Here is a 288,358-nt window from a genome sequence, read left to right as displayed (position 1 = left end):
ACTTCCTCAAAATAGCCATAGCCTATGCCATTGATATGCCTGTGCAGTACTTTGTTTGGTGTAATATGTGTGTGAGATCTGTATTTAGTTGTCAACCTGGGGACACTTGTAGTGGTTTGTGAGCAGCTTCTGTATGCAAAGGGGACGTGGCTCCACCTGCCCACACGTGGTGTGCCAGTCAGGGTCTGGTTGTGTTATGAACATTTGAGTGTATGTGTTTGTGACATGCAATGTATGCAGTGTAGTGTGGCATGTTGCAAATGTGTTGTTGCCTGTACATCTCTGTGGCCCTGCCCATGTGTATTTAGTGTGGTGTTTGTTTTGTTTGTCCTAGATGGTTGGTGTGTTGTGTGTAATGATTGGTGTGGTGTCTTCCTATGAGTAGCCCATTTCCATATTGGCCATCCTGGAACTGCTGGTTGATGGTACAATGACAAAAGATGTATGCATCATGGACGCTGCCAGGATATTTCACCAGGATGTTGCTGAAGAGCCCACGATGGCCTACACATTGATAGAATGTGTGCGCTTGCGGTTCCTATATAGGTTTTCAGTTGCTGCAAGTGGCACCAGTTGGACCTAGGTACAGTCCATTGCACCCAGCACATGCTGAAACCCAGTAATTTGATAGAAACCTTGCTTGGTCTCCTGCTGCAGATGCTGGGTGTTTGGGAAGCAGATGTGGTGGGGTGTGAGGCTTATGATTGTGTCCAGGACCTTTGGGAGAAAGACAGAGAAGGATGACTGGGAGATGCCAGCCACTTGTGCACCTGTTATTTCGAATGATCCAGACGCCATCATATGGAGGACAACGATGAGTTTAGGTGGAATGTTAAGGGAAGTGTGCACCCTTGTTGTGATGTTTGGGGCAATATGGTGCAGCAGAAGTACAATGGACTTCCGGTTGAGTCTGTACATCCGGACCGCATCTTGTTCTCTCATTGCAAGGATGGTTGTCCTGTGTCTGAATATCTCCTCCCTCCTTCTGTGCTGCCTTTGTGGCAGCTGTGGTGGTGTTTAAGGTTGCTGCGGTGGTGGTGGAGGGATCTACTGTCGTCGCAGATGTCTGCTGTGTGTACCCAGCTGGAGCAGTACAGCTTCCGTGTTGTCCTGGACGTTTCCAAAGCTCCTTCTGTGTGTTTTCCTTTAGCGGTGGTGTGTAAGCCTCTTTTTAATGCCTGGTCTGACCAGGCTTTAAAAGTTTATGCTAATTGGATTTAGCGCCATTTATTTTAGTCTGCTACTTTAGTTAGCGTCATTTTTGCATTGGTAGTTAAATATGGCGCTGGGGTTTAGTGTAGTGTTTAGGACGGGAACACCTACCTTGCATCTCATTGAGAGGTGGTTTCGCGCATCCTAGAAATGGCGCTAAGCCCAATATTTTGACGCTAGACAGGTCTAGTGACAAAATACAAATATGGAGTTAAGTCAGCTCTGTTTTAGCGCCAAAATTAATGACGCTAAGGCGATTCTAACCATCCATAAATATAGGCCTTAAAGTCAAGCAAAGATGCCCTTCCTTCCCCTAGGAACTCACAAGAGACAGACCTATCAATACGGAAAGGTGGATAGTTGGGGATTGGGACCACCGAGTCAGTCTTTTCAGAGGGAAAGGGCAACTGCAGCAAGAAAGCTTGGTACCTGACAGAAACAGAGTTCCACAGAAGCACTGGGACTGGGTGATGGCCATGCTAGAGTGCAGCTGTAGTAAGACTAGCCCACTAGAAGCTCAAGCCTCACCTGACTGTGGTGAAGCCTAATAATTATGTATAAGTAGAAACTCCAGTCAAGTGTCTGAATAAGCCAGATGTAATTAACAAAGTTCCAATTAAGATTAAAGGGAATATTGAACAAATAATCACAATTATTTTTTCGACTCAATTGACAGCTTTGTATGAGAAAATACTTGCAGATGAAGGTTGACCGCCACAAGTTATAATTGAAGCCCCTTTAGGAAAAGTTTTTTTCATTAGTGTTTCAGCCATTAAGGGAGTAGTATGGCATGAAATGGGCTTTAAGTCGGCTCTTGTACTATACAAAAACAGCCAGGTTGGATTAAAAGTGAAAGTGAAACACCACATGTTATTCCTTTATGAGATAACAAGACCTCTAATTGATTATAAATTAATTGACGTTTGAGGCAATTGTCACCCCGTGCCCATCAACAATGAAAATTCTGATATTAATGACACCACTAACGTAAAAAATATATGCTGTTATCGTAGCACCGCGGATATTGACATATGACCTGCTGCACTTCTGTACTTACATATGTATTTATCATTGTTCTCCGTAATTGCCTTAATGCCAACCTGGGGGCGAGGAATGGTATTTAAAACCATTAAATAAATAAACAACCATTATACCAATTGATCACTCATACATTTGCCAAGAAAACTGGAAAGATGAACATACATAGAATCTTAGAAACCTGCAGAAAGACATCTTTATACAGCACATTTACAAACATGAGATAATACACTTAATTTGATGATAAGCATAGTTCCCAGTCAGTCAGGATACACATACATTTTATACAATAAGGGGCAAACAACTCCCATTTCCTATATATCACATCTATATGCTGTAGCAGAGGAGCATATAGATGTCATGTATGGAGACAATTCTTACCACTGTGCAGACGTAAAATCATTAAAGATTTGACCCACTGCCCTAGGAAATAAAGTAATTGTAGTAATGCATATAACATTTTTGAAAGCTACAACCAAAACAAGCATTCCAAATTGGTGTGCTTTACACAAACTCTGGGTGTAATGGGCCAAGAGTTAACCAGTTCAGATGTACAATTTGAACATTATTCCTTATTACAAACACAAGAATTCTTGCAATACCAACAGGTAATGGTAGGAGGCTGGCCTGGCTTATAGTGGGTACCTTGTGGTACTTACACCCTGTGCCAAGTCCAGTTATCCCTTATTAGTAGAATAGAGGTGTTCTAGCAGCTTAGGCTGATAGAGGAAGCTATAGTAGAGCAGCTTAGGCTGAAGTAGGAGACATGCAAAGCTCCTACTATACCACTTATATCATATAGCACTATATCACAAGAAAACATAATACTCAGAGTTACTAAAAATAAAGGTACTTTATTTTAGTGACAATATGCCAAAAGTATCTCAGAGGATATACTCCCTTAGGAGGTAAATACTATACACAAAATGTATGCACACAAACAAAAATTAGGTAAGTAACAGTTAGAAAAGTAGTGCAAACAATGTAGAATCACAATAGAATGGAATAGAGAGAAATAGGCCTAGGGGCAACACAAACCATATACTTCAAAAGTGGAATGCAAACTACGAATGGACCCCAGGCCTAGTGTAGTGTGTAGAGGGTCACGGGGTGTAAGAAAACACTAAGGGTGTCCAAGATACCCCACCCCAAGACCCTGAAAAATAAGAGTAAATTTACCCTACTACCCCAGAAAGACAGTAAAGTTGAGATAGGGGATTCTGCAAGGACAACAACTGACTGCAAAACACTGAAGATGGATTCCTGGACCTGTAAAGGAAGTCCAAGAGTCATGCAAGTGTCCAGGGGGGCAGGAACCCACTAAACCCCGGATGAAGGTGCAAAAGGGCTGCCTCTGGGTGGAAGAAGCCGAAGATTCTGCAAATACGGAAGGTGCCAGGAACTTTTCCTTTGGTCAGAAGATGTCCCATGGCGTGCCGGAGGATGCACAGTTGTTTCCATGCAGAAAGACCGCAAGCAAGCCTTGCTAGCTGCAAGAGTTGCGTTTCAGGATTTTGGGTGCTGCCAGGGTCCAGGAAGGACCAGGAGGTCGCCTCTTGGAGGAGGAAACAGAGGGGGCGCACAGCAACACAGAAAGCCCACACAGAAGCAGGCAGCACCCGCAGAAGTACCTGAACAGGCTCTTAGAAGATCTGAGGACAGCGGTCGACTCAGCCACAAAAGAGGGTCCCACGACGTCGGAGTCCAACTCAGCAAGTTGAGCAATGCATGACGGAGTGCTGGGGACCTGGGCTAGGCTGTGCATGAAGGAAGTCTTGCAAAAGTGCATAGAAGCCTGAGCATCTGCAGTTCACGCAGTACACAGGATTACTGTCTGGCGTGGGGAGGCAAGGACTTACCTCCACCAAATTTGGACAGAAGGCCACTGGACTGTCAAAGACACTTGGACCCAGCAGGGAACACGCTCGTCAGGATGGGAGGGGACCCAGAGGACCGGTGATGCAGAAGTTTGGTGCCTGCGTTGGCAGGGGGAAGATTCCGTCGACCCACAGGAGATTTCTCTTGGCTTCCAGTGCAGGGTGAAGGCAGACAGACCTCAGAGCATGCACCACCAGGAAACAGTCAAGAAAGCCGGCAGGATGAGGCGCTACAATGCGGCTGGTAGTCTTCTTTCTACTTTGTTGCCGTTATGCAGGCATCCTGGAGCAGTCAGCGGTCGATCCTTGGCAGAAGTCGAAGAGGGAAGTGCAGAGGAACTCTGGTGAGCTCTTGCATTCGTTATCTGGTGAGATGCCCACAGGAGAGACCCTAAATAGCCCACAGAGGAGGATTGGCAACTGAGAAAGGTACGCACTTATCAGGAGGGGTCTCTGACGTCACCTGCTGGCACTGGCCACTTAGAGCTGTCCATTGTGCCCTCACACCTCTGCATCCAAGATGGCAGAGGTCTGGGACACACTGGAGGAGCTCTGGGCACCTTAACCCTGGGAGGTGCTGGTCAGGGGAGTGGTCCCTCCCCTTTCCTTTGTCCAGTTTTGCACCAGAGCAGGGCTGGGGGATCCCTGAACTGGTGTGGACTGGCTTATGCAGAGTGGGTACCATCTGTGCCCTTCACAGCATTTCCAGAGGCCAGGAGAAGCTACTCCTCCCATGCCCTTCACACCTATTTCCAAAGGGAGAGGGTGTAACACCCTCTCTCAGTGGAAATCCTTTGTTCTGCCTTCCTGGGACCAGGCTGCCCAGGCCCCAGGCGGGCAGAAACCTGACTGAGGGGTTGGCAGCAGCAGTAGCTGCAGTGGAGACCCCAGAAAGTTCGTTTGGCAGTACCCGGGCTCTGTGCTGGAGACCCGGGGATGCATGGAATTGTCCCCCCAATACCAGAATGGTATTGGGGTGACAATTCCATGATCCTAGACATGTTACATGGCCATGTTCGGAGTTACCATTGTGACGCTACATATAGGTATTGACCTATATGTAGTGCACGCGTGTAATGGTGTCCCCACACTCACAAAGTCCAGGAATTTGCCCTGAACAATGTGGGGGAACCTTGGCGTGTGCCAGGGTGCCCAAACACTAAGTAACTTTGCGCCTAACCTTCACCAAGTAAGGGTTAGACATATAGGTGACTTATAAGTTACTTATGTGCAGTGTAAAATGGCTGTGAAATAACGTGGACGTTATTTCACTCAGGCTGCAGTGGCAGTCCTGTGTAACAATTGTCTGAGCTCCCTGTGGGTGGCAAAAGAAATGCTGCAGCCCATAGGGATCTCCTGGAACCCCAATACCCTGGGTACCTAGGTACCATATACAAGGAAATTATAAGAGTGTTCCAATGTGCCAATGAGAATTGGTAAAATTAGTCACTAGCCTGCAGTGACAATTTTAAAAGCAGAGAGAGCATAAACACTGAGGTTCTGGTTAGCAGAGCCTCAGTGATACAGTTAGGCACCACACAGGGAACACATACAGGGCATACTTTGTGAGAACTGGGGTCCTGACTAGCAGGATCCCAGTGACACATAGGCAAAAACAAACAAACATACATACAGTGAAAATGGGGGTAACATGCCAGGCAAGATGGTACTTTCCTACAGTAATACATGACAACCCGACAGTGAGACAGTTACTTGAATTCCATGATGTCTTTTACACTAATGGACCTGAGTAGCTCGTTTAAGGCACAAAAACAGTGGTATTCTGTACTGTGTGCAGCTATACAGGTGAGATTTGAAGAATCAGAATTAAAAAGCATACACATACACATGTAGTGCTTAGGCATCCCCACATAAATTGCAGAATTTAATGCACTCTTCTTAGCCTTGCCAAAATCTGATAATTAAATTCTTACAATGATTGTATCTGATTGAATAAAAGGGTACAATGTTGATTAAAAACATTAGGAGAACAACGGTTACAGAGACTCACGGGGAAAGACGATAAAAGTGAAACATCTTTGGGCTCAGACAGCTGCCTTTTAAAGAAAGCTGTAATTGATGGAGGTCCATCACACCCTGGCAAAGCATAGTGAGGGAATTAATTTCAAGGCAATACTGTCACTAATCAGGCTGCAAACTCTGCTTTGCAAGTTTGTAAAGTGGCAGCAGTGACCCAGTCGCAAACTAAAAGTGACCCAGAAGTACACTTGGCAGTCCAGTCATCACACAACAAAGAAGCCCCACCCCTAGCTTCCCAGGGAAATATAACTACTTCCTAGGCCAAGAAGGACTCCCAACTGTCCGTATTCACAATGTTGGATATTGCAGCATACCACACAAATCTAATTGACAGAACCTATTAAAATCAGATCTGTGCATTCTGGAGTGTCTACCACAACATGCATTCTACAAGAGCGTTATTGGTGACCTTTAATGTCTAAGCAAATTAAACAGTATGTTTTACAGAGCAAAACTGGTCAAGAAATAAAATATTCTATCACTGTGAGAAAAGTAGTGCATGCCTTCTAAATCAAATACCAGAACCATTTCTGTCCATTTCAGTCAGTAGATAAATGTAAATATGCTCGTAGCGAAAAATACATGCAAAGATGTTATGTGGATGTGGCCTTACAGCCAGGTCAGTGCTTGTGCAGTTGCAAAACCCTTCGTAAGCTAAGTAGCAATAGGTGGAGTTTATACTTTTCACTCAGGCCAAGGACCTGTTTTTACTTTTGGAATACTAACAGAGGCACACAAACAGCATGCTATAACAAGCCTTAACTGTAATGGTTTTAGATAATGATGGACAGAGTGTTGAAACTTTTCAAACACTCACCCCGTCCAGATCTGGGTTAAATCTGTCTTTATTTTGCTCACCATGCCACCCCGGTTTGGACCCAGCCATATACAAACCAGTCTTGACCCTGTTCCCCATGGGAACAGTCTAGCCTAAACTGCCAGGTCCTCCCGGGACCGGGAACAAGCATCCTGGGACCAGTTTTGGGGTATCACCCCTCACCAGCCAGGCTAGCTTGAATCCAGTGTCACGGTGAGCAAGGGATCCACGTCTGGGCATACCCTTGCCACTTAGGGTGAACATAGCAACATAACAAGATGATGGACAGATGCAAATCAGTCTTGACCCTGTCCCCCATGAGAACAGTCCAGCCCGAACTGCCAGGCCTGGTCCTCCCTAGACCGTAAACAAGCATCCTGGGACGGGTTTTGGGGTATCACCTCGCATCAGTCAGACTAGCTTGAATCCAGTGGCACAGTGAGCAAGGGAGTAACATTTGGGCATACCCTTGCCACTTAGGGTGAACATAGCGACACAACAAGATGATAGATTGAGTGCTGAAACTTTCCAAACACTCACGCCTAGTCACAGATCTGGGTTAAATCCATTGTTCTTTTGTTCACCCTGCCACCCCAGTTTGGACCGAGCCATTTGCAAATCAGTTTTGATCCAGTTCCCTACAAGAACAATCTAGCCTAAACTGCTAGGCCAGGTTCTCCTTCAATCGGAAACAAGCAACCAGGGACCCGTTTCGGGGTATCACCCCTCATCAGCCAGGCTAGCTTCAATTCAGTGGCACAGTGAGCAAGGGACCAACGTCTGAACATACCCTTGCCACTTAGAGTGAACATAGAAACACAACAAGATGATCCAAACACACACCCCTACTCATATATCTGGGTTAAATCCATTGTTCTTTTGCTCACAATGCCACCCCAGATTGGACCCAGCCATATGCAAATCAGTCTTGACCCTGTTACCCATGGGAACAGACCAGCCCAAACTGCCAGGCTAGGTCTTCCCTGGACCTGAAACAAGCATTCTGGGACCTGATTTGGGGTATCACCCCTCATCAGCCAGGCTAGCTTGAATCCAGTGGCACAGTGAGCAAGGGGCCTACATCTGGGGACCCCTTGCCACTTAGGGTGAACCTAGCAACACAACAAAATGATGGACAGAGTCCTGAAACTTTTCAAACACTCACCCCCAGTCACAGAACTGGGTTAAATCAATTGTTGTTTTGCTCACCATGCCACCCCAGTTTGGACTCAGCCATATGCAAATCAGTCTTGTCCCTGTTCCTCAGGGGAACAGTCCAGCCGAAACTGCTCCTTGGCTGAACCTCTATAGCACACAGAAAAATTTGAACAGATGCTTTGTTTTGTTAAATTATACTCTTCATAAAATGCTGCTTGATATTAAGTGTACGTATATTGGGAGTTCTAGAAGAAAAAGGTCTGCATGATCAGTGATGTCTTGATCAGTTGCAAGAATTGCAGCTCATCTGGGACAGTCAGGCTGCAACACCAGTGTCGAATCCTGTGACTGGCTGGCTACTGAAGGTTGGTGAACTTGTAGCAGAGGGATTGGGATTGAAGGAAGTGTTTAACACTGCTTATCGAGATACTGTACAGGTGATTGCTACACAAGCTATATCATGTGGCCCGTCTGGCATAGTAAACCTCTACAGCTTCTGACACCACCCCAGACTGTTAACGATGCCCCAGAGCATGTCTCAATCAGAAAACAGTAACAAATAGTTGATGGTGATATTGCAACCCTAGAACCTTACAATGTGAGTCCTCATCGGAGAATGTTAAGAGACTTCAAAAATAATTTAGTCTTAGTACAGGAATTTGAATAATCTTCTTTCACACCTTTTGAAAACATGTGTATAAATAACATGGTTAATTTGTAGTTGTATTATCATACCTATTAATCCCAATTAATGTTTTACAACTTGATGGTTGAATATATTTTCATACGAATCTACGTTGTGAAATATACCTGAGAAGTGCTATACTCGATGCATTGTTTGATTAAAGACTAACCTGTAGACTTAAATACAAAAGACTTTTCCAGCCCTTTGGGACCATCATTCCCATGTAAGCAGATATGTTTATATAATTAATGTAAATATTTACAAACTAAAGAATTCACTCCCAGCAGAAATTACTGAAAAATGTTCACATATTGTAAGATTCACAAGAAGGTTCTGTTTACTCAGGAGAAATGACTATGAGAGAGATGATTGAGCTTTGAAGTTATACATTATATCCGCCAATACATTAAGTCGTTACTGTACTTCGTTAGGCGAATACTAAAAAGTTGTCATAAGCAAAATTTGACAAATTGGCAATTATAACTTCATTATCAATCAGCAAGTGAAAATTATGCAAACCAAATTGTACATGGTACCAATAAAATAATACAGTTGTTACTGGTTACAAACAACGTATCCTACTTTACCGTTTGTAAGGGAATATCAGCGATATTCAGAAAAACATTAGGTGCAGCTTCACATACACTAGGATATATAGTTCTACCTTTTCACAGGATTGGCTTCTATTTTAACAGTGGGTGAAATTACACTAATCCTCATGTTGAAAGTAAAGGTAAATGTTTGCGATGTTCCAAGTATGGATCAGTTTACTGAGATATGGGTTCATATTTGTCCCTCATTGACAGATGCTCTGAGTTGACTAGCATCTGGGTGTCTTTGACATGAAATATGTTGTCCTGTGTAAACAGTTAAGTGTATGACTTGGTGCGCTTCTCAATGCTGAGCCACTGCAGAATAACACCATGGAGAACTAAGGCCTGAAGTACTAATTATTTGTTTAAACCCACTGAGCTTTTTCTTGTTTGCTTGTGGAGCCTTTACATTACAGTACATTATATCACTTACGCTTAGATAAATGTTTACAGGATTACAGAAATTACTTGCAATTGTTACACAGATGATTGTCAATATAATGTTCATCACACAAGACAGGAATGTTGTCCGTGGCAGGGGTTTCCCAGTACATGGTACATACAAGTCAGGCCTAATTGTATGTCACCCTGAACACACTAATTTCTTAGGGCATGTGGCACCTTTGGAATCTAGAAAGCTAACTGTTTGAATAAACAGTGGCTTACAGTGGGGAACACAGCATCAAGATCCTGGAAGAAGACAGAACACCGATCCTAGCTTGTGGGATAGGAGGATTTGGAAGCTAATGGAAATAGAGAAGCTATTTCACAGTGACATATTTGGGGAGATAGGGTTGATAAAGCCTGGTCATCGTTCCAGGATAATGTGTTGGACACATTGAGACCCCTGTCTAGAATACTATGCTCTTATGAGGAAGCTAAGAATTCGGGGGAGTCATTAAACCTTGGGATGGTTTCTAATTGGGCCCACAGGGCTGTCTGCTTTCTGGAAAATTATAATGTAGGACTGTTATTAGAAAGGAGTAAAGGTCAGAATCAGAAGCTGTTTATTCTGCTCAAGCATCTCTGGAGATGATTATATTAAGGAAATTGGCAGATACTAAGTAAAAAGAATGTACTTGCACACTTCCCTAGTTTTCCATCAAACCTAAAGCTGTACGTGGCTAGATATCTTAAACATCATGTGGAAGTAATTAAAGGAATGAGAACGTCAGAGCATCCGTTGCTAATAGCACTGCGTAAACCATTTACTCCTGTGACATCAACTACAGTGAATAGTTAGGTTAAGGGGGTAATGGGATTAGCAGGCATAGACACAATTCACTTTGGTGCAAACCCAGCCAGCTGGGTAATCGCATTGAAAGCCTTTTGGGGTGGCGCCAGCTTGAAGAACATCTTGAAGTCTGCTGATTGGTTTAAGGGGCCAACTTTTAAAAATGTATATTGTAAGCCCATACAACATGCATGTATGATGGTGGTTGATATCTTTTGAACGTGCTTACTATGAACCTATCTCGTAATATAATTGCAAATTCTCATAGCCCGATGTAAAGAAGATTATGATTTTGTTGAAGACAAGTAGGCAAGTATTATCCCACCACAGTGAGTTTACCAGCTAGGAAAGGTTGTCTTACTTAAGTTTTTGATTGTTTCTAGTGCCAATCTTAAATGGCCAATCGGCAAGCTAAGTGGTCTATTTCTGGAGTACACGTGTGTGACTGTTACTTAGATCTGGAATGGGCATTCCAAATGGAAACTAGACAAAGACAAGAAGATATATTATGGCTGTTTTGGGGATTCTTTTTCTGTTGTTCTTGTTATTTAAAGTTTCATATGGTCACGAGATGTGGTGGACTTAACCATTTAAATACTGTGAACCTAATTAACTTTGTCATTTCCTGTTTAAATGAAATGTCATAAGGGATTTGTAGTTCTTTGAATGGTTATGAAATAAACAGTGAGAAGAGAGACTCCTTGTCTTTAATAAAATCAGGACTCTCCTGTGAGAAAGTATCCTTTTTCTAGCATAGTTACCCCCACTTTTGGCCTGTTTGTGAGTGTGTGTCAGTGTTTTTACTGTCTCAGCGGGATCCTGCTAGCCAGGACCCCAATGCTCATAGTTAAAACTCTATTTGTCAGTGTGTTTTGCCTGACTCACTGGGATCCTGCTAGCCAGGACCCCAGAGGTCATAGTTTGTGGCCTATGCGTCTTGTCAGTATGCTTGACTGTGTCACTGAAGTTCTGCTAACCAGAACTCCAGTGCTTATTCTCTCTCTACTTACCAAATTTGACACTATAGTTTAGTGACTTCATATTCCAATTCCAATTGGCACACTGGACCCCCCTTATATGTCCCTAGAATATGGCACCTAGGTACCCAGGGCATTGGGGTTCCAGGAGATCCTTATGGGCTGCAGCATATCTTTTGCCACCCATAAGGAGCTCAGACAAACATTTCTTCAGGACTGCCATTGCACTCTGAGTGAAATAGTGCACACACTATTTTACAGCCATTTTCACTGCACTTAAGTAACTTATAAGTCACCTATATGTCTAACCTTCATTTACTGAAGGCTAGGTGCAAAGTTACTAAGTTTGAGGGCACCCTTGCACTAGCAAAGGTGCCCCCACGCTGTCCAGGGCCAATTCCTTGGACTTCATGAGTGCTGGAATACCATTACACGGGCGCACTACATATAGGTCAATACCTATATATAGCTTCACAATGGTAACTCTGAATATGGCCGTGTGAGGTGTCTAAGATCATGGAATTGTCCCCCCATTCCAAATGTGGTATTAGGGGGCCAATTCCAGGCATCCTGGAGGCTCCACCATGGATCCCCAGTACAGCCAAACCAGCTCTCTGAGGCTTGCACTGCAGCTACAGCTACAGCTGCTGTCACCTCACAGACAGGGTTCTGCCCTCCTGGGGTCTGAGCAGCTCAGTCCCAGGAAGGCAGAACAATGCATTTTCTATGGGAGGAGGGTGTTACACCCTCTCCCTTTGGAAATAGGTGTTACAGGCTTGGGAGGGGTAGCTTCCCAGAGTCTCTGGAAATGCTTTGAAGGGCACAGATGATTCCCTCCTTGCATAATCCAGTCTACACCGGTTCAGGGACCCCCCAGTCCCTGCTCTGGTGCGAAACTGGACAAAGGGGAGTGACCACTTCCCTGTCCATCACCACCCCAGGAGTGGTGCACAGAGCTCCTCCAGTGTGTCCTTTGTGTTAGCCCTCTTGTTTTCCAAGGTGTGGGGACACTCTGGAGATCTCTGAGTGGCCAGTGCCAGCAGATGACATCAGAGACCCCTCATGATAGGTGCATACCTGGGTAGGTAGCCAGTCCCCCTCTCAGGGCTATTTAGGGTCTCTCCTGTGGGTTCCTCTTCAGATTCAGCTTGCAAGACTCCTCCAGGAATCCTCTGCTTCAGCTTCTGACTGTCGGATCAACCGCAGACTGCTCCAGGAACCGCTGTCACTGCAACAAAGTATCCAGGACAACTCCTGTGACCTCCAACTTCAGCTCCAGCCAGCAACTGCAACAGTTTCCAAGGTGTGCACTCACTGAGGACTCCCAGTCTTCACCCTGCACCAGAAGAACCAAAGGAATCTACCGTGGAGTGACAGAGTCGCTTCCCTGCTCCCGCAGGCTCCTTCTAAGATGACGACTGGTTCTCTGGGACTCCTCTCCTGACGATGAGTGTGCTCCCTGGAACACAGGTGGTGGACCAACGCAACCTAGACTGTCCTAAAGTCCAGCTGTCCAAGTTTGGTGGAGGTAAGAGCTTGCCTTCCCGGTTTGCGACAGTACCCCTGTGCACCGTGTCATCTCCTGCTCCTTAGGCTTCTGTGCACTTCTTCCAAGAATCCTTCATGCACAGTGTAGCCCAGGTCCCCAGCACTCCATCCTGCAACGCCCAACTCGCTGAGTTGTTCTCCGGCGGCGTGGGACCTTCTTTTGTTGTGCTGCACCAACCGCACTTTACACCTTCTTTATCCCCATGTCCTGGGACTCCTATGGGTGCTGCCTGGTCATCTGTGGGCTCTCTCCAGTGTTGGGAGCCCCCTCTGCCTCCTCAGTCCAAGTTGAGGAGTCAGGTCACTCCTGGGTCCAGGCAGAGCCATTTTGACACAAACCATGACCTTGCTTGAACCAAGGCTTGTTGGCCGAATCCAACGACGCAAACAGCCTGCATCCAACATCTCGACGTGGGACATCTCCTGCACCATGCAGAAACCCACAGCCATCTTCTTTGGTGCTCTTCTGCAGACTTCTTCTAACCAGAGAATCCTCTTTTGCACCATCTTCTAGGTTGGCAGGGGCTCCTATCCTTCCTGGAATCTTTTGCGACTTCTGGACTTGGTCTCCTCTCTTCACAGGTCTTCAGGACCAGGAATCCACCTTTTGTTGCTTGCAGTCTTGCTTGGTTCTTGCAATAATTCTTATCATGGCTTGTAGTGTGTCCTGAGGAAACGTGCAGTACTTTACTCCTACTTTCCTTGGCTCTGGGGTGAGGTATTTTACTAACCTTTGTTTTTTTCTTACACTCCCAGCACCCCTCTACACACTACATTTGCCTAGATTTGCATTCCACTTTCTTAGTATATGGTTTGTGTTGCCCATAGGCCTATTGCATTCTATTGTATTTTCCACTGTTTGCACTATCCTATGACTATTTCCTTACCTGATTTTGGTGTCTAGTGTATATATTGTATATGATACTTACCTCCAGAAGGAGTATTGTCTCTAAGATATTTTTGGCCTTGTGTCACTAAAATAAAGTACCTTTATTTTTGGTAACACTGAGTATTGTCTTTTATTGTGTATAAGTACTGTGTAACTATAGTGGTATTGCAGGAGCTTTGCATGTCTCCTAGTTCAGCCTAAGCTGTTCTGCTACAGCTACCTCTAGACAGCTTAATCTGCTAGAAAAAAGGCTACATTTCACTAATAAAGGATAACTGGACCTGGTATAAGGTGTAAGTACCTCAGGTACCCACTATAAACCAGGGCAGCCTCCTACACCTTCACAACCGGCTTGGAGAATCTGCAATTCTGCCTGTATGCAGAGTTAACCAGGAACTGATTGACAACTGCAAACTGTGGGTAAACTGAGAGGTTTGTTAGGGTGATTAATTGTCCCAGATTTGCAGACAGTCCCAATTGTTTTGTCATTGGCCTGGTGTGGAAACACTTTTTCCTCAAAACAAATACATGGATTAGAGAAAGAGAAGTTCATGCGAGCTTGCATGCTAGAACGAAACAAACATTGGCAAAGCCAATAGGAATCACCATTATTATACAGGCGCAGAACTATTGGCTTCGCTCATGCTTTCTTGCTTTGGCGTAGTGCAGTGGTTCCCAACCTTTTGATTTCTGTGGACCCCCACTTTAACATTAATGGAACCCAGGGACCCCCACTGAATCATCATTAGAATCCGGGGACCCCTGCCTGAGTCATTACTGGAAGCTGGGGACAAAATTTGTCAATATTTGTTAATATTTTTTTATTTTCTAGGCTCTCGCGGACCCCCTGAGAAGGCTTCGCGGACCCCCAGGGGTCCCCGGACCACAGGTTGGGAACCACTGGCGTAGTGCACTAGTCCAGACATGTTTAAATCTAGTTCGCGATAAAAACTTTATCTTCACAGCTTGTGTACTAAAATAAACACCACAGCGAAGCTTTGGATAAATTCCACAACAACATAAAACATTTGGAAAACAATTATTTAAAAAATTTTAAGAATACAAACTCACCCAGTACAATAAAAGGCCAAACGCAGCTAGCCGATTAAAGAGCACAAAGCAAGCCATATGCATGTTGTTAAACATCAGAAAGCAAATATCCCTATTGTGTCTGTCAGTGTGGCAACATTAAAGTCGACAACACTTCAGTCAAGTGACACAGTGTAAATTAGTTAGGTATATGATGTCGGTTCCTAGAAGTACATAAATAATGTCAGGCTTGACGTAAAAAACCTTGCTAGAAGAGTATTTTACATAACATGTGGAATGATGGGATTAGCTGTATTAACATTATTTTTTATGCTGCTAGGTTGAAATATGTACTGAAAAGTAAAAGAAGTTTAGCCGCAGTTGTGTAGTGCTCCAAATTGAGAGTTCATTGCAGTCGGTTAAAATTTTAGCTATAAAAAATGTAATGTCCTTAAATTTAAGAAATTGCTTCTGAAACGGCATGTGTTGCTGCTCTAATAAAGTTTGTCAACTGTGGCACTTTACTGTCTAAGTGGCCAGGATTTCACACTAATTGATAGTAATTTGTATCTTTTAGAGCGTTTTTTATTTTTAAGCTAGTTTTACGGTAATGAAGCATTGGTGGAGTGTTTTCGTTTTTTGTCTAGTTTGTAGTCTAGTTTACAGATCAGGTGTTTTATGGCTGTAAGTATCAGAGAGGAGTGTTTCTCAATACGTTTTTTGTAGACAGTATACAGTAGAGATGAGGGGCAAGATGGCGGTCGTGGGAACAACCGGTTTGTAGCTCCTTCAGACTCTTTTGGTCTCTTTTTGGTCAGTTGAAACCTCAGTTTATGAAATTGCCTGGCTGGGCACCTTGCTGGTATGCTTTAAATCCTTGTGGTGTTATCCTGCCTGTACAACGGGTCGCCTGGAGCAGCTGTTCCGACATTATGGAGGGGGCCTTGCGGCTCGCCTGGATATTTTGGCTGACGGGAGTTCATTACACGATGGCCCCCAAGGTACTACAGAAATCCGGAGGTCCCGCTTCAGGTGGAAACCCGTCTGTGGCAGCTTCAGTTTCTCAGCAGGATACGGGGGTTCTGGTTAAAGCCTGAACAAACCTATTGGCGAAGTCCAGTTCTGCAGTGCCTTCCCTGCTGCAGAAGACTTTGGCCCTCATTATGACATTGGCAGTAAATCCCACTTACCGCCACACTGACTCCCGCCAATTTACCGCCGACACACACACACCAATCTGTCAGTATTCAGCCACATACCCAAATCTGCCAGCCCAAAGGTCAATGATAAAGTGGTGGTATCAAAACCCACACCGTTACGCCAACAGAACAGCGCCCATCACATAATGACACACAGCAGACATTCAACTGTGGTAAACCATTGGTGGTACACACCACCGCGCTCAAATGGATACCCACATAAAAAACAACACTACATTGGACAATTTAAATAACACACACCTGACACCCATACACACACCACACCCACACCACTATAAAACACACACCCACATTACCCACAACCCTTTACCATTTCAAACCATTGCCAGCAGAGAGACACCAAGACCACTGAGACAACTAGAGCCACACACTATTTATACCTATACACGACTCGCACCCCAACACATTACCCAACACACCCTCACCAACACACCTCACACAACACCTATGGCACCACAAAGACACCCCTGTTTCACAGAGGAGGAGCTAAGGGTCATGGTGGAGGAAATTATCAGTGTAGAGCCACAGTTATTTGGAGTACAGGTGCAGCAGATATTGATAGCTAGGAAGATGGAGCTATGGCGGAGAATCGTGGACAGGGTCAACGCCGAGTGACAGCACCCAAGAACTAGAGATGACATCAGGAAGAGGTGGAACGACCTACAGGGGAAGGTACGTTCCATTGCAGCAAGACACCAGCTCGCTGTACAGAGGTCTGGCGGTGGACCCCATCTCCTCCCCCACAACTAACAGCATGGGAGGAGCAAGACTTGGCAATACTGCATCCTGAGGGCCTGGCCAGAGTAGGAGGAGGACAGGACTCGGGTAAGTCAACTCTCTACTACTACTACCCCCCTACCTGCATGCCATCACATACCCCCACCCACACTCCCATCACTCCACTCTATCCCACACACCCCACCATCACATCTCACTCATCCCAATGCCAAGCCCTGCATGCTCTACCAATGCACGGACACCACTCACAGCCCTGCATGGGCACTCATCACTAAAGCATGCACACTATAGAGAACTAACTATCCAACCACACATCAACGTACACAAGTGAAAGCTGCCAGGGCAAATCCAACTAAAGAGGGCAAGCCACGGATGCACAATATGTCAGACACATAACACATCATTTACATACCCACAGGTACCCCAGCCAAAGTCAGCGGAGAGGAGATGTCCGCACTATCCAGTTCCCCAACTAAAGAGGCCCACAGTGATGACAGCAGCTCTGGTCTTCAGGATCTGGATGACCTACCTGGCCCATCAGGGACCTCTGGACAGCTGGTTACCCAGGCCCAGTCACACACCACAACAGAGCCTCCCTAATCAGGAAACACCACCACAGCACCCACCCAGTATACCCACACCTCTGTCACCAGGACACGTCAATCCTCCGTGTGTCCACCTCTACAGGGACCCCAGGGCACACCTCATACCCAAGACAATCAGGGACCTGGGGGCAGTGGCAGAGGGCACGCGGTTCAGGGGACAGAGGTACAGGCCAACAGGGAAACTGGGAGGAGTGCTGTGCACCAGGGGGAGGACAGGCCCAGGGAACCGACTCTCCAGGAGGCACTTGCAGAGATCCTGGGAGCCTATCAACATTCCCAGGACACGATGGGCCAGATCCTGGACAATGCGCAGGAGAACAGGCGGATAAGGGAGGACTTGCAGGCCATGAACAACACCCTGATCTCCATAGCAGGGGTACTGGCAGACATGGCCAATATTATGAGGGAGGCAGTCTCACACCAGCAGGCCCCTGCCACTAGCCAGACATCTGAACAGCCTTCCACTTCCACTGCCGCTAGTGGCCAGGAGGCCCTGCCACAGCACTCACAGGCTACCAGCACCCTTCCCCTGCAGAAGGAGAACCACCCCGCAAACGTTCCCTGTGATCCAGATAGAAGCCAGAGACACTTGCCAAGACCACCGCCGGGAAATGAGACTCTCCTGATTGTCAACCTTGTGTCCCACCCTGTCCACCTTGAACTGCTGTTGCTTCCCTTCCTATGTCCCCTTGGACAATGCACCCGTGCCACAAACAGACTGGAACAATACCCTGGACTTTCCTCCATCATCGCCCCATCACATTGCACTTGCCCCTCAATTTTGCACTTCTATAAACACCCTTGGGAAAAAAAAAGTTTGGAGTATGTCATTGTGGTAGGCCGAGTTAAAGAATAACACGTAGCTCTGGAGTCAGGTAGGTATGTGATTTATTGATGAATATAGTGAATTCTGAATAGGGGTTTTCTCTGTGTTCTTGTCGTTCTCAGATGGTTTTGTACTCGGTTCCCTGGATCTTTTACGTCTTCTTGGTTCTTTTCTTCTCTTTTAGGGCTCCCGGGAAGCGCATGCGTATAGAAGAAGAAGAAAAGTATCGGTAAGTGGTTGGTTTCACTACCTGTCTTTTTCTCTTTTTCTACCTTTTACTTTCTTTCTGCCTCTATATTTCACTCTTCTTACTGGCTTTCTGTCTTCCTTTTGTCTCTGTCCTTTCTTAGAATCTGAACCGCTCTTTCCTGGTATTTTGGTTTCCTCTTGACTTTCCTCCCTGCCCGTAGCTTTCCTTAGCTTCTTACTATCTTTCTCTTTCTTCTGGTTTTCCGTATAGTGCTTCTGAGGCCCTTTCTGCTTGCGTTGTTACTGCGTTTTATCTTTTTTTTTTTTCTGGTTGACTTTAAGTATGAGTGCCTTCTACTATGCGAGTGCTGCTATAAAGTGCCCTTTTCTTTATCTACAAGTGATGCTATAAAGTGCCCCTTTTCTCCATACCAGTGATGCAATAAGGTGCCCAGTTTCTTTTCCCTTTGGTTTACCTCCCACCGCCCACTCCCCCTTGTTTACCGATCCCGCTCCTCCCTTCCTTCCTTCACCTGCTTCTTGTTAGTTACGGTGTGATCACGCACCTGTATAGGCCACGCTTCTCCAGAAGCGTGGCGGGATTCAGGGTTTCGCCTTCTGGGCCACCGCGGGTTGCAGAACTCCGTCTGCCGCCTCTCTGTCCTCTTCTCCCCTCCTCCTCACAACTCTCCTCCTCATCGCCCTTCCTCCCTCCGGACGCTGACACCGGCCTTTTCAATACACCTTCTTCCCGGGTTCCAACTGGAAGTTCCGACGTCATGGCGGATGATCGCCTCCCATTGGTTCTCACCTCGTGTTGTTCCCGAACACCACGGGCAGCGTCAGCACAAGTCGGCTTTGTGCACGGGCCGTCTCCAGCTGGCCCGTCACATACACTCCCCCTAGTGAGCGGCTGATAGAGAGGCTCTGCCGATGGATACCGTGATAGAAAGTCAGCATTTGCCATTTGGGTACCCGGGGAGTGTTGTATCTGAAAGGAGAAAGGCTGAAGTGAGAGGAACCATCGCAGAATACGGGAGTTAGTATCTCTGTTGTGGGCGAGCCAGGTAAGGGGATCATGATCGGTCACTTGGGTAAATGTCCTGCCCGCAAATACTATTGCAGAGACTTCACTGCCCATTTAATTGCCAAACAGTCTTTCTCTATTGTGGGGTAGTGTTTTTCCCATGGGAGGAGTTTCTGACTTATGTATACAATGGGGTGCTGGGTCCCATCGTCTTGTTCTTGAGAAAGTACTGCCCCAAGACCCACATGTGAGGCGTCGCTTTGCACAATAAATGGTTTCTGAAAATCCGGACAACACAACACTGGTCAGTACGTCAGCGCTGTTTTTAGTATTTCAAAGCTTTAGCGTTCTGAATCAGAGAGAGGTGGTAGGGTGTTTGGACATGATTTCCATAGAAGGTTAGTAAGTGATCCTGCTAAAGTAGAGAATTGTGGAATGAATCGTCTATAGTAACCTACGAGTCCTAGGAAGGCCCTTATATCTTTCTTCGTACGTGGGAGGGAAATTTTCATGATGGCCTCTATTTTCTCCACTTGTGGTCTGACCTGTCCTTCTCCCAGGATATAGCCCAAATATTTGATTCTTGTGTGTCCCAACCTGCATTTCTCAGGATTTGCTGTTAGATTAGCCTTTCTTAATGCCTGTAAGATGTCGCCTAAGTGTTTCAGGTGGTCCTCCCAGGTCATACTATATACTACAATATCATCGAGATATGCTGCTGCATACTGATGATACGGTCGTAGGATCCTGTCTATGAGTCTCTGAAAGGTGGCTGGAGCCCCATGAAGCCCAAACGGAAGGACTGTGAATTGATAGAGTCTGGATGGGGTTGCGAAGGTGGTCTTTTCTTTATCCTCTTGTCGCAAGGGTATTTGCCAGTACCCTTTCGTCAGATCTAAAGTGGACATATACCGGGCCTGACCTAATCTATCATGGAGTTCATCGATACGTGGCATGGGGTACGCGTCAAACTGTGACAGGTCATTGACACGTCTATAATCCACATAGAAATGGGTGCTTCCATCAGGCTTTGGTACGAGTACCACAGGGGAACACCAGGGGCTGGTCGATGGTTCAACAATGCCAGCTTCTAACATGGATTGCACTTCTTGTTCTATGATTTTCTTTTGCTTCTGGGACACGATATGGACGCTGGCGGGTTATACTATCCGCTTTTATACGAATGGTATGCTGCACTAATGCCGTTCGACCTGGTGTCTTTGAGAAGACGTCTCGGTTGTTATCTATCAGCTGGGTGAGTTGCCTGTAATAGGGTTCTGTCAGTGCTGGGTTTATTTGAGGAGGAGGGTCCCCAGGGGGGGCGTTTGTGGAAAAGGAAGGGTAAGGGATCTCATCGTTTGTGTCCTGTGTGATGTACCTGACCGGCTGCTCGCAGGAGGGTTCCTGCCCTTTCTTAAGTAAATTAATATGATATATTTGTTCTCTTCCTGAACCTTGGGGTATGGCGAGTTTATAGGCAGTGGGATTGATTTGTTCGATAACATCATAAGGTCCCTGCCACCGGGCTAATAGTTTGTTTTCACAGCTAGGTAGCAAGACTAACGCCTTGTCTCCTACCTTCAAACTACGATAAATACTTTTAGCATCGTACAATTGTTTTTGTTTCATCTGGGCCTCTCGTAGGGTGGTGTGGGCCTCTTCAATCACCGTATGGAGATTTTCTCGTAATTAGGCGGGTATATGTCAAGAGGTCTTTCGCCTCTTCTTCTGTTTCTTCCCACTGCTCAGCCAGCATTTCTAACAGGGTGCGGGGTTGTCTCCCAAATAATAACTTGAAGGGACTATGTCCGGTGGAGGTCTGAACATGGGTGCGTATGGCGTATAGTACTAGAGGTAGTTTTTTCTCCCAATCTTTTCCAGCTTCGAAAATACTTTTTCTAAGTAGGGATTTAATTGTCTTATTATACCTCTCTACTAATCCATCTGTTTGGAGATGGTAAACGGATGTTCTAATTTGTTTAACCCCTAAGGAGCGGCTTACCTATGTCATGAGTCGTGACATAAATGGGGTCCCTTGGTCGGTGAGTATTTATTTCGGAAACCCCACCCTGGAAAAGAATTCTATCATTGCTTGTGCAATGGCTTTTGTGTGCATGCTGTGGAGGGGTATAGCCTCAGGATGACGGGTGGCGTAATCGACTAATACCAAAACATATTGTCGTCCTTTTACCAAAGGTGTTAGGGGTCCTATAATGTCCATCCCGACTCTGGAAAACGGGGTTTCTATAATAGTAAGGGGTTGAAGGGGAACTGGCCAGTGTGGAGAGGGGTTAAAGATTTGGCATTTTGGGCATTCAGAACAATGTTTACGTATCTCCCCAAACACTCCAGGCCAATAGAAGCGCCGTAGTACTGCTTCTTCCGTTTTCTCCCTCCCCAGGTGACCTTCCCCATTATCCCCATGGGCTAAGTGTAGGACCTACTGTCTATGACTCTTGGGAACGACTAGTTTTATGTCTTTCCCACCGGCTGCTGTGGACCTCCTAAACAGTAGGTTGTTTTTTACCAGGAATTTGGGACCTACCACATGATCCTCCGGATTCAAGGCTTGATGCCATGCATGTTTCAGTGTGGGATCATCGTGTTGATTCTGACGGAAATCTCCTGTAATTGTACAAATGACGATGGGGGCTTCTTGGATGTCTGTTTTCCAGGGATTCCGAAGCTGGGTATATTTTTGCCGTTGTTCCCTCTTTTGCTTCCTACTTAGTTTAATTCGGGGTCTTCGGCTCTCGTCCTCACCTACTCCCAGAGGTACCTCTTCCCACCATGTTTTAAAGATATGATCCTGTCCTGCTTTGGTTAGGAGGGAGGGGAAATCCACGTAGTCAGTCCCGAGGATGATATCCTTGCCCAAATGAGGAAGCACTCCAACCCTTATTGTCTCATCTTTTCCTCTCCAATTCAGGCGTACTGTCGCCACTAGATAATAACGTTGATCCCCGTGCACGCATGCGATTAATACCTGAGCCTGTGGATCCCCTTGATTTGGCAGAACTAAATTCTGTCTGATTATGCTTTGACTGCACCCCGAGTCTACCAGGGCCGTTCTTTCAATGTTGTTGAGGAGGACCGATAGTGTATATGTTGGCCTTTTCCCTCCGGACCATAATACTTGCCCTCTCAGTAGCCCGATTTCCATGGGTTCTTCAGGATCCTTTTTTAACGGGCAGTGCCTAGCGATATGGCCCCATTCGGAGCAGGGGGAGCACTGGGGTCCTGTAGTTGGATAACTCGGGGATGCCGTCGCTGCAGGGAGGGAACGCTCAGGGCCATGTACCACCATTGGTCGCTGGGTGGTACTTTTTGCTATCGCTGGGCGGACAGGGGAGGGAAGGGGATGTCTGCTGGATGTAGCATGGAAATCTGGGCCCCGGTGGTAAGCACACGCTAGGTCTACTGCGGTCTGGTTCGTCAATCCCGGATGTTGTCCGACCCAGTTTCGTGTGTTAGAGGGTAGGGCATCCAGATACTGTTCAAGGACAATAGTATCGAACATCTCTTCCCTGGTACTCTCTGTCAGATGTAACCATCTTCCTGCGGCATGATGAACCCTATAATATAAGGTGCGGGGGTTCTCTTGATGCTGCCAGTTTGTTTGATGGAACTTGGTTCGATAGCTTTCGCTATCCAGTCCGATGGGTTCTAAGATGGTTTTCTTTATCTGCTTGTACGGAAGTGTGCCAAAGGGGTTAATGGCTTGGTAGGTGGCTTGCAATTGTCCTGTAAGTAATGGGGCTATATACTGCCCCCACTTGTCCTCAGGCCAATTTTCTGTACTGGCTACCCTTTCGAAATTCGTAAAGAATGAATCCGGATCTTCCTGTTCTTGATACCTTTGCAGCACACTACTTGGCACATTTGGATGGACCTTTGTATGTGCAATAGTGTCCGTAAGTTTACCCAGGGCTGTTTCGTAAACCAGCTGGTTGTTTGCTATTATTGTTGCCTGACTTTTGAGAGCCGTTTGTGGGGCCTCACGTTCTTCCTTAGCCTCTTTCATCTGTTGTTCCCAAACGATTTGTAAGTGTCGCTGCCCCTCGGCCAACTGGGCGATCATGTCGGCCATTGTTGGTTTCTCTTCCATGTTGGCGTTGTGTCTCTCAAAGATCCCACTTCTGACACCACTTGTGGTAGGCCGAGTTAAAGAATAACATGCAGCTCTGGAGTCAGGTAGGTATGTGATTTTTTGATGAATATAGTGAATTCTGAATAGGGGTTTTCTCTGTGTTTCTTGTCATTCTCAGATGGTTTTGTACTCGGTTCCCTGGATCTTTTACGTCTTCTTGGTTCTTTTCTTCTCTTTTAGGGCTCCCGGGAAGGGCATGCGTATAGGAGAAGAAAAGTATCAGTAAGTGGTTGGTTTCACTACCAGTCTTTTTCTCTTTTTCTACCTCTTACTTTCTTTCTGCCTCTATATTTCACTCTTCTTACTGGCTTTCTGTCTTCCTTTTGTCTCTGTCCTTTCTTAGAATCTGAACCGCTCTTTCCTGGTATTTTGGTTTCCTCTTGACTTTCCTTCCTGCCCGTAGATTTCCTTAGTTTCTTACTGTCTTTCTCTTTCTTCTGGTTTTCCGTATAGTGCTTCTGAGGCCCTTTCTGCTTGCGTTGTTACTGCATTTTATCTTTCTTTTTCCTGGTTGACTTTAAGTATTAGTGCCTTCTACTATGCGAGTGCTGCTATAAAGGGCCCTTTTCTTTATCTACAAGTGATGCTATAAAGTGCCCCTTTTCTCCATACCAGTGATGCAATAAGGTGCCCAGTTTCTTTTCCCGTTGGTTTACCTCCCACCGCCCACTCCCCCTTGTTTACCGATCCCGCTCCTCCCTTCCTCCCTTCCCCTGCTTCTTGTTAGTTACGGTGTGATCACGCACCTGTATAGGCCACGCTTCTCCAGAAGCATGGCGGGATTCAGGGTTTTTCCTCCCGGGCCACCGCTGGTTGCAGACCTCCGTCTGCGGCCTATCCGTCCTCTTCTCCCCGGCTGGGGAGGAACCACTCTCCAAACTCCTCGTCGCTCTTCTCCTCCTTGCCTCGTTCCTCCTCGCAACTCTCCTCCTCGTCGCCCTTCCTCCCTCCGGACGCCGGCCTTTTCAACACACCTTCTTCCCGGGTTCCAACTGGAAGTTCCGACGTCAGGGCGGATGATTACCTCCCATTGGTTCTCGCCTCGTGCTGTTCCCGAACACCACGGACAGCGTCAGCACAAGTTGGTTTTGTGCACGGGCCATCTCCAGCCGGCCCGTCACAGTAATGTATTTCAAATATGTATACATTGAAACAAGTACAAACATTGCAGATCAACTGTACAGAAAATTAGCATAGATTAATGACCTGTAGCTGGCTGCAGTGATCACACCAGGAGTACATGTGAGGTCACTAACATCTGCAAAATGAATTGCCAGAGGGAACAGTAAGTGGGCATAGAAGTGGGAAATATCAGCATCCCATTGCCACACACATTCAAACAAATGTAATTGAAATGTGAAGTAACACTGTCCTACCTGTGTGTCATTGGAAGTATTGTCTGATCACAGATGTTCTGTTTTCCTCATCCTCTGCCTCCTCATCCTCACTGTCCACAGGATCCACTGCTGGCACACAGGCAACTGCAGCCTTTTCCTCCTGCAGGAATGGGACATGGCGACTTAGGGCCAGGTTATGCAACATGCACCATGCCACCGCTATCTGGCAGACCTTTTTTGGTGAGTAGCACAGGGATCCATCTGTTAGATGGAGGCACCGGAACCTGGCCTTCAGGAGGCCAAATGTCCTTTCAATTATCCTTCTGGTTCGCCCATGTGCCTCATGTAGGAGGCTGGCCTGGCTTATAGTGGGTACTTTGTGGTACTTGCACCCAGTGCCAGGTCCAGTTATCCCTTATTAGTAGAATAGAGGTGTTTCTAGCAGCTTAGGCTGATAGAAGGTAGCTATGGCAAAGCAGCTTAGGCTGAACTAGGAGACATGCAAAGTCTGTGCAAATATCATATAGCACAATATCATAAGAAAACACAATACTCAGAGTTACTAAAAATAAAGGTACTTTATTTTTATGACAATATGCCAAAAGTATCTTAGTGAGTACCCTCAGTTAGAAGGTGAGTAATATATACAAGTCATATGTACACAAACCCAAAACAGGTAAGTAATAGTAAGAAAAGTAATGCAAACAGTGTAGAATTACAATAGGATGCAATAGGTGAACATAGGTCTAGGGGCAACACAAACCATATACTCCAAAAGTGGAATGCGAATCACGAGTGGACCCCAGACCTATGGGAGCTTGTAGTGGGTCACTGGGACTGTAAGAAAACAGTCAGGGTGTCCAAGATACCTCACTCCAAAACCCTGAAAAGCAGGAGTAAAGTACCCCTACTACCTCAAAAGGACACAATAGTCGTGATAGGGGGATTCTGCAAGAACCACAAACACCAGCAAAGCACTGAAGACTGATTCCTGGACCTGAGGACCTGCAAGGGAAGGGGACCAAGTCCAAGAGTCACGATAGTGTCAAGGGGGAGCAGGAGCCCAGGAAACCCCGGATGAAGGTGCAAGAAGGCTGCCTCCGGATGGAAGAAGCCTAGGATTCTGCAACAACGAAGAGATCTAGGAACTTCTCCTTTGGATAGAAGATGTCCCTTGGCGTGCTGGAGGTTGCAGAAGTGTTTCCACGCATAAATACTGCAAACAAGCCTTGCTAGCTGCAAGGGTTGTGGTAGAGGTTTTTGGGTGCTGCTGGGGACCAGGAAGGACCAGGATGTCTCCCCTTGGAGGAAGAGACAGAGGGGGCGCTCCTCAACTCAGAAAGTCCCCACAGAAGCAGGCAGCACCCGCAGAAGTACCGGAGCAGCCACTTAGAAGATTGGTGTAACAGGAGTCACAAAAGGAGGGTCCCATGACGTCGGAGTCCAACTCAGAGGGTTGAGCACTGCAGGATGGAGTGCTGGGGACCCAGGCTAGGCTGTGCACAAAGCAATCCTTGGAGAAGTGCACAGAAGCTGAAGCAGCTGCAAATCACGCAGTACACAGGTGTGCAGTCTAGCGTGGGGTGGCAAGGACTTACCTCCACCAAACTTGGATTGAAGGATCACTGGACTGTGGGGGTCACTTGGATATAGCTTCTGTGTTCCAGGGACCATGCTCGTCAGGATGAGAGGGGACCCAGAGGACCGGTGATGCAGTCTTTTGGTGCCTGCATTAGCAGGGGGAAGATTCTGTCGACCCACAGGAGATTTCTTTTTGCCTTCCAGTGCAGGTTGCAGGCAGACAGCCCCCAGAGCATGCACCACCAGGAAACAGTCGAGAAAGCCGGCAGGATGAGGCGCTACAATGTTGCTGGTAGTCGTCTTGCTACTTTGTTGCGGTTTTGCAGGCATCCTGGAGCAGTCAGCGGTCGATCCTTGGCAGAAGTCGAAGAGGCAAGTGCAGAGAAACTCTGGTGAGCTCTTGCATTCGTTATCTGAAGAATACCCCAGAGGAGAGACCCTAAATAGCCAGAAAAGGAGGTTTGGCTACCAAGAAAGGAGGATTGGCTACCAAGAGAGGTAAGAGCCTATCAGAGAGGGTCTCTGACATCACCTGCTGGCACTGGCCACTCAGAGCAGTCCAGTGTGCCCCCAACACCTCTGAATCCAAGATGGCAGAGGTCTGGGACACACTGGAGGAGCACTGGGCACCTCCTCTGGGAGGTACTGGTCAGGGGAGTGGTCACTCCCCTTTCCGTTGTCCAGTTTCGCACCAGAGCAGGGCTGGGGGATCCCTGAACCAGTGTAGACTGGCTTATGCAGAGATGGGCACCATCTGTGCCCATCAAAGCATTTCCAGAGGCTGGGGGAGGCTACTCCACCCCAGCCCTTCACACCTATTTCCAAAGGGAGAGGGTGTAACACCCTCTCTCAGAGGAAATCCTTTGTTCTGCCTTCCTGGGCTGGGGCTGCCCAGACCCCAGGAGGGCAGAATCCCGTCTGAGGGGTTGGCAGCAGCTGCAGTGGAAACCCCGGAAAGGCAGTTTGGCAGCACCCGGGTTCTGTGCTAGAGACTCGGGGGATCATGGAATTGTCCCCCCAATACCAAAATGGTATTGGGGTGACAATTCCATGATCTTAGACATGTTACATGGCCATGTGCGGAGTTACCATTGTGACGTTATACATAGGTAGTGACCTATGTATAGTGCACGCGTGTAACGTGTCCCCGCACTCACAAAGTTCGGGGAATTTGCCCTTAACGATGTGGGGGTTCCTTGGCTAGTGCCAGGGTGCCCACACACTAAGTAACTTGGCACCCAACCTTCACCAAGTGAGGGTTAGACATATAGGTGACTTATAAAGTTACTTATGTGCAGTGAAAAATGGCTGTGAAATAACGTGGATTTATTTCACTCAGGCTGCAGTGGCAGGCCTGTATAAGAATTGTCTGAGCTCCCTATGGGTGGCAAAAGAAATGCTGCAGCCCATAGGGATCTCCGGGAACCCCAATACCCTGGGTACCTAGGTACAATATACAAGGGGATTATATGGGTGTACCAGTGTGCCAATGATAATGGGTCAATTTAGTCACTAGCCTGCAGTGACAAATTTAGAAAGCAGAGAGAGCATAAACACTGAGGTTCTGGTTAGCAGAGCCTCAGTGATACAGTTAGGCACCACACAGGGAACACATACAGGGCACACACTATGAGCACTTGGGTCCTGCCTGGCAGGATCCCAGTGACACAAGGGCTAAAACAAACATACATACGGTGAAAATGGGGGGACCATGCCAGGCAAGATGGTACTTTCCTACACAACCCCCCCCCACACACAAACGAAGGACAATAAGACTAGCCTTGTCCAGATGAGTCTTTATTGTCTAAGTGGGAAAATCTGGAGAGTCCATCTGCTTTGGAGTGGGTACTCCCAGGTCTATGTTCCACTGTATAGTCCATTCCCTGTAGAGATATGGACCACCTCAATAATTTAGGGTTTTCACCTTTCATTTGTTTTAGCCAAAGTAGAGGTTTGTGGTCTGTCTGAACAATCAAGTGAGTGCCAAACAGGTATGGTCTCAACTTTTTCAGTGCCCAGACCACAGCAAAGGCCTCCCTCTCTATGGCAGACCAACACTTTTCTCTAGAGGTCAACCTTCTGCTGATAAAAGCAACTGGTTGATCCTGGCCCTCAGAATTCAGTTGTGATTGTACAGCCCCTAACCCTAATTCAGATGCATCCGTTTGAACAATGAATTTCTTAGTGCAACATGGGCTTTTTAGGACACATGCAGAGCACATGGCCTGTTTGAGCTCCTCAAAAGCTTTCTGACAGCTTGCTGTCCATAATACCTTCTTAGGCATTTTCTTGCTAATGATATCATTAAGAGGGGCTGCTATGGAGCCATAATTCTTGATGAATCTCCTATAATACCCTGTGAGGCCTAAAAAGGCTCTCACCTGGGTCTGTGTTGTAGGGGGCACCCAATCCATGATAGTTTGGATTTTCCCCTGTAGTGGTGCAATCTGTTCTCCACCAACCAGGTGGCCCAGATAAACCACTTTCTCCTGCCCTATCTGGCACTTTGAGGCCTTGATAGAGAGGCCTGCCTTTTGCAGGGCCTCCACAACTTTCCATAGGTGGACCAGGTGATCATCCCAGGTTGAGCTAAATACAGCAATATCATCTAGATATGCTGCACTGAAATCCTCCAAACCTTGAACTGTATTCACCAACCTCTGAAAAGTGGCAGGTGCATTTTTCAAACCAAATGGCATTACTGAGAATTGGTAGTGCCCTCCAATGGTAGAAAATGCAGTCTTGGGTTTAGCATCTTCTGCATATCTAATCTGGCAATACCCTGCAGTTAGATCAAAAGTGCTAAGATACTTGGCAGAAGCCAGTGTATCAATGAGCTCATCTGCCCTGGGTATAGGGTGAGTGTCAGTTTTGGTTACCTGATTGAGCCCTCTGTAATTTACACAAAACCTCATCTCTTTCTTTCCATCTTTGGTGTGAGGTTTAGGTACAAGCACCACAGGGCTGGCCCAGGGGCTTTTAGAAGGTTCAATCACCCCTAAATCCAACATTTTCTGCACCTCTTGTTTAATGCAGTCTCTGACATGGTCAGGCTGCCTATAAATTTTACTTTTGACAGGCAGGCTGTCTCCAGTGTCAATTGTATGTTCACACCAGGTTGTTGTACCTGGTACAAGTGAAGAGAGATCTGAAAACTGGCTTAGGAGATTGATGCAGTTGTCTTTCTGTTCTGCAGTCAGACAATCTGCTAAAACTACTCCCTCCACTAGGGCATCTGCTTCAGTGGTGGAGAAGAGATCAGGGAGAGGGCACTCTCTTCTTCCTTTCCCTCATCTGTTGCCATGAGCAGGGTGAGATCAGCCCTGTCATAGTAGGGTTTCAGGCGGTTGACATGAATCACCCTAAGGGGACTCCTGGCAGTGCCCAGGTCTACCAAGTAGGTAACCTTACCCTTCTTTTCAACAATGAGATGGGGTCCATTCCATTTGTCTTGGAGCCACATGCTCCAATACTCACACCTTCTATCCTGGTTGGTACTGGATCAGGACAGCCTTCTGGTCATGCTATTGCTTTTGCAGCTCCTGGCTGGCCTGAAGGTTTTTACTGGCCTTTTTCATATGCTCAGCCATTCTGGATCTTAGGCCATGTACATAGTCCACTATGTCCTGTTTAGGAGCTTTTAAAGGTTGTTCCCAACCCTCCTTTACAAGAGCAAGTGGGCCTCTTACAGGGTGCCCAAAGAGGAGTTCAAAGGGGCTGAAGCCCACTCCTTTTTGGGGTACCTCCCTGTAAGCAAAAAGGAGGCAAGGTAACAGGACATCCAATCTCCTGAGTTTTTCAGGGAGTCCCATTATCATACCTTTGAGAGTTTTATTAAACCTCTCAACCAGACCGTTTGTTTGTGGATGGTAAGGGGTGGTGGACTTGTAGGTAACACCACACTCCTTCCACATGGCTTTTAGGTATGCAGACATGAAGTTGCTACCTCTGTCTGACACCACCTCTGTAGGAAAACCCACCCTGGAAAAGATTCCCAGGAGGGCCTTTGCCACTTCAGGAGCTGTAGTGGTCCTTAAAGGTATGGCTTCAGGATATCGTGTGGCATGGTCCACTACCACCAAGCTAAATCTATTGCCTGAAGCAGTTGGAGGGTCAAGGGGGCCAACTATGTCAACCCCTACCCTTTCAAAGGGCACCCCAACCACTGGAAGTGGAATTAGAGGGGCCTTTGGAGTGCCACCAGTCTTGCCACTGGCTTGGCAGGTCACACAAGACTTGCAAAAATCTTTGGTGTCCTCTGACCTATGAGGCCAGTGAAACAAGGGGACAAGTCTTTCCCAAGTTTTCGTCTGTCCCAAATGCCCAGCCAAAGGAATGTCATGTGCTTGGGTGAGAAGAAACTCTCTGTACTGCAGGGGAATGACAATCTCCTGGCAGCTCCAGGTTTTGGGTCCCTTGACTCTGTGTACAAGAGGTTGTCTTTCCAGTACACCCTATGACTGTCACCGACATACCCATGTTGCTGCTTGACAGCTTGCTGTCTGAGACCCCCTAATGTGGGACAGGTTTGCTGTGCCACACTCAGCTCTTCCCTGGCAGGTCCCCCTCCACCAAAAGGCTCAGCAGTGTCTGCTGCCAGCTCCTCTGGTGTAGGTTTTGCACAGGGAGAGAATTCCTCTTCCTCAAAAGGGGAATCATCTGTAGAGGGAGGGATAATGGGTTGGGATTTACCCTTCTTTCCCCTAGCTTTAGGGAGCACTTGGTCCATTGTTCCAGGATCCAAGTTACCCTGTCCTTTTTGCTTCTTGGCCTGAGCCCTTGTTAAATCAAAAATATGCCCAGGAATGCCCAGCATTGCTGCAAGGGCCTCCAACTCCATTTCTGCCCAAGCTGATGTCTCCAAATAATTTCCTAGTAGACAGTCTACAGGTAAATCTGTGGCTACCACAACTTTCTTTGGACCAGTACCCCCCCCCCCCAGTTGAGATTCACAACAGCCATGGGGTGGCTAAGAGTGTTGTTATGCACGTCTGCCACTTGGTACTGCCGACCAAGTAGGTGTTGATCAGGGTGGACCAGTTTTTCTATCACTATAGTTACACTGGCTCCTGTGTCCCTGTAGGCCTCAACCTCAACACCATTGATTAGGGGAAGATGCTTGTACTTACCCATATTAAGGGGACAAGCAACCAAGGTGGCAAAATCTATGCCACCATCAGAGACTAAAACAGCCTCTGTGGTCTCCCTAACAAGACCAACCCCAACTACATTGCCAATAGTGAACCCAGCTATACCCTTGGATTGGCTATTAGTAGTAGATTTCCCACCACCACTGCTATTACCACGGGCACTAGAATTTGCAGCAGGGGTTGTGGTGGTGGGAGGTTTGGTGTTTTTCTTTGGACAAGTGGAATCACTTGCCCAATGGCCTTTGACTTTACACAAATAACACCAATGCTTTTTTGGTTGATTATTAGAAGAGGATTTGGACCCACCACCCCCAGAGGATTTGTATGGGCCTGATAAAGACTCAGAATGCTTACTTTTGTCCCCACCCTTCTCAGAAGACTTACCATCCTTCTTCTTGCCATGCTTGTCACCCTCTCTATGAACGTTTCTGTTCACCCTTGTTATGACCCATTTGTCTGCCTTCTTTCCCAATTCTTGGGGAGAGGTCAGATCAGAGTCCACTAGGTATTGGTGCAACAAGTCAGACACACAATTGTTACGAATATGCTCTCTCAGACTAAGATTGTACAGGCTTTCATAGTCAGAAACTTTACTGCCATGCAACCACCCTTCCAAGGCCTTCATTGAACAGTCCACAAAATCTGTCCAGTCTTGAGAAGACTCTTTTCTGGTGTCTCTGAACTTACTCCTGTATTGTTCAGTGGTTAAGCCAAATCCATCCAAGAGTGCATCTTTCAAAACTTTGGAGTTATTGGCATCACTTTCTCTGACAGTAAGGAGCCTATCCCTACCCTTTCCAGTGAAAGATAGCCACAAAATAGCAGCCCACTGCCTTTGAGGAACCAACTGTACCATACAGGCCCCCTCAAGTGCAGCAAACCACTTATTAATGTCATCCCCCTCCTTGTAAGGGGGGACTATCTTGTGCAGATTCCTGGAATCTTGCTCTGTAACAGGATTGCTATCAGAAATACTGCTGCTGCCACCATGGGGAACTAACCCCAGTCTCTGTCTTTCCCTCTCTATGTCTAGGGATTCCCTATCTAAGGCCCGCTGCTTTTGTTTAAGCTTCAGTCTGGTCTCTTCAACCCTCAACTTTTTGAGTTCCCTTTCTAACAAGTTATCCTCAGGGTGGGTGGGTTGGGAATGTTTAGACACGAAAGAAATGTGGGAAGTTTCAGAGGGGGACCTCTCCCTAACTGTCTGGACCCTAGTAACCTGGCCTCTAGGGGTGAAAGTTGCTCTACTGTTGTGGGAGCCCCTATCCCTACCAGTATCACTAGGTGCCCTGCTAGGGGGCAGGTCCTTGTAAGAACCTTCCCCAGATTCTCCAGGGAACTCCTCTGAATCTGACTGGGAAGCTTCTCCTTTTCCTAACCTCTCCTGAGATGGGCCAGACTGATTCTGGTTGTCAACAATGAGCATGTTAAAGAGAAACTCTTTTGTAGGGTTCTTACCTATACTCAAACCTCTATCCAGGCAGAGACCCCTCAAACTTGTATAGTTTAAACTCTCATATGTTGCATTAACAGTTTTTGGAGTGGGCTCTACAACATACATGATAGTACAGGTTTAAGGATAGTGAGAAAGAAAAAGTTTTAGAACTTTAGAAAGCACAGAAAAAACTTTTTCAAACTTTGGGAAAACTTTTAGATGTTTTCAAAAACTTTTCAGAACTTTGTTAAAAGTTTTAGAATAGAAAAGTAAACTTTTTTGGTTAAGTGTACATATACTGAACTATTTGGCATATGATTCTCTTATGAAAATGACCAAATGACAAAGTGGTAAAGCAGTTGCAAGTACTTATCCCACCGCTGCACCACCAATGCAGGAGGCTGGCCTGGCTAATAGTGGGTACCTTGTGGTACTTACACCCTGTGCCAGGTCCAGTTATCCCTTATTAGTAGAATAGAGGTGTTTCTAGCAGCTTAGGCTGATAGAAGGTAGCTATGGCAAAGCAGCTTAGGCTGAACTAGGAGACATGCAAAGCTCCTACTATACCACTTATATAGCACAGTATCATAAGAAAACACAATACTCAGAGTTACTAAAAATAAAGGTACTTTATTTTTATGACAATATGCCAAAATTATCTCTGTGATTACCCTCAGTTAGAAGGTGAGTAATATACACAAGTCATATGTACACAAACCCAAAACAGGTAAGTAATAGTAAGAAAAGTAATGCAAACAGTGTAGAATTACAATAGGATGCAATAGGTGAACATAGGTCTAGGGGCAACTCAAACCATATACTCCAAAAGTGGAATGCGAATCACGAGTGGACCCCAGACCTATGGGAGCTTGTACTGGGTCGCTGGGACTGTAAGAAAACTGTCAGGGTGGTGTCCAATATACCCCACCCCAAGACCCTAAAAAGTGGGAGTAAAGTACCACTACTACTCCAAAAGTACACAATAGTCGTGATAGGGGGATTCTGCAAGAACCACAAACACCAGCAAAGCACTGAAGACGGATTCCTGGACCTGAGGACCTGCAAGGCAAGGGGACCAAGTCCAAGAGTAGCGATAGTGTCCAGGGGGAGCAGGAACACAGGAAACCCTGGATGAAGGTGCAAAAAGGCTGCCTCCGGATGGAAGAAGCCTATGATTCTGCAACAACGAAGGGAGCTAGGAACTTCTCCTTTGGATGGAAGATGTCCCATGGCATGCTGGAGGTTGCAGATGTGTTTCCATGCAGAAATACCGCAAAAAAGCTTTGCTAGCTGCAAGGGTCGCGGTAGAGGTTTTTGGGTGCTGCTGGGGACCCGGAAGGACCAGGATGTCGCCCCTTGGAGGAGGAGACAGAGGGGGCACTCCGCAACTCAGAGAGCCCCCACAGAAGTAGGCAGCACCCGCAGAAGTACCGGAGCAGCCACTTAGAAGATTGGTGTAACCGGAGTCACAAAGGGAGGGTCCCACGACGTCGGAGTCCAACTTAGAGGGTTGAGCACTGCAGGGCGGAGTGCTGGGGACCCAGGCTAGGCTGTGCACAAAGGAATCCTTGGAGAAGTGCACAGAAGCCGGAGCAGCTGCAAATCACGCAGTACACAGGTTTGCAGTCTAGCGTGGGGAGGCAAGGACTTACGTCCACCAACTTGGACTGAAGGATCACTGGACTGTGGGGGTCACTTGGATATAGCTCCTGTGTTCCAGGGACCACACTCGGCAGGATGAGAGGGGACCCAGAGGACCGGTGATGCAGTCTTTTGGTGCCTGCGTTAGCAGGGGGAAGATTCCGTCAGCCTACGGGAAATTTCTTCTAGGCTTCCAGTGCAGGGTGAAGGTAGACAGCCCCCAGAGCATACACCACCAGGAAACAGTCGAGAAAGTCAGCAGGATGAGGCGCTACAATGTTTCTGGTAGTCGTCTTGCTACTTTTTTGTGGTTTTGCAGGCATCCTGGAGTAGTCAGCGGTCGATCCTTGGCAGAAGTCGAAGAGGGAAGTCCAGAGGAACTCTGGTGAGCTCTTGCATTCGTTATCTGAAGAATACCCCAGAGGAGAGACCCTAAATAGCCAGAAAAGGAGGTTTTGCTACCAAGAAAGGAGCATTGGCTACCAAGAGAGGTAAGAGCCTATCAGAGAGGGTCTCTGACATCACCTGCTGGCACTGGCCACTCAGAGCAGTCCAGTGTGCCCCCAACACCTCTGAATCCAAGATGGCAGAGGTCTGGGACACACTGGAGGAGCTCTGGGCACCTCCACTTGGAGGTATTGGTCAGGGTAGTGGTCACTACCCTTTGCTGTGTCCAGTTTTGCACCAGAGCTGGGCTGGGGGATCCCTGAACCGGTATAAACTGGCTTATGCAGAGATGGGCACCATCTGTGCCCATCAAAGCATTTCCAGAGGCTGGGGGAGGCTACTTCTCCCCAGCCCTTCAAACCTATTTCCAAAGGGAGAGGGTGTAACACCCTCTCTCAGAGGAAATCCTTTGTTCTGCCTTCCTGGGCTGGGGCTGCCCAGACCCCAGGAGGGCAGAATCCTGTCTGAGGGGTTGGCAGCAGCTGCATTGAAAACCCCGGAAAGGCAGTTTGGCAGCACCCGGGTTCTGTGCTAGAGACCCAGGGGATCATGGAATTGTCCCCCCAATACCAGAATGATATTGGGGGGACAATTCCATGATCCTAGACATGTTACATGGCGATGTTCAGAGTTACCATTGTGACGCTATACATAGGTAGTGACCTATGTATAGTGCACGCGTGTAATGGTGTCCCCGCACTCACAAAGTTCGGGTAATTTGCCCTGAACGATGTGGGGGTACCTTGGCTAGTGCCAGGGTGCCCACACACTAAGGGGGTCATTCTGACTCCCGCCGGGCGCGGTCACTGCGCGCCCGGCGGGAGCCGCCAAAATACCGTACCGCGGTCGGAAGACCGCGGTGGGTATTTTGAGGTTTCCCCTGGGCTGGCGGGCGGCCTCCAAAAGGCCGCCCGCCAGCCCAGGGGAAACCGTCCTTCCCACGATGAAGCCGGCTCGTAATCGAGCCGGCGGAGTGGGAAGGTGCGACGGGTGCTGTTGCACCCGTCGCGTATTTCACTGTCTGCCAAGCAGACAGTGAAATACTCGTAGGGGCCCTCTTACGGGGGCCCCTGCAGTGCCCATGCCAGTGGCATGGGCACTGCAGGGGCCCCCAGGGGCCCCGCGACCCCCCTACCGCCATCCGGTTCCCGGCGGGCGGACCGCCGGGAACTGGATGGCGGTAGGGGGGGTCGGAATCCCCTCGGCGGCGCAGCGAGCTGCGCCGCCTTGGAGGATTCAAAGGGGCGGCGGTACACTGGCGGGAGACCGCCAGTGTTGCCGGTCTGACCGCGGGTTTACCGCCGCGGTCAGAATGCCCTGCGGGGCACCGCCGGTCTGTCGGCGGTGCTCCCGCCGACCGCCGGGGTCAGAATGACCCCCTAAGTAACTTGGCACCCAACCTTCACCAAGTGAGGGTTAGACATATAGGTGACTTATAAGTTACTTATGTGCAGTGAAAAATGGCTGTGAAATAACGTGGACGTTATTTCACTCAGGCTGCAGTGGCAGGACTGTGTAAGAGTTGTCTGAGGTCCCTATGGGTGGCAAAAGAAATGCTGCAGCCCGTAGGGATCTCCTGGAACCCCAATACCCTGGGTACCTAGGTACCATATACAAGGGGATCATATGGGTGTACCAGTGTGCCAATGAGAATTGGTAAATTTAGTCACTAGCCTGCAGTGACAAATTTAGAAAGCATAGAGAGCATAAACACTGAGGTTCTGGTTAGCGAGCCTCAGTGATACAGTTAGGCACCACACAGGGAACACATACTGGGCACATACTATGAGCACTGGGGTCCTGCCTGGCAGGATCCCAGTGACACAAGGGCTAAAACAAACATACATACAGTGAAAATGGGGCTATCATGCCAGGCAAGATGGTACTTTCCTACACCTCATTATAACGTTCTTCTGCCCTCGTCCTGGCATTCCTCACAGGGGTCAGCAGCCATGATAGTTTGGGGTAACCAGAGTCACCTGAAATATTGAGGGACAACATTTAGCTACACACTATCCCATATGGCCCATATCATACCCATACACGAACATATACTAGGTGGGAGCCAGGGCTCGCCTATTAGCCACACCCTGTGCCTCTGTAGTTGGCTCATCACATTTGGGATGCTACTATTCCTCAGGACAAAGGCATCATGCACTGACCCAGGATATTTAGCATTGACGTGGGAGATATACTGGTCCGCAAGGCAAATCATCTGTACATTCATAGAGTGGAAACTCTTCTGATTACTGAACACCTGTTCTTTCGGGGGGAGGGGGGCAAATGCAATATGTGTTCCATCAGTCGCCCCAATTATTTTGGGGATATGTCCCATTGTATAGAACTCAGCCTTTACTGTGGCCAAATCTTCAACCTGGGGAAAAACATTGTAGCTGCACATGTGTTTAATCAGGGCAGACAACACTTTTGTCAGCACTATTGAGAACATTGGCTGTGTCATTCCTGATGCCAAGCCCACTGTCAGTTGGAAAGAACCTGTTGCCAGGAAATGGAGTACAGATAGCACTTGCACAAGAGGTGGGATCCCAGTGGGGTGACGGATAGCAGATATCAGGTCTGGCTCCAATTGGACACACAGCTCTGTGATTGTGGCCCTGTAAATGCTGATGGAAACGGGTATGGTGGGCCATATGTTTACCAGGGAGGACCTGAGACGCTGGGCACGGAAGACGGCAGAGGCCCAGCTGGGGATGGCCTCCCAACGAGGAAGAGGTGCCTGTCGAACCCTGGCCCCCTTGATTGCCCGCATACTGGCGGTGGCCTATCCTGAGCTGGATGGGCGCTTGAGGACATCACAGCAGTCACAAAGGAGTGAGTACAGTGCCCATCATTACAACTTACACATGGTAGGGTGGTATCCGGGTGGGGGATGTGTGTCAGTGGGTGCCCCTAGGCCAGGCCTGACATTGCAGTGTAGGTCCCCTGGTGGATAGGATTCAGAAGGGAAAATCTTGCAACCTAGCTCGTAGGCATCCACTACTGGTCAGGGCTGCGTGGGTCCCAGGTGTGCTGCATTTGGCAGTGTGTGCCCCTCCCCATGCCTTGGCCGCTGTTTTTCTGGTAGTGCAATGGCATATTGTGTAGGGATGTTCCCTGTGTGTGAGGGTGCTGTGTATGCCAATGGTGGTGTTGGTGCAGCCATTGGCCAAGTGTATCCTTTGTCTCTTCCCCCGTTTTTGTTTTGTCATTCTGTCCTTATGTGCATTAGAATCATCTGGCGGAGGCGCAGAAGCACTGGCGATGGAGGGACCTGCATCCCACAGGACCTAGGAGGCAGAGTCCACTGACGATGAGGGCACCATGGGACGGATGACGAGGGGAGCACCACCGCGGAGACTGGAGGGGACAGTTCTGACACAGATACCTCCTCCGATGGAAGCTCCTTGGTGGTGGCGGGCACTTCTATGACCACCCCAGCTACAGGTACTGCTGCCGCCCCGTACCAGTACTGCCCTCCCAGCAGCCCCTCATCGAGTTGCCCGTGCCCGCTCACCCAGGAGGGTGAGCATCTCCTTCGTCCCAGGCACCTCAGGCCATGCCCCAGTGAGCCCTGTTGCCCTGAGTGAGGCGGCTGTTGACCTCCTGAGGTCCATCTTTGTAGGGCAGTCAACCATTGTGAATGCCATCCAGGGGCTGGCAGCCCCAGATGCAACAATCTAATGCATTCCTGGAGGGCATTCACACTGGATTGGCGGCCCAGCAGAGATTGATTCAGGCTCTGGCCTCCACTGTGATGGTAGCCATTGTCCCTGTTCCTACCGTCCCCCCTCCAGCTTCCACTGCCCTATCCCATTCCCATCAACCCCAACCCATCCCAAGCACACATACAGACGAGCATCCACATAAGACAACACCCAAGAGTGTCACAGGCAAACACAAGCACCACACTTCATCCCACAGGCACTCACACAAACACCATCCAGTTGCAGACACAACAACATCCACTATTTCCACTGTCTCCCCCTCCTCCTCCACCTCCTACCGAGTTCCATCCACACTCACACCTGCATGCACTACATCATCATACACTACCAGCATCACCACACCAAGCAGAACACACCTCACTGCAGACACCTCCACAACACCCATGCACACGTCCCCTGCGTCTTCTCCCACTGTGTCTGTCCCCTCCTCCTAAAATACACAAATGCAAGCATTCAGACACCCAACAGCCATCCACCTCACAACAGCATACAGCCCATGCACCCAAAAGCAGCAAACAGTCACCTCCAACGACCACTCCCTCATCCTCCACTCCCATACCTTCTCTCTCTTCCCACCCCAATGTCCCTAAAAAACTGTTCCTATCCACCATTGACCTCTTCCCTACCCCTACCCCCGTCCTGCACGTATGGTCAGGGTAGGAAGAACCCAGCCAAGCATCTCAGCCACACAGTCCATGGGCCCAGTCGTCGCCACACCCACTCGAAAGGGATCCAGGCCACATGTGCTGAAGGGGAAGGAGCCTGCACCAGCCAGCCTAAAGGGAAAGGAGGCTGCACCAGCAAGTAGGAAGACCAAGGAGCCTGTCCCAGCAGGCAAGAGGGGAAAGGAGCCTGCCCCAGTAGGCAGAAAGATGAAGGAGCCTGCAGCAGCGGACAGGAAGACCAAGGGGCCTGGGCCAGGAACTGTGACGGACCCCCCAACCAATCATGGTTGTGCAGCCATCTGAGGTTGCAGGGGATGGGCAGGAGCCTCCCCCCACCAGCAGCACCACCACTGGGCAGCTGTCCGAGGTTGCAGGGGATGGGCAGGAGCCTCCCACCACCAGCAGCACCACCACTGTACAGCCTTCCGAGTTTGCAGGGGATGGGCAGGAGCCTCCCTCCACCAACAGCACCACCACTGTGCAGCCGTCACCGTTGGCGGACGGTATGTAATCCTGCCTCCATGGGCTGCTGTGCAGCCTGCCCCCTCCAAAACCAGTGGGCAAGACACCCACCTGAGAGACTGTGGCCTTGCACTCCCCAGGAACAAGCACAGGGCAGGTTGCCCCCTCCATAACCAGTGGGTATGACACCCACCTGAGAGACTGTGGCCCATCACTCCCCAGGTTCAAGCACAGGGCAGGTTGCCCCTTCCAGAATCAGTGGTATGACACCCACCTGAGAGACTGTGGCCTATCACTCCTCATGATCAAGCATAGGGCAGGTTGCCCACTCCAGATCCAGTGGTCTTGTTACATCTCCCGGCTGAGGTCCCCCCCCTTCCCCGTCCCCCTGAGGTACCTGCCTATTTACCAACTGATGCCCCTGCAGTGTTCTTTCCGTGTTGAAGCAGGTGACATGTGTGACCTTGGACTTTGGACTGTGGCCATGTGGCTACGCAAATTGTGGACTGGGCTGTGTCCTTTTTTCTGTACATATATTATATCTATTATCTTGCCTAACTTATTTTTCATACTGTGTTGATCTCATTACATTCACTTTGGCAAAATCGTTTTGTCCTTGCATTATTCAGCCGAGATACGAGGTAAAATTGTTTTTGTAATGCAGCTGGTTGTGTGTATGGTGTGTGTGTGTGGGGTGTGTTTTGTGCGTGTCACTCTCGTTCCCCCCTCCCTTGTGTGCTAGGCAGCTATACTCACCGTCGTCGTCTTCACCGGCATTGATGTTCATGGCGGAGCAGATCATAGAAGATCATCGGGAAGACACGAAGTTCAGGTTCCATGGCGGCGTGGTTGTAACCTGTCTCCAATGGGGAGTCCTTTCCCTTCTGAGCTCAGTTCCCGCCATGCTTTTGATGTCGTTGGTACCACCCCAGAAAAGGTGGCGGCTTGCTGTGTCTTAATATGGTGGGTGGTACTTTGACTTCCGCCTGGCTGTAGGCGGCTACCGCCGTGGTGGCTGTTCTTTCTGCCCTGGCGGTCGGCGTGGTACATTGGCTGTCTGTTGGAGATCTTTCCGCCATGGTCATAATTTGGAGGTAGTTACCCCGGCCTGTTGGTGGTATTACCGCCACTTTATCGCTGAGCGCCGGGGTCGTAATGAGGGCCTTTGTCTTCTATATCGGTTTTCGTCTACCAGTCTGCGGTCAGCAGGCACAGTTGGACGGGGGTGGCTGGTAGCGATGCTGGCCTGTACCTTACAGTGGAGATTGGATCAAATTGTTCTTATGCAGTCGCTGCCTCTCAAGGATCTATCGCAGCTTCCCTCCCTTCTGGCTGTGAGGCAAACCAGGAAGTGCTGTGTTTGTCCCGGCCTGCCCCTGAGCAAGAGTCGGGTGGCTCCCCAGTGGGCAAGAGATCTCTGCAAGCAGCGACAGAGAGTACACAGGTGCACTCCTCCAAGGATTGCGAGGCTGGAGGTTTAACACAGCGTAATTTCTCAGCTGATAATTGTATCGATCAGCCTGCTGGCTCTTCACCTACTAAGTTGAAGGAGGTACCTTTTGCTTTACGGGCGACTGAAGTGGTAGGCAATGTTATTCAATCAATCAATCACTCAGAGGCCAGGAACGCTGTTACAGAAGCATCTGTGGGTACACCTAGGGTAAGCTTTAAAGGGCTGGGGGCCTGGCAACATACAGGTGGAGCTGGCAGTGAATCGGTAGACCTTAAGAAGCGCTCTGACGAAGCGGCTGATCATTTTTTTCAATGTCTGAGCAGTCTGAGTGGTCAGATGAAGAATTGGGACCAAGAGAAGTTAAGAGGTGCTCAGGGGGTAATATTTTGGATGATGACAGCAGCCTGGAGAGTGAAGATTCAAGACACTGGTCGGCACTTTCTGACGCTGGGCCAGCTACAGTAGACACGGTTGGAAGGGAGGGGGAAGCTCAGAGTCTGCTATTCAAGGCTGAGATTTAATGTTGGACTATTCGGTATCACCTTGCTTAGAAGGAACTATTTCTGCAGACTAAGGCAACACCTGACTCTGTCTCCAAGGAGGCAATCTAGCAGAGTATTATGGCTCACCGGGAGGAAACCCGAGCAGATAGTCTTAAAACTCAGAATGATTATTGGAAATTGCATGGGGCTGTGCACCATGTGGCTAAAATCCATTCTGAGTTCTCAGTGAGATTGGGAGACTTAGAGATCAGGACTGCATCATTGAAACTGAGTCAGAAGCTCATAAAACTGTCACTGATATGTTGGAGACTCGATAGTTGGATGCCCAGTGGAAACTATAAGATTTTGAAAATAGGTTAAGGAGGAATAACTTAAGGATCCTGGGTATTCCAGAATGGGTCGAGGGGACTGAGGGTGAGGAAACCTGAGAATTCATAGTCAGGCTTTTCAGGGGGCCTTTCCTGAACTCTCGGAGTGGGATTGGGCAGCAGAGGTTCGGCGTGCCCATAGATTTCCTTTTAAAGTGAAGAAATCTGCCCAGCAGGAGACTGGCAAGCCTTGGGCAGTATTGTTTCTTTTTCAGTAATTTTGTAGCTGCAAGCAGTTTATAACCTGGCCCACCCTGATAGAACGTGGTCTTCTTAAGGTTGTACCTTTTTTTGTTAGACCAGACTTTTGTCATACAACGGTGGAAAGAAGGTGGCGCCATAGGCAGTTAATTCAACCCTTTCAGTGGGGGGGAGTTCAGGCTTTTCTCTTGAACCCGGCTATGCTTAAGATTGTTACACAGGACAAGGCCCACTTCTTTACCTCAGAGGTTAAGCTTTTGGTAAACAAGGGCTTCAGCTCTAGCTAGCAATGGTCATAGAAGATGGCAGCCTTCAGTGTAATGTTGATTTGTTCTGGGGTAGGGTTTAACTGGGGGTTAACAGGCGATTATTTCCTTGTGTGGTCAGAAGGAAGGGACATGTCCATCACCAGGGACTGGCTGGCCTTAGTGCCCGCGGTGACTGGTGGCGGTTGAGAGGGTCAGTGCATGGGGGGCTCAACAGGAGAGGGGGAGGTCAAGAGGTAGATTGTTGGGCAAATTAGGGAAGGGCAGGGGGTAGAGAGTAGGGTGGGGAGACGGGGGAAGAATTGGGGTTTCTGTTTTTTCTTTGGTATAGATGGTGTTGTTTGTGGGCACAACTGTGATTTGGGCAGTGTTTGGGAGTCTTGGCAGTTAAAATGGGCTCTTATTCAGGGGAATAATTGTACATATACCGGGGGTATGCAAATTAGGTGATTAGCTTAGGTAACAATGGGACAGGATAGAATACCTATTTGCTCTATAAATGTCTGTGGGTTGAATGACAGGAATAAGAGGGGTAGAATGGCATTAGGGCTCAAGCATATGCAGCCCGATATTGTTTGTTTGCAAGAAACTCATGTATCATGGGAGAAAAGGAGGATATTCGAAGGACTAGGCTATTCATAACTAGGTTGTACAATGCAAGGGAGCACAACAAGGGGAGTGACTATATTAGCAAGTCACCTCTTGGGGCCCCCACTGAAAAACTGATAATACAGGAAAATGAGTTCTCATGGAGCTCCGTATAGGTACTGGCACTGTAACACTTTGCTCAGTGTACGGACCTAATTTGGACAATCCAACAGTTTTTCATTTGCTCAACTTAGAATTGGCAATGTGGCCTGCCCCTCTCATTCTCTGCAGGGATTTCAACATACATATGGATGTTGGCGGAGTAAGTGGGTGGGGGTCTGGGTACATGGGGCGAAAATCATTAGTCTTTCAGGTCATTCACCAGGCAGTTGAAGATCATGGGGTGATCGATGTATGGGGAGCCCTTAAACAGGATGAATCAGGATTTACATTTTACTCCCATCCCCATACTAAGCTAGTTCGACTATATTACTTTTTTGTATCAGAAACGTTAAGAGGTCTGATAGAGATCCATTGGCTTCCTAGAGAATTCTCAGATCATAATCCCTTATTATTAGAATGTATAATAGCTGGATTTGTTAGGCCTTTCAGAGTTTGGACTTTTGATAGGAAACTCCTCTTGGAAAAGAACTATGTTACGCACATGCGATGTTGGCTTAAGGAGTTCCTCAAGTTTAACTTGGGCAAGGCAACTCCCAAAATGGTATGGGATTCTTTGAAAGCAGGGGTAAGAGGTGAGACTTTGAGCTTTGGGTTACGTAAACAGCACTTAGCACGCTCCCATGTAAAACAGTTGTCTGCAGCCTTACCTAAGTATGAGGTCGATTTGGCAAGGTTGATTATGCAGGGTTGGGATGGCGCAGAGGTTATGCAGAAGATAGCAGCAGCAAAAGCTAAAATCAATAGGCAGTATAATGAAGTGGTGGCAGGTATGTTTTTAAGTCATAAGGCTGACTGCTATGAATATGGTGAGACGCATTTGACTACTGGCACATTGTATTAGGTAAAGGGAGTCTGAGAGAGGGATAGGGGCCATCAAGGATGGACAGGGTCAGACAGTGGAGAGTCCTCCTGAGGTTCTTGCGGTATTTAAGAATTACTATGTAGTTGTGTACACTGAAGATATATCCCTACCACTTGCTAGCTATTTAATGTATCTGCAGTCTACTTTTGGGGGGAAGCTAAATGATGACGAGAAGACCTAACTTGAACTGCCGATTGATCGCGAGAAAATAACAGCTGCAGTTGGCTCCAGGGCGAGGGGGATGGCTGCAGAGGCATAAAATATTCCCATGGTGCTTTACACAGTGTTTCTTCCCGAGTTGTTTGGCGTAATGTTGCTTACCATCTCTTTAGTTCAGGTAGAGGGGGTGATACTGCCCTCTTAGGAAGACACGAATATTGTAGTCTTAAAAAAAAAGGGTAAACCCCCTCTGAACCCCAGCTCCTATCGTCCTATCTCACTGATTAATGCAGACGCAAAAATGTATTAAAAAATCCTGGCTGGTAAATTGGGGTTGGTTATGGCCAAGTTGGTCTCACCTTGCCAGCATGAGTTTATTCCAGGACGGGATACTGCTGATCACGTTGAAAGAGTGATTACTTTCTTAGATATTGCTGAAGTAACTAAATCACCTATGGGAATAGAACTATTGCATGTTGAGAAGACCTTTGACAGGATCTCCCTGGGCTATCTCTGGGAGGTATTGTGGTGGAAGGGGCTTGGCCCCTGGATCATCAGGTCGATTAGTGCCCTCTATCAGTCACCCAAGGCCAGAATACAGATTAGTGGTAAGGGGTCAGGAATGGTTCATATTACTAGGGGATTGAGACAGGATTGCCCTTGTTCACCACTTCTGTTTGCCCTCTATATTCATTAATTTATTGCTTGTTTGGAAGGCAATCATAGGATTCAAGCAGTCATGGTGAACCAGATTTACTACAAGATATTCGCTTACGCTGACAAAATAGCGATTGTCACGCAGAACCCAGGGAGGGCCCTTGCTGATATTGAGGAGGAAACCAGCATTTTTGGCACTATCTCAAGGTATCATCTAAACGAGGATAAAACTCAAGTCAGAAGCTCTGCAGACTTTATATTGGAAGACAGATGTTGGGTAGATGAAGAGATGTACTTGGGGGTTAATCTCTCTTCTAGTGTTGAGAAGATAGTTGGGGAAAACTTTGAAACTTTATTGAATAAGATTAAACAGGACTTGCGTTGAATCACTAATCTTCATCTAACAATTATGGGTAGAGGTAATGTTTTAAAGATGTTGGTGCTCCCAACAGTACTTTATCTATTTAGGACTACAACATTGGAAATCCATTGGGCTGCCTTATGAAGTTTGATAGCCTCTGCCTAGGCTTTATTTGGGACTTTCAGAAGCCAAGGAGGACGGCCAAGTATTTGATTCTCCCTAGGGCGCGTGCTGGCTGGGCAGCCCCCAGGTTTCTATACTATTACTGGGCTTGTATGCTACAACACCTATCAGTTTTGATTACAGGGAACAATTCAATTACTAACTATGCTACTTTCCCCTCTATATATCAACTGATATTGGGGGATAAAGCTAAGAGTTGCTTTTTGAAGTATTTTGAGTGGCGTTACTATAAGAGTACCTGGTTTTAAAAGACGGTAAATAGGGTCTTCAAGGTTTGGCGTCAGATTAGTAAGCACTGCAATATTACTAAACTGAACCACTACATGCTTTTATGGAATTCTCCCGGCTTTCCTGTTATATTTCAAGATGGTAAGTGTAGAAGATATGAGGCTTGTGGGATCACGGGGCTAGGCTATTTCTTTGAGAATGGGCATTGCTGTTCTTTTCAGGAGTTACAGTGCAAGTTCGGGCTGGGGAACGAACAGTTCTACAGACACCTTCAGATTCATGATTATCTCACTAAATTGGATGGTAATCAAATTTTGGTTGTGGAATGCCCCATAATCTAAATGATTGATCAGGGATCTCGTATAGGGCAGATTTATGATGTGTTGATTGCTGGTCTTGCTGACGACATGGAGCTGCAGAACTCAGGGTGGGAGACTAGGTTGGGGATTAAGGGGACATTGTTATGGAAATCCCTATCGACTGTGAGGAAGTACTTTTCAACTCTGGCCTTAAAAGTCAGCATTTTAAGACAGTTTTTGATTTATATCACATGCGTAATATTCTTCTGAAATGGGGTAAGATACCAGATCCAAAATGCCATAGGTGTTGGGATGAGGAAGCTGACTTAATGCATGTTTGTCCCCTGTTTTCGATTGGGGAGCTATTTTCGGGTAATAGCGATTTTTTTTTGCTTGATATTTAAAAGACAAATACAGAGCACATCTCAGGCAGTAATTTTTGGTCTAGCCAGCGATCAGGGCCTTTCACAAGCAGGCTGTGATTATTTTTGGGAGCTATGGCCACAGCATGTATGTGCATTGCAGCAGGGTGGATAAAGCCTGAGTCTCCCACGTTTGTGGAGTGGCAAACTTATATTTTGCCCATTTACAATCTAGAGGAAGGGCTCCATAAGCAGAGGGGAGACTTACAAGGAGGAAGGGTAACCTAATCTAGGCACCAGTCGATGAATGGATACAGTGGATCATGTGAAATTTATCTCTAGGGGCGTACCAAGAGGTAGACATCTGGTGCAGTGGTCCTTGTGATTGACAGGCAAGGGTACATGGATATGATTGCCTTGTATGGTATTCAGCATTTCTTTGTTTCCGGTGTGTGTCAATTGGATTTGGGGTTGGTTTGCACTTTGTGCCTGACTTTCGTGGATTTAGGATTATATATTAATGTATGTTTTTTCTCAATGTTTTTTTTCTCTTCACCCATACCTGTAACATTTTGTATCTAATAAAATCAAGAAAAGCAAGAAAAAAAAGAGCCACGTATGCAAAGAAATTATTTTTATTGAAGCATTCTTTATGTTATGTCAAAGCATTTTAAACATACATTTATTTGCTTAACACATAATTATTATGAAATCAGTGTAAATGTGTTTAATGAATACTCATAATGCATTTTATTTTTTAAGTTTTTCACTTGAAATAATACTTTCAGGTTAATGTTTATTAATAATTCACTCAAAAATAAATGCACACTGTTTTTGTTAAAAAAAAAAAGAGAGAGAGATGAGGGAGCGGGAGGTTGAGCTAATGGATGTCTTGTTTAGCTAGATAGGTTTTTGATGTCTTTAATAACCTGGTAAATTTAGTGGTTTATGTAGTCTGAGTTTTCTGAGCGTATTTTGAGTCCTTTTGACAACCATAGGAAGTAATTTTCAAGGGCATCATTTAAAAAATAAAGTAATCAGAAAAGGAGATGGGGCATGCTTGTAGTAACGTTTATTAGCAAGGAAATCATCATTTTTATAGTTTCAGTGAGACCCCATCATGTAACATATTTTACTGACAAGTTTCTCATAATGTGCGACAGAGTACTGGTTTTGTTAATAGAGCGAGATATGTCTTTTTTTCAAACCATATACCCCTATATTTTATAAATGTATATTCCTATCTGAGCCCAGCATCCCCTACTTTATCTTTGGTACATTGGGCATTAAGGGGAGTATTTCTGTTTATCTTTGTTCAGTGTATAACCACAGACTTTTGCATATTAATTTGTTTTAGCAAGTATCGCAGGGATGGCTGTTGTGGCTTGTTTGGTGAGCAGTAAGACTCTGTCTTCGTATTCTGCCATTTGTTGTGGGCCTGCTACAAAGGGAATTCCTGCAATATTGTTATTTTCTCCTACGTCAATGAGTGGTTCAACAGTAAGTAGAAAACGTCAGGGGGAGCAAGAACAGCTTCGCCTCATACCTTGTTGGAGACTACAGTTTGTAAATAGTTGGCCATTGATATGTACTTTAACCGTAGGGTTGGTATATACTGAGAGCACCATTTTGTTAAAATTGACTCCCAGCTTGTGGCCCACAGAAAGGTCCAGGAGACTTTGTCAAAAGCCTTCTCTGAATCCAGGTCTATGGCACAAGTAGGGTTGCCAATAATGTTTGCTTTTTTATAAAGTGGCTAAAAATCCTGATACTGTCCAAGCTGATCCTAGCTTTATAAAAACAGGCTTGTGATGGGTGAATGATTGAGTGGAAGATCAGTTCAAGTATGTTTGCAAAGATTTTGGTGTAAACTGTGCAGTTGGTGGTGCAGTTTTTGGGTGGGATGGGTCTTTACCATTTTTTGGGATAACTATAATAGTTGCTTTGGATGTGGTACAGTTGACCACATCTGTGTTCGTGAAATGATTGAATAGAGTTTTAAGGGGATCTAAGAGGGTTTGCCCCCAGGTGCATAGAAGCTGGCAGGTAGGTGATTGGGACCAGAAGCTTTACCTACTTTTATTGAGCAGATGTCTTTTTCAATTTTCTAAATGGAGATCAGTTTATTTGGAAGGTGTCTTGTATGATTGTTCATTTAGGAGAAAGGAAGTTTTTCCAAGTAGTGTGTACATTCTTCATAAGTGGTATAGTTGTTTTTCGAATAAAGGTTTATGCAGGAATCCTGGAAAGTTGACAAAATATCTACCTCTTTTGAGGAAGTGATACCTTGTTCATTTGTGACAGAAGAAAATTTGGGATTCAACTTACATTGTTTTAATTTAAGACGGAGGCAAGAAGTGTGCCTGCTCTGTTGCGACCACAGAAGTTTATACTTTTAGTCTTTTTGAATTAGCAAGTGTGCTTTGTTACTCATGATTTTGTTAAATTCATACTTAAGCAACTCTAACATTTTCAACGTTTGTCTGGATTCCATTTATGCTTTTTCTCTCTATGTCTAATTTCCTTCTCAAGTTTATCAAGTTATTGTCATCTTTTTTCTCTAGGTCCATGTTTAATTTCCTTCCCAAGTTCATCAATTTATTGTCATCTTTATTTTTATTAGACATAAGCTTAATCATAGTTTCAAGAATCGGGGCTTTTAATGCCTCATAGACGATATGAGGGCTGGCGCATGATGCTGTGTTTTTAACTAGGTATTCAATTACATCCTGCCTGATGATTGCTTCCATTTTGGGATCTTGTTTAACAATATGGTTCATCCTCCAGAATTTATGTTTAGGCCTGATTAGAGGAGTTCATGTATAATTGAAATGCAAGCGTGGTTGGAAATGAGAATTGGCTCAGTGGTCAGGTTTGTCACGTTACAGGCATTTTTCTCGTCTATTAAGATATAATCAGTTCTCAAAAAGGAGTTACGGGCTAAAAGAAAAAGGTAAAGTGCTTCCCAAAGGATTAACTAAGCGGCAGGCGTCCTTAAGTTGAAGTGAGTTGCACATGTTGAACATTTGTTTGTGTGACTTGTTAGATCTAAATAGGCAGTTGGACACAGTGGCTGTAGTGCCGTTTTAGGGTAGGTTGAAGTCCCCTCCAAAGATAATTCTAGCATTTGGGATTAACAGGGATATTTTCTTATGTAATTGAATCCAGGTGTCGGGCTCGTCTGATGTTGGTTTGTATATGTTCATAGTATAAATCTCTATATCATTTTTTGGAGTCTACCAGCTACTACTAGCATCTGATTCTGTGGATATAATTTTTACATTTGAAATTTTAGAAAGAATGGTGATCACGCCATGTTTCTTCTTAACAGCCAGGGAGCAGGCTAAGTTGCTAACCTGGCTTTTCCTTAGAAGGATAGCTTCTCAACCCTTGTTTCCTGCAAAAAGATGATATCACCTTTTAACTTATGACAGAAGTCTAAAACGTTTGGCGTTTGATTGGGTGGGTTAGTCCTTTTGTGTTGAGAAATAGAATTTTAACACTATTCATTTGAGCTTAGTGTAATAGTCTGCAAGTTGAGTCTAAAATACGGGGACTGTGTAGTTTGTTTGTTATTAAAATGGTGAGTTGTATATGTGTGGGTACAGAGCCTGTATAAATGAAATTGGAGATGAAGCTATGTTGGAAGAGGTAGAAAGGGGATAGAATAGGATACCAAATAAAGACGAAAGATAGATAAGTAGTCAGTCAAAACATCTTTATTCGGGTAATAAAATATCCATAAAAGAAAGAATCACATTAAAAACATATGAGACATAAAATACAGGATAAAACACAATTTATCACATACAAGGCATGTACAACCACTACAATTTCGACAGGACAATCTTAAGCTTAGAGCATGGTACAACGAACCCGAATGGGAGATAAGTAAAAGCCAATTTAAAATACAGGGAAAAAAAGAATCCCACCCTTGTTTCGCCACTGAAAAAAGCAGTAAGACAGTGAGATCACAGCTGCCTGCATTAGAAACCACTGAGCCACACAACAGTTGATGAAAGCAATGCAACTGATATAGATAGACATAATTCTAAAATAATTCTTTCTGATTTTGATTAAGCATTGCCATTTATATTCTGTGTTTAAGGATTAAGGATCTAAGGTCTGAAAATTAAACAACTCAAGGTTTCAAAAGTAGATAACGTATCTAGTGTTTATGAGCATAACAAATATTGATATAGCTATGTATGTACCAGGCCAGAAAAATTTATTTATCGATGGAAAAGACAAAATATTATAAACTCTACATTACAGAGGAGTGAAGAGTATCTAGAGTCGCACAACATATAATTAATGTGTGAGGTAGAATGACTACATGCTGTTTCAACTCTAACTGTTAGTCATTAAAAGTTTATTGTTCAAGAACATGTGGTACACAAATAAGAGGTCAAAATTACTTCATGTGCACAGCATAAGTGGACCAATCAATGCCCACCATGAGGCATGCACATAAAGATATGAGCTTATTATTGAAAACATGACCTGTAAGAACTTGTTAGTGACTGAGACTGGAAACATATCACCCTGTTGGAGGGTTGTGAAGCTGATTGAGTAGATAGAAAAGTCCCTTTTGCAATTCATTTAGCTTGATATTAGATTACATTTCATTATTTAGAGAGTAAGATAGGACGATAAATATAATTGAAGAAGGAGTGTTCTAGTACGTGAACTTAAGATATGTAAAAAGAATGGTATGTGAGGGATAGAAAGGAATTAACTTGAGTGGAAAAAGAGCAAAGATGACACTGAGGAGCCCTCTGAACTTTGTGGATGTTAGTAGGTAATATGATTGAGGTAATGTGCTGCATTGTGTTAGAAGGTACGGCTAATGTAATATCTAGGTTAGTAGGGTTAGCCTCATCAGAAAAGACGTGAAGACGCCCTATTGAGTAGATGTGTATAATTTATTGCACTACTAAACTTTGAGCCTAACAAAGCACAAGCCACAAGTTACCAATCATTCTTTTAGATATTCAATAAGCAGACATTTCTTGCAAAGCACAGGGAAAGGTTTTAGGTAACCCTATCTGAGTACTGGATATATATTTGTCCAGCTTTGCAGGGACCTCAAAGACAGTTTGTTTTCCATTTAGCATTGTTCGTAGTCTGCAGGATCTATGAAAGAAAATTGTATGGAAAGAGATCTGAATACATTCCGCTTTGAAAAGAAGGCTTTCCTTTTTTGCACAATCTCTTTGGATTAGTCATGAGCTATAGTGATTGTTTATCCCTACAAAATAACTTTCTGGGTTTTCTTTATGTGGTTGATAATAATTTCCGTACGGGCAAGGCTGAGTGGTCACAATATAAGTGCTCTTGGGTATTTGCGAGATTTTGGTTCGAAAGTTGGACCTCTGGGAGCTCTCGTAATTTTGATCTCCCAGATAAAATCAATAACTAAACTAAGGATTTAGAAATCCATTGTTCTAGGAATACGCTCCAGGAGGAGACCTGGTCTTTAATACCTTCAGGTACAGCAAAAATGCAAAAGTCCCCCCTCCGGTTTCCATCCTCCAGTACAGTGACATTTTTCTCTAAGGCATTTTTTTGGTTTAGTAGAGAATACAGTTTAGTTGAGTTCCTTTTGTCATACTCTGTGGAACTTTTACAGGATTCTGCCTTTGTTATTATTCCTCCTAGAGTGTGGAGATCTGTTTTGATAAATGCTAAGTCATTTTGCATAGAGTCTGTACTACATTTTGTAGATTGTGCCAGTTTTTGCATGAACAGATTCAGAGTTATGTTCATATCTGTTTTTCCTTTGATAGGCAAGTCAGGGATTGGTGGTTCTTGTTTAGGACATTTTTGTACAACTTTTGTATCTTTGTGACTCATTTTTTTGTGTCTGTCCTTGTGAACTAGTATTGTTGGAACTGGATAACGAATATACGGATATACTTTAGAGACTATGGGCCTGATTACAACTTTGGAGGAGGGTGTTAATCCGTCCCAAATGTGACGGATAGCCTGTCCACCGTGTTATGAGTTCCATAGGATATAATAGAATTGTAATACGGCGGGTGGTATATCCATCACATTTGGGACGAATTAACACCCTCCTCCAAAGTTGTAATCAGGCCCTACGTAAGATAAATCATCAGGGTGTAGAGTCTTAGCTACATAGTTCACTTTGAGTGTGTATATCACAGCAGTTCTTAGATAAATTAGGAGCATAAGCTGTCTTAAGTTTGTAGTTCTCTTCTCACCGACCACACCTATGTAAGTAAGATGATGAGCCAAATTCTTTATAGGGTTAATACCACAATTGCTCGTGCAAACCTACACAGACCCTTGTATCTAATATGCTACCATGAGGGAAGCACCTCAAGACAGGCACTTTCCCAACTATCACCTCTCAGCAATGAAGAGATTCCTCTGATTAAGCACATGTATCACAATGTTAGTCAGGGAAACAGACACATTGGCCTTCATTACAACCCTGGTGGTTGGTGTCAAAGCAGCGGTAACACCGCCAACAGGCCGGTGGTAAAAAAAATGGAATCATGACCACGGCGGAAACCACCAACACATACAGCCACTATAAAACACCGACCGCCACGGCGGTAGCAACAAACACCGCAGCAGTAACTGCCAACAGCCAGGCGGAAGACAAGGTTCCACCCGCTGTATTACAAAAGGCCTATCCGCCATCCTTTCCGGGGCGGTACCAAAGCCATCAAAAGCACAGCGGAAACAGTGTTCTGAAGGGAAACGACTCACCTCTCAACACTCATGGAAGAACCATGACGCCATGGAGCCCGAGCTGCAGGTCTTCCCCATGCAGGTGTATCTGCTCATACACCAGGAGCACCAACGCTGGCAACGACGACCATGGCGAGTACTGCACCTAGGGGGGAGGAAAAAGAGAGTGACACACAAACGCAACACCCCCACCCTCATCCCCACCCCCAACACCATACACACAAACACATGCAACAACATTACATATACACCCCGTAACCCTCTGGAATAACGCAAGGACAAAAGGAATGGAGTCAAATGAGTGTGATAATAGAAATACTTACAAATACGTTCAGAAATCAAAAACAGTATTTACAATATATACAATATATACAAAAGGCGGGACAATGTCCACTCAAAATGTCCGTGGCCCACTGGGCCAAAACACAAAGGCCAAGCCCACACTTGACTCCTGCCTCAATACAGAGAGAACACTGCAGGGGCATCAGGTTGAAAACACAAAGGCACCTCCGGCGGACGGGGAAGGGGGGGCACCTCTGCCAGAAGATGGGACACCACCACTGCTCCTGGAGGGGGCTCCATTCCTACTGCTTGGTCCTGGGGAGTGTAAAGCCACAGTCTCCCAAGTGGGTGGTTTACCCACTGCTTGGTCCTGTGGAGTGCAAGGCCACAGTCTCTATAGTGGATGGCTTCTCCACTGGTTCTCGGGGGGGCTTTGTGCCCAGTGTGCTTCATTCTGCCAAGGAGGGGGTGAGTGGATGCCTTCTTCCACTGGTTCTGGAGGGGGCTTTGTGCCCAGTGTGCTTCATCCTGCCAAGGATAGGGTTAGTGGATTCCTTCTTCTTGCGCTTTGTCCCCAGTGATGCAGCACATGGGGAGTGCAAGGTCACAGTCACTCACCTGGGTGTCAGACCCACATGATTTTCTGTGGGCAGGATGCATGACACACCATAGAGGCAGGACTACAGCCAATCCTCCGGCGGGGATGCTGTACAGTGGTTGCAGTGCCGGTGCAGGTGTCAGTGCTGCCAGTGGTGGGGGGAGGCTCTAGCCCTTCCCCTGCAGCCTCGGACGGCTGCCCACTGGGGCTGCTGCTGCTGCAAGTGGTGCTGCTGGTGGTGCAGGTGGCCATGCCTGCAGCGGTGCAGGTGGCGGTGCTGGCCACAGTGCAGGTGGCGGTGTTGCCAGTGGTGGGGAGAGCCTCCAGCCCTTCCCCGCAGCCTCGGACGGCTGCCCACTGGGGCTGCTGCTGCTGGCAGTGGCGGTGCTTGCAGCGGTGCAGGTGGCGGTGCTTGCGGCGGTGCAGGTGGCGCTGCTGGCCGCAGTGCAGGTGGCGGTGCTGCCAGTGGGGGGGGAGGCTCCGGCCCTTCCCCTGCAGCCTCGGACGGCTGAAGTGCCTTGGCTGGTGTTCTGTGCCCCTTCCTGCCCTTGGCAGATGGTGGTGCCTTCTTGCTTCTGCCGGCTGGAGTCTTTGCCTTGGCCTTGCTGGCTGGTTGTGCCTCCTTCTCTTTGCCCGATGCTGTCCTCTTTTTGCCCTTTCCTGGTGGCAGAACCTTCTTGGCCTTGGTAGGTGTTGGTGGCACACTGGCTGGGCTGACGGGTGCCTCCTTAGAGCCTCTCAGAGCTGCAGAAACCACAGCTGACATGGACTTGGTGGCTGAGGTGCTGGGCTGGGTTCTGGCCACCCTAGTCCGAGGTGAAGGACGGGGGGAGGGGTAGGGATGAGGTCCATGTTGGCTAGGAAAAGCTTCTTAGGGACATTGGGGCGGGAAGAGAGTGAAGGTTTGGGAGTGGAGGAAGAGGGAGTGGCTGTAGGAGGTGTCAGTCTGCTGTGTTTGGGTGCAGGTGCATGAGCTGGATGCTGCTGTGAGGTGGATGGCTGTTGGGTGGGTGTGTACTTGCGTTTGTGTACTTTGGGAGGAGGGATCACAGACACAGTGGGAGAGGACGCAGGGGACGTGTGCATGGAGGTGGGGGTGGTGACTGCCAGTGAGGGGCGTGTAGTGATAGGCGTGCTGGTGATGGAGGTAGTGGATGAGGATGTAGTGCATGCAGGTGTGAGTGGAGACGCTACTGGGAGGGAGGTGGACGAGGAGGAGGAGGGGCACACATTGGAGGCAGTGGATGTTGGTGTGTCTGCATGGGGATGGTGCTTGTGTGAGTGCCTGTGAGATGCAGTGTGGTGCTTCTGTTTGCCTGAGCCACTTCTGTGTGTTGATTTGGGTGAATGCTGGTCTGAAGGTGTGCTTGGGATATGTTGGGGTTGAGGGGATTGGGACTGGGTAGAGGAAGTTGAAGGGGGAGGCTTCAGACAGGCACAATGATTGCCATCAGTGCGGAGGCCAGAGCCTGAAATGCTCTTTGTTGGGCCGCCACGTCAGAGTGAATGCCCTCCAGGTATAAATTTGTTTGTTGCAAATGCCTTTCAACACCCTGGATGGCATTCAGTAGGATTGGCTGCCCAACAGTGAGGGATCTCAGGAGGTCAATAGCCTCCTCACTGAGGGCAGCAGGGCTGACTGGGGCAGGTCCTTAGGTGCCTGGGGCAAAGGAGATGCCCACCCTCCTGGGTGAGCAGGCACGGGAAACACGCTGAGGGGCTGCTGGGAGGGCGGTGCTGGTACAGGGGGTGACGGCTGTACCTGTTGTTGGAGTGGGCACAGAGGTGTCCGCCACCGCCAGGGAGCTTCCATCGGAGGAGTCGCCGCTGTCTGTAGTGTCCCCTCCTGTCTCTGTCGTGGTGCTCCCCTCGCCCTCCGTTGTCGCGTAGGCTCTCATTTTCCTAATGACACTACTGGATTTTTGGGCGACAAGATAGTTCGCAGTGTGGGGGACTAAGTCTAACCCACGGTGAAGGACCCTTGTCACCCCAAATCCGGGTTATGCTCCGGCTAACTAACAGTGCCTTATCTCTCCCGAAGGGAAGAGACAATTGGGCAGCCCAGCGCATGACATCTTAGTACTTTCCAGGGAAGTCGTGGTCACTCAGGTCACAACCGGTGCTCTCATACACAGTACGGTCTCATATAAAAAAGACAAAGGCAGTTTAAGTTTTATAGATTGTTTTAATAAAACGACTGCATTTTATATAGTAAGGTGTGAGCTGCAATAACCAGAACGAAACAACACAGTAGAATTAAAATTGTAACGATGAGAGTGAAGCACAAGAATAAGGCTATCATAGTGCTACTATATTAAGTTCTCTCTAAGTTATTTTATGAGCACAGCATGGGAAGCTCTAAGCTTGCCTTTCAGGTTCCCCCGGGAGGACATCAACCCTCATACCTGAGCAAAGGCCTGTAAGCCGCATCAGCATCTGCAACGGGGCAGTCAGCATCTAGTTGTAGGTTCCTGGTCGAAATCTCCCTCTGACCTGTACTAGGACTAGAAAGTGATTTTATAACTAACACGCAGATGTTCTAAGAAAATGTCCCTACGTAAGGATGTGTATCTTCTACGAACACCAGAGACTAAATTTCTATCATGTGTACCGGCAATGTACCAGACTGTAGTCTTGACTGAAGCACAGGGTGAGAAAGAATGCAGTGTTGGCGAACACAGAGCTGAACTAAGCTAAACAGTGTGATAGAAAGAATAAAACAAAACCGTAAAACTGGTTATTGTAAAATAACAGTGCGAGGCGAAATAAAACGTGTCTAGGGCAAAATGCACAGAGGCCTAATATGTTAACCTAACGTGCATAACGCTACACTAAAAATGGCTACACTACACCCTCCCCTTGTCGGTAGAAAGTGGTTTAAGCTGAAGCTAAAAATGCCCTAACGCTAAAATATAAGTAAAACCCTATCCAATTTCAACAAGTTAAGAGGACACATAAGCATAGAATTTCTCACTCGACAGCTCATATCCCAGGAATATGACCCTGAGGAAGGCAATTTTTGATTTTATGAAGGTAAATATGTAGCCGATTTCGGCAAACCCTACAACAATGCGGGCTACCCGTCTTAAATGTTATAGCAACTCGTTATCCGTGAGATATATATCATCCACATATGACAACGCTTCAGGGTCGAGCTTGTGTAAAATATCAGTCACACGAGCTGTAAACAGTCCTGGGCTGTTCTTATACCCCTGAGGCAAACAACATAATTTTTTCTGGGAACCTAGTGCGCTAAAGCTGGTTAAATCCCTGCTTTCAGAGGCTATATTCTGGCAGAAGAATCAATTCGAGATATTTTATATTTCTTCCGCACAATGTCGCTCATTAGTGCAGTGCTGTGTGAATTTTGTATAGCATATGTACGTGTATGTCCATTCAAATGTCTGTAGTCTAAGACTATTCTATATGAATGGTACGGTTTAGCTACAGGGAATAAGGGATTATTCATCTGTGAGACACAGGGTTCAATTACCCCCTGGTATTCTAATTGTGTAAGTATTGCTCTGACCGGTGCCCTTGCTTCTTGTTTTATGGGATACTGCGGTTGTGGTTGAGGCTCACCTTTAATAGGAATTACGTGATATGGAGAATCCATATCCTACCCAACGTGATTTCTATATAACGCAGGTGCCTGTGCGAGAGCCCAATTCATAGAATAGGACTCAGCGAGTTCCTCCGGAACAAGGGGCGAGAAGGAAGGTCTAATAACCCCCTCCCCATCTGGGCAGGTGCAGACAAAATCTGGCGGCCAATCCTGCTCAGCCAGCAAAATGTCATATATCTTAACTACAGGATCCCAAAAGATTGCGTGTATAGTTCGTTCAATGTCCCCTTCCAACTGTAAAGTCACTGTATACACCCTATTGGGTTCGGAGACACGCATGTCTGCTGTTTCTACTTGGATGAAGTCATCAGTTGCTTTCACCTCCAGATGCTCTAGAAGATTCCGGCGAACTATTGTGACCTCTGCCGCGCTGTCTAGCAGTGCTAGAGCCCATGTCTTGTTCTTCAAGAGAACCCTCTTCCTGAGTGGCATGTCTAACTGAGACTGCTGCCACCTTCTTCTTTTTAAACTGTTGTTTTTGTTGTACAGGTTTCTCTTCCTTCTTGACAGAAACCTCAGAAGAGCGTTGTGATTCCTGTCTCGGTTTCATGTACTCTGGTCTCCACTCTGACCGCCCACCTTTCTCATTTGTCTTTTCCGATGAGTCCTGAAAGGAACGAGATTGGCGTGTATCAGTATATTGATATCTATCCGTCGTCTTAATATTATCCCTATTTCTGAGATTATACCTATTCTGCGGGGTCTCCGTACGAGGAGATTCTCCCCTTTCCTTTTTAGGTTTTTGTTGTTTTTTCTCCCAGCGCTTCTTAGTACCCTCAGGTTGCTGTTTCGTACTATCTTTACTAATTTTCCCCTGAATCTGAGGTTTGTGGGGTTTCGACCAATACTGGAATATGTTTCCGCTATTATTTTAGGCAGTTCCCGCTCCTGATCTTGATGCGGAACATCACGAAGACGCATGCGCACTGCAAGTGCAACTGCTTCCCCTTTAAGATTGCTTAAGATCATTGAAGAAATCGTGGCAAAATTGCCAATCAGTTGCATTCCAAAATCTAAGGCCGGGGCAGCCCTGTATTCATCCTGAATCAGTTTAAGCACTTCCGGTAGGTTAGCCAGTGTAGGTGTACTGTGTGCCGTAGTATAGAACGCTGCAAACACCGTGCCCCATGTATTACAAAGTTCCACTGTGGGAACCATCCCAAAGGGTAAACACATGGTTAATATCCTATGTTTGTCCTGAGGTCCCATATGGTGAAATACCGCCTCCAGCGTATTAATTTTCTGTGACAGCCAAAACGTAGTCTCCTCTCGTTTGGCTGGGACCTTACCTATAATGGAATGTACAGTCACCGGATTAATACCTGGTGTCACTGCATGTGGTTGCACTGGAGCAGCACGCGCTGGGTTTGTATTTAGTGTCTGCATCACAAATTGTACTAAGCGTCTATATATTGCCGTTAAGTCAGTATATAAGCGTCGAACTTCAACCACCGCCATATTCGCAGCCGCAGGATGCGGTGTATAGGTGGCCAATAAAGGCCAGGTCAGACCGTCATTGCTTAGGGGACCTAACCTTACTGGTAATATTGTATGGGGTAGGGCGCTATCAAGCCAGTTATTATGGTCTTGATAAGATAGAGGTATTTCTAAATATGCGTACGCCCTGTATTGTCCAGGCACGTTCGCTACTGTATATGTATGGAATGCATGTGTGTTCCCATCAACTGCTGGAAATGTGACCCAAGAGTAGAAAAGCTCTGTTCTATAGGCTGCATGGGCGTCCACCACAAATGTGACTGGACCACCCTGGGCCGTAAGGTCGTGTGCTAGCAAATGTGCCGTGAGCGGCTGTCTCATGTTAAGAGCAATTTGTATAATCTGGGGATTCGCCATCAGCAAAGCACCATGAATTCAGAGAGGGCACACAAAAAGGGGATTTGTTTATTTCCTTTCTAAGGTTCAAGCTTGAATAACCATCCGCTGAAAATAGGGTTACCTATGCAATGGTGGCGGAAGTCCTCAGTACCACGGACGTATCCGTATACGGAACCGAGGGATCATTATATTATATGAGACCGAGATATACCGGCGGACCCGAAAATTGGAGCCTGACCAAACGTTGGCGGCGCCATGTCACGTAGGCTCTCATTTTCCTAATGAGACTACTGGATTTTTGGGCGACAAGATCGTTCGCAGTGTGGGGGACTAAGTCTAACCCACGGTGAAGGACCCTTGTCACCCCAAATCCGGGTTATGCTCCGGCTAACTAGCAGTGCCTTATCTCTCCCGAAGGGAAGAGACAATTGGGCAGCCGAGCGCATGACATCTTAGTACTTCCCAGGGTGCCCCCACCGTCGGTGGATTCGGCCTCCAGGCCCATGCGTCGCCCGTGCCTCTGCTCCTCCGCCAGATGATGCTAATGCACACAAGGACAGGGTGACAAAACAAGAAGAGGGGGGAGAGACAGAGGATACACTTAGTCAATGCCAGCAACAACATTACAGTTGGCGTACACAACACACACGGATCAGCCCTATGCACTAGGCCATGCACTATCAGTTACAAAGCTAGTCACCAGCCCATGGGGTACATTGCCCAGTGCCATTGGCTGCACACCTGAAACCGACAGGACCATGCCCAGTAGTAGATGCCCAGTAACACTATTGGGGTTGGAGTGCTTCAGAGCCTGCCCAACAAGGGATCTAACTCTTTTCTCAGTTCGCCCTGGCCTAGGGGCACCCACAGCCCACATCCCCCACCCAGGTACAACCTTAACGCGCGCAAAGTAATGAATCTGATTCTGTACTCACCTCCTTGTGGTTGCTGTGGTGCCTTCAAGCGCCCATCCAACTCCGGATAGGCCATCGCCAGGATGCGGAACATCAGGAAGGTCAGGGTACGACAGGCACCCCTTCCTCGTTGGGAGGCCAGCCCCAGCTGGGCCTCCGCCGTCTTCCTTGCCCAGCGGCGCAGGTCCTCCCACCGTTTGTGGCAGTGGGTGCTCCGCCTGTCAAAGATCCCCAGGGTCCGCACCTCCTTGGCGATGGCACGCCAAATACCCTTTTTCTGATGGGCGCTGACGTGCAGGGAAATATGTATAGTAAAAAGGGATTAGTCATACCATCTGGACTGTTACACTCATGGCCCACCATATCCCTCCCATCCCCTTACGCACAGACATTGACCACCATACATGCAGCCCTCTGCCCAGGACCCCTCAGCCCCCCTACACGAGGCTTACACACACAGCAATCCCTATATTCATGGCCCACGCATCATTCACCTGTTTGTCTGGAGGACCATAGAGTAAAGTATACTGGGGTAGGGCCCCATCCACCAGTCTCTCCAACTCCTCCGAAGTGAAGGCGGGGTCCCTTTCCCCAGACACTCGAGCCATTGTCGCTTCCAGACACAGGTCACAGCAGCACTTGCAGTGTAGGTCCTCTCCTGTTGAAGGTCAGGTAGCAAGTAATTGAACAGATAGAAAATGGCGGTCACGTCCGAGGCGGTGCGTACTGTCACCACCGGCGTACATTGCCATTGGCTCCTGGAACCCATAGGGCACAAAGATAACCAATGCGGTGTTGCGCGGCGGTCATCGTCCGTCGACCGCAACGGCGAACAACGCCAGCGGAATTCCCTCATTTTCACTTGTCTCTCCTCACAGGTCAGGCAGTCGCCATTTCAGGGGGGCACAGGCCATGGCACCTAACTGTGTCACAGCAGACATTGGCACATCAACTGACTTTCGTATTCACATACTGTTTCTGTAAAGGAAGAAATGAATTTTTATTTTCACATATGTGTGAATATGACCCTCTGCTCACCGTTTTCCACCCTAGAGTTCAACCGCTGAGGATGAATAGGAGATGGAGACATCCCCCTGTGTACAGACCCCTGGTGGACCTGGCGATAATGGAGGACAGACACATTATCTTTACCTACAGACTCAGCCAATGTTCTCCAACGTGTTGACCAGAGTGTTGTCCGCCCTGCTGAAACACATGCACAGCTCCATCGTATTCCCCCAGGTGGAGGATTTGGCCACAGTGAAGGCTGACTTTTATGCCCTGGGACATATCCCCAACATCATTGGTGCCACTGATGGTACACATGTAGCATTTGTCCCCCCCTGGAGAAATGAACAAGTGTTCAGGAATAGAAAAAGTAACTCTCTGAATGTGCAGATCATGTGTTTGGCGGACCAGTACATCTCCCATGTGAATGCCAAGTATCCTGGCTCTGTGCATGATGCCTTTATCTTGAGGAATAGCAGCATTCCATATGTGATGTCTCAACTCCAGAGGCACCGGGTGTGGCTAATAGGTGAGCTCATGGTCCCCACCCAGTTGATCTAGGTATATGGGTGTGGGTTTGGCCCTAAGGGTGAGTGTGTTTCTAACAGGTATCCCTCCATATTTGCGGGTGACTCTGGTTACCCCAACCTCTCATGGCTACTGACCCCAGTGAGAAATGCCAGGACAAGGTTAGAGAAACGTTACAATGAGGCAAATGGGCGAACAAGGAGGATAATTGAAAGAACCTTTGGCCTCCTGAAGGCCAGGTTCAGATGCCTCCATCTGACAGGTGGATCCCTGTACTACTCACCCAAGAAGGTGTGCCAGATCATCGTTGCATGTTGCACAACCTGGCCTTGAGACACCAGGTGCCTTTTCTGCAGGAGGATGATCCTGGAGATGGTCGTGTGCCAGCGGTGGAGCCTGTGGACAGTGAGGAAGAGGAGGCAGAGGATGAAGATGTAGACAACAGAAGTTCACTCATTCAACAGTACTTCCAGTGACACACAGGTAAGACACTAACTTCACTTTCTATTGCAGTTTTGTGTTAGACATTGGACATGGCAGCAAGATTTCCCTATGTCTATGGCCACTTACTGTACCCTTTGGCATCTCTATTTTTCAGATCTCTGTGCCCCACTCTGGCTCCTGGTGTGTTTACTGCTGCCCACTACAGATCATACCTATGTATATATAACTGTACATATGAATTGCAATGTTTACAGCTTGGTAAACTAATACATTGCAATCAATTGACAGACTCCATACTTGTATTTGTTCCAAGGGTGTTTATTTAAGTGCTAATAAGTAGAGGGGGATGTGCAATGGGCTGGGGTGGAGTAATGTCCAGGATAGAGTCCAGTCTATTTGTATCACAGATGCATTGTCCAAGGGGGCATAGGAAGTGGAGCAATGTCAGTTCAAAGTGGACAGGGTGACAGAGTGGGACACAAGGGTGACAATCAGGAGAGTCTTATTTCCTGGCAGGGTCTTAGCACTGTTCTCTGGCTTCTGCCTGGATTGCAGGGACCATTTGCGGGGTGGTTCTCCTTCTGCAGGGGGTGGGGTCCTGGTGGCCTGTTGGTCCTCTGGCCGGGCCTCCTGTCCACTAGCGCCAGCGGAGGTGGAGGGCTGTTCTTTGGTGTGGCTAGTGTCAGGGGGCCGTTGGTGTGCCAGTGCCTCCCTCATGGTGTTGGCCTTGTCAGCCAGCACCCCTGCAATGGTGACCAGGATGGTGTGGATGTGTTTGAGGTCCTACCTGATCCCCAGGTACTGTCCCTCCTGCATCCACTGGGTCTCCTGCAACTTGTACAGTATCCAGCCCAAGGTCTCCTGGGAATGGTGGTATGCTCCCAGGATCCCTGCAAGTGCCTCATGGAGGGTGGGTTCCCTGGGCCTGTCCTCCCCCTGTTGCACAACAGTCCTCCCAGCTTCCCTGTTGTCATGTGCCTCTGTCCCCTGAACTGTGTGCCCACTGCCACTGACCCCAGGTCTCTGATTTTCTTGGGTTTGTGGGGTTGCCTGGGGTCCCTGTAGTGGTGGACACACTACTGATTGACGTGTCCTGGGGACAGAGGGATGGACCCGCTGTGTGGGTACTGTGCTGGTGTTTCCTGAAGGGGGAGGTTTTGTGGTGGGTTGGGACTGTGGCAGGGGAACCAACTGTCCAAAGGTCCCTGATGGGCCAGGTTGGTCATCGTGATCCAGGCATGCAGAGCTGCTGTCATCACTGTGGGCCTCTTCTGTGGGGGGACTGGATGTTGGTGGCACCTCCACTCCAGTGACATAGAGTGGGGGTCCTGTGGGGATGTAAATGCAGTGTTATTGTATCTGCATGTGCCATCTTGTGCATTGATATGTTTCCCTCTATGGTTGTTATTAGCAAGGCACGTTTGGGTTGTGTGAGATGTTATTGGTTTGGCTAAGTGTTTGTCACTAACCTGCATGCTGTGGTGATGGGTGTCCATGCAGGTCTGTGATGGGTGTCCAGGCATTGGTGTTACATGCAGTGCTTGGTATTGGGATGGGTGGATTGTGATAGTGGGGTATATTTGAGGTGGTGGAGTGATGGGGGCGAGGATAGGGGTAGGGGTAGGAGTTTGTGATGGCATGCAGGTAGGGTGGGCGATATAATAGTAAAGATTTTGCTTACCAGAGTCCAGTCATCCTGCTACTCTGCGAGGCCCTCAGGATGCATGATCGCCAAAACTTGCTCATCCTATGTTGTTAGTTGTGGGGGAGGAGGTGGGGGTCCACCGCCAGTCCTCTGTACGGCTACCTGGTGTCTTGCAACCACGGAACGCACCTTCCCCCGTAGGTCTTTCCACCTCTTCCTGATGTCATCCCTTGTTCTGGGGTGCTGTCCCACGGCGTTGACCCTGTCCACGACTCTCCGCCATAGCTGCATCTTCCTTACAATGGACGTCTGCTGCACCTGTGATCCGAATAGCTGTGGCTCTACCCGGATGATTTCCTCCACCATGTCTTTTAGCTCCTCCTCTGAGAACCTGGGGTGTCTTTGTGGTGCTATGGGTGTAGTGTGAGTGGTATGTGTGAGGGTGTGTGGGGTGATGTGTTGGGGTGTGTGCTGTGAGGTGCCTGGGTGGTATATGGGTGATGGTGTTATGTGGCTCTGATTCAGTTGGTGCTCCTGGCTTGTCTCTCTCTCTCAGTTGGCTATATTTTTTTTCGTTGTAAGGGGTTGTGGGAAATGTGGGTGTGTGTTTTATATTTGATTGGGTGTGTGGGTGTGGTGTGTGTATGTGTGTCAGGTGTGTATAGTTTGAATTGTCCAATGTGGTGTAGTTTTGTTAGTGTGTGGGTATTTTGAGCGCGGCGGTGTGTACCGCCAATGGTTTACCGCGATTGAATGACCGCTGCGGTGATTTGTGGGTCATGATGCTGTGGGCATATTTCTGTTGGCGTAACGGTGTGGGTTTTGGTACCGCCAGTTTATCACTGACCTTTGGCCTGGCAGACTTGTGAGGGTGTCTGTATAGTGGCAGATTTCTCTGTGAGGGTCATAATACCCGTAACGGTATGTTGGCGGCTGTCAGCACGGCAGTCGGCTGCATTTACCACCAGGGTTGTAATGAGGGCCGTTGTGTGGTAAGTAAGGTCAGAAATAGAGTAGAATAAAGGATAATCAAAAAAGATGTGAAGAAGTCCTATCACGTAGAAGTACTGGCAGGGAGCGATGCTTAGGAGTGTTAGTGCCTGGGTCATTGTTGGTAATATCTTTCAAGGAGTCTACTATGGTTTTAGTACAGATATTTAACTTCGGGTTGTTTCCTCTTCACAATGTCCATAGATGCTGCGCGCATTGAAGCAGAGCTAATGGGTAAAGGTCACAGAGTGAAACTCACTGCTCCGGTAGTTAGGACTCCACAGACACCATTTTGGAAGCAGGCAGTGCCAATTTGTAGACACCAAGGCAACATTGCACAAACTTGGGTTGCGCTACAGCATGTTATACCCTGCACAACTCAAATGGATGTGGTTGGCAGACCCCACATTTTTGATAATCTAACTTACGCTTTGGATTTCTGGAAGAAATATGGAGAGGAACATGCAGCAGCTGGGGCTCTCTAGAACACTCCCCGCCCGACACAACTTGCCAATAGCATGGATCTTTTCCCACCCGGATAACACCTCTCAGTGACAATGACTTAGAGTACCATACTCACTGGTGCAGCCTTTCGGCATTATCAGCCTCTCTGTTACAAAGATTCTAACAACTCTTCTTCAGTTCCTTGTACAATCCACTTTGCTCACACAAAGTGCACTGCATGGTGTTGCTCCCGCCCTATGGTTGATATCAAGTCTGAATATGAGACCTTTTATGTATTGTTTGCTCTTTTTGTGGGGTTTCACCCGGGTATTTTACTGAGTGTGTGTGGGGGGGGAATTATGATGTTTGATGTATGGTTTGTTATTTGTTCTTCTGACACATGCTAGCCTATTGCACTGCTCCCTAGCCCACTGATGCTCCAGTGATGCACAATACACACCGAATTTCTCCTGCACGATCCACTACGTTTATATCTTAGAATATTATGGGCCTAAATAATCCCCGCAAGGGAAAACAGGTATTGCTTTATTTACGTAGGCACAGAGCCATGATCGCCTTCCTACAGGAGACACATCTTGCCCCCAGATCTACTTATACATTTGCAGCCCACTGGGGCCCCCACCACTTTTTCTCTAGTTATAGCTCATATACCAGTAGAGTTTGCTTATTAATGCACAAGAAGGTCTCCTTCCATCTAGTCTCCACTGTAGCTGACAAAGATGGTAGATATGTGTAGGAAAGTACCATCTTTCTTGGCATGTTACCCCCAATTTTACTTGTGTGTCAGTATGTTTTTGACTGTCTCACTGGGATCCTGCTGGTCAGGACCCCAGTGCTGATAGTTTGTGGCCAAATGTGTGTGTCTGTATCATGCTTGACTGTGTCACTGAGGCTCTGCTAATCAGAACCTCAGTGCTTATGCTCTCTCTGCTTTTACATTTGTCACTGCAGGCTAGTGACTTAATTTACCAATTTCAATTGGCACACTGGACCCCCCTTATAAGTCCTTAGTATATGGTACCTAAGTACCCAGGGCATTGGGGTTCCAGGAGATCCATATGGGCTGCAGCATTTCTTTTGCCACCCAGAAGGAGCTCAGACAAACCCTTCCACAGGCCTGCCATTGCAGCCTGTGTCAAATAGTGTACACACTATTTCACAGCCCTTTTCACTGCACTTAAGTAACTTATAAGTCACCTATATGTCTAACCTTCACTTGCTGAAGGTTAGTCGCAAAGTTACTAAGTGTGAGGGCACCCTTGCACTAGCAAAGGTGCCCCCACATAGTTCAGGGCCATTTTCCGGGACTTTGTGAGTGCGGGGACGCCATTACACGTGTGCACTACATATAGATCAATACCTAGATGTAGCTTCACAATGGTAACTCAGAATATGACCATGTAAGGTGTCTAAGATCATGGAATTGTCCCCCCATTCCAAATCTGGTATTGGTGAGCCAATTCCATGCATCCTGGGGGCTCCACCATGGACCCCCAGTACCGCCAAACCAGCTCTTGGAGGCTTGCACTGCAGCTACAGCTGCTGCTACCTCACAGACAGGGTTCTGCCCTCCTGGAGTCTGAGCAGTTCAGTCCTAGGAAGGCAGAACAAAGCATTTCCTCTGAGAGCAGAGTGTTACACCCTCTCCCTTTGGAAATAGGTGTTACATGCTGGGGAGGTAGCCTCCCACAGCCTCTGGAAATTCTTTGAAGGGCACAGATGGTGCCCTCCTTGCAAAAGCCAGTCTACACCGGTTCAGGGACCCCTTGTCCCCTGCTCTGGCACGAAACTGGACAAAGGAAAGGGGAGTGACCACTCCCCTGTCCATCACCACCCTAGGGGTGGTACCCAAAGCTCCTCCAGTGTGTCCCAGACTTCAGCCATCTTGCTTTGCAAGGTGTGGGGGCACTCTGGAGTGCTCTGAGTGGCCAGTGCCAGTAGGTGACATCAGAGACCCCTCCTAATAGGTCCTTTCCTGATAAGGTAGCCAATCCCCCTCTCAGGGCTATTTAGGGTCTCTCCTGTGGGTTCTCTTCAGATTCTGCTTGCAAGTTTCCTTCAGGAATCCTCTGCAACCACTACTTCATCCTCTGACCTCAGATCAAGCGCAGCCTGCTCCAGGAACCGCTGTAACAGCAACAAAGTATCCACAAGGGATACTTTTCTTCTGCAACTTGAGCTCCAGCCATCAAATGCAACAGTTTCCACGGTGTGCAAGCTCTGGGGACTCCCTATCTTCACCCTGCACCAGAAGGACCGAAAAAATCTCCCGTGGGGTGACGGAGTCACTCCCCTGCTCATGCAGGCACCTTCCAAGCCGACGACTGGTACTCCTGGACTCCTCTCACAGCGACAAGCGTACTCCTAGAAACACAGACATAGACTGTCCTGAGGTCCTGCTGACGCAATTTGGAGGAGGTAAGACCTTGCCCTCCCTGAGAGTGACAGTACCCCTGTGCACCGCGTCCTCTTCACCTCCTGAGGCCTCTGTGCACTATTTGCAAAAATACCTTCATGCACAGCCTGGTCCAGGTCCCCAGCACTCTATCCTGCAACGCTCAACTCGCTGAGTTGACCTTCGGCGGCATGGGACCCTTCTTTGTAGTGCTGCACCAACCGCGTTTTGCACCTCCTTTGTCCCCGTGTCCTGGGACTCCCATGGGTGGTGCCTGGCATCCTGAGGGCTCTCTAAAATGCTGAGAGCCCCCTCTTCCTCCTCACACAGCGTTGAAGACCCCAGGTCCCTCCTGGGTCCAGCCGGTGCCATTTTGACTTAAAACACATATTTTTCGTAACCAAGGCTTGTTGGCGACTTCCAACACGAAATCACGTCTGCATCCATCTTCACGTTGTGGGACATCTTCTGCATCACGCAGGAACTCGCTGGCATCTTCCTAGGGTGCATTCCTGCAGTCTTCGTCCAACCGGGAACTCTTCTTTTGCATCCTCTTCCGGGTTGGCAGGGTCTCATGTCCTTCCTGGAACTTCTTTCGACTTCTGGACTTCGTCCCCGTCTTTCGCAGGTCTTCAGGTCCAGGAATCCAGCAGTTGTTGTTTGCAGACTTGGTTGGTTATTGCAATAATCCATATCACAAGGTGTAGTTTGTCCTAAGGAAACTTGAGATACTTTACTCCTGCTTTTCTAGGCTCTGGGGTAGGGTAATTTACTTACCTTTACTGTATTCTTACTCTCCCAGCGATTCTGCACACACTACACTTATCTAGGAGGGAATTTGTGATTCACATTCCACTTTCTTAGTATATGGTTTGTGTTGCCCCTAGAGCTATTTTCTCTCATTGCATTGTATAGCATTTTCCTGTTGTTTGCACTATCCTATGACTAATTACTTGTCTAATTTTGGTGTCTAGTGTATATATTGTGTACAATACTTAGCTCCAGAAGGAGTATTGTCTCTAAGATATTTCTGGTACTGTGTCACCCAAATAAGTACCTTTATTTTTGGTATCACTGATTATTGTCTTTACTTGTGTATAAGTACTGTGTAACAGACTGCATTATTATGAGCGGAGACTTTAAGATGACATTTGATCCATTGTGTGACACTACAGCTGTGAAGCCAACTTTGAAAAACAAATTGCTACATGTCCGCAATGCTTATCAATTGCGTGACCCATGACATCTGTGGCCTCAAAATTGCACTTGCATAGACACATTACTCAGCGCCGCATGACACATAAACACGCATTGACTACTGGCTAGTCTCCCCACCAGTGGCCACATGGCTAACCGCCGTCTCACAGTTACCACGCATGCTATTGGACCACTCGCTGGTGAATATGACATGCTCCATTCCCCACCCAGGTATGCGAGAGCAATGTTGGAGTTTTCCCACACTTGCACTCCATGATGCACTGTTTCGCTCAGACTCACAGACACCAATCACAGAGTACTCTGCATCAAATGCAGGGTTGGTTTCCGCACACTCCACACTCTGGAAGGCATTCAAAGCCTATGCAAGGGGTATATGTATAGCCAAACATACCTGAGTTCTGAGAGATATACGTAATAGCTTGGCACGAGTTGAGACTGCACTGCGTGATGTGGAGCGGCAAATACACAAAGTAGCACCGTTTTGAAGTTAGATAGGGGCTAAGCCCTAATGGAGGAGTTCCGTAAGCTAGCAGACCGTGAAATACTGTATTTGGGAAAACATACCACCGCCCGTCGTTACATGGAGGCTGAGCAGCCAGGGCATAGATTGGTGCAGCTCCTCAGACCCCTGGGCTCAGCAACATATATACCTCAACTGCTCTCTGGGTAGGGGGCTCATAGGGTGAGCACCGAGGAGGTAGAATCCGAGCTTCTCTCTTATTACACTGCTCTATATGACAGCCGGCAACAGGGGGATGAACCACCGTTAGCACAATATCTGGAAGTGGTGCCCATGGTCTGGCTTAATTCTGCACAACTTTTGAAAAAGAAGGGGTTTACCCAGAAAAACCCCACCTGACTTGGGTAAGGAAACATGTAAAGGTACGAAATTGGTCAGAAGGCCGGGAAAGATTACTAAATTTTCTGGCAAGAGAAGTGATAAATACTCTTTCCATAAAGTAATTTCTTTGTGATATTTATTCATACAGTATATATTCATGCAGGACGAAGGGGAACAAACATAGGAACAAATTGTTCCAATTATGTTGAAACATAATATCACGGGTGACATTTACACAACATAACCAATTATGCAATATGTGAGGGTATACAGAACAATCACTACATGTGGTAAAATGACAAAAAAATGAACAGAATGTAACAAATGAGAAAATGTCCCAACTAATTCTCCTCTGTTGGAGGTGGTGGTACGTAGAATACCTAAAAGACGTTATCCACTCTAAAACGATGGTTGTGGTAAATTCTACCAACAAATGCTGTGCCCAGATCAAGTTACTTCCTGGGGTTCTTTGCACTTGTGTGATGTACTTCTGGAGAGTAAAAATATGCATTTCAGCCCCTTTAATTCTGGGCATCATCAGGACTACAAAGGGACAACATTGCCTTGACTTTGCCAAAAGCTAGTGGCAGTCAGGAAGAACTTCATCTGCGTGGGCCTGTACAAATAGGCTGGCAGGAACCTTGCGCTCCCACGCGTGTCCGATCTGCGTGTAGCTGCTGCTTGGCGTTGCAATAGAACGTCCTTTTAGTATAGGGCATCAGGCTCGCAGCCACCTGGCAGGCGTCCTAAGGTTGTTTCGTGTCTCTGCACAACAGCAGTTCCTCAGTGAAGCGTTCACATGTGAAGAAATAATCCTGGCAATTGATGCCCTGGGTGCTTCCAAAGCCCCCGGGCTTGATGGTTTTATTGGTGAATTTTATAAAGCCTATAAACAGATCCTAGCCCCTTATTTACTAGAAGTGTACAATGAAGCCCTCCTGCAGGGTATATTACCCCCTATGTTGCGAGGAGCAGTAATCATGTGTTTGCCTAAACCTGATAAAGATCTTTGATGCTGTGGCTCATATCTCCACTATCACTGTTAAACTTAGACAATAAGATCCTGGTGAAACTCTTGGCTACCCGCCTTTCCCTACTGATGGACCGTATAATATCCCTGGTGCAGTTGTTTTTTGTCTCACATTGCTCTTCAAATATCAATCTCCGCATGTTGTTTTCAGTACTGTACAGAATATCCACCTCTTCCCCGGCTGCGGTCACATTACTGGACACCGAAAAGGCGTTGGACTCCCTTGAAAGTCTCTTTCTATTTGCCACCTTGCATAAATTGGGTATCCCTCGTGGCTTCACTGACTTGATTAAATTATTGTAGACCGTTCATACCGCTAGAATCAGAGTGAACGGCACAATCTTCCCTTCGTTCCACATATCCAGAGGAACCTGGCAAGGTTGCCCACTATCCCCATTGTTTTTCATAATAGCAATTATGAAAAAGAACTGTTGGTCTTCCGCCATCCTGAAATAAATATAATCCCATCCTTCACAAAATTATCCGCTTTGGTGCCCTATCGGGCTGCAGGTTAAATGGGGGAAATCGGAACTGTTCCCACTTACAGCAGCGGTGGTCCAGTTTCATTCGCAGTATTTGCTGAAATGGCGCGAGGATGCCATTAAATATCTGAGCATACATGTCCATCGGGACAAAGAACAAGTACTCCGTCTCAATTACAGACCGACAATGGAAAAAACTTGCCACTCAAGTCGAGCGCTGGATCAAACTACCGCTTTCACTAGCGGTACGCATCGCCATACTAAAAATGGTGGTGCTCCCACGTTTTTTATGTTTCTTTATGAACATTCCCATCTCCCTGATCAACTCCTTTTTTGCAGATCTCCATCAACTACTAACTCCACTGATATACAGGGAGTGCAGAATTATTAGGCAAATGATTATTTTGACCACATCATCCTCTTTATGCATGTTGTCTTACTCCAAGCTGTATAGGCTCGAAAGCCTACTACCAATTAAGCATATTAGGTGATGTGCATCTCTGTAATGAGAAGGGGTGTGGTCTAATGACATCAACACCCTATATCAGGTGTGCATAATTATTAGGCAACTTCCTTTCCTTTGGCAAAATGGGTCAAAAGAAGGACTTGACAGGCTCAGAAAAGTCAGAAATAGTGAGATATCTTGCAGAGGGATGCAGCACTCTTAAAATTGCAAAGCTTCTGAAGCGTGATCATCGAACAATCAAGCGTTTCATTCAAATTAGTCAACAGGGTCGCAAGAAGCGTGTGGAAAAACCAAGGCGCAAAATAACTGCCCATGAACTGAGAAAAGTCAAGCGTGCAGCTGCCACGATGCCACTTGCCACCAGTTTGGCCATATTTCAGAGCTGCAACATCACTGGAGTGCCCAAAAGCACAAGGTGTGCAATACTCAGAGACATGGCCAAGGTAAGAAAGGCTGAAAGACGACCACCACTGAACAAGACACACAAGCTGAAACGTCAAGACTGGGCCAAGAAATATCTCAAGCCTGATTTTTCTAAGGTTTTATGGACTGATGAAATGAGAGTGAGTCTTGATGGGCCAGATGGATGGGCCCGTGGCTGGATTGGTAAAGGGCAGAGAGCTCCAGTCCAACTCAGACGCCAGCAAGGTGGAGGTGGAGTACTGGTTTGGGCTGGTATCATCAAAGATGAGCTTGTGGGGCCTTTTCGGGTTGAGGATGGAGTCAAGCTCAACTCCCAGTCCTACTGCCAGTTCCTGGAAGACACCTTCTTCAAGCAGTGGTACAGGAAGAAGTCTGCATCCTTCAAGAAAAACATGGTTTTCATGCAGGACAATGCTCCATCACACGCGTCCAAGTACTCCACAGCGTGGCTGGCAAGAAAGGGTATAAAAGAAGGAAATCTAATGACATGGCCTCCTTGTTCACCTGATCTGAACCCCATTGAGAACCTGTGGTCCATCATCAAATGTGAGATTTACAAGGAGGGAAAACAGTACACCTCTCTGAACAGTGTCTGGGAAGCTGTGGTTGCTGCTGCACGCAATGTTGATGGTGAACAGATCAAAACACTGACAGAATCCATGGATGGCAGGCTTTTGAGTGTCCTTGCAAAGAAAGGTGGCTATATTGGTCACTGATTTGTTTTTGTTTTGTTTTTGAATGTCAGAAATGTATATTTGTGAATGTTGAGATGTTATATTGGTTTCACTGGTAATAATAAATAATTGAAATGGGTATATAATTTTTTTTGTTAAGTTGCCTAATAATTATGCACAGTAATATTCACCTGCACACACAGATATCCCCCTAACATAGCTAAAACTAAAAACAAACTAAAAACTACTTCCAAAAATATTCAGCTTTGATATTAATGAGTTTTTTGGGTTCATTGAGAACATAGTTGTTGTTCAATAATAAAATTAATCCTCAAAAATACAACTTGCCTAATAATTCTGCACTCCCTGTAGGCAGATAAATGCGCAAAGATACAATGGGAGGTACTGGTACCTCCCTTTGAAAAAGGCGGTTTCGGATTACCTAATTTCCATTTATACTACCTAGTATCACAATGCTGCTTGTCATTTTACTGGTACCATCTGGTTGCACGCCCTCAATACAATATACCAGAGAGAGATCTTGTACATCCCGCACTGCTGCGCACGCTTCTCCCACAGGGACACCTGATAGATCCCAGTGATATAAAGATTGTCTCCACACATGCTAAGCATGGCGTAGATTGGTCTGCATGCTCAATGGGGGTGAATCTATATTCACCTGCATTGCCTCTAGCTGATAATCCGTGGATCCCGCTTACCTGTGAAAAGTTTGTGAAGCGAACGTTAACTGCCATGTCACTAAATACCATAGGTGACCTGTTTCCAGAAGGACACATCTTCTCTAGAATGGAAGATGAGCTTTTGAATCAGCTACACATGGACCATTTTAGCCAAAGCAGACTGCAGAGTACTATACGAGCCCTTCTCTCCATATATCTCCTTGCACCAGACGACCACCACCCCACACACCAACACACACAAATCATCATGGACACAGATGGTTTTAGACTGATTTGCAGGTTACACAATGCATACCTACACATGATAATAAACTTCTCAGTCAATGGGGGTCTGACCTTGGATGTCCCATCTCAGACAAGGTATTGAGATCATGTTATGCGCAAACACACTGTATCTCGATAAACAGTCGCCATTGGCTGATACATTACAAATTCTCCGTAGTACATATGTTACAATGACGCGTTCTCCAAAATACACAGTGCCCGACCGGATTTATGCCATAAATGTCAGGCCTCTCAGGCTGACTTTGCCAATATGGCGTGGGCATGCTCTCCCATTACACACTATTTGAAGGAAGTATTCAACAGACTCTCCTTTATGGTCGGGATGACAATTAACTCCGATCCACTTCCCGACTTGCTGGGCTATGATGCAGACATTTCCAAATCAGTTAGACGCTACACCGCCCTAGCGCTCTTGCAGGCTAAACGTGAAATAGCACTGCATTGTGGAACCAAAGCATCACCCAGAGTGGAGGTTCAGATTCAAAGTCTCATTTACTGTGACACTAGTGGTGAGTTATATGCATCACTTCAGCCCCCTACTTCCCGCCACTGCGGAATTATATCATGGCATATGCAACGCACTGATGGTGGGGGGTTAGGGACGACGGGGGGCCTAACTGCAGTGGGGCACTGAGAGGACATCGGGCTGTGGCCGAGACGATAACTATGGGACTATTATTAACGGTATAAACATGATGTATATTCTTGCTGCACGTTCCTGCTATATCAATGTATTATCAAATACTACTGCAGAGATTCTTGTAGTGGTAACGACCTGCTCTCACCTTGATTGCAATCCAGATGACCATGAAACAGAAGCTGTATGATTCTCATGTGTCTTGTTCTTGTTGTTTATAAAACTGATAGTCTTAAAAAAAGAAAAGGCTATGCATTTTTTATTCTGAAGACCGTATAAAACAGTTGAAGTTAAAAAGAAACTATGTCGGCATGTTTAACATATTCCCAGATTCAGAGGTAAGCCTTTCATTTGGGAAGTTTTGGACAAGCACTGTTCCCTTCCTTTCACACTTCCTACCTGTTTACGCGGGAATGTTTTCAAGTTTGTTCATTTGTGAATAGCTTGAAAAGTCTGGTAGTGTGTGCTCTTACACTTGCTCCTATAAACAGCTAAAAAACTGCAATAAAGGCTCATGAACATGCTACTTGTTATTACTGCAAGTATTCTTAATAATGATTATACAAAGAACCTTTGAGACTGGTTGTAGGAGTCTGGCCTGGTTTGTAGTGGGTACCTAAGGAACTTACACCTTATACCAGGTCCAGTTATCCCTCATTAGTGAAATGTAGGCAGTGTCTAGCAGCTTAGGCTATCTAGGGGTAGCTGTAGCAGTGCAGCCAAGGCTGAACTAGGAAACATGCAAAGCTCTTGCAGTACCTCTATAGTCACACAGTACTTATACAGAATAAAAGACAATACTCAATCAATCAATCATTTGTAAAGTGCGCTACTCACCTGATAGGGTCTCAAGACGCTGATACGAGGTCGGGTTTCACTCCCCACGCCGCGCAGCTCCTTCTGACTGCGTCTATGCCCTCTACCCTGCCCTCGCTTCTGCTGCGAGTTCGAGGCCCTCCACCACCCGCAGGCACCCGCCTGCGCCTCATCCCTGGTGTCTAGTGGTTTGCCGTGAGTATTGTATGTCTGTCCTGTAATTGTCTTTCTTTTTGTGTCTTTTTATTGCTCTGTATCTCCGTGTTCAGACTCCTCTCCCTTTGCTGTGAGCCTTTTTTCTCTTGTTTTTTTGCTTTTTTCAGCTTTCTCAGCCACTCTCTCCATTCCCTTTCCCCGCCGCTGAGTCCCCTGCGGCCTCGCCCCCCTCGTACCCCCATTCGCCCACCGCTCCCACCTCCCAGCTGCTCCTCCCTCCCACCTCCCCTTCTTAATGGCAGCCACGCCAGAGGCAAGCCCGTCTGCGCCCAGCGCCAGAGCCCTTGGCCCCGCATCCCCCATGCTGCCCGACGCTACTACAATACCAACAGCCTCCTCGCCCTCTACACAGGCCGCCCTGCCTCCTGCTCCCAAGCCACCCCGAAGACCACCCACGGACCCTTCAACTGCAGGAACTGCAGCTTCTCCTGCCCTCAAGCCGCCAAACACCTCACCAGAACCAAACGCAACCACCTCAGCTGCATCTTCCTCAAAACCCGCTCTGTTCACAAGCACGCCCTGGAACTTTGGGACCTACTCACCTCATGATCCCCGGACATCGCCTTCCTCACCGAAACGTGGATGAACCCCTCCTTGGAACCCAATATCGCCATAGCCATTTCTGAAGGCTATAAGATTACCCGCAGAGACCGCTCCAACAGACCGGGAGGAGGGATCGCCATTGTCCACAAGAACACCATCAGAATCTCGACCAACACTGATGACGTCCTGGATGCTCTGAACACTTACATTTCCAGATTTACATCAACGCCAACACCACCCTCAGAGGAACACTCGTCTACAGGCCCCCGGCCACAGTTCAGTGACGCCATTACCGACCTAATCAGCACCCCTGCCCTTGCATCTACTGACTACATCCTCCTCGGCGACCTGAATTTTCACCTCGAGAATGCCAAAGACAGCAACACCACCGCCTTGACCAACAACCTCGGTCTCAAACAACAACACCCACCCACTCCGCCGGCCACACTCTCGACCCCGTCTTCTCCGCCAGCAACCACGTCACCTTCAGCCATACCACCGAACTCCATTGGACCGACCACTGCTGCATCCACTTCACTTTCCAGAAACCTGCCGCCCACCACCACCCACAACAGATTCCCCACCACAGCTGGAACAAGATCACTGAAGACCAGCTGATCTCCACCCTCTACCGTGCCCCGCCGCCCATCACCACCGACCCCAACACAGCCGCCCTCAACCTCAGACAATGGATAGACGACTGCGCCAAAACTCTTGCCCCAATCAGGAAACCCTCCAACAACTGCACCAGCACTAAGGCCATCTGGTTCACCGCCGACCTTCAGGCCTCCAAGCGGGAGTGCAGAAGAATCGAGAAGAAGTGGCGCCACGAACAAACAGAGAGCAACCACACCGCCCTCAAGACAGCCATCCGCAAGCACACCAACCAATCCGGACCACCAAGAGAGCCTTCTACAAGGATCGTATTGACAACAACGCACACAACAGCCAAGAGCTCTTCAGCATCGTCAAGGGACTCACCAACCCCAGGTCCTGCTCCATCGACCGCCCTCCCTCGCAAGACCTCTGCAACTCCCTCTCCACCTTCTTCCACCGCATGATCACGGACATCCACGACAGCTTCAACACCTCAGCCACCGCAAACCCCAACGCACCCAGCTGCACCAACCACCTGCTATCCTGGACCCACATCAACGACGAGGACACCATCAAAACCATGAGGACCATCCACTCCGGATCACCCTCCGACCCCTGCCCCCACCACGTATTCAACAAAGCAAGCTCCAACATTGCCCCCAACTCCGTATGACCATCAACAGCTCCTTCGAGACCGCCACCTTCCCGGAGAGTTGGAAGCTCGCCGAAGTCAACGCCCTGCTAAAGAAACCCAAAGCGGATCCTGAAGATCTCAAGAACTACCCATCTCCCTCCGCCCCTTCCCGGGGAAGGTCATCGAGAAGATCGTCAACGGCCAAGTGACTCGCTTTCTGGAAGACAACAATACGCTGGACACCTCGCAATTCGGATTCCGGAAGAACCACAGCACCGAGACCACCCTCAATGCTGCAACCGACGACATCAGGACCGTGCTCGACATAGGTTTAACTGCGGCCCTCATCCTCCTAGGCCTCACGACCGCCTTCAACACCGTATGTCACCACACCCTCTGTACACGCCTCCACGATGCAGGAATCCGACTCAAAGCCCTGGACTGGATCACATCCTTCCTCTCCAGCAGAACCCAGAGAGTCTGCCTCCCTCCCTTCCTCTCTGAAGCATCCAAGACTATCTGCGGCGTTCTCCAAGGATCCTCACTCAGCCCAACCCTTTTTAACATCTACATGGCACCGCTCGCCAACATCTTCCGATCCCACAACCTCAACATCATCTCCTACGCCGACGACACCCAGCTGATCCTCTCACTCGCCAAGGACCCCACCACCTCCAAAACCCACCTCTACAACGGAATAAAGGCCATCCCCAACTGGATGGAGAGGAGCCACCTAAAACTGAACTCAGACAAGACAGAGATTCTCATCCTCGGCTCCAACCGCTCCGAATGGGACGACTCTTGATGGCCAGCCGCCGTTGGAACCGCACCAGCACCCACCAACCACGCACCCAACGTAGGTTTCATCCTAGACTCAGCGCTCACCGTGACCCAGCAAATCAACGCCGACTGATCCTCCTGCTTTAACACCCTCTGCATGCTCCGCAAGATATTCAGATGGATCCCCGCCGAAACAAGAAGGACGATCACCCACACCCTCGTCAGCAGCAGAATGGACTACGGCAACACACTCTACACGGGAACCACGACCAAGCTCCAGAAAAAACTGCAGCGTATACAGAACACCTCTTCACGCCTCATCCTCGACATCCCACACCGCAACTTCAACTCAGCCCACCTGAGAGACCTTTACTGGCTCCCCGTCAACAAGAGGATCACCTTTAAACTCCTCATCCACGCACACAAAGCACTCCACAACGCTGGCCCTGCCTACCTCAACAAGGGACACATCTTCCACACTCCCAAACAACAACTCCACTCCGCCAACCTCGCTCTCGCCACCGTCCCTCGCATCCACCAAACTACAGCCGGCGGAAGTTCCTTCTCCTACCTCGGTGCCAAGATCTGGAACTCCCTCCCCGTCCACCTACGACACACCCCGGACCTGCTGAGCTTCAGGAAACACCTCAAGACCTGGCTGTTTGAGCAATACCATTTCTCCCCCCCCCTCCTCATACTTATACTCAGTGTAACCAAAAATAAAGGTACTTTATTTTAGTGACACAAGGCCAAAAATATCTTAGAGGCAATACTCCTTCTAGAGTTAAGTATTATACACAATATATACACTAGTAACCAAAATCAGGTAAGTACAAAGTAAGAAAATAGTGCACACACTGAAAAACACAATAGGTTGCAAAAGGCCTAGGGGCAACACAAACCAAATCCTAAAATAGTGGAATGCGAATGTCGAATTCCCCCCCTAGGCAAGTGTAGTGTGTGGAGGGGCGCTGGGAGAGTAAGAAAACACCAAAGGTAAGTAAAGTAACCCACCCTAGAGCCCAGGAAAACAGGAGTAAAGTACAGCAAGTTTCATCAGATCACACTAGAAGTCGTGGTGAAGGATTATGCAAGAACCAAGCAAGACTTCAAACAACTAACAATGGATTCCTGGACCTGAAGACCATTGGAGAGAGGAGACCAAGTCCAGAAGTCGATGAAGAGTCCAGGAAGAACAGGAGCCCCGGCCCACCTGGGAGAAGTGCAAAAGTGGATTCTCCGGTTGGAAGAAAAGTACAGAAATGCACCAAAGAAGATAGCTGCGGGTTCCTGCTTGGTGCAAGAGATGTTCCACGTCAAGCTGTTGGATGCAGGCAGTTTGCATCACTGGATTCCGCCAACTAGCCATGGTTCATGTAAGAACACGTTTTGCGTCAAAGGGGAGCTGCCCTGACCCAGGATGGACCTGGGGTTCTCAACTCGGACTAAGGAGACATAGGGGACTCTCAGCACTTCAGAGAGCCCTCAGAAGACCAGGCAGCACCCACGGGAGTCCCAGGACACTGGGACAAAGAAGTTGCAAAGTGCAGTCGTCGCAGCACTACACAGAAGGATCCCACGCCACTGGAGAACAACTCAGGGAGCTGAGCGACGCAGGACAGAGTGCTGGGGACCTGGGCTACGCTGTGCACAAAGAACTTTTGGAAGGAGTGCACAGAAGCCCAAGGAGGTACTGTCTGGCACAGTGAGGCAAGCTCTTACCTCCACCAAATTTGGATAGCTGGACCTTTGGACAGTCAGGATCACTTCGGTCCACTACCTGTGTTCCAGGGTACACGCTCGTCGACAGGAGAGGAGTCCCAGAGTACCTGTCGTCGTCGCAGAGAGGTGCCTGCTGAAGCAGGGAAGTGACACAATCATTCCACAGGAGATTCCTTTGGTTCTTCTGGTGCAGGGTGAAGACAGGCTGTCCTCAGAGCATGCACAACCTGGAAACTGTTGCAGTTGCTGGCTGGAGCTGAAGTTGCAGGTCATAGTAGCCTTCCTGGATACTTTGTTGCAGTTACAGCGGTTCCCGGAGCAGTCTACGGTTGATCCGATGGTCAGAAGCTGAAGCAGAGGATACAGAGGCGCTGTGGAGGAATCTTGCAATCTGAGAAAACACCCAGAGGAGAGACCCTATATAGCCCTGAGAAGGGGATTGGCTACCTACCCAGGTATGAACCTATCAGGAGAGGTCTCTGACGCCACCTGGTGGCACTGGCCACTCAGATGCTCCCAGATGGAATCCAAGATGCCTAACGCCAGGGACACTCTGGAGGAGCTCTGGGCAAAAGCCCTGGGGTGGTGATGGACAAGGGAGTGGTCACTCCCCTTTCCTTTGTCCAGTTTCACACCAGAGCAGGGACTGGTGGTCCCTGAACCTGTGTAGACTGGATTATGGCAGGAGGGCACCATTTGTGCCCTTCAAAGCATTTCCAGAGGCTCTGGGAGGCTACCACTCCCATGCCTGTAACACCTAATTCCAATGGTAGGGGGTGTAACACCCCTCTCCTAAAGGAAATGCATTGTTCTGCCTTCCTGGGATTGAGCTGCTCAATCCCCAAGAAGGCAGAAACCTATCTCGTGGTGAAATAATAAATGTCTTCTTTGAACTGAAAAGTGCATTCCAGAGATTTTTGTCAGCTCGGTCTTTAGTGAAAGCAAAACATTTTGGCGTAGGTCAGACAGTCTTAACAAGAGGGGTTGGGGAGGTGGGGCCAATCAACATGGCTGACCGGTCTTGAAACCCGGAGGCTCCCAACCACACACCCCGCAGACACATTAATCGGTGTCTTGGGGGGGCCTCTCGCTGGTCAGGCCCTCGGGACGATTCTGGGAGTCCTGGGGGCACAGTGAGCTTAGGCGGAGGAGCCCGGCGAGTGTTTACGTCGGCGTGGGTGGCGCTCGGCGACAGGGGGCCAGAGTGCTGGTCAGGAGCCTTGCGGCCCGCGCTTCGGGGCAGCCCTGAGAAAGGCTGGGGGCGCCCCTGGGTTGGGAGACGCGGGGGCACCCATGGCAGATCGGCGAGGGGGGCAGTAGGGCCCCTCCAGGAGCACGGTAAGGGCAGAGTGCGGCTGCATTTGGAGAGACGCGAGAAGTAGGGCGGTCCCGGTGAGGAGAGAGAGCCGAGGACCGCGGAGGGGAGGACATCAGCTCGTGACCCCCCATGGAGGACTGGGGAGGGCGGCGGCAGGCCCCTGGATGCCCGGTCCTGGGGGCATGCCTGACGCTGTTGCCTGACCCTAAAATGGTGCCCGATGTCAGCCTACGCGGAGCTTCCCCAGGGAGGCACATGATGGAGGAGTAGCAAGACGGACATTTCTCTCCCCTACAAAGGATTTCCCTGGCATTCTCAGCGCGGGGAGTCATATCCCGGTAAGGATCAGCAGGGGGCCAGCAGAAGAGGTGGTACATATCATGGCAAGAGGAGCACAAGCAAGAGAGGGGTCTTGGGGGCACCTATGCTTTGACGGAAGCTACAATCTAATAGGGTCTCTAGTTATTTTGCACCTGCCAGATCCGGGGTACCTGCGTCGCCGCGGTCAGGTGACATGGCACTAACTAAGGAGGACCTTCTGTCGTCCCTTCACACCTTTAAGGCGGAATTGCAAGACAAACTCACGGCTGACTTTAAGACCGCGTTGGATGCGTTCCAAACGGATGTTAATAGTCGCATGACCTCTCTTCAGGCAGTTATGGTTTCCGTACGTTAGATCTTGAAACACAGGTCCAAGAGATAAAACAACAAGTAAGTCCCATGGAGAAAGAGGTCTCACAACTCAAGTCGCAACTCCAACTTTTGAAACTCAAATGCGAGGACTTGGAAAAACGCTCCCGAAGAGACAACATTAGAGTGAGGGGGCGGATCTGGAGGCGTTTGTGGTGGCTCTCTTCTCCACCCTGTTGGGCGATGACCACCCAGAAGTACAGGTCGAAAGGGTGCATAGGGTGGGGAGCCACTCCGCCAATGAGCGTAAGAGACATCTTGGTGAAATTGAGTTCATTCAAGGTCAAGGATCTCATCCTTCAGAGGCCGAGGCAACAGGACTTTGTGTCCTTTCAAGGGGGTCAGTGCACACTTTTCCAGGACATTGCTCCAGCCACATTGCTCCGCCGGCAGCAATTGCGTCCGATCACAGAAGAGTTGAAAGTGAAAAATGTTAGGTGCAGAAGGACTTTCCCCTTTGGCATTGCTTTTGAACTTAACAACAAATCCTACCACTTCATGGAGTGCGGGGTGGCTGCACTGGGGCTGCAGGAGAAGAGTGCAGACATCGGACTCGCATTGCCAGGGGAGTCGCAGCGTCGAGAGGACCCCTCCACGTTCACTGCTGGGGATCACTGGAGGCAACCGAGGAGGGGGAGGAAAACCCCCAAGATGTAGATTTATGCACCTAACCCCTATCAGATAAAGGTTCGCCTAGGGGCGGAGGAAAGGATTTCGGATGGAGGCCGCTTGGGAGTTCTCGGGCCCTGGGGGAAGGAGGAACCCCCTTCGGGGGAGAGCCTGGAGACTTTGGACTGGCCATAAGGGCACTAGCGGCATGAGCGCTTCTGGTGTGTTTCCCTACCATCCCTCCAATAAGTGACAAAGGAGGTCCCTACACCGGACACTGTTAGAGCTTTTGAAAGTGGTCTGACGGGAGGTGGGTGCAGATGAATACCCCTTCCCGACCATGAGGACAACACAGAGGGTTCAGTATCAGAGACTTATAGTTTCTGAGTTGTTACTTTTTTTGTTATTACTTTTGATGTTTGATTGTTGTTTGTTGTCCCTACTACATACGGATGAACAGCCAGGGGGGGCAGGAGACGCCGAGGGTCTTGGGACAGAGGGGGAGCGCTGGGGACCCCGAGTGACAACTTAGGCCAGATGCACCTACAGGCGAGGCCCTCTTGGTCACGCTGATATGAAGCTACATTTTCTAACATGGAATGTTAAGGGGCTTAGGGCCAGATGTAGCAAAGGGTTTTACCCATTCTGTCCTTATGGGAAAATGTGTTCGTACATCTGGCCCTTAATTCCCCTAATAAGCGGTCACAGCTGCGGAAATTCTTTGACGACCACCAATATGATATTGTGGCATTGAAGGAAACACATCTCAAGAAGGGCGAAGGTCACAGACTACAGTACAAACACTATCCGCAGATATATACTGCCTCTGCGACAACAAAGCATTGTGGGGTGGCCCTGCTGTTCCATAGATCCATGCACTTCCAACTCTCTGGGTCGAGAATAGATAAGGAGGGTAGATTCCTGTTGGTCAAGGGCTCCCTGGGGGGCGGGCTTGTACAATAGCCACACTCTATGTGCATAACAGTGGCCAAACACTGTTTCTATTGCATTTCCTTGACGTGCTGGGGGGTTTTGCGGAGGGTCAGATAGTGCTGCTGGGAGACTTTAACTTGATTTGGAATACTGCTCAAGACACAACACATCCCCAGAGACCGCTTAGAAGTGCCTTTGCGAAATCCGGTAAGAAGACCCTTCACAGATTGGGGCTTCTTGATTCTTGGCACGTGTTTCACCCCACGGTGAAAGATGATACATTCTTCTCCCACTCTCATAGATCCTACTCCAGGATTGACTATATGTTATTAAGCCAGCCACTTCGACAATCTCTCCGATCGGCAACTATCCACCCGATTATCATATCTGACCACGCACTGGTTGAAGTGGTTGAAGTGGATTGGAGTGGTCCCTCCCGAGTTCAAGGAGTAGACATTGGTACTTTACAAACATTTTAACTCGTGACCCAACGACTCAAGACGAGTTGCAGAGAGCTATCAGAGACTTTTTTCAGAATAATAAACCTCCTCCCCCCACAACCTGGGATGCCTTTAAAGCTGTCCTCAGGGGCACACGCATCTCATTAGCGTCCTCTCTTTATCGGTTGAAGGCCGAAGAAAGACAAGGTCTGGAGAGTGCATTGAAGGAGGCTCAACAGGCCTATAAACTTTCTCCTACCTGGCAGACTCAAAGGAAAGTAACTTCCATTAAAGGCAAATTGCATTCTATTTATACAAACAGAGCAGAAGTGGTATTGTTAAGGCCCCAGAGATCTCATTATGTCAGCGGGAACAAAATAGGCACTCTCCTGGCCAGGCAATTGCGTGTCAAGCACACTAAGGGCTATATAGCTCAAGTGCGGGACGAGTCAGGGGAGCACTATTCGGATGAAGAAAAGGCGCAAGCTTTCAGGAACTTCTATACCCGACTGTATGAATCAGATAATCTGAGCACTCCCGCCCAGGAGAGCTATTTGCGCCACACTCAGCTCCCACAGGTTTTTCGTGAGTTTCTGGCGCCCCCATTCACCACAGATGAAGTGCGGGATGCCATTGACTCCCTTCCACTATACAAAGCCCCGGGTCCCGATGGATTCACTGCGCATTTTTGCAAAACCTTTGGGGCTGAGCAAATACATCACCTGGCTGATCTGTTTAATTTCATACGAACAGAGCACACACTCTTCCCCACTATGGGGGAAGCCCGGATCACACTTATTCCAAAGGAGGGGGAAGGACCCCCAGCTCTGTGCCTCCTATAGGCCCATCGCCCTGCTTAATCTTGATGCAAAACTTTATACCAACATATTAGCCACAAGACTTGAAGGGGTGTGGCCGGATCTGGTTCACCCCGACCAATCGGGCTTTATCAAAGTTTGGCAAACACATGTTAACCAAAGAAGGGTCATCCACCTGATGGAAAAGGTGACGAAGAAGCAGGACCCAGCTATGCTGTTAGCACTGGACACTGAAAAAGCTTTCGACCGGGTGGAATGGTCCTTTTTGGTAGGGACCATGCAGATTTGGGTTTGGGGAACAATTCATAGCAATGGTAATGAGCAACTACTCGGGTCCCAGGTCACGAATAAGCGTCAGTGGGGTCACTTCTGATTTATTTGACCTCTCCAGGGGAACCAGACAGGGGTGTTCCCTTTCCCCGCTGCTTTTTGCACTTAACGTGGAACCTCTGGCAGCCCGGATATGGGACGATCTGAACTTTCAAGGCATTCAGTTTGGTTCTGATCAACATAAGATCTGACTGTTTGCCGACGACTTCTTCCTTTTTGTTACTCAACCATATACGACCCTTCGGGCAATCCAGGAGTTGGGTCTCTTTAAGCAGGTAGCAGGCTTCAAAGTGAATAGTGGGAAATCCTATATCCTTAACTTAACAGTTCCTTCCGCTGAGATGGGTGTGTTAGCCGCCACTTCCCCATTTGTATGGGCCAAGAAAGAGATTTTATACCTGGGAGTCAGGCACACCCCCAGGGTGGCGGTAGGAATTTGGCTCTGTATGTACTATTTCAAAGTAAGAAATAGCATGCACAGAGTCCAAGGGGTCCCCTTAGAGGTAAGATAGTGGCAACAAGAGATAATTCTAATGCTCTATTTTGTGGTAGTGTGGTCGAGCAGTAGGCTTATCAGAGGGTAGTGTTAAGCATTTGTTGTACACACACAGGCAATAAATGAGGAACACACACTCAAAGACAATTCCAGGCCAATAGGTTTTTGGATAGAAAAATATCTTTTCTTAGTTTATTTTAAGAACAACAGGTTCAAGATTTACAAACAATACTTTGAATGAAAGGTATTTCACTTAGGAACTTTAGGAACTTTGAATTAGAAAAATAGCATATACAGTTTTCACACAAATGACATATAGCTATTTTAAAACTAGACGCAGTGCAATTTTCAACAGTTCCTGGGGGAGGTAAGTTTTGCAGGTAAGTAATCCACCTACAGGGTTCAAAGTTGGGTCCAAGGTAGCCCACCGTTGGGGGTTCAGGGCAACCCCAAAGTTACCACACCAGCAGCTCAGGGCCAGTCAGGTGCAGAGGTCAAAGTGGTGCCCAAAACGCATAGGCTTCAATGGAGAAGGGGTGCCCCGGTTCCAGTCTGCCAGCAGGTAAGTACCCGCGTCTTCGGAGGGCAGACCAGGGGGGTTTTGTAGGGCACCAGGGGGGACACAAGTCAGCACAAAAAGTACACTCTCAGCGGCACGGGGCGGCTGGGTGCAGTGTGCAAACAGGCGTCGGGTTTGCAATAGGTTTCAATGGGAGACCAAGGGGTCTCTTCAGCGATGCAGGCAGGCAAGGGGGGGGCTCCTCGGGGTAGCCACCACCTGGGCAAGGGAGAGGGCTACCTGGGGGTCGCTCCTGCACTGGAGGTCAGATCCTTCAGGTCCTGGGGGCTGCGGGTGCAGTGTCTTTACCAGGCGTCGGGTCTTTGAAGCAGGCAGTCGCGGTCAAGGGAAGCCTCGGGATTCCCTCTGCAGGCGTCGCTGTGGGGGCTCAACTCTGGCTACTCACGGTCTCGTAGTTGCCGGGGAGTCCTCCCTGTGGTGTTTGTTCTCCACAAGTCAAGCCGGGGGCATCGGGTGCAGAGTGCAAAGTCTCACGCTTCCGGCGGGAAACGTGTGTTGTTTCAAAGTTGCTTCTTTGTTGCAAAGTTGCAGTCTTTGTGGAACAGAGCCGCTGTCCTCGGGAGTTCTTGGTCCTTCTAGATGCAGGGTAGTCCTCTGAGGCTTCAGAGGTTGCTGGACCCTGTGGAACGCGTCGCTGGAGCAGTGTCTTTAGAAGTGGGAAGACAGGCCGGTAGAGCTGGGGCCAAAGCAGTTGGTGTCTCCGTCTTCTCTGCAGGTTTTCAGCTCAGCAGTCCTTCTTCGTCTTAGGTTGCAGGAATCTATCTTGCTGTATTCTGGGAGCCCCTAAATACTCGATTTAGGGGTGTGTTTAGGTCTGGGGGGTTAGTAGCCAATGGCTACTAGCCCTGGGGGTGGCTACACCCTCTTTGTGCCTCCTCCCTGAGGGGAGGGGGGCACATCCCTATCCCTATTGGGGGAATCCTCCATCTGCAAGATGGAGGATTTCTAAAAGTCAGAGTCACCTCAGCTCAGGGCACCTTAGGGGCTGTCCTGACTGGCCAGTGACTCCTCCTTATTTTTCTCTTTATCTCCTCCGGCCTTGCCGCCAAAAGTGGGGCCGTGGCCGGAGGGGGCGGGCAACTCCACTAGCTGGAGTGCCCTGGGGTGCTGTAACAAAGGGGGTGAGCCTTTGAGGCTCACCGCCAGGTGTTACAGTTCCTGCAGGGGGAGGTGAGAAGCACCTCCACCCAGTACAGGCTTTGTTACTAGCCACAGAGTGACAAAGGCAGTCTCCCCATGTGGCCAGCAACATGTCTGGTGTGTGGCAGGCGGCTAAAACTAGTCAGCCCACACTGGTAGTCGGTTAAGGTTTCAGGGGGCACCTCTAAGGTGCCCTCTGGGGTGTATGTTAAAATAAAATGTACACTGGCATCAGTGTGCATTTATTGTGCTGAGAAGTTTGATACCAAACTTCACAGTTTTCAGTGTAGCCATTATGGTGCTATGGAGTTCGTGCATGACAGACTCCCAGACCATATACTCTTATAGCTACCCTGCACTTACAATATCTAAGGTTTTGCTTAGACACTGTAGGGGCATAGTGCTCAAGCACTTATGCCCTCACCTATGGTATAGTGCACCCTGCCTTAGGGCTGTAAGGCTTGCTAGAGGGGTGACTTATCTATACCTATAGGCAGTGTGAGGTTGGCATGGCACCCTGAGGGGAGTGCCATGTCGACTTAGTCGTTTTATCCCCACTAGCACACACTAGCTGGCAAGCAGTGTGTCTGTGCTGAGTGAGGGGTCCCCAGGGTGGCATAAGACATGCTGCAGTCCTTAGAGACCTTCCCTGGCATCAGGGCCCTTGGTACCAGGGGTACCAGTTACAAGGGACTTACCTGGATGCCAGGGTGTGCCAATTGTGGAAACAAAAGTACAGGTTAGGGAAAGAACACTGGTGCTGGGGCCTGGTTAGTAGGCCTCAGCACACTTTCAAATCATAACTTGGCATCAGCAAAGGCAAAAAGTCAGGGGGTAACCATGCCAAGGAGGCATTTCCTTACAGTGGCTTACCTATTCAAGGCAAATTTTCCACCCCTCCTTAGGATGCTACGAGTGGATTTTAAGGGATGGTCAAAACTCCGGCACTCATGGTTAGGTCGTATCAACACCATCAAGATGACGGTTCTCCCACGGTTTTTATATCTGTTCCAAAGCCTGCCCATTGACATTCCTAAGGATTTTTATGCAGGATGTTCACTCGGTTCATTTGGCAAAACACAAGAGCTCAGCTCTCTAATAAATTGCTTACCTGCCCCAGAGACAAGGGTGGTTTGGCCCTCTCGGATCCTCTCACATATTATAGAGCGGCACAGCTCCACCTTATCGCTGAGTGGTCACTCCAAGAAACCAACAAGTTGTGGCTACACATGGATAGGGCAGTGATGGGTCGGACACTATGGGATGTGCTGTGGAAACCCAAAGGAGACCGCCCGAAGAACGCTTATCTCAGCGCCCCCACGGCTACTACCCTTAAGGTGTGGGACACAGTGACAAGAGCTTACAGGCTCACAACCTTTCCCTCACCCCATTCCCCAATCCACTATAACACAGCCATTCCCCCGGGAGCTCCACCAGGTCCTTTTGATAAGTGGAGGGTGGGAGGTTGTTTGACGATCACTGATCTTTTCCATGGGGAACATGTTAGTTCATTTGAAAACTGCTGTAGAGTCTTCCATTTACCCATTTCTGAGCGTTTTCATTATAATCAACTACTCCACTGGGTCACTCAGCCCCATATGCGGGCGGCGGCCACCAGGGATCTTCTTCCCATCAAGAGATTTGTTCAGCAGGGAGGGGTAGCGCGGGGTAGTATTTCCACACTATATAGGTTGTTGACGTCAGCGCAGCGCGCTTATACCCCCCAACATCTGTCCTTTTGGGAACAGGTTCTGGAGTCTCCGGTGGGGAGGATTTCTGTCTCTGCCTGTTTCAGGACATAGTCAAATACAATTGCTCCATGGGCACCAGGGAAGCACATAATAAAATCCTCTACAATTGGTATCTCTACCCGGAGAAACTTAAAAAACTCTATCCCCAGGTGTCTGACAGGTGTTGGTGGGGATGTGGGATGTGGCATATCTGGTGGGACTGTCCCATTATCCGCCCATACTGGAACGAAATTCTGTCACATTGAAAAGAGATTTTGGGCTACCCCGTCCCGGCCTCACCGCCACATATTTTATTGGGCCTGCATGCTCCGGAACTGCAACACCAAACACAGGGCGACCCTTCTATTCTTTGGTTGGCACTGGGTGCAGCGAAGATGGTACTAGGGTCATATTGGAAGAAAACAGAACCATCCCCAATAGCATTGTGGTACACTAGACTGTGGCATGGGCTCGCTATGGAGCGCTTATCTGATAAACTGGATGATCCTAGGAGGAGCTTTGATTACATTTGGGACCCTCTGGTGAGGTTCCTCTCCAGAGGCATACCGCTCACAGCCTGTAGCCCACATTTTAGGGCTCTGCACCTTTTCCACATGTAAGAATCAGTCCACGGGGGGGACACTGGGGAGGGATTGGGTGTGTGGCGACTCGGTGCAGATGAACCCCTTGCTTTTTCTGTTCTAGCCTCAGACTTTATACAAGGAGCTTTAGGAGATGGGACACATATTTTGGTTGTTTGCACTGTGGTTTTTCTTCTTTCTTTCTTTTTCTCTTTTTCTGTATATGATATCACTTATGTATGTGCTTAGGCGCTTACTCCAGGTGGGAATGTTTCAGTTCTACTTGGAATGGAGCTCCACCCTCTGTTGAACATTTATATGATTACAATTGGGGCGAGGGGGGGGCTGAAGCACCTGGTATATTGCTGGAGCCTACTTGTGATTCGAATTGCTTATATCACTGTTTTCTTAAATGATAAATGTTAATAAAAACATTTTAACAAAAAAGAGGGGTTGGAGGTTGAGAGTGCTTGATTTCAAAGTGTAAATATATTTTTGTTCAGAGAATTAAAGGAAGCACCACAAACCATGTTTGAAAATGCATGTGAAATTAAAATGCCTAATGATGTTATGGCAAATTTGTTTTCTTGTTTATCAGGACTTTCAAAAGTTTGGGACAGGTGCTTGGATAAATCAAAAATGTTAAATGTTTTTTCATGTTTAGAAAAGGTGCTTTTTGAACAGAATGATATCCCTTTTATTCTTGACAAGAGGGTTTGGATACTTTTGTCTGCTTACAGAAAAATGCATGAGAGATGTAGACAGTTAGAATATGAAAATAAGAAATTAAAGAGCAAGTTAGTCAGAACAAGTTATTACAAGATAAAGCTGAAATCTACCAAGCTGTTACAGGAGAATCTGGCCTTTCACATTCCAGTAATGAGGAGGTTAAAAAAGGTGGAGGCCAGTGTGAGCTGCATGAGCAGAGCGTAGTTTGTGTGCAGAGTAGCCCACAGTTTTTGGCAGGAGTTGAAATGCATTCTTTAAAATATTACACTGAGCAAGAAACTGACAATGTTACCGGTATATTCAGACCACTTTTGCAGAGTATGATGTGTAGAATTATTTTGGACAAGACACAGGTACTGTCGCAAAATGTACAGTTTCTGGGAATTCAGTGGAATCCAGAACATAGAGAAATGTTGTTACAGGTAAATAAAAAGATTTTAGAGTTTGATACTATTTGCACTAAGCAAGAGACACAGAGTTTCATGACATTGTTTGATATTTGGAAACAGCATGACCCTCATCTGAGTAAAATCTTAACCCTTTAGTACAAAGTAACCAGGAAAATCTTGAGTTTAAATGGAATAAAGAACATCTGTATGATTTTGATGTGGCAAATGAAATAATTTAACAGACTTTAGACTTGTGTACAGTGCAAGAGGTAGACATTGAGTTACATGTAACTGTTCAGGGACAATATGCAAGCTGGAGAATGTGGCAGAAACAGGGGACGACAAGGGTGCCCCTGGGGTTTTGGACTAGAAAACTACATGACTTTGGGGAGCGCTATACTCCTTTTGAAAATCAGCTTTTGGCTTGTTGTTGGGGTCTAGTGGATACTGAGCAAATAACACTAGGTCATAATGTAATTGTGGGACCTGAAATACCAATCATGCAGTGAGTGATGAGTTCACCTAAATCTCACCATATAGGACATGCACAAGAGGCTAGTATCATACGCTGGATCTGGTACATACAAGACAGGGCTCGAGTAGGACCGGCAGGCACTTCAACCCTACATGAACAGGTGTCACAAGCCTCTGTACAGGATGAGGAGTGAGTGCAGGAGGTACCACAGGTAAAATAGTCACCAAGGAATTGGAGTGTGCCATATGAATTCTTGTCCCCTGGGGGTAGGAAGCATGTTTGTTTTACTAATGGTTCATTCAAATGCGTGGGTACTAAAAGACATTGGAAAGCAGTGTCATATAATCCAGTTACTGAAAAGTTGTTGCCCACCACAGGAGAAGGAAAAAGTAGCCAATATGCAGAGTTGTACACTGTGTGTCAGGCTCTAAAGCAAGAGCTGCTTGGGGCTTGTCATTTTCACACTGATTCTTGGTCCAATGCCAATGGATTAGCCGTTTGGCTTCCCACATGGCATGCACATAACTGGTTCATTCACTCAAAGGAGGTGTGGAGCAAAGAGTTGTGGCAGGAAATTTGGGAAATGTTAGAACAGAGTAAAGTCATAAATGCTCATTGTCCCATTGTCTCACCAGAACGCTGGTTCAATTCCCTTGCAGACGACAAAGACAAAAGTTCAGAGTCAGAAGTGTCAACCCAGAATTCTGACTTGGTGGGGATGGCTAAGTGGGCGCACCAGAAATGTGGACACCTGGGAGAAAAAGCCACTTACAGGTGGGCAAAGATTAGAGGGGTGCACATTCCCCGAGATGTGATAAAAACTGTGATTTTGCACTGTCCTATTTGTCAGCATACACAACAAAGATCTGTCCCACAAACAGTCAAAGATCAACTGGGAAGAGGAAAGTTACCAGGACAGATAGAAATCAAAGCTATTCTGTTAAATAGTGGAGAATCTGATTTATTCATACAGATTGGAGACAGAATTGTCCAACTTGTCATAAGTGCAGTGTATGGAGGATTAGTGAGAACCGGAGTGCCCCAGCCCTTCTGACAGTGCAATAAAAGGGAAGCTGTGATTCAGCAGATAAAAACCATAGTGCTAAGGTCAATCAATCAATCAAACAAATTTCTTAAACGCTCTACTCACCTGGTAGGGTCTCAAGTCGTGGGGGGTTTACTGCTCGAAGAGCCATGTTTTTAGGTGCTTTCTGAAGGTTAGGAGGTCCGGGGGGGGGGGTTTTGCCCGAAAAGCCATGGTTTTAGGTGCTTTCTGAAGGTTAAGAGGTCCTGGGTCTTGCGTAGGTTGGTGGGGAGGGAGTTCCAGGTTTTGGCGGTGAGGTGAGAGAAGGATCTGCCTCTGGAGGTGGTGCGTTGGAGGTGGGGGACTGTAGCGAGGGCGAGGTCGGCGGAGCGGAGCTGTTGAGTAGGTTTGTGGAAGTTGATTCGCTTGTTGAGGTAGCCTGGTCCGGTGTCGTGGAGGGCCTTGTGAGCGTGGACAAGGATTTTGAAAGTGATCCTTTTGTTGATGGGCAGCCAGTGTAGGGATCTGAGGTGGGCGGAGATGTGTTTGTGGCGAGGGAGGTTGAGGATGAGACGTACAGCTGCGTTCTGGATTCGCTGGAGTTTTCTCTGAAGCTTGGCTGTGGTCCCTAAGTAGAGGTCTGTGCCGTAGTCCAGTCTGCTGCTTATGAGGGCGTGGGTGACCATTCTTCTTGTTTCTAAGGGAATCCATTTGAAGGTCTTGCGTAGCATGCGAAGGGTGTTGAAGCAGGAGGATGATATGGCATTGATTTGCTGAGTCATGGAGAGAGATGAGTCCAGTATGATTCCGAGATTGGGTACGTGGGTGGTGGGTGTTGGGGGTGGTCCAAGGGTGGTGGGCCACCAAGAGTAATTCCATGCTGTCTTGTTGGGACCAAAGATGATGATCTAGTTTTTTTCGGAGTTCAATTTGAGGTGGCTTGCTGTCATCCAGTTAGCGATGGCGAGGAGTCCGGCGTGTAGGTTATTCTTGGCGGTAGAAGGGTTCTTTGTGAGGGAGATGATGAGCTGGGTGTCTTCAGCGTATGAAATGATGGTGAGGCGGTAGGGCGGATGATGTTAGCGAGAGGAGCCATGTAGATATTGAAAAGGGTGGGGCTGAGGGAGGATCCTTGGGGGACCCCACAGATGGTGTTGGTGGCTGTAGACCGGAAAGGAGAGAGGCAAACTCTTTGGGTTCTTTCAGAGAGGAAGGAGGTGAGCCAGTCCAAGGGCTTTGTGGCGGATTCCGGCGTCAAAGAGGCGTGTGCGGAGGGTTTGATGGCATACGGTGTCGAAAGCTGCAGAGAGGTCTAGGAGGACGAGGGCAACGGTTTTGCCCTTGTCCAATCTGGTCCTGATGTCGTCTGTACAGGTGATGAGGGCGGTCTCGGTGCTGTGGTTTTTGCGGAATCTAGACTGGGAGACGGCGAGTATGTTGTTGTCTTCTAGGAAGCGAGATAGTTGTATGTTTACTATCTTCTCTATGACCTTTGCGGGGAAGAGGAGTAGAGAGATGGGTCGGTAGTTTGTGAGGTCTTCAGGGTCTGCTTTGGGTTTTTTGGGAAGAGCGTTGACTTCAGCGTGTTTCCAAATATCTGGGAAGATTGCGGTCTCGAAGGAATTGTTGATGACGGCCCAGAGCTGGGGAACGATGATTTGGCTGGCCCTGTTGAAGATGTGGTGGGGGCAATGGTCTGTTGGGGAGCCTGAGTGGATGGAGCTAATGGTTTTGCCTATTTCTTCGTCGTTGGTTGGGGTCCAGGTGTTCAGTAGTTTGGTGCGGCAGGGTGCTGTGGTGTTGGTTGTGTCGGTGGTGGTGATGGTGGTGATGGTGGGTGATGACGATGTGAAGCTGTCGTGTATGTCTGCGATCTTGCGGTGGAAGTAGTTGGAGAGGAAATTGCAGAGGTCTTGGGAGTGTGGAGGGTTGATGGTGCAGGATTTGGGTTTGGTGAGGTCTTTGATGATGGCAAAAAGTTCCTTGCTGTTATGTGCATTGTCATCTATGCGTTCTTTGTAGAAGGCTCGTTTGGTGGTCCGGATGAGTTGGTGATGCTTGCGCATGGCTGATTTCAGGGCGGAGAAGTTGCTCACTATGGGTTCTTGGTGCCAGACTTTCTCAATTTTTCGGCATTCTCATTTGGAAGCCTGATGTTCTGCGGTGAACCAGGGGTTGGTCTTGATAGTGCGGGTGTTGTTGGTTATTTTGAATGGGGCGAGGAAGTCTGCGCATGTTTCTAGCCATCATGTGAGGTTGAGGGCGGCGGCGTTGGGGTCGTTGGTACTGGGAGGTGGAGCTTGTGCGAGGTTGGAGATTAGTTGTTCTTTGGAGATCTTGTTCCACTTGCGGTAGGGGGTAAGATGTTGGTGGTGGGTGGTGGGTTTCAGGAAGGAGAAGTGGACGCAGTGGTGGTCAGTCCAGTGGAGTTCAGTGGTGTGAGTGAAGGCGATGTGGCTGCTGGAGGTGAAGATGGCGTCTAGGGTGTGTCCGGCTGAGTGGGTGGGTGAGGTGACCAGTTGCTTGAGGCCGAGGTTTGCGAGGTTGTCCAGCAGGGCTGTGGAGTTATGGTCGTGGGTGCTTTCCAGGTGAAAGTTAAGGTCACCAAGGAGTAGGTAGTCTGTGGAGGTGAGGGCGTGGGAGCTGATAGTGTCGGCGATGGTGTCACAGAAAGGGGGGCGGGGTCCTGGTGGTCTGTAGATGAGGGTTCCTCTTAGGGTGGTGTTGGCGTTGATGTGTACCTGAAAGTGTAGGTGCTCTGCAGTGTCTAGGGTGTCGTTGGTGTTGGTGGAAATCTTAATGGAGTTTCTGTTCATTATGGCAATTCCTCCTCCTCGTTTGTTAGTGCGGTCTCTACGGGTGATTTTGTATCCTTCTGGGATGGCTATGGCGATGTCAGGTTCTGATGAGGAGTTCATCCATGTTTCAGTGAGGAAGGTGATGTCGGGAGAGTATTTGGTGAGTAGGTCCCAAGCTCGATGGCGTGCTTGTAGATGAAGCGGGTGTTAAGGAGGATGCAGTTGAGGTGATTGGGAGGTTTGGTGTTGTTGTGGTGCTTGTTGGTGTTGGTGGTGTTGGTGTGAAGGCAAGAGAAGTGGCATGAGTGGCATGTGAAAGGTCCATGTGTGTCTGGGGTTGGCTTGTGCGCAGGCGGTGTGCCGGCCGGGGTTGTCAGCAAGGAGCTCTGTGGAGGAGTAGTGGTGCTTGGGGGGGCCTGAGGAGCGTGGACCAGGGGGACGGGCGCTGGGCACAGTCCAGGCGCGGACAGGCGCAGACAGGCTTTCCTCTGGTGCGCCCACTGCGTGGCTGCACAGCAGCTGCCATTAAGAAGGGGAGGTGGGAGGGAGGAGCAGCTGGGAGGCAGGAGGGAGTGTCAAATGGGGGCACGAGGAGGGCGGGCTGCAGGGGACGCAGCGGCTGGGTCAGAATAACCGGCGAGAGCCGGAAAAGAAAAACAGGCACAATTTAGAGCAAATAATACGAAGCGGGGCAGAAAATGGGCACAGTGTGGGTTGAATCCCCAAATGGCCCTCCAGAACCTGCAGAAATTATAGCAAAGGGCCCCAATAACGTCCTGCTGATTATAAAACAAGGAAAGGGAGAAGGAGAGCACATTTCAGAAGACAAATGGTATTTGCAAGAAAAATCATACTTGTTTCTTTTGCAGATCTTACTACGACTTGCCATTGACCATGAGTGTGCTGTGTGGTCTCCCTTCGGGCGTTTGCGTGTGGGGTCGGGGGAGGGACCGCACCCCCAACTTGAACCTGATTGATAACCTTTGTGCAACGCTCCTGCTGCTTTTAAAGTACAAAACCTATGGATCCATTTTGCGCTACTTGTGCTTCACAGATTCAAGTTCTACATGGGAACAACACAGAGTACCATGGATGTTCTGTTAACCTGTTTGATTACATTTTTCCACTGGAACTAACCCATGGCTTGTTATCATCTGGTGATTGCTGTCAGTCTCATTAAGCATGTTTAAGTTGCCAGTTGGCTGACTATTCTCGTATGGGAACACTTATATTCCAGCAAACCTTTCAGATGGACTGTGTACCTTTACATGATTAGAACTCACAATGTTTCCATCTAATTCTATACCAACTTGCTACCCAAGAGACACTATTCTATCAGTTATTATCCCAATCAGAATATATAAACTTCAGTCTTTTCATTGTAGGTGTGTCTGGTTTAACTGTTTATCAGATCAATACTTTAATCCACTTCCATTGCTCTATAATGATTGTTTTTATTATTTCATTATGTTGCTGTATACAATGCAAACCTGATGTACTTATAATGTTTTTTTTTTTTTTTTTAAATAAGAGAAAAGTACAAAGTCATTGATCAAAGGGTGGAAATGTAGTTAGATATGTGTTTTTGACCACTGACTTTGTGTTTCACCACTTTGCACCTGGATTAGTTGTTCAGAGTTCACCAGTTGCAGATCACATTTTGTATTCAGTTTAGCTGCCTAATGACTTTATCGTAGCGTTAGACACTGCCATGTTAAATGTGTCTGTTTTTCCACATTGTAAACTGTGCTTGTTTTCGTATTCTTTCTCACCGAAGAGCTAGGACATATTATCACCGTACAGTTAGTCAGTCAGCATGATAAGAATGTACCAGACTTCTGTTTTTTAGTGCAAGTTGGGAACGGGTTGGCCTTGAGAGAGACCATTTGGGAGACTGGCCAGTGTTTCTTTCAACTCTGACCTACATTAGCCAGCATGTTTGAATATTTATTTTTCATGGGAGGGGTTTTTCCAGAAAGCCCTTCTTGGGTTCTTTAAGATATAAAATGGTGGCCCCGCTCAATAGTGGTGGAATTTCCAAGACCTCTGGCAGGATTAGACGTCGAATGCCTGATATATTTGTCCCGTGAGGGTGGAGATCTCTTTCTCGCAGTTGAATGGGGTCATCTTCTTGCTGGCATGAAAAAGATGAAGAGCTTGGCAGGCCCTACAGTGATGAATTTTTACTTAATTCTTTGCTTTGCATAATCATAACTACATATATGTGCTGTGTACATTGCAGTTGAGAACCATTTTGGTATATTTTCCTTTCATTGCTGTGACTATTTTTAAACGTGTACTTTCAATCTATTAAACTCCTTTTTTAGGAACCTCGTGGTGAAATAACAAATGTCTTATTTGAACTGAGAAGTGCATTCCAGAGATTTTTGTCAGCTCGGTCATCAGTGAAAGCAAAACAACGTAATCCAAATAAAGCATCATCTTTCCCATTCTTGTTACCTGCTGAATAGATTTATACAAAATCATCTTAAGAGAAGAAAAGAGACCAGAGTTCCTGTGGAGGTGGCATAGCCTTGGCTAGTTTAAATGCTTCATTGTGAAGGGCAAAACATTCATGTTCTCTGCCTTAACATATCAGTGGGAAGGAGGTGAACATCTCGCCTTCATTTTATCTTTATTGGCTGGCGTCTGTGTTAAGCCCATTTTTGACCCAGATCTTAAGCCTTTGTCTGAGCACTGCTGAACACAATCTTTTGATGCAGGGACTACATGAAATTGGCTTATATCTGAAAGCCTTGCAGTGGTTTGGATCTTTTTTGAAAGATAGATTCCAGTCAGTACAGGTGCCCTCCTTCAGGTCAAACTATCATAATCCCAAGTGTGGGGTCCCTCATGTCTCCTCACTCAGCCCCTTTTGATGAATATTTCTGTGCCTGCATTAGAGGGCCTTCTCAAGGGAATGGGACTTTGAGATCCTCTCCTACGCTAATGACACTCAGCTTGTCATCTATATAAGACAGGAACAGGGAGAGACACAAGACAACCTAATTGGCTGCCTCTTTGAGGTTGCTACTTAGATGCAGTCCCACTGCTTAAAGCTTAATGCATAAAAACTGAAATAGTACTTTTTGGAGCTAGCAAAACCTGGAACAACTCTTTGTGACTGTTGCTCTTAGGTACTGTACCCAGGCCAAAGAAGGTAGCCAAGAATCTTGGATTCCTAATACAGTAGATGATACCTTATCTATGCACCATCATGCCAATACAAGATGTGGCAAGTGTCTTTGGCTTTTCCAGATGCTGCCGAAGCTTTTCAATTGGATACCTGTAGACTGGCATAGGACAGTTACCTAATCTGTGATCATGAGCAGACTGGATTAAGAAAATGCATTATATCTCAAAATGGCTAATTTCCTATTCCCCTGATTATAAACCGTACAGAACACCGCTTCTAGATTGACTTGCAACTGTATGTTCTGCTTCAGACTGAGAGGGAACGCAGTGAAAGGAATGCAAAGAATGTAGCACTATTAGTCTGAGTAATTAATTTATTAAGGCACTTCCCAAGTGTCATACATGGAAAGAATAATGTGAGCTTTTGTTTCAATGCAACAACACACGTGCAATTCTAAAAATAATCACAGCAGTAGAGTAATAATCATCACAGAAACAGAGAAAATGCAATACTTCAACAATGGATATATATATACACACACATATATATATATAGGGAGAGAGAGATACTACATATTCATGTATGCACAACGCAAAGCTAAAAATAAGAATTAAAAATGCATCACCATGGGGCTTGACATCGACATCATCCCTTTGTCTGCCAACTTCAGGTCGTGGAATCCTGGACAACCGAAAAGAGGGAGAATGCCCGCAATGGGATACTTTTCTGAGTAAGGCGTTCCTTCTCAGATAAGTTCCTTCTTCCCAGCCGTCAAGCTTCCACCACCTTATATTCTTTAAACAAACTTAAGAGGAAGGTTCTAGAAACCCCCTCCCATCAAGTAAGTCGTTTTTTCAAACACTGGCCTTACCAGGTCAGTGTTGAAAGAACATGCTAGAGACTGGCCAGATCCCAAGGTGCACTTTCAAGACCATGCTGTACCCTGCTTAATCATAAGGATTCTCAGCTTGGTACATACTTATCTCCCTTACTCCTCCATGTTATGTTCCCTACCTTGGTGAGAAAGAGCGAAAACAAGATGTGCGCGGAAAAATACCTGTGCCACTAATGTGACGGCGTTTGAAGCTAAGCTAAGCACAAAAAGCACAAAATGGAGTCAGTGGTCAAGATGGAGCTGATGGTTAAATACAGATAGCATTACACCATACTCAAAACAGCTCTGCCACCACTTGTGCACATTGCATTGGCTTCCTGTATGGAAGAGGGCTACATTTAAACTGCTTTGTCATGCTCACAGAGCACCCCCATTTTTATGTAATAGTCATCTTCTACAAGCCCTCAAGGGCTCTTTGCTCTGGTAATTTAGCTATGGTGAGAGCCAAGCATATCTGAATAGCAAGAATTGGGGATGCTCTTTCAGCCATTTAGAAGCAATACACTGGAACTCTTGTCTCTAGATCTTCGTCTCATCCCTGATCTTCTTAGGTTTCTAAAGAGGTAGAAGGCTATTTCCTCAATAATTGGTTTATAAGTGACAGGCATCCCTGATCCTAGTGCTGGGATGTCACTTCAGGGATGACGGTAGTACTTTATAACTACTTTAAATAAATACAATAAAATCCTCCCATTGAAGACAGAAAATTCCTTCTTGTGCTCAGACCAGAAAGTTTTTCTGTTTTGGGGGAAATCTCAGGCTGGGAAGAAAGACCTTCCCTTACAGTACAAGATTATTTTTTTCAATCTGTGAGGAAATGTTAATTATTTTGGACGTAATTTTGATATACAGGTGAGCAGAGAGGGGAGGGGGTTAAAACCACCATTCTGCCTCCCTTGGAGAGCAGAAAGACTGCATGGTGCCTGGGCCCAAAATGCAGTGTAAGGACTGGCAAACTCTGCACCCCATTTTGTTTCTTACTTTTTTTGTCTGATGGTTTGGTGGTCTTTCTGACACCGCCCACCCCTTCCCAAGCCTTGGAAAAGCAGACTGATGGTAAACATCCCAATCTATTCACACAGGGGTCTAACAGTCCACCACTGAACCAGTGAAAAAAAAAAGCAAGAAAAGAAATGGGATGGTATTGGGCATTGGACCATGTTGATATTGGGTCTCGGCCCTGGGAATTTTTCCCCTCTCTCCTCCAGCCCATTTGTCAAAACTACACCCAAATAAATCCTAATTTTCTCTCACAGCCATGGTAAATGGCTCCATATTTGGGTGGTGGGTCAGACAACCACTAGCGAACCATACCTACCCTGGGCATTTCCAAAATCCAGAGACCCAGTAGAATCAAGAGTGGGGTGGCTTACATGGACCCTAGCACATTTTCTTTTACCTGGGATGTCCTGCAAACGTTAAAATATAGGTCAAAAAATACTATTTTTCTCATATTTATGTGACAGAAGACTCAGACACTTCCTGCCATTGGCCAAAGTCTTACCAACCTATACTCCCACACATCTGACGGTTGAAACACTGCCTCCCATGTGTGGGTTGACACACATCACAGGAATGGACCAAAAATTAAGACCTCATTGTCACATTGACTTCATACAATTCAACTTTACATTGGTTCCTATCGTAGGTAATAGACCGACTGACACAAGTAGGATATTGTTTTTACCCGGAGAAGTGTAGGAATGCTAGGTGGCAGGAATTCTGTGGATCCACACAGATTCTGAAATTTTTCCTCCCAGATTTTGTAACTTTCCCTAACAGAAATATGAAAAAAGCTGTGATTTTAGCCTAAATTTGACTTCTGTGGGGCATTCAGTGTATGAAAACATAGCGGGATCAGCATAAGCCACACCACCCTGGACTACCCTGTCTACTTTTCAGAAATGCTGGCAAGTTTCTTTGGATGCCTGATGAGCCCATCCCCAAATGCCACAGCCAGGAAACAGTACACTTTAAAGGAAAAATCTTGATGTTTCCTTGTTGAGAGTTTCGAGCCATTTCCTGTAAGGTGTGATAGACCTCCCCACACATCTGTCATAATATTTTGTCCAGAAATGTGTAGCAATGCTGTGTAATAGGAATTTACAATGTATATAAAACATGGTCATACAGTAGGAAAACATCTGAAGCACATTCATAACCAATGAATGAATCCATAAATAAGTTATTGAAAATGCAATTTAATGACATCATAACATAATTCATATTTACTCTGCCAACTTCAAGAGCCATCAAATACATTTATGTCCAATACAAAATCAAACTGAAAACAAATTAATACTTTACAACGGATTCTTTTAAATTACAACCGAATTGTAAAAATAACTATATGCACAAGGTTTTTCACTCATCTCCTCAATTGTACCCATGGGAAAACCATGAGTGATCTACACAAATGACCGCTTGCTGAATTAAGAATGATCTCTAGTTTTCAGACAAGTATAACTTTCCGAGGTTTCACACCTGTTTCCAACACAAAGTGCAAGAATGTATAAATCACAAAAACATTTTTTTACTACTGCTTAGAAAATTCTAAAAACAGGGGTAAGAAAATAATTAGTTTACAACTGTGTTTTTCTGAACGCTGGGAGTAATGTTATCTTAGCACAGAAAACCTTTTGCTGATGACATTGTTAGAAAAAAGACACATAGGGGGTCATTCTGACCCCGGCGGTCTTAGACCGCCGGGGCCAGGGTCGGCGGGAGCACCGCCGACAGGCCGGCAGTGCCCCGCAGGGCATTCTGACCGCGGCGGTAAAGCCGCGGTCAGACCGGCAACACTGGCGGTCTCCCGCCAGTGTACCGCCGCCCTTTTGAATCCTCCAAGGCGGCGCAGCTAGCTGCGCCGCCGAGGGGATTCCGACCCCCCCTACCGCCATCCAGTTCCCGGCGGTCCGCCCGCCGGGAACCGGATGGCGGTAGGGGGGGTCGCAGGGCCCCTGGGGGCCCCTGCAGTGCCCATGCCACTGGCATGGGCACTGCAGGGGCCCCCATAAGAGGGCCCCTACGAGTATTTCACTGTCTGCTTAGCAGACAGTGAAATACGCGACGGGTGCAACAGCACCCGTCGCACCTTCCCACTCCGCCGGCTCGATTACGAGCCGGCATCCTCGTGGGAAGGGAGTTTTTCCCTGGGCTGGCGGGCGGTCTTTTGGCGACCGCCCGCCAGCCCAGGGAAAAACGTAGAATACCCTCCGAGGTCTTACGACCGCGGAGCGGTATTTCAGAGGGGGGAACTCTGGCGGGCGGCCTCCGCCGCCCGTCAGGGTCAGAATGACCCCCATATTCTTTTGCACAGCCCATTTTTCTTTTTTTTTTTCAAAAACCCAATCTTTTGCTTAATTTTGGCTGTTTCCTCAAGGGGACTCCACAAATGCTGGGCACCTTTAGAACCCTCAACAAGAAGGTAAGGCCACAAATATGGCCTGGTCATCTCACCATGTAAGGGGTTAAAAAATGTGAGATGGGTATGAGTAGTATACTCTGTAACTAGTTCCTTGGCACTTAGATAATGTCTCCATTCCTCAAATGACATCTAGATTGTGAGCAATTGTTTGGCAGAGATTGTAAAATGTATTTCTGCTGGGCTTCTTCTGCCATATATGATACATCAGGATGTCTTAATGTTGGAGAAGCTATAAACCTACTTTTTACATTTGAAAGGATTTTTCCTGCTTCATGTGCCCAAAAACGTCTTGCATTTTATTTTAGTAACTTGAATGATTTGATTCATGATACCAGAGAATCTTTGAATGAATCCTCTATAGAAATTGGCAAATCCAGTCAATGTCTGAACTTCTTTAGTGTTTTGGAAGAGGACCACGACAAGATGGTTTATACCTTTCTTCCTTTCATTTGTATAACTTGTGTAGATATGATAAATCTAAGCAAATTCTATGGAGTCTTTATGAAAGTAACATTTTCAACCTTGGCAAATCAACCATTTTGAAAGCACAAACTGTCTGAGCGTACATGTGTTCTAAAAGGGTCTTTAGATAATCCAGGATGTCATCTAAATAGGCAATGCAATTATATCAGACTTTTCATGTAAAGCTTCATTTTATGGAAAAATGCTGAAAGGCAACAAGAGCATTACAGAACCCAAACGTCATTGGATGCTATTCATAAGATCCAAACTTGGTTTTGAAAGTGGCCTTTCAATCAACACCTGATGTAAGTTGACCAAATGCTAAGCTCCTCTTAAATTCACTTTGGTGAATACTGTGGCACCTTTGATCTTATCTAAAAGTACTGAATAAGTGGACTAGAACATTGTTTTAATAGTCATAGCATTAAGGGTTCACTAGTCCATACTTGTTCCAATATTTCCATCCTCTAACTCTTCTGTCCTTCTAAGGAATGAAAAAAGGTGAAGCTACAGGGGAAGCAGAAGGTCGTATGAATTCATTTTCTAAACAAATGTCTAAATATGTATGTAAATGTGTAGGGCCTAATTTATATTTTGACAAGCGATGAGAAGTCTGTTAGGGCGACAGAGTAAATCGACTGAGTAAATTACTCTGTCGCACTGACAGAGACCCTGCCTGAAAAATTAAGAAATGTCCACAGGCCCAGTGGACATTTCTAACATTTGCAGGAACTGCCATCCCAGCGCTTCCTGACATTTCACTGTAAGTTTGACTAATGGCTCTGTCAAAATAATAGAGCCAGGTAGCACACATACAACTTTTTGTTATTTTTTAGATGAAAATCCCAAAGTGGAATCTTCTTTTTGAAAATAAAAATAAAAACAATGCCCCCCATGCTATCTGAGTTTTCTTCCATAGTGAGGGGGGCATTGAACACTTTTCAGTGCCCCTTAACGCCAACTTTTTCCTAGCAGTGACAGGTGCTGAAAATTGCTGTATGTCTGCTCATCTAAATTAGGTGGGTGGATGTAGTGGGTTCTCACTTGAAACAGTGTTGCAAAGAATTCTGGAGACACTGAATTTGGTGGTATTGTTCTTTTTTTTTATTGCAATATGGATTAGGGGAATTTTACACTCTGTTCCGGTTCTTCCTTGGTAAAATGTCTCTGATATTGTCTTCTTCTCAGGTGATCAGAAGGATAATATTTTGTCTGATCTTTTTCTAGGGTGTTCCAGGTGACTGTCGGGATCCCAACCAGATGATGGTCAGGAGGTGTCTGGATCCCGTCCTCAAAGGAGGATGACGTTCCCCAAAAGTAAACGGAAAGAAAAAACAGGTAAGTGTAGACGTTTGGGTTTGAACTAGATAAAGGTTAGTAGGGAGGTGAGGATAGGCTGTGTGGGGAGTAAACTGATTTATTGTGTATCACCCGTTTCCCGTGGTACTAATTTTCTTTCTTTCTCTCTCTCTATTATTGGATATATAGGAGAGTGGTTTCCTTCACCACCTCCTCGCGTGTTGTAAGGGGAATCTGAGTGTTTTTATTTAGATCCCCTCCTCCCGGACCCTTCCCGGTTCCTCAATCCCCTTTTCTCTCTTTCTTTTTACCCGCATCCACTCGGGTAGGACTTTTACATTAAGGTACGCTCGTACCTGTGAGAGCCACGCCCCTCCAGGGACGTGGCGGCGTTGTCCGTTATTCCTTGGTTCCTACGTGTCTTCGTTGTCGGCTTCTTCGACTTCCGCTATGCTCCCTCCCGCGGGTCTCAATCCCGTACTCCCGTCTCTCCAGCGCGCGCTCCGTCTCGTCTCTCTTCCTTTCTTTTGGTTTCTGGATCCCGGATATCCGCATCGGAAATTACTTCCGGGTTATGGAATCTCCCACGCGTGACCCCGGGGTATGGGCTGTCAGGTTCAGGGCTTTGTTGTGTAACCGTGGCGACGGGTACCCGGTTACATGTCCCTTCCCACGAGTGGGGCTGTTCGAGTCCCCGAGCCAACGGATAACGGGGTAGGTAGTAGGCCTGGCCCATTATTTTTCCCGGTAGGTGGCACACCTGAAAGGAGAAGGTTTGCAGTTCCATAAACCATCTAAGTATGCGGTCGTTGGTATCTTTATGGCACGATAGCCATGTCAGAGGAGCGTGATCAGTATATAGCAGAAACGGTCATCCGAGAAGATAGTATTGTAGGCTTTCTGTGGCCCATGTAATGGCCAGACATTCATGTTCTATAATCGGATAGCGTTGTTTCCTAGGTAGGAGCTTACGACTGATAAACACAATGGGGTGACTTGTGCTGTCATCACTCTTTCGAAATAAAACCGCCCCCAGGCCTACATCTGAGGCATCCGTTTGTAAATGAAAGGGTTGACTGAAATCGGGACAGCGCAAAATTGGTTTGGTCTTGAGACAGTTTTGTAGGGTTATATAGCTATGGAGTTGGGCTAGGGTCAATCTTGCTATTTTTGTGGGCTGCCCCTTCTTTAAGAGGTCGGTTAGGGGTGCTGCCACAGTTGAATAATGGGGGATGAATCTCCGATAGTACCCTACCAGCCCAAGAAAGGAGCGCACTTCTTTCTTGGTAGTAGGGCTTTTTATGTGAGTAATGGCTTACACTTTGTTCAATTGCGGTTTTATTACACCACCTCCTATGTGATAGCCTAAGTATGCGATATCGGTATGAGCTAGGTGGCTTTTCTTGGGATTAGCAGTGAGTCCTGCTCGCTGCAGAACAGAGAATATGCTATGGAGATGGTCCTCCCAGGTTTCGCTATATATTACAATATCATCCAGATATGCGGCTGCGTATCTGGTATATGGTCGTAAGAGGGAGTCCATAAGGCGTTGGAAGGTGGTGGGGGCACCATGTAATCCAAAGGGGAGGACATTAAAGTGATAAAGCCCAGAGGATGTTGAGAAGGCTGTTTTTTCTTTGTCTATGTCTGCCAATGGAATTTGCCCAGTAGCCTTTGGTTAAATTAAGGGTGGACATATATTTGGCTCACCCGAGCTTTTCTAAGGGATCGTCTACCCTGGGAAGGGGATATGTGTCAAACTGGGATATGGCGTTGACCTGTCGAACGTCAATGCAGAAACTGATTGATCCATCAGGTTTGGGGACCAATACAACCGGGGAGCACCAGGGACTCTTTGATGGTTCTGTAACTCCCATGGATAGCATTTTCTCTATTTCTTCTTCCACTAAGATTTTTTGGGCTTCGGGTATGCGATAGGGTCGCAATCGTATTATCTTTCCGGGTAGTGTTTTAATATGATGTTGTATTAACTAGGTTTTTCCTGGTTGGGTGGAGAACAGTTTGTCGTGGTGGGAGAGTAGTTGGGTTAACTGATCTTGTTGTTTTGGCAAGAGACAAGCATTCTTTTGAGGTTCTTTTGGAGTTGGGTTAACAGGAGTAGGACACCACCCAATATCAAGTTCCCTTACGGTATTAACCAAGTAACCGGCTAATGGGGTTCTTATAGGTTCAGGAGGTTCTTCCCATTTCTTTAACAAGTTTATGTGAAATATTTGGGTTCTTTTAGGACTCTCTGTTATTTCGATGGTGTAGTTAACAGGGGTTACGGTTCCTAGAACCTTATAGGGTCCTTGCCATCTAGCCAGAAGTTTATTGTCAGAGCTGGGCAAAAGGGCAAGTACTTTGTCCCCCTTATTCAAGGTTCTCATTTGAGTATTGCGGTCATAATAATGTTTTTGTTTACTTTGGGCTTGTTCTAAATTTTCCGTGACGTCTTCCCATACTGATTGGATTTGGGACTTGAGGTCATTAGGGTATTCTAAAAGGGCTTTTTCTCCTCCTTCCTCCTCTTCCCACAATTCTGCCGCCATGTCTAATAGTGTTTGGGGTTGTCTCCCAAAAACCAACTCAAATGGACTATGTCCGGTAGAAGCTTGTTGTTGTCGCCTTATGGCATAGAGAACTAAGGGTAGTTTCCTATCCCAGTCCTTGCCTGACTCGGAAACAGATTTTTTTAATTATGGAAAAAGAGGGACCTTTATTGCCCGGATTTCGAGGTCGCGCATTTCTCCAGGCGTTAAGGAGAGTGGGATCCTCCCTCTGACAGGAGCGAAATGGGGGAAGATTATTGAAGGTATCGACTCGTGTAATTACCCCGATAGATTCCTTATCCTTAGGTCCATGTAGTCTTTTGGTTTTTCTGTTTTCACTCTTACTCGGTTTATGACGGGTTACTGTAGACTGGATTGGTTCATTAGAAAAAGGAGCCTCTTTCCACCATGAATTGCTTTCTTTGCTGTTCCTTGTGCTATCTAAAAGAGTAACAAAATCTATATAGTCGGTTCCGATTATGGCTTCCTCCACCAGGGGGTCTACTATTCCCATCCGGATCTGGGTTTCCCTTCCCTTCCATAGTAGGGAGACCCATGTCAAGGAATACTCTCAGGAATCCCCGTGAATGCAACAGATCGTCACTGTGACCCCAGGAGTGAGGGTTCTACCATCCGTCAAATCGGCTCGGATGATTGACTGGCTGAAGCCCGAATCGATAAGGGCTAAAGTCTTGCGTCTGTTGAGAAACAACTCTTTTTTGTATTGTGTATATTTGGCTTCCTGTATAATAGACCCTACCCCTGGTTATGCCTGTTTCCATGGGTTCTGCTTTGTCAGTCTTGAGGGGACACACTCAGGCTATATGGCCCCACTCCCCACAGCTATAACACTGGGGTTGTTGGGGAAAAGGCCTCTCCATTATCCAGGGTTTCACTGTATCATCAAGGGGTCTTCTCCCCGAGGAGTTTACCTGTCCAAGGGTCTGACGGGATGGAGGGGGGTTCACCCTAGGATGGGGGTTTTTAAATTCCATGGAACGATGATAGGCACATGCTAACTCAATGGTGGTAGTGGTATCTGGGTTAGGGTGTTGCTTAATCTAGTTACGTGTGGAGAGCAGCAGAGCTTCCAGATATTGTTCCAGTAATATGACTTCTATAATGTCCTCGCGGTCGGTTCCTATGGGACCCAACCATTTGAGACCCAGGTCCTTTATCTGGAAATACAAGGCTCTTGGGTTTTCCGACGGTCCCCATTTGGCCTTCCTGAATCTTAGCCTGTAATGTTCTGTGTCGAACCGTACTCGTTCTAGTATGCTTTTCTTAATGTCCTTGTAGGTTGTGGTACCTCCAGGGTTCACAGCTTGTTAGGCTGCCTGGAGGGTACCAGTCAATAGAGGGGCTATGTACTTTCCCCACCGATCTTGGGGCCAAGTGGCAGATGTGGCAACTCTTTCAAAGTTGGTAAAAAAGGCGTCCGGGTCTTCGCCTTCCTGGTACCTTTGTAACACCGAACTAGGCACATTGGGATAAACCCGGGTAGCCGCAATGGTATCAGTCAGGGACTTTAAGGCATTCTCATGGACCAACTGGTTGTTGGCCATGATAGTCGCTTGACTTTTAAGAGCGTTTTGCAGGGCTTCCCGCTCAACTTTGGCCTCTTTCTGCTGCTCTTCCCACACAATCTGAAGGTGCCTCTGTCCCTCGGCTAGTTGTTGCATCATATCGGCTAGGTGGGAGCACCCTCCATTTTGGACAACGTCCAGTATCCTGGTGTCTCCAAATCCCACTTCTGACACCACTGTAGTGGGTTCTCGCTTGAAACAGTGTTGCAAAGAATTATGGAGACACTGAATTTGGTGGTATCGTTCTTTTTTTATTGCAATATGGGTTAGGGGAATTGTACACTCTGTTCCGGTTCTTCCTTGGGAAAATGTCTCTGATATTGTCGTCTTCTCGGGTGATCAGAAGGATAATATTTTGTCTGTTCTTTTTCTAGGGTGTTCCAGGTGACTGTCGGGATCCCAACCAGATGATGGTCAGGAGGTGTCTGGATCCCGTCCTCAAAGGAGGATGACGTTCCCCAAAAGAAAACGGAAAGAAAAACCGGGAGTAAACTGATTTATCGTGTATCACCCGTTTCCCGTGGTACTAATTTTCTCTCTTTCTCTCTCTCTATTATTGGATATATAGGAGAGTGGTTTCCTTCACCACCTCCTTGCGTGTTGTTAGGGGAATCTGAGTGTTTTTATTTAGATCCCCTCCTCCTGGTCCATTCCCGGTTCCTCGATCCCCTTTTCTCTCTTTCTTTCTACCCGCATCCACTCGGGTAGGACTTTTACATTATGGTACGCCCGTACCTGTGAGAGCCATGCCCCTCCAGGGACGTGGCGGCGTTGTCCGTTATTCCTTGGTTTCTCCGCGTCTTCGTTGTCGGCTTCTTCGACTTCCGCTTTGCTCCCTCCCGTGGGTCTCGATCCTGTATTCGGCTTGCTCGCTCCTTCCTCGGGCTCCACTCCTTCCGTCTCTCCAGCGCGCGCTCCGTCTTGTCTCTCTTCCCTTCTTTTGGTTTCTGGATCCCAGATATCCGCATCGGAAATTACGTCCGGGTTATGGATTCTCCCGGGCGTGCCCCTGGGGTATGGGCCGTCAGGTTCGGGGCTTTGTTGTGTAACCGTGGCGTTGGGTGACCGGTTATAATGGACATATGGCCCTTACTCCGTTGGAGGAGTTTGACCATGATGGAGACAGAGTAGTCCTTTGTCATCAAACTACGGTCTGCCCAAATCGAAACTGGGTAAGGGGGGGGGTTGGATTGGAGATGTGGCCAAGGTGGTGGCAAAGCGGGACGTGTAGTTCCCGAGCTATGAGTCCACCTGTAAAATATCCTGCTGTAATCCTTGCCATCGTGCTGCGGAATGCACTGATGTTGTCAGCTTGACTGCCGTCCCCAAGGAGGACATCGCCAAGCTGCGAAGGGCCTGCCAGTCATCCTCCGATACTGCGTGTCCAGTGAGGCCCACCCTTGTAACCGGCATCCCGGCTGTGCAGCGTGCTGTGGGGAGCGATCATTGATGATGTGCTCCTCCTGCCCCCGTGAAGAGAGAGGTGGACGTTGTCAGAGAGCAGTGTGGTGCAGAGCTGATGGTGAGAGAAAAAGTGGTGGATTGGGTGCTTGCACACTCTGGTCACTGGCCAAGGCCTACCTTCCCCTGCCGCCTTGAGCCCGGTCAGTGCCCAGAGAACCTGCTGCGGCATGCTCGCTCCACCTTGGGAAGCTGGGAGCTGTGATTGCCGAAAAGCGAAGACCCCCCTTGGCCCGTACCAACCAATAGCGGAGAGAGATTGCTGCCCCTAGGAGAACACCAAAGAGGGGGCTGGCCCAGACCACTTGAGCCAGGTGAGGAGGCTTGGAGGTGGGAGCCGCTGGGAGATACGGTGACTGTGGGGAAAATTAGCCCATCCGCCTGCAACATTGGAGTTAGGTGAGTTCCTGCAGGTTGCCTTGTGACTCCAGTGGAACCGTCCAATAAGGCGAAAGCCAGTCAGGTGTGGCAGGAGGAGAACGGGAGTGACGACCGTTGGCCCAGGGAGATGCTGAGAGGCCTGGAAATGAAATGGTAAGCCTTTGCCAGGCCCCTAGCGAATGTGACTGGCCTAAACCAATGGACTGTTGTCACATTACAAGAGATCGAGGGTAGGTGCAATAGGACTTCGAGATACTAGCTGAGATGAGTGGAAGTGGCCGGCACTAGGCCAGTGTAGCGTACCTCTGCAGTGGTGCCCGATTCCTTGTATTTAAGCTTAGACTCCTCTGACCGCCCGCAACTCCTCGACCACCTACAGAGCTAGCCTCTGGGACTTGGTTCCCCTTTATGTTCAAACTGTAGACCTTGAGACCAGAGAAATCCCACCTGGCTTTGCACTTCCTGCGGGCGTGCTTGTGCCTCTCCTCCTTGACACATGGGGGATGAACCCAATTAAAGGGGAATGGCAGTGCCAAGGAGAGATCCCGGCAGGTTCCTAAGTGTTTTGTGAGGATCCATGGCGAAACTGCATAACGACTGACACTGGTGAAAACCTGAGGTTGAACCTCGGGGCCTAGTCCTCCTTACATTCAGACTGTGGACCTCAAAACCTGGGGAACAGTCCCTACTGCTATACCCCTTGTTGGTGTGCTCGTGCCACCCCGCCCCACCCCAGACACATTGGTGGTGAACACACTATGAAGGGGGTGGTGGCACCAAAGAGAGGTCCTGCGGAGTCCCTTATTCATTTGAGTGGCTCCACTATATAACTGCACAGCAAGGGCCTGAGAGTACTCACAAGTTTTCACAACCGTGCCTCAACACCCCACCCAACAACACTTCATTTCCTACCAGTGTACCCGGTGTGAAAAAGCCCTACGCGGGGTCCTGGACTAGAGAGGAACGGCGGCATCCTGGTCAGCTCAGTGGCATACTGGGACTATCTGAGCCATGTGATCGCCCATCGGAGCTTCCCTGTTGCTACACACCTTGCCTTCTCTGCTACCTGGGCGCTCCCGTAGTGGACATGGGGTGATAGAGACACCTGAGACCTGCTGAAATCTGGACTGAGGGGTTTCGGGCCCGAGTGTCCCCTCAGTCGACTATTATTGACTATACATCCTTTCGCCTTATACAGGTCCAGTAGAGACGCAACGTTGCCCCAAGATAAACCCTTGGTGGCACAAATGGATAAGGACAATGATTTCAGACCATCCTGCCAGGGGTGACTTGAAAGCTAGACAAGAGTGGAGACCCCTCCCCCTCTGCCAAAGCCTGCTGCACAACCTATGCCCGATAATACTGCCTCCTCCTGGCCATACAGGCTTTCCGAGAGGCACTGAAAGGAAGGGTGGGCATAGTGCGCTCAGAAGTCACCCTACTGCGGTAGGACCTCTGGGATGTGGCTGAACAGGCCTCCTATGCAGAGTCGAGGGTATCAGAATTGGAGAACGCTGTTACTATTCTTCGCAAGGCTGTTGAAGAAACCCAAAATGCCAACAAAGGAATGGGGTGGTGACTGGCAGATCCCAAAAACAGCGCTTGCCGAAACAACCTACGCTTTGAAGAATTTCCCGAAGGAGTCAAGGGCCCCGACATGGTGCAATTCCTAGATAATTGGCTATGCTCCATCCTCCCCCAGGACAAGTTTTTTTCCTGCTTTGTCACTGGGAGGGCACACCGTGCACTGAGGAGCAAACAACTGTCTGGGGCATCTTCTCAGACACTGATCGCATGATTCTTAAACTATCGTGATACAGACACGATCCTAATGGAGAAGCGTAAGATGGGGGAAGTGCACCATGATAACTCTAAAATATTTATATTCCCTGATTACACTAGGGAAGTGCAGAAGCAAAGGATCACATTCAATGAGGTTAAGGCTAGACTATGGGGCCTCCAGCTACGATACATGCTTATGTTTCTAGTCAGGTTAAAGTAGCTGTACCAGGGAAAGTCCTACTTCTTCCAGACACCAGAGGAGGCTCGGAGAGTGCCCCGTCCTGCAGAGATGCTGTGAAATCGGGCGTGACTCCCATCCCTAAATGATGGGGGGGCCCTAAGGAGAACTGACTCCACAGAGGGAGGGGGCTGCGACGGCTGATAAGAGACTCCAATGCTCCATGGGGGAGGCCAGACACCCCCTAGTGCCCGCCCACTTCCTCAGACTTGGAGAGGGACCAATCCTATTGCCAGACATTACGCTGTCTAAACACATCACTACAGAGAAGACATCAATGAACAAAACAGAAAATAAGATTATAGCCTATGAGACCCCTCACTCCCTGGCAGTGGTGATTATTGCTCCTGAGGAAGATCCAGAGACTATACAACTAAACAGTATCAGTGCATAAACACCAGGGCCAGGTGGCAGCAAATCACCACCATTTGCTCCCCTCTGTCGCCGACCCCAGGAGCATGGAGACAAACTTATTGGTTTCACCGAGTCACTAGTACCAGGGAGAGTTGACCCTGAAGTAGTTGTTGAGGGTTTGTGAATTAGAATAAAGGTGGGGAGGGTGGGTTACAGGCGTCGCAGACCCCCCTGTCTAGTAGTTTAACATTTAATGAAGAAGGTTTCACTCGCAGGGGTCTTTGTGGGGTGGGGATGGGGGACATTGATATGGATAGGGTGGTTTTAGTTACAAAGTTCAAGGGGTACTGTTACTGTACCAACTAGTTTCCTTGCAAGACATTACCATTGAACCAATTGGAGTGTCGAACCTGCAGCTCTATGGGCTGTCACGTGGCCCAAAACAGGAACACATACACTGCTTTTGTCTCTCGACGGCGCAAGGGTTGCCTCCTTGCCCCTGGGGTTTCCTATCCTCCCACACACGTTGGAAAGGAGTGTACCTTTAGTGGACAATAAGACAATCTCAGTCATGGAATGTGAAAGGTCTTGATGACGGAGTCCCAACACTTAAAACAAATTCAACCTTTGGTGGTACTCTTACAGGAAACACACCGCAAGGGGTCAAAGTGTAAATTGTTGGGAAGAGGAGCCTATGTCACACACACGGGATACACATCTGGGTCAAGAAGGGTGGCTATTCTTGTTTGAAAAAACCCACACTTTCGGGTCATAAAACAATGAGTAGACCCATTAAGGCGATTTGTTGGAGTGAAAGGCCTTTGGGGACATACGGATGTAACATTGGTTAGCATATATGCAACCACTGGACTGCGGAACCCCACATTTGAGAAAGTAGTTAACATCCTACTGGAGGCAGAGTCCTCACTCCACATAATAGGTGGTGACTTATACAATGTTATGATACCAGAATGGCATAGGTTGAGCAATGTGGACACTCCACTCACACCACTCCCCTTGCAGGCTTCACAAACACCCTGGGACTTACTGACTTATGGAGGCAGGCACATCCCTATGATAGGAGCTACTCCTGTTTCTCAGGAGCTCATAAAGTCTTTTCCCGTTTAGATTATATCCTGGCCCAGCAGAGAAAGTGAGTGAGATACTACAGGCAGACTCCCTCACCCGGGGTCTATGAGACCACTCGCCTTTATTGATGCAACTGGGCAGAAGGGCTAACAGTAGGACTGTTTGGAAATTGAACATGTGGGACTTAATTGATCAAGAAGTAGTGGTCAGTATTAGAGTGGATACAGAGCACTACTTTAAAGAAAACAAGGACTCAATTACCTCCAAAATAGTGCTCTGGGAAGCCTGCAAACCAGTCCTTCGACATAGGACGCAAAACCTAATTGCACAGAAAAAGAAGAAAATATTCAGCTCCCTCGAGAGTTTAGAGGACCAGCTCTTGACGCTCGAGCAAACTCTAGGCTTGAAACTCTACCCCTCGGCCCTTAGATGACTAGCATTACTTAGGGAGGAATATAGAATGAACGGAAACCAATTTCTAAAATATGCACAAGTGTGACATGCATGGGGGCAGAGGAGCTCCCGAGAGAGGGTAAGCATGACTCTGCGTCTCTGTAAGGGAGGCTGTTAATGGAGGTCTTGGTAAGGGGAGCAATCTCTTCCACCTACAGGACACTCATTAACAACAAACCAGACTTCCTAAAGAAGTTGTGTGAGATGTGAGTGGCAGATGTGGGAGATATGGAGGACATAGATTGGGAGGCTGCCCTGATGCACCCCAGGGAGGTAGCAATAAAGACACAACTCCAAGTGGTCCTATTTGAGATCCTACACTGAGTCTGTTACGACATACGTTGCCTCCGTGCCATGGGAAAGGCCCCTGATCCACGCTGTCTACGATGCAATGATACCAATGTTTTTTTCTTTCATACTATTTGGAAATGCCCCCGAATACATTTCTACTGAAGTGGTATAGTGCCATGTTCTCGCTGACCCTCCCTTTAGATCCCAAGTTGCTCCTTTTGGGTATGCCTAATATTGATCTACCTCGAGCCTAGCTGCTGTTCTGTGGTCTCAGCCTAATGGTGGCTAAGAGAGATGTGGCTTGCGACTGTCAGAGAGTGGCCCCACTATGCTGGAGTGGAGAAAGGGCATGGACATGTACATGATGGCTGAAGGTCACAAACTAACTCTTCATCAGTGTGTGTTTTGGATAGAATTCTATTCTGCTCTTCAACTTTGTTAAAAAAAAGGACCCTTACACTAAGAAGAAAAATGATTGTTCCCAATAATCCAAAACCCAATAAATGTTAGGATGGTGTTTCTTTGAACATGGTAATCTCAAAAGTACAGGGCATCAACACACAATTGGATTCAACATTTTCTGGCTACATGTCATGACAAATGACAGAGTGAGGTTTGCTCCATCAGTTGCCCTTATTGAATATTCCTTTTCCTTCCCAGATATTTACCATCCGAATCTCATTGCCACACCCCAATCTACAAATATACATATGGCACCTGAATCAGTTGATGCATCTACTACAAACGTATCTCCATTCTGAGCAGTTAAGGATACGGTCAAATACAAACTAGAAGTTGTCTCTGGAGTAGCAATGTTCTTGATATCTTTTTCTGAACTATTTGTACTCTCACCTAGTACTTGTTGCCCTTTTCTTACTAAGCTGCATCATTTCCTGACCATTTTTTTAACTAATATTTTAGAACAATCACAAAGGAAATGTTTGTCTGAGCCACAATACATGCATAATCATTTTATTTTCCTTTCATTTTCATCATGGGTTAAAGGAGATCTGATTGCATCGAACTGCATTGGTTCCTTTTGCTCTTTCAGGCGTATGATAATACATTTGATACTCATGTCTTATTTTTCAGGTCTTGCTTATAGCACGGCTGTCACCAGATGTTATGCAATCAACAGATAAAAGCGTTGAAAACCACTCCTTGAGAGGGGGTCTTTGGCTTCTCACCAAAAGTTGATTTTCTTGAACATGTAATTTTCACAACATAATTTGCATACACAATAGCCAGGCAAAACTGAGCTGACACGATCTTTTGTATAGGAAAGGTCTTTAACCAGTAGGGTGCCCTGGACGAGCTGCTGTGTGCCGAGGACAAGACCAGCTCGTCATGCACCCGGCCCACAGGGGGAGCGCTAGTGCTTCTGCCCGGGCCTCCCACCCACACCCCCCCATCAGGGATGTAAGGGGAATAGCTTCCCCTTCCACCCCCGACAATCTGATGATATCAGCACACTCACAGCGTGCTGACATCATCAAATGGTGCCGGGGACGCGCTGGAAGCCATTTGCTTACAGGGCGTGGAGAGAGAGGACACAACAAAGGTGAGTCCTTCTCTTTGTTTTTTTTTTGAGGGAGGCGAAACAGACACAGGGGGAAAGGAAAGAGTTTTTTCTTTACCCCTGTGCCTGTTTTCAATGGATTCCTGCTCCACGATAGCGGGCGAGGCCCGCGAGCAGGAATCCACCACTAGGAACTAGGGATGTTCTTTTTAGTTTATTTTGGGAAGTGACCAGTTAAGCAAGGGTCACTTCCCTGGGGCATAATTATATCCGTGGCTTGGCCCCCCCTGGGGGCAGATCAGCTGTTTTTGCAGCTGATCTGCCCCCAGAGGGGGGTCAAAACCCACTAGACACCAGGGATTATGTTTATGATAATGTTTTAGGGCAGCGACCCCTAATATTTTTCTTATATGTTTGAACCGCCCCCCCCCCCCCGGGCTAGATCTCACCCCTGGGGAGTCAATACCCACTAGGCCCCAGGTATTCTGTTGTGTGTGTGTGTTTTTTGTGCCTTGGGGTGCACCCCTTGGGCAAGGGTCGCCCCCCAAAAGGGGCACATTAGTGATGGCCATTTCTGCCCCCTGGGGGCAGATCAGCCTATGTTTTTTTAGGCCTATCTGCCCCCAAGACGCCAGGGATTCTTTTTCCTTTGTTTTTTTGTGGTGGGTGGTGCCCCCTTTAGCAAGGGTCGCCCCCAAAGATGGCACAGAACTGTTGTCCATTTCTGCCCCTCTTGGGAGCAGATCAGCCTATTCTTTTAGGCCCGTCTGCCCCCAAGTGGGGCAGAATCCACTTAGGCACTAGGGATCTTGTGTGTGTGTGTTTGTGTGGTGGGGGCAGTCCCTTTGGTAAGGGTTGCCTCCCCAAAGGGGGCAGATCGGCCTATTTTTTAGGCCCATCTACCACCAAGACGCCAGGATTTTTTTTCCCCCTTTGTTTCCCCATAGAAAATATCTAAATGCTTGGTGGCGGGTGTTTGTCAACTGGCGAAGGTTTTGCATTTGTGATTTTAACAGTTTATTTCTTCTTTTTGTTCTAGTTCAAAGCTTTTGCTTCTTTTGATGTAGCTCCTTGCGGGTTTGGCAGTGGTTGACCTGCGGTTTGCGTAGTTGCATGTTTTAGGTAAGTGTTAGACCTGACAGCCTTAGGGTAGTCACCCCTAACTTTTTGCCTGCCTCCCTCCACTTTTTGGACACTGTTTTTGCTGGTTTATAGACTCTGCGCACTTTACCCCTGCTAACCAGGGCTAAAGTGCATATGCTCTCTCCCCTAAAACATGGTAACCTGGAATCATACCTGATTGGACTATTAATTTACTTATAAGTCCCTCGTAAGGTGCACTTTATGTGCATAGGGCTGGTAAATTAAATGCTACTAGTGGGCCAGCAGCACTGGTTGTGCCACCCACTTAAGTAGCCCCTTTTCCTTGTCTCAGGCCTGCCATTGCAAGGCCTGTGTGTGCAGTTTCACTGCCACATCGACTTGGCATTTAAAAGTTCTTGCCAAGCCTAGAACTCCCCTTTTTCTACATATAAGTCACCCTTAAGGTATGCCCTAGGTAACCCCTAAGGCAGGGTGCTGTGTAGGTAAAAGGCAGGACATGTACCTGTGTAGTTATATGTCCTGGTAGTGTAAAACTCCTAAATTCGTTTTCACACTATTGTGAGGCCTGCTCCCTTCATAGGCTAACATTGGGGCTGCCCTCATACACTGTTGAAGTGGCAGCTGCTGATCTGAAAGGAGCAGGAAGGTCATATTTAGTATGACCAGAATGGTAATACAAAATCCTACTGACTGGTGAAGTCGGATTTAATATTACTATTCTAGAAATGCCACTTTTAGAAAGTGAGCATTTCTTTGCACTTAAATCCTTCTGTGCCTTACAATCCACGTCTGGCTGGGCTTGGTTGACAGCCCCTTGTGCATTCACTGAGACACACCCCAAACACAGGGTACTCAGCCTCACTTGCATACATCTGCATTTTGAATGGGTCTTCCTGGGCTGGGAGGGTGGAGGGCCTGCACTCACACAAAGGACTGCCACACCCCCTACTGGGACCCTGGCAGACAGGATTGAACTGAAAGGGGACCTGGTGCACTTCTTAGCCACTCTTTGAAGTCTCCCCCACTTCAAAGGCACATTTGGGTATAAAACAGGGCCTCTGCCCTACCTCATCAGACACTTGCTGGAGAAGAAACCTGAACCAGAAACTACATCCTGCCAAGAAGAACTGCCTGGCTGCTCAAAGGACTCACCTGCCTGCTTTCTACAAAGGACTTCTGCCTTGCTGTTGCCCTGCTGCCTTGCTGAACTCTTGTCTGGCTGTGAAAGGCTCTCCAAGGGCTTGGATAGAGCTTGCCTCCTGTTCCTTGAAGTCTCAGGACCAAAAAGACTTCTCTCTTTTACTTGGACGCTCCGTGCGCCGAACATTTCGACGCACAGCTTGTTTCGCGGCGAGAAAAACGCCGCACTCCGACGCTGATCGACGCGACGCTCTTGGGACGATCGAAGATCCGACGCACGGCCTCGCAAGGACAACGCCGCCCGACCTCTAGAGGAGAAATCGACGCGACGCCTGCCGTGAGATCGTAATTTCAACGCGCAGCCCCGCAGATCGAAGTCTAGAGGAGAAATCGACGCGACGCCTGCCGTGAGATCGTAATTTCGACGCGCAGCCCCGCAGACCGACGCGCAGCCGGAGAACAAGCAGGAAAATCCACGCACAGACCCGGGACATCTGGTAATCCCCGCGATCCACAGAAAGAGACTGTCCGCGCGCCGGAAAACGACACCTGACTTCCCCGCGTGGAAAATAACGACGCAAGTCCGTGTGTGCTGGGGAGAAATCGACAAACACACCTTTTTTCCACGCACCTCTTCTCTTGTGGCCCTCTGAGGAGATTTTTCCACGCTAAACCAGGTACTTGTGCTTAAAAGAGACTTTGTTTATATTCTAAAGACTTAAGACACTTTATATCACTTTTCAGTGATATCTCTACAATTTCTCATTGCAACTTTATTCTTTTTGACCTACAATTATCCTGATAAATATTATATATTTTTCTAAACACTGTGTGGTGTATTTTTGTGGTGCTATATGGTGGTATTGTATGATTTATTGCACAAATACTTTACACATTGCCTTCTAAGTTAAGCCTGACTGCTCGTGCCAAGCTACCAGAGGGTGGGCACAGGATAATCTTGGATTGTGTGTGACTTACCCTGACTAGAGTGAGGGCTTTTGCTTGGACAGGGGGTAACCTGACTGCCAACCAAAAACCCCATTTCTAACATTGGTGATCAGCGGTGAGGATAGGACTTGTATTTGTGCAGTGACATACAGTAGCTAAGTATTTCACTACCTACCCACAGTTGAAGGTCAACTTGGTTTTTATCTCTTTTTGAAAACCCGATTTTTTTCCTGACAATTTTCAAAAACTAAATCCTCACTCAACATGTCTCTGACTGGGTCTCAGACAGGGGACTTTGACCTAGTCCAGTTGGATGCATATACGGTCAAACAACTAAGAGGATTCTGCAGGGCATTGAGGGTACCCACCCAAGGGGCCTCCAGAAAGGAGGACTTTCAAGTGGCGCTGAGGGCCTGGGCAGAAGCCCATTTAGAGGATGATGAGGAAGAGGAGCCAGAACATGGCCCCTCAGAGGAATTTTCACTATCTGTGGATAGTGTTACCACTGCAATTGTGCCCCCTTCCAGACCAGGGAGCAGTGTCTCTATGCAAAGCCTGACCGCAGAGGAAAGGAGAGAGGAAAGGGAGTTCCAATTGCAAATGGCAAAACTGAAAATTGAGGCTCAACAGGAGGAGAGGAGGGCAGAGAGAGAAGCCAAACAAGCTGAGGCTGAAAGAGCAGCCAAACAGATTGAAGCTGAAAGAACAGCCAAACAGATTCAAGCAGAAGCTGAAAGGGCAGCCAAACAAGCGGAAGCTGAAAGAGCAGCCAAACAGGTGGAAGCTGAAAGAGCTTTGGCTGAAAAGAAACTATTGTTGGCTCATGAACTGAGTCTCAAGGAGCTGGAGATCAAGGCGAGACAGTCTGAATCCAGCAATAATGGTGGCAGCATACAGACAGGACCTGCTGGAGAAAAGAAGGTTCGTATACCCAAAAATGTGGTGCCCAGTTTTGTGGTGGGAGATGACATAGATAAATGGTTAGCTGCTTATGAAGTTGCACTAAGGGCTCATGAGGTTCCTGAAGGGCAATGGGGGGTAGCTATGTGGGGTTTTGTGCCGCCATTGGGGAGGGACACACTTCTCACATTGGATCAACCTGATCAAAACACATACCCACTTCAGAAAGCCACTTTACTTGCCAAGTTTGGGCTGACCCCTGAGGGATACCGTCAGAGGTTCAGGGACAGCACCAAACAAACCACACAAACATGGGTAGATTTCTTTGATTTCTCCAGTAAGGCACTGAATGGATGGGTGCGGGGCAACAAAGTAGCAGATTATAAAGGTTTATATGACTTGATTCTGAGAGAGCATATGCTTAATACTACTTATACAGAGTTGCGCCAGCACCTAGTGGATAGTAAGCTGACTGATCCCAAGAAGCTTGCTGAGGAGGCGGACCTCTGGGTTAGCACCAGAGTGTCCAAGAAGGTACCTGGGGGGGACTCCCACAAAGGTGGTCAGGGTTCCCAACAGAAGAAAGAGGGGGGAGATAAACTTGCAGATAAGGAACTCTCCAAAGGCCCCCAAAAGAATTCCCAGGGAGGGGGTGGCAACCCTTCCTTTTCCAAATTTGGGAAAACGCCAGGGACATATGACAGGTCAGGGAAATCTAGCCCCAAATGCATGGAGTGTTACCAGTATGGTCACTACAAAGGCGATCCACAGTGCCCCAAGAGGGCACCGTCCACTACCGGACAGGCACCTGGGTTGACTAGTGTAGCGCTCGGGGGGGAGATGGACCCAAGTAGCTTTGGGGAGCAGGTAGAGATTTCCCTAGTGTCCCTGGGAGAAGGAGAAATGGTGCCCAAGGCCCACATGCCCAAAAATACTTCCAAGTACCGGCAGTGGGTCACCATTGATGGGCAGAAGGTGGAGGCTCTGCGTGACACAGGAGCCAGTATGACTACTATCAAGAGTCAGCTGGTGTCAACAGAGCAGATAGTACCTAATACATTCCACCAGGTCAGAGTCGCTGACAATCGCGAGAGTCACCTACCGGTGGCTCTGGTTCCCTTTGAGTGGGGGGGGGTCTCTTGTACTCTGAAAGTAGCTGTGAGTCCTGCCATGCCTGTAGATTGTCTGTTAGGCAATGATCTTGAGCACACTGCTTGGAAAGAAGTGGAGCTCAGGTCTCACCTGGAGATGTTAGGGTTACCTGAGTGGGTCTGCCTGACCACACGGTCCATGGCTGACCGAGAGGGAAGTCAAGGGCATCTGGAGCCTGGAACGATGGCCCAGAGAGCTGCCAGGAGGAGGGACCAGGGGCACGGGAAACCGGCCCCAGAAGTTCCCACAGTGGCTGACGGGGCTCCTGAGGAGGAGGCTCCCGAGCCAACTGGGGAAGACATTGCCGCCCTAGGTGACTTACCTGAGCTTGCTGGCTGGCAAGCGGAGGGTGGACCCACCAGGGAGGAATTCTGCAAGGCGCAGAAAGAATGTCCCACTCTGGAAGGTTTGAGGAAACAAGCCTCAAACCAGGCAGCAGGCGACGCCTCTGGCGCTCACCACCTATATTGGGAGAATGATCTCCTCTACAGTGAGCCTAAGGTTCCGGCCTTTGGGGCAGCACGTATGCTGGTGGTCCCCCAATGTTACAGAACCTTCCTACTGGGTCTGGCTCACGACATTCCCCTGGCAGGACATTTGGGGCAGGACAAGACCTTTAACAGGCTTGTCACCCACTTTTATTGGCCCAAAATGAGGACACACTCAGATAAGTTCTGCAGATCTTGTCCTACCTGCCAGGCCAGTGGTAAAGCAGGCAAAAGGGTTAAAACCCCCCTGATTCCACTTCCTGTCGTTGGCACCCCCTTTGAAAGGGTGGGCATCGACATTGTTGGTCCCTTGGACCCCAAAACTGCCTTAGGCAACAGGTTCATCCTGGTTTTGGTGGACCATGCCACCCGTTACCCAGAGGCAATCCCTCTGAGGATTGTTACTGCACCGGTGGTGGCCAGAACCCTGATGGGGATATTTACCCGTGTGGGATTCCCCAAGGAAATAGTGTCTGACAGAGGCACTAACTTCATGTCTGCATACATGAAGTCTCTGTGGGATGCGTGTGGTGTAACTTACAAGTTCACCACCCCCTATCACCCCCAGTCTAATGGTCTTGTGGAGAGATTCAACAAGACCCTGAAGGGCATGATTGGTGGCCTCCCTGAGACCATGAGGCGTAAGTGGGACGTCCTCTTACCATGCCTTCTCTTTGCTTAAAGAGAGGTCCCCCAGAAGGGGGTAGGGTTCAGTCCCTTTGAGCTTCTCTACGGGTACCCTGTCAGGGGACCCTTAAGCATTGTCCAGGAGGGATTGGAGAAAGCTCCAAAGACACCCCCTCAGGATGTGGTCAGCTATATGTTGGCCCTCCGCAACCAGATGACCCGCTTCTGGAAAGAGGCCCAAAGTAACCTTGAGGCCAGTCAAGAGGTAATGAAACACTGGTATGACCAGAAGGCCACCCTGGTAGAGTTTCAACCTGGAGACAAAGTGTGGGTAATGGAGCCAGTAGAGCCCAGAGCTCTCCAGGACCGCTGGTCTGGCCCATTTGAAATAAAGGAGCGGAAAGGGGAGGCCACTTACCTAGTGGACCTCCAAACCCTTAGGAATCCCCTAAGGGTGCTCCATGTGAACCGACTAAAAGCTCATTTTGAGAGGTCGGAGATCAACATGCTTCTGGTCACAGATGAAGGAACGGAAGAGGAGAGTGAACCTCTCCCCGACCTCCTCTCTGCCCAAGAAGGTGATGGGTCAGTAAGCGGGGTCATTCTGTCTGACTCCCTGACTCTAAACCAGAAAGGAGACTGCTATGAGCTGTTGGAGCAGTTCTCCCCCCTGTTCTCCCTTACTCCTGGACTGACCCACCTCTGTGTTCATGATATTGACACTGGTGACAGTCTCCCTGTGAAGAACAAAATTTACAGGTTATCGGATAAGGTGAAGGCCAGCATCAAGGAGGAGGTCTCCAAGATGTTGACTCTAGGGGTTATCGAGAAATCCAGTAGTCCCTGGGCCAGCCCAGTGGTGTTGGTCCCTAAGGCTACTGCCCCAGGTGCGAAGCCAGAACTCCGGTTCTGTGTGGACTACCGGGGTCTCAACTCAGTCACACGGACTGATGCTCACCCCATCCCCCGAGCTGATGAGCTCGTGGACAGGCTAGGCGCTGCCAAGTTCCTGAGTACGTTCGATCTTACTTCAGGGTACTGGCAGATCGCCCTGACTGAGGGGGCCAAGGAAAGATCCGCCTTCTCAACCCCTGATGGCCATTACCAGTTCCGGGTGATGCCATTTGGGTTGAAAAATGCCCCCGCTACCTTCCAACGGTTGGTTAACGGGGTCCTAGCTGGTAAGGATGCCTTCTGTGCAGCCTACCTGGATGACATAGCTGTCTACAGTTCCAGCTGGGAGGAACACCTGCTTCACCTCCAGGAGGTGCTTCAGGCCCTGCAACAGGCAGGCCTGACCATCAAGGCCAGTAAGTGCCAGATTGGGCAGGGTTCCGTGGTGTACTTGGGACACCTAGTGGGTGGTGGCAAGGTGCAGCCACTCCAGGCCAAGATTGAAACTATCAAGGCCTGGCAACCACCACGAACGCAGACTGAGGTGAGGGCCTTTCTAGGCCTCACAGGATACTACCGCAAATTTGTCAAGGGCTATGGTACCATTGTAACACCCTTGACAGAACTCACTTCCAAGAAACAACCTAGGTTGGTGAATTGGACAGAGGCTTGTCAGAAAGCCTTTGACGCCCTGAAGGAAGCCATGTGCACGGCCCCCGTACTCATGGCCCCTGACTACTCCCAGGAATTTATCGTGCAGACAGACGCTTCAGAGCATGGCATAGGGGCAGTCCTAGCACAGCTGAATGAGGAGGGCAGAGATCAACCGGTAGTCTTTATTAGCAGAAGGCTATTACCACGGGAACAGAGGTGGAGTGCTATTGAGAGAGAAGCTTTTGCTGTGGTCTGGGCACTGAAGAAGCTAAGACCCTACCTGTTTGGGACTCACTTCCGGGTTCAGACAGACCACAGGCCCCTCAGATGGCTCATGCAGATGAGGGGTGAGAATCCAAAACTCTTGAGGTGGTCCATTTCCCTACAGGGGATGGACTTTACGGTGGAACATCGCCCAGGGGTTGACCACGCTAATGCTGATGGTCTCTCCAGGTACTTCCGCCTTAGCGATGAGAGCTCCCAGGAGGTCGGGTAGCTCTCCCCACTTTCAGCTGGGGGGGACACATGTTAGACCTGACAGCCTTAGGGTAGTCACCCCTAACTTTTTGCCTGCCTCCCTCCACTTTTTGGACACTGTTTTTGCTGGTTTATAGACTCTGCGCACTTTACCCCTGCTAACCAGTCAGTGGCTGGCCTGAGAAGCACGCCTGTGCCCTGCTGCATCGCCTAAGTGACCCCCGGGTCCCTCCATTGCTTTCAATAGTAACCCAGATGCCTACTTTGTCCACTGCAACCGGCCGCCTCTGTGCCGCTGAGGGTGTGTTTTGTGGGCTTGTGTGTCCCCCCCCAGTGCTTTACCAAACCCCCCTGGTCTGCTCCCTAAGGACGCAGGTACTTACCTGTAAGCAGACTAGGACAGGAGCATCCCTGTTCTTCATAGGCGCCTATGTGTTTTGGGCCCTCCTTTGACCTCTGCACCTGACCGCGTTGTGTTGCTGGTGCTGTGGCTTTGGGGTGGCCTTGAACCCCCAACAGTGGGCTGTCTATGCCCAGGAGACTGACTGTGTAAGTGCTTTACTTACCTGAGAAACCTAACCAAACTTACCTCTCCCAGGAACTGTTGATTTTTGCTGTGTCCACTTTTAAAATAGCTTATTGCCATTTTAACATAAACTGTGTGTACTACTGTTTTAAATCAAAGTTCTATACTTACCTGTGTGAAGTACCTTGCATTTTATGTACTTACCTCAAATCCTGAATCTTGTGGTTCTAAAATAAATTAGCAAAATATATTTTTCTATATAAAAAACTATTGGCCTGGAGTTAAGTCTTTGAGTGTGTGTTCCTCATTTATTGCCTGTGTGTGCACAACAAATGCGTAACACTACCCTCTGATAAGCCTACTGCTCGACCACACTAACACAAAATAATAGAGCATTAGTATTATCTAATTTTGCCACTATCAACCTCTAAGGGGAACCCTTGGACTCTGTGCACACTATCTCTCACTTTGAGATGGTATATACAGAGCCAACTTCCTACAATCACTAAATACGACTACCCAGACCGTTCACATTCCACGACATGACCATAAGGCTACGAACCGTTAGCCCTTCCATGTATAAGCCCTTCTCATGCCGGCCGGGTCACCACCCCAAGCGTCTGCCCTGGGAGTCCCTCCCACACCACCTCCATCCAAGCAGCGGCGCATATCAGCACATATCGGTACAATGGCATAAAAAACAGTAGAAAACCTTAAAACAGTAGATCAGCAAACCCCAACCAAGAACTTCCTCCACCCTGCAACCCCACATAGCAGGCTCTGAACTGCCCACCCCCCAATCCGCAGAGCGCCTGTCACCCAAAACAATTGAAACTCCTAGTGCCACCAATCCATGCCTTCACCATCAGCACCACCATTGTTTAAGCAGAACAATCCCCCAATGTACAATTCAAACACAGTGCCTCCTGCCAGCACTAATGGAGCGCCATGCTTTCCGCGCCCCAACTGGATCCATGCAATGCCACAAGTCCCTCACTGTATATTCCTCAACGCTTCCAGGTCGAAGCCACTAGTCATCAGGGTGATGATCTTGTTGTCTCCTGCCCTTGTGAGGAGGGGGAGCACCCTATTCCGTCTGCCGTGGCCCGCCACAGGACCCCGGCGCTCCGATTGGCCCACTGCCCAGGACCCCTTCAGCCACTCCCACGCCTCCTCCGGAGAGTCAAAATGCCACGTTTTCCCTTCCGCGATTACCCGCAGTCTTGCCGCAATGAGCATCATGTATTTGAGTTCACGGTCCCCCAGTACCTTTTTAACCTCCTGAAAGCTTTGACGCTGTTGTTGTACCCTCAGCATAAAGTGCAGAAAAAAGCATACAGTGGCATTTTCGTACAGTAGATCACCGTGAGATCTGGCAGGCTGCAGGATGGCGTCTCTATCCTGACCGTTAAAGATTCACACAACGATGGTCCTCGGAGGGGCCCCCCGCCTTGGGGGAGGAACTGAAGCCCTGTGTACCCTCTCAACAGTGAAAAACGTCAACAGCCTCTTGGGGCAAAGTGAGTCTGTGATTAGGGTCTCTAGGAAGAGCTCAACACTTGGGCCCTCAGCTTCCTCCGGCACCCCCACCACTCTGATAATATTTCTGTGGGCCTTCCCCTCCTGATCCTCCAGGCGAACCTCCATTTTCTCATATTCAGTGGTGAGAAACCATACCTGGTCCTCGAGCCTCTTAAAGGCAATGTCCATTTCTGCGGTGGTGACCTTCTCAGCGACTTTCTTTATGTCAGCGTGAAGAAGGGTGACATCCACTGTCACAGTGCCAAGCTTAGGCTCACGCGAGCCCCTCGGGTCGTTAATGGCAGCCATTATTGCACCCAATGAGAGTTTGTCAGAGGGGTCCAGGTCTTTCTCCTGCCCCCCCCCTGCGCTGTCCGATACCAATGGCCCCCTCTGCTTGCTGTTGCACCGCGTACTTGTCCATTTTGTTTAACTGCTGCTGGGGCCGCCCTTTGATTCTTACCATGCTGGAGGGGCCCTCCCACCCAGGAGGCTCTGCAGCGACCCCCCTTCCAGCCAAGACCTCGCTTCCTCTCCGGGCACCACTGTCCCCACACCAAAGTCAAGCAAGTCAGGCAGTGTCGCTCTCCAACATATGGGGCCCTGACAGGGTTTGCGCCGATAAGCACAGAGACTTCAGACGAAAGCGCTGCTCCTCCCAAGGAGTGGCAAATCCACGCCGCCCCCTACCGGCTGGTCCAATATGTCCTCTCAGTCTAAGCATGGGCGGGAGACTGGCCTGCCGCACACCCGCCTGCCACCGCGGGCCCTAGCGCCTCGCACTGCCACCTCTCACGAGGTCTACCTTCCGGGCAGCTGATCCTCGGCCCGCTGTGTTCCGCCGTGGCCATTGGGGAAATCAACAGGAGCACCAAGCACCCCCAGTCGCCTCTCAGACTGGCCCGGCGCTCACCGCGCCCCAAATTGAGCGCCCAGTCTGCGTCGCTCCTCCTATGTCTGGCGGTCTGCGCTCCGGATCCGCTAGGCCACCAGGCGCTCTCACGCCGATCACGAGTATGCACGCGGCTCAACTGCCCCTAATCGAGTGCCCCGCTGCCGCCACCAGATCCACACCTCGGCTGCTGGCAGGAGAGAGGATTCTTGAATGGATATTACGGGGGATTAAAGTGCCAGAAGCAGAGCGCTGCTAAAAGGCGGCCATCTTGGCTGGCGCCTAGCCACGCCCCCTGGCCTAGCTGTTCTGGCTGGACTGTTCCCATGGGGAACAGGTTCAAGACTGATTTGCATATGGCTTGGTCCAAACTGGGGTGGCATGGTGAGCAAAAGAACAATGGATTAAACCCAGATCTGTGACTGGGGGTGAGTGTTTGAAAAGTTGAAGCACTCCGACCATCATCCTTTTGTGTCGCTGTATTCACCATAAGTGACAAGGGTATGCCCAGACATGGTCCTTTGCTCACTGTGCCACTGGAATCAAGCTAGCCTGGCTGATGAGGGGTGATACCCAAAACCGGTCCCTGGATGCTTGTTTGTGTCCAGGTAGGACCTGGCCTGGCAGTTCGGGCTGGACTGTTCCCACGGGGGCAGGGTCAAGACTAATTTGCATATTGATGGGTCCAAATTGGGGTGGCGTGGTGTGTTAAAGAGCGATGGATTAAACCCAGATCTGCGACTGGGGCTGAGTGAGTGAAATGTTTGAGCACTCCGACCATCATCCTTTTGTGTTGCTGTGTTCACCCTAAGTGGCAAGGGTATGTCCAGAGTCCATCATCCTTTTGTGCAGCTAACTTTCTAAAAGTGGCATTTTCAGAATTACAATTTAAAATGTGACTTCACCATAAGTTGTGGTTTTAAATTTTGATTCCAGAGACACCAACCTTGGGGGTCCAATCCCTTCCTAATTGAAAGTTACACTCATAAAATGTAATAACGCAATCCCAATGTTATACTACAGGAGAGTTAGACCTGTGAAAAACAAGTGTGAGCATTTTTCATTACTAGGACATGTAAAACGTAAAAATACATTCCTACTTTGTAAATACGCAGCACCTTGTCCTTGGGCTACCCAGGGCCTACCTTAGGAGTGGTATATATGTATTAAAAAGGAAGGTTTGGGCCTGGCAAGAGGGTTCACTTGCCAGGTTGACTTGGCAGTTTAAAATGGCACACACAGGCTCTGCAATGGTAGGCCTGAGACATGTTTGAAGGGCTAATTAAGTGGGTGGCACAATCAGTCCTGCCAGCCCCTAGTAGCATTTAATTTATAGGCCCTGGGCACAGGTATTGCACTTTATTAGAGACTTATAAGTAGATTAAATAAATATGCCAATTGTGGATTGTAGGAGGCTGGCCTGGCTTATAGTGGGTACCTGATGGTACTTGCAACTTGTGCCAGGTCCAGTTATCCCTTATTAGTAGATTAGTAGTGTTCTAGCAGCTTAGGCTGATAGAGGTAGGTATAGCAGAGCAGCTTAGGCTGAACTAGGAGACATGCAAAGCTCCTACTATACCACTTATATCATATAGCACTATATCATAAGAAACACAATACTCAGAGTTAATAAAAAATAAAGGTACTTTATTTTAGTGACAATATGCCATAAGTATCTCAGAGGATATGCTCCCTTAGGAGGAAAGTAAAATACACAAAATATACACACAAACCAAAATCAGGTAAGTAAACACTTAGAAAAGTAGTGCAAACACTGTAGAACACAATAGAATGCAATAGGAAACAATAGGCCTAGGGGCAACACAAACCATATACTCCAAAAGTGGAATGCGAACCACAAATGGACCCCAGGCCTAGTGTAGTGTGTAGAGGGTCGCTGGGAGTGTAAGAAAACACTAAGGGTGTCCAAGATAGCCCACACCAAGACCCTGAAAAGTAGGAGTAAAGTTACCCTACTACCCCAGAAAGACAGTAAAGTCGAGATAGGGGATTCTGCAAAGGCAACAACTGACTGCAAAGCACTGAAGACGGATTCCTGGACCTGAGGACCTGCAAAGGAAGGGGACCAAGTCCAAGAGTCACACAAGTGTCCAGGGGGGCAGGAGCCCACTAAACCCCGGATGAAGGTGCAAAAGGGCTGCCTCCGGGTGGAAGATGCCGAAGATTCTGCAACAACGGAAGGTGCCAGGAACTTCTCCTTTGGTCAGAAGATGTCCCACGGCGTGCTGGAGGATGCAGAGTTGTTTCCACGCAGAAAGACCGCAAACAAGCCTGGCTAGCTGCAAGAGTTGCGGTTGAAGATAATGGGTGGTGCCCAGGCCCAGGAAGGACCAGGAGGTCGCCCCTTGGAGGAGGAGACAGAGGGGGCGCTTAGCAAAAGAGAGAGCTCACGCAGAAGCAGGCAGCACCCGCAGAAGCACTTGAACAGGCGTTCAAGAAATCTGAGCACGGCGGTCGTCTCAACACAACAAAAGAGGGTCCCACGAAGCCGGTGGTCAACTCAGCGAGTTGAGCAATGCAGGACGGAGTGCTGGGGATATGGGCTATGCTGTGCACAAAGGATTCCTTGCAAAAGTGCACAGACGCCCTAGCAGCTGCAGATCACGCAGTACACAGGATTACTGTCTGGCGTGGGGAGGCAAGGACTTACCTCCACCAAATTTGGACAGAAGGACCACTGGACTGTTGGGTCACTTGGATCCAGCTCCTGTGTTCCAGGGACTACGCTCGTCAAGATGAGAGGGGACCCAGAGGACCGGTGATGCAGAAGTTTGGTGCCTGCGTTAGCAGGGGGAAGATTCTGTCGACCCACAGGAGATTTCTTTTGGCTTCCAGTGCAGGGTGAAGGCAGGCAGCCCTCAGAGCATGCACCACCAGGAAACAGTTGAGAAAGCCGGCGGGATTAGGCAATACAATGTTGCTGGTAGTCGTCTTGCTACTTTGTTGCGGTTTTGCAGGCGTCATGGAGCACTCAGCGGTCGATCCTTGGCAGAAGTTGAAGAGAGAGACCCTAAATAGCCCTCAGAGAAGGATTGGCTACCTAACCAGGTAAACACCTATCAGGAGGGGTCTCTGATGTCACCTGCTGGCACTGGCCACTCAGAGGCCTCCATTGTGCCCTCACACCTCTGCATTCAAGATGGCAGAGGTCTGGGACACACTGGAGGAGCTCTGGGCACCTCCCCTTTCCTTTGTCCAGTTTCACGCCAAAGCAGGAGCTGAGGGATCCCTGAACCAGTGTAGACTGGCTTATGCAAGGAGGGCACCATCTGTGCCCTTCAAAGCATTGCCAGAGACTGGGGGAGGCTACTCCTCCCCAGCCCTTAACACCTATTTCCAAAGGGAGAGGATGTAACACCTTCTCTGAGAGGAAATCCTTTGTTCTGCCTTCCTGGGACTGGGCTGCCCAGACCCCAGGAGGGCAGAAACCTGTCTGAGGGTTGGCAGCAGCGGTAGCTGCAGAGAAGACCCCAGAGAGCTAGTTTGGCAGTACCTGGGGTCTATGCTGGAGCCCCGGGGATACATGGGATTGGCACCCCAATACCAGATTTGGCATAGGGGGACAATTCCATGATCTTAGACAGGCTCATGGCGTTGTTCGGAGTTACCATTGTGAAGCTACATATAGGTATTGACCTATATGTAGTGCATGCATGTAATGGTGTCCCCGCACTCACAAAGTCCGGGGAAATTGCCCTGAACAATGTGGGGGCACCTTGGCTAGTGCCAGGGTGCCTTCACACCTAGTAACTTTGCACCTAACCTTCAATAATTGAGGGCTAGTCATAGAGGGGACTTATAAGTTACTTAAGTGCAGTGTAAAATGGACGTTATTTCACTCAGGCTGCAGTGGCAGTCCTGTGTAAGAATTGTCTGAGCTCCCTACGGGTGGCAAAAGAAATGCTGCAGCCCATAGGGGTCTCCTGGAACCCCAATACCCTGGGTACCTAGGTACCATATACTAGGGAATTATAAGTGTGTTCCAGTGTGTCAATCAGAATTGGTGAAAATTATCATTAGCCTGCAGTGACAACTTTAAAAGCAGAGAGAACATAAGCACTGGGGTTCTGGTTAGCAGAGCCTCAGTGGCACAGTTAGGCACCACACAGGGAACACATACAGGCCACAAACTATGAGCACTGGGGTCCTGGCTAGCAGGGTCCCAGTGAGACATATAAAACACAATGACAAATAGGGTTTCCACTATGAACACTGGGATCCTGGCTAGCAGGGTCCCAGTGCGACAGTAAAACACCATGACATATACTCACAAACAGGCCAAAAGTGGGGGTAACAAGGCTAGAAAAAGGCTACCTTCCTACATGGACGGGCCATTGTTACCATGTGTTAAGCAGAGAGCACATGCACTTTAGCACTGGTTAGCAGTGGTAAAGTGCCCAGAGTCCTAAAAGCCAGCAAAATGAGTTCAGAAGAACAAGAGGTCTGAAGCCAAAAAGCCAGGGGGGCCACACCAAAGATGCCAGGTCTAACAACTATCCACCATTTCAATGGCCCAGCTCTGAGCAGGGGAGGTAGTAAGAGCTTGCAGCATCAGATAAGAGCCAAATTAATGCTTGGTTCCTTTTAACCATGAGCGTCTTACAAGACCTCGAGCTGACCCAGACCCACATGTCTGGCTGGAGCCTTCAGTGGCTTTCCCACCTCAGTTACAAAGAGATAGTATAGTGTTACTGCTTTCCCATATTCTTCCTTTTTTTAAAATTTTAATTTATTTTTATTAATTGTTTTTCTTAATTTGTATGCAACGTATTACTACAACATTTTGCTTACCCCCTAATCAATATACCAACTAAAATGATCACATAGTAATAATAGTCTCTGATTCTGATTCTCTCCTCTCCCCTCCCCCCGTCGGTACCTTCTCTATATACATGTCCTCTTCTCCAATTTACGATTGTCTTAGGATTTGGAACTTTCCTGTCCTGTCCTGTCCCACCCTCATTTATGATCAAGCCTCATTGTCTCAGTGACACTGTATTAGTTGTCTTCACGCCTGTCATCCCCTTTTTTTTCCTGTTTTTAGTAGCCCTCAGGCAGTCACTGAGTTATCCCATTTCCCAGTTGCCCCATATCTTCTCATATTTTTTGTCATTGCCTCTGCCTCTGTATATTTCTCTTTCCAGTATGCAGCATTTGTCCATGCCCTCTCTCCAGTCTTTGTGACTTGGCGCCGTGTCAGTTCCCCATCTCTTGGCTATGTCCCTTTTTGCGAGCATGCAACCTAGGTTAATCAATATTTTTTTATATCTTGTGTGTTCTGTGTGGCCCCAAACTTCAAGTAGCATTAATTCTGGCGTTACGTCAATACCGGTCTTTGTCATGGTTTCCAGGGTTCTCCTTACTTTCCCCCAAAATTTGGTGATCGAATGACATGCCCACAGTGTGTGATAGAATGTGCCCTCCTTTCTGCATCCCCGCAGACAGTTGTTGTCTGCTGCCCTCTCTATCTTGAAGAGTAGAGATCTTGTGTAATACATCCTGTGTAATATCTTGATCTGTATTAATTTAAGGGATGCTGGGATAGCCACCTCAGCTGAAAAGATCAGTGCCTCCACCCAACCCTCTTCGTCTAAGCCTTTACAGTCTCAGTTCCATCTTTCCCGTAGGCCAGTTAATGATGGTTGTGTATGTCTCATGATCATACCATAAATTTGTGATACTAATTTCTTTTGTATCTTCCCCTCTAAGAGTCTCATTTCTAATGGGGCGTTTTCCTGTGTTTCTTCATCTGCGGAGATACTGTGTTGCAGAGCCGCCCTTAGACGGGCGTATTGTAGCCATTGTGTGTCTATTTGGTATTCGTTTTGGAGGTGTGTAAAGGGTGCCACCCCATTTGCGTCCCATATGTCAGCTAAGTATGTTATGCCAATATTATCCCATCCTTTATAGCTTAGTAGTGTGTTTATCTTAGGTAATCTATTTCCTTCCCACAAAGGTGTTTAGGGTGTCAAACGTGTAGCCCATCCCATCTCCTTGGTGATTTTTTTCCAGGTTTGTATAACCGTTTTCGTTGCAGGGCTGAATTCAGGGTTCAATTTGTCCCCATACAGCCAGTGCAGGTAGCTATGCTTATGCATCATTTCCCTATCTCATCTAAACGCTGGATCGTCTTGTGTAGTAATGGCCCAATGATTTATTGTGCTAAATTGTGCCGCCTCATAGTATTTCGGGATATTTGGTAGGGAAATACCCACCTCATATTTTGATCTCTGTAAGGTGAGCAACTTTATTCTGGGTTGTGCCCCCTACCATAGTAGCATGCGTAACAGGGAGTCCGTTTGGTGGAAGAATACCTCCAGGATTGGGTATGGGGAGTGATGTAGAATATATATAAAATGCGGTACTGTCACCATCTTAAAGAGTGCTGCCCTTCCCATCAGCAAAAGCGGGAGAGTTTGCCAGTGCTTAGCCTCCATTTCGAATCTCTGCAGCAGGGGTTGTAGGTTGGTAGTGTAATGAAGATGGGGTCTATCTGACATCCAGACTCCTAGTTACTTGAATTTCTCTGATTCCACTCTAATTGTTTCCCATACTCCCACTGGATATAAGAGTGATTTATCCCAGTTTATTCCAAATCCCGGTACTTCCCTGAAGGCCTGAAATATGTCTCCCAGACGGTCCATTGAGAATGGTGTCTGTGTCATATATAGTAGTATATCGTCCGCATAAAGCGAGATTCAATCTTCCTCATCCCCCCCCAGTCGGCCATCCTCTTATCAGCGGGTCTGTTCTTATCCAGTCAGCTAATCCCTCGATCGCCAGCGCGAATAGCATCAGCGACAGAGGACACCCCTGCCTAGTCCCCCTGTGCAGGACAAATTCCCTCAATGTGTATCCATTGACTCTCATCCTCGCTGTTGGTCGTTTGTAAGGTAGCTCAACCCACTTCTGGAATCTGGGGCCGAACCCCATCTTGGCTAGTACACCAAACACGTATTCCCATTCCACTGAATCTAACGCCTTATTGGCATCCAAGGAGAGGAATGCTCTTCCCCTGGTCGAGCGTGATATCAATGCCAGGTTATTATGGAGTCTGCGGAGGTTCAAGGCCATAGAACGGCCCAGTATGAACCCCGTTTGGTCCGGGTGAACCACTGTCGTCATTACCTTACTCAATCGAATTGACAACGTCTTTGCCAGTATTTTGGTGTCAACATTTAACAATGAGATCGGGCGATAGGAATCCCCTTGGTCCCTGGGCTTGTTTGGTTTGGGTAGTAGGATGATCGTCGCATTTCTCATATCAGGGGGAGCTCCCCTACTTCAACTGCGTTGTGTAATGCTGCATGCAAATGGTTCATCAGCCCCTTCCCTAATTTCTGGAAGAATTCGATGGGGAATCCGTTGGGCCCCGGCGACTTCCCCTTTTGTAGTTGCTACTGATATTTCTTCCTCAGTGATCTCCTCCTTAAGATCCGCTGTTTGTTGCGGTGATAGGCGTGTCATAGGGCAATCATGTAGGAAGCTGTCTATTTCTGTTTTCGGAATAAATATGCGGGATTTATAAATATCCTCCAATTGGGCTGCAATTTCTTCCATTATTTCCTCAGAATTTCTAAGTAGCTTCCCTTTGGCTGTCCGGATTTCCTTGATATGGGAGTCACTGCGCTCCTTCTTTCCCAGACATGCCAACAATTTTCCAGCTTTATTTCAAGCTTCATAAAGCAGTTTGCTATGTAATAGGTATTGCTGACGTACTTCATCTCGGGTTACTATATTGAATTCCTTTCTTGTTTGATTCATCAGTTTTTTAAGTTCTTGTGTCAGTTGTGTTGCATATTGCCGTTCTAATGCTATAAGTTCAGTCTCTAGCGTTACTAATCTCTTCTTTCTTTGCCGCCTTTCTCCTACTTCTCCCGCTAGTATCTCCCCTCTAATGGTGGCCTTATAAGCCTCCTATAGATCCACGGACTCTATTCCGACCCCTCATTTTCTGTGAAATAATACTGTGTGCTTTGCTCTAACCCCTCGACCACCTTCGCAATTTGTATATGCTATGTTTGCATACCGCCAGTTTTCCCCTGACGGTCGGGAGCCCAGAGACAATTGCATCAGTAGTTGAGCATGGTCACTAATTCCCCTAACCTGGTACTCTATTAGTGTAATTTGTGGTAGTATATCTGCCGTAGTTAGAAAATAGTCCAGTCAGGAATGAGTGTTGTGGGCGGCTGAGTAGTATGAATACCCTTTTTCCTGTCTGTGGAGGTATCTCCATAGATCGCATAGGCCCACTGCCTGCGTTGAGCCCTCTAACTTCCCCTTATTGGGGCAGCCTGACTTTGATATCGTAGCCCTGTCCATCTTCGTATTCATCACCATATTTAAATCACCTCCCAGTATAATGGAAGCTGGCGTTGGGGTAGTAAGTATTGCCTCTCCCTGTAAGCCCGGGGGAGATACATATTTATCAATAGAATAGGCATATTTTTATAAGTCCCTAGTATCACTATATAGCAGCCGTGTTGGTCAGCCCATGTACGTGTGGTATAGAAAAGGAGGTTTTTCCTAATAAGTGTCATGGGCCCTCTGGAGCCAGATGTGAACTGTGTGTGTCCCAATAGTTTGTATCTAGCCCTGTTCATGGCCTTATGTTGCGTATCCATAAGATGGGTTTCCTGCATAAATATAATGTTTGATTTGTACCTAGATATAGCTTTATGTATGAGGCTCCTTTTATGTTTATTCCCTAATCCATTTACATTCCATGTGAGGATGGATAGTTTCTCTATATCCATTTGCGTGGTTTTATCGAAGGTGATCTAGTGTTGTGGTTTTTACGAGCCCTATGATCGCTCTCTTGTATGTTCCCTTTATCTGTGGTACTGACTCCAAATTTGTACTCATCCCTGCATATGATATGATCTGTAAACCTTACCCCCCAGCTACCCTCCCACGCTACGTTACCGTGCTGTTATTGTAAAACTAACCACCCCCCTAATTCACTGTATGTATTTTCCCGAACTCCTGTTTGGAGACCCACATTCCCCACTGCGTGTCTTTCCGAGGCGTGGAATCGAGCCATTATCTTAGTTTGCCGGTCGTTTTACTTTGTCCATGTGTTGCCCTCTCGTTCCCGAGGGGGTTTATTTATAGGAAGGGTAGATTAGGCACCGGTAGTTACAAGGTTTTCCCCAGTGTCCTCCCCAACTCCCCATTGTTCGCTGTTGCTGGGCTGTGGTCCTGAAACGTATTAGGTCGTGATATCAAAAGTAGCTGTCTGTCCAGCATGTCAGCTGTCATTGGGGTCACCTGAGGCAGTGGGTCCACCTCTGATTCTGTTCCCGACCCCGAGTGTTCTGTTCCAGTTCCACCAGTGTCCAACTCCAACTCCGGCTCCCTCCATCTATCTTTCAATTGGATCTCAATTTTTCCCCTGAGGTAATTGACGATTTGTTTCTGCACCGCCTTCATTTGTTCTTTTGATGGCGCGGCAGATGGCCCCAGCTGGGCTTTTTTTCCTCCACGTCTCCGTTTGCTCACCGACCAGGCCCCAGCACCCTCCTGACCATGTTCATTAGCTGGACGGAGGCCCCGTGTCTCCATCCATTCCCAGGCTTCTGGAGTTGTTCTGAGGAAATGTGTCCTTTTCTCATATTTAATTCGAAGTTTTGCCGGGGATAATAGTGCGTATTTTATGTAGCACTGTTGAAGAGCCCATTTGACCACAGCAAATGCTGCTTGTTGTTTCTGTACCAGGTTTGTGTAGTCTGGGTAAATGTTTATTTCTGTCCCCTCGATTTTCCAAGGGCCCCCTTTACGCGTCTCTTGGAGAATCACATCTCTGTCCCTAAATTTCATCAGGTGCACTATTATTGGTCTGGGGTATGTCCCTGGTGGCGGGGGGACTGCCGGAATTCTGTGAGCCCGCTCCACTGAGAAGAATTTAGTGGGTGCGCCCCTCATTACGACTTCACTCTGCCATGTTTCCATATAAAGTTCCAATGAGGGGCCTTCTGCCTTTTCGCGGACCCCTACAAGGTGTATATTGTGTCGCCGGGACCGACTTTTAGCATCTTCCACCTTCATGGCCAAGATTTTCAGGTCCGCGTCCATGCGTGCCATTTGTTGCGTGAGTGTTTTCACCTTTGGGGTCGTCTCGTTCACCATCTCTTCCGTGGCTTTGACCCGGTCTTTTAGTTTGTTGTGGCCACACCGAAGGAGGCCTACCTCCCCTGCAAGTGTTGCAATTTGGTTCTCTAATGCTGTCTTGGATTCCTGTATAGCCACCAGAATCACTTTGGTATGTTGTGTCAACGCCTCCACCTCTCCGTTCTTCTCGCTCATTTCCCCTCTCATGGCAGCCCCGGCCGACGCTTCTTTGCCAGTTTTTTGTTTTCCCATTTTTCCCCCGCCTGTGTAGGGAGGCAGTCTTTCAAGTGGTGTAGTGCGGTTATTGACCTATTCCGTTACCGCTGTTATGTGTGAGCACTTATCAGGATGCTTGTTGTTATTCCCGACCTTCCATCCGCCGTGCTATATATGTGGCCTTACAGTGACTCTTGTGTTGCCTGGGGGTTGCTGCCTTCCAAGCCCCTCCGGTGGTTAGTTCTCCTCCCACCTTCAATGCCTGGATATTACAGTGTCCTTTTTTCCATTACACCCTTGTACAACGAGCCCGGGTATTTCCTTTCCTCTCTGATTCATATACAGGTCTCTCTTCCCCAGTATGTCCAGTTCCAGGGTATTCTCTTCTCTCCTCGCCCTGTTCGTTTCAGAATGGGGTCTGCACTCGCCTCCCCAGAATATTGGCAGTGTCTTCGGCGCCCCCCTGTTCTCCTCTCAAGCCATTTCCAAAAGCAAGGGGGGGGAATTAGGGGGGTTTCCTTCCTTCCTGTCTTTAAGATTTCATCTGCCCCCCTTCTTATTGTGTTATCCCCTCCTCTACACCCACTGCAGGTCCCCCGGGCCCTTTCATGAAAGCGGTCTCTCCGGTCCCCTTCACCCAAACTCACCGCCTATTGATGGGCCCTCGGGCGTCCCTGGGTCCCGCTGGGTCCTCGACATGGTCCAGGCGCAAGGAGGGTAGTCACTCCCGGTCCCCTCCGCTAGGCCGCTTAATCTCTGGCATCCGGGTGTGTCATGCGGCGACCGTGGCCTGCAGCCCGCCTCGGTACAGTTCTCCGTTGGCTCCTCCGCACTCCTCTCTTCTCTGCTGTGCGCCCACTGCTTCTCACTCCGTGGGGTTCCCCCAGGCCCCTGGGGTGCCGGTATCTCTATTCTCGGGCAGCCGGGTGCTGCACACAGTGTTCCCAGCCTGCAGCCCGCCCTGGTACGGCCCTTTGCGGCTCCTCCCCGCACCTCTTTGCTCTGCCGTACGCCCGTTGCTTCTCGCTCCGCGAGATCTCCTCAGGTCCCCAGAGTGTCGGTATCGCTAAGCTCGGGCGGCTGGGCGTGCCGCGCGGTGACCACGGCCCACAGCCCGCCCTGGTGTGGCCCTCCGTACGCCTCTTCTCTCTGCCGTGCGTCTGTTGCTTCAGGTCCCTGGGGTGCCGGAATCTCTTCTTATGGGGTCGGGTGGTGCCCCAACAGGATATTTGCCCCTAGGATCAGGGACGGTGATCGGAGCTTTGGACTACATTTCCGACTCCATTGCTGGCTTTGCCACGCCCCCCATATACTTCCTTTTAATCTCACTCTAAGTTTAACAATACCTTGTGTGATGCTTTACCGAAAATCAAGCTGTCATACTTAAACTTCTAACAAAGGTAAGTATTGTGTATGGTTTTTTTCCATTCATTTTAATGGTAGATTCCTGTTGAAAATGTAACCTCGCCATTGTTAGAGAGGCAGGTTGAGAGGTATGGTATACTTGCTTGCTACAAGTGAACCTGATATCTCCTGAAACATGACCTGATGTATAAATAAAAAAACTAGCTTTTTAGGTGTTGCTTGTGCTGTGTTAGTGAAATGTATTGTACTAAATATGTCTTAAAAGGGACATACATCCCGCCTTCCCTTCTTATTGGTCTGTGTGCCTGTCACTTTTCTTTTCCTCCTTTCTATTGGTTGTATGCGTTCTTTTCATGTGTTTCTTGTGTGTTTTTTGTTTATCACGCTCCTGTGGTACAAGTACTAATTCTCATCCGCTGCTTGTCGCTTTGAACTTCTTTAGTTTGATTGCTGCACAGCCTTTATTGTTTAGCTTGTATTATCTTCCCCTGGCTGAACACCTTCCTGGCTGAACACATTTAAAGCGTGCTTTTAAATAGCATTTTCTTGTCAGTTTGACAACTGCATGAATTTAAAGCATCCTTCATCACAGCACACCTTGTGCAAGCGCATTTACTTGCATTTTGTTGTGGGCGTTGTGTAGGAAAGTACCATCTTGCCTGGCATGTTACACCCATATTTCACTGTATATATGTTGTTTTAGTCTATGTGTCACTGGGACCCTGCCAGGCAGGGCCCCAGTGCTCATAAGTATGTGCCCTGTATGTGTTCCCTGTGTGATGCCTAACTGTCTCACTGAGGCTCTGCTGACCAGAACCTCAGTGGTTATGCTCTCTTTGCTTTCCAAATTGTCACTAACAGGCTAGTGACCAATTTCACCAATTCACATTGGCATACTGGAACACCCTTATAATTCCCTAGTATATGGTACTGAGGTACCCAGGGTGTTGGGCTTCCAGGAGATCCCTATGGGCTGCAGCATTTCTTTTGCCACCCATAGGGAGATCTGACTATTCTTACACAGGCCTGCCAGTGCAGCCTGAGTGAAATAACGTCCACGTTATTTCACAGCCGTTTACCACTGCACTTAAGTAACTTATAAGTCACCTATATGTCTAACCTTAACCTGGTGAAGGTTAGGTGCAAAGTTACTTAGTGTTTGGGCACCCTGGCACTAGCCAAGGTGCCCCCACATTGTTCAGGGCAAATTCCCCGGACTTTGTGAGTGCGGGGACACCATTACACGCGTGCACTATACATAGGTCACTACCTATGTATAGCGTCACAATAGTAACTCCGAACATGGCCATGTAACATGTCTAAGATCATGGAATTGTCACCACAATGCCATTCTGGCATTAGGGAGACAATTCCATGATCCCCCGGGTCTCTAGCACAGAACCCGGGTACTGCCAAACTGCCTTTCCGGGGTCTCCACTGCAGCTGCTGCCAACCCCTCAGACAGGTTTCTGCCCTCCTGGGGTCCAGGCAGCCCTGGCCCAGGAAGGCAGAACAAAGGATTTCCTCTGAGAGAGGGTGTGACACCCTCTCCCTTCGGAAATAGGTGTGATGGCTGGGGAGGAGTAGCCTCCCCCAGCCTTTGGAAATGCTTTTATGGGCACAGATGTTGCCCATCTCTGCATAAGCCAGTCTACACCGGTTTAGGGATCCCCCAGCCCTGCTCTGGCACAAAACTGGACAAAGGAAAGGGGAGTGACCACTCCCCTGACCTGCACCTCCCAGGGGAGGTGCCCAGAGCTCCTCCAGTGTGCCCCAGACCTCTGCCATCTTGTAAACAGACGTGTTGCTGGCACACTGGACTGCTCTGAGTGGCCAGTGCCAGCAGGTGACGTCAGAGACTCCTTCTGATAGGCTCTTACCTCTCTTAGTAGCCAATCCTCCTTCCTAGGTAGCCAAACCTCCTTTTCTGGCTATTTAGGGTCTCTGCTTTGGGGAATTCTTCAGATATCGAATGCAAGAGCTCACCAGAGTTCCTCTGCATCTCCCTCATCACCTTCTGCCAAAGGATCGACCGCTGACTGCTCAGGACGCCTGCAAAACCGCAACAAAGTAGCAAAGACGACTACTGCAACCTTGTATCGCTTCATCCTGCCGGCTTTCTCGACTGTTTCCTGGTAGTACATGCTCTGGGGGTAGCCTGCCTCCTTTCTGCACCAGGAGCTCTGAAGAAATCTCCTGTGGGTCGACGGAATCTTCCCCCTGCAACCGCAGGCAACAAAAGACTGCATCACCGGTCCTCTGGGTCCCCTCTGAGCATGACGAGCGTGGTCCCTGGAACTCAGCAACTCTGTCCAAGTAACTACCACAGTCCAGTGACTCTTCAGTCCAAGTTTGGTGGAGGTAAGTCCTTGCCTCACCACGCTAGACTGCATTGCTGGGTACCGCGTGATTTACAGCTTCCAGGATTTCCTTTGTGCACAGCCAAGCCTGGGTCCCAACACTCTAACCTGCAGTGCACAACCTTCTGAGTTGTCCTCCGGCGTCGTGGGACTCCCTTTTCTGACTTCGGGTGGATTCCTGTTTACTCCTCTTCTAAGTGCCTGTTCCAGTACTTCTGTGGGTGCTGCCTGCTTCTGTGAGGGCTCCCTGACTTGCTGGGCGCCCCCTCTGTCTCCTCATCCAAGTGGCGACATCCTGGTCCCTCCTGGGCCACAGCAGCATCCAAAAACCCTAACCGCGACCCTTGCAGCTAGCAAGGCTTGTTTGCGGCCTTTCTGCGTGGGAACAACTCTGCAAGCTTCTTCACGACGTGGGACATCCATCCTCCAAAGGGGAAGTTCTTAGTCCTCTTCGTTCTTGCAAAACACCAAGCTTCTTCCATCCGGTGGCAGCTTCCTTGCACCCTCAGCTGGCATTTCCTGGGCTCCTGCCCACTCTCGACACTGTCGCGACTCTTGGACTTGGTCCCCTTGTCTTACAGGTACTCAGGTCCGGAAATCCACTGTTGTTGCATTGCTGGTGTTGGTTTTCCTTGCAGAATCCCCCTATCACGACTTCTGTGCTCTCTGGGGGTTGTAGGTGCACTTTACACCTACCTTACAGGGTCTTGGGGTGGGCTCTTTTTCTAACCCTCACTGTTTTCTTACAGTCCCAGCGACCCTCTACAAGCTCACATAGGTTTGGGGTCCATTTGTGGTTCGTATTCCACTTTTGGAGTACATGGTTTCTGTTGCCCCTATACCTATATGCTCCTATTGCAATCTATTGTAACTTTAAACTGCTTGCATTACTTCCTTTTGCTATTACTGAATATTTTTGGTATTGTGTACATATATCTTGTGTATATAACTTATCCTCATACTGAGGGTACTCACTGAGATACTTTTGGCATATTGTCATAAAAATAAAGTACCTTTATTTTTAGTACTTCTGTGTATTGTGTTTTCTTATGATATTGTGCATATGACACCAGTGGTATAGTAGGAGCTTTACATGTCTCCTAGTTCAGCCTAAGCTGCTTTGCCATAGCAACCTTCTATCAGCCTTAGCTGCTAGAAACACCTCTTCTACACTAATAAGAGATAACTGGACCTGCCACCAGGTGTAAGTATCTCTGGTACCCACTACAAGCCAGGCCAGCCTCCTACACGTTGTACGCCTCAATTGACAGCATTGCAGAATTCCTCTTTCTTTCGCTCATTTCTCTTTTATGCAATACCGTATTTAATACCTCTGTGCCAGATTTGGAAAAGTTGAATAAAACAAAAATGAAAGTTTACACTATGAGTTTTGTTTGAAGTACATTTCTGACTTTGTAGGAATTCCTAGCGAATTGTAGGATCACTCCACGGATTCTTCATCTGTCACAGATTCCCAAGACTGCAATGTGTAAGCATTTACACATATGGAAATATAATGGTAATACAGCATTTTTTTGTTTGTTCAGGGAAGAGAATATATATTTTCTCGTTGACAAACTTCTTTTTCAAAAGCCACATAAATTTTGGGGTGTTTCCTCTTTAATCCCACCTACTCAATCATGTCCATGGTAAGAGTAAATCTGTGTACCTTTTATGGTGGACATCTACAGTATATACGCTTTAATAATCCAAAAACATGCTCCAGTGTGTACTGGGGCTTTGCATAGCTGCTGCACCTGGATGCATATTGACATCTCCTGAACTGTCAGGCATCAGGACATCTCTTGCACTGGCATGCATACGCACATTTCTTGTACATGTCTGTATTTTCGCCTCTCCTGTGCTTATCTGCATACAACAGCTTATTGTTTATGATGATATAGTCGAATCCTATTTCATTTACCAATGCTTGTTTTTAACAGCGTAGGTCTGAAAGGGGTCTCACTTCAATTCATTGTTGTCCAGTGCCTATAGTTAACAGTCTTACTTCTATGGTTGTGGACTGACACTTTTTTGTTGTTTTTGAAAATATGGTCACCCTCAACAGTGTTTTAGAACAACAGTTCTTGGCTTTTTAAACGGACGCGTACTGTAGCAGTTACTTTATCCCAAAAGAAAACGCTAATGGATTCCACAGTTTTAAATTATATTTAAATCGTGCTCAAATTAAAAAATACGATTAACGCGTATAATGGCAAATAAACCCATTAGGTTCTTCTATACTCTAAAAGGGGTGGGAGCACAGAGAAGAATACATCTTACGACTCGGAAAGTGAAGGACTGTAAAGCTGTTTTGACCAACAGAATTTAACTCGGTTAGCATGCTAATTTAGTTGGTGCCTTAACAATTTAGAAGTCATTGTTTCTACAGAACAATACCGTTCTTTCCTTTCCTTACATTATTGTCCCCCGTACTCCCTCCGCCTTCTTTTCTTATTCTTCCCGCCCCTTCCCTGTGCAACGGCGCTCTCTGATGACGCACAGCGCTCCTTCTATACTTTCTGGCATGGCGTTACCGTAATCAGTTAATTCGTGTGGAGTGTAAGCAAGAGAGTCGATAAATGGCTACCGGGAATAGTGGTGAAAGTGGAGATATAGAAGAGGACGCGTCCCAACTCCTCTTCCCAAAAGGTCAGAGAATCATCCGCCTTTCTGAGATAGGTTTGCCATTTTCACACAGCGGAGTGGTAAGACACATTGTGGGCCCAGAGACATCAGGAATTGTTTGTTGTGAACCCTGAGTATGTAGCACATTTTGGTGGTTTCGTTTTAAGTTTTCTGCAGGGCCGTCTTAAAGGTTATGGTGACTCTTCTAGAGATTACATTATCAAGCTCAAATACGTTTAATACTGTACGTGAGTTCTAATACCGTACTTTCTTCAAAAGTAAGGTTTGACTTATCGGTGTGTCAATTTTCGGGAAAGAAGTTTGGAAATTACATATAAGCCAACATTTTAGAAAAGGAAAGTGGGGGATTTTTTAAAATAAACCAAGGGATAACATTTTCCCCTTTTAATTTATACTAAAGCAGAGTAAATTCCAGACGAGAGACAGTTCAAATACAGCCATTTTGTTGTCGTGAGTCTCTCTCCTAAATTGGGTCTGTTTGCATGTATGAAATTTAAGACCTCTGGTATCCAAATGAAACGAAATAGTCTATCGCTTAGAAAAAACAGGGGTAAACATCACTATGTACCACGAACTCTGGACAGTAACCCTTTACTGCCTCAAGTTACTCATGTGCACGTGCTTCTTTTGTTTGAAGATAAGGGGGTTTTAGAATGAATGTAAAATGTGATAGTAAGCTTGTGGTGAAAAATGGTCTGGCTATCACGGGGACGGTTGAAAAGTGTCCTGGTATGGTCACCAAAATGCAATATGGTTATAAATGTAGAAGTGTACTGCAGTCTTGGGTCTGCTGCACACATGACAACATAGCCGATTCAGGCAAGAGACTACCGCCCCCCCCCCCCCCCCCCCTTCTAGCTAAAAAAAAAAAAAGCTTAATTTTGGCTGTCTTCCACCTGACCACCTTTTTAGGTTGAGCGCGCAAGTGCTTTTTGACCGTTGTAAGTATTCTGTGGGCTTTTAACCACGTCCATCACTTTCACTCGTTCACGGGTTTCAGAAATCCTTTGATATTGATAAATGCATTACGTTTGTCCCGCTTTGGGGTGTTTTTCTTATCGCATTGCAGACTGACCCTGTTACATGGATTATTGCACGATTACTGATATACTAAAGCGTGGGTGAACTATTTGTCTCTCCCATTTGTGCGCCATGACGCTCAGTGCACGGAACAGTATGAACTCCATTGGCGGTATTGAAGCACTGGTCACATTGTTCACACTCTTACCTAATCAGAGTAATTGCTTTTGGCTCACTTTTCCACGCTCTCTGGCTTTCACAAAAAAACACTTGTAATTGATAAATGCTTTACGTAAAAAACACAGAAATCCTCAAAGCGGCTGCCTGACAGAGCAGGAGAGCTGATACTACAATATTCACTGCATTCTGGAAACTCGACCCATAATGCTTTGCATGCCATTACCTTTAGAAAACATTTTTTCTCATAACTTAGCCTGCGGTGGTCCTAGGACAGTGGGACCAACATTTTCATGACAATATGCTCTTTCTGTCTACACCGCTCTGGGTCCCCATACTAGGTTAGTAGGGACCCCAAAATAATAACTCCTCCTACCATTGTGTATTTGTGAGCTCTCTAATGGCTAAAACGTTGTTCTACTGCTGGGAGTTGTTTGTGTTATAAGGGCCTTGTTTGTAATAGCATTGCAGTAGGCCTGGTACTTCAGAAAATGTGTAAGGCACTATGCCCTCTAGGGGCTAAATATATGTTTACATTTAATTACTTACTGCCATTTTCTTTTCATGTGGTTATGCCTTCTAGGGGCTATCTATATGGTTACATGACCATGTTTCTTACAGAGCTATTTGTATTGTGGTGTCCTCTAGGGGATGTTCTGAGCATTAGACAGGGGTGTGGAATTTATTAAAATATCTACTTGTCCAGGGGACAGGTTGCTTCTCAAATCTACTTGTCCCTTTGGTGCCATGTAGTGTGGCGACGAATTATGGCAGCAATCTCATTATGTAAGAGCTCTGATAATAGCCTCTCTGATTATGCCAGGGCTACTACCATAGTAGGGCTTGAATACTGGCAGTTTCAATCCCTACTGTAGCAATTTCCTTATTTTGCCACCTTTCTGCAGATCTGCATACTGGGGCTGGAGGAAGCAGTAAGCAATAGTTCCAGGGCTGGAATGCCTTTGAGTCTGCAAACCTACTAACCTGCATGTTTTAAAGATTTTCACCAGCTTCTCTCTAATATTTTCCCATAATAAGGAAGGTTGGACATTTACTCCTGACAATGGCAGAATTAGAACTTCTTCCAGGGTTGGGAAGAAAGTGGCCGGAGAGAAAATGAACTTGCAAATGCTCAATAGATTTTCACATGAGCAAATCTACACATGTGTATTTACTCATGCTAAAATACAGTTCACAAATATTTTATAGGGGTACGACATATACCATGGGTGCACTTTTGTGACTTTCTTTAAGAATTTTGGGCCACATGTAGGTAGGTTCAGATTTGTGACCCGCAATAATCATGAGGTGGGTCACAATTTGCGACCCCCTTGCGAATAGCGGCCCTCACAGGGATGGTGGCCTGCTGGAGACAGCAGACCACCATGTCTGTGACTGCTTTTCAATAAAGCAGTTTTTTTTTTTTTTTTTGTAATGCAGCCTGTTTTCCTTAAAGGAAAACGAGATGCATTACGAAAATGAAAAAATGTTTACATTGGGACCCCTTCCCTTTTGCGAAAGTGTTAGCACCCATTTGAAATGGGTGCAAACTGCAATTGGTTTGCGCCCGCGTTCGCGGTCACAAAACAATCCTACATTGCACTGCGAGTCGCAATTAGGAAGGGAACACCCCTTCCTAATTGCGAGTCGCAAACCCGTTTTGCGATTCGGTAACCAGGTTACCGAATCGCAAAACTGGGTTTGTGCATCGCAATGTGCTTTTTGCACGTCGCAAACAGCGAAAAAGCTACCTACATGCGGGTCTTGGTCCCTAATTAGGTCTGGTGTTAACAAAGACATTTTGTTTTTATTAAACTTCTATTTCTCTCTCTTTCGGCTGGCTTTACTGTGAGTGGTCGCATTCTGCTCTTCCACAAGGAGCATAATGGCACACAAAGTAGTTTTGTTCAGTGTCAGGAACTACAGTGGCAATCAGTGACGTAACGAAACTGGAGGGTGCCCCTTTGCAAAGAACATGGAGGAGCCCCCTCTCTAGACTCACTCGGGGCAGGTGCTGTGCTGAAGGGGCCCCCTGGAGGGCGGCTGCGGGGCCTTTGTTATGCCACTGGTGGCAACGTGTGCTTTTAGAGTTCAAAAACATTTTTTTTTTTTTGCCAGTGTTTGTTACAATGTTGAGGGCCTGGTAGCTCCCACAACAATAAAGTGTTACAAAAGCCATGTCAAAACAAGACACGCATTGATGAAACTAAAAGACTTATAAAAATATGTCAGATCAGTTGGCTTTCAGTGTTTGTTTATTTTTATGCTTCCCATATTCGTGTTGAAAATGGTTACACTGATTTTCCATTAGAAATATTTTTGGGAAATACTAGCATGCATCAACACATTTTACTAAATGACACTTCATTTGCATCTAATCAGAGAGCATTCTGGGAGCATTATACTTAGCCTCATAACCTAAACTTTTCAAACATGTGTATACACTTTTTTTTTTTTTTTTTTTTTGTACTGGTACCAACGTCAGTAGTGAAGTGTGACCTTAAAACATTTATTTACAGCACTCACCCTAATAATGAAGGCTTTCAAATAATGAACCATAAATAAAAGTTCGAACAGCATTATCTTTTGGAAACACATTACCTCAACTGCAGAGAGTTACACTCTCTGTAAACAGGCAGCCAAAGGGTTTGTGCTGCAGAGGGTTGGGCCTACTTGTCCCAAGGACAAAGTAAACATAAAAACTTGTTGCCCTTGACCCCAAACAAGATGTCCCGGGCGATAGGAATTCCACATCCCTGATTAGAGTGTAATGCCAGAAGTGTATTTCTGATAAAAGGTTTTTATTGGGTTTACATGATAATTGTATATGTTTTATTAATCTCTCCTTATTGCAGTTAGGACCATGATTCAGGACGACTTAACATCCTTATTACACTATGACTGTTTGAGCACTCTTGATATGTTTGGGATACCAGTCTAGTTTCTTTCTCTTGTTAATCCTCTGTGGCTGTCTTGTCTTTTTTTTTTGTTGTTTTTTTTGTTTAGCGGATTGTGTTAGCCAGCCAGCAGCTATCATGGTGGGTTGGTGAAAGTGGTATTCTATTGGAATGAGCATGGCAGATTTAAATCGGGATGCTAAATGGCAGCATTTTCATTTTTGGCTGCAGATGGAGGAAGAAGGTAAATGGAAATGCTTTAGTTATGTGCAGGGCAACTGTAATTATGTGTCAAGAAAAGACCAAATTAGGAGTTGTTTGACCAATTTATGTGGAAAGAAAAGTCCAGTTATGAAGTTACAAGGTCAAAAGCTCCAACTCAAGCAACTGCGAGACCTATTGCATTGCAAATGTTTGTTTTTAATGTACCTCAATGGGTAAAATGAAACCCTGTGATTTTATTTATTTTATTTTGTTTCACAATTCCCCTATTACGTTTAACATTGTTGCCATGCAAGCTTCTGCTTCAGCAAAATGTTTGTTCCTGGGCAAATCATAATTTCCATGTTCCTCTCTGCACTGCTCTGACAGTATTGTCAGCACTTTGCTACGAGCTTCATGAAAAAATTAAACTCCAAGTGCATATCCCCTAGACAGGTCCTCCAGTGTGATGATTATGATAATAATAATTATATATATATATTTTTTTTCCCATTCACTTATTTGGGGCAGTTTATGGGCTGATGACTGGGTTGGCATCTCAATAGCCTAACATGCTCCTGAGGCTGCATTGTGCAGGATCTCTTGTGCTGCATCTTTTCTCTTCTAGACATCCATAAATGTCTCTCTTATGGCTTGTTAAAGATGAGTGTGAGTTTCTTGCCCTGGGAGAGGGTTATGTGTGTCTGGAAACAAAAATGTACAACAATGGGCATCCAGAAGTGCCTCTGTACGGGCACCAGTGCTATGATCATAGGACAAACACGCAAAATGTGGGACCCTTGGCCACCATTGCTCTTTCAGAGTATTAAACAGTTGGAGCAGAGCTACATTAGGCATCAAACTCCTCTGAGACATAAAAATTCTTTGACAATAAGTGAAAATACTAGGCAGGAAAATTCTCAAGTAGAGTTGGGCAAGCCAGCAAATTAACAGGGTTAGCCGAGAAATAGCTGTGAAAAAGGGGTGTCTTGTCTGTAAAAGCCAGAACACTAGTCAAGCCATCACAATATTTGGCATGTCATTTGTTATGTGTTGCAAAAAAATGATACTCTTCAGACTTCAAATTATAGTATGTTAAATTATATCACTCCATTCAGTGATATTTATTAGAAGCAATTATTTCTAAACTTAAAACATTCATGCCCTGTAAACGTCATGATGGTGATGAGATTAGTGAACCAAGAGGCAAGTGGAAAACCAAGCATGTGAGCGGTTTCACTACAACATACCTGTTGAACTGATGTATTTGACAGTGTAATGAGGAAATAATCTAGTGTTAGACAATTTGGACAAGTGGGATTGAGCCCAGGTTTCCTATTTTGAGTTTGCAATTCAGCTAGTGGATGAGTATCTCATTTCACATCATATGTTATTATTTCATGTGTAGTTCTTTCGGGAGCAAATCAATATACTGTGTTAAAAAATTATACATTATTATTTGCTAAAGTTAACACACTAAGCCTTTCTGTAGAATGTCACACATTTAACACAAGGGAAAGGTAGATACTCTGTTTTAATGTTGATATCACCTTCTTCTCGACTTAACAAACATTGGTCTTAGAAGCGGCTCACGGCTCAGTAAGAGCAATTACTTGTATTAGTAAAACAAAGTGTCTGGGAGATCCAACGGGGTTGCATTTCTTCACATATCAACACAATTGGAATGTAGGCATTAGGCTTGGAGCTCACACACGCTCTGGATTTTGTAGAGTCCTGTGAAAGTGTTTACACAGGAACCATTTGTAAAATCATTATCATAACGTCCCTCTCAGAACTGTTTCACAGAACTCCATTGTCCACCCCCATCCATTGTCCAGCTCTAGGCAGCACCCATGCAGCAAGAGGGAAGGGGAGGAGAGTAGGAACTTGAATAATTTGGTAAGAGCATGGGGAAGTATGCAGAAACTGTGATGCTATTAATTGTGTTTGACCAATAGCTTTGTGTTTCACCACTGCGCATATTAGTTGCTCAATGTTCACCAGTAGCACATTATTCAGTTTAGCTGCCTATTGGCTTTAACGTGGCATTAGACATTACATTTTGTATTTAGGTTAGCTGCCTATTGGCTTTAACGTGGAGTTAGACATTGCAGTTGAGGCATTGCAGATGAGCTGTGTTTTTCCACATGATAGACCAAGCTGTGTTTTTTCACACCAAACCCTAGCTGATAAGAGTGCATAGATTTTGTGTTTACCTCTCAAACCAGTCTGAGAACGAGTGAAGTTTGGAAAATTGGCCACTCTCCAAGTTTATTCGGTTCTCACACTGAGTTTGCTTTTAACGATGGCTCTGGGCGACGGCGGGGGAGAAATATCTTGACTTCAGACAGTAACGGACGTCAGTTGCCTGTACCCGTTTGGGTAGAAAATCTCTCTCGCAGTTGAACCAGAGTCATGGACTTGAAGCCCCAGAAAGATGAAGCAGAGGGATAGGCCCTACAGTGATGCAATTTTGACTTTTATGCTTTTCTTTGAAGTTATGCTATAACATAATCACATGTATTTGCTGTGTACATTGCAACTGAGAAGTACTTAGATATATTTTGCTTTCATTGCTGCAACTACTTTTGAACGTGTGCTTCCAACCTACTAATTTTGTCTCTCAGGAACCTCGTGGTGAAGTAATAATAACAATAAATGTCTTCTTTAAACTCAGAAGTGCATTCCAGAGAGGTTTTGTAAGCTCGGTCATAAGATAAGAGAAGGAAAGCAGAAGAGAAACCTGATGGAGGCTTGGCTCCGATTTGAGCTTGAGGGTCTTGGAGGACCTCGAGCTGAGCAGAGCGAGGCACTAGGCTTGAGCCTTCAGTTACTTTGCCACCTCTATTCTAAGTATGGATAGTATTGTTACTGCTTTCTCATATACTTGCATTGCTATCTTAGTTGTTTTATTGGAATGCATTAAGTCCCTATAGTGGAAAACTGTCAAACTTTTGGGTTAAACAGGAGTAGTTTAAATAGAGTAATATGAACCATGTTGAGTAGGCAGCGGTAGGACAACCTTAGTCCCCCATTGTATTTTGATTGCATTTATGTACCCTTTACTACCCTTGATAAGGTCTTGATCCTGCTGCTCCAGTTTCCAATATTAATGATTATTATTATTGGAAATTGGGATCTGTCTTGTGCTTTCAAGGAAATCATTTCATGCATTGACTCAATTTTGTTGTTTTTGTAGTTTCAATTAATAGAAGTTGGAGGTTATCATTAGTGGGGGTGTGCGTTCGTACAGATGTTTGGCTGACTAATAAATGAGGTGGGGATCCCAGTGAGACAGGCAAAACACACTAGGTTTTTATCTATGAGCACTGGGGTCCTGGCTAGCAGGATCCCAGTGACACAGTAAAAACATACTGACACACACACTCACAAACAGGCCAGAAGTGGGGGTAACCATGCTAGAAAGAGGCTACTTTCTCCACACCCCCCCCCCCCCCAAAAAAAAATGAAGGACAATAAGACTAAGTATGGCCATTTGAGAATGTATTGTCTAAGGGGTGATAAGTGGAGAGTAGATCTGCAATAGAGTGGTTACTCCCTTTATCATCCGCTATATGATTACTAAACCACCCTGTTTGGAGATTTTTACCTAATCAACACTGTGAGTGTAAATTCTCAGAGTTCATATTAGTATATTTTAAAGTTGGGCAGTGGGATTGGTCCACTGGGCCTATGTCAAATGCAGGAAATGCTAGACAGGGATGCCGTCTCAATAAAGCCATAGCTGGGCAAAAACCCCGTCCGTATGGCTGTAAGAGAGAATAGGGTTTCTTTTGAGTTGGAGCAGGGCATGGCTGCTGTCCTAAGTGTTTCGTGGCAGTGCTGCACTAAAGTTTCTCTGGGAAGGCTGGAGGTATGCTCCATATTTACTAAAATGGTGTAGTTTTGCACATCTGGATTAGAAGTTCCACAGAAAAGTACTTTTACCTCTGGGAGTCCAGCTGTGGTAGCTGAGGGCTCCTTTGGTACAGGTTCCACCTCAGGAGAGGTTTCGCCCACCACAGGAATGGTATCCTTCGTGGCAGGGTGGGGAAGAGATACTTTGATACCCTTCTTACCTGTTGGTGGAGAGGGGGCCTGAGATTTCAGGCCTTTTTCTCTCCTTTGCTTTTTTATTTCACCAGAAATGAGAAGAAGCAATTCCTCAGGGATACCCAGCATGGATGCATGGGTACTAAACCCTACCTCAGCCCAACCTAAGGCCTCTAGGTCATTCCCTAAGAGACAATCTACAGGTAAGCTAGGTTGATATCACCACCTGCTTAGGGCCAGTAACTCCACCCCAACTAAGTTGAACTACAGCTAAGGGGAGAGTCTGAGTGGAGTTATTGACATCAGGAACATGGTACTTCAGTCCAAGGAGGTTTCGTGCAGGTGACCCTAGGTTTTCAGTCACCAAAGAGATACTGGCTCCTGTGTCCCTGTAGGCCTGGGCCTCAACATCATTTATTAAGATTGACTGCCTGTACTTATCCATGTTAAGGAGACAAGCAGCCAATGTGGCAAGGCCAATGCCACCAGGTGTGACAGAAACTGTCTTGAGACTGTCTACCCCAGTTTCTATTATGGTCCCAAAAGTGAACCCAACTACACCTTTAGTTTGACTATTGCCAGTAGTCCCACCAGTATTACCACTACTGCTAGGGGCACTAGCATCTGATGTCTTAGTGGTGGTAGGCTCAGGGGCTTTACCTGTGCAGGACCTATTCCCTGGCCAATGGCCGTTATTTCTACACACAGCACCAAGTCTTTTTCTGATTGTGTTAAGAGTGAGAAGAAGATGAAGACGTTTTATCCCCACACCCAGAGGAGTGTTTTGGACATGAAGAAGGATCTTTGTTGTTAATTTGATCTCCATGTTTGTCCTGAGATTTTTCACCATCTTTCTTTTTGATGTCTTTGTCAGCCCCGTATGAGCTTTTCTGTTCACCCTTGTTCTGACCCATTTGTCTGCCTTCTTTCCCAATTCTTGGGAAGAGGTCAGATCTGAGTCCACCAGATACTGATGCAACAAGTCAGACACAATTATTCAGAATATGCTCTCTCAGAATCAAGTTATATAAGCTTTTATAGTCCGTCACCGTACTACCATTTAACCAACCTTCTAGGGCCTTCACAGAATGGTCTACAAAGTCTGTCCAGTCCTGTGATGACTCCTTTCTGGTCTCTCTAAACTTAAGTCTATACTGTTCAGTGGTTAAGCCCAGACCATCTAAGAGTGCAGTTTTAAGAATTTGATAGTTATCTGCATCATCCTCTGACAAGAAGTCTGTATCTCCCTTTTCCAAAGAAGGATTACCAAAGGATAGCAGCCCATTGTACATGAGGGACCCTCTGAACTTTACATGCCCTCTCAAGTGCAGCAAACGACTTGTAGATGTTATCACCATCCTTGTAAGGAGGGACAACTTTGTGCAGATTTCTAGAGTGAAATGAAGGTTCCCTAACATTTGAATTTCTAAAACTGTTGCTGCCACCATGGGGAACTAACCCCAAACCCTGCCTCTCTTACTCCACATTAGGGATTCCCTGTCTAAGGCCAACTGTTGCTGCATTAGCCTCAGTCTGGCCTCCTCTAATCTCAGCTTTCTCAGTTCCCTATGTAGGGACTTCCTCAGGGTTAGAATAATGTGAAGCCTCTGAAACCGAGGTAACATGAGAGTCGGCAGAGGCAGACCTATCTCTAACAGGGGCCACTCTAGTGACCTGGCCTTTAGGGGTGGAGGGAGCCCTACTTGTGTGTGAACCCTTCCCACTACCAGTTGCACTAAGTGGCTTATTGACAGATAGATCTGTGGAAGTACCTTCCCCAGGATTGTCAGTTTGCTCCTCTGAGCCTTCCTGGTTGGAATCATCCTCTACCTCTTCCCCTGTCTGATCAGTACCAGTACAGAGTTCCGGTCATCTCGGAGGAGACGATTTAAGAGGAACTCCTTATTGGGGTTCCTCCCAATCCCCAAACTTCTTTCAATACAGAGTCCCCTCAAACTTTTAAAGTTAAGACTTTCACAACTTTAGGGGTAACACCTACAGAAGACATATTGAAAGAAAAACGTTTGGGAAAGTGAATAAAAAGTTAGTAGAATAACAGAGCTAACTTTTTAGAGAAAAGAAGAAAGCTTTTCAAGACTTTGTAAAAACTTTAGCAAAGTTTAAAGAACTTTTTAGAAAGTTAGAAAATTACTTCTAGGTATATACTATGTACGCTTTAAGTATTGGAGCAAGCTTTTCTTGTGAAAAGCACCAGTAACAAAAAAGAGGTAAAGCAATTGCAAGTACTTTTCCCACCGCTGCACCACCAATGTAGGAGGCTGGCCTTGTTTGTAGTGGGTACCTTGGGTACTTACACATTACACCAGGTCCAGTTATCCTTTATTAATGTAGTAGTAGTGTTCTAGTAGTTTAGGCTGATAGAGGTAGCTATAGCAGAGCAGCTTAGGCTGAACTAGGAGACATGCAAAGCTCCTGCAAAACCACTTATAGTTACACAGTACTTATACACAAGTAAAGACAATACTCAGTGTTACCAAAAATAAAGGTATTTATTTGGGTGACACAGTACCAAAAAATATCTTGGAGACAATACTCCATCTGGAGGTAAGTATTATACACAATATATACACTAGACACCAATATTAGACAAGTAAATAGTCATTGGATAGTTCAAACAATAGAAAATGCTATAGAATGCAATGGGAGAAAACAGGTCTAGGGGCAACACAAACAATATACTTAGACAGTGGAATGTGAATCACAAATTCCCCCCTAGATAGGTGTAGTGTGTGCAGAATCGCTGGGAGAGAAAGAATACAGTAAATTTAATTAAATTACCCCACCCCAGAGCCCAGAAAAGCAGGATTAAAGTAGTGCAAGTTTCCTTAGGACACACTACACCTCGTGATATGGATTATTTCAGTAACCAACCAAGTCTGCAAACAACAACAGCTGGATTCCTGGACTTGAAGACCTGCAAATGAAGGGGGCCAAGTCCAGAAGTCGAAAGAAGTTACTGGAATGACAGGAGCCCCTACCAACCCAGAAGAGGGTGCAAAAGAACATTCCCTGGTTAGTTGAAGACTGCAGAAATGCACCCTAGTAAGATGCCAGCGGGTTCCTGTATGATGCAAAAGATGTCCCATGACGTGAAGACGGATGCAGATGTGTTTTCGTGTTGGAAGTCCCCAACAAGCCTCGGTTGCGACAAATGTGCGTTTTGCATCCAAATGGTGCTGGCTGGACCCAGGAGGGACCTTGGGGCCTCAGCTCTGTGTGAGGAGGAAGCGGGGGAACTCAGCACTTTAGAGCGCCATCAGGATGCCAGACAGCACCCCCAGGAGTCCCAGGACACTGAGACAAAGGAAGTGCAAAATGTGGTTGGTGCAGCACTACAAAGAAGGGTCCCACACTGCCGGAGTTCAACTCAGCGAGTTGAGTGTTGTAGGATAGAGTGCTGGGGACCTGTGCCAGGCTGTGCACGAAGGAATTTTGCAAATAGTGCACAGAGGCCTCAGGAGGTGAAGACGATGCGGTGCACAGGGGTACTGTGGCTCTCAGGGAAAGCAAGGTCTTACCTCCTCCAAATTACATCAGCAGGACCTCAGGACAGTTGGTCGATGGGGTCCACCCTCTCTGTTTCTAGGAGCACGTTCGTCGCTGTGAGAGGAGTCCAGGAGTACCGGTTGTCTACTTGGAAGGTGCCTTCGTGAGGAGGGGAGTGACTCCGTCACCTCACAGAACATTTCTTTGGTCCTTCTGTTGCAGGGTGAAGAGAGGAAGTCCCCAGAGCGTGCACACTGTGGAAACAGTTGCGGTTGCTGGCTGGAGCTGAAGGTGCAGAAGAAAAGTATCCCTTGTGGATACTTTGTTGCAGCTGTTGTAGCGGTTCCTGGAGCAGGGTGCGGTTGATCCGCGGTCAGAAACCTGCAAGTAAAATCTGAAGAGAACCCACAGGAGAGATCCTAAATAGCCCTTAGAAGGGGATTGGCTACCTTATGATGTATGGACCTAGCAGGAGGGGATTCTGACGTCACCTGCTGGCACTGGACACTCTGGGCCCTCCAGAGTGCCCCCACACCTTGCAAAGCAAGATGGATGAAGTCTGGGACACACTGGAGGAGCTCTGGGCACCACCCCTAGGGTGGGGGATGGACGGGGCTAGTGGTCACTCCCCTTTCCTTTGTCCAGTTTTGCGCCAGAGCATGGGACAAGGGGTCCCTGATCCGATGTAGACTGGCATATGCATGGAGGGCACCATCTGTGCCCTTCAAAGCATTTCCAGAGGCTGGGGGAGGTTACCCCTCCCCAGCCTGTTAACACCTATTTCCAAAGGGAGAGGGTGTAACAGCCTGCTTTCAGAGGAAATGCTTTGTTCTGCCTTCCTGGGACTGAGCTGCCCAGATCCCAGGAGGGCAAGAACCCTGTCTGTGAGGTGGCAGCAGCTGCAGTGCAAGCCTTAGAGCTGATTTGGCAGTACTTGGAGTCCATAGTGGAGCCCCCAGGATGCATGGAATTGGCTCCCCGATACCAGATTTGGAATTGGGGACAATTCCAATGATTTTAGACATGTTACATGGCCATGGCCATATTCATGTAATGGTGCCCCCGCACTCACAAAGTCCCAGGAAATGGCCCTGAACTAAGTGGGGGCACCTTTGCTAATGCAAGGGTGCCCTCACACTTAGTAACCTTGCACCTAACCTTCAGCAAGTGAAGGTAAGACATATAGGTAACTTATAAGTTACTTAAGTGCAGTGAAAATGGCTGAGAAATAGTGTGTGCACTATTTTCTTTTCCTTGCCTCGTTTCCCGCCGCTGCACCCCCTGCGGCCCCTCCCGCCTCCCCCGTTTCAGATTGCCTTTTTCCTTGCCTCATTTCCCGCTGCTGCGGCCCCTCCCCCGTTTCAGATTGCCTTTTTCCTTGCCTCCCTCCGTTTCAGGTTGCCTTTTTCCTTGCCTCGTTTCCCGCCACTGCATCCCCTGCGGCCCCTCCCGCCTCCCCCAGTTTCAGATTGCCTTTTTCCTTGCCTCGTTTCCCGCTGCTGCATCCCCTGCGCCCCCCGCCTTCCCATTCGACTAGCCCTCCCAGCTGCCACTCCCACCCTCCCCTCCTCTTATGGCAGCCACTGCGCAGCGGGCGCGGTGCTGGTGCGCCAAGGGCGCCTGGACCACACCCAGCGCCAGAACCCCTGGCCCCGGCAACAGCAACCCCGTCAGCATTTGCTATAACGCCGACACCCTCCGCGTACTCGACACCATCCGAGACACCACCTCCTTCCAAGCCTCTCCAAAGAGCACGCACGGACCCTTCTCCTGCCACAACTGCTACAGAGCCCACAAACCTCCCAGGATCAAGACCAACCACCTCCGTTGCATACTCCTCAACACCCGCTCAGCACGTAAGCACGCCATCGAAGTCTGGGACCTGCTCGACTCCACCTCCCCGGTTTCTAACCGAAACTTGGTGGAACGACTCCTCAGCACCCGACATCGCCATAACCATCCTGAACGGATACAAAGTCGCTCGCCGAGACCGCACCACCAGAACCGAAGGAGGCATAGCCATCGTCCACAAAGCCACCCTCTAAGTCAAAACCACCCTGTAGGACTCGTTCAGCGCCGCCGAACTCCTTCACCACGCTCCAAGGAACACTCATCTATAGACCCCCAGGGCACCTTTCAGCAACGCCATTGCCGACCTGGCCAGCACTCATGCACTCGCCTCTACGGACTACATCCTCCTCGGAGACCTGAACTTTCACCTCAAACAACAATGACACCAACTCCACCACCCTGACCGAAAACCTCGCCAACCTCAGCTTCACACAACTCGTCAACACACCCACCCACAGAGCCGGTCACATACTTGACACCATCTTCTCCACAAGCAACCACGTCACCTTCAACCATACCACCGAACTCTACTGGACCGACCACCACTGCATCCACTTCACCTTCAAGAAACCGACAGAACACCACCTCACCGAACAACCACCATGCCGCCGATGGGGCAAAGTCACCGAACTTCAGCTAACCAACGCCCTATCCCAGAAACCGCCCGTCAACCCCTCCGACCCTGACATCGCGGCACACAACCTCAAGCTATGGATCAGACTACACTGACCGCCTTGCTCCACTCAGAAAACCCTCCAACAACCACATCAACCAAAAAGCCACCTGGTTCGCCGACGGCCTCCAAACGCCACTGCCGAAAACTCGAGCAAATATGGCTACTCGAACGCACTCCAGACAACCACACGGCACTCAAGGATGCCACACGCAAACACCACCAACTCATCAGGCTAGCAAAAAGATCCTCCTTCAAAACCCGCCTAGAAAACAACGCCCACGACTGCAAAGAACTTTTCAGCATCGTAAAAGAACTCTCCAACCCAAACGCCACCGTCAACGACATCACCCCCTCCCAAGAACTATGCGACGCCCTAGCAACCGCCTTCCACCGAAAAATCACGGACATCCACGACAGCTTCAACTCCCCTCACACTCCGGACGCTCCTACGCCACCCACCACAAACTCTACCCGCTCCAGCCGACTGACCTCCTGGACCAACATCAGCGACGACGAAACCCGCAAGACCATGAACTCCACCCACTCCGGATCACCATCAGACCCCTGCCCACACCACATCTTCAACAAAGCAGACACGGCCATCGCACCACACCTACGGAAAGCCATCAACATTTCCTTCGAAACGGCAAGATTCCCGGACAGCTGGAAACACGCCGAAATAAACGCCTGTCTCAGGAAACCAAAGGCGGACCCCAAGGACCTGAAAAACTTCCGGCCCATCTCTCTGCCCCATTTCCCGGCGAAGGTCATCGAGAAAATAGTCAATACTCAGCTCACTCGGTACCTCGAAGAAGACAACATCCTCGACCCCTCCCAGTCCGGCTTCAGATGCAACCACAGCACCGAAACCACCCTCCTCGCCGCCGCAGACAACATCAGAAGCCACCTCGACAATGGAGAAACATCAGCCCTCATCCTCCTAGACCTATCAGCTGCCTTTGACACGGTATGTCACCACACCCTAAAATCCCGCCTCCATGCAGCAGGAATCCAGGCCCAGGCCCTCTAATGGACCGCATCCTTCCTCGCCGGCAGAACCCAAAGAGTCCACCTCCCCCTGTACCAATCCAAAGCCTTCAACATCGTCTGAGGCGTACCCCAGGGCTTATCCCTCAGCCTGACGCTGTTCAACATCTACATGGCCCCCCTCGCACAAGTGGCCTGTCACCACAACCTCAACATCATCTCCTACGCCACCCAACTCATCATCTCCCTCACCAAGGACCCGCACACCGCCAAAACCAACCTCCATGACGGACTAAAAGCTATCGCCGACTGGATGAGAGACAGCTGGCTAAAAATGAACTCCGACAAAACAGAGGTCCTCATCCTTGGGCGCACCCCCTCCGCCTGGGACAACTCATAGTGACCGTCCACTCTGGGTCCCCCACCGACCGCGCACAAAACCTTGGCTTCACTCTTGACTCCTCACTCTCCATGTCAAAGCAGGTCAGCGCCATCTCCTCCTCCTGCTACAACACCCTCCGCATGCTTCGCAGAATTTACAAATGGATCCTAACAGAAACAAGAAAAACAGTAACCCAGGCCCTCGTCAGCAGCAGACTCGACTACGGCAACGCCCTCTACACCGGTATAGCATCCAAACTCCTCCAACGCATCCAAAACGCCTCGGCCCGACTCATCCTCAACATCCCTCGCCACTGCCACACCACCCCCCACCTAAGAGACCTTCACTGGCTCCCCGTCAACAAGAGGATCACCTTCAAGCTCCTCACCCACGCACACAAGGCACTCCACAACACCGGACCATCATATCTGAACAACAGACTCCGCTTCTACACCCCCACCCGGCATCTCAGCTCCGCTAACCTCGCCCTTGTCTCCGTCCCCTGCATCTGACGCAAATCTTCTGGCGGCAGATCATTCTCGTACCTCGCCACCAAGACCTGGAACACCCTCCCGCCAGATCTACGAGAGACCCAGGACCTTCTTTCCTTCCGAAAACTACTCAAGACTTGGCTCTTCGAGCAGTAGCAGCAACCTCCCCCTCAGCCAGCGCCTTGAAACCCTCACAGGTATGTAGCGCACTTTACAAATTGATTGATTGAATCAGAGGATACAAAACAGTAGGAGACAACATTGTATGTGACAGTGCTGTTGTATTAAATTTTTCAAGGAGGCACTAGATTCAGACAAACTGCTCTCTGCTGGTAGATTTACCACTAGACCACCACTTCAAATGCAGCTGATCAGCTCAGTGTTTGTAAGCATAAAGTAATGGGTGGATCAATATGTAGGGAATATCAAGAGCTTTAGAAAGAGATTTCATGAAGCAGTAACCTCATGATCTAAGCAACATGAGAGAAATTATGGGGTACATAATACAGAGCTCAAAGACAACATTTTGCAGATGTGGATGTCTTCTGTTTACCCTAAACATTTCTCTGCCATTATTAATTAGAAAAGCTCAGTGGGATTCATTTTGGATGCCCCTGGTTCAGGTTGGCACGTGATGGAGGTGAGGACACCCTTCCCAGACAGTGGAAGTGTTTCCTACATTCCTGTGGCTGGAGAGAAGAGATCCAGGCATTGAGGTGAGGAAAATATTGACATGACTGCCTTTAGAAATTTCTTGAAGACTTTGTTAGTAACTGGCTGCTGATTCAGTATTCAAGAACTCTGTTTGACAGATGGTATGCATGAAGAGTGGGGCTGCAGTTTCCGTTGGTCAGGGTTAGGGTGTTTCTAGGTCAGGCCTGTCCTCTTGCCAGCCTTTCATTGCTACTTCAGGAATAGCTCACCTCATTGTTCCGGTGTTGTGGGAGACAGCTGTAGTGCTACATGCATGAGAAGCATCACTCAACACAAAAAGTGTGCCTTAATGGCAATTTTAGAAGGACAATTGAAGTTAGACTGGCCCTGCAGCATGAGGCAGAGGATGCACTCTGTGGTGCTGTTTTCTTTCAGTGCTGTTCTTAATGCAACACCGGTACATATGTGTTCTGACCTAATAGAATAGAGCAGAAAACTGAGAAAGTAAAGAAGGAAGCTTGATCAATTAGGCAACCACTGTTGAAATGTGACTCTAACCATGCGGAGAAGCAGCATCTCATTGTTTTGAGATTAATTTTACTATTAGTAATCACCAGGGGTATGGAATTTTATGAAATGTCTACTTGTCCACGGGGCAGGTTGCATCGCAAATGTACTTGTCCTGTTAAAAAAAACACTTGTCCCTTTTGGTGCTGTGTATTGCAGTGAAAAGGTATGGCAGCAATCTCATTATACAAGAGCTCTGTTAGCAGCCTTTCTGATTGTGCCAGGGCTCATACTACTGTAAGGTTTGGATACTATAGCAATTCTACATACTGGAGCAGGAGATGGGCATAAGCCTCTTTGAGTCTGTGCAAACCTTCTAATTTGCATGCTTTAGGAGTTTTCATCAGCTCTTCTCTAAACTTCAAGGCAAATCCTTGGAGAGAAAGTGAACTTGTAAACGCTCAACATATTTTTGCAAGAACAAATCTACACGTGCGTGTTTCCTCGTGCTAAAATGCAGTTTACAAATATTTTCTAGGAGTACGAATTCCTGGTCAACTTACGGAATTTTTAATGAAAACTGTAAATCTTCATTGATGCAAGGCCATATACCATGGATGTACTTGTGGTGTTCCTTAATCACCTGAGCTATTGGAACACCCTATTTGGGGTAGTGTATGCTTAGGACTCCGTAACTTTTTTTTTTTCCTCAAAAGGTATCTACACTAAATTTGCATCATTTCTAACATCCTGGGGGATTGTAAAGGTACCCAGGGTTTGTGGAATTTCCTGGAGGGGACTGAGAAAATAGGCAAAACATAGCAAAATTGAAGTTTTTTAGGAGAAAGGGCACCAGATAAGTGTCTGTAAACTCCCAACCCCCCCTGCACCCCCCCCATCCAAAACGCTTTCCCGGAAGAAACAAAATTGACATTAAATAATGGTTTGCTGTACTCAATTCACCATCTTTCAGGAACTTGCAGAGCTGAATACAAAAGCCTAATTTTTGTACCACAGCTTGACATTTTTCTAAGAGGTGGCCTCTTAGATTCCCCTATTTTTTTTTTTTCTTTTGTTTGGTGTATGTGCTCTCACCCTACCTACAGTTTGTAGTGGAAACCCATGGGTGATACAGAAACGCAATAGATTTCTGAAAAGCAGACACAATTCTAAATTCATCAAGGGGTCATTTTTGAAGATCCCACAAGAGTTTGCCAAGGAAAAGATCTGTTGAAATAAAGAAATATTGAAAATGAGTAGGAAAAAAACGAGCATTTGCGACATTTGTATCTAACTTTTTCTCATGACGGCCGATTGACTGAATAAATGTACCATTACATCAGCTAGATGTTCTGATTGCGGGGTTATAGGGTCTGCAGGTTCTCTAAGGACTCCAGGTACCAAGAGGCAACAACTAAACTGCACCGTAAAATGTTTTTCCATTAAGTACAGAGTATAGATCAATTCTTAGTGAAATAGGCAGAGTGAAGAATGCGTATCAAGGAAACCTATGTATTTCTGAAATCGGTACAAGATATAGATTTTAGGAGCAGTGGCGGTTCTGCATCTCTGAATTTGTGGGTACCCATACTAGCACATTACTAGTTGCTGGGACAGTTTGCTTCACTGTTCTCCCTCACCCCTGGACTCAAACAACTGTGCATCCATTATATTGACACGGAGTCAGTTCCCATGTAAAGAACAACATTTACAGGTTCTCAGGCAGGGTGAGAGCCAGCATCCAGGAGCAGGTCTCAAAGATGTTGGCTTTAGTGGTGATTGAGCCTTCCAACAGTCCCTGGTCCAGCCCCTTGTTGTTGATACCAAAGCCTGCCCCACTGGGTGCTAAGCCAGAACTTCGGTTCTGAGCAGACTACAAAAGGACTCTAGTCCGTCACCAAGATTGATGCACACCCCATCACCTGAGCTGATGAGCTCATTGACAGGCTTGGTGCTGGTCAGGTTATTGGCAGAGGAAGCAAAAGAGAAATCAGCATTCACAACCCCTGAAGGCCATTACCAATTCGGTGTGATGCACTTTGGCTTGAGGAATGTCAGTGCTACCTCCCAACTGTTAACAGGGTCCTGGTTCGCAAGGTGGTTTTCTGTGCCGTCTACTTAGACATAATTGCTCTCTACAGTGCCAGCTGTTAGGAACACCTGCATCACCCTCCATATGTGCTTCGGGCCCTGCAACATGCAGGGTTCTGTGGTGTATTTGGGACACTTAGTAGGTGGTGGCAAGGTCAGCCCCCTCCATGCCAAGATTGAAACTATCATGGCCTAGCAACCACCTAACACCCATATTGAAGTGAGCGCCTTCCTATGCCTCACTGGCTATTACAGAAGATTTGTTGAGGGATATGACACCACTGTTGCCCCTTAACTGAGCTGACTTCTAAGAAGCAGCCCAGGTTGGTAATCTGGACAGAGGCTTGTCAGAAAGCCTTGTACAAAACACCTGTGCTCGGGCCCCTGATTACTCCAAGGGATTCATTGTGCAGGCGGACGCTTCATAGCATGGCATGGGGCAGTCTTAGCACAGCTGAATGAGGAGGGCTCAGACCAACCAGTAGCCTTCATTTGCAAGCGGTTACTTCAACGGGAACAGAAGTGGAGGGCCATTGAAAGAGAAGCATTTGCTGTGGTCTGGGCACTGAAGAAGCTGGGACTATACCTGTGTTGGACTCACTTTTGGGTTCAGACAGAGCACAGACCCTCTCAGATGACTCGTGCAGATGAGGGATGGAAATCCTAAACTCCTGAGATAGTCCATCTCCCTACAGGTAATGGACTTTACAGTGGAGCATCGCCTGGGCACTGACCGCGCAAGTGCTGGTGGAATTTCCAGATTCTTCCACCTTAGTGAAGAGAGCTCCCAATGGGTTGGGTAGCTCCCCACACTCAGTTGAGGGGGGCGGGGGGGAAATGACACATGGTGGCAGCGGTGGGATAATTTAGGTTGTGTTATTTACCCTGACTAGGATTGTGGTCCCTATTTGGTCAGGATGCATACCTCTGCCAACTAGAGACCTAAGTTCTAACACTAAGCCTTAATTCATTTTTTTTATTTTTGTAGACGAAAGATGGCCAGCAGCAAGGAAAGTTGCAGCAACAATTTGCAATTAATCTTACTGATTATGATATTAATAATCATAGTTGATTTACTATCCGTAGTTGATTAACTAGTGGAATATAGCGCTTCAGTATGACATGCCTCCCCAGAATACAAAAATTACCTAGACCTTAGAAGATGTAAGAATAAAATTAAATAAGTTGTTTCATAGAAATAATTCTCTTAGTATTTCAGACCGAATGTATATTTAAGCTTATTAGATGAATATTTGAAACTTGTAGAATGCTAATTCTTTAATCTGTACCTTTTTTACCTGCATAAGCTGTTGAGCGGGTGACTTTCCATTACCTCCCCCTCCCTTATCCATTGTCTAGCAATGTGCTTCTAAATCTGTTTTGTTAACATGATTGTCTTGAATTGTAGCTTTGAAATTATGATGCTCCTTTAGAAAATATGCCTGCTATTAGTCTTATATTCTTATTAAGGAATCAAAAGAAAGGGGACTGTATATAGATCCATTGCATACATTACGCAAACTAACAATGTTAGTAAATTTATATACAGGAGAAAAGGAGTTTGAACAAAAGGTGAAGTTTAGTGAAAAAGCAGAGGAGACCAAATAAGGTTGAGCTGGAAAGGCAAGAAGAGGTGGTTAAAAATGCAACCGCGCATCCAATACTTCCTCTTAATAAGGCAAGAAGAGGGGCATATGTGTATGGTACGTGAAAAGAGACTGAAACAGCAGAAGTAGGAGGTTGGAATGAATATGAAGAGATTTATGTGGCAAATATGATTTTGACTGGATGAGAGCCCATCATTAAAGGAATTTGTTGTGTGTGGTAGGACAGCTGTAAATAAGTCGTTAACTACTACTTAGGTGTAGTCTTTTCTCATGTTTGTCATGTGGCGAGTGGTCGGGCGGGTAGGATGATAAAATTTATGAGGAGAGATAAACCTAGTTCTGGACAGGTGGTAAAAGATATATTTAGTACTATGATTCCTTCTTTTTTATAAAGCTTTAACATTGTGAAAATTAGAAGGTTGTCTGCACTGGTGGACCGATTGGCTGATAAACACAGCTGGTGCTTTAACAATATTAATAAAAAGCCTCCCTCCCTAAAAGGATGGCTAGTGAAGTGGTACATCACGGCGGTGAGGTTAAAAGCCCTCACCACCTCTGATATGCGAGTGGGCTGTCTCCCAGAGGAGTACAAAGCTGTTCCCGCTGCCCTCGGGGACATTCCCACCCGAGCAGGTGGGAAAATTTGGTAGTCAAGAGGCGTACACTCTCAGAAGGCTTGCCAAACCCCTAGGGTGGGCTGCCTGGTCTGTACAGCCGTGGACGGGTTCTGTGGGTTGTATGTAGGAAAGGTGGCAGCCACCCCAGATGGCGTCACATTGTGGGTGTGTCCAGCCTTATATTTCTTTTGATAATTTATTGATAAGGTGAGACGTATAGGGTAACCATCAATTACCCTTAGAGGGCAACACACATCTTTCCACTCAGACAGGAGTCCTACACCATCCTGTTAAGGTTAAGTCAATAAGATCAAATCAGTACCATCAATTTCAGTTTGGAGTCAGTAACTTATACGCACCGTGACCTATGTGGCCATGAATCACCAAACCAGTTTAATAAAGTTCAAACACTTATTGCCCTTTAGATTAACAATGCAAAGATCATGTAAATCCAAATGCAGGACCAAATGATAAGACAGAAATAACACAGGCTGAACAAATCTACGGAAGAATCTTAACCTAGACAGAATGTTTATCATTAAACATTTAAGAACCACCATACAGAATAATATTAACAGATGAATGATAGATACAGAATACATTTAGTTATCACAGATGAATTGTTTACAATCAAATTATATGAAACAGTCAAATTTATAATTTGCCATCCTTAACTATTACTCTAATTTGATAAGCATATTTGGGCTTCATGCAAATAGAAAAGACAAAAATTAATTTGGAAAACATCTGACTATGGTGCTAACCAACAATAGCAGTTAGGTTTTCTAGAGAAAGGAAACTTAAAATCTGAAAGAAGGACAAATGCATATTTACCTCTCCTAAATGGATCAGCAAGCAGCAATGTCTTCATCAGTGGAGCATCTTCTGGTCTTCTTCATTGGACAATGACATATAATAGAGAACAATTCAGTAAAGTTTGGCCTTGATGCATCTGAACTGTCAGAATCGTAGGCAAAGAGCTAAGAAACAGGAACACATTTCACTAGAAGAATAAAAGAATAACTGAACTTACTTAACTTCAGTTTTGCTATATAAAATCCCTAGAAACTAACTAACTAAGCTTCTATTGGTCAGTCTTTGGGGTGGTTTAGGTTAGAGCTTATTGAAACTTCCACGTTCTCAAAAGTATCTTTTCTTCACTTGCTGCATTCATGATTGGCTCATCTTTTCCCACTGTAGTCGCCACTTTCTGCAGTAGAATACAATTGTTGCAGGTTATACGTAGGCAATGAAGCCTATTGTGCCTGGGTACAAAAACTTGAAGAATAAAACATTTCATAATATTTAAACTAATAATCCTTTTAGTACATTTTAATAATCCTTTTTCAGTACACTTAATTATTAATAAACAAAATAGATTTAGATTTTAATTAGACAATCATTTTTCATAATTACACATGTTGTTTATGGTGTCCATAACAGCTACACGTTTTTATTTAATACACAATTTCAGTAAACCTTTTCCTGTTATTTCACACTCTATTTTAATGTCACAATTTTTTATTTATAATGTTTGCACTCCAACAATCCCTCTTCTGACTGTGTTGTCACAAAATATACTTATTAATACTTGTAATAATGGTTGTGAGTCAATCTGAAGTTTAGTTTGTCTGAAATAGCTATTGCTTCTGTTTTCTCCAGGTTTTAGTTTCTCTCAAATCATGAAACTATCTGCGTCTCATTTTTTCTAGTAAAATTTCTTCTCTCCTTTGTTCATTTTTAATCTTTTGTCTTTTTATCTGTATATACAGTTTGTAAAATCCGATTATACGGATGACATATATAACCACAATTTAATAGGGCTTTCAATATTTTTCCCACAATACCGTGTCCAAGATTACCCAGCCAATTTTTCACTTCAGTAACACCTTTGCCAATATTTTCCCATGCCACTGGTTCTTTCAGATCTTTTAAGCCTGAATTTGAATCTGTCAGGTTCTTAATAAAATGTCTAATTCCTTTACTATTGTCAGAAATGTATGTGTACAATGTTTCGCTTTCAGCATCTGGCAGACTCCGCCTTCCTTTGCTAAAAGAATATCTAATGCAAGTTTGTTCTAGAGAACCATAGAGCGAGCGCAGCCATTTCAGTATCCACAAAATTATGCAAGGTGCAGGGAAGCCTGGCAATGGACCCAGCTCAAACCAAAATCCCTAAGCTTCCTCAAACTTCACAAAACTTGTCAAACTGTGCAACCAATGAAATTGACAGTCTGATTAATGAAGCAGAATCCATGTTGAAGAAGAAAAAAAGAGAAGCGCCCTCGGAAAGGGCCGATAAGTGGTTCTCTCCCTCCCTTTTTCAAGGTTAGATTGCCTATTAAGGAGCCCACTGCCCTTAATAGTTATGCCTTGTTGGCCCTGGCGGTTCAGGATGAAGGCACAATTATGAAAGACATGGGAAGCAGTTCTTCACATCTAACCTCAGAATGTGCTTTGTTACACAATGTATTACTCCATGACATCCCTTGTGTAAATCGCTTTGCGCCATTGGAGGTTCTTGATCAATCCCTCGATCCAAGAGGATTTATTTTTAATTCACAATCTGTTGGTGACCAACCTACTGCAGCGCTCTCTAAGGAGGAAATGGTGCCCCTCATAACTGAGAAGAGAAGAAGTGAGGAAGCTGAAACAAATAATGATGGAGGTACTAAATGTCCTTCGACCCACCACCTTGAAGAGGACATCGTACCATTACAAAAGGAAGAGACCATCCCTATTAACGCTAGCTCTTCAAATTTGAGGAATATAAGAAATGGGGACTGCCCTAGCTTGTCTGCTAGTCCTGCCCATGGCGAGAGAGTATTACATGTTAGCCCCATTCCTTCCAGTAAGTCCAAGTATCACATTTGTGTTGCATCTACATCCCGCCCACGTGCGAAAATTGAGTGGGGCTCCACCATTATGCAATCTTCTGTCAAACCCTTTAACAATGGCTACCCAATTTATATGTGTAAGGTACCTCCTCTATCCTCTAATATTCATGAAGACGCTTATCACAAAAAAAAAAATAAGGTGACCCTTTGGATTCGGCATGTTAGACAATGCGGTTCTATTGTTCACTAAGACATAATATCAGCCGTACGTCTTACGGACAAGGCAGGGTGCTGGGACACTGTTAAGCTAATGTGATCTAGCCCCGAGATGGTAAATGGTTTGTTATCCCTGGAGGCACGTAATCCTCTGCGAAATGGTTCAAATATTTGTTTTAAAAGTTGTGGGCCTGAGAATAGTCCCTTGATCAATAAACCCTCCAACACCGGGAGCATTGGTCCACATGTTAAGGGAAGCGGGGACCCTCTTCCAACTGAAACGTTGCAACTTATGTCTTTTAAGAGGGAGCGCATGGATTCGATCATGAAAAGACTTTATGGGACCCGATGTATACAGATGTTCTCCCCCAGTCATTGACTGACTGTATTCTCTTTCTGTTCCCCGGACTGATAAATCATTCTCTGTTGTCGATAATTTACAGTTAGATACTAAACCAGTCTTAGATTGTTCCCTTTCCAGGAAATTTTACCTAGCAATCAAACTAAATATGGCAAAATCCCCTAGGAGCACCACTACTGATTGTATACTGGAGCTCCCTCGGAGTGATCACATGGGAACAGGGCCCTTAACCCCTACATTTATGTTATGGAATGTAGCTGGGATACGAAATAAGCTGTATGATGCTGATTGGGGGCTTTATATTGATAAATTTAATTTCTGTTTGTTTCAGGAAACATGGGCTACTGCAAATGTCTATAGACTGGTATAGCTCGTTCTGTAAGGACGCTATTCCATCTTCTGCTGGAAGAGCAGTTGGGGGGGGGGGGGGGTCTCATCACATGGATAAAAATCTCTGAGATGGGTGAAATCAAGGAGATTCATGTGGATTCAGATGATATATTGGCACTCTCAGTGCAGCTAAACCAGGGTCTTTCGCTTTTGTGTGTCAATATTTATAATAGACCTGGTCCCTCAAACCAAACGTCTAAAACTATCTCTGTTGAATGCTCCCTTGCTGGATTTTCTGGTCTTATTTTATCGCTGTAGCTGGTGATTTTTAATGTGTCCTTGGAGCCGAATTCTCTCCTCTGAGAACGCAGGCAGGGGATTCTAATTGCGGAATTCCTCCCTTTTCATCTTTGACAAAACAGCGCAAATCTAGTATTAGAGCCTTGCAGCTCATCGATGTTATGATAACTCACGGTCTACGCACAGGACACGGACGCTTTCCTTCAGACATGCCAGCTAAACCTTATTTTTTGGGAGGGTCCTATAGCAGCTTGCATGATGTTGTGCTCATTGACGTGAGGATCTGGTAAGTTATCAAAGATCTTAGGGTGGGCACCCTATATATTAGTGACCACTCGCCTATTCTGGTAGCATATGACGGGCGTATTTTCACCAAAGTTGATGTTCAGCAAGTCTGAAGCACACCCCCTGTAGTGGTGTCAAATAAGCGTGCCATAAGATGGAAATCCTTTATAAGCTCCAATGATTTAGCGGTGAAATTGCACGACTTAGTTTCAAACCACCATTTACCTGTTAGCCCCAGTATGCGTACCTCGAATGAGATCTTGGCCTTCCACGAATATAGATGGAGTCGACGCCCATGCGCAATGGAGCCGAAAGGACTTCTTCGAAGAAAAACAACTTGTAACACTCCAAGCCCAACACTAGATGGCGGGATGTGCAAAGCATGTGAATCTGCAGCGTCTCATGCCATGAACAGATGTACACTGCGTAAGTGACATTTTCCATATCTTTTTTTTTTTTTTTTTTTAGATCTAACAGGGAAGAATCGAATTAAAGTAGGAACACAACACAGGTGGTTTAATAAAGTGTGTAAAGATGCTAAGCGCACTCTGTTAAAAGCAATAAAACTAAAAGATAGACCTATGATAACTTCTGCTAGGCACGAGTATACATCTGCAATGAAGACTAGCAAAATCCATGGGGAGGAGAAAACTTAGCAGGAATTATTACTAGCTGCAAAGGATAGCAATTCCAAACGTTTTTGGTCATTGGTGGCTAGTTCCGAGTAACTATTGACCAATTAGTCTGCTAGACTATTTGCAAAAAAAATATTTTCTTATCAGGTCTTGAGTAGGCAAAAGGACTGGATAGAGGAAAATGAAGTCCTTAGCCACTTGCAGGCATGCTTCAGGCAGAAAACAAGCACAGTCGACCAGGCCTTCTGCTTCCTCCTGATCAAGTGGAAGACGGTGGATCTGGATCTCGGGGAAACTTTTTGTTGCCTTTGTCGATCTTAAATCTGCCTTTCATTTGGTCCCTTCCCACAAATTGTGGGAGGTCCTGGACAGAGCCAGAGTTCCAGGACCTCTGCGCAATTTGCTCAAAGAACTGTACACAGAGAACTATGCTAGAATTAGATGGGGAACTAACAAGAGAGATTCCAATATTGAAGGGGATGAGACACGGATGTGTGTTGGCTCCCACACTTTTTTTTACTATTCATAAATGCTTGTATTCCTTATTTATTTGATTGCGTCAATGATGCACCTAAAGTAAGGGGGTTAAGACCCCGTGCTTACTGTTTGTGGACGACACTTTGTTATCGCAAACTGCGCCTGGCCTTGCCAAACTTATTGATCAGTTTACAGAATTTTGCAGGGAGCATGGTTTACAAACAAATGGCATCAAAACCAAATATATGGTTTTTGGTGATCTAAAACATAGAGTAAGGAAACAGATATTGTTGGAGGGTAAAATTTTAGAAAAAGTGCCAGACTTTGATTATTTAGGTGTTAGGTTGAAGGGCTCACATCAATGGTTGGCCCAATTGCTGAAGTGCTCCATGAGTTTGAAACAAAAGTCAGGGGGCATCCTGAGATTTGCTGCCAGAACTCCTAGATTCCCCGTCACTCCTGCAATGGAAATTTACAAAAGTTAAGTTATGGGGGTGTGGGGGGGTCTACTATACAGCGCAGAATTATGGGGCCATAGCAATTTAAAAAGTCTAGAGAGAGCAGAGAATTATTTTGTAAAAGTGCTATTAAAAATACCTGCTAGCTCCCCTACACTGCCTATTCGTATGGACCTAAATTTATATTCAATCTCAGACATAGCTGCTCTAAAACCATTGTTGTACTGGATTAGGATTTGGTTCACGGATATCTTGCGCCCATATAGAGTATGGTTGAGCGCCATGTTAAATGCTCCCTCAGTCAAATAAATTGTGTGGTATAGTTATGTTAAAAATACTCTCTTTAAACTCGGGTTGGGCGCCTATTGGTCACATCCCTCCTGTCTTCCCAAGAATGCTATTCAGATTACAAAGGACGCAAACTGGTTAAACTTGCAAGTAGAAAAGTTAGCAGCGGTCCCCTCTTTTAGTATGACAGTTTTTTATCAGTATGCCATTATGAATTTGAGCACTATATGGACTTGATTACATCTCCCTTAGCACCTGCATTTACATTAGATTTAAAATAGGATTGTTACCGTTACGTGATTTTACTTATAAATGGAACCATTCTGAAAGGCGATACACATTTATGCCCAATAAGTTGTGAGAACACGGAGTGCATTGACCATGTTTTATTTCACTGTCCCGATTACTCTAAGCAGAGGGCTTGTTGGATTTTACCATTATGTCGATCCTTGTGCTTTAGGAAACTTCTTTTGACCGTTAGGATCTACAAAACGAACCCTCAATGGTATGTGGCATGGGCTCTGTCAAAATTCCTAGAGGTAATATGGTGTATTAGAGCAAAAACTGTGAGGGCCGATGCAGAATATTTACTTCTGAAGTCTTAACTTGAGTGTTGACCTTTTGAGTTGTAGTCCGCCACCTATTTTTATTAGAAATTAATTCTGGAATGTGAGGTATTGTAGTAACTATGAGATTTGTTACCTCTGGAGGGATTGTTTTTTACTAATGAGTTTTTAACCATCTTCGTGGTCGTGTACATACCTGATACCTTTATTTTTACTCTTGGATCCTGTTAATGACATACACTACCAACTTGGATTTTCTATTCTACTATTATGTAAAGCATTCTATATATATATATATATATATATATATATATATAATTTTTTTTTTTTAACACTTATTAATAGTGTTTTGTATATTGTGCTTTTATGATTTTATACCAAAATAAACTGAAAAACAAAAAAAATGTAATTGATTTATGCATTGATGGACACAAATGGCCTGTGATATACACAGGTTACTCTGCATCCTATGGACCAAGGGTACTCCTATTATTCTTTATTCATACCCACAAAAGAAATACACAATGTTTTTTTTCCTGGTATCTCCTAATGTACTTTCAAATACACAAATATATAAATACCCAACAGATTTATCAGATCATAATGTAATTGTTTTAGACATTACAGATAATAAACTGAATAGGAAAATAAGTGGATGGTCATTTGAAAGAGCATTGCTTTTTGACTCTGATTATATTAGTCCGATACAGCAATAGATCCCAGACCTTTATACTGTGAATATTTACAGTGCTGAATTGCATATCAGGGGTGTGGACTTTAATAAAATATCTAGCTGTCCATTGGAAAGATTTCTTCTTAAATCTACTTGTTCTGTTAAAAAAAGGAAAGAAAATCTACTTGTCCCTTTGGTGCCATGTAGTACGGCAATAAATTACAGCAGCAATCTCATTACGTAAGAGCTCTTATAATAGCCTCTTTGATTATGCCAGAGCTGATCTTGTAGTAGAACTTAAAAACTAACCATTTTAAGCCCTACTATAGCAATTAACTTATTATCCACCTTTCTACAGACCTACATATTGGGACTAGGGGAAGCAGTAAGTAATTGTTCCAGGGCTGGGAATGCTTTTGAGTCTGTGCAAACCTACTAACTTGCATGTTTTAAGGATTTGTACCAGCTCTTCTCTAATCTTTTCCCATACTGAGAAAGGTTGGAAATTTACTCCTGGCAAGGGCAGAATTAGAAGTTTTCCCAAGGCTGGAAAAAAAGTGTTTAGAGGAAAAGTGGACTTGTAAACGCTGAATGGATTTTCACATGAGCAAATCTACAGATGCATCTTTGCTCGTGCTAAAATACAGTTCACATATATGTTCTAGGAGTACGATTTTCTAGTCTACTTCTGTAAATTCTTGTGAAATCATAAAATCCACTAATTCAAAGACATATAACAAGGGTGCATTTTTAGGGCTTTCTTTAAGAATTTGGCCCTTAATTAGGTCTTGTCTTAACCAAGGCATTTTGCTTTTATTAAAATTCTGTTTCTTTCTCTATCTGTTGGCTGGCCTTACTGTGAGTGATATAATTCGCCTCTTCCACAAGGAACATATTGACACACAAAGTAGTTTTGTTCAAGGCCAGGAACTACTATGCCAATGTGTGCTTTTATGACTAAAAACATATTTTGCTTTTTACCAATGTTTTTTAAAACTGTAGTGCCTGGCAGCTCCCACAACAATAAAGTGTTACAAAATGAATGTCAATACAAGATATGCATTGACAGAACCAATAGACTGACAACCAGGGTTGGATCCGTTGGTTTTGCCAAAGCTTGTTATTTTCATATTTGCCATAACCTTGTTGAAAATGGTTACACTGTTTTTTCCGTTATGAATATTTTTAGGAAATAGTATGCATTAACACATTTTACCGAATTATACTTCAAAGAAATAGTACCTAAAATTCCACATTAATTTAGCAAAACGTTTTCTTCCAACTTCCATTTTTAAAAAAAAACATTTTTCTTTTGAAAGTAATGAATCACCAATATTGCTTATAAGCTTCTGCAGACATTTGCATCTAATCAGAAAGCATTGTGGGAGCATTATACCTAGCCTCATAATGTTACATTTTTTTCAAAGTTTTTTTTATTTTTTTTTATACTGGAACCACTGTCAGTAGTGGAGTGTGACCATACAGCATTTATTTAGAGTGCTCTCTCTAACAATAAAGGTTTTGCATTAATAAGCCATAAATAAAAGTTCAACTAGCATTAACACATGGACACCAATATTACCTCAAGTGCAGACCGTTACCTTCCCTGTAAACTAGCAGCCAAAGGATTGGTGCTACAGGGGTTTGGGCCTACTTGTCCCAAGCACAAAATTAACATGAAAACGTATTGTCCTTGACCCCAACCAATATGTCCTGGGCATCAGACTACAGGAATGCCACACCCCTGGCATATAGTATGGCATGCTTTTAAAGTTGCAGTTTTGCTGGATCACTCTTTACTATATAATTTTAAATAAATAAAGGAAATTGAATGAATGTTTTTGCTTGACAAGCTTTATTATCAATTAGCTAAATTAAAGAGGAGTATACATATTTATGCCATTTCAAGAAAAGATCTCATTGAGCAGCAGTTACAAAACCAGATAGTGGCATTAAAAGCAGGAATTCGGAGTTATTATATTAAAGGAGAAGCACGACAATATGCAGTTATTAGGAGCCAGAATTATAAATGTAGTGATACTATTGGTAAAGTGACAGGCATTTGTCTAAAGTTTTGACATACATGGATGCATCACTATAGTGACAACCTTACCAGATATAGCAACTGAAGCTATAGAATTTGAGGCAAGCAAATTTGGTCTCCTATTAGGAAATCTCTTGAATTGAAGCAAAACACGCACACATTGACCAATAGCTACCTTAAGCTACACAGTACTCAGAGTTCATAACACCTTATATTTAGGTGTAAACATTGTTACTCCCACTTTTTACTGGTCAGTGTGTTTAGACTGTAGTGCACTGGGATCCTGTTAAACAGGTGCCCAGTGTCTGTGCTCTCTCCTCTAAATGTGGTTGCTGGTAAACGTTTACACACCACAATTGGCATACTGATGCACTCATGTAAGTCCCTAGTATTTGGTACTTAGGTACCCAGGGCGTTGGTACACCATGGGTCTCCCATGGGCTACAACATGTATTATGCCACACATGGGACCCCATTTAAAACTGTCTGCAGATCTGCCGTTGTAACCTGCGTGAAATGGTGCATGCACCTTTCACTTCAGTTACAAGGCTTGCCTTCTAACGTGGTCACTGCACCTGGATACTAAGTCACCAGTCTGGTAGGCCCTTCAGCCCAAGGGCAGGGTGCATGTCCTCAAGTCTGAGGAACCCCTACATGATGAGCAGGGTACCCCTGCAAAACCCCAGACTCCATTCCCTGGCCTTTCTAAGTGCGGGGAAGCCATCTTAAGGCATGTAGTGGACACTAGTCAGCACGAGTGGTCCAACTACATCATGGCTTCTCCAAACCTAGGCATGTTTGGATGGTCCCATGTTCTCTAGGGGTTCCTTGGAGGATCCTCCAGTTCTGCCTGTGCAGCCTTACAGGGTCTGGCTGGGGTCGGCAGAAGCTGACAGACACTGTTCTTCCTTCCTGCTGATGAGTTTAACTCAAGCAGGCGAAGGAAGAACAAAGGATTTCTTGCACCTTTCCCTTTGAAATAGGGATCTCTGGACTGGGGTGGGGTGGCATGAGTGCCCCCAGACTGCTTTGAAGGGCACAGTTTGTGCCCTCCTTGCATAATTTGGTTAACAGCAGCTAAGGAACCCCCGGTTTCTACTCTGGCGCGAAACAATACAAAGGACAAGGGAGTGACACCCCCCCCCCCCCCCCCCTTTTTTTTTTTTTTTTGCCCAGCTCCTTCCCTAGGGAGGTGCACAAAGCTCTACCAGGTGGCTGGTTGATTTTGCCTTCTTGGAAACAAGGTGGGCAAAGGCCACCTGGGAGCATCTGACTGGTAAGGCCTGGTAGATACTGTCCCTGACCCCCTCTGATAGGTGGGTCACTATAGAGAGTGACCAACACCCTTTTAGGGTGATGCAAGTGCTCCCCCGGGTATGGGATCCTCAGATTCATTAGAGTCAAGATTCTTCATGGAACTCTCTGCTAGACGTCTTCTGCTCCTGGTCTCTGGAACAGCTGCTGGTCTGCTTTTGGAACTGAAACAAGACTCTATCCAGTTGGGAGGGCTCCCACTGCAACATTCTTTCTTCAGCTCTTGCAAGATTTCGGCAACACCCATGGCTGTGCATCCTTCAGGGTCACAGGGACTCTGTCTGCATTCAATAAGCAAGAAGGAATCTCCCTTGGAGTGAAGGAGTCGCTCCCCTGCATCCGCAGGCACCTGAAGACTACAACGACCGCCTGGTGGATCTGCTGTCCCACGGGCAGTAAAAAGGCTCTGCTCACAGGTTGTGGTTCTGTGGCCCTCTCCGGGGCCATCTTGTCTTTTGACCAACTTGGGAGACAGTGGTCCCTTGGTGTGGCTCCTGGAACGGAACCCCTGTGCACTGTGACCGTTGATCTTGCCAAGGCTTCCTCCAAGAAATCTTCGAGCTCCAAGAAGCCCCAGCACTCTGCAACTCCAAGGTCCACTTTCACACTGCAGCTCCTGCGGCGTGGGGCTCCTACTTTGTTGTGCTGCTGAGGCCTCCCTGCGACTCCCTGTGCCTGCTACTCCCTGTGCCTGCTACCAGTGGGTCACTTGTTGGGGATCCTCGGACTCTGCCTGGCTTTCCTTTGTGCTGAAGAACTGCCCTGACTCCCCTCTAAGAGTCCAGTCACTAGGACCTTGCTGGTCCTCAAGAACCTGCAATTTTTCTTGCATCAACCATTTGCATTTGCCAAGGCTTGTTCATGGTCCTGCTGGCAACTGACTCTCCTGCAATCCAGCGACCAACAGGGGACAGCTCGTGGGTAACTCCAAGGAGCTCCTGCATCCCCCTGGACTCTTTATCTGGACTTCTTCTTACCTGTCTAAAGAACAAATTGGGGTGAAAATCATAATCCCACAGAGCATCTGGTTTTATGGAGAAATCAACCTGGAGAGAAAAGCTTTCTAATGGTACTTGCTACTTAACATGCTACAAATAGGCCTGTCAGTGTATCTGACCTTTCTCATCTTACATTATTAAAGAATAGTTAGAATAAATATATATGAAAGTATTATAGGACTGGAGGGGGGGCTGGAGCTGGAATGGCTGGGAGGCGGTACAAGATCGAGACACCTGTGAGGATCGGATGGCGGAACCACCTGGGTGCAAAGAGACGAAGCGGCCACCGCCGCCGGAGGAGAGAGAGAAGAGAAGGTGCAAGGTCCTGCGCTGCAGGCGGATCCCGGAGCCCGCAGCTGGGGCTGGACGGTCGGTGCCCAACAATAGACGCGGTGGGGCTTGGCTAGCTTGAATATCGGAGAGGCCTCTGTGACTCACTCGCAAGCGGAGTGGCATCTGTAGCATGGCTCAGTCGACCGGTGAGGACGCGCTGTCAGGCCCTGAGCATCGGCGGGGCAGTGCAGAGGGTGCACGGAAAGTCTCTGACACCATGAAGACAGAGGCTGCTAAGGGTGCTGGCCCCTTTGATGAATCTGATAACGTGCGGGGCCTGGTCCGCATGGTGTATCAAGGTTATATGGCCACCACATGTTTACGGGTTTGAAAACACACAGGCCCAGGCATGGCGCGCTCGAACTGTGAGCTTTACAAGCAAGCCATGACCCCTGGTTTGTAGTGAAGATGTAGGCTGGGGCCCCAGCTATCCCAGCAGCAGGAATGGGGAAATCTGATGCCAAACAAGCAAAAATTCAATTTAGAACTAAGAAAGTGCCCATGTTGCAACTAAACATTATGGACAATGACACACCTGCACAGCCAACACTGGGGTAAACCTCCGAGATGTGAGAAATGAAATCCCTCCTGCTCCCAATGCAATCTAGCCTCTCTCCTATAGACACCAAGATGGACAACATGACTGCCAGACTAGATGTGCCCAATAAGCTGGAGAGGCAAGCCAGACTCATAACGGAGGCTGAGCAGCGAATTTCAAACGTGGAAGACTCAGTGCAAGCTAAAAGTGAGCAGCTACTGCAAATGGACAAAATCTTACAGATCACTGCCCGATCGTAGCGCGTCTGCTAAACTATAGGGAAGGACAACGCTACGACTAGGTTGTGAAATGCACCCTTTGAAATTTGAAGCCAATGAGATATAGATCGACTGTTTTTACGATGGCAGTGCAGGAAGCTAGGAAAAAAATACACCACCGTCAAGCAGAAACTAAAGCAGGCTAAGATCCCATAGACAACGCTATATCCAGCCCGCCTCAAAATTAGGCACGAAGGAAAGGACATAATTTTTACTACGCCACAAAAGGCCAGTGAATACTTGAAGCATGAATGTGAGAGAGTTGCTGCGGCCCGCCTCGACCCTGTCAGATCAGGACTAACCTTGAGGGGCATTAGAGACACATACTGCACCAACGACATGGGGAGACTCGAGAATGAGGTACAAGGAGAAGAACTGCACTTACGGGTCCCCCATCAGCTAATAACTGTCGCTTGTGGAGGAAATGGACATAACACAACATACTGGCGATCATAGCTCGCTAGCCTGAGGTGGCTTCCAATGGGCTTCACATAGGTTGACCGGGCAGCCTCTCTTTTTAGAAAGGTTCACATGCGGCCCTCTGAAGGCCCCCAATGTGAAATACCCCAACACTCTTAGTGCATCAATTTTTAAAGTTGGTAGTTCCCTATTGGGATTTTAAGGGGAGGGTCATACCTGATGGAATTGGGCTGTCATTGTGGGAGGAGGGAGGGAAGGATAGTTTCACTGTTACCCACTACTACATGACAGGTATTCCAACTATCCACATCAGGTGTACGGAACAACCTATGCGCACAGACCTCATCAGAAGCCCCCCGCTCCAGTTAATGCCAATAGATGACGGAAGGTAAAACGGAAACCTGGCCTCGGTGGTCTGCCCACACGCTAAACTGCCTTACATTGAATGTGCGGGGAGTGGGAGACCCACGTAAGAAAAGACACTTAATAGCATACTTCGAGAGACCTAATACACATCTCGCAGTGCTGTATTCATTTTGCGCCTGGCGCACAGGTCACATTTGCGACATGATGGGCCTCATATAGACAATATCCTACCTACTCCTCTTATTCCTGGGGCACAGCAATCCTAATACGTAAGGGCACCCCACAGCTCCCGCAGGGGGCTAGAAATGAGCCACAGGGGAGATACACTATCGTCGGGGGCAGACTAGTGTAGCGATCCATCACAATAGTAAACTGCTATGTGCCAAATATTGATGACCTCTCATTTTTCGATAATGTCTGGAACCAAGTGGTAGATAAAGGGTCACAATATTTATTATGGAGAGGAGACTTTAACCTAGCCGTGGACCCTCCTCATGGATAGAGGGCCTGGGGCAGTATTTGACCGCAGGAGAGCGACGGAGCACTTGTGCAATGAAATAGATGCCTATGACGTGGTGGGTTGCTGCCACTGGCTGCACCCTCATGATATAGAGGGCACATTTACTCCACTGTACACTCCAACTGGTCTAGGCTGGATTACTAGTTAATGTCCCAGTCTTTGGCACCTTCGATACCAGAAGTCGCACATTTGGCTCACACTTTCTCTGACCACTCTCCAATCAACCTCAAACTAGCACTGCCAGCTGTTGCGTCCCCACTCGTCATCTAGAGGCTATCTCCAAACATGCTGTTAAAGGGGCAGTTCCCTGAGGGGACTTTTGAAGGAGATAGTGGAGATTTTCCTTAGGAATAAGGGCACAATGTCCAAGGTGAGGATGATATGGGAGGCCTGCAAAGTTATTCTGAGAGGTAGCTGCCTAGTTAAGGGCATGGGACTCCTCTGTGCTATCCAGTCCACCCTCATGCACATGGAAACAGAAATTAAGCATCTGGAAGATGCGCTAGCGGCAATGCATACTGCTGACTGGGCTCGGCAGGTGCTGTAGGCATTGACGGACTATCAGGAGACGGCGGAGTGGGCGATCTTATTTAGGGGAAAATATGCATTGGTGCGGTCCTGTGGGGAGCGGGAGAGACCAGGAAAGGCACTAGCAAATGCCATTCGCGTGACACACCCACCAGACAACACTATATTGGAGATCCTTGATCCATCAGGCCATACACTTAAGGACACCCCAGATATACTCCAGACATTTGTGGTATACTTTGAACAATTGTACTCCACTAGAACAACCCCCTCCTGGACACAGATAGCTATCTAGAGAATGTAGCACTGGCTTGGCTGAGTGACTCACCGAGAGACTTCCTTGCGGCTCCCATAGAGCAAGACGAGATACGAGAAGCAATTAGTCAATTACAACCACAACCTGGCATGGCTCCGATTTCTACAAAACCTATGTGCCCATACTAGTCCCGTGACTGCAAGAGGTTTACAATGAGGATAAAAGGGAAGAGATTCACCCCGAGAGAGGCCCTGATTTATCACATTGCTAAAGCAGCTTCCAAATGTGAATCATATCTCCCATTGTCACTGATCAATAGCGACAATAAGATACTGGTGAAAGTACTGGTTAATTGGCGAAGTTTATTAATGACATTTCTAGTCCGGCCAGATCAATCTGGGTTCGTGCCGGGTAGGTCCACTTCGCATAATCTGCGTACATTCTTCGCGCTGCAGCAGTGCATAGACCCTGAGCTCCATACAGCAGCGATATTCCTGGATGCCACAAAGACCTTTGACTCCCTGGAATGGGATTACTTAATGATCGTACTGAGATGCATGGGGCTCCCGCCTGCATATACAGACTGGATTGCACTATTATTTACAAACCCAGTGGCAACCTTGCAGATCAATGGAACCTGCTTGACTGTCTTCCGGATAGCGTGGGGGACCAGGCAGGGATGTCCGCTGTCACTGCTGCTGTTTGCAATCGTGGTAGAGCCTTTATGAAGCTGAAGAAGCTTGGCAGCCAATCACCTGGCTGTCCGGATGCCTGGCAGACATATACTGGTCTCATTGTATGCAGACGATGTAACACTATACCTTAGAAATCCAGCGGAGGACTTTAACCCCATACTGCGGGAATTTTGTAACATTCGGTCACATGTCCGATGTATACAAACTGGGGGAAACCACACATTTTCCTTTTAACTGTAAACTTGCCCGGGTTACGATCTGAGTTTCGCCTCCAATGGATAGACACGAACGTTAGCTACTTGGGTATAGAACTCACCAGAGATAAGGAAGAATTAATGTGATCAAACTATGGGGCAGCGCTGGACAGTATACAGATAAGCGTCATGCTGGATTTCCCTGCCCATTTCGATGGCAGGCCTCCTAGCGTTTCCGCAGGCCAATATACTGTTTCCGCTGACTGAGCATTTCTTTAAACTGTTAAGGACCCAAATGATTAGGTTGGCCTGGGCGGGTAAGCAGCCACGTTTGAGATGGGAGGTCCTCGCCCAGCCATTCTTCGGAGGACGCTTTGAAGCCCCTGATCTGGAGCTCTGTAACATCTGCGCACAGGCACACTTTGCGCATTACTGGTACAAGCCACCCCCTCTACATGACACATCTAGCGTTGGAGCAAGGGTACATGGCACTGACTTGAATTTCACCGCTACACTTGGTCTCTACAGGCAGGTGCAGCAAGAGCAACCAATGATAAGTGGAGGGTCACGGGAGGGATGGAACGAGGAACTGCAGATACAGCTCTCGGACGACCAATGGGAATACTGCTGTCAGCAGACTGGCAGGATTTCTGCCAGTAGCAGGTTAAGAATTATATACTATAAATTCCTACACAGATTATACTACACGGCCACCAAGCTCCATAAATTATGGTATACGGCCAGACACAAAGTGCGCAAGATGTGTGGATGGAGGACGTGGGGTTCCTACACCTGGCCTGCCTGTACCCACCCCGCCAATAATACGGTACTGGGGGTACGTCGAGCAGGCACTGACCCTCATGATTTCCACACAATTAGTTCTCACACCATAGATAGCCCTGCTGGGATACACAGAAGACTTAGAGGGTACACACCGTAGACACACCGGTCTAGGTCTCTTACTGGCAAAACAGAGTAGGATGCAGATGGGGGAGAGGGAGGGTGCCTAAATTTAAGGAATGGCTAACAGACTTGATATACTGTAAGGATCAGCTGGAGGTTTATGCAGAGTTGGAGCCCTCCACCTCACACCCTATGGATATATGGGAGCCTTTACACACGTACTTACTCCAAATCCCAGATGAACCAATATCCGCATCACTTATAACTGGGCAGTAGTAAAATAGTGTAATTACGCTGGAACATACGTAATGGGAGAAAAGGGCAGAGGGGCGATGCACATTGTCGATGGACATGCTAATCAATACATGTGGGTGCAGCTATATGCAAATCAGAAGCAAGATGGTGTTTGTGGGATGTTAAGTTGGACTTTTGCTTTGAAGTGCCTGTTACTGCTATCACTGTATTCATAGCAAACTCAATAAATAAATATAAAAAAAGTTTTAAAAAGTTGGTATTGTTGGTAAAATTATGTAAAATACGTCAAGAATGTTTAAAGGGCAGTTAAAAATCTGCTCTAAATTGACAAAAGATAATGAATAACCTTATGTAAACACAGTAAATTGGTGACCTCAACGTTTAAATTTTTTTTAAAAAAACAATTACTGTAATAGTGTGTGAAAAGATGGTATTCGATTACCCAATTATTGTGAACTAAAAAAATACATGAAAATGGCAACATTTTGGACCTAATTATAAGATAGTCGTCGAAACGAAAGTACCCAGTATTTCACAGCCTCAAAAGTCTAATTCCGTCTCAAGTTTCTCGTTTCCGTTAGATATCTTGGGGTGGTTTCTCTATTAAGTTACATGATGATAATGATTAATTTCCCTTTTACAATATTTGTTTCCTTTCTCCATGTAGTCAAATTTTTAACACCACATTTTTGTTTCATAGTTGTCTGTGCTTTATGGAGTTTCACTTTTATACTGTTTCTCTATGCTGTCTGAGTGTGAAAGTTCTTCTATTTCAGTCTCTTCTTTACCCTCTTTTAAACATTTGTGTTATCCCACTACTAGCCAGTAATTCATATTTTCTTTCAGAGTTTGAGAATGCAGAAACTCTTCTGAATTCCGAGGTGCACATGCTGTTGGAGCATCGCAAGCAGCAGAATGAGAGTGCAGAGGATGAGCAGGAACTCTCAGAAGTGTTCATGAAAACCTTAAACTATACTGCTCGTTTCAGCCGCTTTAAAAATCGAGAGACCATTGCCAGTGTGCGCAGGTCAGTCTGAGTCAAAGAATATATTGCAACAAGTTCTTCTCAGTTCAAGATACTTCATTTGGGGGTTGCTGTTGTGAATTTTGTAGGTGTGGTCTTTAGTAGAGGTGTAAATAAGGACTTTTGCAGATGATATCATAGGAGATTAATCAATTGGTATCAGAGGAGAATGAGTAGGGGCAGGTTGTGCTACTGGAGTGATTGAGTGTGTGTTCCTTTTGTCTTTAAGTCAGATCCTCCTCTTTTCAGAGGAATTTCCACTTTTTCTTGCATCATGAGCGTGGCTTCTGCAGTGAATATGATAGGAGTGAAAGCTTCTGTATCTGATGCCCAAGCATATGATTTCTAATTCTGTTGTCACAGGAATAATCATTGTATAGGTGTCACTAGGGCAACTTAAGCTGTGCTAGCTATTTGGGCTTAGGGAGAATGTATGTGCTTAATTGGGTGGTGTTAGACATCTACTTCTACAGTCCAAGGTTGTTAGGCATTTTCTCTGGTGGATCCTTACATCTGTATATCGGACACCCCCAAAGAAGGGAGTCGAAGCTTAATCAATAAACAGTAAAGTTGTTTAGGGTTTGGAACTCCGATAAAACAAGTAATTATTTCTGCTGAGCTCCACATCAGTCAGAGCAGTTTCTCAAAAACATTTGTTCTTTCATTTATAGCTAGCAAAGTATAGTAGTTCACAACTGTGAACAGATACACCCTACCCAATGGTCCTAGCATATGTGGGGGCTAAGATACCACTTCAAACAATGTTGTGATATTACTATTATGTATTAAATGCACAGATACAAACCAAAACGCATAAGAACAATGCAATTGTGAAGAAGAGACAGTCTGGAGGAGGCATTAGGGCCAGATGATTGATCATAGACAGCCTTTTTTTTTAAAGCACCAAAATTGTAAATTGTATGTTAAAGGGCATTTCATTTCAGGTTTCAGGTCAAAGTAGTCAAAAAGAGTGTACTACAGCCCATGTTTTCTTGCAGCATGTGTCCCTGAATAAGAGGACTGTGCTAGAGTGAAGAGCCCTTCCTGGGCAAAAGGAGGGAAACCAATTGTGTTATGAAGAAGGGCCCTCTCTTGTAATGGGCACTGTGCTCATTTCAGGGTGATTCTTTTGTTCACCTCTAGACATTTTTATGTCTCTCTGGCAGCTGAGACATGGTCAGATTTCTATAAACAAATCATACTTCTAACAGCCATTATTTGTAGTCCATGTACCTTCCTTAAAGTGCAGATGGAGCGTCTATTATTATAGATAAAATTATAGTTTTAAATGTATGTGACAGGATACATGCAGCAACTTGAGAAAAAGACACTTTTTTTTTTTTTAGTATTTCAAGTATATCAAAGTTTCTTGGGTTGGTCAGAAGTCCAGAGATTCCCTTTGCCACCAAGTATAATAACCTCTGTTTTATCTATATCTAACTTTAGAAAATTCTTGGTCATTCGATATTGGATTCCCAGGAAGACAGTCTTTGAGTTTATTGATGGCATTTGTCAGCCATGATCAAATTGCAGCAAGAACTACTGTGTATCATCACCATATGAGTAAGTCTCAGAGCTGTAGGATGGTATCAAGGTGCTGAGAGACTTCCTGTCCTTGTTTGGCTGCTTCAACAGCCCTTTCTTAGAGCCGTTCTTGGGAGCTGGTGTAGACTTGACCTGTTCAGGCATGATTGATACTGAGCACTTGCTGTGATATCAAGAGGCTGAACATAAGTTAAATATAATGGGAGATAAGGCTGATCCCTGGTGCTATGTAAGACACTAATCTTAGGTGAATACAATGAGCCAATTCTTACAGATTGAAATCGTACAGCTAAAAAAAAAAAGAGAACCAGGAGAGGGTATTACTACTTAATCCTGTGACAAAGGCTGTGGGGAGATGTAGTTGTAGATTCCCTATGCAAATACCTTCATTCAGTCAAGTCTAAAACTGCTTCTAGTATAACTTCAGTCCCATGCTTTGCCTCAATTGTTTACAATGTAAATTACATTATAATTAAAGTAGAATGGGATCTTGTGACCAGTGTTAACCTCTGAGAACTTGGAAACTCTGCTCTTTATTCGTAAGGATTTAGTCTTAATATCTCCAAGAAAGTTAGCTAAATGAAACCCAACAATGTGTCAAGTTGTGCATAGTTTTGTTTCAATCGTAGGACCAAGAAGTTGAAGTTATTTAAAGACTTCTCTACCACAGCTGTTTGTGAAGCAGATATTCCATAGAAATCATCAAATGTGCCACTATTAAACTAGGAGAGGCAACTCAGTGGGTTTGAACTGGAGGTGTTGTCCTAGTTATAAGTAGTGTTTTTTTTGGCTGCTGAAAGCCTAGGTTCCAAAATTAAATGCCTCTTACCCGTTGAAACAGTTGCCAAAGATCTGATGTTGGAGTCACTTGATGCAGTTTAAGAAGTGCAGTTATTGGCGATACAGGTTTCAGCGGCGTGTGCTAATTCAGAGAGACTACAGTTGCCAAAGATGATTAACAACTTTTACGTCTGTCCCACAGTGAGTACAAAGCTGCTCAGGACTTTACTCCAAACTGTCTGGCAGCTGTTGCATTTGTTTGTTACTTGGGCACCCAGTGGTCCTGGGTCACCTTCTGAACCCACAGGTTTCCCAATTGACAGTGGGTAACAGAACGTTTAGGATACCAAACCGCGATATCTTTGTAAAACGCAAGTGCTAGATGAACAAGTTACTTACTTTTAGTAACACCTTATCTGGTAGAAACTTTATCTAGCCACCGATTCCTTACCTTTAGAATATTCCCCAGGCATCAGACTGGATCTGGAAAGTCTTTAGCAGTACCTCTGTGCGTCGGCAGGTGGCGCAGATCAGCTCTGAGCTCTAAACCACTGGATTGCTGTTTGCAGTTTTTATATAGACACCACACCAGTGCTCTGGTGCAGTTTCTTTGTGTGACTATTTATTTCCAAGCCAGAAGCACAGAGCCATGTCAGAAGGTTGATTGACCAGTTTGCAGATACCAATGACTTACAATTACATTTTTAGTTGGAGGAACTGGTTCGCAGAACTTCCTGGATGGGGTGGTCAGTAAGAAATCTGCAGCTAGATAGACTTTTCCAGATAAGGCATTACCAAAGTTAAGTAACTTGTTCATCATATAGAGACTTGGAGCCACAGCTTACATTTTAATTGATACCCACATAATACCTCCCTGGAGGAGGAACTATGAACCTGCTCAGTCCAAAATGTCCTGATGGCTTAAGGGGCAAAGTCCCATCACGATGGACTTTGCTGTCAATACAACAGTGCTTAGCAAACGTGTGCAAGGATGCCCATGTCATAGCCTGACAGATGTCCAGGACAGAAACTCAAAGAGCTAATGTAGTAATTGCAGCTTTGACTCTGGTGGACTGAGCCCATAAACCCTCAGGGGGTTGCTTCTTGGCTAATGCCTTTCAGATACTAATGCAGAGTACAATATGTATGATTAACAAAAGGTTTGGGAGGAAATGTGCTGAACTCCTTTTAGAAAATTTGTACCAGCAGGTGACCTAAATAGGGAGGGTTAGTCTGGCAACCACAAGAAATTTGAGATGGTAGAAAGATAGCCATGTATTTTGTCAGCGCACCAAGCAACAAACTTGTCTCAATGGCAGGCATATAAATTTTTTTGGTCGATGGATTCATTGCTGCCAAGATGATCTCACATACTTTTGGAGGGAGTTGAACACTCTCAACTGCCACCACTCCGTCTCCAAGCATGAAAGCGAAGCATGCACAGGTTCAGGTGTAGGACTGCTGCCTTGTTGCTGTGACATGAGATAATCCCAAAAGGCAATCTGATTGGATTTGGGATACCATACACTCCTTGCCCAGTCCAGAGGCACAAGGATGACTTGGGCCCGGTCTGCTGTGATTTTCTTCAGCAATGTGGGCTGAAGTGGTGCCTGCAGAAAGGCATATACAGAAGTTCTGAGTCTCACTTGAGACGAAATGCGTCTCTGAGCAAATGTTGCAGTGGAAACGCCAACGCACAGAAGTACTGACAATGCACGTTAACAGCAGCAGCAAGTAGATCTAAGCAAGGCTCTCTTCAGTCACTCGAGATCTTGCATCCTCTCCAGAGGGAGACACTATTCATGGCCTGCAAGGCGCCAACAGCCAAGTTTGTCACCACTGGCTTTCAGAGAGCATGTCAGGTGTTGTACAACCAGGAAACGGTCCTGACATTCCAGCCTTGTCCAGAGGCACAGCGCCTCTTGGCACAAGGTCCACAACCTCACTCTATCCTGTTTTTTGCAGTACCACATGGCAGTAGTGTTGTCAATGAACACCTAAACCAGCTTATGATGGATGGATATCAATGCCAATCAAATAGCTCTCAACTCAGAGTTGCTGTGGAGCTGAAACTCCACCGGAGACCAGAATCCTCTTATCTCCGCATCTCCCAAATGACCACCCCAACTCAGGAGTGACTGATCTGGCACCATTGTGAGCTCTGGGGGGGAAATGGAGAGGTGGGGGGGGGTCCAATGGTAACCCATTTGCGGTTTGTCAGCCAGAACCAGTATCTGCCATCAAGAGCACTTCACTAGCAGGATCAGGCCTAACCCTCTCAGAGCCAGTCTCACTGAAATCCAGGATTGAAGCTGAAACATTGGGATCGTAACCCGAAATCCCATATTCGCCCCTTCAGAGGATGGGTGTGGAACTACACTATGACTCGAATGACTGATGAAAGGGAGCATCTGAGAGGGAGTTTGATATGACTTCAGCACATTTATAGTGAACTCCAGCGAGTGCAGGATGTCTGATGTAGTCTAGAGGTGGGAGATGACTGCCTGGGGCAAGATCACTTTCAACAGCCAGTAGTTGAGGTAGGTGAAGACTGGAACCCCTGACCTCTGCAGATAGGCTGTAACCACAACCACCTCCATCAGTTTCATGGACATCCGCAGGACACGGATAAGGCCAAAAGGCAGCACAGTGAACTGAAAAAACTTGTGGTCCACTGTGAACTGCAGGTAACATCTGTAGGCCTGCTGGACAAGGATGTACAAATAAGCGACCTGCTGGTCCAATGCTACCATTTAGTCTCAAGGGCCTAGGGCAGACCTGAGACAGTGTGAGGATTTTGAACGTCACCTTTTTCAAGAAGTAGTTGAGCGGGTGCATATCTAGTATAGGACAGAGGCCTCCTTCCTTTTTTGGCACTAGGAAACTTATAATAGCAACCACAATCTACTACTGATGTTGGTACTCTCTCAATGGCTTCTTTGGCCAAACCGGCCTGTACTTCCTGATGTAGCAAGTAGAGCTGTTCCTCCTTTAGCCAATCTGGGGATGGTTTCAGGGCTGATGGGGTTTCTTTGAATGGCAGGGTGTAATCTCACCATACAATTTAGAGCATCCACTTGTCTGAAGTTACAGCTTGGTAGTGGGGCATGTTGTGTCTGATCCTACTGCCACCTGGTTGCCCATCATGCTTCGAGAACACATTAAATAGGTTTGGAGGCTAGTGCTGCTCCAAGGGTGTTGGACTGATCAGATCTTTGGCCTGGGGTTCCACGAAAATGGCAGGAGCCACTTTCTCGGCAGCGAAAGGACTGGCCAGTCTGCTGGCTGGAAATGGAGGCAGCTAGTAGCCCCTACCGCAGCCACAGAAGGAATGAAATGCAGAGTGTGGGGCCATGGTGAGTTCCAGTGAGCAGACTTTTGCCTGCTTTCCTTGAAGCAATGGGGCACTGAATTGACCTTGTTGCTGAATAGACTAGTTCTGTCGAAGGGCACAGCCTTTGGAGATATGTTTTATGTTATGGTTTGTTATTTGTTAACATATAAAATGTTATATTTTTATTTTATATGTCGTGGTGTGTGTGTGTTGAATGGCATAACTAATCATCCATAAGGGTACCAGGTACTGGAGCAGGTGCGTAGGCATAAGACGAAGGATGTTTGATGTCAGACCTCACAGAATTATTCAAAGAGCCAGGTCTTCAACTTCTTGTAGAATTCAAGAAGTGAGGAGGAGGCGGCCTTGATGTGTTGAGGGAGATAGTTCCAGATCTTGATTGTAATGTAGTAGAATGCTTGACCTCCTGTTTTACTTTTGTGGATATTGGGGAGGGGTATGGGGGTGGTTTAGTTTGATAACCGTAGGTGTCGGATGGAGTAGGGGAGGTTGGTGAAAATGTAGGCAGTTACATAGGTTTGTTGGTCCAATGTTGTGCAGTAGTTTGTAAATGTACTTGAGGAGTTTGAATTGGCTGTGTTTCTCGGTGGAGAGCCAGTGGAGCTCTTTAAGTCTTGCTGTGGCATTCTGGATTGTCCACAGTCTGTGTAGGATGTGGTTGGAGATCCTTGCGTAGAGTGCGTTGCCATAGTTTAACCTGCTTGTGATGAGGGCTTGCTTAATGGTGCTTCTGGTGTCCAGGGGTAGCCATTTAGATATTTGAGGAGCATGTGGAAGCAGGAAGAGTTTGAGTCCATTAACCTGCGCTGTCATGTTGAGCTTGTTGTCCCATGTTATTTCTGGGTTTGTTTGCATGGTCAATTGGTGTGGGTGTCGGTCCAAGCTTTGATGGCCATCAGGTGGAGTCCAAAGGAGAGTTCTAGTTCCCAAAGATCGGCAATTCGGTCTTGTCAGAGTTGAGTTTTAGGTAATTTGATCTCATGCAGTTTGCTACATTGGACATGAAGTTGGTTCTTGTAGTGGGGGACTTGTTGGCCAAAGAGAGGTTGTTAGTTGGGTGTCATTGGTGTAGGATATAGTGGTGATACTTGGGATCTAATGTTGTTGGCTAGTAGTCCTGTAGATGATCAATGGGTGGTAACTGAGAGATGAACCTCAAGATACTGCGCAGATCAGATTCTTGGATTCGGATGTGTAGGATGGTCATCTGACTTGCTGCATTCTTTCTGTGGGGAAGGAGCCTATCCAGTTCAAGGCTGGTCCTTGGAGGGCTATGTCACGCTGTCTTCTGACAAGGGGTAGTGGGAGACTGTATCGAGGTCAAGTAAGAGGTGGGCTGTGGTTTCTCTGTGGTTCAGTATGTTTGGATGTTGTCTAAAGCTGTGATGAGTGCAGTTTCAGTGCCATTATTGCTCCAAAATCCTGATTGGGTATAGTTTAGGAGGTCATAAGGTTCAAGGTGGATGGTGGCCTTCTCCATCACTTTGGCTGGATATGGGAGCATAGAGATGAGGAAGATGTTTTTCAGCTCACTTTGGCTGGCCGATGTTTTTGAGGAAGGAGTTGACTACTGCTGCATGCTTCTAGTTTTCTGGGAAGGTGGTGGATTTGATTGGAGTGTTGATGATTAACGTGAGAGTGGGGGTGTTGCTGATTATTGATCCTCCCTTATTATAGATGTGATTGGGACATGTGTCCGTCGGGGCCATGGAGTGTACCGTATGCATGGTTTCTGTAATGTCTTAGGTTAGTGTTTTCCATTCAGTCAGCTGTCATTCTTGGCTGGGGGTGGTCATGTTGTTGATGAGATCTTAGGGGTCTGGTTTTTTGAAGTTGCTGTTGATCCTTGCTATTTTGCTGAAGAAGTTGTTGCAAAGTTACTGTGATGGGCTTATGGTGCTGTATGCAACCTTGGGGATGGTGAATTCTTTGAGAATTGAGAAGCGCTCCTTTGAGTTGTTGGAGCTTGCCTTTAAAGGTTAGGTTAGTGCCCATTTTTTTGGAGTGTCTCAGAAGTTGGTTGTAGCTTCTGAGTGCAGCCCTGTAGGTGGTTCTGGCATTGGAATCGTGGCTGGTTCCTCATTTTTTTCTAGTTCCTTGCAGTAGTGTTTAGATTCTTGTAGGTCATTGTAGGAAATTGCCTGGTGCAACTTTGATTAAAAGTGTACTGAGTCTCTGCTAAATAGGTCCCCAGATCTCTTTCCCTAAAACTGCACAGTCGTTTTCCCCCAATTGACAAACCTTCAGCTACCACGAAGTCCCTAGTAAATGGTACCCCTGGTACCTAGAGCGTGGGTTACTAAAGGAACCCCCTGAGTGCTGCAGCACAAATTGTGCCACCCTCGGGGACCCCCTGTTCGGCTCTGGGTGTGGGGCAGTAAGACGTGCCGCGCCACACCCCTACCCTTTCCTATCTTTGCCGAGGCCCCAAATTGAGCATGGGGCCTCGCTTCTGCATTGGCGCGGCCCGCCCCGTTAGTTCCTGCCTCTCCCCACTCTCCCTTTTCTTCCTCACTTAGCTTCTGTTTATTTTTCCTTCTTTTCTGTCATCCTCGTTTTCTTCCTAACTTATGCCTTTCTGTCCTACCCATGATTCCCTTCTCCTTCCCAGCATGCCTTCCTTTTCCCTGAATGCCTTGGAACCTTATTTAATATGGTGCTTTTTCTATAGAATTCTATTATATGATCCCAATCCAATATGACAACTTTTACTTCCTGTCGGTCACTTCCTGCTCTTTGGGTATATAAGGTGTGTGATTCCTCTTCTCTTTGTGTTGCAACACTTCCTTTGAGTTGTGATCTTCGCTCCTGTGCTTCTGCGTCAGATATTGATTTTCTGATCCTGTTCCAGCTTTTTCTTGGTCATTTTTGTTTTTTGTTTCAGGAGTTCCTTTTTGAGGTTTTTTTTTCCCCCTTTTGGGGGTTTTTCCCCTTGGGGACTCCTTCTGGAGGGCACGGACTTCCTTTGGTGTTCCCTCCGTCAGCAGCACTGTGGCTACCAGAAAGGGTCGCCCCTATTTGGGCCAAGGCAGAACCTACAAGAACCTCGCCACACTTCCAGTGGGCCACAGACACAGACTACGAGTAGGTCGTGACACCCCCCTCACTAAGTGCACACAATGCTGCTTTTGCAGCCTGCGTGTCTTGGTGCAGAACTAAAATGAAAACACAACATGGCACGCAGCCAGTATGCCCTGCCCCCTTTACACTGAGTGCAATGTATGCAAGTCACCCTTCTAGCAGGCCACCCAGGACTAAAGGCAGGGTGCAGTATCTTACATATGACGGCATACCTACATGAGCAGATATGCCCCGGCTATATCTTTGTCGATTCTCAGATATAGTAAGGGAACAGGGAAGCCATGTTAAGTACATGTGCTGGACATTGGTCATTGCGAGTTCCTTAGCTAGCTACATGATGGCTTCACTGACAATAGAGATACTTGGTATCAAAGATCTCGGATTAATAACCCCTCACTGAATCCAGAAATGGCTTTATTAATACTTGCACTCAGATGGCACCTTAGAGTTGCCCACTGAAACCCTGCCAACTCTTGCCATGGGCACTGACTGGTCAAAACCAGTACAGCCACTTAAGACACAGTTCTGCCCCCCTGAGGTGGGAGCCGATGTTCTAGAGGGCTCAGGACAAAAGCCTGCTCTAAGCAGAGGTGTGACCTCTCCCAGGCAGGATAGACATTCCAGGGTAGGGAGCTTCAAAGACCTTGCTGCCTTTGAAATGCCACTTAGGCCTCTCCAAATGGTGGAGGAGGTTGACTCCCAGTTCCTGACCCCACTTTTGGTGGCAGTCTAGCAGGAGAACTAAGTAAATTAGGTGGTGTGCCCACTTCATAGCAGTCCCACCCTTAGGGTGGAAAAGCTGACGTGGACACTACTTTGGAAATTTCTCCATCTTGCATGGAAGGTATTAGGCCAAAAGTGTTAGGGCTATGTCACTTCCACAAGTGAGTGGTCATAGGAAGGGTTTAGTCACCTTTAAAGGTGGGTGGCCCATTGGCTACCACCTGGCACTCCCTGTAACACCCTAAATTCAGTATGTAAGTGGCACCCCTGAACCCTAGAAGCAGATTACTGTTGACCTAAGAAGACCTGGACAGCACAGAAGTCGCCCATCAGAGAAGACTGAAGACACCAACTGACTTGGCCCCAGTCCTACCAGCCCGTCTGCAGCCTTCAAAGAACCTGCACCCAGAGGACTGTCCTCCAGCCCAGCAACTTCCAAAGCCTTGGGAGGACTGCTTACCTTTTGATAAAGACCAAGAACGTCTATGGACAGCGGACCTGTCCAAAAGAAACCATCTCCAAAGAAGTAGTAGTGTACCTGAGTCCAAGTGGTCCTCCTGACCAGTAAAGGTTCTGCAGCACTTCTGACCAAGAGTCTACCATGGGCTGACTCCTGCCGGATTCCACAGCGATACCTGCAGCCTAAATCGGAGGATCCCCCTGACGGAACCTGCCCGGTAAGCTGTTTCCGACACTTAGACACCCCTGCACCTGGAGGTTCTGGGCCTTGGGGAGCTTGACCGTCTGTGTCCCTACGACCCCTAGCATCTTTAATTATCTGGGCAGCTGTGGTTTGACCTCTCCTGGCCAAAGCCTGCAGCCTGTTTCTGAAAGTGATCTCCTCCACTGAATAACATTGGGCTCCCGTTGCTGTGTTAGCACTCTGTATCTGGCCACCCCTGTGCTTCTGAGGGTGTAGGTATGGTGCTACCTTGTGGCCCCCCTTGTACCTGCCTCAACTCCAGGAGATTGACCCCTGCCCCCGCTTTATTCACTTGTAAGCAGCGCTTCAGCAGACCCCTTGTCTCCATTGGATCGCATTGGGCACCTGACGCTTTTTTGCCCTCTGCACCCGGCCACCCCTGTGCTGCTGAGGGTGTAAGTTTAGTATCTTGTGCCCAATGCAGGTCATCCCTCCCCCCACCCCCCCAGAGACCAACCTCTAGCACCACTTGTTCTCAACTGGGAGCAGTGAGACATCATTCCCCCACAGTCTCCAATGATTAACATTGGGCACCAACTCCAACTTTGATCTCTGCATGCAGCTTCCCCTGTGCCGCTGGGGGTGCACTCTTGGTACCAACCTGAACCTTGCCCGATGCCAGTCTAAAACCCTGAAGACTGGGATTGTAAGTCGTGTACTTACCAGAGAAACTGCATCCTTGTTTTTCTCCCATTGGTTAACATTGAAGAGGCTGAAAACTGCACTGTTTTTTTGTTTGTTTTTTTTTCCTCTAAATTGGTCTCAGGTTTATTCTTTGAGTGCGTCTCATTTATTGCCTCTGTGAGTGCAACAAATGCTTAACACCACTCTTTGATAAGCCTAACTGCTCACCCACACTACAACAGAAAGAGCACTAGACCTATCTATTTCTGTCTCTGCAAACGTTTGGGGATCCACTGGACTCTCTGCCCATTGTACTTTATTTTAGTGCACTATATAACAAGTCAACTTCCTACAGTTGTCTGTGTACCAGCTGGCTTGTTTGTTGCTTCTTCTTTGTCTGTTGCTTTTAATGGGTGTGAGGGTGTCTGCACAGTTCCTGTTCCATTATTGAAGTTGGTGATACCCTTTTGGAGGTTGTTGGGTTGGTCTCTTGAAGGCGTTGAGCCAATCTGCCTGTTTCTTTGCTTCAGTTGGTGCTGGTGGGTGCGTTGACTTGTGATCTGGAAATATATGATGCAGAAGTCGGTCTATGTGAGCGGGAGGCAGAGTTCTACATGATCCTGTTGCTGGGGGCAAAGATTGGATCCAGCGTATGTCCTGTGATGTGTGTAGGTTCTTTGGTGAGCTGAGTGAGTCTGAGGTTGTTCGGGCTTTTGTGGAAGGCTGTGGGGCTGGCCCTCTTTGGGTCCTCGAGGTAAAAGTTGAGGTAGCTGAATAGCACAAAGTCTGTTGAGTTGATGGTGAAGGGAGCAATGAAGTCCGTGAGGTTGCTGAAGTTGGTTTGTGGTCCTGATGGTGATATGCAGGGGGTACCTTTCAGGGTGAAGCTGTCTGTCTGTAGTGTGACATGCATGTGTTCCATGAGGGGGGTGTTGAAGTCCATGTATGTGGAGCATTTGATGGGGTCCTTGTGAATGATTTCAAGTCCTCCTCCTGGCTTGTGAAGATGGTCCTGGTGTGTGATTTTTATAGCCTGTTGTGATAGCTACAATGATATTGAGTGCAGACTGGTGGTTGAGCCTAGTTTCTGTGAGGAAAAGGAGATTCGGCATGCTGTTGCTGAGAAGAGCCCAGATGTCGGTGGTGAGTATGCATGCTTGCTGACACCAGCTTTCTCAGCAAATAAGTGGTTGTTGTGGTGGTGATTTGTGTGGCATTAGCCCAAGTGGAAGGTGAAATTGTTGGTGTGTGAGGGACATGTATGGGTGTGCTGCTGTAGGTAAAGCGGCAGTGGGTGCATGTGAGGGGTCCTACTGCGGTAGCAGAGCAGTGGTGAAGTCAAGGGAGAGGATGATGGCTGCAATGTAGTGGTGTGGGCCTTTTCGGACCAGGGTTTGTAGCGCTAGGTGCAGTCCAGACAATGACGAAAACAATGAGTGCACAGGTCCACTAAAGATGATAGATCAAGTAGCAGTCTGAGAAAGATCAATAGGTCCCTGTGGTTATCCTACTTCAGGAGCAAGAGCCCTTACTCACCATTTGGTGATATGCTTCATCATTGGGCTTTGCTCCTCGTCAGGCCAGCGCTGCAATGCCTGACGGGCCCCTCGAGGGGGCTCTTTATTGGAGATCTTTTATTAAAAGTATTTGCCGATGGGTGAGTGCAATTATGTCGGATTGGTGAATAATACTGTTAAAATTGACTAGAGGGAACAATAACAATAGAAAAATTTAATTAAGAAAATGTGCCTCTGTCAATATTAAACAATAGGTAAGGGGAAAATCAGAATTATGTCTATTTTACCCTTTTTAATATAAGTGTCTGGTAGCTTCAAACCCTATAAACTCGGGATTTAATAAGGGCAGGATTGGAAATCCCTATACTGTCAAAATGAAAATGGTGAACCAGTTTCTCGCTCAAATAGTCAAAGATAAGAAGGCGATTCGTCAGGAGCTAAAAAAACATACCTAATCCTCATTTATGTAGCAAACTACATTGAAAATATATGGCAGGAACAATGCTTGGCTATCCCCCAAGAAACCAGTTGACCTCAGCCAGACATGGCGACTAAGCACCACCGATGAGGCAATTGCTCTACCCAGCGAGTCTGTTGCATCCGGTCCTCCTCCTCATATTGTGAACTTTGCGGCATCCCTGCCACTGGCAATAGCCTGGGTCACAATGGCTCAGGCCTCCTCCAACACCATGGACATCATTTGTGCAACCGAGTCCCATACCGTGTGGTTATACCTGTTTAAGAGGCACATGGTGTTCACTGACCACATTACAAGACTGGTGGAAGAGCAAATCTTCTTACCAAAGTTATCCAGACTCTTGAATTCCTTAGCCATTGGCGTGATAGGGAACGCACCAGGGTTAACTTTAGACATTGAGTTCTGCATCACTATTCCCTCTGGTTGTATTTCTGGGTGAAGAAAGCTGGATCCCCCAGAAACAGAGCACTGATGGCAGGTGATCGTCCAGTGTACAGGAGTGCCTGTGCAGTGCTTGGCCCAGGCAGCGCAGGACATCACAAAGGGCTTAATTGAAGGAGAGGATGGGTTGAAGCACTCTGTCAGGTCATTGGCCTTGCCCTCAATAGAGGGCACCGTAAGGTCGAGGATGTCAGCAACAACATGGCTAAGGAAGCCCCTACCTCTATAGCTACATTAGGAAGAGAGACTAGGCCAGTGCCTGGCGAGGTGTCTAGACCACTGACAGACAGTTCTTTATACTAGTTATCCTATGGAGAAGGGGAGCCGGACCCAGGCTCAGGCTGCATAGGGAGTTTGCCCACAACGCGGAGTGACATCTGTTGTCAGAAAACCCCCTGTAGCTCACTGGAGGTCTTAGCATTGACAAGTGCCATGGGGCTGACCGTGATTCCCTCAGTATCAAGCGTTTCAGCACGTGTGGGCTGACAAACATGTGAAACAAGGTTTCATAGGGTGTGGGGAAAGCCCTCATCCCGCACTAAGTCTAGTAAGAAAAAGGAGCGCTCAGTACTAAGCACAGGATAGTAAAGATGGCGCTCTCACCACATGATGGATTGGCACGGCAGCAAGGAGCTGAGTACAGCACTCCCCGTAAGTGGGCTCCTGAGAGGCACTTGGAGAGGATAAGAGGTGCGGTAGGCTCGTGGGCCAGCACACTAGCAAATTATACTGATGGCGGTCTCTCCTCGCAGTCCTTTAGCAGTGTGGCCAGCAGCTTCTGGTCACTAGTCCCTTGTATTACCAGGGCAGAATGGTGTCATGAAGTAACTGGCAGCAGGGCACAAACAGAAAAGCAGTCCAGTGAATCCTTTGCTAACCAGCAGGTAGCGGGGCGACAGCGGAAGAGCAGTCCAGGTGAGTCCTTTGGGGCACCCTTGCTGTCCTTCTGCCTGAGATTAGGTCCCAGTTTCAAAAGTGCTCTCAAATCATGAGGTCTGAGCCCCTGTACTTATACTCAAAAATATCTTTGTTCATGGGATGACTTCAGAGGAACCCTTCCACGTGTAACACAACCCCTCCCAACCTCCAGATATCAATACGGGGTAATCAGCCTAATATGTGAGGGCAGGACACAGCCTGTTGACATGTAAGGTGTGAACGACCCTTCCTCTCCCCAGCCTAGAATGCCTCTTGTCACACCCAGACCCTTCTGTGTTAGGGCTGTCTGGAAAGTATGCACCAAGTTTAGATGTCACTCTTTCCTAGACATGGATTGGAGTCAGGCTGCAAAACACTAGTGTTAAAAGCACAGCAAAATGTCCTCTCTAAAAGTGCCATTTCTAAAATAGTAATGTAAAATCCACCGACACTAGTAAGCGGAATTTCTCACTACCATTCCAAACATACCAAACATGCCCATGCTACTCCTCACAGATTGGAAATGACCACTTAGACATATATAAGGGAAATTCCAATGCAAACGTACGAGGAGCAGCTCTCACAGTAGTGCAAAATGAAATAGGCTGTTTGTCACTACTACAACATGTAAAACATGTTGTACCTTTTACATACACAGCACCCTGCCTGTAGGGCTATCTAGTGCCTACCTTAGGGGTGACTGAGGTGTAATAAAAAAGGGAGTTTAGGCCTTGGCAGTTACTTTGAATTGCCAAATCATTGTGGCAGTGAACTGCGCACACAAGCACTGCACTGACAGGCCTGCGGCAAGTTTGAAAGTCTGCTTCTGTGGGTGGCGCAGTCAGGCTGCAGGCATATTGGTAGCATTTCATTTACAGGCCCTGGGTATATGGCATACCACTTCGGAAAGACCTCATTATATTGCTCCATCTTTTGCTGATATTCTGGGTATGTGGCAAGCCCTAATATGATTTGTCTTGCGCAGCCTTGAAGTTTGAATTGCGCAGAGGTCAAACGTATGTTTCTTTAAAAATTCCTTGACACTAGCTCTGACCCTTTTATTTGATATGTAAGAAGTACATTGTACTGGTGTCACAGAAGAGATAACCTGTTCTTGGAACCACTCGGATAAAAACAAGGTGACATAGAGGTTTTCATACTTTTATACTGGATAGAAAAGGCCTTCATCAGTTAAGTTTGGCAAAGAAGGTTCTAATTTACTAAAACAGATTAGAATTAACTATTTTGTTGCAAACAAAAGCTCTATGTGTGTACCTGACTGCACACCTAAAATATAAAAGCAAATGTCAAGGTTTGCACATTTAAAAAGAAAATGTGCAGTATCTTTCTCACAGAAGATGCGACCTATTGGTCAGAACTGCCTACTTTGGAACTGGGTTCGAGTCGCAGCGTCACCTCAGCATCCTGTGATTATGGGAAAATTGCTTAATCTATCCATGCCTGAAAAAAATAATTGTGTCCTTTGTAATGTAACTGGTACTCGTGTAAAAAGTTCCAATATCTTCGGGTTTTATTTGCGCTGTATAAAACTGCAAAAATATTAATAAAACACATGAGCAAATAAATCCTGGCAAACCTCCCAGGATAGCTCAGCCAAAATACAATGCATTCTTTTAATGCTTTTTCCTACTGCCAACACAGCACAAAAAAAAATAACTCATCTCTCCAGACTTCACCAAACTGTTACTGACTCAACCTATTCCTCCTCCAAAATAACCACTACCTACATTCTGACTCATCCCAGACCTCTTTTACTACTAAGAACTCCCAAATAATCCTCCATAAACTCTTCCAACCTTTATCCTATTCATCCAACTAACAGGATCACATGTCCACCCTTCGCAATAACAATTTATATTTCCCTCCACTAATCCACCTTTGGTTTCAGAAGTAGCATGCTACTTGCAGAAAAGCGTTTCAGCGCTTCATCAGGAGTAGGGAGCGCTATAGAATTACAATTGCAATCTTGAGTACGCTTGTATTGTCATTGATACCTCTGGTACTGCTGTATATAACTTTGTATTTTTTTTTTTTTTAATAACATCCAGAAAACATGCCTATAATTTTCACTTGCAAGTGTACTTCATATTACTTGGAAGTGAACATTTCTTCCTAGATTAACCAGACAAGGAGATGGCCAGCTCTGCCCCTTCATCATACAGTCTAGCAGTCCGCGTCTTTATTTTGTTCTCAATAGGTCATAGTTACCTATTCAGGACTCCATATATTGTCTGAAGGCTTGAATCCCACGCTACCACCATAAGTATCTCCCACTGTGTCGGTACATCTATGGATCTGACATTCTCGCAGAAGTAATTTTTGATCACCTCCCTCAGGCTACGCCTAAAGATGCCATCTCTGAGAGATTCACCTTGGATTCTATTTCTGGATCGGATGCGAGGATTATGCTTTAGCTTTCTTCTCTTTATTCATAGCAGCCATATTCAAAATTACCAAGCAGCGGAAGTTAAGTCACATTTCTCACTTTTCCTTTCGGCTAAGTGTGCATTTTAATTTCTCATTGTGTAATTGCCAGTGTGCTTGTCACAAGTTTTGTGTGCTGAAACAGACTGTGGGAACGTTCTACGTTCCTGTCGTGGCTGATTACTTTGATGCGCTCCTCATGCGGTGTGATCATCCGCCTGCTAGGCGGCACCTGGATACGGTGCTGTGAGCCACCCTGACGCGCAACTTTTGACTTCTGTCAATGAAGGCCGAGTTGTACGATGCAGTGCTTGGAGCCTTCGGCCTGGAGTGTGATTCCCCATGGAGTTTAGGGTCTGTATTCTGCTACCTGCTTGATGTCCCCAGGTCATTAGTGTATGTGAATCCCAGCAGGGTCAGTATTGACAGCAGCTGTGCCACTTGATTGTTACTGGTATTGGGACAAACTGCAAGGCCTCTTTTCCCCTGTGAAGTTTCTGTATCTCTAAAGGGGTGGGGGTGTGGGGGGGTGGGGTCCCTGGACATAGACTTACATAGTGCGGCTTAGCTCTCCAGCCCCATATTGCAGCATTTGTCTGTCCGAATTCCTCTGGGGTCACATAAAACAACACATGCCTGTCCAACCCTATAATGCTCAGCTATCAAAAAAAGCAGCGCTTGCCTGCCCACTCCTACAGCGCTCAGCCTGTAAGTTCTTGGTTCTGACCTTGTCACTCTTGCGCAGTGCCCCTCACCTTTTGCATTTAACTGTATCTGGGTACATGGAGGCATCCGGGGACTAGCAACCGCAAGGGGATCTCTTGGACGTCCTGCCATGTGATAATGAATTCTATGAGGCGATAGATGCCTCCATTTATCGGGTGACATGGGTCCCCTAGAACAGCACCTGGCGAATCAAATTGTGTGTGCGTGTGCCTACATCCCTAATGCCAACAAGGAGCCTGCCGGACCCTCTGGGACCTCAAACCCCTCCTATCCTGCACCGGAGGCAGCCCCTGTGCCTGCCAAGCACCCTCTCAAAGATGGTGCTGACCACGATGCTTTCCTTCCCGTTAATTAAGCTTAAGCTTTCCTAGCCCAAGCACCACTGCCCCCATCCTCCTTTTCCAGGCACCACGGAACCAGCCTTGGAATCCCCACACACTGTTTCACCAGACCCCCAAGATGTTGAGTCCCCTATGGGCTCAGATGATTAGGCAGGGCCCTCCAGACCATGGTGTCCTTCTACCCTTTACCCTGCGGTCCCAGGGGGTGAGACATGCTGAACCCTAATGATATCCTCCACCCCATGTCTTCTAAGTGGCTCATGGCACAGAAAGTGGCCAGCTATGTGGCAGGTCGCCTTCGGAAGCCCCGGGAAAAAGAAGCCTGAAATCTTCTTGGGGCCGAATGTCCCCATTCTACATTGGAGGGTAAAGTTACGCTGACCCCTGGCATTGACCCCAGACTGACCACCTTCCTGGCAAAGTTAATAAAACACCCAAAAAGGGCATAGACCATTCCTGGAGAGTTTGCCAGCACAAGCTTTTGGAACCTGCCACCTCGGATCGGGGCGATTGCCCAAGGGGGTCTCTTTGAGGAACCCTTTCTCAAAGACCTAGGCATGTTCTTGAACTCAGTAACCGCTCTAGACAAGGCCCAGTACCCCATGAAGAGAGGTTTTAACCCTCAAGTTTTCCAAGGGGCCAGTGTTGGCAGGGGTACTTGGCCGGCCACGCTCTACCAATACCATTCCAGGGGGTAGGGCTCTTTTGAAGACCAGACCAGGTTCTCCAACTTCTATCCAACCAGAGGGCAGCATTTCTGAGGCAGAGGCTTCAAAGGGAACTCCACTTCCTCCAATTCTGGTTAGTTTTATGCCTTCTCTCTTATAGATTGTGAGGGTGGGGTGGTGGGGCAGATGGGGACTTTTTACTCAGCATCTGGTAATCTATTATGACAACACTTGGGTCGTAAACTGTCCAGGGGTTCCAAATAGAATTCTATGGTGCCCGTCTGTAGGAAGTTGGCTCTGTATGTACTATTTCAAAGTAAGAAATAGCATGCACAGAGTCCAAGGGTTCCCCTTAGAGGTAAGATAGTGGCAAAAAGAGATAATTCTAATGCTCTATTTTGTGGTAGTGTGGTCGAGCAGTAGGCTTATCAGAGGGTAGTGTTAAGCATTTGTTGTACACACACAGGCAATAAATGAGGAATGCACACTCAGACAATTCCAGGCCAATAGGTTTTTGTATAGAAAAATATATTTTCTTAGTTTATTTTAAGAACCACAGGTTCAAGATTTACAAACAGTACTTTAAATGAAAGGTATTTCACTTAGGAACTTTAGGAACTTTGAATTTGCAAAATAGCATATACAGTTTTCACACAAATGGCATATAGCTATTTTAAAACTAGACAGTGCAATTTTCAACAGTTCCTGGGTAAGGTAAGTTTTTGTTAGTTTTGCAGGTAAGTAAACCACCTACGGGGTTCAAAGTTGGGTCCAAGGTAGCCCACCGTCGGGGGTTCAGGGCAACCCCAAAGTTACCACACCAGCAGCTCAGGTGCAGAGGTCAAAGTGGTGTCCAAAACGCATAGGCTTCAACGGAGAAGGGGGTTCCCTGGTTCCAGTCTGCCAGCAGGTAAGTACCCGCGTCTTCGGAGGGCAGACCAGGGGGGGTTTGTAGGGCACCGGGGGGGACACAAGTCAGCACAAAAAGTACACCTTCAGCAGCACGAGACGGACGGGTGCAGTGTGCAAACAGGCGTTGGGTTAGCAATGTAATCCAATGGGAGACCAAGGGGTCTCTTCAGCGATGCAGGCAAGGGGGGGGGGCTCCTCTTGATAGACACCACCTGGGCAAAGGAGAGGGCCACCTGGGGGTCGCTCCTGCACTGGAGGTCGGATCCTTCAGGTCCTGGGGGCTGCGGGTGCAGTGTCTTTACCAGGCGTCGGATCTTTGAAGCAGGCAGTCACGGTCAGGGGGAGCCTCGGGATTCCCTCTGCAGGCGTCGCTGTGGGGGCTCAGGGGGGTCAACTCTGGCTACTCACGGGCTCGCAGTTGCCGGGGAGTCCTCCCTGTGGTGTTTGTTCTCCACAAGGCGGGGCGTAGGGTGCAGAGTGCAAAATCTCACGCTTTCCGTCGGGAAACGTGTGTTGTTTCAAAGTTGCTTCTTTGTTGCAAAGTTGCAGTCTTTGTGGAGCAGAGCCGCTGTCCTCTGGAGTTCTTGGTCCTTCAAGATGCAGGGTAGTCCTCTGAGGCTTCAGAGGTCGCTGGACCCTGTGGAACGTGTCGCTGGAGCAGTGTCTTTAGAAGGGGGGAGACAGGCCGGTAGAGCTGGGGCCAAAGCAGTTGGTGTCTCCGTCTTCTCTGCAGGTTTTCAGCTCAGCAGTCCTTCTTCTTCTTAGGTTGCAGGAATCTATCTTGCTGTGTTCTGGGAGCCCCTAAATACTCGATTTAGGGGTGTGTTTAGGTCTGGGGGTTAGTAGCCAATGGCTACTAGCCCTGAGGGTGGCTACACCCTCTTTGTGCCTCCTCCCTAATCCTATTGGGGGAATCCTTCATGTGCAAGATGGAGGATTTCTAAAAGTCTGAGTCACCTCAGCTCAGGACACCTTAGGGGCTGTCCTGACTGGCCAGTGACTCCTCCTTGTTTTTCTCATTATCTCCTCCAGCCTTGCCGCCAAAAGTGGGGGCCGTGGCCGGAGGGGGCGGGCAACTCCACTAGCTGGGGTGCTGTAACAAAGGGGGTGAGCCTTTGAGGCTCACCGCCAGGTGTTAGTTCCTGCAGGGGGAGGTGAGAAGCACCTCCACCCAGTACAGGCTTTGTTACTAGCCACAGAGTGACAAAGGCACTCTCCCCATGTGGCCAGCAACATGTCTGGTGTGTGGCAGGCTGCTAAAACTAGTCAGCCCACACTGGTAGTCGGTTAAGGTTTCAGGGGGCACCTCTAAGGTGCCCTCTGGGGTGTATGTTACAATAAAATGTACACTGGCATCATTGTGCATTTATTGTGCTTAGAAGTTTGATACCAAACTTCACCGTTTTCAGGGTAGCCATTATGGTGCTGTGGAGTTCGTTCATGACAGACTCCCAGACCATATACTCTTATGGCTACCCTGCACTTACAATGTCTAAGGTTTTGCTTAGACACTGTAGGGGCATAGTGCTCATGCACTCATGCTGCCCTCACCTATGGTATAGTGCACCCTGCCTTAGGGCTGTAAGGCCTGCTAGAGGGGTGATTTATCTATACCTATAGGCAGTGTGAGGTTGGCATGGCACCCTGAGGGGATTGCCATGTCGACTCAGTCTTTTTATCCCCACTAGCACACACAAGCTGGCAAGCAGTGTGTCTGTGCTGAGTGATGGTCCCCAGGGTGGCATAAGATATGCTGCAGCCCTTAGCGACCTTCCCTGGCATCAGGGCCCTTTGTACCAGAGGTACCAGTTACAAGGGACTTACCTGGATGCCAGGGTGTGCCAATTGTGGAAACAAAGGTACAGGTTTGGGAAAGAACGCTGGGGCCTGATTAGCAGGCCTCGGCACACTTTCAAATCATAACTTGGCATCAGCAAAGGCAAAAAGTCGGGGTAACCATGCCATTGAGGCATTTCCTTACACCATCAACAGGGTTCTTGGCCTCCTCCCCTTCAGTTCTCCTCTCAAGAAGCAGCCCTCATAGACAAGGTAGTCTCTTCCCTGCTGGATAAAGGGGCAATTCACCTTTGGTACCCCTTGACAGTGGGTTTATCAGCAACCTCCTTGTGGACAAAAGCGATGGAGGGCACCGTCCAGTGATCATGTTGCGGGAATTCGAGTGGCTCGTCTGTCGCCACTTCAAGATGGAGGAGATCCAGCTCAGAGATGTGCTGCATCCCTCAGACTGGTTGGTCCATTTGGACCTCAAAGACGCATACCTATCTAGTCCAATTTTTCCTTGCATCAAAGGTTCCTCCAGTTTGTTTGGCACCAGCAAATGTTCACATTTTCTACTCTGCTCTTCGGTCTCCCCTTCGCCCCCTGGTGCTTAACAGAAGTTCTCAAGCCAGTCATGGAACACCTGTGAGCATAGGGGATGCGCCTCATCTGTCTGTACGACATGTTGATAATTGGTTAATGTCCGCGTAGCCTCCTGCTGCAGACTGCCATCACCCTTTTGGAGGGGCAGGCATTTGTGATAAACTAAAAGAAGTCACTCCTGGTTCCCTCCCAGAGAGCAATTGTTCTGGGCTTTGTCATAGACTTTACAACTGCTTCTCTCAGCCTTCCATCCGGTAAGGTGACGAAGATCTGATAGGAGTTGAGGAAGACACTGACCAAACCTCTGCACCTCGCTGAGACAGATCGCTCGCCTGGTGGGACTCCTATTGTCCCCCATCCAGGCTATCTTTCTGGGGCCCCTCCGTTACCTGGCCCTACAGGAGTTTAAGACTTCTCATCTGAAGAAGGGGCTAACTTCTTCCAAACTGGTGTCCCTCTCGGATGAGGTGAAGGAAGAAATCGACAGGTGGCTGTCCAGCACGGGATGGGAGAGCGATTTTCAGGTCTGCCCCAGACCTCACAATAGAATCTGACGCCAGCAGTTCAGGTTGGGGTGCAAGATGCAGAGTTACATACAAGGGGCTCCTAGTCTCCTCAAGAACAGAAATTACATTTCAACTGTTTGGACCAGCTCCTTCGTGGTTTGCACTCTGGGCGAAGGACAAGATTCAGTTGTGCGTCCTCCTCAAGATGGACAATGTGACAGCAGTCCGATTTATCAAGCTTCTGGGAGGCACTTGCGACCTCTGACCTGTTTTTGGTCAAGAGCTCGCCCCCCCCCACGTCTGCAGCACCACCTTACTGTGTCCTGCTGCTAGCGTGTTCGAGGCCCTCCTCCATCCGCAGGCATCCTCCTGCGCCTCATCCCTGGTGTCTAGTGGGCTTCTGGTAAGCGTCGCTAGACTCGTGTGCATTGTGCCGTTTTCGCCGTATTTGTGACTGTATTCTGTTTTCTGCGTCTTGCTTCCCTGCGCTTTTTTGCCCCCATTTGTAACTTTTCTAGATTGCTGTAATCCACTTGTGCATTGTGCCGTTTCACCGTATTTGACTGTATTCTGTGACTTGCTTTTGTGCCTTTTTGCTGTTTTCCGCTTTTTTCGGCCCTTCTGCGCTCCCCCTTGCCGTTTTTCCCTGCCGCTGCCTCCCTGCGGCCCCACCTCCCTCGCGCCCCCATTCGCCGCTCCCTCCTGCCTCCCAGCTGCTCCTCCCTCCCCCCCTCCCTTCTTAATGGCTGGCGCTGCACGTCGAGGGTGAGCGACCTCTGACCTGTTTTCGGTCAAGAGCTCGCCCCCCCACGTCCGCAGCACCACCTTACTGTGTCCGTGTCCCTGACCCCCGCCCACGCTGCTGCTAGCGTGTTCGAGGCCCTCCTCCACCCGCAGGCTTCCTCCTGCGCCTCATCCCTGGTGTCTAGTGGGGTTCTGGTAAGCGTCGCTAGACTTGTGTGCTTTGTGCCGTTTTCACCGTATTTGTGATTGTATTCTGTTTTCTGCGCCTTGCTTCCCTGCGCTTTTTTGCCCCCATTTGTGCCTTTTCTAGATTGCTGTAATCCGCTTGTGCATTGTGCCGTTTCACCGTATTTGTGACTGTATTCCGTATTCTGTGACTTGCTTTTGTGCCTTTGTGCTTTTTCTTCCAATTGTGCCTTTTTGCTGTTTTCCGCTTTTTTCACCCCTTGTGCGCTCCCCCTTGCCGCTTTTCGCTGCTCCCTCCCGCCTCCCAGCGGCTCCTCCCTCCCCCCTACCTTCTTAATGGCTGGCGCTGCACAGCGGGCGCACCGCTGACGCGCCAGAGGCAAGCCCGTCTGTGCCCGTCCACGCCTGGACCGCGCCCAGCGCCACCCCCCATGGTCCGCACGCACCACCAGACGTCGCTACTCGGCCAGCGAACTCACCGCCCTCAACCCCGGCCCCTCCACAACTTGCTTCCAGGCCACACCGAAGAACACCAAAGGACCCTTCTCCTGTCGCACCTGCAACAGAACAAGGAAACCTGCAACAACCAGCACAAACCACCTCCACTGCATTCTCCTCAACACACGCTCCGCACGAAAGCACGCCATCGAGCTCAGGGACCTGCTCGACACCACCGCCCCAGACGTAGCCTTCCTGACCGAAACCTGGTGGAACGACTCCTCAGCACCTGACATTGCCATAGCCATCCCGGATGGCTACAAGATCACCAGAAGATATCGCCCCAACGGAATCGGAGGAGGAATAGCCATCGCCCACAAATCCACCCTCAAAATCCACACCCATACGGACGACACCCTCAAGACCGCCGAACACCTGCACTTCCGGATCCACACTGACCCCAACACCACCCTCAGGGGGACGCTCATTTACCGACCCCCAGGACCACAAGCTCCCTTCAGCGACTCTATCGCTGACCTCACGAGCACCCATGCCCTCGCCTCTATGGACTACATCCTCCTTGGAGACCTCAATTTCCACCTGGAGAACAACAACGACGCCAACACCACATCGCTGATCAACAACCTCTCCAACCTCAGCCTCAGACAACTGGTCAACACACCCACCCACACCACCGAACTCCACGGGACCCGCCACCACTGCGTCCACTTCACATTCAAGAAGCACACCGAATACCACCCCACCGCCGCTGGAGCAAAGTCACCAAAGACCAACTGACCAGCACCCTCGCCCAGAACCCGCCTACCGACCCAGACACCGCCGCCATCAACCTACGGTGGTGGATCAACGACTGCGCCAACACCCTCGCACCTCTCAAAAAGGCCACCGACAACCAAGGAAAGAAAAAAGCCACCTGGTTCACGGACGAACTCATCACCTCCAAACGCACCTGCCAGAAACTAAAGAATTGGCTCCTCGAGCGCACACCTGACAGCCCACAAGGAAGCCACCCACAAGCACCATCAGCTAATCCGACTCGCAAAACGCTCCCACTTCACAGAACGCCTGAACATCAATGCACACGACAGCAAGGAACTCTTCTGCATCGTAAAAGAGCTATCCAACCCCAGCGCCAACGACATCCCACCCTCCCAAGAACTCTGTGACGCCCTGTCCACCTTCTTCTATCAGAAGATCGCCGACAGCCTCAACACCACGCCTCCGCCAGACCCCACCTCCAACAGCTCCACCTACACCAACCGCCTAACCGCCTGGACCCACGTAGACGACTCGGAAACCTGCAAGATCATGAACTCCATCCACTCAGGATCCCCCTCAGACCCATGCCCCCACCACATCTACAACAAAGCCGACTCTACCATCGTCCCCCAACTTCGAAAGATCATCAACTTATCCCGTGAAACCGCAACCTTCCCGGAAAGCTGGAAGCACGCCGAAATCCACACCCTCCGCAAGAAACCTAAGGCATACCCCAACGACCTCAAAAACTTCCGCCCGATCTCCCTCCTCCCCTTCCCGGCGAAGGTCATCGAGAAGATAGTCAACGCTCAGCTCACCCACCACCTTGAGGACTACTCCATCCTGGAGCCCTCCCAGTCCGGTTTCAGACGCAACCACAGCACCGAAACTGCCCTCCTCGCCGCCACAGATGACATCAGACAGCACATGGACAACGGCGAAACATCAGCCCTCATCCTCCTGGACCTCTCCGCAGCCTTCGACACGGTCAGCCACCACACCCTACTAACACGCCTCCACGAAGCCGGAATACAAGAAAAAGCCCTCAACTGGATCTCCTCCTTCCTCTCCGGCAGAACCCAGAGAGTCCGACTCTCTCCCTTCCGCTCCGAAGCCACCAACATCATCTGCGGCGTACCCCAAGGCTCCTCCCTAAGCCCAACGCAGTTCAGCGTCTACATGGCCCCCGTCGCACAACTGGCCCGTCAGCACAACCTCAACATTCTCTCCTACGCTGACGACACCTAGCTCATCCTCTCCCTCACCAAAGACCCACACACCGCCAAAGCCAACCTCCATGAAGGAAAGAAGTCCATCACCGAATGGATGAAAAAAAGCCGCCTGAAACTGAACTCAGACAAGGCGGAGGTCCTCATCCTCGGACGCACCCCCTCGGCCTGGGACGACTCCTGGTGGCCCACCGCACTGGGACCTCCTCCAACACCAACCAACCATGCACGCAACCTGGGCTTCGTCCTAGACTCCGTCCTCACCATGTCCAAGCAGGTCAACGCAGTTTCCTCCTCCTGCTACAACACCCTCCGCATGCTACGTAGAATCTACAAATGGATCCAGACGTAAACCAGAAAAACTGTGACCCAGGCCCTCGTCAGCAGTAGACTGGACTACGGCAACGCACTCTACACAGGCATCCCAGCTAAAGACATCCGATGCCTCCAACGCATCCAAAACACCTCCGCCTGACTGGTCCTCAACGTACCCCGCCGATGCCACATCTCCCAACACCTGAAGGACCTCCACTGGCTCCCCGTGGACAAGAGGATCACCTTCAAGCTCCTCACCCACGCACACAAGGCACCCCACAACGCCGGACCAGCCTACCTGAACTACAGACTCAACTTCTACGTCCCCTCCCGCCAACTCCGCTCCGCCAACCTTGCCCTCGCCATCGTTCCCCGCTTCCAACGCAAGACCTCCGGCGGCAGATCCTTCTCCTATCTCGCAGCCAAGATCTGGAACGCCCTCCCGACTGCCCTGCGACAGACCCAGGACCTTCTCACCTTCAGGAGACTCCTCAAGACCTAACCCTTAGAGCAATAGCAGCAGCCCTCCCCCCCCCCCCCCCCCCCCCCCAAGGGCCTTGAAACCCTAACGGGTACGTAGCGTACTCTACAAATCCTGTGATTGATTGATTGATTGCTCCAAGGTTCTCTGACCTCACAACCACTTATTGGCAATATTGTCTGGACTATGAAGTCTCAGTCATGGCGGAAAGTCTCCCTGGGCAAGCAAATCAGTAGCAGATTGGCATTCAAGTTACCTTCGGGATTCCAGCATGTTCAAGCTTCATCGGGAAGTGTTTTCCAAGCTACAGGAACATTCTGGCCCATTCTTATTGGACTTGTTTGCATCCCGGTTAGATCACCAACTTCCCTGCTTAGTCATTTGGAGACCAGACCCTCTGGCGACAGCGGACAACGCCTTCCTTCATTGTTTGAGTCAGGAGAGGGTTACGCATTACCTCGGTTGCAATGATCACCCGGTCCTCTGCTCAAATCCAGGGTCAATGTGCAGAAGTGGTGTTGATCACACCTCTTTGGAGGTCTCAAGTCTGGTTTCCAGTTCTTCTAGACCTTTCCTGGAATTTTCCAGTCCGTGTTCTCCTGTTTCATAATCTTCTCAGCCCGGAGCGAATTCCACACCAACTGGTGCTTGAAGACACCTTGACCCTTATTGTGTGGTGGATTACAGGGGATGATGGTTGCCCTGGGCCTTTTGAGAGAAGCTCAAGACCACTTATCCAAGGCTCGTGCCGACAGTACAGTCAAATGTTAGATGGGAATGGACATGCTGGTGCGTGCGGACGAGTGTGGTACCGTGGTTGCAGATTTTAGTTCAAGTGCTTAATTTCTTGGCTAGTCTGGCGATGGAAGGATTAGTCTATCGCTCCATCAATACCTTCCGCTCCGCCATTTTGGCTGGGCACGGACTAGTGGACTAATGGGGGGAGGGAGAAGAAGGCAGGGATCTTCTTTTGTCCACCGCCTCCTTCAAGGGATTAGTCTCTTGCTTTCCTCCATAGCCACATTATTCGGCTCTTTGGGATGTCAGTCAGGTGCTGAACCTTTTTCTTGTTTTGGCAATCAAACTTATTTTTGTCTAGAACGGAATTTTGGGCTAGTTTGGCAATGCTTTTTTGCCTGGAATCTTGCAGAAGGGTCTCAGATGTACAAACCCTAGACATACCAGGATGTGCCTCTGCCCCACCTGGGCTATCCTTTACGGTAAGTAGGAGGAACAAGTCCATTACCAGGGATATTTCTTATCCTGCCTTTCCAGAATTCCCTACACTGTGTGAAGCAGTGCCTCAAGCTATTCAAAGAGATGTCCAGCAACTTTCACCCACTTAGTGAGCACCAGCTCCGGATCGTGTTGCTGAAACAGCACAAGTCAGTCTCTTTCTGGTGGGTCATGCAGGAGGCTGGCATTGACCTTAAAGTTTTTGGTCTGCATTCCACTGAAGGGGCAATGGCTTTGAAAGCTTTCAGCCTGAGTGCCTATTTGCAGAATATTATGAGTGTGGCAGACTGGTCTTTGGACTCCACTTTTAAGAGATTCTGTTCTATACCAGTGCTGGATATGGCTCATTTAGTGGTGAGCAAGCTTTGGACCACCATAATCCTTGCCTCTGGTCCTGAGATAGAATGCTAAATTTCCTAGCTTTTGTAATGGAAAGTTTCAGTCCTATTAAGGACAAGGAGGCATGGATTATCCCACCTTGCAGAAGTCTTAACTGCCAACCCTCCATATGACACTTGGGTAGTAACTTTTCCTGTTATGTATTGAATGTTATACGATGCAGTGTTTGATACCGCTTTTACAACTGTGATGTTAAAAAAGATGCTCTGGTAATGTTTTCTTCTCAATGAAACATTTTGCTGATGCTTTTCTTTCTTCGTAAGGAATGAAACTGGGGAAAGGGGAATCATGATAAATTTGCGGTGTCTGACCTTGTGCGACGAAAGAGGCTGAGACAACATGGATAATGGACTATATGGGTCTGTGCTGGGGCCTGGTTGATAATGGATTGGTGCTCACACTTGATTGGATATTGTTGTTTCTCCCATTCCCAGAGGTTAATGGGTTTGGTACATTTGATACAAGTTTTGAATATGGCTGTTATGAATGAAGTTAAGGTATAATCCTCAGCTCTGTTTCCTTAATAAAACTGAAACTTTCCGTTAGGAAAACTGGAAAAAATTTCATTCTCTGGTATCGGGTACTTATCGTGACTCTGCCCCACCTGTTACATAGGTGTAGCAGACCTTCCTTAGATATTCCGCTTCTGCAGTATTGACCCTAAGATGCACAGAACACAGGAACAAATTGAGTTTGGAGTGGGGATCACAGCAGAGGAATAGTTCCTTTCAACCTACCTCAATCCAATCCACAGCACTCTGACACTGAACCACTGAAATCTATTCCTGTGTACTCAGCTTTGCAACACTTACTTACCCTTCTCCACTCTGCGACACTCCAGCAAATCCCCTCTAACAATACTCCCCCACTCCACTCTGATACTCCAACAGCAGCTACATTGGTGTACCACTTAGTAAAAATACATTGCAAAGTCATTAACTCTTGTATAGGTGAGACCTATTGACTTTGCCAAAGCTTGTTTTAATATGTATTCACCAACAACGTTCTCAAGTACCATTGCTTCTGTTACAAAACTGAGGAGGTACAGGTGCATCTACAGACACCTTAAAATACAGTGTACTTGTGAGAGCAACACATACCACAAATATAACAGTCCATTTGCTGATCCATAGCTCTGGTCAAAATTTTTGGCATATGTAAGGCAAGGGGGAGGGGTATGGATATGAACAAACGTTGCTATTAAGTGTACCCACAGCTCCATGTTAACAGCACAGGCTATAACCACCATCTTAGACCCAGATATCATTATGCTCCATTGTTGATGAAGGGTGCATGGCTATGAGCCACAGGTGTTTTGGGATCTGTATTTGAGGGTTACCAACAAGCTTCAGGTGTCAGAGGCACTATTACAATATGCTAGATCTTTATGCAGCTCTTGGATAGTGAGTTGCTGGCCCTTTCCTCATTGCACTGCCATACACTATTTGGCTTGTAAAAGTGCTAATACCGTAAACATTGCCTGCTTGGGGCATATCTTTCACATTTCCCAAAAGTGATATCAGCAGGTCCGGGGCTATACGAACATTTGTTTTGTCAACATCAATGAAAACTTTGTTTCAGTAAGCACTTAAGCTGCAGAGGTCTATACTTTGTTTAAGAAATCCGTGACTGGAGCCTAACATTGCATGCATTCAGAATTTATCTCCAGTCAAATTTATATAGTTGATCTGGTGTGGGATAGTATCTATGTATTCATTTAAGTCCATGTTCCTTACGATAGTGATTGTTAGTGGTTCAGCAGTGATGAAAAATAAAGGCAGGTAAAGTGGACACCCTTGTCTGGTCCCTCTCAACAGGAGAATCTCTCCCTGTTAGAGTACCTGTGCTGAAGGGTCTTTTAACTAGCCATGTCAACATCCAGGGACCAGAGCCCACCGCTTCCAGCACTTTATCAAGAAAGCCCTAGCTGACCCACTTTTTGGCATCTGGGAACAGAATTAGCGTTGAACTGTTCAGGTAGTTAGCCTTTTCTTTTGGTAGTACTTTCCAAATGTTGTTGGCTTCCTACCTTTAGGGAAACAAAGCCTGATTGATCAGGGTTGATAAGATGTGGTAGGTGTAGGGCAAGATCCTAATTGCCAGGACTTTAAAAAAAAGTTTAACATCAGAGTTTAATAAAGCTATAGAACAATAAGTGCCCCAGTCCTCAGCAGGTTTACCTGGTGTATAAATCAAGGTGCAGTTTGCAGCAGCCATCAATACAGAGAGAGTTCGGGAGGGCAAGAAAGAGTTGAACAGGGACACCAAATGTGTAATCAGTGCAAATGTTAGTGTTTATAGAAGTGGTTGTATGTCTAAAATTACTTTAGTGACACCAGACTCCCTTATCAGTTCTTCAATTTTATCGCTATGAACCTTGGCAAGTTTTGGAATGTGGGCTGCTGCAGTGAAAGCCCCCGCCTCGCTCAGTGAGACCAGTTCTTCTCGATACAGGGAAGCCTAAAAATCTGGGAAGGCACTTACATTGTCATTGTTCCTAACGAGAACTATACCCCCATCCCCTTGCAGGGAGGGAATCCTCCCAGAAGCCACCTGTGCACATAGCCTTCTCACCAATAGTGAGCCAGTTTTAAAGGCTCTCTTATAAAACCTTTGACTTCACATAGCAGAGTTTTCTCCAATTTTTCATTGGATAATACTAGTCTCGTGTGTGTGTCCTATACAGTGAGATTTAGGTGAACTCATCACCCACTGCATGATTGCTATTTCAGGTCTCAGAATGACATTATGACCTAGTGTTAGATGCTCAGTATCCACTAGAGCCCAATATCACGCCAAAAGGTGTTTTTCATAAGGAGCATATCGCTCCACAGTCGGGTAGTTTTCTAGTCCAAAACCCCATGGGGCACCCTTGTCCTCCCTTGTTTTTGCCACTTACTCCAATTTGCATATTGTCCCTGAACAGTTACAGGTAACTCAGTCTCCTTCCTGCACTGGCCATAGGTCTGAAGTCTTTTGAATTATTTCATTTGCCAAATCAAAAGCATACTGCTACTCCCCACCCCATTCAAACTCATGTTTATTTCTTGTCACTTTGTACCAAAGGGTTAAGATTTTACTTTAAATGAAGGTCATGCTGTTTCCAAAAATCAAACCATCCCATGAAACGCTGTGTCTCTTGCTGAGTGCGAGGAGTCGCAAACTCCAAAATCTTTTGTTTTACCTGTAATAACTTCTCTCTGTGTTCTGGATTCCACTGAATTCTTTTTGGGATAGTCCCTGTGTCTTGTCTGAATTAATTGTACACATCGTACTGTACAAAAGCTCAGTGAAAATATTGTTAACATCCTTAACTTCTTGCTGGGTGTAATCTTTTAAAGAATGCATTTCATCCACTGCCAAAAACTGTGGGCTACTCTGTATTTTTCGTCCAAATATTGGCTGCGCATGAGCTATGTTCTGCTCATGCGGCTCACACTGGCCCCACCTTTTTTTAAACCTCCTTGTTACTGGAATGTGAAAAATCAGATTTCCCTGTGACGGCTTGTAATAACTTATTATTTTTTGTCGTAAGTTGTTCCCTCAATTCCTGATTTTCATATTCTGTTTACATCTCTCATGCATTTTTCTGTAAGCAGACAAAAGTATCCTAACCCTCCTGTCAAGAACAAAAGAGATATCATTCCGTTTTTAATCACATAAGTACAGTAATTAAATCTGTTTTATCCAAACGCTCATCCAAAAATTTAGAAAGTCCTGATAAACAAGAAAACACATTTGCCAAGACATCATAAGGCATTTTAATTTAACATGCATTTTCAAACATGGTTTGCGGCACTTCCTTTAACTCTCTGAATAAAAACATATTTTCACTTTTAAATAGTACATTTTAAACCTCCCTCTTAGACTGTCCGATCTATGCCAAAATGTTTTGCTTTTTACTAATGACCGAGCTGAAATACTCATGCACTGACAAAAATCTCTGGAATGCGCTTCTTAGTCTAAAGAAGACATTTATTATTTCACTACGCAAGGTTCCTAAAAGGAGATTAGCATGTTGAAAGTACACGTTTACAAATGGTCACAGCAACAAAATGAAAAACCTGCATGAATGATTCTCCTCTGCAATATACAGCAGATATATGTATCTATATTATAATGTAAAGCAAATAATGAATTAAAAAGAATGCATCACCATGAGGCAAGGGCCAACTCCTTCATCTCCTTCCTATCCGCATCAGATCGCCAGATCCCAGAAACGATAGAGGAGAGAGAGATCAATTATCCTCACGGGAAGGATGACACACTTAAGCGTCCTGAATGTGCCGGAGACCTGCTCTGTCCCCGGTCCATCTGGTCTCGTCCTCTTATACTTTAAACAAACAAGGGAGGACATTTCCAGACTTCCCTCTCCCTGTAGAAGTTTATTGTTAAAAAAATGCAGTTTACTTTAGGACAGCTTTTAAAATATAATGTTGGGACGTGGCCACAATCCCAAGAAGTCAATTCAAAGCAAGGCTGTTCCCTGCCATCTGAAGACGTTCTTATCAGCCAAAGCCCTTGGTGAACGAAAACAAGACAGAATGCACAGTGTAAAACGTGGAAAATCACTTGCAGCTTTTAACATTGGCAGTTTCTAATGCTATGAAAAAGTCAATAGGCAGAATGAACTAAGCGTAAACTGGATACCAAAATGGAGTCTGTAACTGGTGAGCACTGGACAACTAAGCCAGGTGCAAAGTGGTGCAACATGAAGTCAGTGGTCAAAACACTCATTTCACTACTGGTGCATTCTAATTTAAGTAGTGTTTGTCATCTGCATAGTTGTAGGATGCGAGTTGAAAATCATTGATCAATTCTGGTAATGATATCATGTAGATGTGAAAAGCAACGGTGAGATGATTGATCCTTGGGGGACCCTTGCTTTTGTGAGATAGGTTTGTATGAGAAGGGGGTAGAATAGATGATGATAATTCTGTTTTGAAGGTAGAATGTAATCCAGTCGAGAGCAGTCCCTTCTATGCCGGCTTCGTGGAGTCTTTGAATGAGGGTGTCATGGTTAACCGTATCAAAGGCAGTGAGAGGTCCAAGAGAAGTAGTGCCGCAACTCCATTGAGGTCGACTGCGTTCTTAAGATCAGCCCAGATTGCTATGAGTGCCGATTTAATGCCTCTTCCTGGGTGGAATCCAGTTTGGTAGACTGAAAGTATGGAGTTGTCTTCAATGAATTGTGACATCTGAGCGAATGCTGCTCTGTCTATCAGTTTGCCCAGGAAAGGTCCATTCGTGATTGGTCTGTAGTTGTTGGGGTCCTGCGGGTCTAGGTTTGTTTTCTTTAATAACAGACGTATGTATGCTTTTTTCAGGTCTTCATGAAAAGTTCCTGTAGTTAAATAGTGACTGGAGACAACTATTGCTAGTGCATTTCAGTTGTTTTCTTACTTTGAAATGTTATGTTTTACCTTACATTTGCACTTTTTACTATAGCATCCTTATAACCTTTAGTCTTTAAAGTGAATTTCTAATTTTTTTTAATATAAAGTAGATAAGAAATTATTACAACCTCACTTCAGTCTTTAGTTTTCACTATGCCAGTAAAAGGTATGGACTGGTCAAATTTTGAATTTCCTCTTAGCAGGGCTGCCACTAAACTGAGGATGTAACTGTACCCACTAGTGCAACCAGTTCCCACTGGGAATTTGAATACAAAACTAGTTTCTACTGTGAACTGTAATGCAGGGGCCATTTGCACTGTAGACAGACTAGCCCTGGAATTATGCATTTTAGTAAGATGGTGTAAACTCTTTAGGATCCCCAACTGTGGCCATTGGGACACATCTCAAAGAATTAGAAAAATCTTTGTCCCTCTGGGATTGGACAGGGGTGTGCTCTGACTCCCTAAGGTACCACACAAGCGACATACCTCCTAAGCTCATACATACAGATGCCATAGAAAGGCATCTTGGGAGATCTTCAACCTCTGGTGATGTTTAGGTAATTCTGAGCTCCAAGAATTCATGACTCTCAGCACAGGTATGTGTCAAGACAATCTCTAAGCAGAATCAGCAAGCCTTGTGGGGATCTTGCTGACAGTCAGGAGCCCCCCGCCTTTCTCGCTGTAGAATTCATCTGCATCCCTTCTGATCCTGTCACAGCTGCAAAGGTTTCGAAATCCCAGGGTATTGTCCTAGCTCCAGGAAGACCACCACAAGCAAGGGTCTTGTCTGTGGCGTGTATCTTCTCTAAACTAGTGTTGAGACTTCCTAACAAAATTAAACTTACTGAATCGATGTTGAATAGTATACATTTTGCGTTGGGGGCACTGACTGGAGAGGCCAACCAAAATGTGTTCATTTAGATTTTAAAATCCTCTTTCAAAGCTAAGCAACAGCGCCTTGGTCATTGTCCCGACTTTGGTAAGCTTACTGAAGGCAGGCCTGATTGTTCAGGACAGGGTAAGGACTTATGTTGGTTCCAGGCTGCCAATATTGTTTTTTTTTTATAAATGTTTTTATTGATTTGTCAAAAAGTAGCAACAACTGTTAAATAATAGCCATCATTAACCCATGTCACAGAGAGGTATGGTCTGTACAGCTCATATCATACTATATTGCAGGAGCATTACACCCAAATCTGTCTCTCTCGCAGTCATGACATGATTAGGTAATTGTCTTGATCAGTAGAATCTCCATCCTCTGTTGCCCCCTTGATCTACAAACTTTCCTATGAGTTCCACCCACACCCTCAAATCATCCTCCACCATATCTTTACATCTGCATTGCTTCAGTCGCACCTTCTCAGCCACTTGCTCCACAGTATGACCTATCTGACCCATCCAGGTAATCTGTACCGCCATTTAGCCAGAGTAGTAGTAAATGCTCAAACTTGAGCTCCATTTTCCAGCCTATCAGCCGATGAACATCACCCAACAGGCAAACAGTAGGGTCTGCCATTACAGGCGTCCGCACCGTCTGCTAGAGTATATGTACAGCTTGACAATGCCACACCAAATGTAGAAAAGAGGCCACAGGAGCCTTAGCATCGGGGACACCCACATGACTTACTAGGCTTCATTTTATGTAAAAGCACTGGTGTCACATGCGTGTGGTGCAGAAAATGAAAGTGTGTAAGTTTAAATCTAGCATAGCAAGATATAGACCAGTCTGTAAATATTAATTCCCAAATCATTGTTTGCCAAATGACAGCTGGCAACACAGAAAATGGTGAGTGTAGTAATAGTTTGCACTTTAAGCTGGATAAATCGATTCTATCCAAACAACTTTTTTGGGAAGGGACGCTGAACTAATGGTATGAAGTCTATAGGTTTCCTCTGAGGACCAGACCACTTGCAGGAGACATCACCTTCTTAGGCCACCTTGCGGCTTGTGCCCAAAATGTACACCAGCTTTCTTTCATGCAGTCTTCTGCTGTGACGCAAATGAAACCCACATATTACTATGCACATGAGCAAAGGCAGATAATCCAATGATGGAGGGTGGATTTTATTGTAAGTGCCAGTAAGCAGACACAAGGGGTACAAATGCAAAGGCCTGTCCCCTTAAACTATAACTTACTGTTGCTAAGTTGTCTCATAGTTCAGCATGAGGGGCTTGTAGCCTCCCTCACTCTGGTGGGAAGAATACTTTAGGTTTTACCACTTTCAGCAGAACTAGACCTTATTGTCAAAGCCTGTTGATAAAGGTGGTGCCTCACCGTTTTACAATATTAGCTCATATTGTAGAATCTGATAAGAAAAAGTAGAACATAACAGAATGGGCAGGGTTATCACAGCTTTGTAAAGTCATACAAAGGACTTTGCCCCCATTTTCCTATCACGTCTTTCAGAGGGCAACAGGGCATGCAGGAGCTACTGGGTCAACTGTGGAGGTTGAAGCCTTGTATTCTGATGTCCCAGGGGGCGACCTACTATGGATCCTGAGCAGCTAGCCCAAGTACCCCCTCAGCTCTTGGCTCTCAGTGGCAGTGCGTGACGAGCAATCCAAGGCTTCTCTGTTAGGGTTTGGGGGTGTTTAAACACTGGGGGTGCACACAGGCAACAATTTAAAATACCAGCAGCAGTAAATGATTGTCCTGTTAAATACTTGCACTTATGAATAAAGGAGTATTTATATGCAAACAAAGTAAAATATGACATTCAGAGCACATAGTCCCCTGGGGTCAGGGCTCTTGTACTACATAGGGGAATGCGATTCAGGATCACACCTATCACTAGCAGTTATTCCGCATTTACTATTGGTGACATTCAGGTTAACCCCCACTAGTAGTCCTTGTCTCAGGAGTCCCACCTGATTTTTTTCATTTAAGTCAAAAGGTTTCCATCGCCATCTGGGAAGCAAGTTTCCCTGGGGAAGTCTAGCCCGAAAATCAGTCTTGCCTAATTGCAGGTTCAGAGAGACTGGGGTCTGAGCGCGCCCCCTTTGCGGGCCTTGAAGTTGGTAATGACTAGAGGTTCAAAAGGTTACCCCAGGGCCTTAGTCCTACTCCTTATAATTCTCTTATAAGCACCATCTCCTTCCTGAGATGTGCCTAGGCTCTTTCCCATTGACCTCTGGTTGCGCAGGTACTGCCACAGTTTCCGGAGGAGGCCCAGTCTATTCTCTCTCAAGTTTTTGCTGCTGGGAGAGATGCACCTAAGTTCACAATATGTGAAATGGATACAACTGACTCACTAAGTAGATTGGTTGCATCGATGGTGGCCTTGAGGTGCCATGCTTGGTTAAGGACGTCTGGTTTATCTGGAGATGTCCAGACTGAGCTTATGAACATGCCCTTCGATGGCACCCATCTCTTCGGAGACAAGGCAGACTTGATGCTCGAGTGCTTTAAGGAGTTCTGTGTTATGTCTAAGTCCTTGGGCCTCACAGGTGCTCTTCGTCCCCTCAGTCTGCTTTTCGCCCCTTTTGTGGCTACGTAAGGGTTGCCCACCTATGTTCCTTTCCCTCCAGCCACTGTGCTGCGCATGCTGCCCAGCCTCTGTGTGGCTGGCAACATGGAATCCAACGTCCTCATAGATCAGGGGACTAGCATTCTGCCCAGTCCACCACTCCTCCCTCTGCAGGCTCAAAGCCCTCCTAGTCTGACGCTTCCCCATCAGGGACCAATTGGAGACCCGATTCGCCATCACCTGCCCCACTGGCAATCCATCACGTCAGACAGGTCGGCTTTACAAATAGTCTAAAGGAGCAACTTCCTTCCCTTCGAGACTATCCCTCCATCGAGGCCACCATCCTGCGATCAGATGATGGAAGATCATTTGGCACTTCTCTGTGAGGAAGTTACGACTCTTAGGGAGCCAAAGAAGAGGGCTCCTGTGCCAGGAGTAGGCGGTGGTTGTTAGTCCCACTGCTTTCTGGTGCCCAAAAAGGTCAAGGGTCTCCGCCCTATCCTGGACCTCCGGTCCTTCAATCTCTTCCTCAAGAAGGAGAATTTCAAAATGCTCACTCTGGCTCAAGTCCTATCTTGCCTGGACCCAGGAGGCTGGATGGTAGCGTTGGACTTGCATATTTCCATATTCCTGTCCTGTCTGCCCACAGACGTTACTTGTGTTTCATGGTAGGCCACAAGCATTTTCAGTTTACCGTGCACCCCTTTGGCCTTACTTGCTCCCCTCAGGTGTTCACCAAAGTGATAGCGGTGGTTGCAGCTCATCTGTGCAGATCTGGGGTTTCAGCCTCCCCCTACCTTGACGGCTGGCTGTTGAAGGTGGGCTTGCCCACGGCTGTCATCTCCCAACTCTGGAATACGGTCGACCTCCTGCATTCACTGGCATTCATTCTAAATGTGCTAAAGTCACACCTGATTCCCTGCCTGATGCTCCCTTTCATTGAAGCGGTTCTTGATACAGTGCAGTTTCAAGCCTAACCTCCTGAGTAGCGAGTCCAGGGCCTTATGCTTCCTCCTGGAGACACGTGCCAGATGGCATATGTTTGCTCTTTAGTGGGACCTGAAGTTCCAGTGGGCGCATCAAGGGAATCTCTCTGACATGGTCCAGATCGCAGAGGGAACTGCATAAGATCCACATTGGTGGCTTTTGATTTGTGACTGGATCAGGGGCACATCCTTCTCCCTTCCCCAGCTAGGCCTGACAGTGACAGATCAGCCACTTCTGTGATAGGGCGGCCATATGGGAGAGGTAAAGATCAGGTCTCCGGCGGAGTCTGGGCTCCACATCAGTATTTTGGCGCTCAGGGAGATCAGGCTAGCATTGAAAGCATTCCTTCCCTCTCTCAGTAGGGGAAGTGGTGCAGGTGTTCACGGACAGCAGCACTGCCATGTGGTACTGCAGCAAGCAGGGTGGGGTGGGGTTGTGAACACTTTGTGAAAAGGCTGTGCGCCTCTGGACATAGCTGGATCATCAGGGCACGCCCCTGGTGGTTCAACATCTGGCTGGCCCCCTTAAGGCCAGAGCGGACGAACTCAGCCATGCCTGAATGGAGTCTCGATACAGAGGTGGTGCAAGTTCTCATTCGGCCGTGGGGAGAGCCTCGGTTAGATCTGTTTGCCTCTGCAGAGAACGCGCAATGTCAGCTGATTTGTGTGTGAGAGTTTCCGATGCAGCACTCATTCGGGGACACTTTTTGTTTTAAGTGGAACTCTAGCTTCCTTTCCCCCAATACCACTTCTGCCCAGAGTTCTCAAGAAGATCAAGAATGACCAGGCCCTAGTAGTTCTTGTGGCTCCGGACTGGGCTTGAAGAGTCTGGTATCCCAAGCACTTGAGCATGGCCGTCAGTCCTATAATCAGGCTGCCCTTTTGGGAGAAACTTCTGTGGCAGCAGCAGGGGACTGACCTCCACCAGAACCTGTTCAATCTCCGCCTTCTTTTGTGGAGATTGAGTGGCAGCAGTTGACAGCTTTTGACCTTCCATCAGGAAGTCTGTAATGTTATCTTGGCAGCCAGGTGCCCCTCTGTAGGAAGTTGGCTCTGTATGTGCTATTTCAAAGTAAGGAATAGCATGCACAGAGTCCAAGGGTTCCCCTTAGAGGTGAGATAGTGGCAAAAAGAGATAATACTAATGCTCTATTTTGTGGTAGTGTGGTCGAGCAGTAGGCTTATCAAAGGAGTACTGTTAAGCATTTGTTGTACATACACACAGGCAATAAATGAGGAACACACAATCCGAGACAAATCCAGCCAATAGGTTTTGTTATAGAAAAATATATTTTCTTAGTTTATTTTAAGAACCACAGGTTCAAATTCTACATGTAATATCTAATTTGAAAGGTATTGCAGGTAAGTACTTTAGGAACTTTGAATCATTACATTAGCATGTATACTTTTTACATAAAACACAAATAGCTGTTTTAAAAGTGGACACTTAGTGCAATTTTCACAGTTCCTGGGGGATGTAAAGTTTTGTTAGTTTTAACAGATAAGTAAGTCACTTACAGGTTTCAGTTTTGGGTCCAAGGTAGCCCACCGTTGGGGGTTCAGAGCAACCCCAAAGTTACCCCACCAGCAGCTCAGGTGCAGAGGTCAAAGTGGTGTCCAAAACGCATAGGCTTCAACGGAGAAGGGGGTTCCCTGATTCCAGTCTGCCAGCAGGTAAGTACCCGCGTCTTCGGAGGGCAGACCAGGGGGGGTTTGTAGGGCACCGGGGGGGACACAAGTCAGCACAAAAAGTACACCTTCAGCGGCACGGGGCGGACGGGTGCAGTGTGCAAACAGGCGTTGGGTTAGCAATGTAATCCAATGGGAGACCAAGGGGTCTCTTCAGCGATGCAGGCAAGGAGGGGGGCTCCTCTTGATAGCCACCACCTGGGCAAAGGAGAAGGCCACCTGGGGGTCGCTCCTGCACTGGAGGTCGGATCCTTCAGGTCCTGGGGGCTGCGGGTGCAGTGTCTTTACCAGGCGTCGGGTCTTTGAAGCAGGCAGTCGCGGTCAGGGGGAGCCTCGGGATTCCCTCTGCAGGCGTCGCTGTGGGGGCTCAGGGGGGGTCAACTCTGGCTACTCACGGGCTCGCAGTTGCCGGGGAGTCCTCCCTGTGGTGTTTGTTCTCCACAAGTCGAGGCGGGGCGTAGGGTGCAGAGTGCAAAATCTCACGCTTCCGGTGTGTTGTTTCAAAGTTGCTTCTTTGTTGCAAAGTTGCAGTCTTTGTGGAGCAGAGCCGCTGTCCTCGGGACTTCTTGGTCCTTCAAGATGCAGGGTAGTCCTCTGAGGCTTCAGAGGTCGCTGGACCCTGTGGAACGTGTCGCTGGAGCAGTGTCTTTAGAATGGGGGAGACAGGCCAGTAGAGCTGGGGCCAAAGCAGTTGGTGTCTCCGTCTTCTCTGCAGGTTTTCAGCTCAGCAGTCCTTCTTCTTCTTAGGTCAGGTGCAAAGGTCAAAGAGGTGCCCAAAACACATAGGCTTCAATGGAGAGAAGGGGGTGCCCCGGTTCCAGTCTGCCAGCAGGTAAGTACCCGCGTCTTCGGAGGGCAGACCAGGGGGGTTTTGTAGGGCACCGGGGGGGACACAAGTCAGCACAAAAAGTACACCCTCAGCAGCGCGGGGGCGGCCGGGTGCAGTGTGCAAACACGCGTCGGGTTCCAATAGTTTCCTATGGGAGACCAAGGGGTCTCTTCAGCGATGCAGGCAAGGGGGGGGCTCCTCGGGGTAGCCACCACCTGGGCAAGGGAGAGGGCCTCCTGGGGGTCACTCCTGCACAGAAGTTCCGCTCCTTCAGGTGCTGGGGGCTGCGGGTGCAGGGTCTTTTCCAGCCGTCGGGAAATGGAGTTCAAACAGTCGCGGTCAGGGGGAGCCTCGGGATTCCCTCTGCAGGCGTCGCTGTGGGGGCTCAGGGGGGACAACTTTGGTTACTCACAGTCTCGGAGTTGCCGGAGGGTCCTCCCTGAGGTGTTGGTTCTCCGCCAGTCGAGTCGGGGTCGCCAGGTGCAGTGTTGCAAGTCTCACGCTTCTTGCGGGGAGTTGCAGGGGTCTTTAAATCTGCTCCTTGAAACCAAGTTGCAGTTCTTTTGGAGCAGTGCCGCTGTCCTCGGGAGTTTCTTGTCTTTCTTGAAGCAGGGCAGTCCTCAGAGGATTCAGAGGTCGCTGGTCCCTTGGAAAGCGTCGCTGGAGCAGGTTTCTTTGGAAGGCAGGAGACAGGCCGGTAAGTCTGGGGCCAAAGCAGTTGGTGTCTTCTGTTCTTCCTCTGCAGGGGTTTTTCAGCTCAGCAGTCCTCTTCTTGTAGTTTCAGGAATCTAAATTCTTAGGTTCAGGGGAGCCCTTAAATACTAAATTTAAGGGCGTGTTTAGGTCTGGGGGGTTAGTAGCCAATGGCTACTAGCCCTGAGGGTGGGTACACCCTCTTAGTGCCTCCTCCCAAGGGGAGGGGGGCACATTCCTATCCCTATTGGGGGAATCCTCCTTCTACAAGATGGAGGATTTCTAAAAGTCAGAGTCACCTCAGCTCAGGACACCTTAGGGGCTGTCCTGACTGGCCAGTGACGACTCCTTGTTTTTCTCATTATCTCTCCTGGACTTGCCGCCAAAAGTGGGGGCTGGGTCCAGGGGGCGGGCATCTCCACTAGCTGGAGTGCCCTGGGGCATTGTAACACGAAGCTTGAGCCTTTGAAGCTCACTGCTAGGTGTTACAGTTCCTGCAGGGGGGAGGTGTGAAGCACCTCCACCCAGAGCAGGCTTTGTTTCTGTCCTCAGAGAGCACAAAGGCTCTCACCGCATGAGGTCAGAAACTCATCTCAGCAGCAGGCTGGCACAGACCAGTCAGTCCTGCACTGAACAATTGGGTAAAATACAGGGGTTATCTCTAAGATGCCCTCTGTGTGCATTTTATTAATAAATCCAAGACTGGCATCAGTGTGGGTTTATTATTCTGAGAAGTTTGATACTAAACTTCCCAGTATTCAGTGTAGCCATTATGCAGCTGTGGAGTTCGTTTTTGACAGACTCCCAGCCCATATACTCTTATGGCTACCCTGCACTTACAATGTCTAAGGTTTTGCTTAGACACTGTAGGGGCATAGTGCTCATGCACATATGCCCTCACCTGTGGTATAGTGCACCCTGCCTTAGGGCTGTAAGGCCTGCTAGAGGGGTGACTTACCTATGCCACAGGCAGTGTGAGGTTGGCATGGCACCCTGAGGGGAGTGCCATGTCGACTTAGTCATTTTCTCCCCACCAGCACACACAAGCTGGCAAGCAGTGTGTCTGTGCTGAGTGAGGGGTCCCCAGGGTGGCATAAGACATGCTGCAGCCCTTAGAGACCTTCCCTGGCATCAGGGCACTTGGTACCAGGGGTACCAGTTACTAGGGACTTACCTGGATGCCAGGGGTGTGCCAATTGTGGAGACAATGGTACATTTTAGGTGAAAGAACACTGGTGCTGGGGCCTGGTTAGCAGGGTCCCAGCACACTTCTCAGTCAAGTCAGCATCAGTATCAGGCAAAAAGTGGGGGGTAACTGCAACAGGGAGCCATTTCTTTACACCCTCCACCAAAACTGAATACACCTGTCGTTGGAACAAATTTGTGGTATGGTGCACAGACAAGTCTGTTGACTCCCTCTCTACCCCTTTGTCAGAGGTTCTCTTGTTTGTTCTTTCTCTAGCCCAGCAGGGCTCTGCTTTGGACATCCCAAAGGGTTACTTGACTGCTCTCTCTGCTTTCCTGAGTACCTGACTAACCCTCTTTGTTTAAATCTCCTATTGCTGGTAGACTCCTGAAAGGTCTTACCCATATGTTTCCTCCTTCTCTGTTTATCATGCCCCAATGAGATTTAAACTTAGTTCTTACTGATATGTGCTTCTTTCGTGCCACTTAATAACTGCCCACGTAAGCTTCTTACTCTAAAAACAGCTTCCTTGTAGCCATCACTTCTGCCCGCAGGGTAAGTGAGCTGCAGGCTCTCATTAAAGCTACCCTTCATTTCCATCCATCCTGACAAGATGGTGCTTCGTTCTAGGGCTTACTATTTACCATAAGTTGTCACACCTTTTCATGTTGGCCAATCCATTACCTTGCCTACTTTCTATGCACCCGCACTAAGGAAGAGAAGAGACTCCAACGCCTGGACACAAAAAGAGCATTTCTTGATCATACCAAGGAGTTCCTGGTGGATGATCAACTCTTTGAGTTATGTGGGTGTGACGAAAGGTCAGGCTGTGCAGAAGAGAACCATCTCCAGATGGGTTGTTCTCTGCATTAAAATGTGCAACGCTTTGGCTAAGAAGCCACCTCCGGAGGGTTTGCGTGCTCACTCCGCAAGAGCAACAGCTGCAACCACTGCAGTGGCATGCAGATTTTCTGTCCTGGGCATCTTGTCAGGCAGCAGCGTGGGCATCACTGCACACGTTCACCAAACCCTGCTACCCGGACAGTTGGGTCCGTAAGGATGGGTGCTTTATCCCTTTGGTCCTACAGGACTTCCAAGTATGATCTTGGTTCACCAATCCTCCTATGGGGATGGTCTTGCTTGGGGATCTATTGTAAGGTAAGGAATCTGCAACTAGAAGTCTCTATCTCATGAACAAGTTACTTACCTTTGGTAACAAATTATCTGGTAGTCATATTCTAGTTGCAGATTCCCTACTGACCCACCCATCCTCCCGCTCTGCAAACAGGGACTTCCCTTTCAGGACCCTAGCTCTAATGTACCAGGGTCAGTGTTCTTCATGGCTCCCCTCCCTTCTGGCATGGAAAGTCATGAAAAACTGATGTGAACATCCTGGGGTGGCACCTATATATAACTTGTGATGTCATATCTGGCAAACATGAGGCCGATGACGGGTGCTGAGTCGACCTCCACCTAACAGTGTGCAGGGCTACTGCAGGAGAAAAATCTCTGGGTCGAGACAGACACCTGGAGGAAATTCCAAGGTAAGGAATCTGCAACAAGAATGTCTCTACCAGATAATTTGTTACTGAGGGTAAGTAACTTGTTCTTTTGTTTGTACATCGATCTTTTAGTAAATGTTTGAGACAGAGAATTGAATGACCTGTGAATGTCACAGCACGTTGATGTAGTTTGTATCTAGCCATAATGCATGGTGCAGGCAAAGGTTAGATTTATCTATGCTTCATTCAGTTTCTGCAGCTTTCTTTTCTCCCTCTACAGTTTGTTACTGCAGAAGAAGCTCCATAAGTTTGAGTTGGCGTGTTTGGCAAATCTGTGCCCGGAGACAGCAGAGGAGGCGAAGGCCCTTATACCCAGGTGATAGTTCTCTTTAGAAGAACACTCCACCCCTGTAGCCACTTGCACCTGTGAATAGATCCTGAAGACTTGTATTATTTTAGCTATTGGCTTTCTATAATACTAACATGTGCATATAGTAACAGGATTGATTGTGGGGGCCTTTATCCTCATCTTGGAGAAATCCTTTGGCTGTGAACCATTCACCCTTATGTTATCTTCGTTTATAAAGTGAAGTGCTTTTTTTTTTTACCCCAATTAAATGCAGTATTCTGGGAGGGCTAGAGTGTACAGAGGAGAGACCAGTCTAGGTTGTTGGGGACAGAGGGTATTGTTTTCATTTTGAGGAAAATTCACTTTCTAAATACAAATAGATTCAGATTTAAGATTGAAACCCAAAAGTAGCTCTACCACATATCATTTAAAGTTTTAGATAGGTGTTTCTCCCTGCTCAAAAGCATTTATTTTCTGCTGTCCACAGGAATTCTTGGTCTTTATTGATGGCTGGCATTCCTCCCAAGGCTCTGGAGGTCGTTGGGTTGCAGGACAGTCGCCTTCTGGGTGCAGATTTCTTTGAAGGCTACAGACAGGCTGGCAGGGCTGAGGCCAAGTCAGTTGGTGTCTTCAGTCTTCTCTGCTGGGTGACTTCTATTTGTCTGGCTCTCCTTGAGTCAACAAGAATCTGATTCTAGGGTTCAGGTGTGCCATCTACATTCTGAATTTAGGGGTGTTAAAGGGAGTGCCAGGTGATAGCCAATGGGCTACTCGCCTTTTGGGTGACTACACCCTTCCTATGACCACTTCCTTTGGGCAGTGGCATAGCCCCAACCCTATTGGCTTAATTCCTTCCGCGCAAAATGGAGGAATTTAAAAAGTAGTGTCCACTTTAGCTCATCCACCCCAGGGTTGGGACTGGCATGAAGTGAGCACTCCTCCTGATTTAACAAATTTTCCCACCAGTCCTGCCAACAAACGTGGGGTCAGGAACTGGGTTTCGGCCTCCCTCACCATTTGTAGAGGCCTGGGTTGCATTTCAAAGGCAGCAGGCCTTTGAAGCTCCCGGCTCTGGATTGCCCATACTGCCTGTGAGAGGACGTCATATCTCTGCCCGGACCAGGCCTTTGTTCTGAGTCCTCCAGAGCATTGGCTCTCACCTCAGGGAGCCAGAACTCTGTCTTAAGATAGCTGTACTGGTTCTGACCAGTCAGTGCCCACACTAGGAGATGTTAGGTTTTTCAGGGGGCACCTCTAAGGTGCCCTCTGAGTGCATGTATTGATAAATCCATCACTTTCCATATTCCTATATACCTGGCTCATCGCGGATTCCTCAGGATCACAATCAACAACATACATTTCCAATTCAAGGTGCTCCTGTTCAGGGTAACAACTACACCCAGGGTTTTCACCAAGTGTCTAGCAGTAGTAACAGCAGCTCACCAGCGCAGCATCAACTGTACGTTCATCACACTCAAGCCACCATAAATCTATTTCATCAATTAGGTTTTACCGTCAATAGTCAAATGCCACTTCCAACCACTTCTAATAAACCCTTCCTGGGAGCCATCCTCGATTTACAGCGGGGGATAGCTTACCCCAATGCCTCTCTGACTTATTCCTTCCAAGCGCACATTTCACAGTTCCAGACTCATCCGCAGTTATCAGTGAAGACATTAATTAGTCTCCTCAGTATGATGGCTTCCTACATAGCTATAGTATCTCATGCCAATGTCAACATGTGTTTGTTGCAGGAGTGCTTAGCGCACCAGTGGACTCGAGCGAAGGGTCAATTTGAAGATCTCGTGTTGGTAGGCCATCAAGCGTGCCACTCTCTGCAGTGGTGGAACACCAACAATCTCCTCAAAGGACTTCCATTCTTAGACCAGTTTGGCAGAGAACTATCACAACACATACGCCTCCCTCATAGGATGGGGAGCGCATTCAGAAGATCTCACAGTCCAGGGATGATCTGCCAAAGACATCTCCATATCAGTCACCTGGAGTTGGTAGCTGTTCATGCAGCCCTCCAAGCCTCCCTTCCTCACCTTGTTGGCAAGGTAGTGCTGATCAAAAGAGACCATATGACTGCCATGTATTTTCTCCAAAAGCAGGGGGGCACCAGATCCCCCCCTCAGCTGTCTCATCCTGCCCAGAACATCTGTAAGTGGGTTCTCCGTTAAAACATCCACCTATTAGCGGAGTACCTTCTGGGTTTGGACAATGTCTTTGCAGATCTCAGTAGAGACCCTCCTCCCATACTTGTGGCACTGGGGCCACCCGCAAATAGACCTCTTTGCTGCAGCAGAAAACACAAAATGCCAAAACTTCGCCTCCAGGTTCTCACAGTCCAGGGGCAAAGCACTATGGGAGAGTTGGTAAGGGATATTTGCGTACGCTTTCCCACCTCTCCCAAGGCTTCCGTTTGTGGTTCGCAAACTTCAGCGGACATGCATGTCGCGAAAAGTACCTCTTTTGACATGGTCATATCTGCACAAGCAGCTCCTGCTATGTCTTTGTTGATTCTCAGACATAGTGATTGTCCAGGGAGTCATTTAAAATGCATGTGCTGGACACTGGTCACTATGAGTTCCCCAGATACATGATGGCTTCTCTGAATGTAGGGATGTTTAGTATCAAACATTTCAGATGAATAAACCCCCACTGATGCCAGTGAGGCATTTATTAATAACCTTGCTCAGAGGGCAACTTAGAGGTGCCCCCTGAAAACTTACCAGCTGCTAGTGGATTGATTGACTGGTCCTGACCAGTTCAGCTATTATAGATGTGTTTCTGGCCCTCAAGCCTGCGCTCTCGAGGGCCAGAGCTGCACTGGACAGGGATTTTATCACCTCACCCAGGCAGGATGGATATTCCAGGACGGGAAACTTCAAAGGCCTAGCAGCATTTGGAATGAGACCCAGGTCTCTCCAGATGGTGTAGATGACAGACAGCCCCTGTACTGACTCAACTTTTGGCACACGCCTCTGAATGCAGCCTTGTGGTGAGAGAAAACCAAACACCTCCAGCAACCACTGCACCTGTTGCCTGTGACCCCATCTGAGGTTGGTCACTGGTACTGATGTTCCCCGGCTTCCCTGACCTTGAGTCCACCTTGCTTTCCCCCCCCCCCCCCCCCCCCCCTTCCACACACACACACACACACACACACACACACACACACCAGTGCAAGGGTCAAAATGCAGGATCCTCTGATCACGAGTGCTCCGGGACCCGATGCCCAAGGACAACCCTGCATCTGTTCCCCCTGGGCCCTGGAAAAATGAAGCAAAGGTGCACCTACATCCGTGTGCACCCCAAGTCTACAAGTCTTCCTGTTTGTTACCCTCGATTGGTTTCCTAGCCTGCGCCTGCAGCCTGTCTTCACAAGAACCAAACTCTCATATGAAACCATTGGGCACCCGACTCCTTGCTGCACCCATGCATCCCCCGGTGCTGCCTGGAGTGACCTGATGGTGTGGTTCTGATCAGTGCCCAGTACTTACCTTAACTTCCTGAGATGGGCCTCGTAAGCCGTTGTTTACCCTGTGATTGCTTAACATTGTCTTTCCCCATAGGTAATCATTGAAGAACACTAAGAATTGCACTGTGTTGATTTTTGAATCTGAAAAGTATTTATGCTGAAAAAACTATTTACCGGATTACAAAGTTCTTGGGTTTGAGAAATACATAAAGATAAGTTATTTTCTTAATTTGGTCTCTGATTTATTATTTTAGTGTCTCTCTTATTTATTGCCTCTGAGTACAACAAATGCATAGCACTACCCTCTGATAAGCCTAACTGCTCGCCAACACTACCGCTAAATAGAGCATGAGACCTACCTACTTTAGCCTCTGCAAACCAACTAGGGATCTGCTGGACTCTGCATGATGTGCTTCTTTTTAGTGCACCGTATAGAGAGTGAGGTTCCTATAATCCCTCACACTCATCCTAGTGGCTCCTACATGAGCATGACAACCATGATTCACCATACTCCTAGAACTCTCAGTAGTTCCCCACCAGGTACCGCCGAACAGGCTGGACTTTATCACGCAGATCCATGGAGAAATCAGACACCTGGACCCCAGGTTCCTAAGCCTTGCAATCTGGCTCCTGAAGTCCTAGAGTTTGGTTATTTAAACCTACCACAACTTTGTATTGACATTCTTAAAGAAGCATGCAGGCCCACTGCAAGTTCTTGTTATGCAGCCGAGTGGAACAGATTTGTCCGCTACTGACATTCTAAACAAAGTGATCCTTTACAACCCATTGTTCAAGACATTTACTTATCTATTTCACTTGCATACCTCTGGTCTAGCCTTCACATCTATAAGGTTACATACACCCAGCAACAGTAGCCACATATTTGCAAAGTTGACAACATACTTCTCTATTCAGTATCCCAGTTGTTAAAGCCTTCCTAGAAGGTTCCAAAAGGGTCATTACATCTATGATGCTTCTAACTCCATTATCGTATCTCAACATTGTACTAACAAGGTTAAAGGGCCGTCATTTGAATCCCTCCACTCCTGCCCCCTCCAGTTCTTATCTTGGAAAGTGATTTTCCTAATGGCCATGTCATAACTCAGATGTGTCAGTGAGCTTTCTGGCATTAACCTTTCTTCCAAATACATTGGGGTAGGGTGGTATTATGTACCAATCCTAAATTTCTTCCTAAGCCTGTATCTCAGTCCCACATTAATCAGTCTAGAAGATTTAACAGTGTACACCTTAGATGTCAAATGAGTTATTCTGCAATATATTGATAGAACCAAAACATTAAGAAAAGCACAACTGTTTGTAGCTTTCTCTAAACCACATAACGGAAGAGCCATGTTCGATGACGTGTGGCTGTAGCTACAAATGCTCTACATACTCCCTCCATCTAGTGTTGGGTCCGGAGTGGTGCAAGTTATTTTTCTTGGAGCGTTTTGAGTCTCCGGATCGAGCGACTTCCTCTTGGTGATAGTGCACATGGTCATCAACACCCTTGTTAGATTGTTTTCTCCCTGCAGTCTGGTTCGGACGTGTGCCTTTGCTTTGTCTTTCGACTCGCTCTTGTTCAAAATCTTTTTTACCTTCTTTGACGGTATTGTTTCCACTCACACCTTTCCACCTAAGTGCTCACATCGATTTGTTGGTCTGTTCATGGATTGTGGACCCTTCTGGGCATCATCTACTTTCCCAGGCCTGCCTTACCATGTGGCACTCAACAGATGGGACGAACGCCTCTTCGCTTCTGTCCTCTGTGCTAGACCTGGAAGATCTAGTGTTGTTAGATCACCGTACTATGCGCTTTCTGCAAAGGTAGCACACCACCAACCTGTTGAAAAGGTGGCCTTTTCTGGACCCTGTACCTTAGGTCATACTGACCACAAATGCATCACTGACGGATTGGGGTGCTCACCTTCAAGATCTGACAGTACAGGGCCTCTTGGGATCTCCGTTACCAATCCCTACATGTCAATTACCTTGAGCTTTAGGCATTGTTTCTAGCCCTGAAAGCATGTTGCGGTCGTCCCAATTATCACAAATCTCAGACAATACGGAAGTGGGCTCTCCACCACCACATTCAACTTGTGGCAGAGTATCTCCCAGGGACGGACAACAACTTTGCAGACCAGCTCAGTAGGATGCAGCAACACGTCCACAAAGGGAACTCGACCCTCAGGTCCTTCAAACATACTTTGTAAAGTGGGGAACTCCTCAGGTAGATCTTTTTGCCACAGCCGAAAACCCAAAAAGTCCAAGCTTTGCCTACAGGTACCCACACCCTCTATCCAGGAGCACTGTACTGTGGATGAATTGGTCAGGGACATTTGCTTACTCTTTTCCACCTCTCCCTCTCATTCCATTTCTGGTTCAGAGGAACATGCAAACTTCTCTCACCATGATCCATGGAGCTCCCACTTGGACACATCAGCCATGGTTCACCAAACATCTGGACCTATCAGTAGTTCCCCATGAGAAGCTTCCCGATAGGCTGGACCTTATCACTTAAAATAAAGTATAGATCAGACATCCAGACCCCAGGTCACTCAACCTTGCAATGTGACTGCTGAAGTCAGAGTTTGGTTACTTAGGATTGCCTGCGGGATGTATGGACATTTCAGGGAAGCTCGTAGACCCACAACCAGAGCATGTTATGCTGCAGAATGGAAATGTTTTTTTGCTACTGACAACCGAATCATATTGACCCCATCAAAGCTAAAGCTTGTTCAAGACAATTTGTTATCTACTTCATTTACAAAAAATAAATTCTGATGGATACAACTACCTGTGGATTCCTCACCTAATGAATACTCCCATGGCGCCAGCATTCAACGGAAATCTTCTTACTAGTCTCTGCATGTCGACGAGGATGTCACTCTAGCCCACGCGACGCCGTCTGACGTCATACAGGCAATAAGAGGTCCTCGACGACGTGCAGACGTCAGTTCCCTTTTTTCTGTGCATTCGAAACGGTTATCTTCGAGGGAGCAACTGTTACTTTTGTGGTTACAGTGTATTTTTGCTGCGTAGTCTTTCGGTGTGGTAATAATGTCGCAGAGAAAGTCTGGATTCAAGCCTTGTCGTGAGTGTGGAGGCAAGATGTCGGTGACTGATCCTCATTCCGATTGCCTTTGGTGTTTGAGCTCCGACCACGACGTCTCGACTTGTGATTCATGCCAGCACACGAATCCAAAGGCCCTCAAGGAACGTGAGGCGAAGCTGTTTATGGCGAAATCGAAGGAGAAGCATCACAAGAAGTCTTCTTCTCCAAGACATCGGCGTCATCGAGACTCCCGACGCCGTAGAGAATCTCGGCGTCATTCGAAGGAGACTCGTTCCAGGTCTTCGGATCGGCGCCGAAGGACATGGGAGATCAGTCCCACGGTTACGCCGCATCCTTCGACGCCGTTGCCCTCTCCGGCGTCTCCAACTTCACCTGGACAGGCGTCGGTGATTGAGGTATTGGAGCCTCAGGTGTTTTCTCCGGCGTTGAGGTCGGCGTCGGGGTCGCCTCCGAGACAGGCACCCCAGTATCCGTCTTTTCCCACCCCTGGAGCCGATAGTTCCACATTCTTGAATGCGATGTATGCCATCTTCCAACAGATGGCTCCAGGGGGTGCTCCGGCTGGGCCTTTGGCCTTTTCATTGGGTGATCCTGCGCCTCTTCGGCCGGCACCCTTTATGCCCTTTCTCCCTTTTGGGAACGTGGGCTCGGCGCCAGTGTCGGCGCCGGTGGCCGCTCCGGTGGCTTCAGAGGGATTGGCCCCGGGGATTTCCATCCCGTCGACGTCGGGATTTCGGCCTGTGACTCCGGTGGGTCCATCTGCTTCGACTGCTCTTTCGTCGGCGCCGAAGTTACCTGTGGCGCCGGACGCGGCGTCGGTGGCTTCTGAAGATCGGCGCCGATCTTCGACTTCGGCGGAGGCATTGTCGACTCCGCGTATTGAACAACGGCTTCATTCGAGGAGACGTGCTCTCCGTGTATTAGAGGAGCAGGAGTACCAACGAGCCCTGGAGGAAGGAGAGCTAGAGGACTCTGGTGATGGGCTGCGTGGTCTGGAGTCGGCCAGTGGGCTGGACACTTCCCCTGAGTGGGATCTTTCGTCCCCGGGAGAATACACTGAGGAGGCTGCTTCCTTTCATGCAGTGGTACGGAAGGCAGCTAGTTTTTTGGACCTGCCTTTGCCGGTGGTGGAGGCTAAACAAAACCTTCTAACAGAGGTGCTACATCCGGCCTCAGCTGCGGCGGAGCCTCTTTTGCCATTTAATGACTCTCTGCTGGATCCGGTGTTAGAGGTGTGGAAGAGGCCGGCATCTTCCCCAGCAGTTCACAGAGCCGTGGCCAGGAGGTATCGGGCGGCTCCGACTGACCCTGGTTTTCTGTCTAGGCACCCTACGCCGGAGAGCTTGGTGGTGCAGGCCTCCTGTTCATCCAAGTCAGCGCCTGGTTCTTTCCCGACGGTGCCTGGGGACAGAGATTCAAAGAAACTAGAGGCGCAGTCCAAGAAGATTTTTTCGTCCTGCAGTCTGGCATTGAAGGCCACCAACGCAACCTGTATCCTGGGGAGGTATATTCATGCTCTGATGGATGACATTTCCTCATCATTTACAGACCTTCCCCAGGGTCTTTTGGATGTTGTTTCAAATGCCCAGGCTGCTGCGACCCAGATTATCCAGACGGGACTGGATACGACCGACTCGGTAGCCAGAGCAATGGGCACAACTGTGGTGGCAAGGAGACAGGCCTGGCTCCGTAACTCGGGCTTTTCTGCGGATGTACAGTCCACATTGTTGGATCTCCCGTTTGATGGGGACAAACTGTTTGGAGCCAAGGCTGATTCGGCCTTGGAACGTTTTAAGGAGAGCAGGGCCACGGCTAAGTCGTTAGGGCTCCAAGCTCCTTCTTCCACGGCCTCTTCCAGATTTTTCAGGAGGTTTCGTGGATTTGGGCGTGGCTCTTCCTCCTCTTCCTTTCGGGGAAGATATCAGCAACCTGCCTCTTCCCATCCCTATAGATCTTTTAGGGGGAGAGGTAGGGTCCGCACCAGAGGAGCCTCTCAGCAGCACTCTGCCTCTTCCTTATCCTCTGGAGGGGTGCAGCAGGGGAAGCAGCCTTAGGCTTCCACCATTTCCCACTCACTCCTCTCCTGTAGGGGGAAGATTACAGCATTTTCTCACCAAATGGAAGACTGTTACAACGGACACTTGGGTTCTCAGTATTGTGGGAAAAGGCTACACCCTTCCCTTTCGGGAGTTCCCGCCCCTCATCCCGCCCGCCCTTCTTATTGTTCAGAAGAACACCTCCTGTTGCTAGAACAGGAGGTACAAGCCCTCCTTTCAAAGGGTGCGGTGGAGTTGGTCCCAGAGCAGGAAAGGGGTCGAGGATGTTACTCAAGGTATTTCCTGATTCCCAAGAAGGATGGTCGTTTGAGACCAATCCTGGACCTGAGGATCTTGAATTGGTTCCTCAAGCAGGAAAAGTTCAAGATGCTGACCCTAGCACAGGTGCTTTTGGCGTTGAACAAGGAAGACTGGATGGTGTCTGTCGACTTGCAGGATGCTTACTTTCATATCCCGATACTCAAGTCACACAGGAAGTATCTCCGGTTTGTGGTGGGATCGCAGCACTATCAGTTTGCGGTCCTTCCGTTTGGTCTTACTTCAGCACCTCGAGTCTTCACGAAGGTGATGTCGATGGTTGCGGCAGAACTCAGAAGGAAGGGGATAGCAGTATTCCCTTACTTGGACGACTGGTTGATCAAAGCCAAGTCCCCGGAGCTTGTGTCGCATCATCTGCAGTCAACAACCCAGTTGTTGTTCGACCTGGGTTTTTCGGTGAACGAGCCCAAATCTCACCTAGAGCCCTCTCAGCGCCTCCTGTTCATAGGGGCAGTACTGGATACAACATTGGGTCGGGCCTTTCCTCCGCCTCAGCGGATTCAAGATATTCAGGATTTGGTTCCAATGTTTCGAAATGGAGCGGTAGTTCCAGTCCTCAAGATCCTTCGTCTGCTCGGTCTGTTTGCCTCCTGCATTCTGTTGGTCACGCATGCTCGCTGGCACATGAGGGCTCTTCAGTGGTGCCTCCGAAGGCAGTGGTCTCAACACAAAGGGGATCTAGAGAGTACTGTCAAGATCTCCAGAGATGCTGCTGTGGATTTGAAGTGGTGGATTGCAAGCAACAATCTTTCACAAGGAAAGCCGTTCCAGCAGTCGCCACCAGTGGCCACAGTCATAACGGATGCTTCCACTCTAGGGTGGGGAGCTCATCTGGGGGATCTGGAGATCAAAGGTCTTTGGTCTCCAGAGGAACAGATGTTTCATATCAATCTGTTAGAGTTACGGGCTGTACGTCTGGCTCTCAAGGCCTTCCTCCCTTCCCTTCGTGGTCAGTCGGTACAGGTCCTAACGGACAATACTACCACGATGTGGTACATAAACAAGCAGGGAGGAGTGGGGTCGTACCTTCTCTGCAGAGAAGCTCTTCGACTATGGTCCTGGGCAAAGGACCATCCGATTTGCTTGATAGCAAACCATCTGGCCGGAGTCTTGAATGTGCGTGCGGACAGTCTCAGTCGCCAATTCTTGGCAGACCACGAGTGGCGTCTCCATCCAGATCAAGTCCGTTTAATCTTCCAGAGGTGGGGGTTTCCTCGGGTAGATCTGTTTGCCACTCGTGAGAACGCGCATTGTCCGTTATTCTGCAGCCTCCAGTATCCGATGCAGGGAGCGTTGGGGACGCGTTTCAAATAACCTGGTGCGGCCAGTTGCTTTACGCGTTTCCTCCCATACCCTTGATTCCTCGAGTATTGAGGAAGATTCGCCAGGACCGGGCTCTAGTCATCCTAATAGCTCCGGATTGGCCAAGGAGGGTATGGTACTCCGACCTTCTCCAACTCTCAATGTGCCCTCCGCTCCGTCTCCCTTTCAGGGCAGACCTCCTCTCGCAGTCGCAGGGGCAGGTTCTACACCCCAACCTCCAGAGTCTGCACCTACATGCCTGGAGATTGAACGGGGCAACCTGAGTTCCTTCTCTCTCCCGCCTGAGGTAGTGGATGTTATATTAGCGGCCAGGCGACACTCCACTAAATCTATCTACGCTAATAGATGGTCTAAATTTGTTGCGTGGTGTGGAGAGATGCAGATTGATCCTTTGCATGCTCATCTATCGGACGTTTTGTCTTTTGCTCTGTCTCTAGCGCAGAAAGGTTGTGCAGTGGCTACCATTAAGGGTTATTTATCGGCCTTGTCAGCCTTCATATGTCTTCCAGACCAACCATCTTTATTTAAATCCCCTATTGTTATCAGATTCTTGAAAGGTCTTCTAAATAAATATCCTCCAAAGCCATTCGTTATGCCGCAATGGGATTTGTCCCTGGTCCTGACTTTCCTTATGGGGTCTCCTTTTGAACCTATGCATTCTTGCCCCTTAAGGTATTTGGTTTTAAAAACAGTCTTCCTGATAGCTATAACATCAGCAAGGAGAGTGAGTGAGTTGCAGGCCTTATCAGTAAAGCCCCCTTATACAACTTTTTATGGGGATAAGGTGGTGTTGAGGACCAAGGCTGCTTTCCTCCCGAAAGTTGTTTCACCTTTCCATTTGGCTCCGGCAATTACTTTGTCCACGTTCTATCCTCCGCCTCATCCTTCCAAAGAGGAAGAAAGACTGCACCGTCTGGACCCAAAGAGGGCGTTGAGCTTCTTTATTGATAGAACAAAGGATTTCAGGCTGGAGGATCAGCTGTTTATTGGATACGTGGGCAAGAGGAGAGGAAAGGCAGTCCACAAGAGAACACTATCCAGGTGGGTTGTTCTTTGCATTAAAATCTGTTACTCTTTGGCAAAGAAGGATCCTCCTGAGGGCATTAGAGCTCATTCCACCAGAGCTAAGTCGGCCACTTCGGCCTTGGCCAGAGGTGTTCCTGTGGTTGACATCTGCAAGGCCGCAACTTGGTCGTCCCTTCACACTTTTGCAAAACATTACTGTTTGGATTCTGAGGTTAGAAGGGACGGCCATTTTGCACGGTCAGTGCTGCAGGATTTCTTGGTTTGACCATTTAGGCACCCACCGCCGGGCGTGGTACTGCTTTGGGACTCTTCATTAGGTGAGGAATCCACAGGTAGTTGTATCCATCAGAAGAACGAGTTACTTACCTTCGGTAACGACTTTTCTGGTGGATACATTAGCTACCTGTGGATTCCTCACGGTCCCACCCGCCTCCCCGTTGCCTTTCTGGTCTTACCAAGTAATCCTTGAGTACGCTCCTCTTGGTCTTTGAGGGTGCAATAGATGTTGTATATATTATATTTATATATATGTATATATCTTTGTGTATATACTTGATGTGTATATATATATTTTTTTAAAAGAGAGATATATATATATATATATATATATATATATATATATATATATATATATATATATATATATATATATATATATATATATGATTTACAGTTATTCATGCAATGTTGTGTATTTTTACAATGTAATGGGATGTTGCCTTGCTCTTTCATTGCATTGCCTGGTTGTTCTCATGCACGTAAAAAATGATTGGTACTGACGTCTGCACGTCGTCGAGGACCTCTTATTGCCTGTATGACATCAGACGGCGTCGCGTGGGCTAGAGTGACGTCCTCGTCGACGTGCAGAGACTAGTAAGAAGATTTCCGTCGAATGCTGGCGCCATGGGAGTATTCATTAGGTGAGAAATCCACAGGTAGCTAATTTATCCACCAGAAAAGTCGTTACCGAAGGTAAGTAACTCGTTCTTTAGGTTCCACTTCCATTTGCCTACAGCACACATTCATAGCTGCATATTTACAGAACAGACAACATGGTTCTTTGTTCAGAATCCCAGTGATTACAGAGTTCATGGAAGGCCTTAAAAGGGTCATTCTGCCCAGGGTGCCTCCTGCACCATCCTGGAACCTCAATATTGTTCTTTCTAGGCTCATGAGCCCTCATTTAGAGCCACTTCATTCATGTCCTCTTCAAAACCGTCCTTGAAAGGTAGCTTTCATAATTGCCGTTACATCACTCTGGCGTCTCAGTGAGCTCCAGGCACTAACCTTAGAAGGACCTTTCTTCCAGATTCATAGTGACATAGTGGTCGCACAAACCCGAAGTTTCTTCCGAAAGTGGTTTCACAATCCCTTGTAAACCAATCCATTGATTTACCAGTCTTTACGCATCCTGGCTCTCTTGCAGAAAGAGCTCTTCACACTCTAGATGTTAAGAGCACTCCTGTTTTACATTGACTAAACCAAAGAGTTTAGAAAAACTAAACAGCTCTTTGTAGCCTTTTCACTACCTCACAAAGGCAGTCCAATATCTAAAAATGGCATAGCTATATAGTTAAGTGTATACAGACTTGTTATGGTAAAGCAAAGAGACTGTTACCGGTTACTCCTAGAGCACATTCTACCAGGAAAAAAGTTGCCACTATGATTTTTTTTGGGGGGGGAAATAGCCATATAGCTGACATTTGTAAGGCAGCTACATGGACTACACCACACACGTTTTAAAAACATTACTGTGTGGATGTACTAGCACGTCTGCAAGCCAACGTAGGTCTAGCTATGCTGCGAACACTTTTCCAGTGAACTGCAACTCCCACAGGCTAGCCACCACTTTTATGGAGGGACTCCTTTACAGTCTATGTAGAGCTTGTGTATCCACAGCCATTCATGCCATACAAAGGAAAATGTTTCTTACCCAGTAAGCACTACTTCGTGGCATGTAGTTCTGTAGATTTACATGCACCCTCCCTCCCCAGATGCCTGTTGCCGTTCCAGTTATGCTATATCTGTATATATGTCTACAAATGTAGTTACATTTGCTTGTATGTCTTTCTCTATACTTCTACACTCCTTTTCTCACCTGCCTGTGGGAAAACAATCTAACAAAGGAGCCAGTGCCCATGCGCACTATCACCAAGAGGAGGACTCACTTGATCCTGTGACTCGAAACACTTCTTTGAAGAAAAGCAACATGCACTACTCCGGACCTGACACTAGATGGCTGGAGTGTGCTGTGCTACATGCCACGAACAGATGCTTACTAGGTAAGTAACATTTTCCTTCTAAATCAGGCATTGCACTTTGTATTGTCAAATGTATCCAAACATGTTATGCACAAACTAAAAGACCTATACCTATCCCTCCTTGAGTTCACTTCACTCTCTAAAAAAGAGCCTCTATGATCTTCCAAGGAAATATACCTATAGCTGACATCTGTAAAGCAGCTACTTGGTCTACACCGCAAACATTTACAAAACATTACTGCGTAGATATACTGTCCCGTCGTCACGCCAGTGTCAAGCAGTTCTACCTACTTTATTCCTAACTGCAGACCCCACAGGTTAGCTACCACTAATGAAGGAGGACTGCTTTTCAGTCTATGCTAAGCATGTGTATAGACAGCCACACATGCATCAAACGGGAAACGTTACTTACCCAGTAAGAATTTCACATGCACCCACCCTCCTCCGCTGATACATATGTGTGTTGCAGTTACTTTTTTATAAGTTATCACTGATCCTTTCATCATGGACTATGCATAATCATACACTATATATTCCATCCTCACCTGCCTTCCGTGAAAACAATCTAGCAATGGACTCTATGAACATGCACCTTACTAGAAAGAGGAATCCCTCCACCTTGTGACTCGAAATACTTTCTTAGAAGAAAAACAGCTTGCACACATCTACTAGCTGGTGGGATTATGCTAATCATGTGAATGTACAGCACTTCATACCACAAGCAGATGCTTACTGAAAGGAGGAAGAGTGAAAAAACTCTGCAGGCCATCTTGGAAAGGGAGGACCATGAGAAAGGCCTAATTCAGTCATTGTGTCTGTAAAGCAGCAGTAGTGCTGGGGGACACATCTCTTGATCAGGGAATGCCCAGAGAGACAGTTTGTCAAGGAGGAAATTAAAGACTCAGCCCATCTGATGTAACTTCCCTGAATGGAAGGATAAAATAGATCTTATTGGTAAGCAGGAGAATATAACTGACCAACCAAATGTAATTCACCTTGGTGGCAGTCAGACACACTAGGTCACCTTCGTCAAGATTAGGCAAGGGGTCACTTGCAGAGCCCTTCTGTTATATTGTATTGTAAGCATATGTTCGATGGCATCTGTCGCTGTAGATACACATGTTGTGCATAGCCTGCCATCTTGTGTTGGGTCGGAGTGTTACAAGTTGTTTTTCTACGAAGAAGTCTTTCGAGTCACGGGACCGAGGGACTCCTCCTCTTTGTCTCCATTGCGCATGGGCGTCGACTCCATCTTTGATTGTTTTCTTTCCGCCATCGGGTTCGGACGTGTTCCTTTCGCTCCGGGTTTCGGAACGGAAAGTTAGCTCAAAATCGGACAATTACGTCGGTATTGTTGCGTTCGGGATCGGGTTAGATAGCATCGACATCGAATCGTTAAGATCTCCGTTGCCCTTCGGGGTAGTTTTCGATCCCCCGTCGGGGCCTGGTCGGCCCGACCGCGTGTGACATAGACGCTGATGGAACGGACCCCGTTCCGATTCTGTCCTAAATGCCACAACAAATACCCATATACAGACCAACATTCGGTCTGTAACCTGTGCCTGTCGCCCGAGCACAGGGAAGAAACTTGTGAGGCCTGTCGTGCGTTCCGGTCCCGAAAAACGCTCCGTTACCGACGAGCCAGAAGACTGCAAATGGCGTCCACGCCGACAAGACACCGAGAGTTCGAGGAACAAGAAGAAGTAGAAGCCTTCTCAATCCATGAATCGGACTCGGACGAATTCGACGACCATGAAACAGTGAGTAAGACGTCGAAAATAGCACACAAGAAAACTGACAAGGCCCAGGGGACGCCACTGCCATCAGGCCATGGCTCAACCCATAAAATCGGTGACCGACCATCGGCACCGAAAAAGGCCGAAATAGTGCCGAGATCGTCCGACTCGGGTCGAGACACAGGCACCCAGCCATCTCGGGACCGAGATAGTGCTGCCGACAAAGATCGACGCCGAGATAGCGGAGCCGAAGCTGCTCGACTCCGAGACAGCGGCACCGAGGAGGATCGACGCCGAGAGGGTTCGACTCCGAAAAAGAGAAAAGTCGCCTCGGAGCCGAAAAAGAGCGTGGACATAGTTTTGGTGCCAAAACGACCCGCAACCGAGCCAACTACCGGTTCCTATTCAGAGGAACAATCACTGTCCTCTCAAATGCGAAAGCATAGATTCGAGGAAGAATTACATTCCACCGAGGTGGACCACACTCAAAAACGGATTTTTATACAGAGTGGAACAGGGAAAATAAGAACCCTTCCCCCTATTAGGAGGAAGAGGAGACTTGAATTCCAACAAGAACAAGCACCACAAACAACACTGGTGAAGAAGGTAACTCCGCCACCCTCTCCTCCCATCTGTAGCTCACATTTCACCGGCACAGACTCCGTCACATTCACCGGCTCACACCACCTTAAGCCAAGATGACCAGGACCAAGATGCTTGGGACTTATACGACGCCCCAGTGTCAGACAACAGTCCAGAGGCGTATCCTACAAAGCCCTCACCACCAGAAGACAGCACAGCATATTCACAAGTGGTGGCTAGAGCAGCGGAGTTCCGTAACGTGTCTCTACACTCGGAGCCTGTCGAGGATGACTTCCTTTTCAACACCCTCTCCTCCACACATAGCACCTACCAAAGCCAGCCTATGCTCCCAGGAATGCTAAGGCACGCAAAGGACATATTCAAAGAGCCTGTCAAGAGTAGGGCAATAACCCCGAGGGTGGAAAAGAAATATAAAGCACCTCCCACAGACCCAGCTTTCATCACCTCACAACTGCCACCAGATTCGGTTGTGGTAGGGGCAGCTCGCAAGAGAGCAAACTCTCACACATCGGGCGATGCACCACCCCCGGATAAGGAGAGCCGCAAGTTCGATGCAGCCGGTAAAAGGGTTGCAGTACAGGCTGCAAACCAGTGGCGCATCGCTAACTCTCAAGCGCTCCTAGCGCGATATGACAGAGCCCACTGGGACGAGATGCAACACCTCATTGAGCATCTACCCAAAGATCTACAAAAGAGGGCGAAACAAGTGGTTGAGGAGGGACAAAACATCTCCAATAACCAGATACGCTCCTCTATGGGCGCAGCGGACACAGCAGCAAGAACAATTAACACGGCAGTAACCATACGAAGGCACGCGTGGCTACGAACATCTGGTTTTAAACCAGAGATACAGCAGGCGGTGCTCAATATGCCATTCAATGAGCAACAATTGTTCGGACCTGAAGTGGACACGGCAATTGAGAAGCTAAAAAAGGACACTGACACTGCAAAAGCCATGGGCGCGCTCTACTCCCCGCAGAGCAGAGGCACTTTCAACACCTTCCGCAAGACAACCTTTAGAGGGGGGTTTCGGGGTCAAGCCACACCAGCCAGTACCTCACATTCAACACCGTCCACCTACCAGGGACAGTACCAAAGGGGAGGCTTTCGGGGCCAATACAGAGGAGGACAATTCCCTAGAAGCAGGGGAAAATTTCAAAGCCCCAAAACACCTACAACCAAGCAGTGACTCACACGTCACTCATCCCCTCCACACTACACCAGTGGGGGGAAGAATAAGTCCGTATTACCAAGCGTGGGAGGAAATAACAACAGACACTTGGGTCTTAGCAATTATCCAACATGGTTATTGCATAGAATTTCTACAAATCCCTCCAAACATACCACCAAAAACACAAAATATATCAAAACAACATTCAGACCTCCTAGAAATAGAAGTTCAAGCATTACTGCAAAAGAACGCAATAGAACTGGTACCAGATACACAAATCAATACAGGAGTTTACTCACTGTACTTTCTAATACCAAAAAAGGACAAAACACTGAGACCAATCCTAGACCTCAGAACACTAAACACCTACATCAAATCAGAACACTTTCACATGGTCACGCTACAAGAAGTGTTACCATTGCTAAAGCAACAAGACTATATGACAACCTTAGATCTCAAAGACGCGTATTTCCACATTCCAATACATCCGTCGCACAGGAAATACCTAAGGTTCGTATTCAAAGGAATGCATTACCAATTCAAGGTATTGCCGTTCGGTATAACAACCGCACCAAGAGTCTTTACAAAATGCCTAGCAGTAGTGGCTGCACACATCAGAAGGCAGCAAATACACGTATTCCCGTATCTAGACGACTGGCTAATCAAGACCGACTCACTGACAAAAAGTGCTCACACCACACAGATCAGGTCATTCAAACCCTCTACAAACTCGGTTTCACCATCAACTATGCAAAATCACACATTCTGCCGTGCAAACTACAACAATACCTAGGAGCAACAATAGACACAACAAGGGGAATAGCCACTCCAAGTCCACAAAGGGTTCAAAATTTCCAAAAAATTATACAACGCATGTATCCCACACAAAAAATACAAGCAAAGATGATACTACAGCTCCTAGGCATGATGTCCTCATGCATAGCCATTGTCCCGAACGCAAGACTCCACATGAGGCCCTTACAACAGTGCCTAGCGTCACAATGGTCACAAGCACAGGGTCACCTTCTAGATCTGGTGTTGATAGACCGCCAAACATACCTCTCGCTTCTGTGGTGGAACAGTATAAATTTAAACAAAGGGCGGCCTTTCCAAGACCCAGTGCCACAATACGTGATAACAGATGCTTCCCTGACAGGGTGGGGAGCACACCTCAATCAACACACACCATCCAAGGACAATGGGACGTACATCAAACAAAGCTACATATAAATCACCTCGAACTGCTAGCAGTTTTCCGAGCGTTAAAAGCATTTCAACCAATCATAACCCAAAAATACATTCTTGTCAAAACAGACAACATGACAACAATGTATTATCTAAACAAACAGGGGGGGACACACTCGACACAGCTGTGCCTTCTAGCACAAAAAATATGGCAATGGGCAATTCACAACCACATTCGCCTAATAGCACAGTTTATTCCAGGAATCCAGAATCAACTTGCAGACAATCTCTCTCGAGATCACCAACAGGTCCACGAATGGGAAATTCACCCCCAAATTCTAAACACTTACTTCAAACTTTGGGGAACACCTCAAATAGACTTATTTCCAACAAAGGAGAACGCAAAATGCCAAAACTTTGCATCCAGATACCCACACAGGCAGTCCCAAGGCAATGCCCTATGGATGAACTGGTCAGGGATATTTGCATACGCTTTCCCCCCTCTCCCTCTCCTTCCATATCTAGTAAACAAATTGAGTCAAAACAAACTCAAACTCATACTGATAGCACCAACATGGGCAAGGCAACCCTGGTACACAACACTGCTAGACCTATCAGTAGTACCCCACGTCAAATTGCCCAACAGGCCAGATCTGTTAACACAACACAGCACAAACAACAGATCAGGCATCCAAATCCAGAATCGCTGAATCTAGCAATCTGGCTCCTGAAATCCTAGAATTCGGACACTTAAACCTTACCCAGGAATGTATGGAAGTCATAAAGCAAGCTAGAAGACCATCCACTAGACACTGCTATGCAGGCAAATGGAAAAGGTTTGTTTGCTACTGCCATCATATTCAAATTCAACCTTTACACGCATCTCCAAAAGATGTAGTGGGTTACTTACTACACTTACAAAAATCAAACCTGGCTTTCTCTTCCATTAAAATACACCTTGCAGCAATATCTGCATACCTGCAGATTACCCATTCAACTTCACTATTTAGGATACCTGTCATTAAGGCATTTATGGAAGGCCTTAGAAGAATTATACCACCAAGGACACCACCCGTTCCTTCATGGAACCTCAACATTGTCTTAACAAGACTCATGGGTCCACCTTTTGAACCCATGCATTCTTGCGAAATACAATTCCTAACCTGGAAAGTTGCATTTCTCATCGCCATCACATCTCTAAGAAGAGTAAGTGAAATTCAGGCGTTTACGATACAGGAACCTTTTATCCAACTACACAAGAATAAGGTAGTCCTAAGGACCAAACCTAAATTTTTACCAAAGGTTATTTCACCCTTCCACCTGAATCAAACGGTAGAACTACCGGTGTTCTTCCCACAGCCAGATTCCGTAGCTGAGAGGGCACTACATACATTAGACGTCAGAAGAGCACTAATGTACTACATTGACAGAACAAAAAATATCAGGAAGACGAAACAACTGTTTATTGCATTCCAAAAACCTCATACAGGAAACCCAATATCAAAACAGGGTATAGCCAGATGGATAGTTAAATGCATCCAAATCTGCTACCTTAAAGCAAAAAGGGAGTTGCCCATTACACCAAGGGCACACTCAACCCCAAAGAAAGGCGCTAGCATGGCCTTCCTAGGGAATATTCCAATGCAAGAAATTTGTAAGGCAGCCACATGGTCTACGCCTCACACATTTACCAAGCACTACTGTATAGACGTGCTATCCGCACAACAAGCCACAGTAGGTCAAGCCGTACTAAGAACCTTATTTCAGACTACTTCCACTCCTACAGGCTGAGCCACCGCTTTTGGGGAGATAACTGCTTACTAGTCTATGCACAACATGTGTATCTACAGCGACAGATGCCATCGAACTGAAAATGTCACTTACCCAGTGTACATCTGTTCGTGGCATCAGTCGCTGAAGATTCACATGTGCCCACCCACCTCCCCGGGAGCCTGTAGCCGTTTGGAAGTTAGCTTCAACTTTGTACATTTGTAAATATATTAAATCTTAAATAGGTACATACTTATTCACTCCATTGCATGGGCACTATTACTAACAAACAACTCCTACCTCACCCTCTGCGGGGAAAACAATCAAAGATGGAGTCGACGCCCATGCGCAATGGAGACAAAGAGGAGGAGTCCCTCGGTCCCGTGACTCGAAAGACTTCTTCGAAGAAAAACAACTTGTAACACTCCGACCCAACACAAGATGGCGGGCTATGCACAACATGTGAATCTTCAGCGACTGATGCCACGAACAGATGTACACTGGGTAAGTGACATTTTCATTATATAGCGCTTACTACCCATGACGAGGCGTCGAAGCGCTTTTCTATGAGTAGCACGCTACTCCGGAACCCAACAAGAATTAGTGATGGATTAGTATCGTTTAATAATGAGTACAGTTTTAGTATTATGAGTTAATTTGATATGAGAGTTTGTTAGATTGACTGGAGTAATGGAGGGGTGGAGGAGGAAAGAAATCAAGAAGTGTTAATTGGGAGTATATCCTTCATTTACTCAACCCAAAGGCTTGGGATGAATAAAGGGGGGCGGAGGGGGAAGAGTATGTGGAAGGGTTAGGGAGAGCATAGTAGCAGGGTGAGATGAATGCAGGAGAATTTAGTAGGGTTGTGTGGGAGGTCACAGAGGTAGAGTGAGGTTTGGTGAGTTAGATGTGGAGGGAGGAGCTTAGGCAGAGATATTTAGGAGATTGAAAGTGGTAGATGGGATTTGGGATGAGTTTGAGTGAGAATGGAGGATAGTTTGATAGAGACATGACATAAGAGTGATGAGTAGATAAGTGTGATAAGATGAGAGCAGGAATTCATAGATATCTAGAATAACAACCCAAAACCAGGAGCCATGCAATGATCCACGAACATGCCAAGCACAGAAACAACATATACACATACATACACCTATATATATATATATATATATATATATATATATATATATATATATATATATATATATATATATATATATATATATATAATATACATACACACACATATGCACATACAATACATAATTAGAATCATGGGTAAAAAAAATACTTAGTCAGACAGGTTTAAAGAGTGCGTGTGTATTTTATTGTTATGACAGTAGCTGTACATATTTTCCAAAGAAATAGAAATATACATATAATCTGAAAAATATTTATCCACGTAGGCATATGCAGTTCATAGTTGTTTGAAAAAGGTGGTTATGAAGGAAAGAACCAACTGTTGAGTAGTTTTCTGAAGACAAGAAAGTTATCTGTGGCTCTTATAGTTGGGGGTAATGAATTCCATAGTTTGGCTGCTTAGACGGAGAAGGATGTACCACCTATAGTCTTTTTCTTGTATGGTGGTGTTCTAAGCGGGGTGCCAGTCTTGAGCGGAGGGTTCTTTGTTGGATGTATTTGGTAATTTTCTTTCTGATAAAAAGCGGTCCTGTTCCATGTATAGCTTTGTGGGTGATACAAAGCAGCTTGAAAGTGCATCTTCTGGCAACGGGTAACCAGTGTAGTGCTCTCAAGGCAGGGGAGATGTAGGCTTGCGGCTTTATATGTAGTAGTAGCCTGGCTGCGGAATTCTGGATACGTTGTAGTTTTTTCATAACAGATAGAGAGGATCCATGGTAGAGGCTATTGGCATAATCCAGTTTGGATAGTACAAGCAAGATAGTAGCTTGCACCTTGTGTGGAAATCCGAGGTGGGGGAAGATGCGTCGTAAAGTCTTTAAGGTGATGAAGCTTGTGCGTGCTAATTTGTCTACTTGGGCATTCATAGTTAGCTTGGAATCCATGGTGATTCCTAGGTTTTTAACTTCCTTGGATAATTGAGGAGGTGGTCCGAGATCGTCAGGCCAGACGCACAGAGGGTCATAAGTTTTCCAGTCACCACATATGAGTATTTCTGTTTTGGAGGTATTTAGTTTGAGATGGTTCCAGGTCATCCATGGATCAACGGCTCTGAGGAAACTGAAGATTTGTGAGTTTTCAATGTTTTTGGGGTCTTCTAATTTAAGTAGTATTTGTGTGTCATCTGCATAGTTGTAGCATGTGAGATGGAAATCATTGATCAGTTCTGGTAAAGATATCATGTAGATGTTGAAAAGCAAAGGTGAGATGATTGACCCTTGGGGGACCCCTGCTTTTGTGAGGTAGGGTTCAGATGAGAAGGGGGGCGAGTGGATGATATTCACTCTTTTTTGGAGATAGGAAGTAATCCAGTCAAGAGCAATCCCTTGTGCATCCCACGGCTTCGTGGAGTATTTGAGTTAGGGTGTCCTGGTTAACCGTATCAAAGGCAGCTGAGAGGTCCAAGAGAAGTAGTGCAGCAACTCCATTTCGGTCGACTGTGTTTTTAAGATCGTCCCAGATTGCCATGAGTGCCGATTCAGTGCTTCTTCCTGGGCGGAATCCAGTTTGGAAGTCTGAAAGTATAGAATTGTCTTCAATGAATTGTGACATCTGGGCGAATGCTGCTCTTTCTATCAATTTGCCCAGGAAAGGTCCATTTGTGATTGGTCTGTAGTTGCTGGGGTCTTGCGGGTCTAGGTTTGTTTTCTTTAATAATGGTCGTATGTATGCCTTTTTCAGGTCTGCAGGAAAAGTTCCTGAAGTTAAAGAGTTGTTGATGATTCTTCTTACAGGTGTGGCAGCAGAAGTAGATAGCAGGATGTTCTTGAAGATTTGTGGTGGGCAAGGGTCGGAAGGGCAACCAGAAGGTCTGCTTGCTTTGACCAAATCCATAAATTCATCCTGGGATATTTGTTTGAAGGACTGTAGAGATTGGGATGGTTTATTCTTAAAGGGTATTTCTCATGTGTCTGTGAGCAGGTCGTAGATGTGGTGCTTGTTTTTTGAGAGTGATCGAGCATTTATGAGCTGGCAGTTTAGATAAGGTGTGTTAGTGGTAGTGTTTTGTTTAGTAGAAGGGTAAGTAGTGTAATGTGAGCTTGAAGCAGGAGTGTTGTTAGTTGTGATAACTGTTTGAGGCTGTCAGTAGTCTTGCTTTTCAATATAGTGTTCCTCTTCCAGCAGGTTAAGGAGGCATTTTGTTGGATCTGTGTGTGTGGGTGGTGGACTTGGTGGCTGAGAGAGCCATGAGGAGTGTAGTGTTTTTTTGTGGGGTAGTTTTATTATGTAACAGACAAGGGGATGCGAGGTTGCTATGAGTGGCATGTTTTTTATTTTGTTTGCGTTTGTTTAGTGTGGACGGAGTATGGGTTAGGGGTGGTGGAGGAGCATGTGGATCATGATGTAAGGCTCTAAATTGTGCAATGGAGAAGAGGCGAGTGAATGAAAGTTGATGGGTTGGGGTGCTTGTGGTAGGTGTTTGTGAAGAGTGGGGGGGTAGGGGTGGAGATAGGATGGAATTTGTATCCTTTGTGTAGTCCTGGGGGTGGCAGTGGGTATGACGATGAGTGTAATGTAAGTTTGTGTTGCTTTGATGTGTTGATGTTTGTGGTCGGTATTGTTTTTCTGGAATAATGAGGGGATATTGGTGTAGTTGTTTTTGGTGAGGGATTTGTATGTGAGTTTGTGCTGCTAAGTGGAATTTGAGTGTTAGATGGGGTGTTGCTGTGTTTTGGAGAAGAATGTATGAGGTGTGTAAGAGGTGATGGGTGTGTGTCAGGGAAGTAAGTATTAGTTGTGATGACCAGAAGAGGTAATATGTGTGGTGGAGTGAAATGTGGGGATTGTATGGTTGTGTGTAATTGGTGAGGAGAGGGGAAGAGTGTTTGTAGATGATGTGTTTGAATGCAGGGTTTGGGCATTGTTATGATGTCAGGTGGTCTGTGGGGAGCAAACAGCGGATAGTGTTGTTGGTTAGTATCAGCAGAGAGTGTGTATTTGGGAAACTGAAACTGAGAGAAATGTATGTTGTAGTTTTGTATTGTGTGGGTGGTGGCAGGTAGTGTTAGTGGGAGGGGACAGAGTAGTGTTTGCTGTGAGAATGAAGGTGTTTGACTGCAGTAGTTGTGGGGGTATGTGTATATGTGTTGTATGTAGGGTATTGTGTTGGGTGGTGGGGCAATGCAATCTGTCTGTGGTCAGTTTGTGATGCATGTTTTGGATGTCTTTGTAGAATATGTGTTTGCATGTTGAGGGATGTGTAGGGGCTGACACCATTCATGGTCATATGTGAATTGGGCAGCATTTCTGTCCCTAGTCCCTACCTGTCCTGAAAAGGCCCAAACAGACAACTGCCCTTATCCTCTCCGCCCTTTGCCTCAACGCCCGGGCTGAGACGCCCTGAATCCTGGCCTTCTATAGCCCTACTGGCCAATAAGAAGCTGGTCCTATCCCTAGTCAATCTAATTTTAAACCCTGATTTAGCCAACTAATGGGAGACCCATCCCTAATCACTAGTCATAGCCATATTCCTGACCACTAATCACAGCCCCAGCCCTAGAACCAGCAACCAATCAGAATCTCAGCCCTATCCACCAATCACAGCCCTAGAACCAACAGCCAATCAGAATCTCAGCCCTATCCACCTATCACAGCCCTAGAACCAACAGCCAATCAGAATCTCAGCCCTATCCACCAATCATAACTGCATCCCTGGAGCTAGCAACCAATGAAACACCATCTCCCAACAACCTATCACAACAGCATATGCAACAACCACAAGGCACTTATATAAGGAGCAAGTTAACTAAACTCTAGTCCCTGTGGGCAGGGGGAAAGGCAACTGCTGCTCTATTCAGTATCTCCTTGGATACAGACAGGCTGAATCCATACTTCCAAGCTAGCAGAGTCTACTTTCCAGGTAAGGGGGAGATTGTTTAAGAGACAAACACTGCAATAGTGCTGGGCGCACACTCTAAAATCTGGCTTTTTTTAAAGGCAAAAATACAGGGGGGCAAACAGTTTTTAAGCACAATTTAAATCAGACAAACAGATTAAAACAGTCTCCTAAAACCACACTCTGAAAGATGTATGTAGCCTTTTTTACTAAGAATAGGGGGGTAAGGGGCGGGGAGGGGGGGGCCCACAACCTAGCAAGGGAATTCACACAGTCATGGCAAAAACGATTTAAAAAAAAAAGCACCACTTTAAAAGAGGCCAGGCTGCCTGAAACACAGAGAGTCCACAGTAAAACAAACACTTTTTGAACAAATAATACTATTTACCCAGAAATATCTTTGAGCTCCTTACCAAGGTCTTTTTGCAATCCTTGAACACTGGGCTGTATCAGGACACAGGGGAGATGCACAGAGGAACACAAAATGGAGGGGATTTCATGCGACACCTCACTGGACCATGTGGAAGAAAAATGCAAAGAATGCTAAAATAGGCAAGCTAATACAAAGTTGACATTTAAGCTGCTTCTGGTGGTACCTCATGGAACGGGATCCAGAAATTATTTTCTTTCAGGAAGCCCGTTCACAGGTGGCAGAGCAATTCAGAATAAATCCTAAAACCTAGCCACTCATACTGGTCAACCTTGCAAATTAAGATGGAAGGGAAACCCATTTTCTGCAAGTAAGACTTTGAACTTTTATATAATGGAGTTGAATGGGACCCAAATTTCATATTTGTAGCTGTGATCCTTGAGATGTAGAGACAACATTTTATACTGCTTTTCTGATATGAGGACAAACACAACTGGAAAGAATTCTAGGAAAAGTAACAATGGATCAAGGGAATCTGTTTCTTGGAGGGTCCTTCAACATAGTTTGAGTAAATATTATCAGTGAATCAGCACATCCCGCACATAGAACTAAAGCAATGTTAAAAGAATTTCTGTGTACTTTTACAGATCGGAGGGGGGATCGTATATGTGGTGCTACCTCCACCCTACAGAGAAGTCTTATCAAATACACAGATTATATTTTACTTTCCAGACCACTTACTTGCTAGGTGCTGAGAGCACACATGGCAGCTGTGTCTAATTCGGTCTCAGACAATATCTATCTAGAAGTAGAAGAGAAGTGGGTGAAAGGCCATAATTCCATGTAATAATTATACCACACCCTGTTAAGTTTACTTATCCTGGCAGTAGAGCAGAGTAGGGGCAAGGGATTCAAAACTGATTCACAGAAAATGACCTGGTACATATCTTGGCCTCTTCATGATGGATAGTTATGTGCCAAGGAGAGTGCCTATAGAGAAGAAATACTTACATTTACTTCAAATTAATGTGCTTCTCTGTGAGAGGACAGCAGAGCTCCATTTTTGCACCCAAATAAAGCCACAGGGCCTGATTGACTTACAGTTGTCTTTGACAAATTATTTATTAACTGGCACTCTTTTTGGACTGCTGACCAACCTGTTTAAGTCTGAGAAATGTAAATCCTACAGACCCATCATATGATTAAATGTTGCTGCAAAGATCTTCGCTAAAGTTCTCATGAATTGATTTGATAAATGTTCTTGGTAAAACCAGATTTGGTGGGATTTGTACATGGTAGACTGGGGGTAAGCCCATTTTATGTAAAAGGCCTAACACAAGGGGATCCCAGCTCTTCTTTCCGCTTTCTAGGCAGAGAAAGTATTTAATAAGTTCCTTGAAGTGGTCCATAACAAAAGAGGGTCAGTTCGCAACCTGAGCTGTTAGATCACAGCTAATCAAGCTGCTGAGGTGTGGATTAGGGCAAATGTTTTTTGCTGAAATAGGTTGCAATGCCAAAGGGGAACCTGACAGGGATGTGCTCAGCGTCCCAGCCTCTATTCTCTAGTGGCAGAACCCTTGTGAGCACATATATAAACTGCTACTTATTTAAAAACAATTCATTTTGGGAAGACCAAACACAAGATCAGTCTCTTTGGGATTGTGAGAGAGAAGTATGCTGTTTGCAAAGACTGACATAGTGGTACTCTTAGTCACATTAAGGGCATTGGAGAGATTCTCAGGGTTTAATATTAATATGAAAATATTTGGGGATTCTAAATATCTCAGTAGCACACAATCAGGAGATAGAATTGAATGGCATTGCACTTTTAACTGAGTATGTGGAAGTGAATATCATGAGAAGAATAGTGATGTGGAAGAGTATGTATTATGTTCTCAAGGCGATGGTGCATTAATGTGGCAAAAAAGTAATGTTTTGCCCCACCTGTTATACTTGCTTTAATCCTTTCAGACCAACATATTAATCCTAGAGATAAAGACACTGCAACAACTCATCTTTACGTTTATTTGGGCAGGAGGCCAGGCTAGGATAAATAGAAAGTTTTATTACTGGCCAACCACCCAACAGGGAAGCAGTTATCTGCAGCTCATGTTCCTTGAAAAGTATGTTGGTATACATGAGACAGCCAAAGAGCTAATATCACGGTTCAATGTAATTCTAAAGTAAAGAAAAGTTAATTAAAGTTTTAAATAGAGAACTCAGATATGCATCTGAATGTTATGGAACTATACACAAAAAGAAATAAAAGATGATTATAATGTTAAAGTTCAAAAATAATGCCTTTGTCTCCGTTTTGTGAAAAACAGATATGAAAGCATAGTGCGAAAACAAAACAGCAGTTTTTTGCAGAGACCGATAGTGAGAAAACTAAAGGATTGACCATCAAAATAAGATTTCTTAGCACACAGAATTCATAAAAGATTGGAAGAAGCAGACCTCAGCATGCAAGAGAGTGTGTATCTGGAGAACCGATCCTGTAGGTAATTTAGGGCCTGGATCAGAGAGCCTGGTAACAAAAACATAGTGCTTTGAAGATACATCAGTTTACAGATAGCAGTAACGTTCCCGCAGATATTGTTCAAATGTATTCATGTCTCTAAAACTCTCAAAGAAGAGGTGATGCAGAGTTTTGTTTAATTTGAAGCCTTTAGACTTGTTTTTGGGAGTCCTAAGAAGAGTGACTACCGTAATCCAATCTACACATGGGGTCTGCCCTCGTTATAGTCTTCCACTGGCCTTTGTGAACAAAAGGAAGAGCTGTCCTACGGATTTTTAAAAGAAATAAATCAGAAGATAGTTTGGCTTTCTTGTTGAACGTGCAGGAGAATGGTGAGACAAAGTTCCCATTTGAGTCCAGAAGGAAGAATTACCGAAGACTATTGCCTCCGCTTTGAAGGAATTTAGTATTACCAAATTATGCATTCCGCTATCTTTTAATATTCATTGTCTTTATCTTGTTTACAGTGCTACCTGGTCCCCTTCTGGCCTGATGATCTGTTGCATATCAGCTAATGTGATGTTGATTAAGGCAAATTATTCGATGTCTGTCAATGGGGTAACACATAAATCAAAATCACATCTCTCAATTACAAGTGAATCCTACTTCTACAGTAAAGTTAGGGATGCAAATGTTGGGGACGATGGCATCTTGCATAGCCCTTGTTCCCCATGCAAGACTACACATGCATACACTGCAGCAGTGCCTTTCTTATCAGTGTTCTCAGTCACAGGGTCGTCTTCAGGATCTAGTGTTGGACCGCCAGACTCACAGCTCACTGCAATGGTGGAATCCCACCTGCCTTTCAAAAAGGTGGCCCTTTCAGGACCCTGTGCCTCAGATCACTCTCACAAAAGATGCATCACAAATAGGTTGGGGTGCTCACCTCAACAGCCTCACCATATAAGAGAAATGGGATTCCATTCAACAAACTTATCACATTAGTTATTTGGAATTGCTAGCAGTCTTTAAACAAATTTCACACAAGGTAGTGTTAGTCCGTACAGACAATATGACAACAGTGCATCATCTGCAAAAACAGGGGTGGACACACTCGTCTCAATCGTCCCTTCTAGCTCAGACAATTTGGAAGTGGGTAATTCACAGTCACATTCAATTACTGGCAGATTATCTCCAAGGAATGGACAATCAGTTAGTGGACCTATTATGCAGGACGAAGCAACAAGTCCACAAATGGGAAACTTGCCCAAAAGTACTTCACCTGTACTTTCTCTTATGGGGAACACCAGAGATAGATCTTTTTGCCTCTGCAGAAAACTCAAAATGCCAAAACGTTGCGTCCAGATACCCACATCCTCAGTCCAAGGGCAATGCTGTATGGATGAATTGGTCTGGGATATTTGCTTACGCTTTTCCGCCTCTCCCATCCATTCCATTCCATTCCATTTCCAATACGCAAATTGACACAAACATCACTTGCCATTCTTGTAGCCCCCACATGGGCATGTCAGCCTTGGTACACAACGCTGTTGGATCTGCCTGTGGTACCACATCCAAACTTCCAAACAGACCATAACTTTTGACTCAAAAGAGTGGTCAAATAAGACATCCAAACCCCAAAACAATCAATCTTGTGATATGGCTCCTGAAGTCATAGAACTTGGGTATTTACAACTTCCTTTTAAATGTATGAACGTTCTTAAAGAAGCACGCTGACGTGCAACTAGACAGTGTTATGCTTCTAAATGGAAGCGTTTTGTATATTATTGTCAACCTTAAAATGTTGATCCACTTAGAGCTTCTGTACAAGACATTAAGTGTTATTTGCTACATTTACAAAAGGCACATTTAGCATACTCTTCCATTAGACTTCACTTAGCAGCCATAGCTGCTTACCTACAAAACAAACAGCATGTTTCTTTATTTAGAATTCCTGTTATTAAGGCAATTATGGAAGGGCTTTAAAGAGTTATTCCACCCAGAGTTCCTCCAGCACCTGTGTGGAAATTTAACATTGTACTTACCGGACTTATGGGTTCACAGTTTTAACCCATACACTCCTGTTCCTTGCAACGTCTTTCATGGAAGGTTGCTTTTTTGGTAGCTATAACTTCTCTAGGAACAGTCGGTGAAATACAAGCGTTCACTTTAGAGGAACCCTTTCTCCAAGTGCATAAAGATTATATGGTCCTTAGGACAAACCCCAAATTCCTACCTAAAGTAGTTTCACCATTTCACATTAATCAGTGGAGTCGCCAGTCTTTTTCCCACAACCAGACTCAGTTTCTGAAATAGCTCTCCATACACTAGATGTTAAGAGCTCTCATGTATTACATTGACAGGACAAAAAGTTTTAGAAAATCAAAACAACTTTTTGTAGCCTTTTCAATGCCTCACAAGGGTAATCCAATTTCAAAGAATGGATTAGCTAGATGGATACTCGAGTGTAAACACTTATCTTAAAGCTAAATGACAACTACCATTGGTTCCTAAAGCACGTTCTACCAGGAAAAAAGGTGCTTCAAAGGCCTTTTTAGGGAACATACCAATAGCAGATGTTTGTAAAGCTGCTACTTGGTCTACACTACACACATTTACTAAACACTATTGTGTTGATGTTTTAGCTTGTCAGGAAGCAAATATTGGCCAAACAGTTTTGGGACACTTTTTCAAACTACTCCTACGTGCTAGTCACCGCACACTTGAAGGGGGCTGCTTTACAGTCTATGCAAGGCATGTGTATCTACAGCTACTCATGCCATTGAACGGAAAATGTTACTTGCCCAGTAGACATCTGTTTTTGCCATGTAGTGCTGTACATTTACATGCGTCCTCCCCGGAAGCCTGTATTCGTTGTTGTAGTACAACATCTTGTAAATATGTACATACATTGCATGGACATCTCTTTTCATAAAAAAAAAAACTATATATATATTCGATGGCATGTGTAGCTGCAGATACATATGCTGTGCATTATCCTGCCATCTAGTGTTGGGCTCGGAGTGTTACAAGTTGTTTTTCTTCGAAGAAGTCTTTTCGAGTCACGAGATCGAGGGACTCCTCCCTTTCGGCTCCATTGCGCATGGGCGTTGACTCCATCTTAGATTGTTTTCTTTCCGCCATCGGGTTCGGACGTGTTCCTCTTCGCTCTGTATTTCGGTTCGGAAAAGTTAGTTGACTATCAGAAAATTTGATGGTATTGTTTGCGCTCGGTACCGGGTTAGTGCTAGCACATCGACACTGAAGAAAGAAGTGCTCCGGCGGACCTTCGGTGCTTCCACTCCTCAGCAGGGCCTGGTCGGCCCGACCGTGTCCATCTTCAAACCTCATGGACCGGACCCCCTTCCGCTTCTGCCCCAACTGCCAGGCAAACTATCCTTATACAGACCAACACTTGGTCTGTAATCAGTTTTTGTCTCCCGAACACAGAGGATACTTGCAAGGCTTGCCAGGCATTTCGATCCAAGAAAACACTGCGGGATCGAAGAGCTAGAAGGCTCCAGATGGCATCGACACCGGCCGGGCACATCGACCTCGAAGAAGAGGAGAGGTTCTCCATTCGAGATTCAGACTCAGACGAGACCGAGAGTGAGCAGCTGAAGATGCAACAAACCGTGAGTAAACCAGCCTCGGGCAAAACTGACACCAAAATAATGAAGGCCAAGGGGACGCCACCGCCAACAGGCCATGGCTTAACCCGAAAACACGGTGACCAAACATCGGCACCGAAAAAGGCCTCGCAACAGCTGAAGACATCATACTCCGGTCAAGATACCGGCTCCGACCAGACTCTGCACCCAGAGTTCGGCACCCCGAAACCCAAAAAGGTTTCCTCTGAGCCAAAAAAGACTGCCGAAAAGATTTTGGTGCCGAAACATGCAGCCTCGGAGCAGAAACAAAGATCCTATACAGAGGAACAAGGCCTTTCCACACAATTACAAGGCCACAGATTTGAACAAGAACTAGGCATGGGGGAGCCAGACCATACCCAAAGGAGGCTCCATATTCAAAAAGACACGTGGAAAATCAGAACTCTTCCTCCAATAAAGATGAAACGGAAGCTCGCATTCCAAGAGGCGGAAATGCAGCCAAAGTGGCTAAAGAAAAACCACCACAGTTTTCGCCACAACAATCGCCAGCGCACTCGCCACATCTGTCCCCAGTAGCAACACCTCCAATGATGCAGTCACCAACGCACACAGGGATGAGCCAAGATGACCCGGATGCATGGGATTTGTATGATGCACCGGTCTCAGACAATAGTCCTGATTGCTACCCGGCAAGGCCATCACCACCTGAGGACAGTACTGCTTACATGCAGGTGGTTTCCAGGGCAGCTACATTTCATAATGTAGCATTGCATGCAGAGCCCATAGAAGATGACTTCTTGTTCAACACCCTGTCATCTACGCACAGCCAATACCAAAGTTTGCCAATGCTGCCAGGCATGTTAAAACACACCAAACAGGTGTTTCAGGACCCAGTCAAAGGCAAAGCCATCACACCTAGGGTGAAGAAGAAATATAAACCTTCCCCTACTGACCCTGTATACATCACACCACAGTTAATTCCTGATTCGGTGGTAGTAGGAGCAACCTGGAAAAGGGCAAACTCACAAACTTCTGGAGACGCACCACCGCCCGACAAGGAAAGTCGGAAATTCGATGCAGCAGGCAAAAGGGTGGCAGCACAAGCAGCCAATCAATGCTAATTGCCAATTCTAAAGCTCTACTGGCAAGATACGACAGGGCACATTGGGATGAAATGCAACATCTCATTCAACACCTTCCTAAAGAGTTCCACAAACGTGCCCAACAGGTTGTCGAGGAGGGCCAAACTATCTCCAACAACCAAATAAGGTTGGCTATGGACTCCGCAGACCCGGCGGCCAGGACAGTCAACACGGCAGTAACCATCCGTAGACGCACATGGTTATGAACCTCCGGATTTAAGCCAGAAATCCAGCAGGCTATGCTGAATATGCCTTTCAACGAACAACAATTGTTTGGGCTGGAGGTGGATACTGCGATAGAAAAACTGAAATAAGACACGGACACGGCCAAAGCCAGGGGCGCGCTGTACTCCCCACAGAGCAGAGGCACTTTTAGGAAGCCGCACTTTAGAGGGGGGTTTCGGGCCCAAACCACAGAGCCTTCCACCTCACAAGTCAGACCCACATATCAGGGCCAATATCAGAGAGGAGGTTTTCGAGGACAATATAGGGGTGGACAGTTCCCTAAAACAAGAGGGAAATTCCAGAGCCCGAAAACCCCACAAACCAAGCAGTGACTTCAATGTCACAAACCCCCACCACACAACACCAGTGGGGGGGAGACTTACAAATTATTACCACAACTGGAAACACATAACTATGGACGGATGGGTCCTAGCCATTATCCAACATAGTTATTGCATAGAATTCCTACATTTGCCACCAGATGTGCCTCCAAGAGCATACAACATGTCCAAACAACACTTAGATCTGTTACAACTAGAAGTCCAAGCATTGTTACTCTCTGTATTTCCTAATTCCAAAAAAGGACAAAACACTGAGACCCATATTAGACCTCAGAATACTGAATCTTTACATCAAATCAGATCACTTTCACATGGTGACACTTCAAGACGTGATTCCCTTGCTCAAACAACAGGACTACATGTTGACATTAGATCTCAAAGATGCATATTTCCACATACCCGTACATCCTTCCCACGGGAAATACTTGAGGTTTGTAATCCAAGGCGTGCATTACCAATTCAAAGTGTTACCATTCGGCATAACAACAGCCCCAAGGGTATTCACAAAATGCCTTGCAGTAGTGGCCGCTCACATCAGGAGGCAGCACATGCACGTATTCCCTTACTTAGACCATTGGTTAATAAAAACCAGCACTCAGCAAAAGTGTATTCTACACACAAAATACATCCTAGAAACCCTTCACAAACTAGGGTTCTCTATAAACTACCAAAAATCACATCTACAACCGTGTCAAATACAACAATACTTAGGAGCAACAATCAACACACAAAAGTGGATTGGCACTCCAAGTCCACAAAGGGTACAAGCCTTCCAGAATGTGATATTAAACATGTACCCAGACCAACACTATCAAGTGAGGTTTATAATTAAACTCCCAGGCATGATGTCTTCATGCATAGCCATTGTCCCAAACGCAAGACTACACATGCGCCCCTTACAACAGTGCCTAGCAACACAATGGACACAAGCACAGGGTCAGATTCAGGATCTAGTGTTGATAGACCGCCAAACACACCTCTTGCTTCAGTGGTGGAATGGCCGCCCTTGGTTTAAATTTATAGGATTCCAAGACCCAGTGCCTCAATATATAATCACAACAGATGCTTCCATGATAGGGTGGGGAGCACACCTCAACCAGCACAGTATACAGGGACAATGGGACGTTCAACAAAAGCAACTGCATATCAATCACATTCGCCTAATAGCACAGTACATCCCAGGGATTCAAAACCAGTTAGCCGACAATCTCAGTCGAGATCACCAACAAACACACGAATGGGAAATTCATCACCAGATACTACAAACTTACTTTCGACGCTGGGGAACACCACAAATAGACCTATTCGCAACAAAAGAGAACGCAAAATGCCAAAACTTTGCGTTCAGGTATCCACACCCTCAGTCCAAGGGCAATGCGTTATGGATAAGTTGGTCAGGGATATTTGCTTACGCTTTTCCCCCTCTCCCACTCCTTCCTTATCTAATAAACAAATTGAGTCAAAACAAACTCAAACTAATACTAATAGCACCAACCTGGGCACGTCAGCCATGGTATAAAACACTACTAGATCTGTCGGTAGTACCTCATATCAAACTACCAAACAGACCAAATCTGTTAACTCAACACAAACAACAGATCGGACACCCAAATCCAGCATCGCTCAATCTAGCAATCTGGCTCCTGAAGTCTTAGAATTTGGACATTTAAACCTTACACAAGAATGTATGGAGGTCATTAAACAAGCTAAAAAACCTACTACAAGACATTGTTACGCAAACAAATGGAAAAGATTTGTTTATTACTGCCATAATAATCAAATTCAACCACTACATGCTTCCGCCAAAGACATTGTAAGTTACTTATTACACTTACAAAAATCTAAACTAGCATTTTCTTCTATTAAAATAAATCTCACAGCAATATCTGCCTACCTGCAAATTACACATTCAACATCACTATTTAGAATCCCAGTCATCAAAGCATTTATGGAGGGTTTAAAAAGAATCATACCCCCGAGAACACCACCAGTTCCCTCGTGGAACCTCAATATTGTATTTACACCACTCATTGGTTCACCATTTGAACCCATGCACTCTTGTGAGATACAATACTTAACCTGGAAAGTAGCTTTCCTAATAGCTATCACATCTCTTAGAAGGGTAAGTGAAATACAAGCATTTACTATACAAGAACCTTTTATACAAATACATAAACATAAAGTGGTTCTCTGTACAAATCCAAAATTCTTACCAAAAGTTATATCACCGTTTCACCTAAACCGAACAGTGGAACTCCCAGTCTTTTTGTTCCACAACCAGACTCGGTAGCCGAAAGAGCCTTACATATGTTAGACATCAAAAGAGCACTAATGTACTACATTGATAGAACAAAACAATTTCGCAAGACAAAACAATTGTTTGTAGCCTTCCAAAAACCTCATGCAGGAAATCCAATATCCAAACAAGGCATTGCCAGATGGATAGTGAAATGTATTCAGACCTGCTATATTAAAGCAAAACGAGATCTACCTATTACGCCAAAGGCACACTCCACTAGGATGAAAGACGCCACAATGGCCTTTCTAGGAACTAAACCTATGACAGAAATCTGTAAGGCAGCCACATGGTCTACGCCTCATACATTCACTAAACATTACTGTGTAGATGTGTTAACAACACAACAAGCCACAGTAGGACAGGCTGTATTACGAACATTATTTCAGACAAATTCAACTCCTACAGGCTAAGACACCGCTTTTGGGGAGATTACTACTTACTAGTCTATGCACAGCATGTGTATCTGCAGCTACACATGCCATCGAACGGAAAATGTCACTTACCCAGTGTACATCTGTTCGTGGCATGAGACGCTGCAGATTCACATGCGCCCTCCCGCCTCCCCGGCAGCCTGTAGCCATTATAAGTTGATGAAACTTGTAAATTTGTAAATATATACTATTCTTATACACATTATGTACATACATACTCACTCCATTGCATGGGCACTTTTACTATATTCACAACTCCTACCTCACACTCTGCGGGGAAAACAATCTCAGATGGAGTCGACGCCCATGCGCAATGGAGCCGAAAGGGAGGAGTCCCTCTATCTCGTGACTTGAAAAGACTTCTTCGAAGAAAAACAACTTGTAACACTCCGAGCCCATCACTAGATGACCGACTTATGCAAAGCATGTGAAACTACAGTATCACATGCCACAAACAGATGTCTACTGGGTAACTAACATTTTCCTTAGGTAAGATTCTAGGATTTTTGTCTGTGCTGGGAGCAGCAAATTTCGCTTAAAATTTGATAGTCCAACAGGGGCTACTTAAGTAGTGGTAAAACTAGGACTTGTTTCTGTGAATTTGCGTCTACGTTCAGTGGAGAGACTAGTTAAAAAGTGTGGACTAATTGGGACAATAAGATGAGAACATTGTTTCCAGTATTTAGCAGGAGAGGGGTCCAAACTTGATACTAGATACTCTGTCCGGAACAAATCTTGCTTCGATTGGTTGAAAGGGAACAGCTAATTGAATTTAGGGGATCAAAAATGGGAAAAGGGCAGTAAGGATGGCTATGGAATGGTGTAATCCATTTTATTATTTTATTTGAGAAAATATTTTTTTCAGGGTTTTGGGGGTGGGAACGGTTGTGCTACTGACAGCAGTTACTTCATTTTTAATTGTGAAAGATTTTTTTTTTTTATTTTTTTTTATTTTTTTAAGAAGCCTATTCTATATGGCTGCTGTAGTAGGTTGACATTGGGCCAATTAAGTGGATTAAATATCACTGAGGACTCATGGAATAGGCCCTTGAGGGATATACCAATGTATTTCTGAAGCATATAACCTAATTAGTACATTTATAAAATAATGGTGATTGGTATTTATTTTTTATTTTTTAAACCATTTCATCAATTTTGAATCATAGAACATACAGAGAAATACAGAACCTCCCCTTCTTCACCCACATATAACCCTCAGGTTGCCGGGCATCCAATTGTTCATTCATCACAAGTCAATCCTTTCCCTATTTTGTCAATTCTCTTGGGACATCCTCTACCTTTATATATTGCTTTTAACTGTTTGTAACCAAGATCCATTTCCTTTTCCCAGTCTTTCATCTTTGGGGTCCCTGCAGATACTCATTTGTGTGCTATCTTCCTCTCAGCCAGCGGGACCCCCAAATTAATGAATATTACTCCAGTATTGGAACTTTCATAGATTCACATGCTTGAATCATTCCCCTTCGTCGAGATGGGAGTCCCCGGTATAATTTTTACAAGTAATGTCAAGATATATTAACAGAGAAAAAAGGCCTTAGGCCTCTTCAATTTCACAGTCTATCCGAGTCATTTTGTGAAAAGGACCAAACCTGAGCCTCCACCAATCAGGCGACAGCACCCTTCAGAACACTCCTGAGAGAAGCTCCAGCACCTCAGATTTTCTACTGCACGTCGTGCTAGGGAGTCTCCTCAGAGCTCTGCTCTGTCTTCACACCTTTTTTCAACTATTTTCTCTCAGAGAAACTGATTTAACTTGATATGTCAGCTATTTTTCAACTAGGTCTGACAAGGAGAAGAAGGGTCTCTTCAGAGACTGCAAGACTTGTGGAAAGAAAAGGCTTAATTCTGAAGACCCTCACCAGGACTGCATTTACTGCCTGTACCCAGATCATTCAGCTAAAGACTGTAAGATTTGCCGTACTTTTTATTCTAAAACTTTAAAAGACAGGGAAGGCAGATTATTAATATGGCTGCAGAAACTAAAACATAGGAAGGATCCAGTTTCTGATTCTGAGAGTGAGGAATCATCAACATCTAAGAGATCATCTAAAAGGGCGAGATCACGCTCTAGATCTCCCTCACAACTCTCAAGAAAGGCCCTCAAAAAGACTACTTCAGGGTCTTATAAGGGTCTCTGCCCATCTTCTTCCCCAAAGAAAGTTTCCAGTAAAGAGGGGAAAAGCCATTCTTCCAGTTCTGAGAGGCACAGGAAGTCTTCATCTGTTCCACCATCTGTGCCTTTCAAGAAGCCATCCTCTGTGACTGGAAAAAAGGCTTCGTCGACGGATTCACCGTCGATGGTACCGAAGGTGAGTACCCTTCCGGCGACGACATCTACTTCTGGGTTTACATCGTCGACGAGAACAAGTACCCCAACGTCGACGAGTACTGCAGTGACGACAGCGTCGACGACCGTCTACACCCGTCTACACCCCGTCATTGTCGACGGCACGGATGTCAGTGTCAGCCCTACCTTCGTCGACGGTAGACTCGTCGGCGAGACTTTCTGCTATTAAAATAACCGTGCGTCCAGCGTCGACGGCACCGTCCATGACTAAGTCTATTTATATGTCGTCGACGACACCGTCGACTAGGGAAAAACATCTGAAAAGTGTAGAAAAGCTGACTCCAACCCACACATCACCTAGTAAGGTGTCCTCCCTTGTGCCAGTACATCTTTTGGAGGGAGACGAAGACTCCGATGACACGAGGGGCCTTTTAGAACAGCCCACAGTCCATCCCAACTGAATGTAAAGTACCAGGAAGAAGAGGAATATGAAGAGGTTTATGATCCCCAGTTTTACTCAGATCAACAGCAATATCAACAGGGAGCGTTTATTCCTTCCTCCCTGCTAGTTGACCTCCGAGCGATGTTAGTGGATTACAACAGAAGGTTTCCTCCTCAAAGAGAACAACCTCCTCCATCGCCTATTTCTGGTGTTTCTACTCCGCATCAGAGGCCAACGTCCTTACATCTCACAAATGTGGCCACTCCGGACATGACAATTCCTCAGGACACCGACATCTCAGAAGGGGATCAGGAAGAAGGGAAGCTCATGGACACTCACTCAGAGTGGGACGAATACATTATCCCTGCTCCTCCTTCTCCTTCTCAATCGAAGGAGGAATCCCCACCAGAAGGCATTGGAGGATTAAACAATCTTCTAGAGAGCAGCCAAGCGTTTTGCCTTACCTTTACCTACTAAGCAAACAGACTGTTTCCTGTACGATTTTAAAGAGCCCTTTCAGAAGTCTGTGCGCTCTATCCCGATGGTGAACTACCTGTGGGAAGAGGGCCTTAAAGTCGTGAATAATCCAGCTACAGTCACGGCAGTGCTGCCGCGTCTGGATAAAAAATACAAAGCTCCTGATGATGCACCAACATGCTTAACGGGACATCCTCCTCCGGATTCATTGGTAGCTCAGGCAGCTCAAAGAAGATCGAAGAATCCTTCTGCCCTGATTTCCGCACCCCCAGACAAGGAGGGTAGACAGCTAGATAACATAGGCAAAAGGTTTTCTTCTATGGCTAGCCTAGTAGTTAGAGCTGCCAACTCTTTGGCTATTCTGGCTCGGTTCGACAGACAGCTTTGGGTGGACATTGCACCTTATATTACCCAACTGCCGGAAGATGCGAGATCGGAGGCAAATAAAACGGTACAAGAAGGTCAACGCACGTCTGCAGAGCTTATAGACTGTGCAATGGATATAGCGACCACTGCTTTTAGACAACTCGTAGGTGCAGCTGTGCTAAGAAGGCAAGGCTGGCTTAAAGCCACCTCGTTTCGCCCAGAAGTTCAAAATAAAATCTTGGACTTACCCTTTGATGGGCAGGCGCTATTTGGGAAACATGTCGATGAAGCCCTACAATCCATCAAAACGGACACGCAAGGTCATTAGGGACCCTGCAATATTGAAAATCGTCCTTTCGTCCTAGAGGGCGTGACCAACCCTCATACAGGGGGGATATCAGCAACACAGGTATTCTACCTATCCATCATCTTTACAGCAATATCGTCCATACTACTCGCAAAGGCAGCCGCCACAACCGTCCTATAGTAGACCTGGTGGCCGTGGACATTCAACCCGTCCGGCCAAAGATTCGGCTCGTAGAACCTGATTCTTTCAAGGCTCTGGCTACGTCCAGTCCTCCTCCGGTTACTCTGGGCGGGAGGATATCTTTATTCCTCAATCAATGTCAAACCATTACGTCAGAAAAGTGGGACCTACAATTAGTGAAACGGGGCCATACTTTAGAATTTATTGAGATACCTCTCTCCACCGGCCCCCGCAGGAATCCTTCAAGATACCCTCAACAACTCAAAAAGGAGATCGTCAAGATGCTTCTCAAGGGAGCTATGGAGAAGGTGCCTCGGGCCCAACGAGGAACAGGATTTTATTCCAGGTTCTTCATTCGGAAAAAGTGGAAGGATTTAAGGGAACTAAATGTCTACCTAAAAAAGCAATCGTTCCGAATGATCAGCTTCTTCTGCGTCTCAATCCGGGAGATTTTATGTCTTCACAAGACCTGAAAGACGCATACTTCCACATACTCATCCACCCTGCCCACAGAAAATACTTGAGATTCACCGTAGCCGGGAGCCATTATCAATACCGTGTCCTTCCTTTCGGACTGAAATCAGCCCCAAGAATATTTACCAAATGTCTAGCACCAGTCGCAGCCTTTCTCAGAAGGAGAAAGCACCAGGTTTTTCCATACTTAGACGATTGGTTGATAAAGGCAAAGAATTACGCAGGAGCGCACAAGTCAACAAAAAAGTGCGTTTCCTTACTAACCAATCTCGGATTCACAATCAACTGGGATAAGTCCAACCCTCTACCAGCACGCAATATTACCTTTCTAGGAGCAAGACTGAACACAGAATCCGACATGGCATGTCCCACATTAGAGAGGAAACAAAGATTACTGACTTTAGTAAGTTCCATACAGAGAAGAGGAAAGGTTACTGTCCGTCTGTTCAAGTCGCTGTTGGGCATGATGTCTTCATGTATTCCTCTGGTCCCTCTGTGTCGGCTGAAGATGCGCCCCTTACAAGAGCAACTAAATTGTCAATGGCTCCAAGTATCGGGCACTTTCGAAGACCAGATACAAATAACTCCGATAATGCTCAGAACTCTGAGATGGTGGTCTCAAAGGCATCATCTATCAATCGGCCTTTCGTTTCTACAGCAACCAGCCCCGTGGACCATAACAACGGGTGCCTCACTGGAAGGCTGGGGAACTGTGTTACAGGATCTGCAAATAAGTGGCAAATGGCCACTGCATCTGGCATCAATGCATATCAATTGGCTGGAACTCAGGGCAGTGCACCTGGCCTTGCAAGCGTTTCTCCCCAGGATCTCAGGATCGCAAGTGGTAATAAGAACGGACAACACCACTACGATGCACTATCTCAACAAACAAGGAGGCACAAGATCTCTCACTCTCTCCAGGAAAGCCCAAGCGATCTGGAACTGGGCCTCGCAGCAAGGCATCACACTATCAGCGGTTCACTTGCCTGGAATAAACAACAAGACAGCAGATGCACTCAGCAGGCTGAAATCGGACTGCTACGAGTGGGAGCTAGACCAGACAGTACTGAACCATATTTTTTCCCTGTGGGGAACACCAACGGTAGACCTGTTTGCGAACAAAGACAACACCAAATGCCAGTTCTTTGCAAGTTGGCATCACCAGAAGGGATTTTGGGGGAATGCGTTTTCGATAGTCTGGTCAGACATCTTTGGTTACGCCTTTCCTCCCATTCCGTTGATCCCAAGGGTCCTCACAAAGATGAAAACAGAACCGTGCACTCTGATAGCTCCGTACTGGCCGCGTCAACATTGGTTCGCAGAACTTCTCCTTCTGTCAATCAAACCTCATATTCCACTGGGGCCATCACCTCAATTACTGACAATGAACAACGGCCAGGTTTGGCACCCCGATCCGCAGTCAATGCGTTTATTAGCCTGGCTCCTCACCACAGAGAGTTCGCACATTTGAATATCCCGCAGGACTGCAGGGATATTTTGTCAAAAGCCAGAGCGGATAGCACTAACAAGACGTATTAGTGTAAATGGAAAAGATTCTGTGCCTGGTGTCATCAGCGACAGATTGACCCTCTAGTCTCACCACCAGAGGAAATATTACTGTATCTGTTACAGCTAGCTCAATCTGGCCTAGAACACTCGTCCATTAAAGTTCACTTAGATGTTCAGATGACACACCCTCACTCTTCTCTTCTCGGCTGATTAAGAGATTTTTGAAGGGGCTTTTCAGGGTTTACCCTCCTTTCAGACCACCACCTCCTTCGTGGAATCTGAATATTGTCTTGGCACAACTGATGAAGCATCTGTTTGAGCCGATCCATCGTGCTTCCCTCAAGTTCTTGTCATGGAAGGTTGCCTTATTGGTAGCTCTTACATCAGCTAGGCGGGTCAGCGAGGTGCAAGCGCTTTCCATCCAAGCGCCATTCCTACAGCTTAAACACGACAGACTGCTAATGCGGACAGACTGCTAATGCGCACTAACCCGCATTTTATTCCAAAGGTTTCGTCAGACTTTCACATAAACGAACCTTTAGTCTTCAAATCTTTTTTTCCTCATCCATCTACTCCGGCTGAGAGGGTATTACACTCCTTAGACGTTAAAAGATGTGTTAAATTTTATTTGAACAGGACTAAATCTTTTCGGCGCTCTAATCAGTTATTTGTAGCGTACAGTGCTCCTAGGAAGGGGTACCCACTATCCAAGCAGAGTATTTCCAGATGGATCGCCTCAGCCATTCGCTTTTGCCATCAAGCAGCGGGCAAACCTTTGCAATCATCTGTGCATGCTCATTCTACGAGAGCAGTCTCATCGTCAGCGGCACTGTTTGCCGGAGTACCACTACAACGCATTTGTAGGGCAGCAACATGGAAGAGCTGTCATAGTTTCACAAAGCACTACTGCTTGGAATCTCTATTTCAGGGAGAGGTAGCAGTAGGCCAGGCGGTTCTCAGTAATCTCTTCAGGTGAAGGTGAGCCATCTCTCCTACATCCCTCCATCCTAGAACAGGTATGCACATTGTTTATATTTAAAAAAAAAAACAAAAAAAAAAAAACAGAAAGGTATACAAAGATAAAAGAACGTTATGAAAAACACATAAGTGGTCGGGTTTGAAGACAACAGTCATGCTACAGTAGTGTTGTATAATCATTTTTTACTGTGTCTCTTGGTATTTCGTCATGTATCTGTTCATGTATATCTTTATATATATATCAGCATCTGGTCTGTAACTTGTTTTTGTCGCCAGAACACAAGGAAGATACTTGTGAAGCCTGTTGAGCGTTTCGGTCCTGGAAGACACCAAGAGACCGAAGAGCAAGAAGACTGCAAATGGCGTCGGCAGGACAAGGGCGTTTCGAGGAGGAGGAGGAAACCTTCTCCATCCAGGAATCGGACTCGGATGAGATCGATCCCGAAGAAACGCCGAAAACCGTGAGTAAGACGTTGAAACATAAAACTCACGAAAAGACCACAAAAGCCCAGGGGGCGCCACTGCCAACAGGCCATGGCTTAACCCGAAAAATAGGTGACCGATCATCGGCACCGAAAAAGGGCACGCTTGTGTCGAAGTCATCCGGCTCCGGTCGAGATACCGCCACACAGCAATCTCGGGCCCGAGATAGTGGCTCCGAGCAAGTTCGGCACCGAAATGAGTCGGCACCGAGAGACAACGACGCCGAAAACACAAAAAAAGGTTTCGTCGGAACCGAAAAAAGTAGCCGAAAAGGTTTCGATACCGAAACATCCGGCCTCGGAACCGAAATCAAGTTCCTACACAGAGGAACAAGGACTGTCCTCACAAATTAAGATACATAGATTTGGACAGGAATTGGAGACAATGGAGCCAGACTACACCCAAAGAAGGCTCCACATCCAAAAAGAAATGGGGAAGATCAGCACTCTCCCTCCTATTAGAATGAAACGCAAACTTGCATTCCAGGAGAAAGACAAGCAGCCACAGGCAAAGGTGGCTAAACAAGTAAGCCCTCCACCGTCTCCACAACGCTCGCCGCAACCATCACCGGTAGCCACTCCACCTATGATGCAATCCCCGACCCATACAGGGATGAGTCAAGATGACCCTGACGCGTGGGACCTTTATGATGCACCAGTGTCAGATAATAGTCCTGACTGTTATCCAGCTAGACCGTCGCCACCAGAAGATAGTACAGCCTACGCACAGGTGGTGTCGAGAGCAGCGGCATTTCATAATGTCAGCCTGCATGCAGAGCTCATTGAAGACGACATTCTATTTAACACACTGTCGTCCACACACAGCCAGTACCAGAGTCTTCCCATGCTACCCGGAATGCTAAAACACTCCAAACAAGTGTTTGAGGAGCCTGTAAAAGGAAGGGCCATTACTCCAAGAGTGGAAAAAAAATATAAACTGCCACCAACGGACCCCGTGTACATCACACAACAGCTAACACCGGACTCAGTTGTAGTAGGGGCAGCTCGCAAGAGAGCAAACTCACATACTTCAGGAGATGCACCACCTCCAGATAAAGTCAAAAATTCTACGCAGCAGGCAAAAGGGTGGCGGCACAGGCAGCAAACCAGTGGCGTATTGCAAATTCACAGGCTTTGTTGGCCAGATACGATAGGGCTCATTGGGACGAAATGCAACACTTTATAGAACATTTGCCCAAGGAGTTCCAGAAGAGAGCACAGCAAGTAGTAGAAGGACAGAGTATCTCCAACAATCAGATACGGTCAGCAATGGATGCTGCAGACACAGCTGCTAGAACTCTCAACACAGCAGTGACAATAAGGAGACATGCATGACTGCGTACATCAGGATTTAAACCAGAAATACAGCAAGCTGTGCTGAATATGCCATTTAACGGACATCAGTTGTTTGGGCCGGAGGTGGACACTGTAATCGAAAAACTTAAGAAAGACACTGACACGGCCAAAGCCATGGGCGCACTCTACTCCCCACAGAGCAGAGGCACTTTTCGAAAAACACAATTTCGAGGGGGGTTTCGAGGGCAAAGCACAGAACCCACGACCTCACAAACAAGGCCCACTTATCAGAGCCAATATCTGCGGGGACGTTTTCGGGGACAATATAGAGGGGGGACAGTTCCAAAAAAGTAGAGGGAAGTTCCAAAGTCCCAAAACTCCTCAAAATAAGCAGTGACTTCCAAGTCACACATCCCCAACACAACACCTGTGGGGGGCAGACTAAGCAAATTTTACAAACATTGGGAGGAGATAACAACAGACACTTGGGTACTGGCAATTATCCAGCATGGTTATTGCATAGAATTTCTCAAATTCCCTCCAAATGTCCCACCGAAAACACACAATATGTCAAAACAACATATAGATCTTCTAGGACTAGAAGTTCAGGCATTGCTACAGAAAGAGGCAATAGAATTAGTACCAAACCAACAGAAAGGAACAGGAGTTTACTCTCTGTACTTTCTCATACCCAAAAAAGACAAGAGTCTGAGACCTATATTAGATCTCAGAACATTAAATACCTACATCAAATCAGATCACTTTCGCATGGTGACATTACAGGACGTAATCCCACTGCTCAAACAACAAGACTACATGACAACACTAGACCTAAAGGATGCATATTTCCATATACCGATACATTCTTTACACAGAAAGTACTTAAGGTTTGTATTCCAAGGGGTACATTACCAATTCAAGGTGTTGCCTTTCGGAATAACAACTGCGCCAAGAGTTTTTACAAAATGCCTGGCAGTCGTAGCTGCACATATCAGAAGGCAGCAAATACATGTATTTCCGTACCTAGACGATTGGTTAATCAAAACCAACATGCTAGAACGGTGTTCACAACACACAAAGTATGTCATAGAAACCCTCCACAAACTAGGTTTCTCAATCAACTACACAAAGTCACACCTTCTGCCGTGTCAAACGCAGCAATACTTAGGGGCGACAATCAACACAGCAAAAGGGATTGCCACTCCAAGCCCACAAAGGGTTCAGGCATTTCACAATGTAATACAGGCCATGTATCCAAAACAAAAAATACAAGTCAAAATGGTGATGAAACTCCTAGGCATGATGTCCTCATGCATAGCCATTGTCCCAAACGCAAGGTTGCACATGCGGCCCTTACTACAGTGCCTAGCATCACAATGGTCACAGGCACAGGGTCAACTTCTAGATCTGGTGTTGGTAAACCGCCAAACATACATCTCGCTTCAATGGTGGAACAATATAAATTTAAACCAAGGGCGGCCTTTCCAAGACCCAGTGCCACAATATGTAATAACAGATGCCTCCATGATAGGGTGGGGAGCACACCTCAATCAACACAGCATCCAAGGACAATGGGACACTCAGCAAAAACAGTTTCACATAAATCACTAAGAACTATTGCCAGTATTTCTAGCGCTGAAAGCTTTTCAACCCATAATAAGCCACAAACACATTCTTGTCAAAACAGACAACATGACAACGATGTATTACCTAAACAAACAGGGAGGGACACACTCAACACAGTTGTGTCTCCTAGCACAGAGAATATGGCATTGGGCGATTCACATCGCTGCAGATTCACATGCGCCCACCCACCTCCCCGGGAGCCTGTAGCCGTTTAGAAGTTGATCTTGAACATTTGTAAATTTGTAAATATATTACTTTAAACTACATTATGTAGATACATATTCACTCCATTGCATGGGCACTATTACTAGCATACTCAACTCGTACCTCACCCTCTGCGGGGAAAAACAATCTAAGATGGAGTCGACGCCCATGCGCAATGGAGCCGAAAAGGGAGAAGTCCCTCGATCTCGTGACTCGAAAAGACTTCTTCGAAGAAAAACAACTTGTAACACTCCGAGCCCAACACCAGATGGCGGAATGTGCACAGCATGTGAATCTGCAGCGACTAATGCCACGAACAGATGTACACTGGGTAAGTGACATTTTCCATATATATAGGTGTATACTTATAAAGTTGCGCATATATATATATATATATATATATACACATACATATACAGGATGATAATAAGGTTTTGTGTGTCAGTGTTTTTCCATTAAAGAGGTTGTCATATTACAATGTGCATAGCTATTGCTCTCTACTCTGATTCAAGCATGTGAATCTATGAAAGTTCCAATACTGGAGTAAAAAAATAAGTTACTTACCTGTAACTGTAGTTCTCCAGTATTGGAATCTTTCATAGATTCACATGTGACCCACCCGCCTCCCTGGAGAAGCTCACTTCACCGCTTTCTTTCTTTCTCTGTTTAATATATTGTACGCACTTGTGCTTGGAAAATCTGAGGTGCTGGAGCTTCTCTCAGGAGTGTTGTGATTGGTGGAGGCTCAGGTTTGGTCCTTTTCACAAAATGACTCTGATAGACTGTGAAATTGAAGAGGCCTAAGGCCTTTTTTCTCTGTTAATATATCTTGACATTACTTGTGAAAATTATACCGGGGACTCCCATCTCAACGACGGGGAATGATTCAAGCATGTGAATCTATGAAAGATTCCAATACTGGAGAACTACAGTTGCAGGTAAGTAACTTATTTTCTTCTCACTGCTTTGCACATCTTGAATTACACCAGATGTTGCTTACACTGCGTAGTGGGTGTATACATTTAACTTGTTCCCTGTTGATCTCTCCTGCAGTCTTGAAGGGCGCTTTGAAGATGAGGAGCTGCAGCAAATACTTGATGACATTCAGACGAAAAGGAGCTTTCAGTATTAGCAACATAATTTGTTCATTTTCCAGTTTGTGGTTTCCTGACCTTATTATTTGTAAATTATTTAAGCCGGAGAGACATGGACGTAAAGATGGCACTTCCCTGTGGGTAACAACATTAGTACTCTGCAATAGAAAATGCAGCCACTTTTCTGTGCATTGTTACAATACCAGCCTTTACAATGTGACGCTAGGGCCCAACGTGGCACTAGGCTTTTTCGTCGAAAGCGCAAAAGCGAAAGTGTCGGTCTAAATGATGAGCTGTTCGAGGCTAATGGGAAAGTAGCGCAGTCCTGTTTCTGAGGACACTGCACCGAGCAGTTCAGATACCTGTGGAATTTGCAGGGTTATTCCACACATCTAAAATATTTTGGGAATTGGTGTAGATGTGATTGAAGTTTTTCCTCTAACCTACTTATGCAATATGCCGAGACTCATTCGTCTAAAGCTGGATGCAATATTTGTTCAGCCTTTTGTCCATCAGTAATGCTGTCACTCATAATGTTGTAATATATGTCTTTATACTGTTTTCTTTGTTTTTTACGTTTATTTATCTAAATGTTCAACATGCAGCAAAATCAACACCTTCCCAAGTAGATTCGATAAATCAATAGTAAGTGTCTGCAAATATAGGGAGGAATGGTGTTTGGGTACGTTAAGGGTTCTTTGGGAATAAGATGTATCTCTAGCTTCTGTTTTCATATTCCACTACCATACTTTCTCACTCTTAAATTACTCTGATAAAGTTGATGGCTTTAGTGCTCTCGCCACTCTATATATGCACCCTTCAGTCCCCTAAGAGCTTGCAGGCCATTCAGTATGTTATTTTATATTTTTATGTACAAACATTTTTGGAACTAGTTGCCTGAATATAGCACAAGCCTTTGCCCAGGTGGTTTATGGAGTTTTGTATAGGATACACACAATATTTACAAATACAGAAGTACATTAAAATGCATAAAACATAGAAAGAAAACAAAAACAAAGTGAATAACCTTAAAACAAAACCGTAACCCAAGTACAGAAAATGCCAAGCTCAAAATTACCGGAAACACTCTACAGACCATCAAGAGACATTGCAGAAATGGCATTGTGTTCGTAATTATTTTCTTTATTGATTGGGACATATTGTTTCTAACACAGGGCTGTGATTTTTTTTTTCTTCTTTTTCCATTTCTGCGTTGAACAGCTCCATCTTGCATTTTTGTAACGCGAGTTTTATTTCCTTTTTCTTTTAGGTAATAAATAGATTTAAATGATTAAAAAAAAAAAACTGTTTCAGGGCCACTGTTACGGCAAGCCATACTTATTTACCAGTTCTATAAAGGGCATTCACTTTTTATCGTTTATTACTTAGTGTAACAAGAATACTTTGTGATATCAATTTGTTGCACTTGTCGTAGGCTGTTTGCTATAACTGATTTTGAATGCATACTTTATGTAACTTTAATCAATACCATATTTAGTCATAGTCAATCTAAATGATGATCTAGTAAAGCTCTTACAGATAATGTTCACTTACTGCTTTCCAGGTAAGCAGTAATCTATGTCCTAAACTGAGTTTATTCTAGCTATCAAAATCCAATTTTAGATCATTTTTTGGAACCTTCACATTACTTTCAGTTTTAACCTAATCTCAGTGTATTAGTATTCCAAGTATGCGGCTTCCCGAACATCCCAGAACATCATGTAAAATTTGAATGAAAACAGACTACAAAATGTCATTGATGTGGCCCTCTTCCAGGCCATGTATTAGCCCCATCTGTGGCCAGGGCCCACCATTATAACATTGCCCTTCTGTTCACCATCCGCATATACTAGCATTTTTATTCTCTATTTCCAATTCTAATTCCTGCAATGAAATCATTAGCTCTAATGGCTAAAGGCTAGCGGTAGTCTCAACACCATCTGCACAGCCTGAACATACATGTCTTCCCATATCTGAACGACTGACTCATCAAAGCCAGTACGCTTCAGTTGTGTCAACAACACACTCGGATCACTCTACATCTTCTCCATCAACTAGAGTTTACCACCAACATACAAAATTCACACCTTCAACCTTCACAGATTCAGCCACATCTAGGGGATATTCTTAGCACACAACTGGGAATAGCCTATCCAAATGTAGCAAGAATTGATGACATGGAAGCATTGCTTAACCCCTTCGCTGCCAGGCCTTTCCCAAGCCTTTTTTTGGCTATTTGGAGCAGTTTACGCTTAGGCCCTCATAACTTTTTGTTCACCTAAGCGACCCACACCAAATTTGCGTCCTTTTTTTCCAACATCCTAGGGATTCTAGAGGCACCCAGAGTTTGATGGTTCCCCTGAAGGAGACCAAGAAATTAGCCAAAATACAGTGAAAATTATGTTTTTTTCAAAAAAATGGGAAAAGGGCTGCAGAAAGCAGCTAGTGGTTTTTTCCCTGAAAATGGCATCAACAAAAGGTTTGCGGTGGCAAGATCACCATCTTCCCAGCTTTCAGGAACAGGCAGACTTGAACTGGAAAACCCAATTTTTCAATACAATTATGAAATTTTACTGGGACATACCCCATTTTTACTATGTTTTGTGCTTTCAGCCTCCTTCCAGTTAGTGACCAAAATGGGTAAGAAACCAATGCTGGATCCCAGAAAGCTAAACATTTCTGAAAAGTAGACAAAATTCTGAATTTAGCAAGGGGTCATTTGTGTACATCCTACAAGTGTTTCCTACAGAAAATAACAGCTGAAATAAAAAAATATTGAAATTGAGGTGAAAACAGCCATTTTTCTCCATGTTTTACTCTGTAACTTTTTCCTGCGATGTCAGATTTTTTAAAGCAATATACCGTTACGTCAGCTGGACTCTTCTGGTTGCGGGGATATATAGGGCTTGTAGGTTCATCAAGAACTCTAGGTACCCAGAGCCAATAAATGAGCTGCACCGTGCAATGGGTTTTTTATTCTATACCGGGTATACAGCAATTCATTTGCTGAAATATAAAAAGTGAAAAATAGGTATCAAGAAAACCTTTTGTATTTCCGAAATGGCCACAAGGTAAGGTGTTGAGAAGCAGTGTTTATTTGCACATCTCTGAATTCCGGGGTGCCCATACCAGCATGTGAATTACAGGGAATTTCTCAAATAGACGTCTTTTTTTACACACTGCCTTACATTTGGAAGGAAAAAATGTAGAGAAAGACAAGGGGCAATAACACTTGTTTTGCTATTCTGTGTTCCCCCACGTCTCCCAATAAAAATGGTACCTCACTTGCATGGGTAGGCCTAGCGCCCACAAAAGGAAATGGCCCAAAACACAACATGGACACATCACATTTTTTCACAGAAATATAGAGGTGTTTTTTTTTTACAAAGTGCCTACCTGTTGATTGTGGCCTCTAGCTCAGCCGGCACCTGGGGAAACCTAGCAAAACAGCGAATTTTTGAAAACTAGAGACCTAGGGGAATCCAAGATGGGGTGACTTGTGGGGCTTTGACCAGGTTCTGTTACCCAGAATCCTTCGCAAACCTCAAAATTTGGCCAAAAAAAACACTTTTTCCTCACATTTCGGTGACAGAAAGTTCTGGAATCTGACAGGAGCCCAGCTTTCCTCCTAGTCTCCCGATAAAAATGGTACCTCACTTGTGCAGGTGGGCTGGGTGCCTGCAACAGAAAAAGGCCAAAAACTTAGAGATTGAGGGGATAGCACAGCGAGTTAAGCACATATTTTTCTTTTATACATCTTTTAGGCTGACTCTGCTTTGGGGTCCAATGCAAGTGAGGTATCATTTTACTTGGGGGACTGATGGGAACGCTGGGTGGTAGGAAATTTGTGTGGCAGCGGTGATCCTACAAAGAAAAGTGAGGAAAATATGATTTTTTTTTATGCAGATTTTGAGGTTTGCAGAGGAGTCTGGGTAAGAAAATGTTGGGGGGGATCCAGGCAAGCCACAACTCATTGGACTCCTTGGGGTGTCTATTTTTAAAACATGTCTGGGTTTGGTAGGTTTCCCTAGATGAAGGCCGCACCCGGGACCAAAACCATAGGTGCCGCCCCCCGATACACCAGTAGTTTTACAATAGTTCATTTTGGTGTGTCCACATACTTATGTGATGTTCCAAACACTAAAATTGTGAAAAGAAATGCACTTAGGTTATGTTAAAAAGACCCCTCACCCACCCACCAACCAAGTTGGTGGCATGCTTCATCATCGGGGTCCCACCCGAGGCACCTAGCGTGTCACAGGTGTACTGCGACGCCTGATTACAGCGGAGCAGGTTTTGTCATTTTTACCACTCATTCTGGTTGGATTTGGCACGAGGGTGAGTGATGGTTCAATGGATCAAGTTTTATTAACAAGAGATTTCACAAAAATGAAATGCACTGTTAATAACTGAAAGGCCAAAAAACGGAACCAGTGACTCACAGCTCGTGAGCTGTAAAGACACGGCAAGGCACCAACCACTTTACAGTCCATTCACACACTTTCTTACATGACATGCACAAGACCATTCACGCTGCCAGCCACGGGCCCAGCACATTACAACACTCGCATCAACAGGCCGCGCCACTCAAGGGCCCATCACTTACATACGCCCGCATGCCTGATACAGCAATCACACCAGCTGATGGGAGTGTGTGGACTGGTGTTTGGCTGGCAGTGTGTTGCAGTAGCCAACAGCAAGTCAATATGTATACTATGTACACCCTCCGCCAAGCCCCACTCCACACACGATGGCATCACTTATTTTTTTATTTTTTATTTTTTAAACGAAGAAACCACCAACTAATTAGAAATAATTACAAAACTACAAACACAAAAGCTCTAACTAAGTACATGACAGAAATGCTAACCATGAAACTGAACACATGAAAATACAAAACGGACATGAGTTTACACTCATGGTTGTTCCCAGTGATTCTTCTGGGTATGGTAATTCTTAAAACAACCACCCACCCACAGCCCAGGCTTTGAAGGACAATCTGGGCAGTACATTTGAGTCTCCCTCCGGATACCTCTTCGAAAACACACTCTACTTTCCTTAGCTGGAAAGTCTTTTTTGGGTGTGGGAGGAATGTGCTCAGCAAAGTGGCGATCTTTCAATCTAGCCACATCCTCCACCACTGCTTCTCTAGGAACTCTGGCCTGTTCCACCACAATAAGGCTCTCTATCACTGACTCCTGAAATTTCACAAATGTCATCTTTGACTCTGGAGACCTATCTTTAAACACAATAAAAGCATTAAAGGTTGCTAAGTGGAAGAGGTGAATTGCTAACTTCTTATACCAAACGTAAGACTTACGAATAGCAGTATAAGGTTCCAACCTTTGATCAACTCTATCTACACCTCCCATGTGCTTATTATAATCTAAAATGCACACAGGTTTGCACACTTCAGCAACCTGGCCCCAAACAGTCACAGGGGAAGTACTCTCATCATGGATGGTACTTAGCATGTTGACATCCCTCCTGTCTGAAAACTTCAAAGCTAGCAGCTCATCATTCCGCAAGGCACTGCACTGTCCCCTCTCAAGTTTTTTTTTTTTTTTTTTTTTACAGACAAGCTCCCTTGGATAGCCTTTCCGGTTACAAAAAATTGTGCCACAAGCAACAGTGTCCACTCTAAACAATTCCTTGAACAACTGCACTCCAGTGTAGAAGTTATCTACATACAAATGGTGACCTTTGTTGAACAGTCGTCTACCAAGTTCCCACACAATTTTCTCAGTAACTCCAAAAGTGGGAGGACAACCAGGGGGGTCAATACTGGAATCCCTACTAGTGTAGACACGGAAATTATACACATATCCTGTACTACTTTCAGATAGCATATACAATTTAATTCCACATCGTGCCCTCTTGCTAGGAATGTACTGCCTAAAAAACAAACGACCCTTGAAGAGGACCAAAGACTTGTCCACAGCTATTTCTTTGCCTGGAACATAGACCTCTGAAAACCGATCTACAAAATGATCAAGGACAGGCCTAATCTTAAAAAGACGGTCAGAATCAGGGTGATCTTGTGGCAAGGCTAATGCATTGGCAATAAAATGCAGCATCTTAAGAAGAAGCAAATACTGATTACGACTCATTTTTTTGCAGGAAATATAACTGTTGCCATCAAGGGACTAGTAGACCAATAAGAAGCCAGTGACGGCTTCCTTATTAACCTCATCAAAAGAGTCAAACCTAAAAACCTTTTTATCTCCTCCAATTTTGTGGGAATCCACTGGGCAGCTCTAGAGTGCGGCCTAAGTCTAGCAGCGTTGTCCCTCAAATACTGCTCCGCATACAAATTAGTCTGCTCAACGATCTCTTCCAAAAACACATCATCCACAAATAACTCAAAGAAATTGACAGGCAATAAGTTCTCAGTATTGACTCTATACCCTGGGAGACCAGTAAAGGCAGGCAACTCTGGCTGCTCCATGTTTGGGGCAACCCAGAGTTCAGGTCTTCTAACGGGAAACCTTTCAGCCCCAGGTTGCTGCACTAATGGCACATCAGTGTTCTCCTCTGAAAACAGGCCCTTCATCTGTGGCTTCCTCATCAGAAGATTTCTCTCTGACAGAAACTTCACTGCCAGAATCTCTCACTTCCTCCTCTGCCTCAGATGCAGAGTCCGTCTCATAATCATGATCAGACAATGACTCGAAAAGCATACCAACCACCTGCTGAGTGGCCATCCTGCGGCTAGCCATGATCTTTCCTACGAAAATTAACCGGACAAATGCACCACCAACAACCAGCACTGTGTAAGATAAGTAATAAAGTGTAGCTTTATTAGTAAGAGTTATAAGCTCAAAAACTATACCGCTCACTTGCCTGAAAAAGCTTGAATCACCAATGATATCCCACTAAAAAGAAATAAAGAAAAGCAAATTAGAAATCCGACAACACAAATATCATTGTGCACAAATCTAAGGACCATTTCACACAAACCTGCATTTAGTACACCACCTGCAAACATGTCATTCATGCATGGCAACAATACTCCTTTGGAGTAAATAGTTTTTACTTATCTAAAACATGCAACTATGCAAACCGCAGGTCAACTACAGCCAAAACCACAAGGAGCCACAGCAAAGAAAGCAAATGCTTTGAACTAGAACAAAAAGGAGGAAAAAAATTATCACAAATGCAAATACTTCGTCAGTTGACAAACATCCCACCATCAAGCATTTAGAAATTGGTGCCTAAGTGGATTCTGCCATAGGGGCAGATGCGCCTACTAGAAAATAGGCCTATCTGCCCCAAGGAGGGCAGAAAATACCTTTAGTAGTGTGCCCCCACATAAATAAACATATTTTAAAAAATCCCTGGCGTTCTAGTGGTTTCTGCCCTCTTGGGGGCAGATCAGCCTAAAAATAATAGGCTGATCTGTCCCCAAGGGGGGGGGGGGGGGGCAGAAATGGCCTTGGTACACGTTCCCCTAAAGGGGGGGTGACCCTTGCCCAAGGCCCCCACCCCCCCCCACAAAAATAAACATAATAAAAAATCCCTGGCGTTCTAGTCCCCAAGGGGGGCAGAAATGGCCACAAGAAACATGCCCCCAAATGGGAGCGACCCTTGCCTAAGGGGCCGCTCCCCGACAGGTAAACAACTAAAAAAAAGAGAAAATCCCTGGCGTCTAGTGGGCATTCCTGCTGCCCGATCGCAATGCGATCGGGCTGCAGGAATGCTCAAAGAGACACCGGGGGAAAGGAAAAGCCTTTCCTTTCCCCCAGTGCCGCTTTGTCCCAAACCCCCCACCCGCTGGAGGAGAAACTCACCTGTTTCTCTGTGCTTGCACTGGAAGCAAATGGGTTCCAGTGCGACCGGCAGTGCGTAATGATGTCAGCACGTGCTGACGTCATTATGGGGGGTGGGGCGGGGGTGGAAGGGGAAGGTCTTCCCCTTCCATCCCCGCCTTGGGGGGTGAGGGGGACCCCCACGGAGGGAGCGCTAGTGCTCGCTCCAGGCCGAGGACGTAATGGTTACGTCCTCGGCACAGGAGCACTGGGCCGCAGGACGTAACCACTACGTCTGCGGCACAGAAGGGGTTAAACAGTTCCACCCCAATCAACCTATAACAGTCCAAACAGTTATAAGTCTCTTATGCATGATAGCATCTTGCATTGCAATAGTACCACATTCAAGACTACATATGTGCGTGCTGCAAGAATATCTTGCGTGCCAATGGTCTCACTCGCAGGGTCAGTTACAAGCTCTAGTGTTGGTAGACTGCTGCCCTCTTCACTCTGCAGTTGTGGAACACACAAAACCTATCAAAGGAGCAGCCATTCCTTGACCCTGTTCCCCAGGTTATTCTCACAGCGGACACCTCCCTCACATGATGGGGTGCTTACGTACAGGATCTCAAAGTTGAGATTCTTTGAGACCCCAAACACCTGGGTGTCCCTATCAACTACCTGGAGCTGCAAGCTGCTCACTTAGCATTGAAAGTGTTCCTAACTTCCCTGATAGGCAAGATTGTCTTGGTCCAGACAGACAACACAACGGATGCGGATTTTGGCAGCTCCCTACATCAGTTCTCTTCTTTCTGTGCCAGTCAGAGCAAATCCGGACAGAACTACCCCCGTCAGTTTTTGACTGACTAATCTAGGCCTTGCTCTGTGATGCAGCCTATGTCAGGGTCAGCTCCACACATCTCAGAGTTTCCCCGAGTTGGAGCGACTCCACTCCCCCCAACTCAAGGAATTTCGAGGCTATGCACCTCGTATTTGCTTAGCCTGAACCCACCTGAATGCCTGTGGGCCCCAGGGGTATGGGAGGGACCCCTACTGGTTCTCTGCCAGTGGGTTCACCCTCGGGGCTAGTCGGGCCTGCTGGATCCAGAGTGGCACTGCCCGCAAGACTGCAACCTTCCTTGATATCTGCTCCACTGCCCTCGCTCCTGGCACCGGCAACGCCAGCTCCATCATTATAACGAACTCCAACAATGAGCTGAATGGGCAGCATCCGGTACCACGCCTTTCCAGCCAGAGACCGTGCCTTTTTCTTTTGACGACAGGCTTGGAGAGGGTGATGGTTGGGAGGGATCAGGGGACCCTTATAGTTACCATCATCTCCTTAATGACACAAAGGACACCTGGTCTGAGGAACTGGCAGATGCCAGTGGTTTGGATACCTCACCAAACACCAGTGTAGTCTCTCACCCTATCGTGGCTATGGAGGAAGGGTGCCTTAGTCGCAATGTTGGTGTGAAGAGCAGCTGACATCTTGGACCTTCATTTGCTCACAGCGCCAGTCAAGACGAACATCATGGTGGAGGTGCTTCAGAGGGGAACCGCCCCTTCTGAACCTTTAATCCCATTTAATGTTGCCCTTAGAGATATCCTCCGTGGGGTTTGGTCCAAGCCCTGCAAAGGAGCTCCTGTGCAAAGGACAATTGCCCGCTGCCATTGCCTCACTCCTGGGGCCTCCAGTTTCCCCACCCAGCACCCCACTCTGGAGAGCTTGGTGGTCCAAGCCTCCACTTCCAGAAACATCCCTGGAGTGTTCCCTACCACTCCACTGTATAGGGAATCCAAAAGGCTGGATAACACCAGTACGAGGATTTTCTCTTCCACCAGCTTAGCACTGCAATTTGTGAAAACCACTTGCCTTTTGAGACACTACCTACACACTGTGTGGTATTTGGTTGCACAAATGCTGCCCATGGCCTAGGGGGAGGTCTGAGCCATACTCAGCAAATTGGGGATGGTTATCTGTGGCACAGACTCCTCGCCTGACAGAGTGGCTGGTTTCTAGGGGAATGTACAAGCCTCATGCTTATGCCCTTTGGCTCTTGCCTTTTTGGTGAGAAGGCAGACTCTGCGCTGGAGCGCTTTAAGGATAGCAGCGCTATGACCAGATCCTTGGAACTATCCATGGACCCTCACAAACCCCAGTCTTCCTTTTGCCCTTTTGTGGCAACGGTAAGGGATGCCAACTGCATCCTTTCTCGCCCAGCCACAAGGGCCAACAGGGCTTCCAGCTCTTTAGTGGCTATGGACATGGCTCTAACAAATCTCGTGACCACTAGTCAGAGTTCTGGTGAGTCTACCACCCCAGTTGGCAGCGACAGCTTCCAAACCCCTTTAGTTTGGCCTCATACCACCACCTAGTGGGGGAGCAACATTCACCATCACCTCCCTCACTGGAAGTCATGCATCCGACAAGTGGGTTTCGCGAAGAGTCAATCAGCTTCCTGGACACCCCTCCACCCCCCAATGCCACCCACTTAAAGCGGACTGACAGAGAACCATCTCTCGTAACTCTATCAGGAAGTGTTGCTCTTTTGGCCAAAGGAACTATTAAGAGGGTGCTGGCATCAGAAGTAGGTTGTGGTTGTTACTCCTGCTACATTCTGGTGCCCAAAAAGGACTGAGGCCTTCATCCCATCCCATCCTAGACTTGACCCTTCTCAACTTCTTCTGAAAAAAGGAGGAATTCCAACTGCTTGCTTCAGCTAAGGCACTAGCTGCCCTGGAGACTGAAGTGCGGCGTTGGACTTGCAGGGTGCATATTTCCATACTACCATCCTGCCAGTCTACAAGCTGCGGTTCATTGTGGGCCAAGAACATTTTCAGTTTTCTGTGCTCCCCTTTAGCCTCACCAGCGCCTTGAGGTTTTCAAGAAGTGATAGCACTCGTTGGAGCACATCTGCGAAGGCAAGGGTTCCAGGTTCCTCTGCCTCGATCATTGGATGTTGAAGACAGACCTGCACTGACAGTTGTCCCCCACCTTCATACTATGACAGACCTCCTGGATTTGCTGGAGCTCTATCAACGTGCTGAACTCACACCTGATACCCTCTAAGATGTTCCCTTTTATCACAGTCTTTCTGGACACTGGAAAGTCCAGGATTTTGAGGCTATGATGTTTCAATCTTTATTCCGGATTTCGGTGAAACGGACTCTGAGACTGTTGGTCCTCATGGCCTCCTGCATCCTTCTTGTGCCACACTCTTTGGCATTTGAGGACTCTGCGGGGGAACTGAAGTTCCAGTTGGCACAGCATCAGGGGAATCTCTCCGACCTGGTCCAACTCTTAGAGGAAACTGCAAAAGGCCTGCAAATCATAATTAGATCATAGGCAGAACCTTCTTTTCTCCAACCAGAGCTGACTACAGTGACAGTTGTCACTCATGGGCTGGGACTATACTAGTGTTATTTGATGCCACCCATAATGCTAACATATGCAAAATAATGGTAGCAAATGTAAAGAATGCTAATTTTTTTTTTTTTTTTTTTAAATGTTTTTTCTGCAACTTCCTTTCCTATGGAGTCTCTGTTTCTAAGAATTAGCGGTTAAAATGTCTGCCATTGCAAGATAGCCAATCTACGCAATAAAATGTGGCCCATCACCTTCATGGTGGAATCTAGAAGAGAAATGGGCCTATAATCTTTTGGTTGTGAGCTATCACCCTTCTTAAAGATGGGACAGATAATTGAGGTTTTCCACGACATAGGTGGGCTGACCTTAGCAAAGTTGTTAAACACTTTAGTAATTATGAGTACCCAAAAATCTAGACATCCCAAAAAACATCAACAAGAACCACGTCTGGACCAGGGGCTTTACCCCTACTACTTTCTTTCATGGCTCTTTGCACTTCTTCCATTTGGAAGTTCAAACACTCGAAGTTCCCTGATGCACAGTACAATGGCTCCAGAAGGGATCCCTGCACCTCAGACTGAGAATCATATACACCTGAAAAGTGTTCCAGACGTACATGTTCAGGAATATGGGTGTCCGTCGTTTTCTGGGCAAGCTCTTGTACATCCTCTTCTTTAGATTTTATGTTTGCATTTTTAGTTTGCATTTTAGCAGTTAGTCTTGAGAACAGATTTTGTTAAAAAATGCTCTTGGCTTCCAGATGAACCATTGCCGAACTTACCTTATACTCCCATCTAAATTTCTCTTCCTGAACACTATGCCAGATCAGAGCTTTAAGGGATCATTTAGGAGTCACCTTGAGCTTGTATTTAATATGTATGAATTGAAAATTACGCTATGTTTTTTTTAATGCTTTTAGGTTAATAGTATAGTTAATGCTCCATGTTAATAAACTGTGTACTCATTACGTTTGTATCTAGTGAAAGGGCATAGTTACTAGTTTTACCAATTTCTTTACTCGTGGATTGGTAACATTAATTTTTTATTTCTTTGAAATTGAAGTGAACACTGTGTTTATTGCTTATTTCCAATATTTGAAAATATGCTTAGGACATAGTGTTCTCAATAAATACAAACATTTTAAATGCTTTAAAGTAGGATATGCTGGCCAGGGTCTAAGTTGCTGATTTCCAAACACAATATCTGGGATTTTACACAATGGAAAATGGAATTACAT

The 288,358-nt window shown here is 46.8% G+C and overlaps 1 protein-coding gene across 1 annotated transcript; it reads left to right on the top strand.

Annotated features, from left to right (window-relative positions):
- Positions 1 to 144,370: 144,370 nt before the first annotated feature.
- POLR2D (RNA polymerase II subunit D) lies at positions 144,371 to 276,564 on the top strand. The gene is made up of 4 exons (XM_069213681.1): positions 144,371 to 144,538; positions 184,168 to 184,348; positions 228,330 to 228,425; positions 275,963 to 276,564. Exons 1-4 carry the CDS (start codon positions 144,469 to 144,471, stop codon positions 276,039 to 276,041), a joined length of 426 nt encoding a protein of 141 aa, XP_069069782.1. The 5' UTR covers positions 144,371 to 144,468; the 3' UTR covers positions 276,042 to 276,564.
- Positions 276,565 to 288,358: the final 11,794 nt, after the last annotated feature.

The sequence above is a fragment of the Pleurodeles waltl genome, chromosome 11 (genome assembly GCF_031143425.1).
Source record: "Pleurodeles waltl isolate 20211129_DDA chromosome 11, aPleWal1.hap1.20221129, whole genome shotgun sequence".
In the NCBI taxonomy this organism is placed as follows: domain Eukaryota; kingdom Metazoa; phylum Chordata; class Amphibia; order Caudata; family Salamandridae; genus Pleurodeles; species Pleurodeles waltl.
The sequence above is the reverse complement of the archived record's forward strand: the minus strand, read 5'-3'. Positions and strand labels throughout refer to the sequence as shown.

What these genes read in the sequence shown, in the direction of transcription:
- POLR2D (XM_069213681.1), top strand. Translation starts at nt 144,469, where the DNA reads ATGGCTACCGGGAATAGTGGTGAAAGTGGAGATATAGAAGAGGACGCG. An exon ending in ACCATTGCCAGTGTGCGCAG is followed by an intron (nt 184,349 to 228,329) that starts GTCAGTCTGAGT and finishes CTCCCTCTACAG; the next exon opens with TTTGTTACTGCAGAAGAAGC. An exon ending in GCGAAGGCCCTTATACCCAG is followed by an intron (nt 228,426 to 275,962) that starts GTGATAGTTCTC and finishes TCTCTCCTGCAG; the next exon opens with TCTTGAAGGGCGCTTTGAAG.